A 288,358-nucleotide genomic window follows, 5' to 3' on the forward strand; every position below is an offset into this window, starting at 1 on the left:
AAGGTACCACCTTAAATTGACCGTGATTTGTTGGAAGACTCATAACTGATTTGTGAAGATCGAAGATGTACTTGAGTAACTGTATTTTATAAAATGATCATCTCTCCAGGACAGAACCACTAAACTAACCTAAAACATTCTCCTTCTGTTTGCAGCCTTGAACAAGTCCTGGAGGATAAGCAGCCATAAGAATCAAAGCAAAGTAAAATCACCATCACCAATCAATAATACAACTTGTATTCATACTTGATGTCTGCAAACCTTTTATTACACATATTGGTGCACATTGTAGCATAAACCACACATATCAACAAAAGAGGCAAAGTCAAAACAAGGTTGATTTTATCATTTATTTAGGTGCAAAACGCTCTAAGGTCTCATTCACACCTAATAGTCCGCTTCTCCGGTACACACCAGACGACAGTTTGTTCCATTGTTTCATTTCTTAGAAGGTTTGGTTTGCGTTCACACGGGCAAAACTCAAATGGACTATACACTTTAAACACAAGTTATGTGCACATTTACTACACCACTGAACATACTTACATTTAAATGTGTACTGCCTGGATTCAGCCATTTTGTGCCAAAGATTTTGGAAATTGTTCCATGCGCAAGGCATTGTGGGGCTCTGAAGACCACCGAAAATACACATGTGCATCCTCGAAATTTCCTGCAATGAAGGATTCAGTCTTCGGTAGAATTCCAAGGATCCTGTACATTGGAACAATCCTTCGGCAGGATTCGATGACGTAGCATCCTTGAAATAGTGGCTCTGAAGGATCCTTCCTTGACATTGAGAAACACCCCAGGAGACAGGTCACGGGAGGGATCAGAGTGGGTTAGTGTGTGGGTACCAGTGACGTGCGGTGAGGTTCATGGCTGGTGAGGCACTGACTCTTTCAGAGTCAGATTTACAAATATTATATTTTGACCTTAATCAAAATGTTCGGTTATCTTCAAAAGCTTTTTTAGTCTGATGCTTTGATTCATTTTAAAAAATCTAAATATTGGATTGTTTTTTCTTGGTAAGATCCCATGTTCATTACAATTGTGGTCTTACCTTGACTTGAAGATGAAGTCCATGCTATCCTTCTGGATAACAATCTCCATTACATTTTTGTAAAAGTCCTCCTTATCTTCCTCTAGTTTCAAAAGTCTAGCTTGTTGTTTGCGTCTACCGTCTCTGCGTAGAATAACAGTAGCAACAAGAACCTGTGGGCTCACGTGCGCCCCCTTCAGTGCGGCAGAGGTTATGGCTGCCTCCCCTGGTGCTTTTTTCATTGCCGTTGTATGATGAGACCAGCGGGCCTAAATATCATATATACGTGAAATAAGTTATTTAGAGACTATGGATGGCGAGGACACATGTAATAAAGGGATCTACAAACATTACATTGGTGACATACCGTGAGATGGTAACAGGCATGCGCTTAGGGCCCGCTTTCCAGCCAGTTTCTGTGGGGTGACACATTCTGAGGTGAGGCAGACCTCATCTGTGCCTCACCTCACCCCACAGTAACTGGCTTGAGCGCGCTCACAAAATAAGTGCCCGCGCTACATTATTGCCCACGCTCCAGCCAGTTACTGTGGGCTTACGAGAGGCAGAGCTCGTCTCTGCCTCACTTCTCATCGCTCCCATGTAGTTGTAGCGGAGCTGATTTTGACTGATTTTGACTATAAAAAGCGATTGGAATCATACAGAAATCACACTTACAACACAGATCAGTGGAGACATTTTAATATTATTACTATTTAGTTTTTCTTTAATTGTTTTTCCGTTACATTGGAGTATGACAGGTGAGGCTCTGCCTCCCCTGCCTCCCCTGACTGCACGTTGCTGGTATGACCCTCTCGGTCCCTTTCATCACGAACCCTCCCTGATCTTGGGTGTGGTCTGAAGGGATAAGTCGACCGGCCGAGCCCGACCGGAAACCAGCATCGCTTATAGGGGGGAGAGACAGAGGAGAGGGGTGGTTAGGAAGAGATACAAAAAAAAAGGGGGTGTGTCTTTCTAGTGGGATGAGGAGAGGAGAGAGGGGAGGGGAAGGAAGGGGTAGAGAGGGGAGGGGGGGGGAGACTCCTGGGTGGGAGTAGTCAGGGAGGGGCCCTTAGGTTTAGGGCTGGGGAGAAGGGGAGGGCTCCAAAAGGACTGTTAAGGAGACCTACGTGGTTTAGGCTTAGGATTTTGGCGAACGTGCAGCGCTCCAGAGGAGCGGGTAATATTTTTTGTTTAAAAACCTATTTAAAAACTCCTGTAGTAAAACCAATAAAAGTTTATAAAAGCCCTGTTTGGCCTGGGTATAAAATGGGTGTTTAAAAGGGCTGAAGGAGTTGAGACCCGAGGCGCTGGTGGGGTTAGGGTTTTGGTGATGCACGGGCTCTCGGGTAAATATTTTTTGTTTAAAAACCTATTTAAAAACTCCTGTAGTAAAGACCTGCGTGGTTTAGACTTACGGTAAGGGGAAAGGGGAGGCTCTCTCAATGGTTGCTGAGAGGCCTGGAGGGGTTTGGGGTTAGGATCAGGAAAAGGGATTGGGTTAGGATATGCACCCCGAGTAGGGTGGGGGGGGTCTTAGGATAAGGAGAAGGGTTGGGGTTGGGATATGGACCCTGAGTAGGGTCGGAGGACTTAGGGTCGGGGTAGATGGTGGTAGGGATCTACCTAGAGCGGGGTGAAGCTGAGGTTATGTTAGGGGGGGAGGAGTTCAATGAATTCTTTACAGTGATTACCGTTTCCTGGGTCAGCCTGGGGCCATATAGTTTTCTGGCCCACCCTGTGGCAATCTGAAAAGCTAGAGGGTTAAATGGGGAGTGTGTGGGTGTATGTTGTGTGTTTTTGTTACGTTGTTGCAGTATGATCATGTTCGTATGCATCCAGTTTATTGTGTTGGCATGTTGGTGTGTGTAGTCAGTTGGGGTAGATGGATTGATAAATGCAGAGAGTCTGGTGACTTGTCTGAGCATACCTGGGGGGAAGGTGTGTGTGGCAATGGCTCTTGGTATATTTATGATGTGTGGCATGGATGAGGGTGAGGTAATTTTGGGTAAGCTTTCTGGTGGCTGGGTCTATTGGCTGATATAGTGTGTGTGTTGGCTGTGCATGCTCTCCACGTCCACTCAACTTGACATACTGGGTTCTAGGTTTGAACATAATAACTGTGTGGGCTCTTACCTGGGTAGTTGGGCCTGGTGGAGACGTTCTGGGGGGTTGTTGTTGGAAGTCTTTGTTATTTTCTTTTTTGCAGGTCCAAGTAGGATGGCTGTAAGTATCTTTCTTTTTAGAAAAATCTCTTCGTTGAGTTCCAGGTGGTGGTTTTAGAAAGGTGAAAGGTCCCAGCAGTTTAAAGGAAGTGTCTCTGTTTTCTTAGATAGGACAGATACTTCCATATGGGGCAGAGCCCAAAACAACAGTTAAACATGCAATACTTCAATTTAAGCAAATTGAGAAAAGGTTTAAAAAAAGCTTGCATTTAAAAGCACTAATCAATTTTAAAATACCATTCAGTGTAGCTGAGTGGAAGTGCCTTCTCGACGTTTCGATGTGGCTGTATCTTCTTCAGGAGGGAAGGGACGGGTGGCGCAGTAGTCTGTGAACTCCATTTCGAAACCCGCTCCCGCCCCACTGCATCAGGCCGTTGTGTCCTTGGGCAAAACACTTCACCCGAATTTGCTCCTGTGGGTATTGTCCACAGTAGATGACCATTACAGGTATGATCTGTATGTGTAATGTGTATTTGTAAAGCGCTTTGAGAATCTTTGATAAAGCGCTATAATAAATATAAGGATTATTATTAAGGGTTAGATATAGATATATTTATATACTATTTAGGTTAGGGTTAGGGTTAGTGTTGCGTACAAGTGGGCGTATTTTGTAAGGCAAGGCAATTTTATTTATATAGCACTTTTCAGCACGTGGCAATTCAAAGTACTTTACAAAATAAAAACAAAAGACATTTAAGAACAAATACAGCATAAATACATTATTAAATGGCATTTAAAAAGATAATGAAATAAATAAACACAACAGGTATACATGCAGGTATACATGACTAAAAGGCATACTGTAGTGTGAGCAGCTCAATTAAAAGCAGCGGCAAATAGATGCGTTTTTAGTCTGGATTTGAAAATAGGAAGTGTTTCAGCGGACGTGCACGATTTGGGCAGTTTGTTCAATTGTCAACATTGAAGGGCAGATTAATGGTTATCAAAGTACAAATATCCAAAATCAGTTCAGTAACGGTTTTCAAGGGGACAATATTTACTCAAATTGATGGGTTTGGATGATGGGGGGAAACCGTGTCACAGGCTCTTTAAGCCCCCGCTGATTGGTCCAAATTGACCAATCCACGGACTTCCTCACACACTCAGTGCAGTTGGGATCGCGGCGAGATTCTCTCTGCAGACCCATTCTCACAGCGTTTATCAACCTTTTTCTTACTCAATATCAAGCCACACTTATTGTTTTTACTTCGGCTGTGACTTTGTGTGTGCTCAGGGTGGGTTTGGCTGTTTCGCTGTGTATCGCTAAACAAGGAAATCACACCTCCACGGAGCTTAGCGCGACTGGTCCCGACCAATCGGAGCACACTGGGCTCACAGGGAGGGGGGGGGGGGGCAAGAGCTGCAGCGAGCCGTTTAGTGGAGAGAGTGAATACACATACTTTACAGAGATGCTGTATGCGAAACCAATGTGAGTTTGGAAAATTGCACAGTATAAATCTATTCTAGTAGACCTCAACAATGGAATTATGATCAGTGGAAATGGCCATGGCATGTGACCTTTAAGGTCTGTTATCTGTTTATTAGCTCTTTGTAGTTGCACATCATCCTCAGGGTGTTTTGATGGCATTCGAGTGTGAAAGGTTTAGGGCAATTACTGTCCCATGCACCATTGCCAAACTGCGTCAAGATGTTGTATAAGCAGGGATGGCTAAATGTTTGTAAGAGGAGAGCTAGATGCTAACAGATACAATATGCTAAAAGGTAGTGGGAGCCTGTTTTCATATCTAGACTTTCTACTATCTTAACACAATTATTTTCCCCAAGCCGATTCTTAAAAATACCTTTTTGTTTAAATGGAATTAGGTTTATTCACATTGGGCTACAGTACAGCATAACAACCAAGGCCTTATGCTTCACATACAATGGTTTTAACTACATTTATTCTTTGTGGAGCTGTACTAAATTGCACCACTTTCGATCAATGCTGTTGTTTAAAAGACTAGATTCTCGAAGGGGTTTGATAAGAAGCACTCAGAGCCTTTGCTTCAGTGATAGTAATTCCTGTGGTTAAAGGTGTTAAGGACCTTACAGCCACTTGGACTCAAACGCACGACTCAAAAGAAAGTTTGTTCAAAAATAGTCTTTACTTTGTAAAAGTATAAAGTTCAAACAAAACATCACTCCTAAGAGGCAAAACATAGCAAAGCAAATTACAAACTAAATAAACTTGACTATGGTCACAAAATACAATAATCTCTGGGCGAGACAAGCTGGCTCTCTAAATGGCACAAGGCACAAGACGAACTGGCACAGGACAAAGGGAGACAGGACTATTTATACATGAGGTAAGGGGGAACAGGTGGAAAACAATCAGGGGCGGGGCAGACACTGACGATGGCAGAACTCCTTCCAGAAACGGGAAATGAACTGTGGGCCCCGGTCTGACACAATGTCCCTGGGAAAACCATGAATGCGAAAGACATGACGTAACATGACCTCTGCCGTTTCCTTGGCAGAGGGAAGCTTGGATAGTGCAATAAAATGTGCCATTTTACTAAATCTGTCCACCACCGTCAGGACGGTGGTGTTACCTTCTGATATCGGTAGTCCGGTGACAAAGTCCATCGAGATGTGGGACCATGGCCGATGCGGAACAGGAAGTGGCTGCAGCAACCCTTGTCTTGTTCCTGGCACAGACAGTGCAGGCCGCAACATATTCTGCCACCTGCTTCCTCATAGCCTGCCACCAGAAACGTTGCTTGATCATGAAGGTTGTGCGTTTCACTCCAGGATGACAGGTGAGCATAGACGTGTGAGCCCAGTGTATTACCTGTGATCGAACGGAAACAGGGACAAACAACCTATTTCGTGGGCAACCCCTAGGTGCCGGGGTCTCACCATTTGCCTGCTTCACCACCGATTCTATTGGCCATGAAACTGCTCCAACCACACGGTTAGGTGGAAGGATGCTCTCGGGCTCTTTGGCAACAGGTTCAGGATCGTACAAACGTGACAATACATCAGGTTTAACATTCTGTGTGCCTGGTCTGTATGACAATACAAAATGAAACCGATTAAAAAACAATGACCATCTAGCCTGGCGTGAGTTCAGTCTTTTGGAGTTCTTAATGTATTCCAGGTTTTTATGGTCAGTCCAAACTAGAAATGGTTGCTCAGCCCCCTCCAACCAATGACGCCATTCCTCCAAAGCTGTTTTAACTGCTAAAAGCTCCTTATTCCCCACATCATAGTTCCTTTCTGCAGTTGTCAACTTACGTAAAAGGAACGCACATGGGTGTAGCTTGTTGTCCTGGACAGATCTTTGGGACAGCACCGCCCCAATGCCATCGTTGGAGGCATCCACCTCCACGATAAATTGTCTCCGTGGGTCGGCCACTGTGAGGATTGGGGCAGTCGTGAACAGTTTCTTGAGCTTCTGGAAAGCTTCATCCGCCTGTATATTCCACTTGAACATGACATGGGGAGAGGTTAAAGCATGTAAAGGTGCTGCAATGCCACTAAAGTTTCTTATAAACCTCCTGTAGAAGTTTGCAAAGCCTAAAAATTGTTGCACCTTTTTCCTGTTGGTGGGAGATGGCCAATTGGCCACTGCACTGACCTTCTCTGGATCCATCTGGATTTGATTGGCCGAGATGATGTACCCCAGGAAGGAGATGGTCTTGACGTGAAACTCACACTTTTCAGCCTTGCAGTACAGTTGATTCTCCATCAGGCTTTGCAGTACCTGGCGGACATGATGGGTGTGGGTCTCCTCATCGGGTGAGAAGATCAAGATGTCATCGAGATAAACGAATACAAACTTGTTGAGATAATCCCTCAGCACATCGTTGACAAATGACTGAAAAACTGCCGGAGCATTGCATAATCCAAATGGCATGACTAGGTACTCGTAGTGACCACTGGGAGTGTTAAAACCGGTCTTCCACTCATCCCCCTCTCGTATCCTAATGAGATGGTAAGCGTTTCTCAAGTCCAGTTTGGTGAATAGTTTTGCATCCTGCAAAAGTTCAAAGGCCGAAGACATGAGGGAGTGGGTATCTATTTTTAACTGTTATTTCATTAAGGGGACTATAGTCAATGCATGGACGGAGGGTACCATCTTTCTTATCGATGAAGAAAAACCCAGCGGCCGCTGGGGAGGAGGATGGTCTGATGAGTCCAGTCTTTAGAGAGGAGTCAATATAGGACTTCATAGCCTCCCTTTCCGGTGCAGAGAGAGTAAAGTCTCCTTTTAGGGATCTGAGAACCAGCCAACAGGTTAATGGGACAGTCATAAGGTCGGTGGGGAGGTAGGGCCATGGCCCTAGTTTTGTTAAATGCTTCCTTTAAGTCCTGGTAACACAAGGGCACTTTAGTCAGGTCGGGATAATCCGAAATGGAGTCAGGCTTATGAGTGTGTTTGTCTTGTTCCTTTTCAGGTTCTGTGGAGAACCTAGGAAGGTCTGAACAGGTCAGCCTACAGCCTGGGCCCCATTCCTTAACCCTCCCTGATCGCCAGTCAATGATTGGATTATGTTTGATCAGCCATGGATAACCCAAAATCAAGGGGTGTAGTGCAGAGTCAAATAACTGGAATTTCATTTCCTCTATGTGTGTATTGTCAATGGTTATTTGGACAGGTTCAGATACATGGGTTATTTTAAATAATAACTTGCCATCTAAGGCACTGGCAGTAACAGGGGAAGTCAACGGAACAGTCTTGATGCATAGTCTCTTTGCAAAACTCCAGTCCATCAGACTTTCGTCGGCACCTGAATCGACTAATGTCCCCACAGTAATGTCTTGGTCACGCACTTGAATATGTACCATGGTCAATGAACGTGGAGGGAAATCAGTTGCAGAGAATTGGCTCACCAGCTGCATGGGTTCCTCCGGTGCAGCCGAGGGCGCTGGTTCCTTCGGCGAGGCTGAGGAAGGTGGACTGGAGCTCCATGGGTGTCGAAAGGCAGGTGAGTACCCCATGTGGCTCGGAGGTCGTGCACTGGTTCTAATTCTCTCCTTCTGCCTTTCATGAAGCCTGTTATCAATGCGAATTGACATAGCAATGATGGAATCAAGATCTGTGGGTAGTTCATGGGGTCCTGGTCCTTTATAGAGTCTTGTAGACCATTCATGAAGGCATCAATTAAAGCAGGGGTGTTCCACCCACTGTCTGCTGCTAGAGTACGAAAATCTATTGCATAGGCTGTCACTCTCTGTTGTCCCCGTTTGATCTGCATAATGACTCGTGAGGCTTCTCTGGAAGGTGATGAGTGATCAAACACACGGCTTAGGGTCTGGGTAAACATGTTCAGTGACTGACATATGGGCGAGTTTCTTGACCACTCGGCTGTAGCCCAAGCAGCGGCTCTACCAGACATGTGGGACAACATAAAAGCTACCTTAGCTTGGTCCGAAACAAAGGCAGCAGGGTTATGAGCAAAATGTAGTTCACACTGTACCAGAAAGGATCGACAGTTACCAGAGTCCCCGGAAAACCTCTCCGGAGGAGCCAGGCGAAGCGTCGATCCAGGTGGGGTGGTGTGATCCGAAGCAACAGACGGTGGACCTGGCATTGCTGGAGTAGGTGCAGAGGAACCGTCTTTGAGGGGTGAGAGAACTTGCTGCATTTGAAGTGCCAGGTGATTTACTTGGTTGGTTACAGCTGATTGGAATTCATCCTGACGATCCGTGAGACCAATCATTCCTTGGTTGATGGAAGACAGCTGTTCAGCATGGAGGGTTAGCTTAGCATCCTGCGCTAACACATCGGCCTTGAAGGAACCGGAGTCGGCTGAGTCCATTTTTTGGCCAGTTCGTTCTGTTAAGGACCTTACAGACACTTGGACTCAAACGCACGACTCAAAAGAAAGTTTGTTCAAAAATAGTCTTTACTTTGTAAAAGTATAAAGTTCAAACAAAACATCACTCCTAAGAGGCAAAACATAGCAAAGCAAATTACAAACTAAATAAACTTGACTATGGTCACAAAATACAATAATCTCTGGGCGAGACAAGCTGGCTCTCTAAATGGCACAAGACGAACTGGCACAGGACAAAGGGAGACAGGACTATTTATACATGAGGTAAGGGGGAACAGGTGGAAACAATCAGGGGCGGGGCAGACACTGACGATGGCGGGAAAACACACAAAGGGAGGAAGTAAAGGGACCTGAAATGAGACCAGAGGTAAGTACAAAATAAAACAGGAAGTGCAATGACAGGACTAGACAGGTGAACAAAAAGACTTGACTAAACATAAATCTAACCTGGGCTATGAACTAAACGTGAAACAATAACATGAACCTGATTAACATGACATGAACAATTTAGCAGACATGACGGGATGTTACAAAAGGTGCACATTTTATACATCCCAATCCATTAGTTGTTTTATATTTTGTCTTAATAATATGAGCCTACAGCAAAATCAGCAGTGCTAATTAAACTTGTATAGAGTAAAATACAAAACTTTTAAAGTGTCTATATTGGTCCACACTGTTTTGAGTTAAAACTACACTTTTGAAAGTGTTCAAAAGTTTACACCAAGACAGAGTTACTCTCTATAGTTAAAATGTTACTCTGGTCAACACCGGTCAGTGTTAAATGTACGCAACACTAGCTTGCATAGTCAAAAGTTAACATCACAAGTGTAATTTTTTTTAACACTAAATAGAGTTAGTAATATTAACACTATTAAGGATATAACATGTAACTCAATATTTAAAGGTGACATGTCATGCTTTTCCGGTTATTACCCGTCCCCTTGTGTGTTATGAAGGTTTTTATACATGTAAACGGTGTGCAGAGTCAAACCCCTCAAAGTACACCCTGTAGCGAGTAAAACTCTAGCACAGAGAAGAACTCCCCAAAACGCCTCGTTGGTGAAACGTCATCATCCATTTGATTCTTCCAGGTACATCAGGACGTCATGTTGTAACCGGAACGAAATGGACCAATCCGTGGAGCCGTTACGTTAAGTCCGCGGAGCCGTTACGTTAAGCCCCCGCTGATTGGTCCAAATTGACCAATCCACGGACTTCCTCACACACACGCAGCTCAGCTGATTTCTCCTCCGGGCTGCTGCTGATAACAGACAGTTGGGATCGCGGCGAAATTCTCTCTGCAGACCCATTCTCACAGCGTTTATCAACCTTTTTCTTCTCAATATCAAGCCACACTTATTGTTTTTACTTCGGCTGAGACTGTGTGTGTGCTCAGGGTGAGTTTGGCTGTGTTTCGCTGTGTATCGCTAAACAAGGAAATCACACCTCCACGGAGCTCAGCGCGATTCACAACGTGAAACAATCGGACGTTGTGAATCACCCCGAGCACACACAAAGTCTCAGCCGAAGTAAAAACAATAAGTGTGGCTTGATATTGAGAAGAAAAAGGTTGATAAACGCTGTGAGAATGGGTCTGCAGAGAGAATTTCGCCGCGATCGCAACTGTCTGTTATCAGCCTGCAGCCAGGGAGGAGACATCAGCTGAGCTGCGTGTGTGTGAGGAAGTCTGTGGACTGGTCAATCGGAGCACACTGGGCTCACAGGGAGGGGGGCAAGAGCTCCAACGAGCCGTTTAGTGGAGAGAGTGAATACACGTAGTTTACAGAGATGCTGTATGCGAAACAATGTGAGTTTGGAAAATTGCACAGTATTTTTCTATTGTAATATCCCTCAACAATGGTATTATGATCAGTAGAAAGGACCATGACATGTGACCTTTAACTCTTTAGAGTTGATTCATATTTTAAAAGCACTGTAGAGTGTCAATGTATAATCTCACACACAATGCAACATTATTTTAAAAAAAGAAGAAAGAAAAACAATGAAAAAAAAAGACACATGCAAAGTTTGCAGTTAACATCGAACTGTATTTGTGTAAAAACACCACATACAGCATTGGCTTACATTAACATTCCACAGTACGTCCATTCAGTCCTTAACAGCACAGGTCACACAATATGACAATGTGGCACTATGTATGTTTTTCCATCCATCTCATTAGAAAACTGTTTGTGATAGGGTCTATAATAACGCAAATTATCAATAGAAATTTGCACTCCTCGCCAGTTAGTTGCTCACAAGTCAAGAGAAAATCCCTCTTGCTCTTTGGACCATCTTGGTAGGTGCTGGGGTAGCATCTCCGAGACTGAACTGCAGTGTTGTGCTGAACCGTCTTTATCTTCCATGCCAAGTAGCCAGATCCACCATCTGCATCATAGTAGTGTTCCTGTAACATCCAAAAAATAAGTCAAAACTGAGAACACAGAAGTAACAGCATTACAGGAACAACAAGTCCTCCAACTCATACGACCAAATAGGTTGATTTTTCCGACCCATAATACGACCCACATGACCGTTTTCAATCAATGGGAGCGTCAGCGGTGCAGGGATGATGACGTGTTCGGCGTAATGACGTACAACGTCCTCGACAACTTCTGTAGTCCTATTCAACCATCATTTTTCAGTCACGTACATTCTTCAAAAATCACCAGTGGGGTCACTGCTGATGTATTTAATGTTGTTGAACAAAACGTGATCCGTCTCTTAAATTTGTGTCAATCACAGATCTTATTTCGAGCTATTTTCCCAAATCCTATGGAGAAATCCCATTGACTCTGAGGCGAGGGAACCGGAAGTGGTAAAATGCTAACTCAGTTCTGGGTTTTAGGACTCGTCACTGCATCACTGACAACATCAATTTGTTCCTACAGACAGGCTAATAAAGGTGACTATTCAGATATCAAAAGGATATTTATTTTGGGATATGTATTATGTTGTTTTATTTTGTCGTCTAGTACAGTGACTAAGATTACTATGTTTACCTAGGGATAATGATAGCAAAGCTAAGTTAGCCAAAAGTAGGGTCGGCTAACGTTAACGCATGGAAGTTATGTGATCTATCGGTTCATCCGGTTGATCCAAATGTTATCACACATCACATTTTTTATAACTATATGAAATACTTTTTATGGTATTGTCTAAGGCAGGGGTGCCCAACCAGTCGATCGCGATCGACCGGTCGATCGCGAGATGTGTCTAAAAATAGAACAACAATATTCTGTTTTATCGTTAATGTCCTATAACATAATCTTCCTGTGCTAGAATAATGCACTTGAACGCATAAAAGCTTTGTGATTTGGCCGGCGTGACCCCATGTGTCGGGGCGTGGCTGGTGGGCAGTCGGCATAGTTCACTGATGTTGTCCGTGTCAACAGGAGAGAGAGTCCGCACACACACAAGACCGCAATTATGGCAGAAGCAAAAAAGCCCAAAATATATAATTTTCACTCCGAGTGGGAGGATGATTATTTCTGTATCTATTCCAATTCAAAGTCCATCTCTCTCATCTGCAATGCGAGCGTGGCTTTATCGAAGAAGGGTCATTTAGAGACGGAATTCCCTCCTAATTCTGCCCTACGCTCCCAAAAGGTGAGGGACCTGAAAGGACAGCTAAATGCACAGCAGTCCATTTTCACCAGGCCCAACAACAAGAGCAAGGCTGCTACCAGAGCATCTTATCGTGTCAGTCACGTTCTTAAGAAACACATGAAGTCTTTCAAAGATGGCGACGTTGTGAAAGAAGCATTCCTGGAGGCTGCCGACGCGCTTTTTGGGGACAGTAAAAATAACAGAAGCATTTCAACAGGTTTTTGATATAATAAAACTCAAGTTAGATACCGTTATTAATCAGCTGTACGTTTTAGTTTGTTTGAACTTATTCATGATATTTATTGTACAAAATGGTATAAGAATGCAAACTTAAATTGATTATAGTCTATTATCAATTCAGGTTAAGAAACTATTGTTGCTTGCATCCTATTTTAAAGGCATTTCTTTTTATACTCTAATAAAATGCAACAAAAAAAGGGTTTGATTCTATTAATCTTGTCTTTTTTATTGCACTTTGGCAGCAGATTCCTGAGTAGCTTCAGATCTGAGTTGTCTTATTAGTAAGCCTCATTTATACTTTTGTAGCAACACTATTTTTATATAATGGCAAAGAAAGGGTTCAGAGTCTTTTCTTTTTTCCCTGTGCAGCACTGTTCAATGTTTCTTGAAAAGATTACCCACTGTAGTGATGTGTGAATAAACTCCAACTCTGTATCAACAACACTGTTGTGTAACTTCAGTTAAATACTTGTATGTGTGTAGATTAGAAAGAGGTAAGATAAAGGATCTGCAGTATTTTATGAAGTATTAATCGTACAATGGTCAGTTGTATACAAGTAGAAGTGTGTATTTACCTGGTAGTAGGCTGTCAGTAATGGCTACGCCTCTCTATTTGGACTGGTAGATCTCGGCAGACTGGCAACTTTAAAAGTAGCTCTCGGTTCAAAAAAGGTTGGGCACCCCTGGGGATGGTTGTTAGCATCTGGTGCTAGCTAGCTTTGATAACGGATAGGCTGAGAGGCTCTGATAACTTCAGCTCAGGTAATGTAATGTTTACATAGTTAACTTTAGTCTAAGTTATCTCAGTGCGTCTCAAACGGTTTGGTCACCATATATGGAAACAAATATTTCCAAGGCACACTTTTATATTATTATTATATCTATTTAAAAAAATCTAATAGGCCTACATGTAAAACACAGATGAAATCATTACACTTCATACTATTGGACATAAAAAAAGGAGTAAATAGTTAAATATGCACAGAGATAAATACAAAAAAAGTATTATTCATATTCTTGTCATTTTTTTAATTATTGAAATGTATACAGTAGGGGTGTAACGGTTCACAAACATTTCGGTTCGGTACGTACCTCGGTTTTTAGGTCACGGTTCGGTTCGGTACGTTTTCGGTACAGCAGAAAAAATTATCACAAAACATAACATATTTTTTTTTAATTATTATTAAACTGTGAATAATGTATTCACTCAAATAAATGCAAAATATAATAAAATAAACATTAAGGTGCAGAATTTCGATGAACTGAAATAATCTGTATTTGAACTGTACTGTTCTAGTACTCACAAAACATAAACTATTAGTTTTGGGTTTTTAATTATTATTAAACTATGAATATTCACTCAAATAAATGCAAAATATAATAAAATAAACATTAAGGTGCAGCATTTCGATGAACTGAAATAATCTGTATTTGAACTTTACTGTACTAGTACCTAAGCAGCCAGCTTGACATTATGACTTGCTTGTCATTGTATTTTCATGTTTTTTTAAAGAAAAATGAACTTGTCCACATTGCTTGCCGAAAGGGCAGATCAGCTGGCACTAGCAATGTCTCCTGCTGTGGAGAACACCCTCTCGCTAGGGACAGAGGTAGCAGATACAGCCAGGTAGCGCTTTGCTAACATGGCAACATAAGGATATTTGCCGTTTGTAATAGCTTTGGCTCGGTCTGAAGTTTTTGCGAGTGGTGGAGGCTTAAATGCTAGCGGGAGTTGGGTTTGCACTTCAGTCTTTTGGCACCGGTGATATTCACGTTCGGGTGATGCCTTTTCAAATGAGTGTGCAAGTTTGATGTATTGCCAGCCGCGTAACCAATTTTAGTTGAACAATGCCGACAAACAGCTTTGGTTCGGTCCACCTGTCTTTGTCCGTCATCCTTGTACGTAACTGCGAAACCAAAATGTTCCCAAACCGGAGACTTCAATGATGCTGGAGGATTTTCGAGCTCAACTTTATCTGCGTTCGCCATTTCGACAGTTCCTCAAATTACTGACTACATATGAACGCATCCCTCTGACCAGCTCGTCCAATGAAATCACTTGCTCGCTCTATGACGCGTTGAACACAATGGGAGCAAATTACTCTGAATGCTGCGACGCAGCACCTGAGATTACTTCCAAGAAGTTGTTCACGTTCTCAATTTTTTACGTTTAACGTTATATTCATTCGGTACAGACGTGTACCGAACCGAAGGGCCCGTACCGAATAATTTCGGTACGGGTACGTGTACCGTTACACCCCTAGTATACAGTTATGTTTCATATAGGTGTTGACAGATGTATCCATATATTTAGTTATCTATTTTGCCCTCAAAGTGCACAAGATTGATGCATTTAGCTTTCTGGGGGCCTCCGGACCCCCCTAGATGATGTGAGGTCCACCCCCACTTAAAACATATTCACATGTGTAGGATACTAAATAAATGTGCACACTTTTTATATAGTAACCTTTGTACCTCAGCAAGAGGGAGTTAATTAAGTGATCAGTGAAGGACCTTTATCTTTATCAAGCAGCTGTGTCCAGCATTTACTGTAAGAATCACACAAATGTATTCAATAATGCAGACTTAATAAACAGCCATTCTTAGCTGATTCTGGCTGGAGTGTTAATTGACAGTAGTTACATACGCTTCAAAACGAGCCACAACTGTGCGCTTGCACGCATGCAGAATTTATAGAATTAGCAATACCACCCTGGTTATGATGATTTTGGTATTAGTTCTGTGATGATGGATCAACTTTGGGATTAACCAGATATTGACAGATTATGGTCGTCCATAACAGTCACTTTAAACATGTGACTGACTCTGTATAACAATTTTTTTCTTACTCTTATGATTTTCTTTCATCCTATCTAGAAGATAAAAAACATGAGTTCATTGTTTTAACAAGATTTTTTATGATAAAATACATGAATCCTGTAAACATTTTTAGTATAGTATTCTTCTTTTTTTAAATTTCCTGACATGCAATATTATCTGTGTTTCTGTCACAGATGCCTACTGAAAAATTGTGCCAGATTTGCAAACACAAAATAGGAGTAGCCAGCAAGAAATGCAGTCAATGTGGTGCCAACCAACCCTACAAGGAGAAACTATCCAATCAAAAGGAAAAGGTTGCACAGGAGTGGAAGGCCATGCAGCAAAAAAAAACAGTGTCAACAAAGTTTATGACTCAACAAATCTACTGGTAAGTTTTGTTTTCTCTTGCAGATGTCAGTTGTCATAAAATAGTGTGTAAATAATCCCTGATCTTAATCTTTTTATACATATTGTTATATTACTTAATTGATTTATTCATTTACTTTCTTAAAAATATTCCTAATTTCTTAATTAAGTTTATGGGAGAAGTACAGACTAGTGCATGATTACTGCACTTCATGTAATGTGTTAAGCAAAATTGTTGTCACCGAGCTCATACGACCAAATAGGTTGATTGTTCCGACCTATAATACGACCCACATGACCGTTTTCAATCAACTGGTCACCGAGCCAATCGATAGTTACGTCTGTAACTACGGTTCTATGAGTCCCGGATGACCGCCAGCGGCGGTGCTTTAGCACTGGATATGTCCATCGCGCGCATGCGCAGCTCGAGTACCAATAACAACAAAGTCACCTGTGACCCACGTGACACTGGCTATATCTGCCGGTGTCGTCAGAGGATCCGTTCCCAGAATCTTCTGGCGAGCACACAAGAATTCTGGGTGACAGGATACTCTGGCGGTCATCCGGGACTCATACAACCATAGTTACAGACGTACCTATGGTTACAGACGTAACTATGGTTCTATTTCGTCCCTACTGACCGCCAGAGGCAGTGCTTTAGCACTGGATGACTTATATCAACAATGTCATGAAGAATCCAAGCACTTACTTACCTAGCCGGAAGCAGCGGAGCTCGGCAACAGGACCAAGCCCAAAGGGTGGGGAGTGGCGACATTGACCCGGTAGAACCTGGAGAATGTGCCAGAAGACGCCCACGACGCCGCGGCACATATGGTCTCCAGGGGTACCCCTCTTAGGGCAGCCCAGGATGTTGAGATGCTCCTCGTAGAGTGGCATCTCACCCCTGATGGCGGGGGCCCATAGGCATGCAAGATGGCATCAACAACCCAGTGGGACAGCCGCTGTTTAGAGAGAGCACAACCCTTCCTAGTGCCGCCATGGCAAATGAAGAGCTGCTCTGACCGCTGTATACAGGCCGTAGCATCAATATACGCCCTTATGGCACGCACAGCAACTCAGGCTCTCCTGGAATGTTAAAGCGTGCCAACTGGATAGGCCGATTGGAGTGGGCTAGTGGAAGCACCTTGGGCAGGAACGCCACATTCGGCCAGAGGGCAACACCTGAGCCATCGGAGTTCCACCGCAGGCATGTATCGCTCACGAAGAGGGCATGTAGCTCTCCAACTCGCTTCCCTGAGGTTATGGCAAGCAGAAATGCTGCCAGGACAGCCACTTAAGCCCTACCTGGGGGCACTAGGGGCAGGTCCCAAGCCGGAGCCCTCAGGGTGCTAGGGGGCGTAATGCCCCTCTCAGGAACAGTGATGCAAACACAGGTATGGTGAAAAAAGAGAGAACTATTCGAAGCAGAACAAAAACAGCGTAATATACCATCTGACAAAGGCCTGTGCTATAATGCTTACATTAACTGGCTATTCGTTATAATATACTAGCTGCAGAGAGTGAACTAATTAAAGGGACATGGCCCCACAGCTGTGAGAACTCAGCAATCAGGTGTCCATTTAGGTAGCACTTTCCTGGAGCGTCAGACAGGCTAAGACTGACAAAGACAAAGGAGTCCTGCGGGAGTAAGACTGACAAAGACAAAGGAGTCCTGCGGGAGTCACGAGGGAGGCAAAGAGGAGGCAAATCCTACTTTGATTGAGCTAAGTATCGCTAGTGTTTTATTTAATTGTTCAGCCTCTCATGCTATAATCATGTGTATTTTCTCCATTCCTGTTTATGTGTCTTCTCGCAATTATCACTGGCCCCGTGTATCTCGTAATCGATATAACCGGCCTGCTCTCGTCTATCCCACATGCTCCACTGAGATCCAACATCTAGTTTCAGGCGGCCTGTGGAACTGCCAGTCAGCTGTTCCTAAGACCGACTTCATCTCTGGCTACGCCTCCCTGCAGACCCTGGATTTCCTTGCTCTCACTGAGACCTGGATTACTCCATCCAACACATCCACCCCAGCAGCTCTCTCCACAGCATATTCCTTCTCCCATACACCCAGACCCACTGGCAGAGGAGGTGGCACTGGTCTCCTGCTCTCTCCCAAATGGAGCTTTTCCCTCTTCAAGCTACCTAACTTCACTCCTTCCACCTTTGAATTCCATGCCGTCACAGTAACCCATCCTATACAATTAACCATTGTTGTTCTCTACCGTCCACCAGGCGCCTTGGGGGACTTCTTGGAGGAATTAGATAATCTCCTCTCACACATCCCTGAAACTGGCCCTCCCGCTGTACTTCTCGGAGACTTCAACCTTGCCTCATCGGTGCTCTCAGCCCTCCCTTGCTCTGACTCGTTCCAACTCCTACCTCCAAACTCTAATGCGGAAACTCTCCTCTCTACTCTCTCATCCTCTCTGGACTCACTCTGTCCTCTCACATCTCGGCAGGCTCGTCAGTCCCCTCCTGCTCCCTGGCTAAATGACGCACTGCGTGCTAATAGAACCGTCCTTCGGGCAGCAGAGCGGAAACGGTGGAAATCCAAACACCATGATGACCTCCTAACCTATCAGGCTCTCCTCTCCTCTTTCTCTGCTTCGATCTCTCAGGCAAAAAGCACTTTCTTTCAAGATAAGATCCAATCTTCCTATTCTAATCCCAAAAAACTATTTTCCATCTTCTCCTCCCTCCTGGACCCCCCCAAAGCCCCTTGCCCTCCTTCCTTCTGTCAAGCGACTTTGTTAACCACTTTGAGGTTGATGATATTCGCTCTTCTTTTTCTGACTCACCTTTACTCACCACTGGGTCACCAGACCCTCCTTTCACCCACACACTGACCTCCTTTTCCCCTCTCTCTCCAAGTGAGGTTCTTACCCTCATTACCTCTGCCTGCCCTACCACCTGTCCTCTGGACCCTATCCCTTCAAACCTCCTTCTGACTATCGCTCCTGATATTCTACCATTTCTCACCCATTTCATCAACACTTCTCTAACTTCTGGTCACTTTCCAAACAGTCTCAAGGAGGCAAGACTAAACCCTCTCCTAAAGAAACCCACTCTCAACCCGTCTGATGTTATAAACTACAGGCCTGTCTCTCTCCTCCCGTTCCTGTCTAAAACACTTGAACGCGCTGTCTTTAAACAACTCTCCTGTTATCTCCATCAGAACAACCTTCTGGATCCGCACCAGTCTGGTTTCAAGGCAGGTCACTCCACAGAAACTGCCCTCCTTGCTGTCACTGAGGAACTGCACACTGCTAAAGCAGCCTCCCTATCCTCTGTCATCATCCTTTCGGACCTGTCTGCTGCATTCGACACAGTGAATCATCAGATCCTCCTTCGCACTCTCCAAGAACTTGGAGTTTCAGGCTCTGCACTTTCCCTCATCACCTCATACCTCAAAGACCGCACCTACAGGGTTACTTGGAGAGGGTCGGAGTCCGACCCTTGTCAATTAACTACAGGGGTCCCTCAGGGCTCTGTTCTCGGTCCCCTCCTCTTCTCCTTGTACACAAACGCGCTCGGATCTGTCATTAGCCCGCATGGTTTTTCATACCACTGCTACGCTGACGACACCCAATTAATTCTGTCCTTTCCCCCGCTCAGAGACCCAGGTCGTCGCAAGCATCTCTGCTTGTCTAGCTGACATCTCTCAGTGGATGTCTGCTCATCACCTCAAGCTCAACCTTGACAAGACTGAACTGCTTTTCCTTCTGGGAAAAGATTGTCCCACTCTTGACCTAACAATCAACATCGGCACCTCTGTTGTTTCCCCGACTCAGACTGCAAGGAATCTGGGTGTGATCCTAGATAACAACCTGTCCTTCACTGCAAACATCGCTGCTACAACCCGCTGCTGCGGATACACGCTGCTGCAGATACACGCTTTACAACATCAGGAGGATACGTCCCCAGCTGACCCAGAAAGCCACGCAGGTTTTGGTCCAGGTTCTCGTCAGCTCACGCCTAGACTACTGCAACTCCCTCCTAGCTGGTCTACCTGCATGTGCCATCCGACCTCTGCAGCTCATCCAGAATGCAGCGGCTCATCTGGTCTTCAACCTTCCTAAATTCTCCCACACCACACCGCTCCACCGCTCCCTCCACTGGCTTCCGGTAACTGCTAGAATCCACTTCAAGACAATGGTACTTGCGTACCATGCTGCGAATGGATCTGGCCCTTCCTACATCCAGGACATGGTTAAACCGTACACCCCAGCACGTGCACTCCGCTCTGAATCAACCAAACGGCTCGCTGCACCCTCGCTGCGAAGGGGACCCAACTTCTGCCATCCTAAACTCCGAAAAAATATTTGTTTCTCCGAATCGAAGGGGAAAAATACAAAAGCATTGTACACAATTTAAACCAATCAATGTTGTGCAATTAACAAGGATAATCTGGTGTTTTTGAGTTGACGAGTAGTGCAGATATCACTGTAAATCCAGTCTGAGGTATCCAGTGCTTTGCCTTTTTTGTCTTTACTTTCCTGGACCCTTCTCTCCTTCTCACCTGAATCTCCTCCCAGAGCACCATTGTGTTTTTTTTTTACATCTCACAGAGGGGCGTGGCCAGCAGCAGCTACTTTGCATTTTGAGCTACAGATACAGAATATCTTGTTTAGGAACAAGGCTGAAACAGAGGGGTTTATCCTGTTAAGCCCCAAGCCTGTTTTTCAGGTCTCGTGCTCGAAAATGACATTCCGAGAACAAATGATTATATCTTCTCTTCTAAATGGGGTAAATAAATTAATAATCTTTTTTTCTCAAAGCAATGATAAACCTGTGAGTTCGATGTAGAAAAGTCAGAATCAATATAGCATTTTTTTATTTTTAAGTAAATGGAGATTGAACATAGTAAAAAAATGTAAATTATAGTGTCCTGTTTTTCAGGACTCGTGCTCGAAAATGACATTCCGAGAACAAATGATTATATCTTCTCTTCTAAATGGGGTAAATAAATTAATAATCTTTTTTTCTCAAAGCAATGATAAACCTGTGAGTTCGATGTAGAAAAGTCAGAATCAATATAGCATTTTTTTATTTTTAAGTAAATGGAGATTGAACATAGTAAAAAAATGTAAATTATAGTGTCCGTCCAAAAAAAAAAACATTACTGAAAACCACCCTTGAATGATGGGATAGTAGACTAAAAGCTTTAGGAATCCAAACTATAACATATAATAAGTACCCTGTATCAAGATTGATACAAAACAAGTGACATTTGAACATTTTAGAGTGGTTTAGCAAAGATAAAACCACTTCTGGGGTCATTTGGGTGGATTCCTAAGTTCCTAAAATCCATCTAAACATTACCATTAGTGAATGCATGCCAGCACGCCCAAAACCGGAAGCTGGGTTGTAGCTCTCATAAGGATGCATATGAAATCTCTGTTTTTTAGGGTTTTGGACAAAAATGGAAGGATGGATTATCAGTAATCCTTTCAAAGTTACACAGACACATTGGATTAACCTTCAGCAGCGTTGTTATCGTTTTAATGTCATTGAACACAACTTTTGATCAGAAAAACAGCAAATGTAAGACATATTTGCAGTTTTGGCTCAGTAAAGCCACGTTGTGCGTTGTCTGGGTTTGCCTTCGCTGCCACGGGTTTTGGTCGCACAGTGATGAAACTTATACCTCTAAATTCTGTGGAATCTCAGCTTTAATCTGTTATCTTGTTTTTGCAGATTCGATAAGTAATAAAGTATTTCTACCGTGAGTTCTGTGCTAAGTGCGTTAGCATTTTTTCGCTCAGGGCTAATTCAGAGGCTTGGTATTACCCTTGTGTTTTGATTAGCTAAAAAAAATGTCATATCGTCAGTTATCTGAGTTTCTTCCGGTTAAGTGGGTGTGACACATTAATAGGTTGTTAAATGTTAAGAAGCCCTTAAACAGTTTCGTGAATATTGTAGTTGTAGAATATTGTAGTTGTAGAATATTGGGGTTTAACAGCTACAACGCATGATCTGTTTGGTATTTAGTGCCAAACACTTTAGAGACACGTTTTGTTTATATCTGAGACCTATAATATATTGTTGAAAAAGAGTGTAATAGGGGACCTTTAAATGTTCCCCTTGAGAATTTGCATTTGTTTCTATATTTACTTAATATTAACTCTAATACATTTAAGGGAGAAATACTATCATGTTTTAATCTACTACATGAGTTACCTTTCTGTTTTGAAGAGAAGTTCAAATTCTGCTTACTTTGTTACCTCCGGTGCGAAGTCCCTCTCCTTCCGGTGGACCTCCATGGGACCTTATTTCGGAAAGATTATGTATTGAAGTCAATGGAGAGAGAAAGATTATCTTTCGATCCCGTTTGAATTGTGCCACGAATTACACATATGATGTTTGTCAATTTAAAAGATAAATTTGCAAGTAAAACTGTGAAGTAACACATTTGTTTGTGTGAAATGCTCAATGAACTACATCTCTGGTCTTGCAGAACAACAGACGTCACCAAGATGGCCGTCACTACACTGTCTTATCAACAAAACGATTGACTACCCTCACTATCACCACAAAGAAACACGTCCAGAAGAATGTCATGCAAAGCTGCCTGCCTGCCTTCCTTTGATTCTCTCTGAACTGCCTGGTCTTTTTAATGTTTAATGTCAACCATTTGTGCGGATAGCATGAAGTAGAAAAGATCGGCGATCGCCGATGCTAGCGTTAGCATTTCTCCCCCGGGCTTAAATTGTGTATTATAGAATCATCACACCGGTGACAGTACTCTTCAAAGGGTTCACAAAATATAACTACTACTCTTACTGTTTAACATTTTGGGTTACTTAATGTTACTTCATATTAACGCTAATAAAAATGACAAGGCTGTAATGCTAACTAACGTGCTAGCTACTAGCTAGGTAGCTAACTTGATCCAGCCACTCCTGGTCCTTTCATCAGACGGGAAGCGAAAGAACGAGCAAGACCCATTGCTGGTATGATAACAACCTGGTACCAAGCACACAGGCATCTTGTTAAAGTTATCTTATATTAGCCAGCGGCATATAGATAGATTATATCTATATGGCGCTGATTTTAGCTATCTCTTAGTCCCCTCCCCAATCTGATCAATGATGACATGTATAGCCATGTCATCATTTCAGCGCTGGTTGTCTTGGTGGTGCCCAGCAAACAATGTGGGCTTCGTAAATAATTGGACAGCCTTCTGGGGAAAACCTGGTCTGATTAAGAGAGAGGGCATTCATCCTACTTTGGAAGGTGCAAATCTCATTTCGGCAAACATTTCAGGACTTTGTGGACTTAATCCATGACAAAATGGAGTTGAGACCAGGAGGCGGAGTCGCAGTCTTACACGCTTCTCTGCGCTCTCTCCTAGGCAGACTGGTCTGTTTTATCGGATGATAATTTTTAAAAAATGAGTGTCATGAGCATACCATTCCTTTAAATACTAAACTCTTATTCCACTTTTGGTAACGAGTATTGTCCCCATCGACACGGCTATAGTTTAACCACACTTCGGAGCGCGTTCTGTACGCCATCTCCTCCGTGTGTGTGTGTTGCTGCATGTAGCAGCTGCGTGTGTGTAAACTGCCCCGCCCCCTCGCACACAGACGGGGATAGATCTCTTAAACGGAGTTGGCGACACTTAAACTGCAATGTAATGTTTGTGTAGCAATAATACATACAACATATATCGGGGGCACAGGTTGTTTATCCTTGACAGTCGCACAGTGGGCACACACTGAGTGTTTTCATATTCAGCAAATGTGTACACGCTAAACTGCAGACCTCAAGAAGAAATAATACGTTCATTCACTCACGGCAAAAGTTACTTTACTTACTATAAAAACTCACGGTAAAAAAATGCACTCCCTATTCCATTGTCATGAAGGTGGAATCTAACTATATCCAGAATAATTTTTATTGGATCCAGGCTAGAAACATGTTTATTTCTGCTGTAAAGTTGGGCATTTTAACATGGGGGTCTATGGGAATTGCTCCTTTTTGCATCCATCCCCTGTCGGCCACTAGATGAACTGCAGTTTGTGGCACTTCCTTCTGGGCTTCCCGGCTCTGCGCTATGAAGCGCTGATTGGCTGTGGGTGGGCCAGACGTGCATGTGGGTGGGCCCCACCCGGGCCCACCCACAGCTACGCCGCTGGTTTCCATTCATAAAAGGGGTTAGCCTGTCAGGTGGGCGGAGTATGTGTGTTTTCGCAGCTGGTGTGAATCAGCTGGATGAGGGCAGCGTGATTGGCTGCTACCTGCCCAGCCTTCCAGGGAGCTACGTGGATTGGCCGGTGGGTGGTTAAAGCGAGGAGCCGGGACATTTACCGGAAGAGCCGGGAGAACGGAAAAGGTGAAGCTACGAGGTGAAGAGGGAACGGGAAGCAAGGCTCTGGACGGATCGACGAGGAAGTGACCGTGAAGTGAAGGTCCACTGTGGAAGTACTGCTGCACTGCGATTTACTGTACGGCTGCCAGCCGCTGATCGACGGGTCGGTTGAAGGCAGAATTGCGACGCTCCCAAGTTCCTGTCTATTGCCACGCACTCAAGTTCCTGTGTATTGCAACGCTCTCAAGTTCCTGATATTGCAACGCTCTCAAGTTCCTGATATTGCAATGCTCTCAAGTTCCTGATATTGCAACGCTCTCAAGTTCCTGATCATTGCAACGCCCTCAAGTTCCTGTCTTTCGCACCGTGCGCTGCTCCTATCAGGGCCAGTGCGCATCTGAGTCGGACGCGCTCCGAACTATTGGGAGACGCACGCCAAGTCTCCAACTGCTTTCTTCCGACCAGAAACACGCTGCGCTTAAGGAAGGGTGAGAAGAAATAACTTTTAACTCCTCTCGGTCTGAGGTGTTCTTGACCGAGAGCGGACCCATAACTATTTTAATTCGGGCCATGTCTTGCTAGGCTGTCACTGCATGGTTAAATGAACAAGGAGAGTATGGGGTGCAAATAGTGCCACTTGCAGTCATTTGCCCACCAGTGCCAGTGACTGTTCCATTTTACTCCTTAGCAGCCAGTGAGTGGGAGAGCATGTTCATTGTGTGATGTGTGTAGTGCTTTCTTTAAATAGACGTGTCATGTGTGTAGTGATTCCCTAATAGAAGTGTCATGTGTGTAGTGATTCCCTAATAGAAGTGCCATGTGTTTGCGTTATTTGCATGCTTTGTGACATTTTACTTTTAGTTGTACCATTCATGGTCCCTCCGGCCAGCAGGGGGTGGGTAGAGCAGTAGCAGCCTGAAATGATGGAGTGGTATATAGGCACTGCATCACTTGGCCTTGTGATACATTTCCATGTGAGAAGCTTGGCTGATATGGTCCCTTACTATTTATTTAATTGCTAATAAAGATTATTGTGTTACCCGATATCTGCCTGCTCCTCGTGTGTGTGGATCAATTGGGGGATTAAAAGAACTGGGTGCCAGCAAGTGGGCCATTACATAGAGGGCTCACTCGCGACATGTACACCACCCCAAATTGATCATGTTGTTGATAGTGCTACAGATGCGCTGAAAATAAAATTAGACTCTGTTGCTCCTTTGAAAAAGAAGAAAATAAAACAACATTAGCTCCATGGCATAATGCCGAAACCCGCAAAAGTCGAGATAACTTGAAAGGATATGGCGTTCCACTAAACTTTAAGAATCTCGTTTAATTTGGCATATTACTCAATGAATATAAGAAAGCACTGCGTAAAGCGAGAGCAGACTGCTACTCTTCATTAATAGATGAGAATAAGAATAATGCAAGATTTCTTTTCAGCACTGTAGCCAGGCTGACAGAGAGCCATAGCTCGATTGAGCCTTCTATTCCCATAGCACTCAGTAGTAATGATTTTATGTGCTTTTTTAACGATACAATTGTTACTCTTAGAAACAAAATTAATGACCTCTTGCCTTTGACCAGTATAGTGTTATCAATAGCTCCCGGAAACGTAAGTTCTAATATTACACTAGAGAGTAAAATAGAATGCTTTTCAGCCATAAACCTTGAACAATTAAATTAAATGATTCTCTCTTCTAAACCATCAACGTGCATGTTAGACCCAATTCCAACTAAGCTGTTGAAGGAAGTTGTTCCATTAATTAGCACTTCTTTATTAAATATTATGAATACGTCTTTATTATTAGGCTATGTTCCACAATCATTCAAAGTAGCAGTGATAAAACCGCTTCTTAAAAAGCACAACCTCGATCCAGACGTTTTAGCCAACTATAGACCTATTTCTAATCTTCCGTTCCTCTCAAAAATTATTTAGAAAGCAGTCGCAAAACACCTGTGTGATTACTTAAAAAACAATGATTTATTTGAAGATGTTCAGTCTGGCTTTAGAACACATCATAGCACAGAGACAGCTCTGGTTAAAGTCACAAATGACATTCTAATAGCCTCAGACAAGGGACTTGTCTCTATTCTTGTTTTGCTCGATCTCAGTGCTGCATTTGATACTATCAACCATGATATCCTATTGCAAAGACTAGAGCACTTGGTTGCCATAAAGGGAACTGCTTTAGGCTGGTTTAGGTCCTATCTATCTGAACGCTCTCAGTTTGTTTGTGTCAACGATGAATCTTCCACGCAAACCAAAGTTAGCCATGGAGTGCCACAGGGCTCAGTGCTCGGATCTATTTTGTTCACATTATATATGCTTCCGTTAGGCAATATTATAAGGAATAATTCTGTAAACTTTCATTGTTATGCGGATGATACTCAACTATATTTATCAATCAAGCCTGATTAAATTAATCATCTAAATAAAATTCAAGACTGCCTCAAGGATTTAAAAACGTGGATGACCTTACATTTATTGATGTTAAACACGACCAAAACTGAAGTTTTTGTACTTGGCCCGAAGAATCTACGAAAACAAATTATCTAAAGATGGCATTAAATATTTTGATTAAATTATGGCATTAAATGTTTTTAAAGCTCGGTTGGATGCTAGTCAATCAGAAGCTATTGGTACCTGTTTATGTGGATAATTTTGTAAATGATGCTGTATGATGTCCTTTTGTTGTTCTGTTCATGCTTTTATGTTTCATGTGGAACTACTTGAACAGGTCTCCCTTGGAAAAGAGATCAATGATCTCAATGGGATTTTATCTGTATAAATAAAGGTTTGAAATGAAATGAAATGATTAATTTGGCCTCCAGTGAGACTGTAAGGAATCTTGGTGTTATATTCTATCAGGATTTATCCTTTAACACCCACATACAATCAATTTCAAGGACCGCCTCCTTCCATCTACGTAACATTGAAAAGTTCAGGCATATCTTGCCTCAAAACGATGCAGAGAAACTAGTCCATGCATTTGTTAATTCAAGGCTGGATTATTGTAACTCCTTATTATCAGGGTGTACCAAGAAGTCAGTCAAGTTGCTTCAGCTGATTCAAAATGCTGCAGCTCGTGTACTAACCAGAGTTAGTCTTTTTTTTTTTATTAAACTGTGGGTTCTATTTCGTCCCTAATGACCGCCAGAGGCGGTGCTTTAGCACTGGATATGTCCATTGCACGCATGCGCAGTTCGAGTACCAATAACAACAAAGTCACCTGTGATCCACGTGACTACGGCTACATAGGCCGGCATCATTAGTGGATCGGTTCCTTTTCATCTTCTCGCTTCGCGAGAGTACCGCGGCTACATTCTTGTAGCCTACAGCGTTCAGGTTTGAACGTTTGATCTGAGGGATTTCTCTGCAAGCAGCTGGCCACGTGCAGCTTCGCGACTGACAGTCGGCGCTACGGGTTGTTAACGCGTACTCCAGGAGCTGTGGCCGGCTGTGCAGAGCCTCGACGGACAGGTTTGTGTCAACTTGTTGCTGGTGATGGCTGTGTTCCCGCACCCTCTCCCAGCTAAGTTGTCCTGATTGCTGTCTTATTTATTGTTTGGCTTAGACTTTCTGGTGACGACAGTGTTCCCGCTTCCTCTCCTATAAAGTTGCCCTTATTATGCTCTTTTGAAAGTTCTGCTTGTGGCGTTGTGCCCGAGCTATCAATAGCATTGAGTCCCAGCTTTAGCTGCGGCTCTCATTCAATTTAGTATGGAAAGCCAAGTGTGCCATAATTTGCCCGTTTTTTTGTTTAGATGCAGAGAGTAAGGTAAGTACTGGCCATAGTTACTACTGTATCTACGGTCCTATGTAAGCAGTATGGTTACTACTGTGACCATGGCCTACGGTTAATGCGGGCTGTTCTATTCCATAGAAGCTAATTATCTGGTCTTAACATTGTGTTTTGACTTGGTTGCTTGATTGTTAGCCGCAGCCGCTTGGCTAACACCTTGCATGTAAACTCAGCCGGTGAGGGCAGTGCTCCCGCTCCTGGTAACGTATGGTTTTGATTGCAGTAGCTATCTAGTACTAGACTCTAGTCTACTACCACTGTACTAGGATGATATGCAGAGAACAATCTTCACTGTGTGTGCTGTGTGCTCTGCATGTGTGGCCATTAAAGAGGATTTCATCCTCCCAATATTATATTATCTAGGGTGCAGCCGTTGGCTGACACTTTTAGACGCCGGCCACAGTTACTACTGTAACTACGGTTGTAAGCCGTGTAAGTACTGGCCATAGTTACTACTGTAACTATGGTTCCAAGCTGCGTAAGTAGTGGCCACAGTTACTACTGTAACTACGGTTCCAAGCTGCATAAGTACTGGCCACAGTTACTACTGTAACTACGGCTCTGAGCCGCGTAAGTACTGGCCATAGTTACTACTATAACTATGGTCATATCTCTCACAGGCTCCGCCCTCTACTGGACTCTATGGGTACTCTCTTACCCCGCAAGCATTCTCCCACTGAGACTTCTATAGACGTAGCCGGCCCTGGGCGGGCCTACCTGATTGCACGTGCATCACACCATATAAAAGGGGGCCTCGCCTCCTGACTATCATCCTTTTCTCTTCAGCAAGCGGAAGTGTTTTCATGGAGCTTAGAAAGACGCAAAATTAAGAGTAATGGAGTCAGTTCTTGACCACAGGACCTGCCCGAAATGTCCAAACCTGATCGCGGGAGCGGATCCACACCCCTGCTGTTTTTTGTGTATGGGGCCTAACCACGCTGTGAGCGGTATGGGCCTGACGCCGGCATGCTCAGCCTGCCAGATGCTTCCTCGGCTCATGCGTGAGCATCGTGGGCAGCATTTCCTGTCAGCAGAGGCTCTGCAGGAGGAGGTGGAGGATTCGGATCTCGACATCATCGAGATGGGGACGAGTTAGGAGAGGAGGAAGTGCCGTTCCGATTCTCCCTTCCGTGCGGCCGGACAACCCCGATTCCGGAGGAGGACGAGGACGCCTCGGTGTCGGGAGGTCCGACTCTCAGGTCTGCACGTTTGGATTTCCCAGCGGTGATGACCCTGGCAGCGGAGCGCGTAGGCCTACCGCTCCCACCACAGCTGCCACCGAGGCCTATAAGCCGCCTGAGACAGGGGTTTTACGCAGTGGTGTAGTCTACGTGATACGCTGGTATACGCCGTATACCCACTAGAAAGCGCTTTCACGCTTTCGCCTCTTCGTTAATACTTTTGGACGTCTGGAGCTTCCGTCGCCTGTGGCCTGTTGCTAAGCAACAGCAACACACGGCTCTGACAAACCCCACATTTCTCTAACGTTATCAGAATTTGATCCGTCCACCATTCAAGTTCGCGGAGCGCTAAACAGGAAGCAAACATGAAACGAAAACAGACGACAATATTTCAATGTTTTCCGAAGTTTTCCCCTATTACCACTATAGAAGAAGAGCCATGTCAGGTGGCTGTACTAAAGGTGGCAAATGTAACCGGTAAGTGAAATTAGCATGGTTATCATTAACGTAACTGTAGCTAACTTGCTAGCTAACTTGATCAACGTTAGTGTGGTGGATCAATGGAAGAGAAAGGGAGGGAGATACTCTGTGTGAGAGAGAGAGAGAGAGAGAGAGAGAGAGAGAGAGAGAGAGAGAGAGAGAGAGAGAGAGAGAGAGAGAGAGAGAGAGAGAGAGAGAGAGAGAGAGATCATAAACAGAACACAATGTTTATATTATCTCCTTGTTTCGGACACAGATGAGAGCTCCTGGTCAGCCTTGTGGACTGAAAGTCAGGCTATGGAATTTAAGAACAGGCATCCTTGGTTAGAGTGGAGGGACAGAACGTTAGGTAAATAGATTAGACGACATGAGACGTCCAGAGCACACAAAATAGCCCAGGAGCTCACGGAGAAGGGTGGACAGGATTTAGTTGGAAATTTGGTGAGAGCTGTGTCAGAGACTGTGTTTGCAGAGACAGGTTCTGTATTCAGAACAGCATACTATCTTGCGAAGATGAACCAACCTTTTAATGACCATGATAGTTTCATTGAGCTTCAGGAAAAAAATTGTGCCAACATGGGCACTAGTCTGCACTCAAGGTACAGTTCCACAAAAATTGTAAAACACATCGCAAAAGAGATGTAGAAAAAAATAGTTCACAGTATTGTGACATCTTCAAGCAAGTTGTCTGTTCTCATTGACGAGGCTACATCTGCAGGGCTTGTGGACTAACACAGTGAACCCAGTATGGACATGTTGAGTGCTTTTTCAACCCTCATTTATTGAGGTGAAGCTTATTTGTTAATTTGTTTCTTGTTTGAAGCTAATTTGTCTTGAAGCACTTCAAGGATGTTTGCTTGTTCATTTAAGCTGATACAGTACATAGTTTGACAATGATTTATGGAAGATAATAGGGCTGAACAAGTTTGAATAAACTAATGCATTGAAAAATAGGTTTAAAATGATTATTGTGTGATATTTGTGCAGATCTATGCGAAACAAAGATGGTTGTTTTTAAGTGTAGAATATGATGTGTGGGCCAGGACATCTGTAGCATGACCATATTTGACCATACTTGAAAATTGCAGTAGGCCATATTGAGATTTTGATAAAAATGTCGATTAATTGTTCAACCCTAGAAGATAAGTGGGCTTTTTCCATCATTGTTCATTCTTTTATTTTGTTATTGTTAATGTCACTGGCAGTTATAAGTCACATACAAATGCTTATAATACATTGACATGTTGATAACACATAACCAGTCTCAAAACTAGTTATGCATTAGTGAGTGTGATGGTGTTCATGAGGTGTTGCTTCGAGACAGGTGTCGCTCCGCGATGCGTCGCTCTAGGATGGATGAATACAATTATTACAGTATACCCACTACAAAAAAGTAGACTACACCACTGGTTTTACGGCCCGGTGCATCCAGCGCAACCGACCTTCGTTTCGCCCCAACTGCCTGATATATGGCGGTGTGTGGAGGCGACATGGCAGCAGCCATTCAAGACGAAGGCCCCAGTAGCCGCTATGGCAGGCATCATCAAGGTGGAGGGCCGCTCGGACACAGCGTGTGCGGGGGTGCCCCCCCTTGATGAGAGCCTGGCGGCCCATCTGCTTCCGCGGGCGGCTGGTTGGGCGGAGGGTAAGCGACCCCTGCACCCGCTGCCCCGGGACCAAGACACTCTGGAATATCTGGACAAGATGTTCAAGCTCGGTATGTAGATGGCGGCTGCAGCTAATAATCTCGGCGTGTTGGGCGTCTCCCTGATCACCCCTCAGGCAGCCGCCCCCGCCCTCCTGTCACAAAATGGGAGCGATTATCCGGACCGCGCTAGAGGTCAGATGAATAATCTGATTCATGGCGTTGCCGCTGCAGCAGGGCGGGTGATTTCCTTGGCCACAGTGGCGTCTCGTCACGTGTCGTTGGGAAAAGACCGAGAAGATCTCCTCGGAGCGCCCGTGTCCACGGAGGGGCTCTTTGGGTCAATCTCCTCGGTCACTCAGCGCTTCAGCCGGCTGGAGGAGGAAAGGGTCCAGTTTAGCAGGATGCTACCGCTGGCCCCGCCTCCGGCCCCGCCTCCGGCCCCGCCTCCGGCCCCGCCTCCGGCCCCGCTACGCGCTCCTCCACGCATTTCCATGCAGGCGAGGGAGCGCAGTGCGACAGTGAAGCGGAGGGAGAGGCACCGGCACGGGGGTCCCGTAGCTGCGGCGCCCTCCACCTCTATGGCCCATCACGTGGTACCGGCATATCGGCAGCCACGGGGAAGGGCTGCCCGACCTCGGCAGGCTCATCAGCAGCAGAGAGCGGCCGGGTGGGGTGCGCCGTCTGCCCGAAGCTGACTGGCGGGGGAGGAAATCTCTTCGCCCGGGACGCGAGGGTGAATCAGCCTCCTCCCTATTCGATGCACAGATTCCTTTGAAACATTTTAAAAATAAAGAAAAAGTTGATCTGTATCCAAGTCTAAGTGTCCTTTGTTTCCACACTGCTACACTTACACATGATGTCTGTACAGATTCCCCACTCGCCGCCCCAGCCATAGCTCCTGTAAGGGAGGAGGCTAGTGGGAGTGCGCAGATGAGAGTGATGAAACGTAAACACAGCTATCGTAATGTTATACGGGTACAGAGGCATTATGGCCGGCATATTGCTGTTGGGGAACACACTAAGCCTGGGGTTAAGAGTCCAATTAATGCAGGTTACCAGAGTTGCATTATGGCAGCGCCCGCACTCATAGAAGAGCGCGTGGCGGTGCGTTCAGGGACCTTAGTAGACCGCACTACTCCTATGAGGACTCCGATTAATGATGTTCACCGTAAGGGTGAAAACAGCATTTTGAGGGAGCGCTCGCTCACACATGAGCGTGCGGCGGTGCGTTCAGGGTCCTCAGTAAATAATCGGCCCTTTCTGTGTCAACCCTCCATGGGCGAATCTTCCCTTCACGGGGAGTTTTGCGGCGGGACGGGTCGCCAGAGAGTACCACAGCTTTATAGCTGCGGCCCCACCCACAGCTGAGGGCATGCCCTTTAACACAGTGTTATGGGGAATGGAAACTCAGCTGTGTACTATCAAAGTGGTGGACAGGACGCTGAAACGGGGCTATTCAATCCAGTTCTGCAGCATCCCACCCCCTTTTATGGGCATGCGAGAGGTGAAGCTATCCTCTCGAGAGGGGATGAGTTTCCTCTCAGTAGAGATTCAGGCTCTGGTGCAGAAACAGGCTGTGTCTGTTGTGCACCCTCAGCGCAGGGAAGAGGGTCTTTATTCCATATACTTCCTGGTTCCCAAGAAGACAGGGGAATTCAGACCTATTCTAGATCTCCACGGCCTGAATCGCCACATTTCCCGCAGGAAATTCTGCATGCTAACTATGAAACAGTTACTGGGGCTGGTGCAGCCAGGCGATTGGTTCACCACCATCGACCTGAAAGACGCGTACTTTCATGTAGAAATTGCTCTAAAGCACAGAAAGTATCTGCGTTTTGCCTTCCAGGGAATAGCCTACGAGTACAACAGGCTGCCGGTCGGCTATTCCCTATCCCCACGCACATTCAGCAAATGTGTGGCCACAGCGCTTCAACCGCTGCGTGCACACGGCATGAGTTTTCTTTTATATAGACGACCTCATAGTCATGGCTGGGTCACGGGAACAGGCAATGTTTTGCACAGCACAATTGATCACACACCTAACCAGATTAGGCTTTGCGATCAATTGGAAAAAGAGCACCCCCATACCTCACCAACGGGCGTTGTATTTGGGTGTGGTGCTCGATGCAGGCACGTTGCGCGCCACCCTGTCAGAGAGCAGACGTGCGTCCCTTCTTCAGGGGGTACGCAGACTGCGACAGGGGGCAATAGTGACAGCTTTTACTGTCATGCAGACACTGGGTCTCATGGCGGCTGCTCACATGATGGTCCCGTTAGGGTTACTACATATGCGCCGCCTGCAGATGTGGTTCTCCAGCCTGCGCTTGGATCCCAAGAAGCACAAGCGGCGGCTGGTGACCAAACTCCCAACCTCCGGTTTTGGGGGTCCCGGATCACCTCCGGAGGGGGTCTCCACTGGGACGGGTGACCTCCTACATCACAGTGTTCACGGATGCATCCGGAACAGGATGGGGAGGGACCTGCCTGAAGAGGGCTATAGATGGGCGCTGGGCTCTCGACACAGCAACCTCCTAGAGCTACGGGCGGTAGTGTTAGTCCTCCGGCATTTCAGGCCCCTAATTCAGGGGGAACATGTAATGGTCAGGAGCGACAACAGCACCACAGTGGCTTATATCAACAAGCAGGGCGGAGTTCGATCCGCCGCCTTGTTGACCACAGCGGAGGAACTGTGGTTATGGGCTTCAGAGGTGGTGTTATCTCTGAGAGCCCTCCATATCCCGGGACTGGAGAACGGGGGAGCCGACCTCATGTCGCGGGGCGGCCCCCTGCCAGGCGAGTGAGTGCTTCACCCGAGGGTGGTGAAGCAGATCTGGGCCCAGTTCGGGAGAGAGGAAGTGGATCTGTTCGCCAGCCGGCGAAACAGCCACTGTGCCCTGTGGTTCTCCGTGGCTCGGAGCGACGACCCACCCTTGGGGGTGGACGCGTTTGCACACGAGCCATGGCCAAGGAAGCTGCTATACGCCTTTCCACCGCTGCGTCTCATTCTCCCCCTCCTGGGAGAGTGAGGCGGTTCCCCAGTTCTGCGGGGCGATGTCTCAAGAGGCAGGTGCAATCGGGGCGTTACCCACTCTCGGCCGTCCTCTCCAGGTTTGGCACCTGAGAGGGACAGGCTGAGACAGGGTGGATTGTCTGATAGTGTTATTCAGTCTATCCAGGCAGTGGAGCTGGATCCACCACAGCCTGTTACAGGCCAAAGTGGCTAGGATTCCAGCGATGGTGTGAGGAGCGGAGAATAGAGCCCCTATCTTGTGAGTTAGGCTCTATTTTATCCTTCTTACAGTTACTGGTGGACAGAGGGCTTGCGCATTCAACAGTGAAAGTGTATGCAGCAGCCATCTCGTCCTGCCAAGAGGGATTTGGCGGCAGGTCAGCCTTTAGTCAACCACTGATGTCGCGGTTTTTACAGGGGGTCAGGAGGCTGCGCCCAGTAGTGCACGCCTCCACCCCACAGTGGGACCTGCCCCTAGTGCTCGAGGCTCTGGCCTCGGGGCCGTTTGAGCCTCTGGAGCTCTCCTCTCTGAAAGCATTGTCGTGGAAAACAGCTTTGCTTCTTGCCTTAACGTCAGCCAAAAGAGTGTCCGAGTTAACTGCTCTATCGGTGCACCCGAGCTGTTTACAGATTCGGGGTGACCAGAGCGGCGCGACACTCAGACCGAACCCCTCCTTTGTGCCCAAGAGCCTAAGGAGTGCGTTCAGGTCAAGGGCTATTCAGTTAGGGGGTTTTAGTCTCCCCCCCCCATGGTGGGACCAGGGAGGCTAAACTGCACCTCCTCTGCCCGGTGCGTGCGCTAGCATGTTATGTGGAGCGCACGGCTGCCCTTAGACGCACCGAACAGCTGTTCGTGTGCTTCAGGGCAGTGTGCGAACTATACCACGGTCTCCAGGGGGGTGGGGGTAAATGCTGATCCGTGCATTAATAGCAGCAGCAGCACAGACATAGGCCTATTATAAAGAGAAAATCTGTTGCCCACCGGGTGGTGACACAGGTCTACATTTACATGAAACGTCCCGATGGATCATGTTCATGTCAACAGATTTCCCGAGCATGTATGGGCTACGCAAACTTCAATCAACTTGATAATAAATAATCCACGGACCACCAATGTAACGTTTGACTGTTTAATGAAATCAACTTAAAATGACTCAAAAACAGGCTACATTGTTTCACATGGGCTATAGCCTATTATGGCTGTTACACAGAGCCGAACACACGCGATAAGAGCAGCCAGCGGCACCAACCATGAACAATATTAATATTAATAATACAGCTATAGCACAACACAACCCTCTCACTGCCTGGAGAGACGCGACGCGACGCCACACACACTACACAACGGCTCGTCTTCTTGTGTCTCTTCAGCCCCCAAGTTAACGTTAGCTGTCAAGTTAGCACTAGCACTGACCTTAGCTCCCTCCTCTCTCGGTTCTGTTGTAGCAGCAGTCACAACGTACGATGTGCTACCACCAGCTACATTCGGTTGGTCTTCTTGATCAGGTTGTTTGGCCGTCTTTTTAAAGAAATTGCCCAAGGTACGTTGTTTTTGTCTTTTCGACATGTCAGCAGCAGCAACAATGCCTGGTAAACATGCAGTGCTAACTAAACGAGCTTGAGTGAGTGGGTAGTGGGTGGAGCTGCGGGCAGCGTGCACGGTGCAAGCAGGCGACACTTTTTTCATGAATCATAAACTCTAAATATAATTTTATTTCACTTATTTTACACCTTTGAAAAAAAAACATGCCCAAAATGGAATTTATTTGGTCATCATATCAGTATTTTAGAGAGCTCCCCCCAAATTTCACAAACCATGTTCCCAGGGGAGCTCATGTCACCACTAGGGGAGCTATAGCTCCCCCTGCTCCCCTCCAGTTCGCACTCTGCTTCGGGGGCGGGGTGATCGGGAAATCTCTGTCCAAGAAACGCCTTATTCAATGGTGTGAGTGTGGAGGATATATGCACAGCGGCGTCTTGGTCGACGCCAGGCCCCTTCATAAGGTTTTATCTCTTGGACATGTCGGGCTCTTTCTCCTCGTCTGTACTTGCGGGGGCAACACAGGACTGGTAGGGGGGAGGGGGGTTGTGGGTCAGTTGGCATCTGACCCCCTCCCCGGACGTAATGCGCCTTCACTGTTCTCGGGCCTTCTGAGGGTACCGGGAGGGGCGGGGGGGCACACTGGGCCCTTAAAGGGCTGGAGGGCTGCTCTCCTCCTGCCGAGAGCAGGAGGGGGGAGCCCTCCACACTTTAGTCCACACACTCGGCACGGGTTCAGTGTTTGAGTATGGGGCAGGGGCTCTGGCGCTCTCCCTGTTATCCTTAGGGATTCAGGGAGGCAGGCGTGTAGTAAGCCCTTTCGGGGCCTAGGGGGCTCTCCCCATCCAGGGTGGGGGGGGTCTCCCGGCACTGTTTTTTGAGCACACTTTTTGCGAGGTAAGCGCAGCAGGGTGTGCTCTGTCAGCCACAGCCCAGATTTCTCCTCAGTTACAACCGGGTTAAAGGAGAAGGTGGGGCAGCAGCTGCTGACCATAATAGCCGGTCAGGGGCAGTAGGGTGGAATATTGTTGGACGACAGTGCGCGTATACATCGCGGCTCCACCCACTGTACCCATAGAGTCCAGTAGAGGGCGGAGCCTGTGAGAGATATAACGTTGGGTTACGTAGTGTAACCCTTGCTATATTAGCACAGGCGGAGCCCAGAGTCCTGCATCGGGTCGGGTACCCGCGGGTACCCGACGGGTGACCCGCAAAAAAGGTGATTCGCGGGTGGTATTTTTCCAAACGCTTTTTTCCGGGTTCGGTTCTGGGTAAAACAAAGATGATGCGGGTCGGGTCGCTGCATAATAAATATATTGAAATAATGATAATTTAGTTTAATGTTTAAATCCTCAGACCTCTCCCCCGCGGGACCGTGCATAATCATAACCTCTGCAGCGCATCAATCTGCTGCTGTGCGCGCCACATTCGAAATGGCTGAGGTGAAGCTCTCTAGCGGAGAATACAGCATTTTCAATAACACTTCCTCAAGAGCGAAACCCAGCGTCTGGGAGGCTTTTGGTTCCTAGATGGAGACAATAACCAACATCCCACGCTTTTTGAGACAAATATGCAACTGCGTGTGTTAATAATTGCACGTTTTCACTGCTCATATATAGGCTATGCGGGTTCGGGTCGGGTCGCGGATCTTGTGCCGACGGGTCGGGTCGGGTTGCGGAACTAATTGGCAATATGTGCGGGTAGCGGGGCGGGTTCGGTATTGCACGTCGCGGGTGTGGGGCGGGAGTGGGTCTTGAAAATCAGACCCGTGCAGGACTCTGGCCGAGCCCTCTACTCGGGGCACTGTCTGTCCTATTCCGCTCGCTGAAGAGAGGTGTAGGATGATAGTCAGGAGGCGAGGCCTCCTTTTATATGGTGTGATGCGCGCGCATTCAGGTAGGCCCGCCCAGGGCCGGCTACGTCTATAGAAGTCTCAGTGGGAGAATGCTTGCGGGGTAAGAGAGTACCCATAGAGTCCAGTAGAGGGCTCCGCCTGTGATATAACTAGGGTTACACTACGTAACCCGACGTTCTATGCCGTGTTGGCCAGAGTTACTACTGTAACTACGGGTCTAAGCCGTGTAAGTATTGGCCATAGTTACTACTGTAACTACGGGTCTAAGCCGTGTAAATACTGGCCATAGTTACTACTGTAACTACGGTTCTATGCCGTGTAAGCACTGGCCATGGTTACTGCTGTAACTACGGCTCTGTGCTGTTCTCTTCTTTAGAAGCTAGTTGTCTGGTCTTAAACATTTGTGTTGACTTGATCTCGCTTGATTGTTAGCAGCAGCCGCTTGGCTAACGTCTTGCGTGTACTGTTAAGCTTCATTATGAACTCAGCTGGTGAAGGCAGTGCTCTCGCTCCCGCTCCCGGTAACGTATTGTTTTGATTGTTAGCAGCAGCCGCTTGGCTAACATCTTGCATGTTTTGTTAAAGCTTCTTTATTTAAAGTCAGCTGGTGAAGGCAGTGCTCTCGCTCCCGGTAAACGTATTGTTTTGATTGTTAGCAGCAGCCGCTTGGCTAACATCTTGCATGTTTTGTTACAGCTTCTTTATTTAAATTCAGCTGGTGAAGGCATTGCTCTCGCTCCCGCTCCCTGTAACGTATTGCTCTGATTGTTAGCAGCGGCCGCTTGGCTAACATCTGGCGTGTTCTGTTGAGCTTCGTTGTTTAACTCATCCAGTGAAGGCTGTGTTCTCGCACCCGCTCCCGGGTACGCTGCACCTGGCATTCGTTATGAACTCATCCAGTGAAGGCAGTGTTTTTCGCCCCGGCTCCTGGTAGACGTGCTGCTTGATTCTTATCAGCAGCCGCCTGGCTAAGCTGCCCCATTAAGCTTCTTTATTTAATCCAGCTAGGTGAAGGCAGTGCTCTCGCTCCCGCTCCCTCTGCCGGTAACGTGGGTTTAGTTACATCCCTCTCTGTGTTCTGCGAGTAGGAGCATTACTCTACTCTTTCCGTTCAGCAGGTAGCCGGTGAAGGCTGTGTTCTCGCACCCGCTCCCGGGTACGCTGCACCTGGCATTTGTTATGAACTCAACCAGTGAAGGCAGTGTTCTCGCCCCCGCTCCTGGTAGACGTGTTGCTTGATTCTAGCAGCAGCCGCCCGGCTAAGCTGTCCTATTAAACATCTTTATTTAATCCAGCTAGGTGAAGGCAGTGCTCTCGCTCCCGCTCCCTCTGCCGGTAACGTGGGTGTAGTTACATCCCTCTTTGTTTTCGGCGAGTAGGAGCATTGCTCTACTCTTTCCGTTCAGCAGGTAGCTGGGGAAGGCTGTGTTCTCGCGCCCACTCCCGGCTACGCTGCATCCGGCTACCTATAGACTGGCTCATTCATGTCGCGCCTGTATGGCTTCTCTTGAGCCCGAAGACGGCCATGACCGCTGCCCCCCTCTGCCTTGGCCTCGAGCATTTGAGGGAGGGTCTCACGCAAAGCGCCTGCATGAGCTGTAGATTCATGCCTCGGGCGCTCAGAGTGGCTAGAGTCGCAGAGGTGGCACCTCTCCTCGTCACAAATTCCCCCCAGGTAGAGGGCTAGAAACAGGCTGTCCTCTAAGGTGGGTCGGTTAGCTGCCGTCATGGAGCAGACAAAGTCGCTCCTGTTGGCCCTTCAGCCAGGGGCCGGTGCGGGGGCTACTAGCTTGCCGCCTGGCCCTCCTTCGGTTGCCACACCTCTACTTGAGGATGCCATGTCGCTAGCGGCTCCGAACAAACCTCTTCTATGAAGGGGGGGACGGAGCCCAGCTCACCCCCGAGGAGGCTTCCCACTCCTCTGCTCAGAGCTCTCTGCAGAGCACGGAGGACGCCTTCATGGCGGCCATTATTTGTGCATCCTTGTTACGCTTGCAGCTTCAGGTTCCGCAGGCCGACTCGGCTCAGGTTAGCGCCTTTTTCTGGCATAACCCTGCCCCTTTTCACTCCCACTGTTCCTCCTTCAGAGGAGTACCTGAGGGACCTCCATGCAGGCTGGAGAGACACCAGGGCCCTCTCCCACTCTGCTGCCAGACAGGATCCGGCGAGGGTGGGGCTGGGTCGCTTGCCATCCATTGAGCCTGCCATCGCCTCCCCCGATTCCAGGTGCCCTCGGCCTCAGTGCAGGGTCACAAACGCTCTGCTCTGTAGGGCCTACGACACAGCGGCACGCATCTGATACTGGCTTTCTCTACCTCTCTGCAGCAGGCGCCGGCTGAGCCTTCTTTGCTGGGCCTCAGTGATGCATCACTGTAAGCCTTTGCCCTAATGTCTAGGGAAGGGGGACGAGTTATGTCCTTATTGGTGCAGACTCGTCTCCAGGTCTGGCCTACGACCGTCGTAGGATGCTTTCCCAGTTACAGCTCAGTTAAAGTCGGCGGATTTCGCCTGATCTTGGACCTCAGAGGAATCAACAGATTATTGAAGGTGCTGCCACTCTATATGCTGACCACAGCACATGCACAGCCGTGGAATTGAGGGATGCCTACTTCCACGTGGGCCGGGCAACATGGTGCCTTATATTCAGTTCCTTCGGCCCTTGGGCAGGCTGCCTCGGCCATTGTGCCCTTGGGCCCGCTGGCGTTGCGCCTCATGCAGATGTGGCTGAACAGCCTTCACTTGGACGCCAAGTGGCACAGGCGCAGGGAAGGCAGGGTGTCGCAGCGTTGCCTCCACTCTCGGTCACACTGGAGGGGCCTATCTCCTGATGGGCGTGCCCATGGGCGTCATCCCATCCCGCCAGGAGACCGTCACCATAGGTGCAGGTCTCTCAGGGTGGGGTGCAGTACGGCAGGGCAGGACCGTTCAGGGTCAGTAGTCTGCCCAGGAGGGTGCACGCCATGCCAACGTGCTAGAGCTTCGAGTACGCTGTTGCCCAGACAGCAGTCCCTTCTAGACAGTGGGCGTTCTCACTCCACCTTGAAGGTCTATACGGCTGCTATATCTGCCCGTCATGTGGGAGTGGACGGCGCCACAGTGGGGCGCCACAGGTTATTGTCCCTCTTCCTGAGAGGGGCTTTATGGCAGCGTCCCCCTAGCACCCCGAGGGCTCCAGCTTGGGACTTGCCCCTAGTGCTGAATGCCCTGTCATCTCCTCCCTTCGAGCCCCTAGCCCAGGTGGAGCTTAAGTGGCTGTCTCTGAAGGCAGCATTTCTGCTGGCCATGACCTCAGGGAAACGAGTTGGAGAGCTACAGGCCCTCTCTATGAGTGATACATGCCTGAGGTGGAACTCTGATGGCTCGGGTGTTGCCCTCTGGCCAAACGTGGCGTTCCTGCCCAAAGTGCTTCCACTAGCCCACTCCAATCGGCCTATCCAGCTGGCACGATTTAATGTCCCACAGGAGAACGGCACAACTGAGTTGCTGTGCCCTGTGCGTGCCCTAGAGGCGTATATTGGTACTACGGCCCATATACGACAGTCAGAGCAGCTCTTCATCTGCCATGGCGGCACGAGAAGGGGCTGTGCTCTCTCAAAACAGCGGCTGTCCCACTGGGTTGTGGATACAATCACACATGCCTATGGGGCCAGTGGCCGCCCCCCGCCATCAGGGGTGAGATGTCACTCTACAAGGAGCATCTCAACATCTTGGGCTGCCCTGAGAGGGGTGTCCCTGGAGACCATCTGCGCTGCGGCGTCGTGGTCATCGTCCAGGTTCACATTTTCCAGGTTCTACCGGGTCAATGTCGCCACTCCCCATCCTTTGGGTGTGGTCCTGTTGCCGAGCTCCGCTGCTTCCAACTAGGTAAGCAAGTGTTCGGATTCTTCATGACATGGTTGGTATAGTCATCCAGTGCTAAAGCACCGCCTCTGGCTAATGACGCCGGCCTATGTAGCCGTAGTCACGTGGGTCACAGGTGACTTTGTTGTTATTGGTACTCGAACTGCGCATGAGTGCGATGGACATATCCAGTGCTAAAGCACCGCCTCTGGCGGTCATCCGGGACTCATAGGATCGTAGTTACAGCCGTAAATATCGTTTTCTCTGGAAGTTTTTCCTTGTACGATGTGAGGGTCTAAGGATAGAGGGTGTCGTTTTTCTCATACTGATATTCTGAACAATATGTGCTGTTGTATTTGCTGTAAAGTGTCTCTACTGTAGGCTATTTTTATTATATGTACAGCACTTTGGCTCGACCAAAAATTGTTTATAAATGTGCTATATAAATAAAACTTGATTTGATTTGATTTAGGAAAAGGGACCACATTACTCCTGTTCTGGCTGCCTTACACTGGCTCCCAATAGAACACAGGATATAATTTAAAATTCTTCTTCTCTCCTACAAAGCCCTTAATGGGCAGGCGCCATCTTACCTTAAAGAACTCATTATACCCTACTGTCCTACTAGGGCATTGCGTTCCAAGAATGCAGGGTTGTTGGTTGTTCCTAGAGTCTCTAAAAGTACAATGGGAGCCAGAGCCTTTTCTTATCAAGCTCCACATTTGTGGAATCAGCTTCCAGTTTGTGTTCGGACGGCAGACACCCTATCCGTTTTTAAGAGTGCGCTTAAGACCTTCCTTTTTGATAAAGCTTATAGTTAGGGCTGATTAGATTCAGCCCCTAGTTTTGCTGATATAGGCTTAGTTTGTCGGGGCACATCTTACTTCTTCCTTCTCTCTGTCTATACCTGTGTACTCTCATGTTCCGATTAACCCAGCTTCCCCAAATGTCTTTCTTTTTTGGTGTCTATACGCCGGGATCCGGAGTCATGGATGATCCTGCGGTCCTGTGTCCTGGATCATAGGTCCTGGATGGATATCCTTGTGGATTCATCTTCCTATTATACACACATGCATTTCCAAACATTTGGACTACCTATGCTGCAAATGTATTATCTTTTCAATTTACATACGGCATCTATTGCACGTCTGTCCGTCCTGGTAGAGGGATCCCTCCTCTGTTGCTCTCCCTGGGGTTTCTCCCATTTTTCCCTTTAAACTATGGGTTTTCTCCGGAAGTTTTTCCTTGTACGATGTGAGGGTCTAAGGACAGAGGGTGTCGTATTGTCATACTGATATTCTGTACACACTGTGAAGTCCACTGAGACAAATGTAACATTTGTGATATTGGGCTATATAAATAAACATTGATTGATTGATTGATTGATTGATTGATTGATTGATTGATTGATTGACTTCAATTCATTTCAAACCTTTATTTAACCAGATTGGTCCCATTGAGATCATAAATCTCTTTTTCAAGGGAGACCTGCAGCATCTAGGTTCCACATGAAACATAAAACAATAAAGGACATCATACATATTTACAGGATACATTTACATAGTTATAGACATTTACAAGTCCCCATAGTATCAACGAGCATTTCATTTAGCCTAGCTTTAAAAACATGCAGAGGAATGTTTTTAGTTTTTTCAATACATTATTTTTCCGAAATAAGGTCCCATGGACCGGAAGTAGATGGGCGTGACTTCACCACTCTATACAAGCACAGCTATGGGTAGCATTAGCTTAGGAGTTATCTGTTTGACTATCTGAAAAGTTTGGATAAAGTATGAGAGTAAACATTTCAAATGGTCTTATATACATTATTATTTGAGACAAATATAGATAAAATAATCCATTATTTCATAAAAATTCAAAGACAAGACACAGACTTTTTTTTGTGTATGCTAGTCCATTATTAATTTAAAAGTCTCTAAGATGCGTTACTGTACATCTAAACAATACATATTATCAATATAATAATATAATTATTCTTAAATATTATTATAATTATTATCAGGTCACTCCACAGAAACTGCTCTCATTGCTGTCACTGAGGAACTGCACACTGCCAAAGCAGCATCCCTCTCCTCTGTCATCATCCTTTTGGACCTGTCTGCTGCATTCGACACGGTGAACCATCTGATCCTCCCTTGCACTCTCCAAGAACTTGGAGTTTCAGGCTCTGCACTTTCCCTCCTCACCTCATACCTCAAAGACCGTACCTACAGGGTAACTTGGAGAGGGTTCGAGTCCGACCCTTGTCAATTAACTACAGGGGTCCCTCAGGGCTCTGTTCTTGGTCCCCTCCTCTTCTCCCTGTACACAAACTCGCTCGGATCTGTCATTAGCCTGCATGGTTTTTCATACCACTGCTACGCTGACGACACCCAATTAATTCTGTCCTTTCCCCGCTCAGAGACCCAGGTCGTCGCACGCATCTCTGCTTGTCTATCTGACATCTCTCAGTGGATGTCCGCTCATCACCTCAAGCTCAACCTTGACAAGACTGAACTGCTTTTCCTTCCGGGAAAAGATTGTCCCACTCTTGACCTGACTATCAACATCGGCACCTCTGTTGTTTCCCAGACTCAGACTGCAAGGAATCTGGGTGTGATCCTAGATAACAACCTGTCCTTCACTGCAAACATCGCTGCTACAACCCGTTGCTGCAGATACACGCTTTACAACATCAGGAAGATATGTCCCCAGCTGACCCAGAAAGCGACACAGCTTCTGGTCCAGGCTCTCGTCATCTCACGCCTAGACTACTGCAACTCCCTCCTGGCTGGTCTACCTGCATGTGCCATCCGACCTCTGCAGCTCATCCAGAATGCAGCGGCTCGTCTGGTCTTCAACCTTCCTACATTTTCCCACACCACTCCGCTCCCTTCACTGGCTTCCGGTAACTGCTAGAATTCACTTCAAGACACTGGTACTTGCATACCATGATGCGAATGGATCTGGCCCTTCCTACATCCAGGACATGGTTAAACTGTACACCCCAGCGTGTGCACTACGCTCTGCATCAGCCAAACGACTCGCTGCACCCTCGCTGCGAGGGGGACCCAAGTTCCCATCAGCAAAAACACGTGGGTTTGCTATCCTGGCTCCAAAATGGTGGAATGAGCTCCCCATTGACATCAGGACAGCAGAAAGCCTGCACATCTTCCGGCGCAGACTGAAAACTCATCTCTTTCGACTCCACCTCGAGCGATAGAATTACTAACAAAGAACTGCTAACAGAGCACTTATATACTAATAAAGGACTGGCTTATTTATAGCCAGTTGAGTAGCACTTGAAATGTTTGGCTCAATGAAACCTGTGCTCTGAAACTCACCTGAGGAACAGGTTACACGCCGTCAGCGCTGAGACGTGATCCACCTTTGCTGAGTTCCGGATGAGAGCCACGTTCAACCTCATCCACCACAGCGGACCCGAGTTCCACTAAAGGCACGCCGGGAAGGGTTTCAGGAGCCACTCCACACTGGGCGAATCACTTCTGGGATCCTACTTTTGCCCGCCGAGTGGATTTAGCACGAGAGGGAGCAACTCTTGCAGAGATAAAGAGTCAGAAGTGTGGTCCCGGCTCTCCTCTCGCCGCCCTTCTCGCCGCTCCTCACACCGCGTATCGCCGCTCCTCACACCGCGTATCGCCGCTCCTCTTGCCGCTCCTCTCGCCGCTCCTCACACCGCGTATCGCTGCTCCTCTCCGCGCCTGTGCTACCGGCGGAGATGTAAAGTGGATTAAATAGCTGGGGTAACGCGGTGGGATTACCTTCTCTACTCTGCTGTGCTGCTATAGCTGAGGCCTGGTTCCACCTTGCTCCGGGAACAGCGTGGATACTGTTGTGCTGGACTGGGAGAATGGCGGGTGTCGTGTTTCTGCTGTGCCTTTTCTTGGCTGTGCTGGACAAGGAGAAGATCGCTAGTCGTCCTGAACAATCTACTGGATTCGGGTATGTTCTGCCACCCGCAGTGGACATGCCCTGTACAGTTTCGGAGGTGTTGCACAAACAATTGCTGGTTGCACTGTCGCGGACATTCATTTCGGAAAATGTTTGTCTTTCTCACATGCCTGCCACGATGGTCCTTCAGAATTGTTTTTTAAACTCTAATCTCACTTTCGCGAAGTTTGCTGGTGACTCTAGAACAGCTGACAATGTATGTGTGTTGATTAAGAGGAAAAGGTGCTTGGTATTTTTATTGTTGTTACTATCAGGAAATGTACAGCCAAATCCAGGTCCACCGAGCAGTATTAGTCAAATAGCTACTCCTGCTGATTTTATATCTAGATCTGGGCTAGGTTTAATTCATTTAAATGTGCGTAGTCTGTTACCTAAATTAGATTTTGTCCGTATTTGGGCGAGTTCGACTGATGCTGATGTCATCGTCTTATCAGAAACGTGGCTAGATAAATCCATTTTGGCCTCTGACATTTACATAAATGGTTACAGTGTATATCGTACTGACCGGCCTAAAAAAGGTGGTGGCGTTGCCATTTATGTGAAAAATAAGTTTTGTGTAACTAATATGGTTTCCAAATCTGTTAGTAAACAGCTAGAATTTTTAGCCGTGAATATTGAGGTAACAAAGGGTCAACAGCTCATGGTGGTGGGCTGCTACAGGGCCCCTTCGGCTGTCAAGAACTCTTTATCGTCATTGGCAAAACTGTTATCACAACTTTCCTACAAGGAAATAGTGTTGCTTGGTGATTTTAATTGGGACTGGTTAACTTCTGTGTCAGAGGATTTTAAAAACCTGTGTACCTCATTGAATTTTACCCAGATTATAGACAGTCCTACTCGCCCAAATATTAAGTCCCCAAATAAATCCTCCTTAATTGATCTAATTTTAACAAATGTTCCACATAAATACTCATCTGTGGGAGTATTTGCTAATGATGTGAGTGACCACTGTGTTGTAGCCACAATTAGGGACACTAAGGTCCAAAAGGTTAAACCACGTATCATCACAAAGAGAGACAAAAAACACTTTGTGGAGCAGGGTTTTTTACATGATCTGTTTGATTTTGATTGGGGTAGAATCAATTTGTGTGCTGATGTAGAAACTGCATGGTCTTATTTTTATCGTGGTTTTATGAAAATTATAGATAGACATGCACCTCTGCGTACATTTAGAGTGAAGGGACGAAACAATCCCTGGTTTTCTGCTGAGCTGTCCAGTCTCCTTCATGAGAGAAATAATGCTTGGGCTAAGGCTAGGAAATCAGGCTCAGAGGTAGAATGGCTACGTTTTAGGCAGCTAAGAAATAGCTTCACATCTCAAATAAAAAGTGCTAAATCAAAGTACTATTTGTCGGTTACCACAGAAAACCTGAATAATCCTAGGAAATTTTGGAAAGCCATAACATCGATTTCCACTGGTGATATCCCAAATGAGCTACCTCCGTGCCTTACCACAGCATCTGGCACTATATCAGACAGGGCTACTATGCTAAATTGCTTTAATGAGCATGTTGTGTCTTGTGGCTCTCTGTTTGGCTGTGTGGCTCCTGTGAACGCTCCAATCCTTGACTCTGAACAATGTGGTCTGGAAAACCCTTTCAGTTTTACTCCTTTAACTATTGGTATTGTTCATGAAGCATTATCCAAGTTAGATCCTAGGAAACCGGCTGGCCCGGACAACGTAGAACCTTTCTTTTTAAAGATAGCTGCAGATTTTATTGCTCCACCTCTTACTTCTCTTTTTAACCTCTCCCTCAGCACGAACACAATTCCAAAAGTATGGAAGTCTGCTTATGTCTTGCCTTTACTTAAAGGAGGGGAGGCAACTATTTTAAATAACTATAGGCCAATCTCTAAATTGTCAGTTCTGGCTAAGGTGCTCGAACGCTTAGTGAGTGAACAAGTAAAGGAGTTTTTATGTATAAATGATATCCTGTCTAAACATCAGTCAGGATTCAGAAAGAAACACAGCACCATCACTGCGACAATGAAAGTGGTAAATGACATTACTACTATTTTAGATAATAAGCAGAGTTGTGCAGCTCTGTTTATTGACCTTTCCAAAGCATTTGACACCGTTGATCATCGCATTTTAAAGCAGAGGTTACTCAGTATTGGCATATCCAGCAATGCAGTGGGGTGGTTTGTGAACTACCTCTCTGAAAGGTCCCAATGTGTTCATTTTGATGGACTGTCTTCTGAATGGTTAAACATTTCTAATGGTGTACCACAAGGTTCTGTTTTAGGACCACATTTATTCTCCATATATATTAACAGTGTAGGTGATAATGTGGATGAAGCTACTTTACATTTGTATGCGGATGATACTGTGATGTATTGTGCAGGTCCCTCCATTAAAGAGGCTGTTGTTAAATTACAAGCTGTTTTTAACACTATTCAGACTCAGCTCTCTGAATTAAAGCTTCTTTTAAATGTGGATAAAACCAAGGTAATGCTCTTTTCAAAAGCTAAAAAGACACCAGAGCCTGTTTTAGATATTGTAACTACGCAAGGAACAAAACTTGAAGTTGTTGCCTGTTACAAATACCTTGGTATCTGGCTTGATGATTGTCTCTCTTTTAAACTTCATGTCAATAACCTGCTTAAAAAACTGAGGGTTAGGCTAGGTTTCTTTTTCAGAAACAAGTCCTGTTTCTCGCTTGAGGCCAGGAAAAGGCTAGTCACTGTGACCTTTTTACCTGTGCTGGACTATGGGGATCTGGTCTATATGAATGCACCTGCCAATTACCTGAGCAAATTGGATGCTGCGTATCACAGTGCTCTGAGATTTGTCACAAATTGTAAAGCGCTTACACATCACTGTACACTGTATACCAAGGCAGGTTTACCATCACTCTCTGTACGGAGGCTCAGTCATTGGTACACGTTTATCTATAAAGCTTTGTTGGGTAAACTCCCGTATTATATCTGCTCTCTGATAACACAGAGAGTTGCAAGCAGCTATTGTCTGAGGTCACATGATGTAGTCTTGTTAGATGTGCCAAGAGCAAGGACTGTCTTAGGTAAGACAGCTTTTATGTGCGCAGCTCCACTTGCTTGGAACAATCTTCAGCAAGAATTGAAACTGAGCAATCTCATTCCTCTGCATGTTTTTAAAGCTAGGCTAAATGAAATGCTTGCTGATACAATGGGCACTTGTAAATATCTATAACTATGTATCCTGTAAATATAATGTATAATGTCCTTTATTGTTTTATGTTTCATGTGGAACCTATATGCTGCAGGTCTCCCTTGAAAAAGAGATCTATGATCTCAATGGGACCAATCTGGTTAAATAAAGGTTTGAAATTAAATGAATGAAATGATGTACTTATATGATTCTGTTTTCTTCAAGGTTGTGTCTTCCTGGTCGAATGTACTTATTGTAAGTCGCTTTGGATAAAAGCATCAGCTAAATGCAATGTAATGTAATGTAATGAGTCTGTTTCCATGGAGAATTATCAGATGGCGGTACTGCTCAGTGTTATCAACGGGGGGGGGGACCGTGGCCCTCGGGCTCAGGAGGTGTCCACATCTCTGTCCTCGGGCTGTCCTCGAGCCTCCTTGGCCTCACAGCAGCACAAAGAAAGGGATTCAATTATGAAGTGACACATTGAGGCACGCTGCTTCAAAAGAGATCACTCAAAATATTTCCTCTCCCTTTATCTCCCCTCCGTCTGCCAGCCTGTCTTACCCTCTCCAATCTCAATTCACTGATTCCTATAGTGTTGCTCTGGAAAGCATAACATAGATAAATGTCTCTCCGGGTTGCTCCCAAGGTCATATTGCTCTGAATGTGAGAATTTTTCCTTTGGATTAAAGCATTTTATTGATTCAATTAGTGCAGAAGTGAATGGATAACTGAGCCTGCATCAGCATACATAATAAAAAACACAGCAGTCAGATTTCTCCTTGATTTTCCAATGTACATTTTGGACTAACACGTGTTAAATTACTTGTATTTTAATAATAAATCCCCTTAAAAGACTGCTGTAAACACAGATGCACATATTTTTTACTTTTATTCTGCTTGGTTTAAAGTTAAACTTTGAAAGTTGTTTTTTTATATGTGAAAAATGACGTTATGTTAAAGGTGTTGCTAGTAAGATTCTGTAAATGGGCCCACAACCAGATTTGGGAAGTTACGTATTACATGATTACACAATCCAGGATTACAATGTTTTAGTTTACATTCATTCTTCTTTATTTGAAACACCTTTTTTTCAGATGCAGTAAGTTAACGCTTGATTTATTATACAAAAATACTGTGATTTCTGTTAATTCATATGTTAAAGCACCTGTGAACTTAACTCTTCTCTATGCTAGCTTATAACTTAATAAAACACGTTTTTGATACAAATATCTTGCAAGATAATAAATTGTTCTTACATAATACATGTAATACCGTATGTATATATAATCGTATAGATCTTTATTTTCTCTATAGGCTATATTTGAATTGCATTTGATGTTGAGGTAATCCAAAAGTAAGGGAAAGTAATTACTTTTATATTATGATACTTCGATTAGGTTACTTATTACATATGTGTATTGATTGTAACGTGATACATTTTAAAGTAACCCTCCCAACTCAGCCCACAACTTTCCCTTTTACCGCTCTCATCAAGCTCGTTCCCAGCTTAGTTATTGATGCTATAAAGAAAATGTACAAATAGTACATTTGTACATTGTTTGACAAAACAGATATTAATTAGGCTATAGTTTTGAATTTATGAGGAGATGATAAACACTTTTGTTAGACCTTAAGGATACAAACAATGTCTTTTAGCACTGAATGTAAACATGTGGTTTTACAATAAAAACTCCACAGTTAATGTAAATAAATGCTTTTTCAATTAGTACAACAGTATAAAAACGTATATCAAGTGTATTAAAGGTAACGTGGAGTGCAGCAATTATTTTTATTTTATTTTTCCCCTTAAACTACAGAACTTGTAGTGTGTTAGGTTGCCAACCCGAAAATTTAGCATCAAGCCTTATACAACCATTTAAGTAATCTGACTAGCCCATACTGTCGTGTGCTAGCCGCAATTTAGTATTCAACTAATCATTTTGAAGTAATAATAAAGTTAGTTAAACTGAAGAATATACAGTAAAAATGAAAAAGGAAATCCTATTCTATCTCTGTTTATTTCTTAAAGTTGCCAACTTCAAGTCCTCCTGTTACGCCCAGATCTAGGGGAACCTAGGCGCAGCACAAAATGTGCACTCTCCCCCACTCTTCCCACTCCCAAGAACACGGACACCGAGTCAGAGAAAGCGTTTGGTAAATATATTTACCAAAAAATATACACAAACAGGAGTAGCAAAACCAACTAAAAAGAAACAAACCTTACAACTCAAAATCTTACCTAACCGAGAAAATAAATATAGCCTACAGGCTTCTTACCGACACTAACGTAAACAGGAGAAAACGATCAATCCAAAAGGGAAAAGAAAAACAAAAGGGTTTGCACTCCTGAGAACATGCATCTGTCTTGCAAAGACAGGTAAAGTGACACTGGCCCACAGCCAGAGGAGAAGATACCAAGGTGCGCTCACAGCACCACAGAACAAAATATTTTAAAAAAGCGCCGCGTTGGGAGTAGGAGAAGCGGAGTCAGTGAGAGCGGCCGAGGAACTGCACGGCTGCAGTTAAATATCCTCCCGTCTCCCCAGGTGGACCAATCAGGCAACCAAGGCACTGCTGCATGTTAATGTCTGTTCATGTAGGGATAGCAGACTTATGACCACCATCTGACTTTTGAATCACCCAAAAATATGAATCTGACTGATAAATCAACTGAATGTGTCACACCATCAACACCACCGTTACAAGCTAACGGCTAACGTTAGCCTCCTGGCCCCTTAGCAAACGTAATGACTTTGCAACAGCTCATCCTTCACAGCAGGCATAAATGATTCTGATTTCATTAAAGCCTCTGCAGAGATGAAGATCGGGACTCTTCATTCCAATTTTCCAACTTGACACTCGGATTATTGGCAACACATGTGGATTCATTTAAATATTTTTCAAATCAGACAAGGAAAATATGCTCATCATGCACCCCTGAGCTAACATAATATAAATGTTAATTAAGATATGTGCTGCGAGCTGGGAAAATGAATATTTGCAATAAAGCTCTACAACTCGTAATATGGAATACAGTATTCGTTTTTTTATTTTGTATACCTACATTTTAGGATATACAAAACAATACATGGTTAAGATGGAGCAAGAGCTATCACAAAAAGTCCTGCTTCTAAATTTGTTGTAAAACTGTCTGGAAAATAAGTATATTTTTCCATCACAGTAATACATATGTTTATTGAGAAAATGAAAATATGCAGATCTATATGTAAACACATTGGAGACAATTAAGAATGATTTAAATGAATCTGCCAGAAGATACACACACACCAGTTGATGGGAGTGCCTCAGACTAAGAAATATATTAAAATGATAACATATAAACCCATTACTGGAGATGACCAACTGACTGGCAGTAGCAACCCAAGTGTTAATCTATTTTCTATTCCCACAGTAGTGAAAGTAAAACAAATCAATATTGCAGAAGTTTAACAGCACGGGTGGTGAATTGAATTCAAATCGTGTAGTAATTTTCATTCCAAGGCTCACGATCACATGGCTGAATATCTTCAGAAGCCACAGTCATTTCTGTATAAATGAATAAACTCCGGTGCATTAGACAGGGGTGAGACGTTTCCTAATATATAGGTTAAAAGGGACCAGCTGTGTGCGATCATGCCAGCCATGGTGCTGTGAACTTGATACAGCGAGCTAATTGTGTGTGGCATTGTAGTCGGCCCTCATTAACCTTACTGTGTTACCTTTTTACTGGGGATAAACGTGGGGGGGCTTTAAGTCAGCTGTAGCCGCCTAGCTTCCTTTACAGAGTCACTATCAGAGTGGAAGTGACATACTGAAACCCTTCAAGGACATTTATGTTTTACTCTCACACCATGCAGATCATCTTTGAAGCCACTGTGTACACTCATAAATGACAGGATTTCAATATGGGGAGCCTTTTTATTTGTTCTATGTGTTTTTAATAGTTATTTTATTGAGGCAGTTGTTGATTTTATGATTTAATGTCGCAAAAACTCCTTATGTTTTGATAAATCCAGCTCTTTTTTTATTGCATGAGTTTTTTTACTATGAAGCCCTTTACATCAGAGGACTGGCAGCTCAGGAAGTGCTGAGAAAATGATTTTCAGCAGCGGACACAATGAAAACCAAATATTCCATGTGGACTTAAAAACCATCCAACTGTGAAAATGCTCTGCGTCACACATGGAACCGGCTTGCACACACGAGAGCTTCCAGGAGACTGGCTGATACCAGAACAACTTTCTTCCCAGCTGTGCCATTCAGGACAATGTGGGCAGATTGTAAATGCTGCTCTGCTGACTCAGGGTCAGAATCAGCCTTTAGGTCACGTTGTGTGTTCCAAAGTGAAACACAATAACTGGACTGTTTGTTAATCTGACTGAGGGCAGGTTTAACACATTTGGAGACAGTTAATCGACCTGAAGTACAAGTCCCATATCTGCTGCACAAGTGCCCTTAAGCATGACAGTGATACTACAGCACCTGATGGAGGTGACAATGAACTTTGACCTTCTTGCAAAGATGTCAAACAGAAATAATATTCAACCACACAGATCAACTAAACTCAACTTGTTGGTTTAACTGTGGATGGATTTTCATCAAAGCAAGGAACTCGATCAACTTGTGTTTTCATCAATCTTTGACATAAACATACTGTATAAACTGTTGGAGGAAATCTCAGTCTGTGCCAGTTCCGGACCTCCTCAACACTTTTCTAACAACTTATTCTTTCAGAAGAGGTTCAGAAGAAGTTACTGGAGGCAGACAGAGTACGATGCAAAATAACTTTCTTTCATCATAGACAGAAAACAAAGTCCGAGCAGACACCGGGATTAGGGTGCATCAAATTTGAATGGGACATTTTAATTTCAAAATATCAATTTGGCTGGCATTGCATTGTGTTCCAATTAACATAAAAATGACTTTTGCAAAGTTTTGAGGAATTCCATTGAGATTTAGGGGTGCCACCTAAGACATGAACTTTTGTGAAATTTCGAAAATGTTTGCAATTTTTAGTCTAATTGCCAAAAGGTTGACCTGGAAATGTTGAGTACAGTGAACTTTTATACAGTAACATGTTCTATAGGGTTATCAAAGTAAAAGTTGTTTGTTTGCCCTTTGGGCAACTTGGGCATTTCTCAGAATTCAACTTTCAAGATTCTCCATTAATTTGTCCTATAGACAAAATTAATGGAGCTCAATGGGACATGTTCACGTTACCCTGAGTTTTGTGCAGCAGTGATGGATATCGGACACACATATAAAGTTTAATTGACTTCATTGTTAAACACAAGGGGTGATACTGACACACTTAAAAGAACAAACCCTAACTAAACTTCAAACTTAATTGCTCAGTCTGTGCCAGAGGAGAAAGAGAGAGGAAATGGAACCTGAACTCTGAACCTAGCCCGTGCGGCTCCCCACAGATATGTCTCCCCACCCGCCACCCAAGAGTAACCGTCCTATCGCAAGCTTGCGATTAGCTTGCGATTACCTTGTGTTTGCAGCGGCGAAGGTTTGGCTGTTGGCTGCGGTCATGTTCAACTGCCTGCAGCACATTCTGCAGGTGCTGCTCCTTCCTGGCCACTGCGACGAAGTCGGACGTGAGCTTGACGCAACGCTCGGCACAGTCATTGACCACATTCATTGCACATACATTGACCTCACTTTTTTTTAACGCAGCATTGGTCGCCCATTCCTTCACATCGAGAGACATAAATTCTGGATCAATGTGCAGCTGGTGCATCCCAAACCAGCAATCCTTATTGGCGAGATCAGCCAAGCTGGTGGTTGGCAAGAGGGTGGGGAACTTTGGCTTGCTAAAGTCAGTGCCAAAGTAATTGTGCCCTGGGGAAGCAACGCGATGTGCTGCTTCATCAAAGCCAGCTTGAGAGTATAGAGCAGCTTGGCCATCCATCGTGCCTTGTGGAGCGCTCCCGGTCGTTGGAAGGTCACTGCAGTCTGCTCTTCACCACCTGCATCCAGAAACACAAGACACAGCTGCACAAACTCACGGTAGTCACCTCGCTTGTGGTCAGTCACTTCTTTTGCGCACCTGACAAGTTCAGCACGTAACTTGCCCAGGAGTGGTTGCTCGGTGTTGCCAGAACGGGACCATTGGCTGCTGGATTCTTGTGGTAACAGGTTCCATTTCTCTCTCAGACGTGTGAACAAGGTAACCTCTGGCGACCGTGATGTCTCCACCTTCAGGTCTGTAAAAACCTGGTTCAGGAGGACCTCACCAATGTGGTGCCGGCACCCAGACCAAAGCAGTGGTCGGCCCAGTGAGAGCTGTTTGGCAATGCAGGCTGCTGTGAGATGGCCGGTGTTTGACGCAGTGGTGTCAAATGCCATGTTGACAACCTGGTCAGCGCAGCATCAGTCCTGCATCAACTTGCATGTCAACCGGGCAATGATCACTCCACATGCCTCATTGGTCTGCTTCTTATACGCCGGAACACCAAGCAGTTTCAGCCGCTCTGCATCTCTAACCACCACTGTAAGACGCTCCTCCAACTGGCGCATATTGCTGAGCATCGGTGTTAACTTGCTGTCCCAGTGTAGGGTGCACAATGGAGGTGGTGTCCACTGCTTGTGCCGTTCCTCACTGATTGTCTCCAGCACTTAGCGTCTTGCTCGGTCAGCTGTTGCGTAATATGCAGAGAGATATGTACATTCACCGCCTGACTCTGCAACCAGGCCATGCATGAAGGCAGCCTGTTGCGTTGGTGACATCTTCAACCTTGTAGCCAGTGACACAACACTTGGTCGGCTAAGGATGTCATGTGGAATGAAGACGTTTGTTCCAGTCTTCTTACGCTTGTGGGATGGTTCACCCTCAGATGTTGGACAGACTGTGTTAGTATCCTCCTCTGGCTCCTCATCACTCTCCGACACCAAGCTGGACATTGCCGTAATCTCCTCCAGCTCCTTTTCACAGCGGGACTGCCTGGCTGCTGCAGCAGCTTGACGCTCCTCTCGCCGCTTCACCTTGAGCTGCAGCTTTTTGTCCAATACACCAAATGTGGCCACTCTGTCGGTCTTCATGCTGGCCAAGAAAGCTAGGTCTTCTGGGTTATCAATCAGCTTTTCAACACTTGGAGGCCACAGCGGAAATGTGGCATCAAGTCTGCACTCCATTTTCTCCAATTGTTTCGCTGTAGTCTCACTGGAGCACTTGGCCTGGGAGATTTTCCGCAGCTTGTTGTTAGCATTGACTAAGTCTACCATCTTGTGGCAGGCATGCTTGTCGCTCACCATTGGAATGTTGGCTCTCTTGTAAAATGGCCGCACCTGCTCCAGGACACCCTTGGTTGCCTCGAACTGCGACAACACTCCGTTTCCACCAGGTTTCTTGGCAAGCATGCAGCGTAAGATCTGACGACCAGTTGGCAGTTTGGCACCGGTGATGATGCCATCCTCACTGGTGATGCTGGGGCCCAGACCAAAGACCAGGCTGCGACTGCTAGTCTGGCAGGGACCAGTTGGTGAGGGCAGCATCTTAGGAGAGCTGGATCCTGGGGTGGGTTGTGTTGTGCAGTGTCTGGGAATGAAAAGGACACAAGCTCAAGGATAGTGTTTAAAATCATATCTTAGCATACTTAATATCACTCAATTATGATAAACCATGCTGTATTTTAGCTGTACATCGTCCAACTTCATCATTACAATGATAACTTACTCTTACATCACTACCAGAGTAGCTAGCTGTGCTTGCAAATATACCTATGTTTAAAATGTTAATGTAATACAAGGACAAGGATAGAGTTTAAAATCATATCTTGGCATACTTAATATCACTCAATTATGATAAACCATGCTTACATAAGTCTCCAATTTTAGCTGTACATAGTCTAACTTCAACATAACTTACCGTTACTACCAGAGTAGCTAGCTGTGCTCGCAAATATACTTATATTTAAAATGTTAATTTACTGTAAAAACTACAATGCTACTCTCAATAAGCACGAGACATCAATACTCTAGCTTACATAGATAGCTAACTGTGGTTAGCTAGCTAACGTTAGCTAGATGTAATGAACACCAAATACCTATAAATATGACTTAAGTATACAAAGACACAACTACAGATATGACAGTAATATGTAATAATACATACCCAACACAAAAACAGAAAGAACACCTCAGTTTTCTTGAACTGCAGTCTTGTTTACCTCAGATCTCCATGGCGCCCATTGAGCACTGTTTACCACTTTACCCAACAAAAACAGATGTGCGGTGGCACCCCTAAATCATCATGTATTGGAAAAATATTTTGCATGTGTTGTTTCTACATATATTGGAACACTTTTAGCACCCAGCCATATCAAAATTCAAGAATTGTGTTTTTTGATGCACCCTAACCGGGATCATTATATAACAACGTTGTACTAGCAATTTTATAGCTAAAGCCTTCTTGTTCTTTTTTGGTCGACCTTGGTGAAGCAAAGTAAACAGCCTCCACGATTCTTTGTTGGAATTTTTTTTTGCTGACTTTTGTGCTTAGGTATCCTGGCTTCATTCCATGCACTACATTGACCAACACTTGACCTTTTTAGGTTTCTAGCACGTGAGAAGGGAGTTTTACTTTTGTCCATTTTCCTATCGTAAATTAATCTAAGAGGTTTCTCAATACTCTAATTTCCCCTCCTCGACTCCTCGGTCTTCCGGTAGTAACCCGGAAATGGATTTCAGCGCGCCATGTTGAAGGATATCTCATTTCTCTAAATGCACATCGAGGACCGAGCATCTAGCATCAAGAAGGCTCTCTGGAGGAGCTCTAACCGAGGAGACACTGATGGGTCCTCCATGGCTCCTCCGCGGATGCATTTCCGGGAACGGTGGAGGCGTTACGCACGGCCGGACTTATTTCAGCCAATGACTCTGCATGCATCCCCTGGATATTATTTTAGTAACTGCTTTCATCGCGACGCGATGTTTACAGTGAGAACAGCTGTGAGGTCCGTGCAGAAAGCAGAGCAGTGTGTACAATATATATCACTCAGTATAACAGGTAGGCCTACATTACTCTCTGTATTTGTATGCTGTAGTTTAGTAGATATCTACAAACAAAGAGTCGATATTTTTCTAAGACCATTTAGTGCTTCACATAATAAAATACACAACGGCTGTAGCCTGATTGTGCTTTAGGAGCTGTAGGTGTGTGTGGTACAGTGTGTATGTGTGTGTGTGTGTGTGTGTGTGTGTGTGTGTGTGTGTGTGTGTGTGTGTGTGCGCGCGTGTGGTACAGTGTGCGTGTTTGTGTGTGTGTGTGTGTGTGTGTGTGTGTGTGTGTGTGTGTGTGTGTGTGTGTGTGTGTGTTGTACAGTGCGGGGGGGATATATCCAGTCTCTGATTGTGTTACGTTATATAGATATGTGTGTGTATGTCCGCATCTGTAACCTGTTATTGTGTCATTACAGCACTGTCAAGGAATTAAAAGTAAATATATAAGTCGTCATGAACACATCTGTCCATCAGACAGAGGGCTGCTGTGCCTCCTGTCATCATTAATGGACGTCTCTTTAAAATGAACGCTCAGAGGAGAGGAGTTCTCATTTCTCGAACCGCCTGCTGCTTCCCCTCCTCTTTCCTCGGTTCCCCTCCTCGGCTCCTCCGCTCGCATCTCCTGTGGGCGGGACTAAGTCTCGAGGATAGGAAATTGAGTATTGAGAAACCTCTATAGACACTCACACACACGCACACAAGTATTATAATACATGTTTGTGAGAAAAAATCTACTCTAAACGTAAAGAATATTATTTATTTAATCTCAAACACTTTACTAATTTGTTCATTGTTTTGATCAAATGATTGATAGCAACTAAACAATCTATCAACACTTTAACCTGTTTCAATGTAACTAAATCCTGATTAAACTCAATTGTTTCTACTTTAGTTTGACACGCTTCAAATCAATGAGAGGAGAAACAATTTGTCAATCAGTTTCTCTGAAGAATTCAGTAAAAAATACCTGAATTTAAGAGTATACATGAGAAAAGTGAAATAATTTCATTGCTTGCATTTCATATATCCTGTATTTCATCACATGCTTGCAAGTTTGAGCAGAACGCAAAACAAAGACTTAAACATTACTTTACTCAAATAACAGGGGCAACATAAGTATATCAAACATCAGGGTTTCTTTTCATCTAAGGCAGAACTTATACCATTTAGTATGAGTATTTGTGACGTTGATTGGCGCATTATTATAATGATTTACTGCAATTAGTGGGGTGTAGAATGACTTGCCAGAGGTGGATATATGCAGCTGTGGCCAGATGGAATCAGTATGCTTCTCACGGAACAGTGATATTAAACGGCAGCCAGTGAGACCGGTGCTCTTAGTGAAATACAAGATGAAAAGCTGCCTTCATGGTGTCCACTTTTCTGCTGACTGACGCTAATTTGACATCTTTTCACACATGGTGCTGTAAACTTGTTAAAGTGTCATTCCGATGTCAGCAGAGGCACATGCTGCATAATCAATTATATATCATGATTAAATAGGCAGTTTGCATTGAAGGAAAATGGAGGAGAGAATGGATTTTTAAGTGGCACCCAATAGTGATGCACCAAATATTTACATACATCTTTTCACAACCTATAATTATCATTTCTGCTTTTATGTAAAGACCTTAACAATGAAGCCAAAAGCTTCCTTCGCCTTTAGTTCATATTTATTTGTAAAATAAAGTGTTGATCATTCAATAATTTGACTACATAATTATATGACACAAACATTTTATTGACTCAAAGAACACAAATAGTTATCTAAAATGACAAGGACTTTTATAGCCGTACAACAGTTGAATTATACTCTTTTTTTTAAATACATGAACTGAACATACAAAGTTACAGTAAACATGCCTTTTGATAAAAATATCTTTACAAAAAATGTACATTTCTATACAACAGTTGTCAGTTACACTATCTCTACAAGCCCCATGATTCTGGGTAAAACCTGCAACCACTCCAACAAACTGTCAGTATATCATTTCAGCATTATTTTAAACTCAATAAAAGTTGTTTTTTTCATTTATTTAAAATAATAACAAGAATGACTATATACAGGGTAAACTTAAAGATGGTTGAGCCAGAAATGTTTTAAAGTGACCCAGATAATTTCCAACAGTTAAAAGCAATGAGGTTTTTATTTATTTTTTGAGGCATTTTTGCAAAATATTTGACACATCACCATACTGCTCAGTAAATAACAGGCTACCAGCAAAAAAGATAAACATGTAGCAGAGCCATTTCCCTTAGACATGTCTTTGGATACAAAAATAGTGCTAAATATTACACATTATCATCATTCACCAGACATTTATTTTGAATGAGCTGCAGGACAGACATTTTATTTTATGTTTTTTTTTCAGGCAGCACTGCCAGGTTTGACTGTTGTATTTATGAAGTTGTGCAAGGCGACCGTTCCTTCACATTTTAATTCATTCTCTGTTAAGAAGGGTCAGTAATACCAAAAAACCCCGGTATTTTGTCTTTCTTTGCTCGGTTCGGCTCGGTTGTGCGGTCATAAGAAAGGTTCAAAGTTGTTTTGTGGTTCAAAACATTGAGAAATTACATTTAAACCCCCCTTAACAAGATTAGTATTCTCATGTTTTCATAGGGATAAATAGGACATTGAGTCAAAAAGTAACATTGCTGTTAAATTTCTCAAAATGTGTTTTTATGCATCAAGCCCTGCATTTATTTTTTTATTACCAAGTGTTTAAAGCGCACAAAGAACCACAGTTATCTCCTCTAATAGACAATAGCCATGTTTGTCTTGAAAAAAAACCTTAAGGAGGAAGATTTTAACAGTGAAGTTATAGGAGCAGAGAAAAGTAGAGCTGTTACTCAGCTGCAGTGAGTTTAAGGACAATGATGGAGGTTAATGAGCGTTTCATAAGAAGCTGTATAATTAACAGCTGTGATTAATGTTTCAGCCCACTAGCCTTTTCTTACAACCCATAGCTAACTGACAGTATACCAGGTGTGCCAGCTGATTGGCTGATACACATCATCACACTTATTGATGCCATTGAGCTATCAGCTAACACACCTGGTGCATGTCAGCATACGTTCCATCTACCTCCTTTTGCAAATACCTTTAACTGAAGGCTTAAGACGAGAAACATGCCTTTGTCAGTGTTGCTTGTCAATTTACTTTTTTGCAAACTGGAAATAAATTGGGCAAACCTGCTGCGAATTATTAACAGTAGAACATGAAGATATCCACTCACTGGTGACATATTTCAATTTGCAGCAGTTTGTTGATAATCAGGTTGATTAAAATCACTTAACTGAAGCTGCTCCACATGGCAACAACTAATGCCACTTTTGCAGTAACAATGTACATTTCCCCACCGTGGGACTAATAATGCATTTCTAATTTGGATTCTGAATAAATTGGCATATATAATGAAGTAAACTGCACAAAGTGAGTGGACAAATCACCCAATGCTGACCAGATTATCTTCCACTTTAGGTATTTTATTAATAGATTAATGGGTTGTATTGTCTCACTACTTGTTTAGGTTTTTAAGGCCAGTGTATCATGTTATACTATAACAGATGTATTCCAAATCTAATCGATCCAAAAGACAGATCACATACTTAAAAAAAGAGTCTTGATATATAATTAAAAAAAACCTCAGCTAGCACTTTCGCCTGAGCAGAATCAAATCAAAATGCAGGGGGGTAGTAGAGGAGAATGAGAAAGGGCCTTGGCTCCTGAACAGCAGCAGTGCATGTTGGGATGCACAGGCTGAGCAGGGAGGAGCGCTTTGAGACGTTGGGGCATTGCTCCCTGGCAGGACGCCTGTGCCAGTGTTCGCTCTCTACCACTCTAGGAAATGTCTGCTTTGAAAGTTGGCAGGAGTTGGAATATATGATGGAACAGCCCCACAGGGTATTTGTGTGATAAATGGATAAGCTGGATAAAGTTATGCTCGTAGCTCATGGCTTATACACGAGAAAAAGCAGACCCAGACGGCACCGATGTTTTATTAGTTTTGTGGATATCATACTGCGGTCGCCGATTGTTCAAGTCATTTGATCTTCGAGCAAAAGTTCTTTGAAATACAGTTTGTGAAATGACATTGCTAACACATTTCATATGGTAAATCAACAATTCCTTTCCGTTCCACGTAATTCAATTTGCAAATCTGAATAAAAAGCCTTTTTTTTTTAATTATACATTCTCATAGTATTTATTTTTTCAGGAGCAGGATTAGCGCATAATACTCTCAGCCTCCTGCAATGCAATATAAGTCGCACAGAATATCCATGAAGGTGGCCACTGCATGAAAATGAGTCTTGAATCGATTTTCTTCAGAGAGCACATCACGTTCGCTATGTGCTGCAGAGTTGGGAATCTAAATGTGATTCAGCATCTCTTGAATACAATTTACAGTCCAGTATGAGAGTCTTGATCCCTCAGAAATCTTTTTTCTGTGTCTTGAAGGCGATGATGAATTCTAATACCACCAACCGGGAGCGTCTGCTGCCTCATCCTGATGAGATAAAGAAGATGAAAACACACATTAGAAAACTGCATCTCCTTCTAAAACATGGTGGCTATTTATAATGCAGTTAATCTGATGAGGATTAGGCTGAGTTTTAAAGCTTGTCTGTTTTGAATGGCCTCCGAAATATCTTGGAAAGTGCAGAAATACTTGCTGGTATAAAGCTGCCTTCCTAATTCTACTGGACATGACTTATTAAGGTTCTTCTCACTGTGATTTCATATAACCACATTCATATACTCTCTGCGACCTTGACTGGGATTTTCAGGTTTTTAAATGCATGTGCTGTGAGGAGGTTCTGGTGAATTGGCTACTGATAGAATTTTGAAAAGGCAGACATGAGGAAAGGAAATGGAAAACTTAAGTGTAACGTGTTTTTTCTTTTTTAAAGTGGCAAGAACTGGGACACTAGACGCCTAGAAAGGCATATGGGAAAAGCAGTAGGGGGTTAGCTATGAACACTTTAGCTGGTGCACACATAAATGACATAAAATAAACATAAAATTGAGAGCAACTGACAGTTCTTTTAAGGTAAAGAGAACAGATTAATGAAATAAATTCATCCGCAATCCCATCATAAATCAAGCCAACAAAACGGCTCACACTAATAAATGTAGGCTAGCCAGCTAACATTGAGAAAGAGATACGCTAATGCTAATATTACTGCTAATTGTCTTCCGTACAGTTTGGTTTACATTCTGATAAAACCATTACAAAAGTTGAATAGTGAGCTTTAGGGCTACTGGTGACCTGACTTTCTTACATTCGGAAAGATTAAGAGTAGCCTAGCCATTTTCCTCAGTTTAATATGTATGCTAAGCTAAGCTAGCTTGCTGAATCTAGCGTCATATTTTGTGAACAGACTTGACAGTGTCATTGATCTTTACGAATGATTAACAGGGAAGTGAAAAAAGCTATTATTCTTTTCTTTCAAACTTAACTTGAACAGTGAGTGACAATGAGAGATACAAGTTAATGTCTTTAATCAAGAATTTATTGTTTTGATGGTATTCAACAATAAAGTACAGTTTATTTAGCCTATATCTTGCACACCTTGGAGGTTATAGTCGACACACCCTGAGAATTATACAACTATATTGCATACAATTACAAATGTGACCACAATTGGAAAATAAAATAACTTCAAATACATCAAAATCCGGGGCCAATATGAACTATTGATTTCCTTTGCTCACACATAAAGCTATGGAAGAGTTAAACAGAGCTTACATAAACTCATAAATGCAGCCGGCCAGCAGCGAGCCAACTGATGATGTGGCTGCATCATTACCCTCACCCTGAGAGAAGAGAGCAGGAAACTCTCTACCTAAGGCCTCACCATTCATACACCCTTGCTCACAATTCAATTAGATGAATGTTGTTTATGGGCAGTTCTGGCCCATTGGAATGCCATTATTGATCCCTCTGTTGAATTCCGCATTAGCTAGCCTTCAGTGGAGCTGGTCTTCTAAATGTCATAGAGTTTATGACTTAAGATGATTAACGAATGTTTAGAGATGCTCAAGACACAGCTCATCAGTTAAGGCTTTTAATGAAGGCTTTGAAGACTGGCTGCAGTCTAGTAAAACAAACTCACAGATCCTCTAATGGATTAATAAACCTTACCTGATCTCAGTTGTCAATATCCGATACATGGTTCTCTATCTGAAAAGAAGGGGAGAGGGAAATACAATATATGGATATGATTTAGCGTTCAGAAGCGAGCAGGTTGTATTTAATTATTCATAAAAGGTCATCGCTGCTGTACGGTGAACATTATCACGATGTGTGATCAGTGTGACCTTCAGAAAACAAATAAATCTTTACTGCCATCGTGCCATGTCTTAAAACCATGATTCACCTGCACACACTAGTCTGTGTTGAGTATGGCGTGAGTGTTACATATTGTGTTACATGTTGTGATCATGGATGTTGCCCCTCGTTCCTGTGATGTGATTGTGATGTGCTATATGTGACATGTACTGTATATAGTAACGTGTGTTGTTTATTGTTCTCTTTTATCCTCACACCGGTATCTACTTGTCTTTCTTCCTTTTTATTTTATTTTATATATTTTCTTATAACTAATGCTGTTGATATATTGTAATTTTAAGGGTGTCTATTACCATCTGGCCGGGGACAACAGCTGGAAATTAGCCATGTCGGCTAAAGCTGCACCATTTATTGTTTTTGTGACAGTTCATCGATGGGGACTGTCCACGACACTATAAATAAATAAACTAAACTAAAAACTAATGTCGCTGAAAAATAACGTCTTCCATTAGCGGGGGCAGCAAGCTTTCATCAAGGAGAGCATGCCCGTACTCACCTGCTTAATGGCTAATAAATATATCATTATAGAGAAAGCATGGCCAATGCAACAGAACAAAGGATGGAACCGAAGATAATTATTCAGATTTGAATGCAGTGTGGTGTGAAATGAAATGCTGAAAAATACTTTTTATATGCAGCAGTTTTTAAAAGTGAGGAAACAGAACACACAGTCTCTGTCTTTATACCAGTTCAATTTGTTAATTTTGCTAAATTTGCTAAAACTGATGAAAATATTCTCTAATAGGATTCTGGAAAAGTTCTACTTATACGAGTTTATTGAAATATAATTGTTGATGGCCATGTTTTTAAAGTTTGAGCTCATTTTTCTGAAGAACATAAACATTTTGAGGCCTGTCAAAATGAATTGATTTGGTTGAGATAGTGGTAAAACATGTGAAATCTGTGAGTGGCTCTGTCTCTTTGAAGCTAAATGTTGCAGAATAATATGGTTTCTGGTGATCATCACTGAGAAATACATTTCAACCTAGTTTTGTAAAAACAAAGAACAAAAAAAAGGAAACTTGTAAACTGGTAGTAAAACTGGTGTTAATTAGAAACAATTATAATCAGCATTCCTGAACACTATCAACACATTTTTTTATAATATATACAACTTAAACCTTCCCAACTTCTCTCCAGTTGGCTTCTCCATACAGGTGCTACTTCCTCAGCAGCCTTGTGAACAGAAACCTATTTACACTATTTTACATCCAGATTCACACCGGTGGTCTTAAGCGCTCCTCTGTGTCTCTTGAGCCCTCTGCTTCAATTATAAGTTTGTGTGTGCCTGTGTGTGGGCCTGTGAAGAGTCTTCCAGAGTGATAGGGGGTCAACAGGGAGAAACTGTCAGTCCAAAAGCTCTCACCGTTCACTCATGTGAAGCTCGGCTCTCTCAGATCTGCGGCCATGAATAATTCTGTCAAATTAACTTTAAGAATGTAAATACTGTCTGCCCACTTGAGATCTCCCAAAGTGCCTTGCTCTCTGCCTCGCTGTCACGCCTGTCAGCCGTTTCTCTTACCAGATGGTGGTTGCCCTCCTCGTCGTACTCGTCCTCGCCTCCATCGGTCATCTCTCCAGCCTCCATCTCCAGAGCCCCGTCGCCCGCCTCCTCCCCAGAGTTTTCTGCCGTCTCCGACACAGACTCCTCATGCAGAGAGTCACAGTTGTCCTCGTACTTTCTCTGAGCTTCTGAGTGAGAAAGAAGGGCAAAGACAATCGTTTTTGGTTCACACAGCAGTACAATAAAGTTGACATGGCTGCCTTTTTCTGGTTTTAAACCCTGTGCAGAAATGTGATGCCCTCACTATCGTTCCCAAGAGGACGTGTTGCTACATACGATCAGCTGGACAGAAGAGGTGACCTCAACAAGTGACAAATTGACATATGTCCATTGTCAACACTGTAATTTATCATCTAAAAGAAAAGACACTGTTGCCAATTCAGCTGCTAAATTCAGACAAACTGAACAACCGTAACGCAACCGAAGCCTCTATTTTTAGCTTTCCAGCTAACACCGATAAAACATGATTGAATAAAGTTTAGACACTGACAAAGGACCGCAGTTGCTGCTGTTGATGTGCCTCTTTCGACATGTAGGCAAGAAGTTAGTACTCAATGATAAGCGGGGAAATATTTCTGGTATTTAACTCAACGCTACAATTTTGGGGAATTAAAGTGTTCTATGTAAACCATCAAAAGCTAATTCTGTGTCATTGGCATGAATTTGACAGTTTGCATTTATTTACATAAATAGTAAATGAGTATGTGTTTGTGTTCAAAACACTGCAGGATCTCTCGTCCTTTCTTTTATTTATCTTTGACCCTGAATGATAAAGCACCAGGATGACGGTGAATTCTGCTCAAGTTAATAGCCATGATAAATTGCATCATTAGAGCAGCTCATGACATAAAGTCATGTGGGCTATATATAGGCCTACCACATTATGTTGTTGAATACAGAATGAATTCTCCGTAGAAAGGAAAATAAATGATGAATCATCGTGCCGCCTAACCATAGTTAATCAAATATTTCTTCATGCTTCAAGCTGATAGCTTTTAGAAACAAACATCCATCTCCATCCAAAAGAAAAACCTTGATTTTGTCTGTTTATTTTCGTATCGAGTGAAGTTTTCCCTTTGAAAAAAAGGGATTGCTGGAAGGATGAACAAGGATTTGTGTGATTTATTTGGTGATGGAATTAAAATATACAAAGATTGATGGCTCAAATAAAGCAAGCAAGCCTGGGAGAAAAAATGGTACCATGAATGCTGTCTCAGTGACCTTCAATAGGAGACTGTCCTCTAGTGTCGAATATATATTAAGACCTCTCAAATAAACGTGGTGTCAGCGTGGCGTTGACACCTGTCAGCAGCTATGACAGAGGGCTCTACGGCTCTTATCTCCCAAAATGTCATGAAGACTTATGGCCAGCGTTTGCTGTTAATTTCCCTCCCTCCCTCCCGCTTTGATTCGCGTTGCTTCTCACCGGACTCGGCTCTCTGCTGCTTTTCGATCTTCTCCAGGCGTCCCAGCAAAGAGTCGATCTTCAACTTGATCTGAGTGAGCTCCCGCTTTATAGTCTGAAGCTGGTCCGTCTTCACTGCTGAGGGACGGAAACAAAAACATACAGATTTATAGCTACTTTTAAGTTGTTCTCGTTTTATTCGTGCAGCCATTTTAATGGCCGTGCTTCACACCGTTTTATCACAGACCACATGCTGTCATCTGTTAATGCTCTTAGTTTTGGATATCATGTCTTCACTCTGAGTCACTCTATCCTCAGGGAGGAACATCTCATCTGTCCATCTGTAAAGTCACCCTGCTGAAAATATGGACCTGCTGCTTTCCATTTGAAGATTAGTGCACAGCTTACGCCCACCATGCTGTGCAGTTCTGCTCAAGTTGTGCTCAAAAACGTCAATATCTGAACACACTCTATGCTGTAGTTCAGCTGGCTTCGGTGATTATATAAAGCAAGGGAATGTCATACACTATTCAAAGTATCTGCTTGGATGTGCATATTGTGAAGGTCAGGTCAAAGACATGTATCTTAAATTTGTAATCCTTCAGATGATAATTTTATATAATTTTGTTAGAAAGTAGTTATGATCTACCTTTCAGCAGAAGCCATTTAATGTATTCATACTCTGTTAATACTGTTGTCTGTTGTGATTGGTAAACTGCTTAGAGTTGTCCCGCCCCTTTTAGCCTATCACGTACAATATGCTAGCCAATAGAAGTGCAAGTGTCATAGTGATGTCACTTTTTTACGAAAATGAACTAAATATTCCAAACGAGGCGTTTCAGGCAGTGTGTGGGAGAAAAATTATTCTGCCGTGAACTTTGGGATTTAGCCTTTGCAAACAATTTACATGCACAGAAACCTAAAAAAACGACAGGAAAGGGAATAAACCCAAAATGTATAATAGTGCATCTTTAAAAGCAGGTTCCCAGGCGTAACATTGGACAGATCTTGTTTTGAAGCATATACTGCAGTTGCTTTTTTTAAATGTTCAACAGAGTAGCTTCTTAAGAACTAAACAGTTATCAAGGACTCAATCATTTTATGATTTTGTAACTTCTAAAAACTTAAACTGCTATTAGAAAACATGACTGTCAATGCTTCTTGAGTTTGAAGAATTATAAAAAGAAAATGCTATTGAACTGCTATCTGGAAGTGTGTCATTCCTAACTAACAGTGCAAACAACACAAAACAATTTCAACAATTTCTATAGCAAATGAAATCATTGGTAACATAATGTAGAGTCTTGTATTTAGGGCAAAACAGCACAGCTTGACATAAAGAAGATCACATTATTTTACAGGCAAGCAATCAAAAATACATGAGATATGGTTTCTAAATATGCATGAATGTTGACCTGAGTAAAAAACACAGCCATCTCAAGCAACTGTCCCAGATAAGGGTCTCTGTGGGACCAAATTAAGTCTTCTTAACAAATTATTAAACAGGTATGGGACCCGTAAAATACCAGACTTATCGTATGTGAAGAGGGAAAGCTGCTCATTCACTGTATGAAATATCCACATACAAGTATTTTCAATAAATTATGAATGACACCCATCTAATATAACATATAGATAAAAAGTAGTTTTGTGTTTTCATCCAAACTTGAAAATGTTCACTTGTATTAAATTACATTGACACATAAACTTAAACCAGTTGGCTTTAGTTGCTTACACTCACTTCCTGCTACTTTAGCAGACTATTGCCTCACTTAAAGTACTGCTTTAGAAACAGGGGAGATGAAATAATTTAGACCATAAAAAGCAATAAAATAATCTTATGCCTTAACCCACGGCAGCTGAAATGTGTCATCTTCAGAGAGGAAGGGAAAAACAGAAAAGCAGAAGTTGAGAAGAAAATCTGACATCTATCAGATTCTGGATGAGTGTTTGGTAAACAAACCTACGAGTTTCCTGTAGAGCTGCGGATGGAAAATGAGGAGGAGACATGCATAGAATCTTGTCAGGTATCATGTCGGCACGCGGCTCTTTAAGTGCGTTTCTTTGATGTATATTTACACCCAGACCACATCACAATGCAGATCCACTCATCCACTCATTTTGTTGCATAAAACATCTATGGTTGGAGATGTCAGTGCATGATACACATTTCAAAAAGATAAGCTGACTGTAAACTAGCATTCCAAAAAATAATCTTTCACACTAATTCAGAGTGAAAAACAACACTGCCCAGGTACGATCCAATACATACTTTAGGCTATCTACCAAAACATATTCAAAAACGGGATGATTAATGTGGGAAAGTGAAATAGGAAAGAAGGGGTATATAATGCCCCACTGAAAGCTATATTTAGGTAAATATCTATGTGCAATCACAAGAATGTGTCTCATGTTGTTTCGTAAAGCTGAAGTCAATTCTAAAGCTACAGGGATGCGGAAAATTGACTTTTTCTTGAGGGGAAAAAGGAGAAAATAGCAGATAGATATACTCTGATATTACAATGGCGGGAAACACTGAAGTGTCTCTATCTCGGTGTACAAAGCAACATCCATAAATGCACACACACACACTCTCTTCCTTATTCCAACATTATCCCTGCTCGCTCTGGGCGGCTTACTTTGATCATAAGAATGTGTCGGACAGATTTAATTTATCTCCGCCTCCAGGTCTTTTTCCCTTTTGTGCTATCAGTCACATAAGCTGCAGAGAGACAACACACACATCCTTATCAACACAGCATCTTTAAATAGCCCGTTTTGAAGGAACAGGCGGAAATATTGCCATTGTTATTTAAAAAGCATTATAAATAAGATTTATGGAATGATCTGATTTTAGAACGTCATGATTGAGCACATTTATTTATTTTGGGGATAGCGAGGATGTCTCATATCACTTTTTTATGATAATAAGACTGGAAAAGACCGTGGGGCTGCTTATGCTGATGTGTGACTCTTAATGGTAGTAAAAAGGTTACAAGTTCAGAGGATGGACATCAGGAAGATTCTTTGAGAAATATTTTTAAGATATCTTTACTGATGTAAAACTTCTAAACATAATCAAGCCCATAATGTGTTTAATGTCTTATTTTAATATCTGAATAAACTGAACAAGCAGTATCCTGAGTTTTTAACTAAATGAGGATAACATCTATTCTTCATTCATCAGTGCAAACCATTTTGAGATCCTAATTCCCCTGCGGTACATTTGAAACAGGAGTGCACGGAAACAAAAATAAGTTTACAATTGTTGTGCCCCTGAAAGTCTTACATGTCGCCGTTGTAAATGTTCAATTTGATCTATAGAAATTCAACCAAGTGTCTGTAAAATCCGTCTAAATATTTGACTTGCAGCTCTAGTTCAGTATCATGTAAGACTTATTTGGACTTATATTGAAACAAATGTGCTTATCAGAGAGGAATATGATTGTGACTTTATTAAAAAAAATGTAAGTATAATTTAGGGGCTTGATCAAAATAGTAATTGTGACAGTTGAGGAAAATAAAAGAAGGACACATTAGGAGAGCAGTGCAACAGTGAAATGAGTACTATTCAGAATAAACACAGGGTATTTATAGTATATAGTATAGTAAGTAAATATGATTGTGTAACTTTCTCAACACAACCAAACTTAAAGATTCATTCAGTCTTTCCTTAATAGACTGACAGAATGAGCCAAAAGCCAAATCTCTCTTCATTCACTCAACACTGTGCGTCAAAGAGGGTTTAATGTGGAAAACACAGATCTATCCATCTCCATGGTCCCTGCCTCTGACAGCTGTTTCCAATTCTCCCCTAAAGTGAAAAACTACTTGAACAGACTATATCGTTTTAAAACTCCCCCCACTAGCCCTTCCCTCCTGTTTGGACATGCTAGCCTTATTGCACTGTCCAATCTATCTAAGCCAGAGTCAATACAAACAGGGATTTTTTTCACAGGGGCAAATTAGTAACACACTGCAGTTTAGAAAGAGAGGAGAATTCATCGACTCTGCCCGAACGGAGGCTGGGAAATGGGCTTTTTCCCCCCTCTTCTTCTCTATAAAACCAACTGCAACTAGGTCTTCCTCACAGACCTTCCCTCTCAAGCTGCTCGCGCTGATAACACTGGCTAGACAGGCAACAATGGAATGAACAATGTAGCCAATTACACAGGCTACAGATAGAGACTAACGTTTAGGGAAACACAGCTGACCACAGATCAAAAAAGATGGCCACAATCTCACATTAATTACATTTAGCACGTTATAATGCATCGCCAGTTAATCAGAGGAGCACATGAGATCCAGATGGATCCTGGGTGACAGCAATAGCTCGCAGAACGAATAGTGCTCCCCGCAAAACTCGGATTATATTTGTGTTTGCGACTTAGTGTTTTGCTCTACATTGCAGTGTGGCTTGTTGTGAGCTGCTGGAGTGAATTAAATAGCTTTTTATAGTGGCGTAAGTAGCACAGCGGAATAATGCCAACCCTTTTCTCTCTTGGAGCCGTGTTTCTTTTTTTGCATTTTAAGGCTTCTTTTTTTCAAAAGGACAGAATGCCATTAGAGTAATTAGGCTTCGTTCTTTTGAAAAATCCATATTAAATAAAGTCTAATCTGAGTTTAAACACAAGATAAGTAGAAAGCACCTTATTGTACGTACGTTTGAGCCCGGAGGAGGACGTGGGAGGTCTGGAGGATGAGGAGGAGGAAGAGGAGGATGTTTTGATGGGGAAGGAGGTCTTCCCGCGGCGGGAGGAAGGAGCGAGCACCCTGGAGCGCTTGACAGGGATCACGGCCCTCGGTGGGGGGGCCACTCTGCCATGGTAGTCAAAAAGCCTCAAGGAAAGAAAAAAAATCAAAAATATTACACTTCACTTCCCACACTTTTCCTATAAGTCACTGTCTTCTAAAAGATGGGCTAAAGCATCTAAAAGCTTTTCCATTTATATCACCGTCACCTCTTTCTCAAGCCTATTATCTGTTCCCAGTATTGTTTTTCAAGATACATTTTGTATGGATTTCTCTTGGGTTCATTCTCCGAAACGGCACCCGTAAAACAAAAGGCAGACTTTGCAGCTGAAATCTACCTCCAGCCCTTTTTCCAAGGCCGATACATGCAAATGCAGAGGCTGAAAAGAAGAGAGTGCTTAATGTCAAATGAAGGCGTCAGCGTTGACTGTTCTCAGTGACAGTAGGCGTCTGTCACAGTTCTCAACAAGTTTGACATTTAGAAAGTGTCTCAACAGATAAGCAGTCAGATCACCAGCGGTTAAATGAGACAGAGGAAACAAGTGTCCTTCATCAGCCTCGAGTCGCATGCTTGATCTGATCGGACATATTTCAAGGTGCCTCTGTGAGGATACTGAACTACATCTGTCATTAGAGAAGTTTAATGAGGGAGTCATAAATAAAGAGACCTATTGATCTTTAGCTAAACCACGCCCCTGAAAATGATTGTCCAATGGTCGGTCTTGCTTTGTATTTCTTTATGTTATGTAGAAAGAGCGTATTTAAAAAATCGTAGAGGGTGGTGAAAAACAGTCAACAAAAAGTTTACAGAGGTAGCAATCGTTAGCATACCCGGCTAACAATATTAGCATGGAACGTATCTGTTACTAACAACATTAGTCTGTAGAAAGACATATTTTAAGAGTGTAATTTCAAAACATTTAAGATTTATCAAGAATTGGTGATTGGTAGATTACGGATTTCTTTGTTTTCTATGGAGCCAGTTCTTAGACAGAAGCAAAAACAAATGTCCTTTGATTAATACAATCATTTTCAATCAATAGTTTGTGTCAAATTATTAATTTGTATTAATTAAGAAGCCGTGTAATAAGTGCGTTAATGTAGGTTATGTTGTGGATAATTCCACAATAATGACAGTAAATTAGCTAGCTACCTCTAGCTTATACGATCAGCCTTGTTTTCCTCTGTCTTAAACTAAGATTTCAAACTAAGTTTCATTGTAAATGTGCCCCAATTAGAATTGTAAACTGCATGTGTGTAATTTGATAGCAACTACAACTAATGGGGGTAAGGCAAAGTTATCAGTCAGCTGTTTCTTTGTTAAATCTCAAATGTGATAACATAATGTGAACGATACATACCTGCTGTAGAAGTCATCCCTGTAGTACTCGTAATCAAGTTCATAACCGCTAAGAGAGACAAGCAGGGGAAACAGACGGGGGAACAGATAAAGAAGAGATGAGATCTGTCAAAAAGAAACTCAAGTTGTTTTGACTCAAACTGACATGCTCTATGTCTAAAGCCCACACTAAGACACACTGGCATGCAAAGACCACAGATCAACAAAGAATCTAAATAAAGTTTCAGAGGGGAAATACAGTCGGGAATGAAAGGAAAACACATTTTTCTTAGACCCTGGAGAGGAAAATCAATGTTAAGTACACACTCAGGATGGCAACTAATTTAAAATTCAGAGAAGAGGAGCAAAGAGGGAGCTGTTTTGAAATGCTGATAGTTGGAAAATAAATGCTGTTTTGAAATGCTGCAAATTCTCACAGGAATTGTAGTTAGTATTAATGTATTTCTATTTCAACTTGAAGTGGTGTACTGTTGTTTTTGCCACTCTTGTTGCTGTTCCGTAATTGCTATACTACTTCCTGGTGGGTTTCAGCTCTAGCTATCAAATGCAAATGAGGGTTTATGGTAAAACAATGCATAAACTAATGCATTTGTAAACAAAGATGTGCAATACAAGAAACCAACAATTCAGAAAGGAGTAAATTGGAGGGATTAAACACTTTTTTGCCAATGGACACCATCTGAATACACAATAAAGTGTCCCAGTGAATAAAAAAAGGCTCCTTCACATCAGCCTGCAGTAAACAAGCACTGCTTTGATCCGTGTGTGACTAGGAGATGTGAACGGGGCAGAACATCAGGGTCATGCTTAATGAAGCTTACACAACAGCATCTCCTCTGAGCTTTACAAACTCCAGTCAGTGCTGAAAATATGGAGAGCATTAAAAACTCAATTACAAATTCAAGGCTCAAACATAATAGAAATCCTCATATTAAAATATTACTCTACATTTACATCAGCGGAAAAGAGCAGGGTGTGGAGGAGAGTTCATATTTATGGCTGCAGCTCCTCAGATGAAGGAGTATGGATGGTCAGATCTTACCTGTAAACAGCTGAGAGCGGCCTCTTGGAGCCTGCTTTGGGCCTGTAGGGCTTCGGCTCGCCCGCCATGTTTATGTCTGCAAAAACACAAAAACAGACAGAAAACAGGTCAGCCATACTGAAAACTTTATAATAATAGATTTTGGTAAGACTTCATTGAGCATAAACAGGCTTTACATTGGAATGTAACACATTATTTTGTAAGAACATAGCCATTGTTTTTTTCTTTAAAACATTGGAGTCTTTAATGTGAATATGAATATTTGAGGGGCGAAAAAATGAAATAATAATAACGAAAGAAGGGGAAAAGAATAGTGCTAAACCTCACATTTCCTCGAAATGCTATTGAGTGGCTGATAAGATTAAGAATCAGAATCAGAAACAGGTTTATTACCAGGTAGGTTAACACATACGAGGAATTTTACATCAAACAAGGATTAAAAACACATTAAAAACGATTTGAAGAAAACTATAATAACATAAAAAAATTGTAAAAAATATAGTAACAAATGGCAGTATTTACTTTGAATATGGTTGTTTAGTAGTATGTAGTTTACTGTATGTATTATATAAATATATCTGAAATGTGAATTATTTCACAATTACATTTAGAGATTACATTATTTCTATTACACTATTTGTACTTAAAAGTATTGACATTTACTTTATTCACAGGGAGACATGTCCTTAAATCTGCTTATCACAGCATTATATTGTGTTACTTATTTGTATTACGTTTTTATATACTCTTTATTGATGCAAAAATAATGGGATGAACGAAGTCAATTGTTTCAGTTTATATAACCTTGCTCTACAGTATGACGGGTTTTATCGGTTAATGTCATAACATCTCTAGCCGCAGAGTAACCTAGTTTAAAATAGGAGAACTGTGTCAATGCGAGTGAAAAAAATCATTCTTTCTCCAAACAGAGCTGGCTCATGATAACATTAATGGTTCTGCATTATACATGTAGCTCAAAGCCCTGGCTGAGCACAAGGGACAATAAAAGTCCCCCCTTCATAATAAAAAGAGAGTACAATGAACTCAAGCTCTCAGGAACCTCTGTGCCGTTCCATTGTAAAGCTGAACTTTTCACGAGACATTTGAATAAGCAAATGACAAAGCTGCAGTACTGTAGGACATATAGAGCCAATTTTCTGAGACAAGACTGGATACCTTGCTACCGTGCACCGGAAAGATTACAAAATGAAATTCTTGTTGCGAGGCAGGAGAGAATCCTTAAACGCATAAAAACAATGAAAGAGAATAAGCATATGAAGACGAACTTGCACTGAGCTGGATGTTCCGGGAGCTTTGATTTATAGCCGGCTGTTTGTTCTTTGTGTATAAAAAGATACCATCATGTTTGGTGACAAAGCCAGTCAGTGATGCGGAATTTTACAAATCGCTATACGTGTCCTTGCCAAGGGTGTTGCAAGGTCCTTGTGGTTTGTTTTGAGTGGCTTCCGGGAGAGGAGCCAGTGGGTCAAAACAAGCCGCCGGTCCAAAGAAAAACACTCAAAGGCGAGGACAATATTCCGGAAACCTTATGGATGAGGCTATAACCACAATGTTAGGGAATGATGCAGGAGTTTTGTAATCATCTTAAAGGTCCCCTATTATACTGTTTTCATCAATATATTATAGGTCTCATATATATACAAAACATGTCTCTGAAGTGTTTTGCTCGAAATACCAAACAGATCGTGCATCGTAGCATCCCATAATCCCCTCTGTTTCAGTCCTGTTCCAAAAGTGCTGATTCTGGGTCTGTTACATTAGATGAAAATAAGGAGCCACTCCCCACGCCCCTCTGAGAGATATTTGGTTATAAAGAACACAATGATGCTCTAGGAGGAGATTCAGGTGACCTTGGTTGGTGATTGGCTAATGGTTACACAAGCCAAAAAATCGTTATGACATCATAAAGTGGCCAAAATCTGATCAGCTCATTTTCAGACAGATTTTTATATAAATGGATCAGGACAAAAAGTGAGCGAATCTTTTTTTCTGAAACGTTCAGAATCTCTTAACACAGAGGGGACTCATGTTTATTTATAAAAGACATGAAAAAGTGGATTTTGCATAATAGGTGCCCTTTAAGTCGCAAAAGTAGCATTCAGAGTTTAGATATGAGCTATACAGTCAAAAAAAATGCACTGAGGATTCTTAAGAATCTAAATGATAAATAACTTAAATACTTTATGTCAAAAGGCAGAAGAATTCAATCATGTGCTTTTTTAGATTGTCTTGGATATCACAATTTTTTTGAGCAAGCATCTACACGCAGCAAGGTCATCTGAAGAGCCATTTCATAGCGACGAAAATTACAAGGTGCCCTTCAGCGACGATACCCAAACCCAAGTGCCTCCAGGGTACATGGATTACTTAAAAAAGCACTTCCTCACAAATTGTTGTTTTTCGCATTCGGCCATTTTCTCACTATCATGTTGTCCCTACAAGCAGCACACATTTGCATGAACAATGTATGCTCCTGCCCTGCCCCTCTCCTTCTCATCCAAATACCAAACAAGTGGAGGCGCCCAGATCCCCCGGAGAGCAACTATAGCACTGTGGTGAAAATAAGCCACAGGCAAAGTCATGCCTCTCTCTCACAGTGGCTGCTCTCACGAGAAATAGGATTAAACCCTGCTCTGTTTGTATACGACTTACTTAGACATGCTAAAACACAGACTTGTTTCACAAAGTTGCATGACCAAATGAGCGCATAAGTGTGTATATGGGCGAGTGGAAGTGGCAACAGCTAACGAAGAAGTGAAGCAAACAAGGAAGTGCCAAAAGTTTCCCAAATGGACACTAGCTGGCGTCAAGTCAATCCCCCTAGACCCCTATGCTAAAATACCCAACTTAACACCAGAAAAGAACATGTTTACAGCCTGGTAAAACTCATTTAGACCAACCCTTTAATTAGCCCATACCAATCGAGCAAAAATATAATTGGCATCCAAAACCTCAAGCGATTTCTATAAATCCCTGACCCCAGATGCTGTTTTCAGACCAGAGTCAGTGCTACTTTATGGGTTCTCTGTTGAGCCAAATCATTGGTATTCTGTCTAGCTAGTGCATCTAGCAGAGGAGAGCTTTTGCACACTTTGACTGAGGCTGTCAGGGTGTGTCTGGTTTAAGAGTTCAGTCCACTCAAACGATCGATACGACATGTTTCGACAGGGTAAAAGTTCAATGTAGAGCTACAAAGATACGTCTTTTACATATTTATACAACAGCTGCTCATAAAGTAATTCTAATTAGTCTAGACGTCAATCCAGACTGCAACTAAAGATTATTTTTGACTGTTAAATCTGTTTTTGATCAATCAATTATAGTCTAGTCTATTTCATATTGGTTAGCAGCAGAAACTGGCGAATATTTGGCATTCTTGCTCGATAAATCTCTAAAACAAAGACATGATTATGTTTTGGTTGTGTTTATCTGTCAAACTTATCAATTCAAATCCAAAACGGTTGGTTTTCTTGGTTTAAACTGTAGTCTACTAAAAAACATTCAGAAATCAATCGAAAAACGTTGAGAAATATCACTTCTTAGTGTTTTGGTTTGTAACCAAAGGCATTGTTGCACATAATAATAGCCATCACAAAAAATGTGGCACACTACTTCAGAGGGGGTTCTATCAGAAAAAGATGGAGTGTCTAAAACACATACTGTGCTCTTACTATCTTTACTTCCATTTGTGTAAGCGACATTGGAGGAACTAACTGCTATGCTGGTAATGATTACCTCGGATGCAGCTTTTATCAGAACATGCTGTATCTGTGCAGCCCTAAAGGCTGCGTTTGATATGAATGAGATGTACCCAGGGTCAGGGACCACATCTGTGTGCTTTATTCAATTATCCCCCTCTATCCTGTACCATTGGTTGGGTCAGAGCTGTCTGTGGTGTTGAACAAAGTGGGTCTATAAGGTCTGTGGCAGAAAAACCAAAAGGACTCGACCTGCTGCGCGAGCATACACATATTGACTTGTTCTAGGCTGTTGTCTGTCTGTATATAGATACTGAACAAACACCACACTGAATAACTATGTGAGGCGCGACTGTTATTGGCTCAGAAACCGTGGGAGAGAAAAGGTTATGGAGGTAAATTGCCGTGGAAAGAAAAAAGGCACAGAGCGTAAGTAATCACTGAGGACAGACCTGTGTTCCTCTGTCAGGAAAACAAGGATCCGTGACTCCCCGAAGCAGCCTGCCCATGTGTTTTATTGGCCTCATTTGTTGCCTTACATCTCTGTCTCCCTCCGACTTCTCGTGCTGCCTGATCTGCCGTCGGCCTCAACCCATCCCTCAACATCTCTTTCTCTCTCGCTTTCTCACCTTCCATTCCCCTCGCACAAGATCCGTCACTCTCTCTCACATCCCATACTTCTTCCTGTGTCTCAGAGGAAGCTCATTATGAGACATTTAATTTCTGAGCATCACCTGTGGGTTCTTTTCAATTCCACACCTGTGCCGACATGGAAAAGCTTCACAAGTCTTATTTCTCCCCCTGCTTTCATTAGCGAGAGAGGGATGAATATGGAAGTCTAGGCTTTTGAATAAAGCAGGGCCATATGGCAACATATTGCGGGGAACTCAATGGGATTGGAAAGTACTTTTGTGAAAATCAACAGGACCCAAATAACATAAGGAAAGGGGGATTCTTGCCAGAATGCAGGGAACAGGAAGATACCTTCTATTACTGGAAGGAGAATGATTGAACCACTGGAGCAGCCACAAACACCTGTTGACTGTAATCTTTCCGTCTCACTCTCAGTTTCGACGCTCTTCCTTTTCTCTTCCTCTCACACACAGAGGAGATAAAACTAGCCAATAGCTCGTGGCTTCAGGGGCTAAGCTAACAAGCACCGGTCAGAGAGAAAGAGAGACAGATAGATTGTATCATTTAAGCCAAAGAACGTCTTTGTTAGAGTGCTGGAGGATTGGCAGATTTGTGAATAATCTTTTTATTTCGCAAGATGCTCTTCTCATCAGTCATCACTCCGTGCTATTGGAATAATGACAATTCAATCACTTAGCTTTCAATAGCTCATTTTGCACAGGCTTTGCTTTCAAAATAGATCATTAAAACTATTGTAGACAAGTCACGTCATTAAATGTAGTCAATCGTGTTCAAGATAAAAACCGTCAAACGTCATCACTCATTCATAAATACAAGCTCAAAACAATTAACATCTAGAGCAGACATTTGGTGCTACGCTCTCACACCAAGCCAACTTAAAATAACACCAACTATGACACAAACATTATTTAAAAACTATGTCAGAGTTTGTGAAATTTGTCCTGACAAGATATGATATGTTTGATATACCTTCATTATAAGTATTTTCTGTTTTGCATGTATTTATTTATTTATTTGATCATAAACTGTTTATTACTGTATATTACATGACAGATTATGGGTTCAATTTGGATGAATTTGGAAAAGATTGCTGTTTTCCAGCATTCTGAATTCTCAGCCTCCTCTGGCTTTAATCCATAGTAGTGGTCAAGGCAACGGTGACTAAGGCTCATGAGTCACAATGCCAAACTGATTGAAAAAGCATGTATTCTAAGAAACACAGTTGTGCTCAATAGCATAACTGAGGGCCATGGCATAAACCGATATATTAAGAGATTTTATTATGCGTTGTAATAGTATAGTCAAAAGAGACAACACCTGCAAAATGTTATTTGAAGGGCAGTCTTAATGACCGGAAACACCTTTTGGCCATCAAGGTACGAAAATAATTCCCCCCATTGATAACCTAAAAAGCTTTGAGGTCTCCTTTTTGATTGATATTGCAGACGTGCAGCACAGCGACCAGGTGATTGACTGCAATCAACTCAGACCTTCGAGGAATGAGAAATATAATGAAAGAAAACCAAAAAGTAAGCAGAGAAAAAAAAAGATTGAGCAGTACGCAGTGGGAGATACCGATCAGTACCTTGTGGAAGAATACTTTCCCCGATGTCTTGCCCCTTTTATTGTTATGCAAATGTCTCATTAGTGGGAGAAACATAAGCAAAGAGACTAAAAAGAAGGGAAGACAATGGATCAGGTGAGAGATGTAGGGATGTTGCCTCATGCTTTAACTTTGTTGTTTTGCACTGAACTCCTCCAAACTTGACTGGGGGGTATGCCTTTCATGTTTGCTTTTGATCTGATGAAGGCCATATAGTAGGTGTTAATCCATGATATCAATTGACTACTCTATTGACAGATTCCCTCAAAATCTCAATATGCCGTTCGCAGTTGATCTTCCCTCGATTTTGAATCCTAAATCCCAGGCATTTACTTTTAGACATTAGTTGTTAAACAAGGCTTCAAGGTTGTGCTGTCCATTCAAACTGCATTTACCTCCCCCCTCTCAACACCAGCACTCAGCTTTTTGTAACCACTCTCATCAAAGGACATTCGCAGCCGGCCAACACTGTGGATGGCTGCTGTCTAATTACATGGGGGATGGCATGGAGACAGAGGGCAATCTGCATATGAAGAGGTGCTCTTCTCGAAAACCTTTGAAAAATATCATATCAAATGGAGCTATTGAGTAAAATCGGGACACAGGTTCAAGGTTTAGTGATGTGTTTCTACATTTTTCTTTTTTAAAAGTGGAATTATTTCTGCATCAATTAAAGGCACGACTCTAAAACTCATTACATGGCCCATTCCATTTAATTCATTTCAAGCTACGCGGATATTTACCGCGAGAAGACGCATCACTTTAACACGTTGATTGTACATGTGAACGATGAACAGATTTCTGGAAATGTGGATATTTTATTAGGTTTTGGCATCAATCTGATGAGGTAAACATTTGGTTAGATTCTTGTCTGGATACTTCAACTATTAGAAAAATACAGTATATCAATTGTTTTGATGTAAAAACACATTAGAGCTTTAACAATAAGTCAGTTAATGAATTTGTCCGCTTCAACAGAAAATAATTAGCAATTAACTGATATTATGCTGAATAAACTACAGTTTGTGGCTTTTGGTTGCATTAAAAATATCAGATTGGTCATTGCAATGGGCATTTTCACTATATTTTGTATTTTAAGCTAGAAATGTTGATAGATTAAACAAAGAAACGGTTAACAGATCAATTCGTTTTGAGTTGCAGCAGTATATTAAACATACTTTGATCATTTTATTTTACCCCAATCACCTCTACGTGTTAATAGAGGCACAGTGATATGAAAAATCACATTATTACTTTGTAAATTCATTTTTTGCATGACGGATTATTACACTTTGCAAAGTACTGCAAGACTAAGTTTACAATTACAATTCCGAGCCATTTATTCCGCCTCCATATGAAACAACTTTCAAGGTGACACAAGCGACAACACACTGGTGCACGGAGCTCCAAATATCCCTGTTCCCTTTTCCTAAGATACAACGCTGCGTCTCAGTCGCTGCATTTTATTATTAGCAGAATCCGAACTTGGAATTAATTGTGTGCACCATTTTTCACAATGGATTACTCTACTTAATGCAGAACATACAGTACAGTTGGCTGCACTGCACAAGCATAGTCTGTTAACTCCACATTGCAAGTGTTGTTTTCTTTGTTGATTAATCTATAAAAAAAACGATATAAAATGGACTGCAAAAGAGACAATAATAGGTTTGAAAAGTCTCTGTAATAGCTTGTTTTATCCCACCATCAGATTAGCTTCAATACACAACTATATAAATCAGAGAATAGCAGCAATTATCTCTTTATGAGAACTCAGTACAAGCCATTGTTTTAATGTTTTATTTTATTCCATTCTTCTCCACGCATTCACCAACTGTCTATTTCATGTGATAAACATTAAAGGCAGAGGAAGAACGAGGAAGCAGGACTTCTCCTCATGGAGGGAGCAACTCTGCAAACAATCTCCCCAACGTCCTAATTAATTGAACAAAGTAACAAATCATGCAAATTGCTTCTCAGCGGGAGAGACGTAAGCTAAGAGACAAAAAAGAAAGTAAGTGAAGGAGCAGAATAAAGCAGGTGATGGAAGTGCCGAGAGGACAGGTAGGGATGTGGGAAATTCGTCTCCGCTTTATCTTCAGCTGAATTGTGAATCTGGACCGGTCAGGGAGGAAGGCAAGTGGATTGAGATGAAGGGGTTTCTGCATTTTATACCCAGAGCTGTTCATCATGACCTGCAGGCGAGGCACTCCAGATACTCCTTTCATCTTCTTGCTTCTCTGATAGAAGGCCATATTGCAGGTGAACTGACATCTTAAGTGTCAGATTTCCAAATAATCTCAGAGGGGGTTTAAAATAAATGATGCCATTCACAGTGGATCTTCCGGCTCCACGCTGAATCAGACCTCACACATCCTTCATCCCCACTCAAAAAGTTAATTAAAAATGTTTATTCCTCTAAAAGCCTGCGAGAAAGAAAAGACAACTCGTACAAATGCCAATCACAAGTTCCTGAATCCCAAGTGAAGTTTCATTGTTCTGACAGACGAGTCTGAAACCCAGGGTTGAGATTTAATTCACAAAATGAAAGAAAACCGAACACTGATTCCGATTTGAGCTTTGAACTCAGTCGATGATTGGCATTTCGGGCTTGAAAGATTCACTAATGGTTTCCAAACTAACTGAAAAACTCATCTTGAAATGTTTTTTCTTTGAGGGCTTCAATTAATGAAACTATGCACAGCCCATTAGACATTATTTGCATTATTATTAAATTGGCACATTTCATATCAGAAAATCACTTCAGTTGATTCCTTTTTATGTCCAACCAACAGTCCACAACCAAAATATATTTAGCTGAAAATCATAGAAAACTAAGAAAACCAGCACATTTGACCATTTGAGTGGCTGAAGTTACGGATGTTTGGTTTGAAAATGACATACATAAATAACTAATGATCAATTATAAGCAGCAGATTACATTTTCTTTACTTCTATGTTGTTGGAATTTTCCAAACACATGCTATTCCCTGGCTTGGCAACACAACCATTTCCTCAAAAATCACATCCAACCTAGTCCTCCAAAGTGCTATTTTTTATTATATTCCACTGCAACATCTCAGTGAACATCCCATTACAGAACTGGAGCATCTCTCTCTCTGTAAACACACAAGTGTGGCTTTCAGTCTGCCTCTCCTCCTCGCTGCCTCTTTGAGGCTGCATGCCCCTAAGTCCGGGGGGGATCAGCTCATAATCCCCCCGTTCCTCGGCAGAACAGATAAAGGCGTGGCATTGGTTTGAGATCACATCCTCTCAGTGTGACCTGTAGCGCCCAGCCAGCTGTCTCACGCCAGCCAACAATGATGCTCTGCAGAAAGCGGACGATCGGGGCGTTCGGGCGGACGAACACGGTCCCGCTGGGGGAAGCTTATCGGTGGGAAGCGAGGCGTGAAAACAAACACCGAGCAGTCAGACGCACTCACATTGAGATGATTTTCCTCCGAGAATCAATCACGTTAATACTCACCATCGACTTTCCTCACTGCAAAAACAGCCTCTCTTTGACGTACAGCAGAAGGTCTTTCAGACATCATGCAGACATTTATATTTCATTCAAACAAGGAATTAAAGGGAATTACTGATTGAAAGGAATATGGCAGGCATTATGCTGGTTTATGAAAATGTGATGCCATTTTCTTCTTGCCTATTTTAAACATCCCTGCATAGGCGAGAGACAAGTGCGATAATAGAAGGAAAGACAGAGCGAGATGTTAAGTTCTGTAATCATCTTGTTCTGCTTTCCATGACAGACCTCAACATATTCAAACTGCTATAGTTGTATGTGTAGATTGTGCACATTAGATCTCATATATGTACACACCATTCACATTCACTGCCTGTTGCTCTAAATAATCTGCTCCTTCACGATAAAACACAAGAAAAGAAGAACCTGCCATTATGCACCATTTCTTCCCCAAAGAGCTTATTGCACATTATTTACGATTGCTGGTGTTTTATCTGTGAATGTGTGTGTGTGTGTGTGTGTGTGTGTGTGTGTGTGTGTGTGTGTGTGTGTGTGTGTGTGTGTGTGTGTGTGTGTGTGTGTGTGTGTGTGTGTGTGTGTGTGTGTGTGTGTGTGTGTGTGTGTCACTGAAAGCTTGTCTTTATTTCACACTGATTGGCACTTCCCCTGGCAACAGCCCAAACAGAGGAGCTGCTGGTGGGAGAGCCGGGGGGGGGGGGGGGGGGGGGGGAAGCGACATCTTGTGACAACTCTGTCACATTATTTCATCATCGTCCATCTTCCGAGGAGTCTCATTAGGTCATTTCTGACAGATAAAATCACATTTCCAGGACAGATTGGATTGTGTTTGTCCAGGTCAGAAAAAAAAGGCAAAGCATAACAGCTGGTGTCTTTTTGAAAGTGTAACAACTGCATCTTGAGCAGCAACTAAAGTATCTGGAACGGGTTATATTCTGTAAAAGCTTGTGATTTATTCAAGAGAAGCAGAGCAGCAGACACAGATTTGTGTTCCTTGGTTCCTGTAGACACGCAAACTGAACATTTGGGGGAAATGGAGCTAAACTGAAACGAAATCTAGTTGAAAAAACCCACAGACATGCAACCATGACTGCCCTTGACACATGGCTTAAGATACGCGGAGGACATTTGACAGAAAATGTAACAGCCTGCCCCCTGTGCCCTCACCCCCTCCTTCCACCACCAGCAGCACACAAATAGAGCCACAAACGAACATCCGCAGCACAGAAAGACACATTCATGTGGCATGCGCTGCAGCTTTCAATCACGACAGGAATTGCAACTGAAAGAAGGAGGCCCTGATGGAAATAAAAACCACTGCGGAGAAAAGTCTAAAGAACGTGTGTCGAAAAGGAAGATTCCGTACGATTGATACATTTCCATTTGGTTCAAAGTATTGCTATGCTTGAAGTAGAAATCGCGAATCCACATACTGTACACAGACGAGGGAATAATACACACACACACACACACACACACACACACACACACACACACACACACACACACACACACACACACACACACACACACACACACACACACACACACATGCACAGGGACACGGCTCTAACCCCATTTGATCTGTGAAGATTCCTGAGCTGCAAAATCTTAAATATTATTGGACTCAAATACGCAAGTTCTAGCTCAGGCTCATGAGAAAAGAGACGTTTTCTTTCCTGATTTAATTAAACACAACAGGCAACATCATAAACATGCACGCAGGCTTAGGGTTTACCTTTAGATAAAAGAACAAAGCCAAGGCACGAAAGATGAATTTTCCGACGGGTATTAACTGCTCAAAGCGCAACAACAATAGAAGAGATATCTTCACCTGACTTTCTAATTAGGGAACCAATACTGTTTGTTAAAGCTTGTAATTGTTTAAATCTATGCACCACTGTTAAGCCTATTTTGAAAAGAATAGCTGCTGGTGCATTGGAAGAAATAATGAATTGCTGTAGTATAAGTCATCCTAAGAGTTACACCTACACAAACATCTTCTCAGTTATACGTTACTCACACATCCATGGCTGAGTCTGCAGTGTATGCTGATGAAATCTCACACTAACTGATAGCAAAAAGAAGCCATTGAAGGGGTGATGCCAAGGTGCCTGAGGTAAGCTGTGTTGAAAGGAGGCCATTTGTAGCACCTTGGTTAGAAGTGCACCTAAGGACACATCAACATAACTGCAGTTTTCTCTCATCAACGATTTACCGCCTAGCGTCCGCATGCATCAGACTCCACAGCACCATATGGTAATGTTGCAGCTTGTACACACTTCACAGGTTTATCTATTTCTAAGCGTACAGCAGGGATTTGGACCCGCAGCAGCACTCTCCTTCCTAATAGAGATAGATTCAGGAACCTCTTCACCAGCCAATACGCCTGTTAATTGGCTTTATACCAGCCTATCACTGCTCTTTGACCTGGTCTCTTGACACTGACTCTTCTGTGGTCTGAGTCCAAATTGTCCTCCCATCTTGTCTATATACCAAGCAGTATATACCATCACAAAATGCATGCAATGCGACATATTTTTAGCCTATGCAGTGCACAATGTAGTTTTGCATTTTCTCTGCTGAGAAGAAAACAAAGTCTCTTCTAAAACACACACATGTAGACCAAAAACCGTCTTAAACCTCTATCGCTCTCTACCGTTGAGTGTGCACTAACCAGCTGGTTATTTGTGAATACCCATAATATTTTAACAATAAACTGTTCAGTGCAACATGCTTTAAACTCAAGGTTTTGTTACCATGGCATACCCATTGGTATAACACAGTCATATGTTTGCACGAAATTATTCTGTCATTATTATATAAGTTAATTAGTTGATTATGTCCTCAATCTATTGATTATTCGTATCCCAATTTCGTTTATAAAACATCAGAAAAAAATAATTGCCTTGAGACCAAGGTGACATCGTAAAATTGTTTCGGTCTCACAATCTAGGAAGAAACTAGGTAATGATGGAAATTTTTTTCCAGATAAGAGATTTGATTAATCTTTTGTCAATGTATAACTGAAGGGACCAATTATTACCCCACCTCTATTTTTGTAGGAACACCATTGTTGCATGGATTCAGAGTGAAATATTTTGCATACCAAACTGTGTATTCACTACAGAATGATTATGTAAAGTTTTTGAAAAGCACCAGCAGGACTTTATTATAATTGACATTAACATTTTAAATACCTTAAATGACAGTTTCCATCATCAACTTTGATGAGTCGCCACATCTCATTACAATGTATGCCAATGCCAACAAGAGCAGAATGGATATTACAACAGTGCATATGCAAGGATGCCTTCTCAAACTAGGATATTGATACAAAAACTAAACAGTAAAACGGCCAGCAGGATTTACTGTTTGTCAAATACAAGATCGTACAAAATGTGTTACATTACAGACAAAGACAAAGCGTTCACGCGCCAGACATTTGTCTGGTGGTTTAACCTTTAACTTTGGCTGAAACTGTGCCTGTGTTTAATATAAATGTGGCCCTAACCCTAACCCACGCAGTTTAAAGCGAACCGGCTGCATCTTGAAAAACATTAAGCACGGCTCAATATTTGAAACTTGTATCGCGCGACATCATATATATTCTGTTTGAACTTACATCTATGGTTGCGACGCTTCCCCTTGTACATGGTCATTGTGTAGCGGTCCAGCTTTGCGCTCTTTCAGGTCCTCTTCAGGTGCTTCAGAGACACAGAGCGTCTGGACTTTTGTGCTGCGTTACTTTGAGAGCAGAGCAGGGATAAATGAGCCCTTCAGACCGGGGATTGGAAGCGCCGCTGGAGCGAGGACCATACCAAACTGGGAGACGGGGGAGGGGGGCAGGACTACACAGCATCTCAAGCATAGTGCATAGACAGTATGTAAATAAGTAATCATACATCACCTAATTAGGAGGAAATACATCTGAATAAGGTGTGAATACAAATACATGACTTGAAACAATAGAGTAGTCTGTCAGGATTAATTTAGTGCAATTTCTTCATTTAGTAGCACTAGAATAATCTGTCAGGATTCAAAGAGTATAGGCTCCTTTGTCAGTTCATTTTTATGTAGTTATTTCTGAGGTGTATATTTTCTTTTCATACACTTACAAGTTATATGGTTGATTAATTATTCTATATAGGCTACTTATACAGATGTACTGCCATGCTAATTGCATTTTAAGGCTGCACTAAGCACAGTAAGCTTTTTAGCTCAATGCAACAGGTACATTTTTATAAATTCTTATTTTAGCATGATAGCATGTATTCTAAACAAAACTAAACACAAGCGTAACATAATGCTGATGAAATGAGGATTTCATGGCAATCCATCAATTGTTGCTGGGATACATCATACACCATATATGGTGTTGTGGACTAGTGCATTGGTGTCCGGTTCAGGTTCAAACCCCACTGCAGTCAGCATGTTGTTGTGTACAACACAAGACACTTCACCAAATTGCTCCTGTGGGGATTGTCTACTACAGTATTGAGTATGTAAGTCGCTTTAGATAAAAGCGTCTAACAAGTAACATGTAATGTTTCAGGCTTGTTACAGCACCACCCATAATGCTAGCATGACAAAACATACAGAATTAGTTCGCTCTAAATCAACTAAATGTATTTTTGTACTTACTACCCTTCAAACGTGCCTCAGATTTATTCAGATATTATGTTAGGAATACATTCATTTGGATTTACACACATAGAAAAAACATTTTATTTTTGCAAATCCAACCTTTAAAGAAGGACCTTGAAGGTGAAACTGTAGCAGTGATAGGTCCTTTCTGTATTACGACTTCTCTGACTCTGTTTCTGCATACAGTGACATTGGTATAAATACAGGGACGTGCACAGACATTTGGAGGGGCTCTCAACTAGAAAAAGGGCCTCCCCCCCGAAAAAAAACACAAGACCTTTTGAATTGTTTTCTAAATTAAAACCAGGGACATTTTTTGTTTTGTGGTACATATCTCATTAAAATATCTAATGTTACTAACTATTAAAGAAAAAATGGGGACAATTCTTTTTTTATTGTAGGCTAGTTTGACCATTGTAACTGCTGTGCGGACATACTGGTAAAATAGGGCTTCTAAGACATTTTCTTAAATAAACTCACTAATGAATGAAACCAGTTCAATACACATTATTGTCATTAGGCGCATTCACACTGCGGTACTTTTCCCACAAAGGTTCATGCGAACTTAGTTCATGATCGCGTTCACACCAAAAAGAGCCAGTACTAAAATTAGTTCATGCAAACCTTTTTACCCGCTCGAAAGTCCCTGCGAGCAGGGGCTCTTTTGTGAGAAAAGAGCTATATTTCTGATTGGCTGGGCGGATTGCAAACCACGCCCCGTAAAACTCCCAAAAAGTTTTGTGAAGCCGCCCTTTTATTATCCTCGCATTAGCATTATTAGCATGAGCCCAGCGCAGAAACACAGAGAGACTAACTTATGGCAACACAAAATAAAACATGGGAGCGGTGGAGATGAGGAGGTGTCTGCGTTCTGGCGATTTACTCGAAGCTGCTGGGACTCCCAGCAGCTTCTACTGAAGCCAGTCCCCAACTCCGGGGACTTCCGGTCAGGGACTTTGGGCGGCAATATACGCCGTGAAGTGGTTTGCGGCCTGCCAGTAAGCCCAAAGCAGAAGAAGAAGAAGAAGAAGAAGAAGAAGTGACATCAGCGGTTTAATTTGCCTAATCCACCCCCAGGGACTTTTTCTGATGTGAACGCGATCTGTACTTAGTTCATGCGAACTAAAGAGTTCGCATGAACTAAGTTTACATGAACCTTTGTGGAAAAAGTACCGCAATGTGAATGTGCCTATTCTTATCATTCTTTATGAGCGCAGTAACGGTAAGGTATCTAATTACTTATTTATTTAGTATTCCATAACTTAATAACAGAGATGGTCAAACTAAAGTGGTAGAGACATGGCAGAAATCCTACAATGAAGCGGGACAGTGAAGTGTTTTCCGTATGTGAGAGAGGGCGATCAAGAAAAGAGAGCGAGCGGCCCCGTTGAGGGAGTTTACAAATGAAAAGACACAGAAAGACAGAAGCACAATAACAAGTATATTTAGGTTTTTTTGTTGTTGTAAAAAACCGACGGTGTCAAGAGGAAGTAAAGTCCCCTGGTTTGTCCCCTATACTCTAACTGCCATGAGAAAACTCAAAATCAACCCTAAGCATATTTAAAAACTGGGACATTTCCGGGGACAGATTGACCCAGGGATTTGCCACCAAAGCCAGCCAGGCATTTGGTAAAATCACCATAGCCATATGAGGCCGGAGGGCTGTCCTTTGCTTTCAGCTGTCAGATTGTAAACAAAGTCACATGACTGGGGGCAGATGACAGCGCTGACAAGGTGTGTTTTATCGCAGCGAGACGCTACAATACTAATTGTGGGCTTATCATGTTGATTCGGCCACAACAGAAAAAAAAATCTCTTGCTCTCTCCAGAGGGGCAGGTTAGCCAAAAAGGGCAAAAGGGCCATTGCCCGGGCAACATTAGCCCGTACCTTTGCACGTCCCTGTATACATATAATATTCTACTCCCACAAGAACCTCTGGGCACAATTGAAAAAAAGGTGCATCTCATCTTACTTGCAAAGGGTATTGCGTTGCTACGGAGACAAGGATATGGAAGCAGCCTGGATCTTGATTTTGTGCAATTCATTTCACTATATCATATTTGTATGTGTGGGTTGAATAAGAACACCTGTTTCTTGGCCCAAGATGAATGTGGAGTAGAATCAAAACAACCCTTAAAAAGCCAACTTCATGGAAGTAGCAGCAATTCAATCAGTACTGCTTTCCTTTGCTGCTGCTCTCACCTAGTCAAGAATGAAAAATGGTTCGCTTCATGCTTTACTTTGATACCTAGAAAAGATGAAAAAAAAGGTTTGTACTTGTGTATGCCCTGGTATAGAAAGGTAAGTATTTTGTTGTATAAATGGCTTTTTTGCATTTTTTGTATCACATTTCAAACTCGTTCTTTGAATGTGGAAAACAGAAATAAAGCTAAAATCCTGCCACAATCATCAGCACCAGCAATGAGAAATAAAATGGTATTCAAAAGTATAGCAGGGACATCTGGTGTCCATGATGGATTAATACAAGCAGCCTCAAGAATGCAATAGAAGGCAGAACATGAGGACATTTGAATGTGTAATGTTAATTATCTTTATGTGCTTAATTTTTCAACTTTATTATCCTCAAAATGAGAAATTAATATTGTACTCTATACAGGGCCAGCTGCTACATACACTTAGACATGCACTGTTGGTGGAGCCTGGGTCCTAAGATTGTCATCGTCATAACTACTACACTGTAGCTATGTACGTATGACTAATACAAGCCTTGAACCTTCAACCTTGACTCTTTGCCTTTTTTTCAATGAGCATCAGAGATAATACAAATCAGAGCAAAACTTCAAACACATCATTGTGAAGTTCCCCTTCAACTATATAGAGAATTTGTGAAACCTTTGAACGGTTTCTAGGTTTTCTTTGACATTACACTTTTATTTTAATGTTGTTTAAAAAGAAAATGGTCTAAAAAGTAACTGGACAGTATGTTAACTGTAAACCAACAAAAGGTGGACAGACAGTGACTATTAGCTAAACATAGACCAGTATTTAGCAGATATAGAGCCAGATACTTCCCTGTGCAGTTGGTGGTGACTGAAAAATAGTTAAAATGGAGAGTATATAATATAGTAGGTGATCAGAAAAGAGTTTGTCTTATTAGCAAAAAAGCTGAAAATGCATTAATGCTTGTTTCACTGCCATCAGGTGGCCAAACATACAAAATGCACACCACAACTTGTACATATTTCATAATGGAAGAAAGGGTAAAACCTTGAAAATACAAATGTTCCCAAAGAAGCACAGTGCTGTCATGTTTCCATTATAATTGTCCATTGTTCAATTATAATTGTGTTCATATTGAAGTATGTCTTCTTCTTCTTTCTTCTATTATTGTAATATATAACATATTAACCGTTTTCTAAGCCACTGTCTACTTGCACCACGGGGTGCTGAGTATTCCTTAGTGTTAAGGGAATATTTAAGTGAAAGCTGGTTCTAACTTGGGATGTATTTTGTCATTCTGGGATGATTTTTCCCAGGTGTTTGTGTCTAAGTGACAATCTTTTTTGAGAATGCTCTAGTATTGAACACGAAATAAACTGGCAGAGCCTTAACTGGCTGCAATGCATTTGCTAGTTTGAAATACTTTGTTAACCACTTTGAAAAAAAGGTTGATGATATTCGCCCTTCTTTTTCTGACTCACCTTTACTCACCGCTGGGTCACAAGACCCTCCTTTCACCCACACACTAACCTCCTTTTCCCCTCTCTCTCCAAGTGAGGTTCTTACCCTCATTACCTCTGCCCGCCCTACCACCTGTCCTCTGGACCCTATCCCTTCAAACCTCCTTCAGACTATCGCTCCTGATATTCTACCGTTTCTCACCCATTTCATCAACACTTCTCTAACTTCTGGTCACTTTCCAAACAGTCTCTAGGAGGCAAGAGTAAACCCTCTCCTAAAGAAACCCACTCTCAACCCGTCTGATGTTATAAACTACAGGCCTGTCTCTCTCCTCCCATTCCTGTCTAAAACACTTGAACACGCTGTCTTTAAACAACTCTCCTGTTATCTCCATCAGAACAACCTTCTGGATCCGCACCAGTCTGGTTTCAAGGCAGGTCACTCCACAGAAACAACCCTCCTTGCTGTCTCTGAGGAACTGCGCACGGCTAAATCAGCATCCCTCTCCTCTGTCATCATCCTTCTGGACCTGTCTGCTGCATTCGACACGGTGAATCATCAGATCCTCCTTCGCACTCTCCAAGAACTTGGAGTTTCAGGCTCTGCACTTTCCCTCATCACCTCATACCTCAAAGACCGCACCTACAGGGTAACTTGGAGAGGGTCCGAGTCCGACCCTTGTCAATTAACTACAGGGGTCCCTCAGGGCTCTGCTCTTGGTCCCCTCCTCTTCTCCTTGTACACAAACTCGCTCGGATCTGTCATTAGCCCGCATGGTTTTTCATACCACTGCTACGCTGACGACACCCAATTAATTCTGTCCTTTCCCCGCTCAGAGACCCAGGTCGTCGCACGCATCTCTGCTTGTCTAGCTGACATCTCTCAGTGGATGTCTGCTCACCACCTCAAGCTCAACCTTGACAAGACTGAACTGCTTTTCCTTCCGGGAAAATATTGTCCCACTCTTGACCTAACAATCAACATCGGCACCTCTGTTGTTTCCCCGACTCAGACTGCAAGGAATCTGGGTGTGATCCTAGATAACAACCTGTCCTTCACTGCAAACATAGCTGCTACAACCCGCTGCTGCAGATACACGCTTTACAACATCAGGAGGATACGTCCCCAGCTGACCCAGAAAGCCACGCAGGTTCTGGTCCAGGCTCTCGTCATCTCACGCCTAGACTACTGCAACTCCCTCCTGGCTGGTCTACCTGCATGTGCCATCCAACCTCTGCAGCTCATCCAGAATGCAGCTGCTCGTCTGGTCTTCAACCTTCCTAAATTCTCCCACACCACGCCGCTCCTCCGCTCCCTTCACTGGCTTCCGGTAACTGCTAGAATCCACTTCAAGACAATGGTACTTGCGTACCATGCTGCGAATGAATCTGCCCCTTCCTACATCCAGGACATGGTTAAACTGTACACCCCAGCACGTGCACTCCGCTCTGCATCAGCCAAACGGCTCGCTGCACCTGCGAGGGGGACCCAAGTTCCCATCAGCAAAAATACGTGGGTTTGCTATCCTGGCTCCAAAATGGTGGAATGAGCTCCCCATTGAAGTCAGGACAGCAGATAGGTTACACACCTTCCGGCGCAGACTGAAAACTCATCTCTTTCGACTCCAATTTGAGCGATATAACTATTAACAAAGCACTTATATACTAATAAAGGACTGGCTTATCTAAAGCCAGTTGAGTAGCACTTGAAATGTTTTTGCTCTATGAAACCTGATGTACTTATATGATTCTGTTTTCTTCAAGTTTGTATTTTGTTGGTCGAACGCACTTATTGTAAGTCGCTTTGGATAAAAGCGTCAGCAAAATGCAATGTAATGTAATGTAATGTAATGTAAAGACGCATCATTATGTCCAATGTCCTCTCTATAACAAATCACCTCTGACTGGCAGAGAAGTCTCTGCTCCATAGTTTCTCTTGGAATAAAGTCACACTGTACATTTTTATATTCAGTTTCATATTTAATATTCCATCTGTCACATACTCATGTATATATATTACCATGCTTTATGTCTTGTTATTGTTAACAAGTATATTTTCTACTTTCTTGTTTATTTATTGTCTTTTAATTTGTATTGTCTTTTTATGCAGCTGCAACACAAACATTTCACAAATTGGGATCAATAAAGTATTATATTATCTTATGAAATGCTCAGATTGTTATCATAAATGTCTGACAACATAATGGTGTCACTATTAATTATTGCATTATGTGACTTGTTGCGAATTGACAACTTTGGCAATTTTAGTGAGACTTTGACAGTGTAGTAAAAGAAAACATTTTATTTTCTGTTGAGTTCTTTCCATAATGTTGAGATAATAACACAATGAGCGAGTGGCCAAAACAAGCACTCTTTTTTGGATGTAAATTGATAAAGAGCATTTTTCTGAGCGACTGCATTGCAGCCTGTTTAGCTGCAGTTCTATTACTCAATACTGGACCAAATACAAACATGGTTATCCCTATTAGACCCCACAAATGTTCTCCAGGTTGACAAACACCTAAATTAGCCTTAAATAGCTAGTTTATAGCAACCTTGTGAAGCCTTTAAAGCACTAATCACATTGTTACCCTTTTTAAGATACAAAGAGATTCTAAGAAGTTCATGCATCAACCTCATCTAAAGTGCTCTCCTTTGTCAGACCGTCTCTGCTGGCATTTGAAACACACTGTGTTAACAAATGGCCCTCATTAATAGCATAGATGGACTGATGCTGTGGATGCCCTCGGGAACATTTCCTACATGATGGATATAAATCTGCTCAAGCCGCATCCCATTGGCCTGTGCCTTACAGCCTATCTGAGCTCATTAGACAGGCACTGCTTTTGGCACTGAGTAATTGCAAGTGTATCTAGTGTCAACTGAAGCAACTGCTTAACAGTCTGCGACAGAAAATCATCTCTCTTTGCTAAGCTTACACAGCCTTACAGACTTATGTGATTGGATTTGGTCCAAATTGACAGGCCAGTGTCAAGGTGTCAACATATTTTAAGAATAAACTCAAAACAAACTCTCTTGGGAAATAAAGCTTGTGTGGTAAATCTGCACATTCTGTTCATTTAATAACATCAGCATTCACAATGAAAATAAACTGTCTATAATGCACTCAGTGCAACATTATGGACTTTTTAGCAGATTTTTTTCTTAAACAATAGCTTCTCAGGTTTATATAGATTGTGCTATACTACTCAAAGGGACAGTGTGTTCAAAGTGGACCTTATAGTCGGAGGAATAAACATTATCTCCTCAGAGAGTTCTCTAAAATAACAGTATTAAGGAGAAAACAGGCATCCTGTCCTACACACACACAAAACCACTCTGAAAGCAAAAGCGTAAGGTAACCTCTTAACAGGTTTCCAACAAAAGCTTTCCTGTGGTTCAGGTGTTGATTGCCACCCAAACCTTGGAAGAATAACTGCACACTCTAGTGGAGAAAACACAACATAACAGCATCCATCCCTTTCAACAGAGAGAAACATCAACGTTTACACCATTCACATTAGCTTCTCCTCATAAGGTGGACACAAATTAGGATGTATGTAGCAGATCTTACATTTAGATACATATTCTGTCTATTCTGTGTGTTGAAGTTACTAGGGTCAGTGGGCAAACATTTCTCCAAATAATGTTTTGTTCAAATGTCATGTTTTTACATCTGGACTTTATTATCTAAAATCGCAAGATCGGTAGATGGGTTTAGCTGTTATGCCAAACTGAATGGGTTTTCCTTGAATATATAAATAGTAATCATTCATCCATTTGTTCCATCATCCTATTTTATTCAGGATCATAATGGGAGCTGATGCCCTTCCCAGCATGCCTTTGGGCCAGAAGCAGAGAACAACCTGGCTGCCAGTCTGTTCCAGAGCATACCATGCAGATAGAAAACAAACTAATACATTTACATTGATAGGTTTAAAAGTCTATTCTATGACAAGTGTTTGGAGCATTGTTCAATATAATATAAACAGAACCAGAAACAATTATACATGAATTCAGTTAGTTTCAATAATAACATCTGTAGTAACATACAGTGTGTTGTAAGGTAATGACTATGCTAATAACATTCTCCTCATAAGGTGGACACAAATTAGGATGTATGTAGCAGATCTTACATTTAGATACATATTCTGTCTATTCTGTGTGTTGAAGTTACTAGGGTCAGTGGGCAAACATTTCTCCAAATAATGTTTTGTTCAAATGTCATGTTTTTACATCTGGACTTTATTATCTAAAATCGCAAGATCGGTAGATGGGTTTAGCTGTTATGCCAAACTGAATGGGTTTTCCTTGAATATATAAATAGTAATCATTCATCCATTTGTTCCATCATCCTATTTTATTCAGGATCATAATGGGAGCTGATGCCCTTCCCAGCATGCCTTTGGGCCAGAAGCAGAGAACAACCTGGCTGCCAGTCTGTTCCAGAGCATACCATGCAGATAGAAAACAAACTAATACATTTACATTGATAGGTTTAAAAGTCTATTCTATGACAAGTGTTTGGAGCATTGTTCAATATAATATAAACAGAACCAGAAACAATTATACATGAATTCAGTTAGTTTCAATAATAACATCTGTAGTAACATACAGTGTGTTGTAAGGTAATGACTATGCTAATAACATGCTGAACTAGCAAAACAAAATAATAATATGTTGACATTGTTTGAACCCTTTTCTTCATTAAATTGAGAGACCATTTTCAAATGCTAAAACAAACATTCTCCATTATCCTTTAGTGTTTTAGCCTATTGAGCCCATATCCTCTAGAGCAGGGGTGTCAAACTCAAGGCCCGGGGGCCACATCCGGCACGCGACTTCATTTTATGTGGACCCGCAAGAGCTTGCAAAGAATGTAATACGTTTATTATACGATTAAATGCCGCTTTACAGAATCAGGTTGCCCATAAACTACATGCCCCACAATGCATCTCGTTTTGTGACATGGCACTGAAGAGACTTGCAATTATTTGCTTTCAGACGCAGTTAATTACTCATTAGTGATTATCCTATCCGATAATAATCCAATTCAGAGGCAATAATGTAATATAACACATTATTTTATATATATTATATATTTATATATATGTATATTTTATATAGTTACAACCGGCCCTTTGAGTGCAACCATAATGCTGATGTGGCCCGCGATGAAATTGAGTTTGACACCCCTGCTCTAGAGTAAGACATGATTTATATTTGTTAGGCCCTAATCTGATTATCCCTTGCTCCTGTTCACTCCCCTTGTTTCCCTCCACCATCCTCTCACTCACAGATGTGTCTCTATTTTTGCTTCCTGTTCTCCATCTGCCAGGGTCAGATCGCAATAATCTGTATTCAAATGTTGAACTTGCCACAATTGCTTTTCATACAGATATTAAAAGCTGCCAAATCCAATTCTGCGCAGACGCTATCAGTGTCACAGAAATTAACATAGTCTGCAGAGATAATACAAACCACACAGGTAAGCGGCAGTTCATAGATATCTAATCACAGACAACAATGTCTCCTGTAATGGAGCCACACATTACAGTCATTGCCAATACTCCAAGGAAAGATGTAGTGAAGAAAGGGCATTTAACTTCATCTAAATGTGTACATAATTGATTAAACAAGCCTCTGATTCCTTTGCCATGAGTTGAAGATCACTCGTAATAAAGTGATTACTACACCATGGATGACAATTAGCATTTTTGACTAAAAAACCTTTACGAGAAGTACAATTCTGGTACATGATCATACAACACACTCTCACTCCCTAAGCGTCCAATAGCGACGTTTGGTCAGGGTCCGTGGCGTCCAATTGTGACGCTCCTAGGCTCCTTCAGCGTCATAAAGGGACGCAAATAGCTTTCAACTGATTGCAATGTATTCCCATCTGCGTCTGGATTTGACGCTCATGGAAGCACGGCATTCGTTTATGTCGGCTGCCCTTAAAGGCAATGTGAGTGTCCATTCCCATTGGATAACGGAGAATTGTACACCCGGAAGTAAGTATTCCTCTTACTGTCGATTGATTTTACAGTGATATCTGCACTACTCATCGACTAAAAAACACCAGATTATCCTTGTTAATTACACAACATTGATTGGTTTAAATTGTGTGCAATGCTTTTGTATTTTTCCCCTTCGATTCGGAGAAACAAATATTTTTTCTGAGTAAAGGATGGCTACACTACCCAGAATCCCCAGCTATCGTTTGGACTACACCATGTGCTCTGTTTGACAAACCCCGTTTTTTTCACCATTCATTCCGATGGTTGGCGTCTATGTCACATGATCTTCACATTTCTCCCTGCAGAAAAAGAAAACATGGCCGAACTTCGTTTTATTCTCGGTGGAAAATGCCTATTTTAAAGTTAGTTTGGCCATTAAAATGCGTTTTGATGTCATTTGATGCGAGAAATATGAGTTGTTATTTCAGATTATGTGTGCAGTGGATGTACATGATCTTTAGTTTGCTAGTTATTACGAAGATTACTTCAGGAAATCGCGACGTTTTCATTGTTACCAAGGTGGTAACAATGACAAGTGAGTCTCACATCTCACAGCACATCGTCATTAACAAAGGTTCAGAGGCACATTTTGCAAATATGGCAGTAGCCATCGATCAGCTTAAGATAAGATATACTTTATTGATCCCAAGTTGGAACATTTGCGTTACATCAGCATGTGTAACAGTTAAATAGGCAGTGGTGTTTATTTGAAAATCATTTAGTATAATCACACAAAGTCTGTGTTTTATATTCAACAATTCTGTGTTCTTTATTTATTGATTGTTCAATACCTGACAAGGCCGGAGATGAAATATCTACATACATCTTATAAGAGTATAATACATTATGTATAATATCAGTTAAAATAAGTGCTTCAACATAGTTAACATTGCTGGAGGTATGCACAAATATTGATAGATGTCTTGTAATGCACTATTGAGGAACCTGCAACCCAAGTTTTTCATTCAGTGCTACACCACAGGCCTATATGATATGTCAATAAACCTTAGAACATCTTGAAATCTTGAACGGGATGTGCAAAATAGTCATTATATACAGTCTTTAATTAACTATTAGTAGAGAATAACGAGTAATGAATATACTTTATAGGGATCCTATTAATATCTAATAATAAAAATAATGAAATTCAATAACATGCTTTAACCACCAGGTGTCTCTTTATATCATCTGTGCACCTTTATGGTGTAAATACAGCCTATCTACCAATTGGATCAAATATAAAAGTGAGCCGAATTAGTGTTGATACTGCAAGGAGACGTATTGTGTGAAAAGAAATGTAAGATGTTGTTTAATGGCTGATATATTTATGATCCACGTCACGTTTTCAGTTCCTCATGTTTGTCTGAGGTCTTCTCATCAGGGCTATAAATACAGAACTACGGCAGATATGTAATATTTAATGCAGCCGAACCGTGTATTACAATGCCGTTATGTGATGACTTTCAAAGAGAAAAGCAAGCACACTCAGAATAAGGTATTATTTTATTTTTTTAAAATGTTTTCGGTCTATTTCCGGTATTTGTTAATGACGATGTGCTGTGAGATGTGAGACTGGAATTGCACAGGGGAAAATAATAATCTTTAGATGCGGATTGTGTTAAACTAATATGTTTGCGCTGTGGACCAACACTATACATTGACGGGGAAGGGGGTAGCAATAAAGATAACACCATTAAACAGTTACACAACATAACAGAAATAATATCGATAGCAGCGTCCCTAGCAACCACCTTGGTAACAATGAAAACGTTGGACGCAATTTCCTGAAGTAATCTTCGTAATAACTAGCAAACTAAAGATCATGTATATCCACTGCACACATCATCTGAAATAACAACTCATATTTCTCGCATCAAATGACATCAAAACGCATTTTAATGGCCAAACTAACTTTAAAATAGGCATTTTCCACCGAGAATAAAACGAAGTTCGGCCATGTTTTCTTTTTCTGCAGGGAGAAATGTGAAGATCACATGACGTCAAACAGAGCTTATGGTGTAGTCCAAACGATAGCTGGGGATTCTTGGTAGTGTAGTGTCTTCTGCCATCCTTTACTCCGAAAAAAGATTTGTTTCTCCGAATCGAAGGGGAAAAATACAAAATCATTGCACACAATTTAAACCAATCAATGTTGTGTAATTAACAAGGATGATCTGGTGTTTTTTAGTCGATGAATAGTGCAGATATCACTGTAAAATCAATCCTCAGTAAGGGGAATATTTACTTCCGGGTGTACAATTCTCCGTTATCCAATGAGAATGGACTCTCTCATTGCCTTTAAGGGCAGTCGACACAAACGAATGCCGTGCTTCCATGAGCGTCCATAGAAGCATATGGACATCCTGGAAAGCTGAAAATGACGCTAAGGGCCCCCCCCTTGCGTTGAAAATGGACGCTAAGGCCCCCCCCCTTGCGTTGGAAAAAGCCGGCAGGGGACTTGACATAACGTCAACATAGGCCGACCTGGGAGTGAGGATGTGTTGGTGTAGTCCAAACGATAGCTGGGGATTCTGGGTAGTGTAGTGTCTTCTGCCATCCTTTACTCATAACAAATATTTGTTTCTCCGAATCGAAGGGGAAAAATACAAAAGCATTGCACACAATTTAAGCCAATCAATGTTGTGTAATTAACAAGGATAATCTGGTGTTTTTTAGTCGATGAGTAGTGCAGATATCACTGTAAAATCAATCGACAGTAAGAGGAATACTTACATCCGGGTGTACAATTCTCCGTAATCCAATGGGAATGGACGCTCACATTACCTTTAAGGGCAGCCGACACAAACGAATGCCGTGCTTCCATGAGCGTCAAATCCCGACGCAGATGGGAATACATTGCAATCAGTTGAAAGCTATTTGCGTCCCTTTATGACGCTGAAGGAGCCTAGGAGCGTCACAATTGGACGCCACGGACACTGACCAAATGTCGCTATTGGACGCTTAGGGACTGAGAGTGTGTTGGATCATATACTCTATGTCCGTAAGTGTTTAGAGGACTGACTGTTGTTAACACATCTGCTCACAAGATAATGTTTGTCGTCACTTCTTTCTACTTGCTATTGACATCACAGAACGGGGGGTTACGTATTGTAACCCTAGTCTTATAAGCACAGGCGGAGCCCTCTACTGGACATTATGGGTACTACTCTCATAAATGTGACGCGAGCGTTCACACACTGAAGTTGTATAAACGTAGCCGGACAATCAGGGCGAGCCTACCTGATTGCGCGTGCAGGCTCACAGTATATAAAGGCAGCTACACCTCCTGACTGTCATCCTACACCCTCTTCAGCGAGCGGCATGGGGAAGACAGGGCCCCTAGGTAGAGGGCCCCGCCTGTGCATATAGTCCTAGGGTTACAATACGTAACCCCCCGTTCTATCTCACACAGGCTCCACCCTCTACTGGACTCTATGGGTACAGTGGGTGGAGCCTCAATGAATAAACGCCCTGACGCCCAACACATCAACCCACCACACTGCCCCTGACCGGCCTTTGGTTAATAGCCATCGCACCCCAACTTCCTATCACCCGGTTGTGGCTTAGACCAAGACGCTACCGTACATATGCCCTCCACACTCACGCCGTCGAACACGGCTATCGACACAGCCACACCACGTGTAGAGTGTGCAAGGACCCCAGTGGGGAAAGACTCACCCCCCTGGAAGACTAAAGCCATCTAGCTTTATAACCCTTCAGGGAGAAGAGCTCCAGAGGCTCAAACGGTTCTGTAACCAAAGCCTCGAGCACCAATGGCAGTTCTTATTGCGGGGTGGAGACATGCACCACTGGGCACTGTCTCCTGATCCCCTGCAAAAAACGCTTCATAAGCGGTTGGCTAAAGACTGATCTGCCGCCAAATCCCTCATGACAGGACGAGATGGCTGCTGCATACACCTTGACTGTGGCATGAGCAAGCCCCTTGTCCACCATCAGCTGTGGATAGAATAGAGCCCAATGCACCGGACAGAGAGTCTAGACTCCTTTCCTCGCACCAACGTTCAGTCTGCCTGAAGCAGGGACGTATGTCTGTTCTCTGACAGAGTGGCACGTAGCCTGCCCTCCTTCTCGATGGGGCGTACACCTCTCTCGAGATGGGGGCTGCATCGAGCAAAATCCCCAGATACCCCACCTGCTGGTGAGGTATCTGGGGTGACTGCTCTTCTTCCAATTGACTGCAGACCCCCAACTTGGTTTGGTGTAAAGGCCCCTACACACCAAACTGACACCAAAGAACTGGCTAAACAGTCACACTGGAACACACCGCAAAGACTTCAGCCGACGGCCAAGTAGCACGTACGAACTGCGCATGCGTGAGTGGCAGAGATGTTCACAAGTCTTTTTTTGCAAGTCCAAGTCAAGTCTCAAGTCTTTGGTCACGAGTCCAAGTCAAGTCTCAAGTCTTTGTGGGGTGAGACTTGATCAAGTCTCAAGTCTTTGGTCACGAGTCCAAGTCAAGTCTCAAGTCTCTAAAAAAATAAAAGTCTCATGTCTCTTCTGGTTGTAATAAGCCTTCTATTGTCTGCTGCTATCCAGTCTGTTAAGAATACTGCACAGCTATATCTAAGAAATTCAAAGCATTTACTGTGTTATTATCACTCCTATATCTATTAGCATACAGTATCAGTACTGACTAGTTGTTTGTTATATGATCACTGTAAACAGGCTATTGCAATGCAATATGAGGACAAACATCACACTTTATCTAAATGCAAACAACTTATAAGCAAAACACTTCAGAATCAGAAATACGTCAAATACGTCTTTGTATCAACCGTATTGTTTAATTACACTGGGTCTCTAATGACATATTTTAAGTCTACTATTAATAAACATATTCCTCTATCCTCTCACTCAAAGCCAGTGTCATGGTAACCTGATAAACCTGTAACATTAACGTTACGTGGTCAACAATAAACCTGTAACCTGCCTATAAACCCACAGATGTATTTATGTATGTAACTATATATTTTTCTACGTTTAACGTTAGCCAGTAGATGGTGGCAGCGGGTAATGATTAACGTTACCGACCTTTTTTGTGTCATGTCAAGAGTTGGATGTCAACGCCACTCAACTCAAACAAGTGTGACAAGCAATTCACTAATCTTTTCAAATATTCAGTTACAAAGCTAGCAGCAAGCTAAGTTAGCATTACACAGCTGATGCTGAGCTAAACATGTTCGCTAACCGTCCATATGCGTTAATGTGACTGACCTCTCCGGGTGACTTTTCAAGTGCCTGATGAAATTCGACGTTGTTGCGCCAGCATCCTTGATTTTGATATTGCAGACTTTGCAGTGTGCGCTCCTTTTGTTGGTGCCGCCGGCGTTTTGTTCGAAGTGTTTGTAGTTGAACCTAATTACACGCGGTACAGCCGCAGGTGTGCCGCCGGTCGCCATTGTGTTACTACGAGGTAGTAACAGAGGCGCGCACGTCTGCGTAATGAGCCCGGCTAAAGTAACTGGATGGCCTGCCTGCCTGTCAGCCTTCCATCTGGGCACAAACTTATCTCGTGCCCTCATTGGTCATGTGCGCGTTCGTGTGTGTTGGAGGAGGTGGGCTCTGTAAGGAAGTAGCAGCCTCTAGCAGATTATCTCCGGTTGTGTATTTTCAAATTCTAGCGATCTCGAGCCGGTTTCTCTCAAATGTACCTACCCCACCTTTAATACGCCAAAAATAGAAAACACAATGATTGTTCACGAGTCCCAACACACGAGTCCAAGTCGAGTCTGAAGTCTTTTGGTCACGAGTCCAAGTCAAGTCTGAAGTCTCTGTGTGTGCGACTTAAGTGCGACTCGAGTCCGAGTCGCAGACTCGAGTCCCCATCTCTGGTGAGTGGCAATAAGTCTCCTTAGCAGCAGGCGGCGCTAGTGTGTATTCATCATTCAAAAGAGGCAACCAGACTGCGTAATATATCAACCCAGTCTCACGACATTTCGTGTTCACCAACACGATTTTTAATCTATTGATTCGTGTTCACCAACACGATTTGCCCCTTTTTTTCGTGTTGCACATCACGATTTTAAAAGCAATGTATTTCTACTGCCTGCAGCACGTCTTTTTCTCCGGTCGGGTCGTTGGGAGACCGGAAGCTGTGTGGTTCACATGTTCTTACCAAGCGGCAAACTCTGGGGAACAGCCGGGAAGCCAATACGGAAGTATCACACACTGCAGTTCATATATTGGCCGATAGGCGATGGCTGAAGAAAGGAGCAATGTCCATGTTAAAAGGCCCAACTTTACAGCAGAAAAAAACATGTTTCTATCCCTGGCTCAATACATTTTTATTATCGATATAGTTAGATTCCACCTTCATGATTATGGATCTGTGAGTGAATTGTTTTCTAACACGACCCTTTTATTTATATTAGGTCTTAACGTTTTTGCATTAATTAGGGCGTGGTCACGTTGATGGACACGTACATGCCTCACTGTCGAGATGGGTCTGGCTGCAGAACGCAGCAAGGAGGCGTTTCCTATAGGGGCGTTTCCTAACTTTTTTTATCCAATAGCAACTTAAGGGATTCCAGCTGCTTTTATAAATCCTAGCAGAAGAAGTCATTGTTCTAGTGATGGGAATTCCGGCTCTTCTTGCTGAGCCGGATCATTTGGCTCACCAAGAAGAGCCGGCTCTTTCGGCTCCCAAAGGGCTCTTCAGTTTACCACATATTATACCTTTTAATTAAATCAAATGTAGCCCTGTTTTGACTAATGATTTATATGTGTACACATATATCACTTAAATTATTCAAGACATCCTTTGTACTAAAGTATTCAAAAGTAAAAATTACATGTTTAATATAAATTATTTGCTGTGGCCAATTGTTTTCATTGCATTTACAGACCCGTGTAACTCTCTGATACCACCCAATGAATGCATTGACTTGCTTGTAGAACCACGCTACACAAAACAAATGGCAACACCTATAAAAACTATTTAAAAAAAGGGGCTACTGTATCAACCTATATAAAGTATATAAATATAGTGTTTCTCCCTGCAGGAGAGGGGAGCGTGCTTTGAGATCAACTGCTAGGCTGCAGCGGGGAGAAGAGGGGGACAAAAAGAGATCTCCGTCCTCCGTGTTTTATTCTTATAGAAGTAAGAAGAGAAGTAATGGGTCAGAAACCCTCCTTTTTACGCAGCGGTCCAGACATAGACATCATAGCTACGGCGACATATATTCAGTTGCCAGTTACTTTTGGCATTAGGGCAGGGATATCTTTCAAGGTTTGACATAATGAATTGTGCTACTTTTAAAGCAAGCAACGATGTTTTCAAATCTGTAATCAAAAAGCTCCTCAAAAACACTATAGAAGCAGTTCCTGCCATTGTTACGTTAGTTCAAACAGTAACAACGGACTACTTTTCTTAGTGGATGCATGTCAATTTAAATCAATACATAAAACTATTTTTTAAATCAATAAAATCTTTTTCTAAATCCATAAAAGCATTTCAATTATTATTGGGAGTCATGTCGTTACTTTGTTGAGAATGTGGCCATGTGTAATAAGCGGGATAATGTCCACATTGCACATTGCATAATGTGCCTTCATGCCGATCTAGATCCCTCCGCAAAAACAAAACAAAAAACGGCTCGTTCGCGGGCGAGAGCCGGCTCCCGTCATTCACTATAGGAAACGCCCCTATAGGAAACGCCCCTATAGGAAACGCCTCCTTGCTGCAGTCTGCAGCCAGACTCTATTGTCGGTAGGCTTGTTTGAGATAAGCAAGACCTGCGCAGACCTGCGCAGTTGCGATCAACGTCTTGCTAGTGCGTTGCATGATGGTTAGTCATTTTGTCCGACTTGCTCTGGAGGCTCGCCCACATGAGACTTTGAAATCTCGCGGGACAAAGACGCCCGCAGCCTTGAGAGCGAGGCGAGGCGAGTTGGCGCAGTTGCTCTCCACGAGCTGCGGAAGCGAAATGCTTGATGGGAAACGGCTCGCTGGTATCTCGAGCTGAGCGCTCATTGGTGGTTTTTACCACGTGCTGCTGATGAAACTCTCCAATTGGCTGGCAAAAGTTTGTTGTTGTTTTGTGTCAGTTTTACGTCGCCACATCCATTCCCATTTTTCATCATTGTTCCACAATGTTTTTCATCATGAAATTAATATCTATATATTTTATACTATACTGCTTACCGGTTTTATACTTTATATATCTTAGCATATTCATACACACTGTTCATACTGCTCACAGGCTGATATCTAGTGTATTCATACCCCACTGTTTATTCATCATTCAATTCATTCTATATGTTATTCTGTAGATTGTGTACATTACTTTCCACTTCACTGCTTGTTGCACCTGGTTAGAAGCTAAACTGCATTTCGTTGTCTCAGTACCTGTAATATGTGCAATAACAATAAAGTTTCTCTTTAAGTTAAACCAAATCATTAAAATAAAATCTATTGTAATGTAATGATTTGGTTTAACCTTATTTATTGAATACATCATTTAAAATGGCAAGATTAAATCAAATTACATCCATGTTGTACACATCATAAAGCTTAAAGTGGCAGCTAAAGAATTAACACAGCAGCAGGTCTGATCAATTCATGCTCATTCAGCTTCATGTGTGCGGATCTGAAGGGACTGATCATTTGTAGCCTGTCCACCTATCAGTTTTGCAAACATTAAGAGGGAGGAGCATTTTTAATTATGGAACCCAGTCACTGGTGTGGTTCATCATCATGACTGAATTAACAAACCTATATAAAGCAATGGAGATCACCTTTGTCTACAGTGGGTAAAATCGTATTTCCGCCATTGCAAACCCAGCCAGTCAAGCCGACACCGACTCCGAGTCCGAGCCCCAACAAATCCCAGCAGCCAACAAACAAAACAAATTGGAAAACAGACAGACTCCGCCTCTGTTCACTCTTACACTTGGGCTTTAAACTAAGACGGGTCATACTGAATAGTTTGTGCACACATTTCTAACATGTGATCTTTCTTTCATGTAGGACGCTTGAGGGAAGTTGCAACGCCTCGGCCAATGTGATGTATTTTCCACGTGAAAAAGATTGAAGGCATAATTTATAACTTGAGACAATTTTCCAAACGTTATGACTTGTATTGGCTTAGATAGTAATGGATTACATCTATCACGAATCAAGATCGTATAGAAAAAAAGGAAAGTGTAATCCTTAGTTACATAGGAAAAGATGTAATCGGATTAGTTTGACTTTTTTTAATAATAGGGAAACTCAGGATTACAATCTTATTCAAAACCTAAAAAGAGCATATATATGTAAAATGATCAAATTGTATCTCTTCTCTGGAAGCGGTACTGTTCTGTAGGCTAATACTTTAATGTGAATCTATACACCTACTGCCTGAATCTGCTTTATGGTATTATATTATACATTTAAGTAAAACAATCATATTAATATTTCTTCTCTCCTGTGTTTATTTGCATTGCATTTGATATTGAGGTAATTCGAAACAAAAATAAAGTTATCACATTACATTACTTTTATATCTTGATACTCACATTAAGTTACTGGTTGTGTTTTTGGCAAGTAGCCCTCCCAACCCTGTACATAAGTTATATCATTTGAATTACTGATACAGTTGTTGCACATCTTTAATTTATTTTCTAGTGTACTTAAGTCATACAATGATTCGAAACCTTTACTTTTCATAAAATGCAAGATGTGGCTTTATCACATTTTCAATGTGAAATAGATCTGATTAAATAAAGAGTAAAAGCACAATCTTAAATGTTGACAGTTATCATTTTCCTATGCTTATTGTTAATGTAGTGGTGTTATAAACAAAATGTTGTCCTAAAGGAAATTAAGATGTTTTTAATTTGTTGACAAAAGATTTAAAGTTGATGCTCACAACATGTGGGAACATTTATGGAGAAAAATGTTTCTATTGTAAAACAAATATTTATCTGCATACTGAACAATTTAGAAACTCTCTAAAAGGTGTTATCTTCTGTGACGTTACGACCCTGTAGGGATTGTGGGTATTGCACTTCATAATTACATTCTATGGTATGCTTATGACATTGATGCCAAAATACATGGGATTAGGGGAGACCTTCTTGTTGTTTGCATTGTCACTGATAAATGACAGCGTAGTATTCATTGTCAAGATTTTGTGTTTTTAAACTTGGGACTCTTTTCAGACTGCTCCGGCTTGGGAAAAGATTTGAGCCTTAATGTGTAATGTTTTCTGTATTGTATGGTAAGCTTATCCTTTCATTTGATAGTCCCATTTGGATGTGATAGCTAACATTCTCAGTAAGCAGTAGACAAAATAATTGAAAATATGAATGTAATTTATTTTCAATATTTACATAAATACATAATTATTTTAACAAATAAAATAACAAAAAACATCATAACAAATACAAAATAAAAGGTTTGACAGACAGCCATTCCCAGCATGGGCCTGGAGAGCTGCATAGTTCATTGGGGAAAGAGGGGGGGGGTGGGATGTGGGGAAGAGGAAGAGCAGCCATGTTAACAATGTTATGGCTACAGATGTAATATCTAACTCAACATTAGCCATGACAGTCTGGGTTTAGCAAGGGCCTTAGAATACATAATCTAAAGGCCAAATCCAAAAACAGTGATACTGACATTTTAGCAGTTCACAGTCTTTGGAGGTGGTCTTTCAGGCAATTGGCTAGTGACTTTAAAAAAATATCATTTCCCCAAGGGGTGAAATGAACTCCATCTCGCAAAAACAGCCCAGGACTGTCATGTCTAATGTTGGAGTGGTCAACAATGGCACCATTTAGGCTATGAACAAAAGTAGCCATAACACTGTTAACAAACTTCCGGGCCTTGTCAATTTTGACAGGATTTGCACCAGCCGTCCACCGGCGCCTCTGAGAGAGCATGATCTTCAAGCCAGGGTGCCGATGGTGAAGCTGGTGCAGGTCCTCCTTCATCTGGTTCAGCAACTGAACACTGGGCACATCCCCCAAGTCATTGCCGCCACAGTGGATGAGGAGGACATCCGGGACTGCTCTTCCTCGCAGGGAGTAGGAAAAGAAAGGGAGGACACCTCTCCAGCGCAGTCCACCCCAACCGAACCAGCACACCCTCAGGTCGAGGCCAAGGTTGCTGCTGATGGTCTCTGTAGCTCTCTGGGCTCCACGCCGGACATAGCTGTCTCCGATTATCCATACACTATGGGAGGAAAATAAATGAGAGTAACAAATGCTTCAGATAATGAGGAATATCAAATTAAGTATAAAGGGTTGCTCATTTTGTTCCTTTGACAATAACATACAAAATAACTATATATGAAATCACACCTGTATGGTTAAAAGTAACAAGAGAGCAAAACAGATTAACAGCACACTGTTTATATATATATATATATATATATATATATATTTATATACTGTGTGCTGTTTATCTACAATTGTGCACACATGTATATGTATAGTATGTTTCTGTGTAATGTCAACCATCTGAAGTCCTGTAAAGTAAGCCAGGATCATCAACTTACAGGTTGTGCAGTTTGGCATGGAGGAGGTTGCCATCTTCTTTTTTCTTAATGCTGAAATAAATAAAAATGGTTTAATCAATATAAAAGCACCTTTCTTTTTCTACAGTCATATTTCATTAATCACATTTAATTCACGCAACACTGGCCATATCTCTGCTAGTTTACAAAGTTTAGTTACAAATGACATTTATATTTGAAAAACGGTGAAGCACTTAAAAAACAATTGTATAGTGTAGGTTCAAGAACATTTAAATCAAAAGGACAAGTTTTGTAAAGTTACAGGGTATCTTACCTTCAGAATATGCCGGGAACGAGGAGCAGTGACCGCAAGCTGGGTTGTTAGCATAGGTTGTTAGCTTAATACGGAGAGCATGTTAGCTTAGCTTCTTAGCCTGAGCTAGGTCTGGAACGTCACGCTCGGTGGCAGCAGGTCCCGCCCTGTCCCGCCTCGGCTCCGCCTCAGCACCGCCTCTTTGCCCTTATTTGGAGCAGGCGGGAGAAGGCGGGAGTTAGACTCTGACGTCACTGTCAAGCCGTTAGTGGCCGACTCCGCCTACTAAGGGCTTCACGGCAACTCTGCAGAATCCTATGGGTGACGTCACGGACCCTACGTCCATTTATATATACAGTCTATGGTTCTTACTCAATATCAAGCCACAATTATTGCTTTTATTTTAAATCGTGTAATTTCGGACTTTTGTTGCCGTCTGTGAGGAAAATAAATGGGGCTCAGACAATAAATGGGGCTCAGAGCCTAAGAATACGGAAATCTGTATTTTTAAATATTTTTTTCCTTCTAATTCGTTATTCTTTTCAAAATAACACACTGTTATTTACTCACCAATAACACACAATTATCCTTGCTTTTATTTATTGGTTTAATTCCATAATCTCGGGCTTTTTTGGCGTCCGTCAGGAACTGAATTTCAAAATAAAAATAACCGGAAACAGACGTAGGCCTATAAGGGACATTTCGAGCATCATTGCGATTGTCAACATTTTTGAGTTTAGGATCGCCGAAGACACTACACTACCCATAATCCCCAGCTATCGTTTAGGACTACAGTCCCCGTAAGGTGACGCAGAGCGTCAAACAGCTGTGTGAAATGGAACGAAACCACGCCAGACTATCCAAAACTGGAATCGAACGCCCCCCCAGAACTACACATGCTGGCTGTTGTGTTTCGCAAAATGTTCTATGGGACGTCTCTACTGAACGTTTTCGTTTTTCCCACAATTAGAAGTTGCCAGCATTAAACACATTGGTGTTATCAAATGTAAAACATATAATTAATAAATGGGTGAAAATCGCTTGTGTCCATAATGCGCAGCATTAATATATACCCACATGACAGCTCATTGTTACTTTGTAATTCTACTCCACGACAATTCAGAGGTTAACCTGGTATTTTTACTCCACTGCATTTATTTGAGTTACTTTGCAGATTCTGATTAATTATGTGAAATATAAACAACCCTTAAATCAGACTTTAGTTACACGTGACCTGAACTAAATTCAGGTAAGGTGATTGTCAAGTGCCAACAATCAGGAGAGATATTTGATAGTTGGTGCTTGAGAAGACTAAACATGTATTTGCAATTGACATGAATGGAACTGAGTAATAACATATATTCATTACTCGTTATTTTCTACTAATAGTTAATTAAAGACTATATATTATGGCTATTTTGCACATCCCTTTCAAGATTTTCAAAGGTTTATTAACATATCATATACACAACTACGGTGTAGTTATGCAATGAATGAAACACTTGGGTCACAGGTTCCTCAACAGTGCATTACAAGTAGTGTTAATTTCGTTGACTAAAACTATGACGAAATATGTTGGTCAACGACCTTTTTTTCCATGACGAAAACGAGACGATGACGAGACGGCACCGACGGCAGTAAACAATAACTGTAACGAAATCATCATGCAATATCGTTGACGAAAAGTGACGAGACGAAAATGTAGTTTACTAAATAAAAACTATGACAACATCTCTCTTTACTTTCGTTGACGAAAAATGAGGAGACGAAATATTATCAAAGATAACGTTACATCTCTGATAGTCAGTTTTTCTCCCAGCAGTTCCATTTCCGGTGCTGCGGCAGAGCAGCAGCTGTTTCTGTGCTGTGCGCGGCGGTACATTTTAATTACACCGGGCAGCGGCACACTGTGAACTGTCAGGAAGACTCGGGTCTAACTCATGGTCTAACTCATGGTCTAACTAACCTTATTTAACAGAAAATACCCCCCCCCCCCCCCCCCCCCCCGTCCCCCGTCGTCAGCACGAGTGAGTGATACATTGTGCACTCGACGGATAATAATGGATTATGACGGAAATGTTACAATCCTGTCCGTCAAAATGACTGACAACGAAAAAGTCTAAAGCCACCACTGCTTGGGAGAAAGAAACAATGTGATATTTGGGCCCATTTTCGAATTAAGTATTATTTTATTCTTTTAAAATGTTTTCTGGATTTCATATCATATAAACACCAAATCCCAGCATGCATTGCGGCTAAAACATCCAATCAACGAGCTTAAAACCATAGCTGAGGATCTTGGGTAATTGCTCGAAATGCCTACGTCTGTTTCCGGTTATTTTTATTTTGAAATTCAGTTCCTGACGGACGCCAAAAAAGCCCGAGATTATGGAATTATACCAATAAATAAAAGCAAGGATAATTGAGTGTTATTGGTGAGTAAATAACAGTGTGTTATTTTGAAAAGAATAACAAATTAGAAGGAAAAAAAGATTTAAAAAATACAGATTTCAGTATCCTGAGGCTCTGAGCCCCATTTATTTTCCTCACAGACGGCAACAAAAGTCCGAAATTATACGATTTCAAATAAAAGCAATAACTGTGGCTTGATATTGAGTAAGAACATGTTTTTATGAACCACACAGCTTCCGGTCTTCCTCGACCCGACCGGAGAAAAAGACGTGCTGCAGGCAGTAGAAATACATTGCTTTTAAAATCGTGCTGTGCAACACGAATAAAAGGGGCAAATCGTGTTGGTGAACACGAATCAATAGATTAAAAATCGTGTTGGTGAACACGAAATGCCGTGAGACTGGGTGTTATGTTTTGCATGGGGCTTTTGTTGTTTTTGTGTTTAACTTGTTGTGTGCTCCTTTTACCCCTCACTACTCTGTCTTTCTGTCTCTGCAGGGCTGGTGTGTGACGGGGGGGGGCGTGGCTGGTTACTCCTGGCTGCAGATGAGGCACACCTGTCCCCACTCACTTTACCTGCTCTTTAAGAGCCTGGCCCTCACCTCACTTCTCTGCCAGAGTATTTTTCATGCGGTCCCGCGGTCTGGAGTGCCTTTCTGCAGCCTGGAGTCTGTTGTAGTTGGCTAAGGAGTTCTTTTTGAGTTTTGGTCGGAAACGTTTTCCCGCAGCTTTGTTTTTGGTTTACCACGGCCAGCCAAGCTCCCTGTCGTCAGTACCTGCCTTGGATTACCTTGTTTATTAAACTTTTTTGAAACTTTATTTTTTGTCAGTCTCTGCTTTGGGGTCCCAGTAGTATCTAAACGTCACACTGGGTTGAATATATACATTATACAAACAACAAATAGCTACATGCTACAGCTCGAGCCAAGCAGCACAGGGATCAAATCAAATCAAGTTTTTATTTATATAGCACATTTGTAAAACGATTTTCGGTCGAGCCAAATTGCTGTACATGCAATAAAAATACTTTAGACAATAAATGACAACAGGAAACATAAAAATGAGGGATGAGGTACAGGCCTGGGTAATTGTGATGGTGTGGATAAACGAGGTGAAAAGAGGGATTGATGCGGTGGAGGATGAAGGACAAGCCAGTAAGACTAAAACTGACAATGTTCAGCCAGCGGCAGAGGGGCAAGCAAGTGGCAAGGAGTTCAAGCGGGAGTACCGGGTTCAGTGGGAGCAAGAGTTTAAGTGGCTGAGGAGGGAAGATGGCAAAATGTTCTGCGACATCTGTAGAAAAGCTAAGATGAGTAACGGATTTGTCCGAGGGTGCACGACGATGCAGAAATCAGCGTTCAGGCCAGACTACAGCAGGTCAATTGAGTTGTTCTTGTAAATGTTTTGTTCATATTTTGATTGTAATTGTCTCATTTAAAACGATGGCATTGTTCATATTTGCCTGTTTAGGCACAATGGTCGTGGTGTTTTTAGCGGCCTCAGCCCCCCTCTGCTGTGCCGTCAGTGCAGGAACAAATGAATCATTCATGTTCGTGTTGACATGAAAAGTGACCACACGGTCGGTGTCTCTGTTCATCTTTTTGTTTCTCCATGCCCTTAAAAGTTCTGTATGAATCATTAAAACATGAATGAATGAACATTTGCTGCTTAGTATCCAAACATAAATATTAAATGGGTTTCATCTCATCATTAAAACATGAAAAATAAAATGACGGATAATAATGGATTATGACGGAAATGTTACGATCCTGTCCGTCAACATGACGGACAACGAAAAAGTCTAACGCAACCACTGTTCAGGAGGTGTAGCTGCCTTATACTGTGAGCCTGCGCACATTCAGGTAGGCTCGCCCTGATTGGTCGGCTACGTTTATACAACTTCAGTGTGTGAACGCTCGCCGATCATTGATGAGAGCAGTACCCATAGAGTCCAGTAGAGGGCGGAGCCTGTGTGAGATAGAACTGTTTTCTAAAAAGCATGCCTTGGAAAATAATCTCTTGGCATGTAAATCCCTTTTTATAACAATCTACAGCAGATTTGCAAAAGAATGTCCTCTTTTGTCCTGAGGTAGTCACTGCCTTACAAAAGCATCACAAAGATCTCCCCTTTTCATATTGATCTATATCAGGGGTTTTCTATAGAGAGGCAAAGTCCCGCACATCTACTTCCGACCCATGGGACCTTATTTCGGAAAAATTATGTATTTAAGTCAAGAGGGAGAGAAAACTTATCTTTCAATCCCGTTGGAATTGTGCCATGAATTACACAAATAATGCCAATCTTAAAAAATTATTTCCATGTCAAAAAGTCACAGTTTGTCGTAAAACTGTTGAAATATAAGACTATGAAAAATACGCAACTAGAAAGACTACAAATCCCATAGTCGTGTAAGTGATGTGATGACTGATGTCATTATTGTTTTCCTCCACTAAATATAAGCAGTGTTGGGACTAACGCGTTACAAAGTAACGCGTTATTTTTGGCAGTAACTAGTACTCTAACGCATTACTTTTTAAATTCAGTAACTCAGTTACCGTTACTACATGGTGCGTTACTCCGTTACTGCGTTTTTTTATATAGTCAACAGCCAGGTGAACAGAGACTTAAGTACAGTACTTGAGTAAATGTACTTAAATACTTCCTGTGTCACATGCGGAGACGGGCTGTGGGCGTGTTTGTGTTGTTTACTAACGAGACTATCATGGCGGCGGCGGAGCTCAAGTCTAGTTTCTCCACCTGGAGATATTCTCACTATTTCACTTTTGTCGAGCACAAAGAAAATAACGTTTTAGTTAAATGTAAGTTGTGTCCTGGCGGGTCAAAGAGCCTATCTACTGCCCAAACCAGTCATTCAAATCTCTTAAAACATCTGCAAAAACAACATGCTGGGACGAAGCTAGTAGCTAAGACCACAGAGACTCAGCCGACGCCACTCCACCTCCACCTGCACCTAAGCAACAGCGGCTGGATTTTAACCAAGGGACTGCTAGCCAGGGAAAAGTCGATAAAGCCATTGCACGGTATGTTGTAGAACACATGCAGGCTATTGCTACAGTGGAGTCACCCGCTTTCAGGGAGCTAGTTAGCATGATAGCATGTCCGGGCGGTACACGGCATATGAAACGGAACACTTTTTCCAACTACCTGGAGAAAGAATATACAAAAATGTAAAGCCAGCTAATATCGATGCTATCCAGATTGCATATAATGCATGTCAAGTTGATCAACAGATTGTATTATTCTCCAATGCAATAACAGTATACTGAAATGAAGGCTATACGGGCATTCATATAATGGGAGCCCTTTTTTAAGTAACTAAAACGTTACTTTTCACAGTAACGCATTACTTTTTGGTTTTTGGTGTAAGTAATCAGTAAATCAGCTGCTGAGTCTGACCGAGACACGCAGCTCTGCATAATCACCTGAAGCCCCGCCCTCTGTTTAGCGAGCTGCAGGAGCTGCATGAGAAACTGACGTGCTGTCAGGAGAGAGAGGGAGGGAGAGGGGAAAAGAGAGGCTCCGTTTCTCCCGTGTTATTATTCAAAGTTGATGTAAACTTCTGAATAATGTACGTTATCTACTACAAGTAGTTTGTTTGAATGTAATAATTATGTTGTTTGTTGTTTGTGGAATCATTTATTGAAAATTAATCTGAATTTTTTCGATCTGTTACGATTATAAACTGAAGCAATATAAAAATGAGCCCCGTGAACTGAGTTTTAAACATCAGCATATCTGCTCATAGTCCGGTAAATTACCTGATTACGGAAACTCTGCTACACAACTCTTATTATTATTATTGAAATATGACCGGTAAGTTTCAAATTTGTCCGGTAAAATAAATTCTGCCCGGACATTTGACCGGCGAGAAAAATTCCTAGCGGAAACCCTGCACTGAATATAAGAGATAGCTAAGATAAGATGACTTTAACAAGATGCCTGTGTGCTTAGTACCAGGTTGTAATCATACCAGCAATGGGTCTTGCTCGTTCTTTCGCTTCCCGTCTGATGAAAGGACCAGGAGTGGCTGGATCAAGTTAGCTACCTAGCTAGTAGCTGTTGGGGAATATTTTCCAAGGCCCATAACTTTGAACCAGTTTATCAGTTTGAACTGTCCTGACTGAGCACACGCACCTCGTAACCTTGGCTGCTGTGCTCTCAGTGTTCTGTCTCCCTGTTCCTGCCTGTTGGCGTCAGCTGATAGAGGTGTTATGATTCTATGTTCCTGCCTGTTGACGTCAGTTGATAGAGGTGTTATGATTTTATCTTGTTATGCAGCATGTTGATGATGCTCTCGGAACTAGCTAAATACATGGGTCTGGGGTAGAGTTCTTCAGAATTGACGTGGCAACTCTACCGTGCAGATGTGAATTCTCCGGCCGAAGCTCCAAATAAACCATCAGTGTTTGACATCAAAGCTCCTGCTCTTCCCGTGTCTCTTTCCTGAGTCGGTGACTCCCACTGCATTGCTGCTACACAGAAGTTTCCCTTACAGTAGCAAGCATGTTAGTTAGCATTACAGCCTTAGCCTTGTCATTTTTATTAGCCTTAATATGAAGTAACATGAAGTAACCCAAAATGTTAAACAGTAAGAGTAGTAGTGTGGTGATTGACATTATTCACCAACGGAACTATGGGTTGGGGTATTGTTCCGCACGGACATTTGAGTTAACCGTACTTCCTGTTTACCCCGGTCTTGGCTTCCCGTGCTTGAAGCTGTTTACATGTTGTTCTGATGCTTAATAAAAGTCTAGCTTGTACTTTTAATGCACCGCCTCCGACTCCCGTCTCTCGGCACTACATTGGTGACCCCGGAATAAGTCTCGTAGAAGGATCCGAGACTGAACCGAGCATGGCAAATAACGCAGTTTTTTTCAAACTGCCGGAGTTTTGGGCTGCATGGTTCACACAGACGGAGGCTCAGTTCGCCCTCTGCGGAGTAACTGATGATGCAGCATGCTATTTCCACGTCGTTTCGGCACTGGGAAGCTCCACTGCGACCCGGACGGTGGGCTTTATTACATCTCCACCTTCCCAGGATATATATGCAGCGTTCAAGGCTTTCCTGCAAAATACTTTTGAGCTGTCACGGTCGGAACGGGCCCGACGCCTGCTCGCTATTCATAGCCTGGGAGACAGCAAGCCTTCCGACCACATGGAAATGATGCTCAACCTGCTAGGTACGGAAGAACCCAATTTTTTGTTCATAGAACTGTTTCTTCAGCAAATGCCACCGCATGTTCAGACAGCGCTCGCTAACATGGCTATTACTGAGCCCTGCACTTTAGCCGAAGAAGCTGACCGGTTCTTCCTGGCCACCCAGTGTTTACCCTTGAGGTGCTGGCCCCGACGCGCAGCGGCACCTTCCCTGGTAGAGGCATGCCACCTAGCAGAAGCTCCGGGGCCAACGTCAGAAACTCCAGCCCTGGCCTGTGTTCTTACCACTACGGGGCGAAAGTGAAGATGTGCCGTCCCCCCTGCACCTACAAGGCAACGGGAAATGCCAAGGCCTGCGCTCGGTAGTGGCTGCGAGCGTGGGAACATCCAACCGGCTCCTGTTCATCAGGGACACCCTCTCTGGTCGCAGACTCCTTTGTGACACTGGAGCCCAGCGGAGCGTCCTGCTGGCTATGGTGGAGGATGCCGCCGGTGGGGGCCACGGCCCACCTTTAACGTCCGCTCATGACACCCCTATTTGCACCTATAGCACAAAGACAGTGGACCTGTGTTTCGGGGGTCAGCGGTTTAAGTGGGATTTTGTCATGGCTGACATCTCCTTCGCCCTCCTCAGCACAGACTTCCTGTGCGCTCACGGACTGCTGGTGGACGTCAAGAACAGCCGCCTGGTGGACGCACTGACGTTTGCCTCGTTCGCATGTACCCGCGGCGAGGCGTCATTCAGCGGGCTCTCTGCACTGGGTGACAAGTTTCAGCACCTTCTCAGTGAGTTTCCCGACTTGACGCAGCCACCTTTTCCGCTGCCACTACCAAACATGGGGTAGAGCACCACATTGACATTGAAGGCCCCCCAGTCTACGCTAGGTCCTGGTGGCTCAACCCTGACATGCTCAGAGTTCGTCAACATGGAGCGTCTGGGCATCATCCGCCACTCAGACAGCCCTTGGGCTTCGCCGCTCCACATGGTCCCTAAATCAGCCGGTGGCTGGCGACCGTGTGGTGACTACCGCCGCCTTAACTACGCCAGACCGCTACCCGGTCAATCACATCCAGGACTTCTCTGCACACCTGGCGGGCAAGCTGGTCTTCTCCAAGGTGGATCTGGTGCGGGGCTCCCACCAGGTTCTGGTGCATCCCTCGGACATCCCCAAAACTGCGGTGATTATGCCGTTCGGGCTTTTCGAGTTCCTGCATATGCCGTTTGGACTTAAGAACACAGCTCAGTCCTTTCAGTGGCTGATGGATTCAGCGCTCAGAGAAATGCCATTCATCTTTGTCTATTTAGAGGACATCCTTGTCGCCAGCTCCTCCTCTGAAGAGTACCAGGCACATCTCCGGGTCCTTTTCACGAGGCTCAACCAACACGGCCTGATTATCAACCCAACGAAGTGTCAGTTCGAGTTGTCCTCCATCCATTTCCTCTGTCATCTCATCAGTAAGGATGGAGCCGCCCCCCTCCCGTCGAAAGTGGAGGCCGTGTCCGCCTTTCTACGACCACCTACAGCTTGGGGGCTCCGAGAGCTCCTCGGGATGGTGACGTTTTATCACCGGTTCATCCGCCGGGCAGCCCACACCATGCGCCTGCTGTACGAGGCCCTCAAGGACAAGTCCCCCGGCCAGGCCATAGACTGGACGGCTGAAAGGGAGGCCGCTTTCCACGCCACCAAAGCCGCCCTGAGCGAAGCTGCCATTTTGGCTCACCCGTCACACAGGGCCCCCATCGCTATCACCACAGACGCGTCTGACTACGTTGTGGGCGAGGTGCATGAACAATGGGTCGACGGTGCCTGGCAACCGCTCACCTTTTTCAGCCGCCAGTTGACTCCCAGGGAGCGCAAGTACAGCGCATTCGACAGAGAACTCCTTGGTCTCTATTTGGCGGTTCGCCACTTCCGTTTCCTGCTGGAAGGCCGGGAGTTTGCAGCATTCGTGGATCACAAGCCACTTACTTTCTGCATGTCCAAGGTGGCCGAGCCATGGTCCGCCCGACAGCAACGCCAGCTTTCGTACATCTCCGAGTACACCACGGACATACGACACATCGCTGGCAAGGCTAATGTGGTCGCGGACTGCCTCTCCAGAGCGGTCATCAGAGCTGTGCAGCTGGGCCTCGATTACCTCAGGGACGGGTGGCGCAGTGGTCTGTGCATCTGATCATCAGATCAAGGGGGGTGCTGGGGAACTCCAGTTCGAAACCCGCTCCTGCCGCCACTGCGTCAGGCCGTTGTGTCTTCACCCGGAGTTGCTCCTGTGGGTATTGTCCACAGTACATGTATAATACCAATGTATACTTGTAAAAGCGCCTCGATGACTTCGAGGCGTGAAGATGGACGGTGTGGCGCAGTGCGCTGTGCAATGATCATCAGATCAAGGGGTGAAACCCGCCGCTGCTGCGTCTGTAAAGCCAGTGTGTCCTTGGGCAAGACACTTCACCTGAACTTGCTCCTGTGGGTATTGTCCACAGTGACCATTGCATGTATGTCAAATATGTGTGTGATGTGTATTTGTAAAGCGCTTTGAGCACTGGAAAAAGCGCTATAATAAATGTAAGGAATTATTATTATTACCTCCGCATGGTCGCTGACCACAGGGTCCAGACTGGACCCTGGCCTCGGTCACGGGATTACGCCTGGAGGAGGTCACGGTCGGTGATTCGGGCGCGAAGCTGTGGTGTGACATCAGCCTCGACCGCTAGTCCCTGCGGACTGGCGCCGACCCATTTTTGAGGCGGTTCACAATCTTTCCCACCCCGGTAGGAAACCGTCCGTGAAGTTGGTGGGTGAAGTCCTGGGTCGACTCATGCGTGGCCTGTCAACGGGCCAAAGTCCACCACCATACTAGGGCCCCTATTGAACTTATTCACCCGCCGCCGCAAACACAGCGGCGCTGTGAAAGTCCACTGCCGTTGCGAGTCTCCGGATGTAACAGTCCACTACCGCCCGGGAGGACTCAGGTTTCGATTCCGACCTGAGGTCCAAATAAGTTATTTATTTCAACAACAAAAAAAATCTCCCGTTCATCTCCCATTCACGACCCACCTATCACATCTATGCCCCACACTTTCAGAAACGCTGCATTAATGGAACATTGCAGCAAGAAATACTTGAATACATCTAAATTACATTTTAAAAAGCCGCTATATAAATCCAAGCTATTATTATTATTATTTCTCTAGATAGTGTGATTTCAGATTCATAAAAATGACGAAAGCATATATAAGTATGACTCTTAGAATTTCTTGACATTCACATGCATACACACAGCTGTATAACTTCTCTATATACTGTACATATTCAGTTTTTAGATTCTGGAGATACATTTTGTGTGCGTTATGTTGATCAGCTTGATCAACAAACAACGCAAGAGTAAAACCTCTTTAAGACATTTCAATTGATATAATATTATATTATGTTATCTCCGTCTACTTCCAGGCATTCAGTATGATGCATGTCAAATCCAATTGCACCAAAATCCAGACTTTTCCAATGTTTTTCAAAGGTCACACATGAGCACGTTAAGATATAAACCTTCACTCTCCACAGCAAAAAGGCTATTTAAGAAAATAAAACGAATAGAAACTAATTCAATCAACACATTATTATTCAAGGAATATACTGTTCCGGTCTGTGATCTGTGAGGCATGATTACTTCTTTATGCTTACTCTACTGGTTATAAAAGTCACAAGTGGTAATAACTGCTGTAAACCACAGTGTGGTGCTCACTGACCATCCAGTGAAAAAATGCTTTTTAAACACATACTTGTGACTCCATTGTCTCCATTGACTATGAGGCGACGAGACTGACACTGTCATGACCCATCATCTCAAACCAAATGAGCACTTGATGAATTTCCCATTTTGTTATGCCAAGCACTTGTCTTGGCCGGGGCTCAAATTTCATCTGACAGGACGACTCCCACAACTCAAAGTAATGAAGGCAGCCCATCTTTGCCTGTTAGATGAGGTGCGTAAATGCAGACACAGCTCATTAATAATTATGTCACACAGGTAGGCTACGGAAAGAAAATGTGACACACTTTAGAGCTCAAGCACTCTGAGTTCCAAAAACTGCATGGGCCAATTACAATGTGTATATTCACATAGTGAGTCTGTCTTCTAAAAACGATGTTTGCACAAAACTGAAATGCATACACATTATGTCCTGAATTACAGAAGCATTTTCAAACACGTGGAGAGCGTTGTGTATTAAAACAAAATATAAATTAACATTGATTGATTGAGTGATTGATGAAAAACAGAATTAATAACATATTTGACAGTGCAATTTTTGTTGTCAGGGTAAGAAATATCCAGAACGATGCAATGTGTACCCTAAAAACTAAATTGCTTACGAACGTTGTGCATATTTTACATCACATCAGTACACACACTTTGAGTTATTCTTTATCCTCTCTCATATATTACATAATACATTTCCGTATATGTGACTATTCTGTAGGACGCCTCGTTTTTACCAACACATTTCCCCCCTGTTGAATCATCATTGCCACTTGTTTACCACTTCATACTTTTCCAACAAGGCTACAGGCTTATAAGGACGTGTGAACAAGCGACAAGGAGTTGTCAAGGTCAGACTTGCACTTCAAGCCAGCTGCTATCTTTCGATTCAACGCCTGCTTATGCGTTTAAAGTTTGCATTCGTCCATTATTCCCTTGGGCACACTGGAGACAGCTGTGTGTCATGCTTCCTCTTCCTCAACAACTGCAATGGACACATGGTCATTGTGTCAGCTCAGTACCGTGTGCACCTTTCTACGGCTTTAGCAACTGAACTCTTACCCAAAGAGAGTTTCACCAAGCGAGCAGGCAGTTCAGCAGTTTAATAAAATCTTCACAGAATATGCAAAATATTCTAGACACCTTTTATACAGAGGTCAATTCAGGTAGAAGTCATTATGCCTTACTGATTCCCTTAATTAAATATGTGCTAGTCACAAAGGAGAAGACAGATAAAAAGAGAAGAAGCTGAGTTTGAGAAAATAGTTTTAAGCTTTGAGATAAGTGCGGGAAAGGTCTGAAAAGTGTCAGATATTTTGTTTCATCACTGTACATTCATTTAGACATATGCTTGCGTGTGGATCTATTGTCAGGAACAAATCAGTGGCGAAACAATCCTTGTAGCTGCTTGGGATGGTTATGGCCTGACTGCAACATGTCTCTGGATGAAGTCAAAGAGGTTGCTCCTGGCTGCAGCTTGTTCAAAGTGTTGAGTTTGATAAACTTGAGATAGTTAACCGCAATAATGCTCGGCATGACCTTTTTCCGGACAGCAAAGAGCCCAAGGCTGGGTCTCGTCCTCCTGCTGTGAGTCACCATTCCACATAACAACTGGACGCAATGATTCACAAGCCTCGAGATCTGTAGCATAATTGGCGAAAAGGCCTTGAAAGTAAGAGGATGAGGATGGAAGCAAAGTAGCGTGAGAGGGCGAGGAGACAGACAGAGTTAAACAAGGGAATGTAAGAGGAAAAGTAAACACTTGCGAGAGCAAAAGATTGCTCCAGGCGAGGTTATGGGCTATTTTGTAATGTTATTTTGTTTATACTGTCCATCTTCATTTGGGGGGAGGGGAACTCCACAGTGAATGTGTCACTGTGATTCTTAATTTGTACACTAAGCGGGGGGAGTCAGAGGGGTCACGCTGCAGGGCTTTGTGAGCGGGGGTCCGCTGAACCCCTCGGGGGTCGCAGTAATTATCACTGCATGTGTAATCACAAGTTAGCATTTCTCACACAAATTGCACATGTAGTCGCCAAGATTTGTCTCTTGTCATTCAGCCTGAGGTGCACATCGACAATTAAGAGACAGACATGACAGAATGGATCAATTATTATGGAGTGTTAAAAGGGCAGATTATCCATTCTGGGGTCTTTGTCAAGTCTGTTATGAAGGTCTGTCTGTTAATCTGTATAAAGGTCGCACGGCAGTGGTCTCTGTCATAGCAGGACTGCACACACTGCTTTTCTAACTGAAGTATTACCTCAGCATGCACAAGTAAAGAATATGTAAGAGGACTAATCCTACACAAAGGCTTATTACTTTTGAAGCACATCGCAGAGATGTGTAAAGACTGCAGAGTTAATGGTGGTCTTATCATAACAGGTGGAAACATGCATATTGAGTGTACAGGATTTATTTTGTTGCTTTCCCTGAGGTTTCCCATTGCTTCCCCTGTTGATTGTGGGGTTTCTTATTGGCAGTGTTTCCTCTCTAAGGACATAGCGTGCCGTGTGAAATATTGTAAAGCCTCCTGAGACAAATATACATTGGATTGATTTTGCATCATAAGGAAGTCCAGATCTCAAACCTATCCTGTGTGCATCAGCATTCCCCATTATGTGATCCTAAGCTCTCAGTAGAAAACAGTCAGCTTTGCATATGCATGGGGAACAATTATCCAACTCCGTTCTCCTTCAGTGGTCCAGAGTCACTTCCCTTCGCAGCCTGTCCCCCTCCCCTCTGTTTCTCTCCTCCCTCCTCTCTGTAGTAGACTGATGTAATATTAATGAACACATCTCAGCCAGGATGCTTGTTAGGCTTCAAGCTAATCCTATTTCACACTGTCCACCTCAGTCTGGGCTTCCATCAGTTTATTTACTAACAGCTAAAAGCTACAAGAGGCTTCAGGGATCCTCGATCAGACAAAGGAAGGAAATGTTGCCTCAGACTGTGAGGTAGCTGGCCGGTCAGTCGGAAGATATGAAGACAGGAATGAAGATGGATGTGTGTCCTCTACTTACTGACTCACGTCGGTGTGTCGCTGTTATATCGTGGGTGCTGTCACAAACACTGGTGCAATGGTAGGGAATATAAACACTTTACTACATTTAAAAAGAAAGTTTGTTTTTTTTCAAAACAAATGTGTGATTTGTACATTGGATATGCTTTCTCTCAGACCCCACTATTTTTTCTTTTCAGGGGTCTGCAACCTGCGGTTTCGTATCTTGTATTTTTAGGTGGTACTGAGACACATAAATAAAAACAAAATGGTTTTAATTAGGTCAACTATGCGTCATATCCTGCTACGGTCCCGCACCAGCGTCTTTTCTTGCAGGCGAATAGCCTGACCCCCGGCTCGATGAGCGAACTATGGATAAATCAAATCAAATAAAAGTATCGGAGGAAAACAGAGGATTTAATCCTGCGTGTTTAGAGTTATGCTTTCACAACAAACGATGCTGGCTTACCGGTATGTTTGATATGTGGAGAGAAGTTGTCAAAGGTGCTGCAGCCTTTACGTATTGGAGGAAGAAAACGGAAGAGGAAGACAGCTGACGATCTTCAGTCATAATTAAATCAGTTAACTATTTTTAGGGTGCAGCTATATGTTTTATTTATTTCAAAGTGGGCCCATTTGAATTGTATTTATGTTCTTCAAATGTGCAGAGGACTCCCCAAGTGCTGTTTAATTTATTTTAAAGTAGGCCTGTGTATGTAGTTTTTGTCTATGATATAACATTATATTCAACTTTATAAGCTATCATGCTATCAATTATGTTTTGCGGCTCCAGACAATCACATTGATGGAAAATGGGGCAAAATGGCTCTTTTGGTCAAAATGGTTGCAGACCCCTGACCTACTGTAGGTGGTTAAAGTCCCCGACGTGTGTTGGGGTTACAGATGGGGTCCAACACTAGCAAGCCACATGAATGTCTGGGAGAAAATTAATTGTATATGCTACACAATGGCCAGGATCTGTTGAATTTTCGAAAATATTGGGTTGCAGATTAACATTTTCAAAAGGGGGGTTCGTTTAGAATGAAATACTTGAAATAACTAAAGGATAAGTTAACAAAGAAAGTAGAAAGAAAGTGAGGTCAAAGAAAACTATTTCTGCTAAAAAGTTAGCAATGATTGAGAGTCAGACCTAAACATTTCAGATGTGTGTATCTCACACTGCACTCTAACTGTAATTCATTTATCTTTTGTTATTCATGTTTTATTATCTTTGCTTTTAAATGAGTGTTTTTAAATGCCATTTTATAATATGTTTCTTAATGCTCTTAATGTATTTCATTTTTGTAAAGCACTTTGAATTGCCTTGTGTTGAAATGTGCTATATAAATAAACTTGCCTTGCCTTGACCTTATTTAAACCCAATTTATTTATTTAAAGGGGACCTACAGTATTATGCTATATTTGAAAAATATATTGTAGGGCCATACAAAACATGTCTGTGAAGTTTTTTGCTTAAAATACCAAACAGATCATCCATTGTAGCCATGCCTTATACCCCTCTATTCCAGCCCTGTTCCAAAAAGGCTGATTCTGTGACCGTGGCTTTAAATGGAACAGCTGCTGCTAGCCAAGCCCCTTTATAGCGTCACACAGCTTTCCCTTGCTAAGAGAGTTTTCTACCGGGAGAAACTCAGCTAAACGCTGCCGTGATTAAATGCCATATTATGCTCCCAACCACTTCAAGCATTATTGCTGAAACAGTATGGAGCTCAAACATTTCTCTCTCGCAGGGTTTAGGACATTACATTACACATATTCTCTCCAGTACAGCATTAGCTCTGAGTGTTAGCGATGCTTGCTAATGTAAACACAGAGCATATTACTCCCAAAACACGCCACGCATTGTTTCTGATACAGCACATAGCTTGACATGTTCTTTCTTAAGTGTTTACCGCTAGAACAGTGCCATTATATGTATTATAACAACTTTACTCTAAGTGCCTCCTGCAGACATCCTGCTGAATACACAGACACACAGCTGCGAGAGGGGATTCAGCTAGACGACTGTATACGGAGACGATAGGTTGGGACGTGTCACATGCGCCAAATTCTGCCAATGTGGGAGCCAAATTCTGGATCTGCTCGTTTGCACTCCGTTTTTTTTTTTAGATATGTGGGTAAGGAGGAAAAGAGAGAGGGTTGTATTTTCTGAAACTTTGTGAGTCTCCTTACACACCGGGGACACATATTTATGTATAAAAGACATCAAAAAGTGCATTTTGCATAATCGGTCCTCTTTAAGGTTTTATGTAATAACCACACTGCTACAAACTAAGCTTGCTGCTGAAGAAATGCTTTAAACACAACACAGTTATCTCTAAAACAAAACATTTGGATTAAAGTAGAAGTGTGTTAGTTTTTTCCGAAATGGCAATATTTTTATATTCAATTAGATGCAACACTGTGTGGCTCTGCTTTACAAAACAGAAACAGTCTTTGTGTTTGATTGTGTTTTTTATTAGAAGTCTTTCATCTCAGCCAGATTACATAAAATGTTGTGTTTTTCCGGAATGTAATTCAAATAGAAAAATCAAATGAATATGTATGAGCCACCATTTCAATTCAGGAAAGTAAGGCAATGCAAATAACAGTCATTAATAATTACTGTTAAAAGCAACTCTTAAAAGGCCATTAATTAGCTTTTTTCACTGCTTCGATGCATGCATTACAAGAAATTGAACATTATTGGTGTACAAAAACAGTTTAGTGTCAGCCTTTGCATTTACTACTGTAAGAAGCAATAAGGGTTCAATCTGTATATTATATTTTGTATGTGTTCATGTGTTGATCCACTGGATATCTACTGGAAATCCCGGTGGCTATGCAGTGGATATTACATTTTTCATGTTGTGCTGAGGAGCATGTTTTTTTTTTTGCTCAAGGGCACTTTATGGCTTTTTTGACACATATTTTGACACATTGCAACCCTTCAAACAACCAGCACACTGCCCTGCACCCCGATAGGGATTTTTATATAGTATCCTACGATGTTGCTCTGTCACAGGGGGATGGAAAAGGAAGCTTCGATTGTTGAATAAATTATGTATTTTATTATATTCAGGTAACGGATAAGCGGGAGAAGATGGATGGATGGATGGATTATATTCAGGTTATGAGAAAAACCTTTTTGCTTTAATGTATCTTTTAAAGTAAATGCTGATTGCACAATGTATTGGCTGTGGTATTTACACACTGTGTCTTAAAGGGGCCATGTCATGCTTTTTTGGGTTTTCCCTACCCTGTAGTGTGTTACAGTATATCGGTTTCTGTGCATGTAAATGGTCTGCAAAGACTAAATCCCAAGTTAAAATGTGACTCCTTTAATTACTTCTGTAACAAATTATGACATCACTGCACTTGCGCTTCTAATAGCAAGCGCTCCAACATGTTATACCTGATAGGCTAAGGGGTGTGACAGCTCCTAGCAGTTGACCAATCACACCAAAGCTGGCCAGGTAACCAATCAGAGAAGACTGGGTTCTGGTTTCAGACAGAGGGTGAAAAGAGGTGCTGCAGCACGAGTAAAATGGAGTAAAAATAAAGACCTTTTTGAACATAAAAGCATGTAAACATGTCACAGAGGCACAAATGAACCTGACAATGAGCATAATGGGGCCCTTTTAAGATGACACACAATCCTTAATTTAAATGTGCGATTCTGTATGCTTCTTGTTCATGATCCTGCTTTGGTGGAACATGGCTGTAGTGCTGAGGAAAACAGAAAGCATCCGGTTGTGAATTGAACACGCATGTGGGGAATTTTAAAAAGCTCTGTGCATATTACATACTGTATCCCAACACAACCAAAGCACAAAAGCAAAGACACATGCAGTCAATACAAGCATGTTTCACTCTACACATGATGCATCCACCCACCCACTTAAATATATTAACCACACACACACACACACACACACACACACACACACACACACACACACACACACACACACACACACACACACACACACACACACACACACACACACACACACACACACACACACACACACGTTCTCACTCCCATCCCGTCACATATTGACGGACGGTCAGGGCCCCTCCCCGTCGCTATATTACGTACAGGGTACCCCTTTCCCGTCATTTTCTACGGGCAGGGCGTCCCATAGACCTTCATTGCGGACACAGCGGACCCCTTGACCGTCAGGTTTCTACGGGAAGGGCGTCCCATAGACCTTCATAATGCCTATTTTAAGGTTCATTTGGCCATTAAAATGCGTTTTGGTGTCATTGTATGCGAGTAATGAGTTTTTATTTCTGATTATTTGTGCAGTACATGTACATGAATTTTAGTTTGCTAGTTATGACGAAGATTACTTCATGAATGTGTACACATTCATGGTTGCTAAGGTGGTTGCTATGGACGCTGCAACAGCTCCCAGATCACGTGATCAACAACAATGGCTGTCCTTCGTGTTATTCTCGGTGGAAAAATGCCTATTTTATGGTTCATTTGGCCATTAAAATGCGTTTTGATGTCATTGTATGCGAGTAATGAGTTTTTATTTCTGATTATTTGTGCAGTACATGTACATGATGTTTAGTTTGCTAGTTATGACGAAGATTACCTTACGTCTGTGAGGAAAATGCACGGGGCTCAGAGCCTCGTATTTTTAAATATTTTTTTCCTTCTAATTTGTTATTCTTTTCAAAATAACACACTGTTATTTACTCACCAATAACAGACAATTATCCTTGCTTTTATTTATTGGTTTAATTCCATAATCTCGGTCTTTTTTGGCGTTCGTCAGGAACTGAATTTAAAAATAAAAATAACCGGAAACAGACGTAGGCATTTCGAGCGATTACCCAAGATTCTCAGCTACGCTGATTGGATGTTTTAGCCGCAATGCATGCTGGGATTTGGTGTTTATATTATATGAAATCCGGAAAACATTTGAAAAGACTAAAATAATACTTAATTCCGAGTGCTCTTGCTTTTCTCTTTGAAAGTCATCACATAACGGCATTGTAATACACGGTTCGGCTGCATTAAATATTACAGATCTGCCGTAGTTCTTTATTTATAGCGCCCTGATGATGAGACCTATGGAAAAACTGAAGAAATGCCGCCGAAACTGAATACTTGACGTGGATCATAAATATATCAACAATTAAAAAACTTCTCAATTTCTCTTCACACAATACGTCTCCTTGCAGTATCAACACTAATTCGGCTGACTTTTACATTTGATGTAATTCATAGATAGGTTATATTTACACCATAACGGTGCACAGCTGATAAAAAAGGACTGTAGTTTTTAAAGATATTACTGATTTGAATTGGATTGCATTTTGAATGTAAGAATGTAAATACTGATTCTGAAATAGTATAGCAATATGCTGTAAAATTATGTGAAAGCATGAATAAAACTACACATCTTCAGATGTTGTACATAAGTGTCTGTGTGTACCTTGTGTGCCTAGTGGTTAAAGCACGTTATTGAATTATTGTTTTTATGTGTTATATTTGATTAAAAAAATATTAAGAGTACATATACTTTCATAGGGGGAAAGTAGAAGGTCTGTGATAGAAATATAGAATATAAAAAATCAAGAAGATACTATAAGTGATCTCTTCAATAAAACAGTTTAGTGCAGGATGTACAAAGATATTAATAGGAGGAGGTGCAAAACAGAAAAACGAATTAACCTTTATTTAAACATTAAATAACAGATTATGGTCTTCTTTTAAATAAGAAAAAAACGTTGGGGGTATCTATCTACAGATAAATACAAAGTACTTAACGTCTAATATATTGCTTTCCTGCAATGTTAACTATGTTGAAGCACTTATTTTAACTGATATTATACATATGGATTATACTCTTATGTATGTAGATAGAATAAGAAATGTGCAGAATATGACAGTTTAATGGTGGAGGTACACACATATTGATAGATGTCTTGTACTGCACTGTTGAGGGACCTGTGACCCACGTTTTTCATTCATTTCATAACTACACCGTAAGTTGTGTAAATGATATGTCAATACACCTTTGAAATCTTGAAAGGGATGTGCAAAATAGCCATAATATATAGTCTTTAATTAACTATTAGTAGAGAATAACGAGTAATTAATATACTTTATTACTCGTTTCCATTAATGTCAATTGCAGATACATGTTTAGTCTTCTCAAGCACAAGTATCAAATATCTCTCCTGATTGTTGGCACTTGACAATCACCTTATCTGAATTTTACTCAGGTGTAACTAAAGTCTGATTTAAGGGTTGTTTATATTTCACATCATTAATCAGAATCTGCAAAGTAACTCAAATAAATGCAGTGGAGTAAAAATACCAGGTTAACCTCTGAATTGTAGTGGAGTAGAATTACAAAGTATCAATGAGCTTTCATGTGGGTATATTAATGCTATATATTGATGCTGCGCATTATGGACAGCGATTTTTATCCATTTATTAATTATATGTTTTACATTTGATAACACCAATGTGTTTAATACTGGCAACTTCTAATTGTGGGAAAACGAAAAAGTTCAGTAGAGACGTCCCATAAAACATTTTGCGAAACACAATAGTGTAGTGTGTAGTTCTGGGGGGGGCGTTCGATTCCAGTTTTGGATAGTCTGGCGTGGTTTCGTTCCATTTCACACAGCTGTTTGACGCTGTAACCTTGGCGCACTGCCACTCCAACATCCAATCCCAGACCTAGAAGAGTAATCACGGGGACTGTAGTCCTCAACGATAGCTGGGGATTATGGGTAGTGTAGTGTCTTCGGCCGTCCTAAACTCAAACATTTTGACAATCGCAATGATGCTCGAACTGTCCCTTATAGGCCTACGTCTGTTTCCGGTTATTTTTATTTTGAAATTCAGTTCCTGACGAACACCAAAAAAGACCGAGATTATGGAATTAAACCAATAAATAAAAGCAAGGATAATTGTATGTTATTGGTGAGTAAATAACAGTGTGTTATTTTGAAAAGAATAACAAATTAGAAGGAAAAAAAGATTTTAAAAATACGAGGCTCTGAGCCCCATGCATTTTCCTCACAGACGTAAGGTAATCTTCGTCATAACTAGCAAACTAAACATCATGTACATGTACTGCACAACTAATCAGAAATAAAAACTCATTACTCGCATACAATGACATCAAAACGCATTTTAATGGCCAAATTAACCTTAAAATAGGCATTTTTCCACCGAGAATAACACGAAGGACAGCCATTGTTGTTGATCACGTGGTCTGGGAGCTGTTGCAGCGTCCATAGCAACCACCTTAGCAACCATGAATGTGTACACATTCATGAAGTAATCTTCGTCACAACTAGCAAACTAAACATCATGTACATGTACTGCACAAATAATCCGAAATAAAAACTCATTACTCGCATAAAATGAGATCAAAACGCATTTTAATGGCCAAATGAACCTTAAAATAGGCATTATGAAGGTCTATGGACGCCCTGCCCGTAGAAGCCTGACGGGCAAGGGGTCCGCTGTGTCCGCAATGAAGGTCTATGGACGCCCTGCCCGTAGAAGCCTGACGGGCAAGGGGTCCGCTGTGTCCGCAATGAAGGTCTATGGGACGCCCTGCCCGTAGAAAATGACGGGAAAGGGGTACCCTGTACGTAATATAGCGACGGGGAGGGGCCCTGACCGTCCATCAATATGTGACGGGATGAGAGTGAGAACGTGTTGCACACACACACACACACACACACACACACACACACACACACACACACACACACACACACACACACACACACACACACACACACACACACACAGACACACACAGACACACACACACACACACACACAGACTCACACTCGCGTTTCTGGATCCCGCTGAGCTCTGCGCTGCGACTCTGATTCACAGCTCAGTGTTTCTCTGCCTTTTGAACCCAGGTTTCTAATCAGAGAATTAGCTTCAGTTTCCTCTGCCAAAATCCACACAGTAATCTATCTCACTTTGTCCACACAGTGGCTCATGCCCCACTAACACATTAGTCAGTATGCTTGAAAGAGGGAGAAGGATAGAGGAAAAGAGAGAGAGAGAGACAGAGAAACAATAAGAGATCCTGGCAGCCGGGGAAATGTGCTTTCCTGGTTTCCTGGGTGGCTTTATTAAAGCCTATTAGTTGCACAATGACAATCTTTATATTTCATCAGTATTGTTTCCGCCAGAGAAACACGTTCTTATATCCTGAATACATTACAGCTCACATAAATCCTCAGCTCAGCTATACAGTTGATGTTATTGTGTGAGTGTGAGCCTGTAAATCACTCTGTACCTGATGTTATGGATTATTTTGTCGAGTGCTGGGTCAGGCCAACTGTGCATTCAAACGTCCGGCCCAGTCTCTCCGAGCGTGATTAATGAGAGTGGACACGGACAACCAGGGTGCATTATAATCACCCACAAGGACAAGCAGAGATATGGAAAGGAGGGAAGGAGAATAAGAGAGCAGATGGAGAGAAAGATATGTGTATGTATCGATATGACTGTGTGTCTGGTTAAAATTATTTTTCTGACAACCCTGAATTCTTTAACGTTTCCCATCTGCGGGCACACACACATGCTTAGACACAGTGGATACTCTCACAGCTTCAGCAGCAAACACGAGGCCATGAAAGGCACAGAGGGGGCCTTATGGGGTTAATAATAGTAATAAATTATATTTCTATAGCGCTTTTCTTGAACCCAAAGACGCTTTGGCAAGCATCAGGCCAATGGATCAGGAGGAATTGGACCATCTAGTCGCATACTGCAATACCCATAGGCCTCTCACTCATGACTGTTCATGTCTTTGAACCTGGCTCTCAAAAAAAGTTACTGTGTCTACAATAACTGTGCAGTTATTGTAGACATAGTTGGAATTATCTATGCAAATTTCAATGTGAAAGAGAGCCTGTGAATACTAATGGAGGATGATAGAAAGAATTACAGAAGCCAGTTGGAGAAAAAGCAGGGGGATTGGTTTGGATAGACATTAAAGAAAAAACCCCCTCAGGTAATCACTTAGAATATTAAGCCTCTCATATTTAGAGCATTTCAGGAGTTCATGTATTTTGTGAGTGAGTGTTGGAATTCTATGAGTTGTATAATCTTGTCTTCTTCCAGAATACCGCTGAATCTAAATACTTTCTTAACAGGCGTTAGGAAAAAAGCAAAGGCCAGCCACCCACCATGAAACAACTCTGCTGTTTTTACACATTGTTATGTTTTAGACATTACTCCTGTTCTGGCTGCCTTACACTGGCTCCCTATAGAACACAGGATAGAATTTAAAATTCTTCTTCTCACCTACAAAGCCCTTAATGGGCAGGCGCCATCTTACCTTAAAGAACTCATTATACCCTACTGTCCTACTAGGGCATTGCGTTCCAAGAATGCAGGGTTGTTGGTTGTTCCTAGAATCTTTAAAAGTACAATGGGAGCCAGAGCCTTTTCTTATCAAGCTCCACATTTGTGGAATCAGCTTCCAGTTTGTGTTCGGGCGGCAGACACCCTATCCGTTTTTAAGAGTGCGCTTAAGACCTTCCTTTTTGATAAAGCTTATAGTTAGGGCTGATTAGATTCAGCCCCTAGTTTTGCTGATATAGGCTTAGTTTGTCGGGGGACATCTTACTTCTTCCTTCTCTCTGTCTATACCCGTGTACACTCATGTTCCGATTAACCCAGCTTCCCCAAATGTCTTTCTTTTTGGTGTCTATATACGCTGGGATCCGGAGTCATGGATGATCCTGCGGTCCTGTGTCCTGGATCGCGAGCGCTGGATCTTCAGTCGTGGCTGTGGTCCTGGATCATAGGTCCTGGATGGATATCCTCGTGGATTCATCTTCCTATTATACACACATGCATTTCCAAACATTTGGACTACCTATGTTGCAAATGTATTATCTTTTCAATTTACACACGGCATCTATTGCACGTCTGTCCGTCCTGGGAGAGGGATCCCTCCTCTGTTGCTCTCCCTGAGGTTTCTCCCATTTTTCCCTTTAAACTGGGTTTTCTTTGGAAGTTTTTCCTTGTACGATGTGAGGGTCTAAGGACAGAGGGTGTCATATTGTCATACTGATATTCTGTACACACTGTGAAGACCACTGAGACAAATGTAACATTTGTGATATTGGGCTATATAAATAAACATTGATTGATTGATTGATTGATTGATTGATTGATTGATTGATTGATTGATTGATTGATTGATTGATTGACAAGAATGTATCACTTGTGTTGCTCTACCTGAAGTTAGTAGGGTCTATTAATGACTCAAGGAAGAGCCATGTTAGCTGGTTATTTTCTCTTTGTTCTAAGCTAAGCTAGCAAGGTAGTGGAAGCTACAACCGTATGTACATATTTGGCATTGATATCTAATTCCTTATATGAAAGTTGGGAATAAATACATTCCCAGAAATATATATAATAATTTGTTTTCAGTGGGGGTAGACCATTTAACATAACTTCAGTCAGACAACTCACGTGTTTCTTTAACATGTTTATTAAAAGCAGCATATAGTTAAGTTTGGCGACTAGGCTCGGGCATCATCACTCCATAGATATACATAGCACGATGAGTGATGATCGAATAACTAACCCCCGAGCCTACAGGTGGAAGCTGGGGTGGAAGCTGGGGTGGTGGTGGGGCAGGCAAGCAGCAGCGACGTAGAGGTAGCTGCAGCAACAGCAAGCAATGCATGGAGAGAGATCTGGCAGGTTAAATAGAGCGACATATTAAGGAAACTCTGTTTGGTTGGTTGCAGAGTGGCAAGGGGGCGTTATGTATGAATGCAGCATAAGTGCTCGAGTAGACTGCCTGAACTAGCTCGCAGGCTTCGCCCCATTAATACAAAAAAGGCATAGTACACAAATGGCAGAAATCCAGCAAACATGCACACAAGCAGAGGGAAAACTATATAGTAATAAATAAGTCCATAATAAGTCCAATGTTTTCAAATGTCGGCTTCATTTCTCATACAACTGTGTTCTTCTAACTGGGGCAGCCCAAAATCACACAGTGTAAAAGCCTTGAAGAGAATGTAAAATATTTTAAATTGACATAGCAGCAACTGTATTTGGCAAGTTTATTTCAACGTTTAAAACAAAATATACAAAATCAGGAAACAAAATGACATATAACTTTAGTAGGTGTATTTTTCCACTGCCATGATGTGACACACTACACACTTAAAGCAGTTCTCCCTCCCTCTACCTGTTCCTAGCCATTCTTCTCTTCCCTCGCTGTATACTTGTGTGTCCCGTGCTCTTTGCTATGCATCATGTTGGCCCAAAATGACGATTGATTGCAGTCCCACTGCCTTTGTAATCCGCTTAGGATGGATTTTGCATCTAAATCACGTTATTATTTATGTGCCTAACACTGGCCAATGCCATTTGGAGGCAGTATGATTGGTGATCCATCACACATTATCCTTCAAGTTGGTCATTAATATTGTAATGTGTTGGACCTTCACCATGACACCTCCAGGTGGAAAGGAATGCAGATCTCTTCTAGGGGGGTTAGGATACGCAAAACAGCAGTCAACAGAGGGAGGATTATCACGAGTGCTTGCTACAAGACAGACTATGTTAGTTCCCTCTCTCTCTGCTAACTTCTCTTCCTTTCCCCTCCCTTACTCGCAGGTTGCTCAGCAGCTTGTATCCCCATTCATGGCCTCTTTCATACAAATGTGGGATGTTATTCTTTCATTGTCCTTATCCACTGGGGCTTCAATCACCACCTGCCAATCACACATATATGCTGCCTACACAGAAGCAGTGCCACATAATTGAAACAACCAGATGAGAAAAACAAGAAAAAGCTAGATCTTCATCGTACGACATATAGGGCAAGGGTGGTGTGCCAACCCTGTCTCCTAAAAATTACGTTCCCACAGAACTAAACTGCATTCTCAATTACGTTTAGCTAGAAACGTATTTACTCCCACGTTACGTTTGTTATGAACGTATCTCAAATACGTTTATTTTCTACATATCTTCTTGAAACATGTTTTCTCCCAGGTTACGTTCCTTATGAACGTATCTGAAATACGTTTATTTTCTACATATCTTTGCCATTTATTGTCTTGCTTATAATAATGAAAATAGTCATTTATAAATATCATTTTAGAGCACACCTTTGAAATCGACAATCGGGCTCGATATATGGTTAAATTAAAATCAGTAGGCGAGGCTGTAATTTCGCCAGCTGTTACTCTCATGTGCGAGGCAGAACATAATAGTTTTAACATGCCAAAAAGCTGCTGTGTCGTTCATTGCACCTCAAACATTAAAACAAATCCAGAGTTACGTGTTTCTGTACTTCCTCTAAGAAGAAAGGACAGTAACAGAAGAGCTCTGTGGCTTCAGGCTTGATCGCCGTTCAAATGACAGCGTTGGTTTCCCCAAAAGTGGGCGGGGCTGTAAAGTGAAGTAGATTAATCTCTTCCTTCTAATTTGTTATTCTTTTCTAAATAACACACTGTTATTTACTCAACAATAGCACACAATTATCCTTGTTTTTATTTATTCGTTTAATTCTATAATCTTGGGCATTTTAGCATGCTTTTTAGCCGTAAATAAAGTCACCAGAAACAGACGGGACATTTCGAGATTTAGGATGGCCCAAGACACTACACTACCCATAATCCCCAGCTATCGTTTGGGACTACAGTCCCGTTGACAAACCCCGTGATGTTGCGCCAAGGTTACGCCGAGCGTCAAGCTCTTTGAAATGGAACGAAACCACGGCAGACTATTCAAAACTGGACTCGAACTCCCCACCAGAACTACACATGCTGGCTATAGAGAGGCGAAGTCACGCCCATCTACTTCCGGCCCATGGGACCCCGGAAGCGAAAAATTAACATTGAATTCAATGGAGAGAGAACACGTATCTTTTGATCCCGTTTGAATTGTGCCACGAACTACACATATGATGTTTGTCAATCTTAAACAATAAGTTCCGTGTCAAAAAAGTCACATTTTGTCGTAAAACTGTTGAAATATAAGACTATGAAAAATACGCGACTACAAAGACTACAAATCCCAAATCCCATTCTGGCTCGCGTAAGTGATGTCACAGGCGATAATTGTGGTTGCGACTCGTCATTTAAGCGAAGAAGAAGATCTCATAACCGATTTATTCCCTCCAATAAATAAGAGATTGCTAAAAATAAATTCACTTTTACAAGATGCCTGTGTGCTTTGTACCAGGTTGTAATCACATAAGTGATCAAACCACTTGCTCGTTCTATCGCTTCCCGTCTGATGAAAGGACCAGGAGTCGCCGGATCAGACATCTCAGGTAATATACATGTTGTGCATGGAACACAGTCAAATTAGCTACCTAGCTAGTAGCGACGAGTAGCGAGCACGTTAGTTAGCATTACATTACGTAGCCTTGTCATTTTTAGTAGCCTTACCATGAAGTTATTATTGTATTACATGAAGTAAGAGTAAGAGTAGATGGTAAGTATTTCGTGAAACATTTGAAGAGTAGCCTATACTGCGCCATCCACCGGGTGCTATGGAAGCAGTCAGGGAGAGTCGAAGGCAGGCAGGGAGCTTTGCATGACAGATTCTTCTGGACGTGTTTCATTGTGATGACAGTAAGGGTGAGTCAATCTGTTTGTTGGAAAGACAGTAGTTGAGTGATTACTGAGAGAAAATTATTAGAAGAGATAATTATTCAAAGTGTTACTGTTGTGTTACTTTAAAGTGTTGTTACTGACCTTTTTCTCTTTTATTTCCTTTCCCTCACCTGTAACTGCTGAGACCCTGAGGAACATGCACACTGACCTGCTCTGGCAACCTGATTTCCACTGTACGTAATAGTATTTGGTTATGGTATATTATTTATATACATCAAAGGCACAATGCACCCCCCAGAGACACACATGTATTGAGTGTGATATTTTGCATAGGTCAAGTGAAATCATCTTTACACACTAGAAAACTGTAGGAGCGGCAACTTGTTTTGAAATTGAATTTTTAATATCCGAAAATGAAGTTGATCTGTTTTCTTTATTCTTCTCTCTTCCCAGCTCCATCCATCACCGTGCTCTGTTCCTGCAGGTCCTGCTTGCTAATCATTATGCTCATATGTTTTCACACAATTACAAATAAAGTCAATGTATTGTATGACATGAAGTTGTGCTTCATTCGGAGTCAATAATACATTCATTCTGCCTTCATCCATTCTGCCTTCAACTGCACAATGACTGTGGACTGCACCGACATCCATGTAGCTGCCCCCCAGTAAGATGAACCAAGCAAAGAGGGTCGCCATCATGCCCAAGGACATCCAGCTGCATCCGCGGAGAGAGGGCTTAAACTGACCTGAGACCAGCACACCCAAACACAACGGCTCTTTTAAGAGCCACCTACAGTTTCAAAGAGTTGCAATCCTACGTTATTATAATTATTAAACTGGTTCATGTGTCACTTAGTTTACTGAACCGTGATGAATGAAAGAAATGAGTGAGGTAGTGGTTTACTGAAGTTACAAAGACATTACTATATGAGTAACAGGTCAGTGTAAACACAAGCTTCTGTCAATTATGGATCATTCAAACTATATACAAATAATATGTAATAAAGTTCTAAAATAAGTATTCGGTATATTCCTTGATAGCTTTTGGAGAAGGTTGTTTTTAAGTTTACTAAAAATCTATCGTTTCAACTGTTTCACTTTATAAAAAGGAACAGGTGAGTAGAGCATTATTGAGTTTCTTATTCTGTCAGTAAATTATCCAAATGAAATGTTTATCATTATTTTAGTCAACCCTAAACAAATTGATTGTACCTTTTTAATAATGACCTTACATGGTTAAGTTAAATTAACTTCAGAAAATCAAATCTGTTGAGAAAAAACTAATACATGTTTAAAGATAGGAACTTGCCATCCCACTGAAGAACAGTCCGTAGAGATTTAAAGGCGTAGTTGTAGTTCAGTCCAACGTTTCATTTGGATTCATTTCTCCAACAGTCAACTATTTTCATAAAGAATATATATATTTTTCAAAGTCAACTTTATTGTCAATCTTACTCAGTTTGTGTTTATAGACAGAGAGATCAAAAAGACGTTTCCAACAATCCCAAATACGAAAAATTAAATTATACAATTTACAGATATGTAATGTATACAAATATATATATCCTATATACACCATCATGTATAATGATGGTGTGTGATGTAGAAGGAAGTGTGGTAGATAACAAGTAAATATAGAGTTGCATACAATGTATGTACAGCAAAAGATGGAATAACTAAGAAGCACGCAGTATAATAATAATTACATGCAACAATTAAATAACTGCTCAGCGTCTCCACCACAATCCCAATCTGCTGTGTCCTGTTTTCCTCCCCTCTGCATAACACCCCATCACACATACGGAACACAACGCAGAGTCTGAGGGTGTTAAGAGTATGTTTATTTAAATGTCCTCCTCTCTACTGGCCAACACAGGGAGCATATGCTGGGTGTAGAATTGTTCCAGGAGGAGGAGATTTCCATGCCATGCAGGGTCTTTGGGGATGAGGATGATGATCGCCTCCTTCGTGGTCCACACAACAAAGTAGCAGAGACTCCGGTCTGTGATGTGCAGCTGCCCTTGGACCTGGTGCCAGTATGGGTGATATATGACCCACCCTCCTCACGGAGACAGAAGGATGGTAACTGGACTGCCTCCGCGATGGTCATGTTCATGTCACCAAAATCCTTGAATCTACACACAGCAAATAAACTCAAATGACACATCGAGATGTAAAAGGAGATCACACATACAGTATAGAATATCCTGTATAGTCGATATAAAACTGGCCGCTTCAATCTGAAGAGCAACTAAAACAAAACACGGGAGTTTACCTTGTTCTTGTGAACACTAATGTTATCCACAGCATACACACAGACCACGAAGTTCTAAAGGAGAACACTAGTTACTGAAACAAAACACGTTAGTGTACCTTGTTAGCTAATGTTAGCTAGCTGACATTAACGTTACACATTGCACTCATATTACTCACCAACATCTTGTAAAGCCGGTCCCGCTGCTCTTACAGAACCGACTAACTCCCCTTTCGTGTATGTACAGCTCTCAACGTGTCCAGACTTGTAGTCACCTCGTTTTATACTTTTATTCTCATTCTGAAAGAAACAGGTGAAATTTGCTAACGTGACGGCCATCTTTGTGATGGTGACGCGTATTGTGCGAGACCAAGAGACCTGTAGTTCACTCAGCGGTTTCACACAAAAAAATGTGTAACTTCACAGTTTTACGACACATTTTAATTTTTTGACTTGCAAAATATTCTTTTAAATTGACAAACATCATATGTGTCATTCGTGGCACAATTCAAACGGGATCAAAAGATAACCTTTCTCTCTCCATTGACTTCAATGTATAATTTTACGCTTCCGGGGTCCCATGGAGGCTCCCGGAAAGGGAGGGACTTCGCCTCTCTATTGTGTTTCGCAACATGTTCTCTATGGCACGTCTCTACTGGGAATTGTAGTTTTAAAAGACGTTTTTCCCAAATGTAGAAGTTGACAGTATTAAACTGTGTACAGCCCTGGAGGTTTAGGCGATAGGAAACACATTGGTGTGTACACATTTAAAACATGTAATTACTAAATGGGTGAAAATCGCTTGTATCCATAATGGGCAGCATTAATATATACCCACACGACAGCTCATTGTTACTTTGTTATTCTACTCCACTACAATTCAGAGGTTAACCTGGTATTTTTACTCCACTACATTTAGTTTAGTTACTTTGCAGATTCTGATTAATGATGTGGAATATAAACAACCCTTAAAGCAGACTTTAGTTACACCTGAATACAATTCAGGGAAGGTGATTGTCAAGTGCCAACAATCAGGAGAGATATTTGATAGTTGGTGCTTGAGAAGACTAAACATTTATCTGCAGATCTTTATAAAGTATATTCATTACTCGTTATTCTCTACTAATAGTTAATTAAAAACTGTATAATGGCTATTTTGCATATCCCTTTCAAGATTTCAAGGTTTTCTAAGGTGTATTGATCTTATACACAACTTGGGTCGCAGGTTCCTCAACAGACATCTATCAATATGTGTGTACTGTATACCTCCACCATTAAACTGTCATATTCTGCACATTTCTTATTCTATCTACATACATAAGGGTATAATTAATGTGTATAATATCATTTAAAATAAGTGTTTCAACATAGTTAACATTGCAGGAAAGCAATATTTTCAACCTGATCTCACCAGAATGCGTGACTCCACCACGACTCCTTAACACCACAATGCGTGGTGGAGTCACGAACTTTGTTACATTTGTGTGTCGGCACCACGCAAACAACCCCAATGTAAAGTGAATGAGACTCCTTTGTCGTGGTGCACACACGCATTTCTACAACGTGCATTGTGTGTAATGCAACTGTTAATTTTATTAAATTCGTTTGTTTTTAAGGAAGGCCAGAGCTTCAGCTGTGTCAAATAGATTGTTCCCTTTAGTTAACGTTATTTAAAAGATAATGATCATGTCTTGTATTACGAGCGTCCATTCCCATTGGATAACGGAGAATTTTACACCCGGAAGTAAGTAGCCTATTCTCCTTACTGTCGATTGATTTTACAGTGATATCTGCACTACTCATCGACTAAGAAACACCAAATTGTCCTTGTTAATTACACAACATTGATTGGTTTGAATTGTGTGCAATGCTTTTGTATTTTCCCCCTTCGATTCGGAGAAACAAATATTTTTTCGCAGTTTTTGGACGGCAGAAGACACTACACTACCCAGAATCCTCAGCTATCGTTTGGGACTACACCATGAACCCCGTGATCAGTCCTTAAGTTCTTTGATTGGTTGACCTCCAACTGCATTCCATATGAAAAAAAACGTTTCGTAACATACTTTATTCAGCAGTGCTTGCTTTACTCTTTGAAAGTCATCACATGAATGCATTGTAATAAATGGTTTGGCTGCATTAAATATTACACATCTGTCTTAGTTCTTTATTTATCTACAGAGATCGGGCATCAGAATACACCGGAAACTATTCTTTTACCGTTCTGTTTTAATTTCACAATAAAGTTAGTAGTAATATTTTGTTTTGATATTATTGTTTTTTATTAACTACTAGACGACTGGGTCATGTTAAGACCATCTTTTTTTGGTTGCTATGGGTTTTTTCCATCGCTTTTGTGTTACAAATATCAAAACAATAACAAAATAATATTCGTCGTAAACTAAACCGGAAACAGCAGTATATTTTATTTTGTTAACACTGTAAACTTGACAGCCTTTTAACCTATGCTTTTAACCCAAACCACCTACTGGTTAAAGCACGTTATTACACGTTTAGAGTAATTGCAATGCAGGAAGATTGTGTTGCTTTTTAATGACTGTTTAAAATGCCTTTTTCTTAATGTCTTTCATTTTTGTAACGCACTTTTGAATGTGTTATATTTTATGAAAACATTCAAATATTAAGAGTACATACAAAATAGTGGGAAAGTAGAAGGTCAATTATATAAATATAGAATAGAAAATATCAAGAAGATACTCAAATGATATCTAGAGTAAAACAGTTTAGTGCCTGATAGGAGGATGTGCTAACTAATAAGGCTTTAATTAAAGAAATGTGCAGAATACGACAGTGTAATGGTGGAAGTATACACACATTGATAGATGTCTTGTAATGCACTGTTGATGAACCTGTGACCCAAGTTTTTCATTCATTGCATAACTACACTGTTGTGTATATGATATGTCAATAAACCTTAGAAAATCTTGAAATCTTGAAAGGGATGTGCAAAATAGCAATTATATACAGTCTTTAATGAACTATTAGAGAATAACGAGTAATGAATATGCTTTAAACGGATCTGCAGATAAATATTTAGTCTTCTCAAGCAACCAACTATCAAATATCTCGCCTGATTGTTGGCACTTGACAATCACCTTCACTGAATTTCATTCAGGTGTAACTAAAGTCTGATTTAAGGGCTGTTTATATTTCACATCATTAATCCAAATCTGTAAAGTAACTAAAATAAATGTAGTGGATTAAAAATACCAGGTTAACCTTAAAGAAAGCCCTCAGGATTATAAAAGACCACCATCACCCCAGCCACAAACGGTTCTGTCTGCTGCAGTCTGGCAGGCGGTACCACAGCATTCGGACTAAAACCACCAGACACAGAGACAGCTTCATCCCACAGGCCAGAAGACTATTAAACACCTGAACTTAGAAATAACATTCATCTGGCTGCTACTTAGAAATTATTTATCTAATATATCATATTCCAATCACTTGTATATAGACTCTTATTGCACTATTTCACAATTTTTTCTGTGCATCTGTTTTATTGGGTAGCACTGTTGGAGGAGCCTGTGACCTAAGGGGGGGAGGGGGGTAGGACACGTTCGATTCCTGTTTTGAATAGTATGCCGTAGACAGAGATGGGGTCGTTACTAAAAAAAAGTAATATATTACATATTACATATTACTTTAAAAAAAAGTAATATATTACACTACTTCGTTACTCTCTACATAAAGTAATTCGTTACTTTACTCGTTACTTTACTCGCAGGGCCGGCCCGCCCCTCCCTGCAGGCAGATCACGCAGACTGCTAAAGTTTCAAATGTTCTCTTTAGTTCAGTTTCCATTGTCGCATAAGACTGATCCAGATAGCTCCTGAATGTTTTCCTATCTGACCGTGGCTGTCCTCTGTCTCCTGCTATCTGTATATTTTGCGCAGTCTATCTCTGCTCACGCTGTTGCGTCAGCGTGTTCTCCTGCATGCTGGCCATGTGTTGCACTGGAGCCAGACACCGCAAAGACTTCAGCCGAGCACGTACGAACTACGCATGCGTGAGTGGCAATAACTCTCCTTACCAGCAGGCGGCGGTAGTGTGTATTCGTCATTCAAAACAGGCAACAACCGGAAAACAGAGAAGAAGAACAGACTCCGTGTGTGATATAAACACACAACAAATAGCTGTGTGTTAGCTCCACCTTAGCATGTGTTCTTTGCAGGTGTTTGTTGAGGTTTGATTATGACTGATTTTAGAAAGTAACGAAGTAACGCGTGTCGGGGCAATGTTAGTAACTGTAGTGTGATTACTGAATTCTAAAAGTAATGCGTTACACTACTCCGTTACCGACAAAGTAATATTATTACAGTAACGCGTTACTTTGTAACGCGTTACACCCAACTCTGGCCGTAGATGGGTTTCATTCCATTTCAAAGTCCTTTTGGACGCTCTGTGTAAACGTCGCGCATCCAATCACAGAGGTTGAGGACTGATCACGGGGTTTGTCAAGCTAAGCACATGGTGTAGTCCCAAACGATAGCTGAGGATTCTGGGTAGTGTAGTGTCTTCTGCCGTCCAAAAACTCCGAAAATATATTTGTTTCTCCGAATCGAAGGGGGAAAATACAAAAGCATTGTACACAATTCAAACCAATCAATGTTGTGTAATTAACAAGGACAATTTGGTGTTTTTTAGTCGATGAGTAGTGCAGATATCACTGTAAAATCAATCGACAGTAAGGAGAATAGGCTACTTACTTCCGGGTGTAAAATTCTCCGTTATCCAATGGGAATGGACGCTCGTAATACAATACAGGGGACATGATCATTATCTTTTAAATAACGTTAACTGAAGGGAACAATCTATTTGACACAGCTGAAGCTCTGGCCTTCCTTAAAAACTAACTAATTTAATAAAAATAACAGTTGCATTACACACAATGCACGTTGTAGAAATGCGTGTGTGCACCACGACAAAGGAGCCTCATTCACTTTACATTGGGGTTGTTTGCGTGGTGCCGACGCAAATGTAACAAAGTTCGTGACTCCACCACGCATTGTGGTGTTAAGGAGTCGTGGTGGAGTCACGCATTCTGGTGAGATCAGGTTGAATATTTTAGACGTTAAGTACTTTGTCAGGCTTAATATTCATCTGTAGATAGATACCCCCAGAGCTTTTTTCTTGTTTAAAAGAAGACCTTAACCTAAAGTATTTTTTAATGTGTTAATAAAGGTTAATTCGTTTTTCTGTTTTGCACATCCTCCTATTAATATCTTTGTACATCCAGCACTAAACTGTTTTATTGTAGAGATCACTTAGTATCTTCTTGACTTTTTATATTCTATATTTCTATCATTGACCTTCTACTTTCCCCCTATGAAAGTATGTACTCTTAATATTGTTTTGATCAAATAAGATTATTCAACAAAAATAATTCAATAACATGCTTTAACCACTAGGCGGTGCACACAAGGTACACACAGCACACTAATAATAACTTTGTATTATTAGTGTAGACACTTATGTATAACATCTGAAGATGTGTAGTTTTATTCATGTTTTTACATAATTTTACAGGATATTGCTGTACTATTTCTCTTGTTTTACTTCTACACATTAATATCTGATTTGTAAAACATCACAGACAGAAAGGCACAGGCTATCCGTCATTTAATAGTAAGCTATTGAAATTGTGATTCCATAGATGTGTCTCCCATCACCCAAATCCCCTGACTATTCTCTCAACTCAGTATTTAGATTCTTATATTCAAAGAAAATCAGTAATATCTTTAAAAACTACAAGTCCTTTTTTATCAGCTGTGCACCGTTATGGTGTAAATATAACCTATATACCAATTGGATCAAATATAAAAGTCAGCCGAATTACTATTGATACTGCAAGGAGACGTATTTTGTGAAAAGAAATTGAAGATGTTGTTTAATTGTTGATATATTTATGATCCACATCAAGTATTCAGTTTTGGCAGCAGTTCTCCTGTTTGTCTCTCTCTATAAATAAAGAATTACGGCAGATGTGTAATATTTAATGCAGCCGAACCGTGTATTACAATGCCGTTATGTGATGACTTCCAAAGAGAAAAGCAAGCACACTCTGAATTAGGTATTATTTTATTTTTCGTTGTCGGATATCATATCTCCATATCATATCAACACCATATCCCAGCGTGCATTGCGGCTAAAACATCCAATCAAAAAGCTTCAAGCTGAGGATCTTGGGTAATCATTTTAGTGGGTTTGTGGTGTGTATCGCTCAAAATGTCCCGTCTGTTTCCGGTGACTTTATTTACGGCTAAAAAGCCCAAGATTATAGAATTAAATGAATAAATAAAAACAAGGATAATTGTGTGTTATTGTTGAGTAAATAACAGTGTGTTATTTAGAAAAGAATAATAAATTAGAAGGAAAAGATTTTAAAAAATACAGATTTCAGTATTTTGAGGCTCTGAGCCCCATTTCTTTTCCTCACAGACGGAAAAAAAGTCAGACATTATACGATTTAAAATAAAAACAAATAAATAAAAGATAAAACACTGGCATGTAATTTACGTTAGAATAAATAGAATGGTTTTGAATAATAGAGAGTAAATCTACTTCACTTTACAGCCCCGCCCACTTTTGGGGAAACCAGTGCTGTCATTTGAACGGCGATCAAGCCTGAAGTCACAGAGATCTTCTGTTACTGTCCTTTCTTCTTAGAGGAAGTACAGAAACACGTAACTCTGGATTTGTTTTAATGTTTGAGGTGCAATAAACGACACAGCAGCTTTTTGGCATGTTAAAACTATTATGTTCTGCCTCGCTCATGAGAGTAACAGCTGGCGAAATTACAGCCTCGCCTACTGATTTTAATTTAACCATATATCGAGCCCGATTGTCGATTTCAAAGGTGTGCTCTAAAATGATATTTATAAATAACTAATTATCATTATTATAAGCAAGACAATAAATGGCAAAGATATGTAAAAAATAAACGTATTTAGGTTACATTCATAACTAACGTAACGTGGAAGAAAATATGCTTCTAGAAGATATGTAGAAAATAAACGTATTTGAGATACATTCATAACAAACGTAACGTGGGAGAAAATACGTTTCTAGAAGATATGTAGAAAATAAACGTATTTGAGATACGTTCATAACTAACGTAACGTGGGAGAAAATACGTTTCTAGCTAAACGTAATTGAGAATGCAGTTTAGTTCTGTGGGAACGTCATTTTTAGGAGACAGGCAGGGCTGGACTGGGACAGCAAATCGGCCCTGGCATTTAGACCCAGCCGGCCCAAATCCATAAAACAAACAAATAGTAGCGGTTATTGACAAGAAGAATAACTCAGTATAATTTAAAAAAACGCTATTATTATCCTTTTTACGTACCGGGGGCAAACTAAACTAATACATACAACAAGTATGTGTAACTATCAATCATTAGAAATTAGACCTTCAAACCCTCTCACAAAGCGAACAGTGACCGAGCACTAATAGGGGGGTCTGATGGTGGTGGAGGCGGGGAGGGAGCGGATCAACAACTTGAGCAGCTGTCAACTCAACATTGTAAATAACCAACAAAAGACGATCACCGGTTCATCTTGTTTTTGGCTTGAGAATAGTTTGGGCAGCGTGAGAGCGTGAGATTGAGAGTGAAAGCGTGTGTCATACGCTAGATGCGTGAGAGTTGGCAACCCTGCATTACCTGCTGCAGGTGGGGCACCAGTTATACAAGAGGGAGACAATAGCTGTACTTATTTTTTAATGAGCCACATGCCATGATGCACCAACTTCAGACTTCCTTACAGAGCCACTCCTCCACCACACACGAACGCGCACATGACCAATGAGGGCACAAGATAAGTTTGTGCACAGATGGAAGGCTGACAGGCAGGTAGGCCAAACCAAGTTCCCATCAGCAAAAACACGTGGGTTTGCTATCCTGGCTCCAAAATGGTGGAATGAGCTCCCCATTGAAATCAGGACAGCAGAAAGCTTACACATCTTCCAGACTGAAAATTCATCTCTTTCGACTCCACTTCGAGCGATAGAATTGTTAACAAAGCATTTATATACTAAAGGACTGGCTTATCTAAAGCCAGTTGAGTAGCACTTGAAATGTTTGGCTCTATGAAACCTGATGTACTTTATGATTCTGTTTTCTTCAAGGTTGTGTCTTCCTGGTGGAACGCACTTATTGTAAGTCACTTTGGATAAAATCCTCAGCTAAATGCAATGTAATATAATGTCTGGGGGGGTATGCCCACCCCCCAGAAGAAAAGTTTTAAAAATAACCCCTTAAATGATGACTTCTAGTTAATTTAAGGGGGGGGGACCCTATAGTGCCCTGCCTCCCCTTTCTATGACAACACGATAGAGATAGGACCAGATGAGTCTACAGGATGAGTCGACGGCATCTTTTCTTGGGCTTGTTTCTCCCACAGATTGACGCTCTGATATGACTCCCTGATAAACACTGCTATGTCATTGATTAGGTTGAAAAGTGTTCCACATTCGATGACATTTTGGGTAGTTTCAGCCAGGACAAGATTAAGAACATGAGCATAGCACCACACATGGACATGAGTGGGTGACTGGGAGGTCATCAGTGCAGAAAATCCTTTGTACCGGCCTTTCATATTGGATGCTCCATCCGTTGCATTACCTATACACACATGCCCTTGTCCAGTTTCAGATGCTTGAAGTATTGTCCGGTGGATGCGTGGCACTTCACTAAAGCCACAAGCCTCTCTTGCACAGTCTCATTGACATATTTTAAGATTACTGAACACTGATCCTGAGAAGTTATGTCTTGTGTTGTGTCCAGCTGAACAGAAGACATTCCGGCCTTCTGGACATCACTGGAGATACTTTCTTTGATTAGACTACGAACAGTTTCTATGATGGAGTTAACAGTAGTTTTGGAGAGTAGGGGGATGAGAGACCCTCTACCTTTTGTTCCACTGGATTGGTGCAATTTCTTGCTCTTCTCTACGCAATCATCCAGATGCTCTTTTAACCAGACATCATACTTTCCTAATAAAAGGATGAGCTCCAAAAAGTTACCGTGGTCCACGGTGTTGTCAGCTAGCATATATGCTCCCTCATTCTCCACCTGCCTGCACTTTCACCACATCCACCACATACTCCAAAACCTGACGTCTCTTTCGGACTTGTTCCCTATGAGCAGACATCTGACTGCCAGCAAACATGCTTTCGATGTCTGCTTTAGAGCACCGTAAGAAAAAAGCTTCAGCACAGGTTGAATGTGTAATGCTCTTTTTGTGCTCCTCTGTACGCTGGTGTGCGTGCCTCCAATCTGACATTCCAGTTATAAAGACATACAAAACAAAACAACATATGACGTCCCTTGCAATATGACGCCACTTTCTGCTGGTGCCATCTTTACAGGTGAATACCGTCTGCACAACTGGATTTCTGGTATGTTGTTGTGGGTGCTGTTCTAAAAACATCTGTAACATAGATGGCTCGGGGCGGGCAAAGTAATCTATGTCCTCCTGCTCTTTGCTCTCCTCACTCTCCTCCTCTGGGGATGCTACCTGGCTCAACACAATGATACAGAATGAATGGATTCCCTGATAGAGGTCCATACAAATAGGCATTGACATAACAATACCACACAGTTAATGGTCAAAACTACATGTGTGCCTCCATTTTTTATCTATTTCTATATTATTCATTCTATATATTGTCAATCAAAACTACCACAACAAGCTGACTATAAACATTTTCTTCAGGTCCCAAAAGACCACTGTTGCCCTTATAACCAAATAAGTAAATACACTAAACAAAACAAGCTGCCAGCTGACAGTAATTGTTCATGAATGTTGGTTAACTTTCTATGAGACAACGTATCAGAGTCCCATTAAGCTATATTTTAACTTGCCAGGGAAAACCTAAAAAAGCCAGCTTACTAGCTTGGAGGCTAACGAATGTTTCTCTTATAATATTTGTCTTATTAGTGCTTCATCAAAGGGATATTAATGGGTTCCAGAATTACAGAGTATCATAACCTTAATAATAATATTTTCCTAATTTTCTTAGCTTCTGCTTACCGCCAGTTCTCCTCGCTCTCCCCACTCGCGCTGATCTCTCTCCCTCTCATCATCTTCCTCACCACCAATATCGGCCACGGGTTAGAATAAGATGGACCTGCACCTGTACTAAACATGTCGGTTATTTTGACACAAGCGGCAGCATCAGCACGAAGGGCCTGCTTTTTTCTTGCCCGCAATTGTTCTGCTCTCCCTTTTCGCTTGGCCTTCGCCTTCGCCATTTCTAACTCGAACTTTTTTTTTTCTCGAAAAAAAAGGAAGTTTGGCTTCAACGGCCGGCTCACCTCCTGGGGGCGTGATTTAATGATGCACACCGAGCGGCCCAAAGGGGGAGGTGATTAAAGATTTGATTGGGCCGGCCCAGTGTCAATTACTAAAAACATTTAAACAGAGGGCCAATATACCCGTCTTATGGGCCGGGACTTCAGAAAAAAAAAAGAAATGACGTGTCGGCCCAAAAGGCACGTCGGCCCACCGGGAAAATGCCCGGTATGCCAGATGGCCAGTCCACCCCTGGAGACAGGGTTGGGTGTGCAACGTTTTTGATTCAAATCCATCAAAGTAGTCCAACTCATCAGAACATTTCAGAAAACTTTCCAAAACCTAAGTTGGTTTTAAGCTAGCTAGTTTCAGTTACATATGGGTTATACAGTGAGTTGTATACATGTATATTTGGGGACTCAGCAGTAGAATTGTCAGGTTTAGTGCACACTGGGAGAGCTGAGGGCAAAACAATGTCACTCTTTGACTCTATGGCAGCCCACAGTTGACTGAGGAGCGAGGCCATGGAGATACAGCAGAGACATCTCAGTGGGCGATGAGGGAAAACTGCTCAGATGCATTTGAGGTTCATGGATGCCAGTAATCATCATGTCACTGTGTCAGGAGGAATTCCCCAATCCAGCTTTTAGCCAGAGGGAAGACACACAACGACAACAAGCGAGAGACAGATAAACTTGTACTTAACGTGCCTTATGCCACAACATACTGTAGAGCTGCACTCAGATGGCTGTGATACTTTTGTGACTGCAGATTGCGAGCTCCACCCATCTGAGCAGAGGTTTAATTAGCCAAAATAACACCTACAGCTGTTTCATTTGATTCCCACTAAAAGTACATTATTTTCCGGTATCCTGAAAATGAAAATATTCCTATACCTTATAGCGTTAGCAGACAACATGGAAAGAGACATGAAGGTATCAAAACTCAAAGAAAGATCAGTATGCTTATGACATTTAAACAGTGGTGAGACATTCCAACATTCTACTAGGCATTACTGTTATATGCAATGTAAGGTGTATTACCTTCTTTAATAATAACTAAAAAAACAATATCCTAAACATATTCAAATGCTTTGCAGTTAGCGCATGTCAGTTTAAAATCTGTTTAATAAAGTTTGCAAACAGTAAACAAATTATAAATGCCAAAACACTGTGCTATGCAGATGTATTACTTAATGGATTTAATTGGAACGCTGTCTGAGTTTTCAGCACTGCTGTGAAAGAGACAACAGAGGAAATATCCTTCACGTCTGCTTTGCAAGACTCAAAATTCAACATCTGTGTTCATGTGGAGTGCTTTAAGACTGATTTCTTCATGCTTGTAATTCAGGAAATGCACAGAGATATTGCACTTGTGCCATTCAGAATATCATTGCTATTTAGTAATGATTGCTGTGCTCACAATCCTAGATGTGATCTCGTGAACGCCTATTCATATTTGATAGGGTAATGGAGCATCGCCTTTTTGCCACTTAGTGGCAGGGGGAGGAAGGTGATGCCAGCTGTGCTATAATATCGTTTTTGCATTCATTTATCAGCTTTTCTTCATCCACAGTCGCACACACACATAGATTCAGAGTGATAGTCTTATCTTCTGTGGAGGTGGCAGGCTTTGACCTTTGACACTTGAGTGCACAGATAAGTCATCACCAGTGCCTCTGAGCTGCCGAGGTGGGTCCGTGCAGTCGAAGAGCGATGTGATTATTCCTTTGACCTCTTTTCCAGTGCCAGCAGAAAGCCGTGATTTTCAAACGTACCTCTGCCTCCGTAACAAAATGCCATGCTTCATTTCATACGGGCTTCTCATGATCCCAATAGCCAATGGTGGTTGAAACACCCACATATCTGAATGCAGCTCCACCAGTAACACGGCTCAAATGTGATCCCTGAAATTGAGGTGAAACAGTCGGGCAGATACTTTGTGGAGGTAATTTACTAAACTCTATATCATTATGTAGCTGATCGATTAATCTGCCATTGTAATATAAAAAGCATCAGCTTGAGAGGAGACTGAGGGTGTCCTTGATTGTCAATTAAGACTCCCCCAGTCATATTCTTGTCCCATGACGTGTAGATTGAGTGATATCACTGAGGGCAGTGTTGCCTTACTGCACAGTCGGTTTGAATTCAACTATGGTGTCAGATTTTTGATTATGTGTGCTTTCTCAACCAAAAACAAGAAGTCATACATAATGAGAGTCTTATGAATTGTAGATAACAAACAAATACATCACTAACACCATTATTCTGGATATGTTAGAGTGTTCATTTTGGCTCTGACCAGTGATGGTTTTGGTTTTAATAACTGTTTTTCTGCCTATTCGCTGATTACAATATTCATAATGGCAAATATGAAACTAATGGAAGACTGAGAGCACATTAGCCACCCTTTAATCAGGCATACAGAGCTCATCATTACTTGCAGTTTTAGATTTTTCTTTACCATGCTTTATTCATTGTTGCAGGGATATAAGATCAGAACATTTATTTTCAGAGTGAACATCCCATTAGTTGGTGAAAAGGTGACATTAAACACCAATAAGGCCGGCTTTGATGCACACTACCCTTTTTAACAACAAAAAAGCAAATAAAGCAAACTAATTGCTTTCATCTGGCATTGACTTGCAGCTTTGGTGTTTTGATCTCAAGCGGACAGCTCTGCAAAGGAAAGTTCACACCTGGCATATAAATGCATCTTCAAAAGTGTCTTGATTGATTCTATATGTTACAGGCAAACTGAATCACCCAGAATATGTTAATTGCAATCTGGGCTTTTGGAAATGTTCAGATAGTGTGGATTAAGCCAGCTCCTAAGATCTGAGAACCAACAAGAGATAATGGAACTGGGTTGTTGTGGGTCATCAGGATGCTAAGGAAGCATTAGCATTTACGGTAAAAAAGATACCTCCGCAAGTGGTTTTAGTGATTAGATCATAATGTTTCTTGCTACTATTTTACAATGGTATCAGGGCTGGCCACTTTGTCGAATAAGGATTTTTAAAACATGTGAAAGCAGGGTCTTGGCCAAATGGAATTTTTAAGAGGCTGAGGCAGTTTAGTCAGTTGCCTGGTGTTATGTTTAGGTTAATTAATGTGTTCTGGGAATACAAAGAAGACCGTTAACCTGTCCTTTAATAACCATTAAGCTTTGTATTTTCTTTTGCTAAATAATGCATTTTACACTGCACTTGTGTCAAAGTTAATGCTCATTAACGCAGTAGTTAACAGTCTGGGGAATATCTTTTTCACTGGGTAATGCCCTTTAACTAAGTTTGTTTACCCCGGTTGTGTTAATTTTCTTGTGTGAAAAATGTATTTTTCATTATCAACCCTAACCCCAAAATACCGACCTGAGGATAATGTATATTGAAGAGGCAGAATGTAGAAGTTGTTAGAAATATACGCTTCAAGCCAGGGTACAATAGTCCTGCTGAAATGTCCATGAAGGAACTATTTATACCAAAACCATGGCGGACCATTCTAGTTCCCCTTGTATTCATTGCTTTTTGGGTGACCGGATTGTAATAGTACTTGAGTACTTGAAAGTATGGATGCATGTAATTTGTATTTAGGACTAGTTACAATCCAATTGGCCAAACCACCTCTGTATATTGTCAGGGACGTTTTGTATATGAATTGCATTTTCAGACAACATCTTGCTATAATCTAAGCCATAGTGCAAACTCTTGAGGCCTTTGATCAGCCATCCACAGTGATAGCCTCTTACTCAGTGCAAACACTTAAAATACATATTGATACCAGGAATAAATGTAAAGACGTTGAATCATTTAAGTGCAAAGGGGTCTAGTTTCCCTCAGATCGGAAAGGCCATATATTACTAATTAATATGCCTGCCAACTATTTGTCAACAACATTTACTTGTTTTACATTTCACCACCAACTGTATAGTGTCCACATGTAGGGGGGAAGGTATTATCGTGACTCACTAATCCCTGCTGTGTGGAGCTTGCTGTTTCAACGTGAGAAGTGACCAGAGCATGAATGCCAAATAAAAACTTGTAGACATTAACATAATAAATCCAACACATACAGCTGTCTTTGACCAACTCAAAGAAAACAAGATTACATTTAAAGCACTTTTTAAATACACTAACACCCTTGTTCTCTTTACTTCCTATAGCACTTACCCTAACCCAAAATACCAAACAAGTTGCAACCACCACACATCCACTTTCACCCCACTGTTGGTTTTGAGTCTCCTTTCCCTTAATTAATATTATCAATTCACAACCACTGCTTTGAAAAGCCTACGACAGATCCCTGATGCCAGATATCAACTCTGTACGTATTCAGCATTCAAATAATAATCCATCCACACTTAACTTCCATCATGCAATGATCCCTTTTATCATCATACGCTGATATTTTTAACTGTACACTGACAGCCAGTGATGTTTGTACTCTTAACACTCTGAACCCTTCCTTAGTTGAAACACGTTTTAAAATACTTTAATCAAAAGGTCTGTTGCCTCCATGCAGATTCATCCAGTCGTGATTATTTTAAAATAATGTTTTAAATAAGCAGTGTCTAGCAATGAGCACTGCTGAATCTAATTCCAAAGCTTCGCAAAAAAGGCCTGAGACAATGTATTTCACATACAAAATGAATTCCAATTGAGCAAAACAAAATGTGTATGAAAACATTTTATAGTCAACATCCACTAAAGCAAACCCATAGCAAAGTGCATGCACAGTAGAGAATGTATCATAAGTAGCTACATCCCATGGCCATTTAACATATTCTGCTAGTAGTGTGTCTTTGACATACTTTTGCAAGTTGCTGCCTCGTAAATGTTCAAATCAAACTGCGTTTATATTCACTTGTAGATCATTTCACAGATTCCAAAGGGATTTTCTCCAAAACACAGTGACAACAAGCACAGACACTTCAGCATTTAGGAGCCCAGAGAGGTTCTAAACTAAAAGTCTGCAAGGTGACCAAGGCATATTATGTTCCCGGGAGAGACAATCCATTACTCTTGTGAAGAACAGGCTTTAACGAAACATCCTGTAGTCCAAGGGAAACGTTTTCTGAAGGAACATATCATGTTGGCCCTTTATGATTTTCTGATGGCATCAGCAATTCGACAAAATAGAGAGAAACAGTAAAAAGCAAAAATGACTCACCAAGAGGCTGTCCAGCGATGACACGTGCATTTTCTCCAGACACAGCTGCCCGTGCGTTCCTCTCGTTCAAATACTGTACAAAGGCGTAACCTTTGTGCACAGAGCAGCCCACTATCTTGCCGTACTTGCCAAAGAGGATCTCTATGTCTGTCTTCTTGACAATGGCTGTGTTGAGATTGCCAATAAAGACTCTGGAGTTTAGCGAGCGCAGGTCATTCTTGTTGGTCACGTTGCTGGTCTGGAGTTTACCAGTCATTCTCATCCACTTGCCCTCCTGGGACACAGAAAGAGGGGGGAGGGGAGGACACAGCTTTAGAGGTTTGGGGCACTCTAACTCCAGCTAAATCGAAACATTATGGAACCCCAGGTCAATATTATTTGAACAAATAAGAAATTATGAAATAATTAATCCTATAGTGAAACATATACATTACCAACTTAACTGTTAATCAGTTAACAATCAAGTGTAATTTTGTCATTTGAATCTTCATATTGCATGGCCCTAGCCTCCCTCATCAAACACCCGCCAGCTTACTAGCTAACTTACTCTTGGCTTAAGTAACCACAACAAAGACTATCTGTTTTTGCACTTCAGAGTTGTGTGCCTTGGAAAAGCATCATTTAATAACAACACTGCCACATTTTTTTTATTATCTACTGCCATTAATACTGGCTCTCTGTGGTGTCTCAATTGTAGGCCTACTTACTGGTAAGTTAGCTAGCTGGCAGTTTCTGATGGGATGGCATGAAGTTGGGTAATGAACTTGAATGGTTAAAGAAAGAGCAGGTCATAGGGACGTCACTTTCATTTTGCGCAGCACGTTTCCGGACGAGCTGAGTGGCTTGGGGCAATATTTAAGTGAAATTATGACATAAAATATAATGTGAGATGAAAAATCACTTGGAAAACAGACTGGGAAAGCTCATTTCAAAATGGAAATTATATAAATGAAGAAAAGTTAACTGATCCCATAAAATAATAACGATCATTCTTACTCTTATAATGCCCTACTGTAATAACCAATCATTTATTTCACAATTTCTTATTTATTTTATACTGAACACTTTAGGGCTCCATAAAATACATTGTACTTAATCAACGTATTTCACAGTGATTGTTAATGAAGGCCGTTGTTGGTTAAGGTACACATTATGTTATGTATCAGTGGCAAGTCAATTGCTTACCTCGGCATCATTTTTTGCATTGTTGAAATGCTACCACTGTATGGCTGAGAATTAGGAGCAACGGTATGTGGATTTCACAGGAGTTTTCTCTGCTTTGTGAGAAACCAAAATGTAGCTGTCAGTGAGAAAGCTTCTATATCTCAATACCCATATTGTTGCGTCCCTAATGCTTTGTGTGCCGTTTCACTGATCACAGAATGCGGAGGCTGTAATTCATGTTACAGTTTTATTCAGACTTTTTTTGCGCTGTCAAGTTATCAGCACATATTACCCTCAGCTTCTGTGGACCTCCCTTGCAATAATTATTTTGTGACCTTTTCATGCCCTGAATGTTTCTATAAAACATGATTTGCAGGAAGATTATGTCCCAAGGAAAGGATGCACTTGTTTTAATTCCATAATATCACAGTTAGTATAAGTAGATATATGATTGTTTGCATTTCCCATTGATTTTAGTTTTTTATAGCTTAATAAAATCAGTTTTTCATTACAGTTTATATTTCAGCATGGTATACACCAGGGGTCTCCAACCTTTCTCCACCTGAGAGCTACTTTGAAAAAATGAAAGTGCCCAAGAGCTACTTGCATCGCATCGCTTACATTTATTCACATAGCACTCAGCAATCAGTTGAATTAAGCTACTATTGTGTGAAATTGCAATACCTAAAGCTTATCTAAAATCTTAACTTCACATCAAGGTCCAAGAAAACGACAATTTCTAACATATTAATATGGACAACAAAGTAAGTACATCACTGAAGATTCACATACATGTCCAAGAGCAAATTACAATGTTTTCACTTCTTAGTATGGCCCACATAGTAAATACATCGCCTTAATCACCACCTTGCAAGCATCAATGGCACGTGTGTAAAATAAGTGCATTCACTCTTTTTTACAGTTAGTGAGATGAATGGCGCTGCATGGAGTCAGTCTACCATACAGGTGTATGCTGGACCCACTTAGGTTCACTAATAGAGTCATTTACATGTTCATCAGTCGGTCTTGTTCTGTATTTAGATTTCATTCATGCCAGAAAAAGCTGCTTCACAAAGGGATGTATACAGAACCAAATAATGCAGACATGTTCAGTGCTGCTTGGTGAATGTTCTTATAGTTTTCTGCGCGTATACAAGGCTCCAGAAATGTTGTGAGTTTTGCTGAGACTTAAGCTGAACATGATTTTGGAGATTTATAACCTCCATCTCCACAGGATTGACACTGAACAGTGCAGCCATCTTTTCTTCTTCTTCTTCGTGTTGACATGAAATTATAAACCATAATTAATTAATTGTATAGGTCTAGCCTCCCTATATCTGTGTGTGACATTTTTCCATCCTCAAAAACAAAAAACTAATACTTCTGCAGTCTAGCTGCAGCTTCTAGCCACGGTCTTCTGTTAAAAAAAGGACACTGAATGTCCTGAATGTGGCATCACACACAGGACTTGAGTCTGAACACAGCAGACAACAGGAGTATTTACAACAGCATTATAAAAACAAAAATAGTGCATGTGGGTGCACACTTACATTCTCTGTCTTACTGTTACATGAATCCCATGAATGTATGAGATTAAGTTAGCTTCATTATATTTCAGTGATTAAGTGAATAATAAAGTTTCTATCGGGTCACTGTCAGCCTGTCGCTCATTATTTTCAGGAGGGGGCGGGGCTTGGAGGAACGGAGAGGAGACGGTGATCGCGGAAGCTTTCCTCCTGCCTTCACAAACTGTCCACGCGTATTTATCAACTGAAAATAGCAAGAGGACATTCATACTCTGCAATCCAAGACTTGATTAAATCCACCAAAAACCTGACATTACGATAACGAGTGTTTTTCAAAAACACAAATCCCTCCCTGTGTGTCTCTGAGCCGCAGCGACGCGGCCTGATTCAGAGCGGGTCATTCTGCTGTTGGTTCTGGACTGGTGTTGCTGGAGAAAACAGACTGCTCCGTGTGTGGTGTCGCCCAGCCGCTGTCACGTCTGTTCCTTGATCTCTGCGTCACCGACCAATTTTATATTCGTGTGACAGAAAGAATTCTAAAATAAAAAAACGGTATTGTCCGGCCGTGGCCGAAAAATCAAGAAGCAACGTTACTACGCTATAATCAATAATCGAGCGGCGAGCTACTGAAAAGCTGCCCGCGAGCTACCGGTAGCTCGCGATCGACGTGTTGGAGACCCCTGGTATACACGTTGTTTATTAAACACTGAAATAGTGTGAATTAAAACACTGAATATTCAATATTTGCCTCCTCCTTGTCTCTGTCCCTGACACACAGTGATAACAACTATTCAGCTTTGAGACGAAGAACCTGCATAATGGATCCAATCCTTAGTAAATAGAATTAGTAACCAAGGTAACACTGATGTTGGACACACACACAGTCACACACACAAACACACTGTCAAATGGCTGTCTTTCTTTTCCTGTATGCAACTTAATTGTCCATTGCAAGAGGCTGTAGATCCTTACAGCTCAGTATCTTCACAATTACAGGATGTCTTTTTATTGTGAAAGGCTGCACTGTAATGGGTTTATTCAGCTTATTATAGCAGGGAATGCAATAATGTCCAAACTACAGTGAGATGATGCAATTCACAAACAGAGCTAGGGGTAAATTCCATCACAAGGTCGCTCGCTCTGTACCTACGGTAGATGATGAGGAAACTGACCAGTCATGCAGGAAATACAAGAGCAGCCATGTGATTTACAGAGAGAGATTCTCTGTCAGGCATCCATTACACCTGAGACTGAGATCATGCTAGACATTCAGCTGCTCACCCATGGATAAACACATATTATTTCACTTGGCAGCACATGTTTTCAGCATTACATCACGTACAGAGTGATGCTATTGGCTTGACTTTTCAACATGCATTACGGATATGTGGCAATGTTTATAGTGCTGCATTGGTGTGTGTTGATTCTGCGTGTGTGGAAATAAACTGCTGATCGCCATCTCTCAAGTGGCCTTGGCATTTATCAGCAGCAGACAACTGGAAATGAATGTGGCGCCGGCACACACACATACATGTGCTAACTCAAATGAGCTTCACGATGGCCGTTTAAGCCCACCATCTGACACCCAACCCATATTGATGTCAGCGGACAGGTCACAGCGAACATAACAAATCAGCAGAGAAGCGTTAAATTGCCTCTCTGGTCAGATAAATCAGGAGAAGGTTGCGGTCACAGAACCCTTTTACCACACCTTACTGTTATAATTCATGTTGTCTTGTCTGTTGTTTTCTTTAGAGCTGGAACCTAATTTATTCCATCACTGGTTTTTCCTGCTGACCTTGCAATCTACTCTATTTACAACCTCCATTATGGTTCTCATCCTTTGAGGTGGTAGCGTTATGAAGAGACACATAAGGAAACAACACAAGTGATGGGCACCGGGAGTGTAATTGGAAGAGTAATTGTTCAGAAGACTTGACATTTCTTGTATAAAATAAAAGAGCACAAAGAAGAGCTTTATCCCAGAAATAAACTCTACAAATGGCTTTTAGAGGTAAAAATGATGACCTGGTGTTCACCCGCTCTTTAAAAATGATTACAGCTTCTACAGTGCTGCCTTTTTGTCAGTAAAGAGCAGAAGACAGATAAGTCTTCATTTTTGCTTTCATGCCAGCATGGTCGTGTCAGAATAGGTGTCACATTTTTCAAAAGATGGATGTTTCCTCTTGGAATGAAGCACTTTGTTCTTGTAGCATTACAGAAAACCCTGGCAAAGCTCACCTCTGTATAATACAGTGGTGAACCGTCAGGGCAACCCTGTCTCCTAAAAATTACGTTCCCACAGAACTAAACTGCATTCTCAATTACGTTTAGCTAGAAACGTATTTACTCCCACGTTACGTTTGTTATGAACGTATCTCAAATACGTTTATTTTCTACATATCTTCTCGAAACATGTTTTCTCCCAGGTTACGTTCCTTATGAACGTATCTGAAATACGTTTATTTTCTACATATCTTTGCCATTTATTGTCTTGCTTATAATAATGATAATAGTCATTTATAAATATCATTTTAGAGCACACCTTTGAAATCGACAATCGGGCTCGATATATGGTTAAATTAAAATCAGTAGGCGAGGCTGTAATTTCGCCAGCTGTTACTCTCATGTGCGAGGCAGAACATAATAGTTTTAACATGCCAAAAAGCTGCTGTGTCGTTCATTGCACCTCAAACATTAAAACAAATCCAGAGTTACGTGTTTCTGTACTTCCTCTAAGAAGAAAGGACAGTAACAGAAGATCTCTGTGGCTTCAGGCTTGATCGCCGTTCAAATGACAGCGTTGGTTTCCCCAAAAGTGGGCGGGGCTGTAAAGTGAAGTAGATTTTACTGTCATCTATTATTCAAAACCATTCTATTTAACGTATTACATGCCAGTGTTTTATCTTTTTATTTATTTGTTTTTATTTTAAATCGTATAATGTCGGACTTTTTTTGTCGTCTTTGAGGAAAAGAAATGGGGTTTAGAGATTCAAAATACTGAAATCTGTATTTTTTAAAATCTCTTCCTTCTAATTTGTTATTCTTTTCTAAATAACACACTGTTATTTACTCAACAATAGCACACAATTATCCTTGTTTTTATTTATTCGTTTAATTCTATAATCTTGGGCATTTTAGCATGCTTTTTAGCCGTAAATAAAGTCACCAGAAACAGACGGGACATTTCGAGATTTAGGATGGCCCAAGACACTACACTACCCATAATCCCCAGCTATCGTTTGGGACTACAGTCCCGTTGACAAACCCCGTGATGTTGCGCCAAGGTTACGCCGAGCGTCAAGCTCTTTGAAATGGAACGAAACCACGGCAGACTATTCAAAACTGGACTCGAACGCCCCCCCCAGAACTACACATGCTGGCTATTGTGTTTCGCAACATGTTCTCTATGGCACGTCTCTACTGGGAATTGTAGTTTTAAAAGACGTTTTTTTCCCAAATGTAGAAGTTGACAGTATTAAACTGTGTACAGCCCTGGAGGTTTAGGCGATAGGAAACACATTGGTGTGTACACATTTAAAACATGTAATTACTAAATGGGTGAAAATCGCTTGTATCCATAATGGGCAGCATTAATATATACCCACACGACAGCTCATTGTTACTTTGTTATTCTACTCCACTACAATTCAGAGGTTAACCTGGTATTTTTACTCCACTACATTTAGTTTAGTTACTTTGCAGATTCTGATTAATGATGTGGAATATAAACAACCCTTAAAGCAGACTTTAGTTACACCTGAATACAATTCAGGGAAGGTGATTGTCAAGTGCCAACAATCAGGAGAGATATTTGATAGTTGGTGCTTGAGAAGACTAAACATTTATCTGCAGATCTTTATAAAGTATATTCATTACTCGTTATTCTCTACTAATAGTTAATTAAAAACTGTATAATGGCTATTTTGCATATCCCTTTCAAGATTTCAAGGTTTTCTAAGGTGTATTGATCTTATACACAACTTGGGTCGCAGGTTCCTCAACAGACATCTATCAATATGTGTGTACTGTATACCTCCACCATTAAACTGTCATATTCTGCACATTTCTTATTCTATCTACATACATAAGAGTATAATTAATGTGTATAATATCATTTAAAATAAGTGTTTCAACATAGTTAACATTGCAGGAAAGCAATATTTTAGACGTTAAGTACTTTGTCAGGCTTAATATTCATCTGTAGATAGATACCCCCAGAGCTTTTTTCTTGTTTAAAAGAAGACCTTAACCTAAAGTATTTTTTAATGTGTTAATAAAGGTTAATTCGTTTTTCTGTTTTGCACATCCTCCTATTAATATCTTTGAACATCCAGCACTAAACTGTTTTATTGTAGAGATCACTTAGTATCTTCTTGACTTTTTATATTCTATATTTCTATCATTGACCTTCTACTTTCCCCCTATGAAAGTATGTACTCTTAATATTGTTTTGATCAAATAAGATTATTCAACAAAAATAATTCAATAACATGCTTTAACCACTAGGCGGTGCACACAAGGTACACACAGCATACTAATAATAACTTTGTATTATTAGTGTAGACACTTATGTATAACATCTGAAGATGTGTAATTTTATTCATGTTTTTACATAATTTTACAGGATATTGCTATACTATTTCTCTTGTTTTACTTCTTCACATTAATATCTGATTTGTAAAACATCACAGACAGAAAGGCATAGGCTATCCTTCATTTAATAGTAAGCTATTGAAATTGTGATTCCATAGATGTGTCTCCCATCACCCAAATCCCCTGACTATTCTCTCAACTCAGTATTTAGATTCTTATATTCAAAGAAAATCAGTAATATCTTTAAAAAGTCAGCCGAATTACTATTGATACTGCAAGGAGACGTATTTTGTGAAAAGAAATTGAAGATGTTGTTTAATTGTTGATATATTTATGATCCACGTCAAGTATTCAGTTTTGGCAGCAGTTCTCCTGTTTGTCTCTCTCTATAAATAAAGAATTACGGCAGATGTGTAATATTTAATGCAGCCGAACCGTGTATTACAATGCCGTTATGTGATGACTTCCAAAGAGAAAAGCAAGCACACTCTGAATTAGGTATTATTTTATTTTTCGTTGTCGGATATCATATCTCCATATAATATCAACACCATATCACAGCGTGCATTGCGGCTAAAACATCCAATCAACAAGCTTCAAGCTGAGGATCTTGGGTAATCAGTTTAGTGGGTTTGTGGTGTGTATCGCTCAAAATGTCCCGTCTGTTTCCGGTGACTTTATTTACGGCTAAAAAGCCCAAGATTATAGAATTAAATGAATAAATAAAAACAAGGATAATTGTGTGTTATTGTTGAGTAAATAACAGTGTGTTATTTAGAAAAGAATAATAAATTAGAAGGAAAAGATTTTAAAAAATACAGATTTCAGTATTTTGAGGCTCTGAGCCCCATTTCTTTTCCTCACAGACGGAAAAAAAGTCAGACATTATACGATTTAAAATAAAAACAAATAAATAAAAGATAAAACACTGGCATGTAATTTACGTTAGAATAAATAGAATGGTTTTGAATAATAGATGAGAGTAAATCTACTTCACTTTACAGCCCCGCCCACTTTTGGGGAAACCAGCGCTGTCATTTGAACGGCGATCAAGCCTGAAGTCACAGAGCTCTTCTGTTCTGATACTGTCCTTTCTTCTTAGAGGAAGTACAGAAACACGTAACTCTGGATTTGTTTTAATGTTTGAGGTGCAATAAACGACACAGCAGCTTTTTGGCATGTTAAAACTATTATGTTCTGCCTCGCTCATGAGAGTAACAGCTAGCGAAATTACAGCCTCGCCTACTGATTTTAATTTAACTATATATCGAGCCCGATTGTCGATTTCAAAGGTGTGCTCTAAAATGATATTTATAAATAACGAATTATCATTATTATAAGCAAGACAATAAATGGCAAAGATATGTAGAAAATAAACGTATTTAAGTTACATTCATAACTAACGTAACGTGGAAGAAAATATGCTTCTAGAAGATATGTAGAAAATAAACGTATTTGAGATACGTTCATAACAAACGTAACGTGGGAGAAAATACGTTTCTAGAAGATATGTAGAAAATAAACGTATTTGAGATACGTTCATAACTAACGTAACGTGGGAGAAAATACGTTTCTAGCTAAACGTAATTGAGAATGCAGTTTAGTTCTGTGGGAACGACAACGACAGGGTTGGTCAGGGCCTTCAAGGTACTCAGAGAATACCCTTGACCACTCAGATAAAACTAATAATTATATGAATACAATTTAATAAAATGTAAATAAAATGAATAAATGAGAATCGTATCTGTGTTGTTGATCTGTAATATTACAGTGTTACGGTGATTTGTTTGTCTTTCTCAGTCCATGCACTACGCACCACTTGAGTGGTTTCGTGTTAGAAACAAATGCAACCAATCAGATACTGTTCTGGGTCTCTGGGAAGAATATCCTTCAACCGAGGTATTCTATATCCTTGATAGAATGCCCTGGCCCTACACTGAATGAGAGCGTACGTTTGGACTAACAATTTGATCAACCAATCATATATTGATTTGTAGCCAATGGGCGTATACTTTCAGAGTTTTGCACGATTCCAGGGTACTCTAGAAGGCCCGTTAGTTCACTGGCTCGAGACAGAAGATCCAGCGTAAGTGCGACGTAGCTATTCATTTGAAGTGTTATTGTTGTTTTTACGTCGAAATGGCAACAGGTGAAGATGATGTTGTTAGTACCCTTTTCAAGACGATCATTCAGTGAAAATATGTACATTATAAAAAAAGGACGTCCAACGCAAATTGACTCTCTCCCTGACGTCCGTCTGACTAGAACACTCGAATCCGGGGGTGTCTACAGAAGGTCCAGTTGTGCCACTGGTATAATAAAGCATTGCAATCTCATGCCAATGAAACAAATTATGGATTATATCAGTGGAAAATGCACTTAGGTCATGTGGTTAACAGCACTGCTGTGTTTAGTATAGAATATAGTATAGAAGTAGATATATGACGGCGTGTACCTTGCTTTGTAATGCATTGTGTATTGGTGGACATGCTCTTAAAGGTTGTTGTTTGGGTTCGGCCACCTGCCTGATTTATAGACATCTTTTCATAGAGGGAGGTAACTCATTGAATTGATTCCTTATGTAATTTCCTTCCACTCCACCACTGTACATTTCTCTTCGCCATGCCTCAGCCACTCTGCTCTGATTGCCAAAGCATCTTGACGGGCTGAGGAAAGGCTGGAGAAGCTGCTCACTGAGACAGAACAGACAAAGGTAGCCTGATACACCTTTTCCATTGGTGTAGCTGCCATGTACTGCAGAGGTGGAATAATTGCTTTGTGGATTCCTTCCATTTATATCTTGTCTTAAAATGTGTCTCTCTGCCGGCGAAAGCAAGGGCAACAACCAAGCAATACATTCACCCTATTTGGAAATCAATGATGCTATTTGTTCTGTAGGCTATAGGCTGCAGAGCATTTATGTGGTGCAACCAGCCACAGTGCGCTTTTGTGTAGCGCATTCAGAGGGTGAAGCTATTGTGCCCAACAATGACAAACGAAAGTCTCAGTATTTTGTCTGATTTGATGGGGGAAGAAACATAGTATATTATAAAAAAGGATAGTGGCCTTAAGCAATTAAATGCCGGTTAAATGCCAACCGGCTCCTTTTAAGTGTATTTAGTTTTAAAGATAGAAAGAAAAAAAGCTTAATATGCCAATTTCGCTTCATCAGTCCAACGAGTTGGGCTGTGATTCTCAGTAGGTACACGGCTTCAACAAAATAGGGCAAATAAAAAGGAAGTACAACAACTTTACCTGCCAAAGGGCCTTGAAGCGCTGTAAAAGCATAAATGAAGTACAGTGAGAAAGACACAATATCACTTTTATGACTCAACCCTCTACCATTCAACCCTAGCTGCTTTAGTTTGAAACGTTTTTCGTAAATCATCTGTCATGCCATGTTTTGAAGAAACAACACAGGGAGAAAACGGATTTCAGCTTTTCTCATACTATTGATTGTTTTACTGTTCACTTGTATGTATTTTTGTTTTTTGTACTGTTTTCACAGATGTATGTAACTCTGACGAAAATGTTTCTCTTTAAAAAAAAGTTTAATTATTAATAATTAAGGGGTAGCTTGCCTGGCAGGCAGTTTTTCCATCATAAAAGCTCAGATCAACACACTGTATGCTACCTTCTGAGCAACACATTGCAAAGTTAGCAAGTAGCTCACTAACATATCGGAGTCTTTAGCAAGAGAGACTCTGTGATTAAACACCATATTATGTTCCAAACCACATCAAGCATTATTTCTGAAACAGTATGGAGCTCAAACGTTTGTCAAGTATATGGGGACGATAGTTTGGGATGTGGGCGGGACGTTGCCAGGAGTTCAATGTAAAGCCAGCCCACATTTCCGGTATGACGTCAAGTCCGCAGCAAATCTGGATCAGCTCCGTTGTACTCCCCGTTTTTAGATATGTGGGTTAGGAGGAAAAGAGAGAGGGTTGTATTTTCTGACACTTTGTGAGTCTCCTTCTAACCACATTGTCACAAGTTCGACACATGCAGAGTTGTTTTTGGTTTTGCATATCATAACTTTCCTGTCATGCCAGATCTCGCCTTCCTCCAGGCTCTTGCAATCAGCTCACTCCCCTCAACTGGTCTCCCCAGCCCTTCCACTCACTTGCTACTCATTCCCTCATTAGCTCCACAGTATATACACCACCTCACTCTCACTTTTCCTCTGCCAGATTGTTTTGTGTGTTTTGCCAAACTCCAGCATTTCCCATCTCTTTTTGACTTGTTATCTGTTCTGACCGGTTTTGACCATGCATCCGTAACTGTGAACGTGACACACACAAACCTTCTTGAAACCATAGACTTTCTTTCTTGGGCTATTAATACTTGAAACAAATTACTAAGAGTTTGTTTTATATACTTGAGAGTAGTTGGGAAAAACACCATTCCATATGTACCTCATATATATATATATATATATATATATATAGTCTTACCTCAATACTACAGCCTCAAGTGGCTTTTACCTTTAAAGCTCCAACCTTTTTTCTTCTGAACTCCTCTTACAAAACCTTTTCTCAGAAAGTGCATTAACTGTCAGAAAGCCGAGAGCAATTTTACAATTAGCCAAACATGCAAATGGTGCAATTTCTCTCTTGGCCTTCAATCACCTGCAGAGGGGAAATGGATGAAATTAGGTGGGAACAACTCCTGTGTGCCACGGCACTGCAGGCTCAGGATGAGTTACGAGTAGGATTTGTGATTGTCCTGGGGGAGTCTTCTGTTTGTGATGGACAAGGGAACACTTCAAGTTTAGTGAAAATATTTGATTTCTTTCAATGGCAGTATGCAGCTGGACAGAGCTGAGACTAATCTGGTCAAACACAGCAAGCTGTCGAGCGCGGTATAGATCAATCTCTGTCTGCTCTTAATTCAATTTGATTGGTAAGGATAGTACCAGGGTGTTTTATGACACACTGTTTTGAAAACCTGCGTCTCACTATAGAACTCTGCTCCACAGAATATTTTAAATCTTCCTGTCCAGAGTGCTGCAAAACATTGACAAAAAGAAAAATAGAATATGTTTCTGCATAACCAATCACAATCAGAGGGTTGAAGGATACAATAAACATGAAAACACTGAACACAGTGTTGTAATTTTAGTGCAAGCAGCAAAACAATAAACACAACTACTCAAGGTCAGTTGCTACTACGGTCTCACCTCAATACACCATTGGTTACCATGGCAATGCATCCTGTTTATGCAATGCATTAGTTGCTCTGAATGGAAACAGAAGTCCTAGTGTAAAGTGTTCTGAAGTACACTAATGGGATAAAAAAGTAGACACATTTTTATAAATGTTTGCTATGCATGTTTAAAAAAATAATCACATTCCATCCGAAACTAAAACTTCTCTTCAATTTCCATGCCCATTGCATTAACTTTAACACTGCATTTTCAAAACTGAAACCCATGTTTTAGTTATGCTACAGTTATTATGTATTGAGGGGCTGCAGACTGATTTAATATAACGTTTTACCAGTGGTGTCAATTCATTCAAACATTTAATGGCGTTAATCGCAATAATAATCTGTGATAACTCATGATCACAAGTTTAAAAGACTAGCATCGGTAAACCCGCTATCACAGAGAGATGGTGTGATCACCCTCTGTACAATGTGTGCTACACTGGGCATAGTATCTCTGCCACTATCATACTGCAAGCACTATTTGTTGCTACAGTGATGGCCCTGATCTCAAATTCCTGTAAAACTTCAAGAAACTGGTGCATGGGTCAGTGCCTTTCCTACGTTTTCCTTACGTGACGCTTTCTCTGCCATTTCACTGCCATGCTATTCAAGAAGCAACTTTTGGTCAAATGTGTTAATGTCATTCATTTTTAACCGTTTAGGTTTCCAGATTAATCCTGAGGGTAAACGTGTTAAAGGTCACCTATCATGCTATTTTTAGGCAATAGCATAGGTCTCAGATATATACAAATATATAAAAACATGTCTATAAAGTGTTTTCTAGCCATGCCTCATATCGCTCTATTTCAACCCTGTTACTAAAGTGCTGATTCTGGGTATAAAGCTTAAAAAAAAACGTTAAAAAAGGGGGGGGGTCAGTGCTTATGCCTGCTCATGCGGGACATTCTACCGGCAGATTGTCAGCTAAACACTGCTGTGATTAAATGCCATATCATGTTCCAAACCACATCAAGGATTATTTCTGAAACAGTATGGAGCTCAAATGCTTTTTCTCTTACGGGTTTACCACAGCCTGTCCTCCTCCAAAAAACGACCAAATAGGTCGATTGTTCAGCAGCTTATTACGACCTATAGTCATGTTTTAATGTTTAGCACCTAGTGGTCGTGTAAGAAACAACAATTTGCGGCAATTGCAAACGCTCTGGAGGGTCGTATATACACAACTAACCCTCTCTGGATAAACCTAAATTGTAGAATAGTTTGGCCATTAAAATGCTTTTTGATTCGATTTCTAGTGAGAAGTGTATATTGTAATTTTAGAATCCAGGTCCAGTGGATGTGAAGGATCAATAGTTTGATAGATATTACGAAGATGATTTGAGGTCTCGCTAGGAGAACGTGTATACTACGTCTTTCCCCTATTAATTTCTATTGATGGCAGTGTCCATGTAAAGTTGGCGTCAACCCTCACGGGGGGAAAACAGTATATCCGGTCTCGAAGTTTTCATAATAAAACCGGAAGTATTCCCCTCACTGTCAAATTATTTCACAGTGATATCTGCCGTACTCTTCCACTAAAAAAACATCAGTTTATCCTTGTTAACCCTTCTCTTGCGTTTCGGGTCAAAAGTGACCGAATGACTTTTATTTTAATCATAAATATTGTGTTTTTCATCCAATTGCCTCAATACCTTATGTTATCCTCCACACTAGGCCTTTGCACGAGGGGGTCGGGACAACATTTTTAACCAGATGAAGAGGAGATTGAACCAGATGAATAGGAGATAGAGGAAGATGTCTCAGAAATGGAAGACAACAGCGATCCAGACTATGAGCCTACAACAGACCAGAAAAAGGCACCTGAGATAGAGGCCCCTGAGGGAGAGGAGCCTGAGGTGACATTCCACAATTTTGCATTGCCAACTATGTGCGTGAACACACGTGAACACACGTGACCAGACACATACACACACATGTTCTGTTATGGTATATTTCTCTTTCAATAAATGTTCATTGAAGAAAACAGTATCAGTGTCTTATTTTATATTCATCACAGTGAATGCTGAACTTGATGGGCCCACCGGTGGGTCCGGACCATGACATGAAACACTGGCTTGCTTGTATCAAATCAATACATCCCATACATCATTGGAACGGGAAGAATCTCAGCTACAACACTAACTAAATAATTTCTATCTCCAGTAAACACAGCCTACATAGCAAGCATTTTTATAATATACAGTAATGTAAAATAAGCACTATCTTTGAACTTACTGCCAAAAATAATATGAAATTCACCCCTGGTGTCATTCTGTCTGTCATCCCTTGATTCTACTTGCTTTGACTGTTCAAATGAGATGTCAACCATCAACATTGGATAAGGGGTTCCAGAGATATCACTGTGCAAAACACACCGGTCAATTTTGACCGAAAATAGCATGGGAAGGGGGGTATGACCTAACGCAAGAGAAGGGTTAATTACACAACATTGATCGGTTTAAATTGTGTACACTGCTTTTGTGTTTTTAACCTTCGATTCGGAGATACAAATAGTTTTTTCGGAGTTTAGGATGGCCGAAGACACTACACTACCCATAATCCTCAGCTATCGTTTGGGACTACAACATCCGCTTTGCTTGACAAACCCCGTGATTAGTCCTCAAGCTCTGTGATTGGATGTTGAAGTGGCAGTGCGCCAAGGTTATGCCGAGCTTCAAACAGCACTTTGAAATGGAACGAAACCACGGCAGACTATCCAAAACTGGATTCGAACGGGTCCAGCCCAGAGTACTGCATCGGGTCGGGTACCCGACAAAAAGAGTGATTCGCGGGTGGTATTTTTTTAAACATTTTTTCTGCGTTCGGTTCTGGGTAAAACAAAGAAGATGTGTGTCGGTTCGCGGATGTTGCATAATAAATATATTAAAATAATTTAATTTAATGTTTGAATTCTCAGACCTCTCCCCCTTGGGACCGCGCATAATCATAACCTCTGCAGATCGCGCCACATTCGAAATGGCTGTGGTGAAGCTCTCTAGCGGAGAATACAGCATTGTCAATAACTCTTCCTCAAGAGCGAAATCCAACGTCTGGGAGACTTTTGATGTCATCCTAGATGGAGAAAGTAACCAACATCCCACGGTTTTTTAACCAAATATGCAACTGCGTGTATTAATAATTGCATGTTTTCACTGCTCATAGGATATGCGGGTTCGGGTCGGTTTGCAGAACTAATTGGCAATATGTGCGGGTGGCGGGGCGGGTTCGGTATTGCACGTCGCGGGTGCGGGTCTTGAAAATCAGACCCGTGCAGGACTCTGGTCCAGCCCCACCCCCCAGAACTGCAGATGCTGGCTAATTCTGTTTTGCAACATGTTCTATGGCACGTCTCTACTGGGAATTGTAGTTTTAAAAGACGTTTTTGTATTTCCCATCATTAGAAGTTGCCAGTATTAAACTGTGTACACCCCTGGAGGCTTAGGGTATAGGAAACACTCACATTTAAAAAATATAATTTAATAAATGGGTGACAATTGGGTTAGTGTCCATAATGGGCAGCATTAATATACCCACTTGACAGCTAGGGTCAGAAGAGCTTTTATTTAATAGCTGGTCTTATGTCTGTGACCCCTCCTGTTGTTAATTTATAAGCCTGAAACATAGACTTGTCAAGGTTCAGAGGCAAATATGGCAGTAGCCATCGATCATCTTAAGATAAGATATACTTTATTGATCCCAAGTTGGGAAATATTTTTGTTACAGCAGCATGTACCACATGCAATTTATTGTTAATTTGTAATTCTACTCCACTACAATTCAGAGGTTAACCTGGTATTTTTACTCCACTACATTTATTTTAGTTACTTTGCAGATTCTGATTAATGATGTGAAATATATGCAACCCTTAAAGCAGACGTTGGTTACACCTGAGTAAAATTCAGGGAAGGTGATTGTCAAGTTCCAAAATAAACCATGCAATATATTAGACGTTAAGTACTTTTTCAGGCTTAATATTTATCTGTAGATACCCCCAATGTGTTTTTCTTATTCAAAAGAAGACCTTAACTTAAAGTATGATTTCATGTTTAAATAAAGCCTTATTAGTTTGTCTGTTTTGCACATCCTCCTATCAGGAACGGCCAAAATCATATAGAACTAAAACAGATAGTTAACTTAACAGCCGCTGAGGCACTAGTTAGCGGATCTTACGCATAGCAATGATCCAGGTCCAGACAAGATTCTCCGTTGTGCATTTTATTCCTATAACAAAATACAATGAACAGGTTTCCTATATCTCTTTCCTTAAGCCTTTCCTATGGCTTTCCCTTGTGTTACTTGAAACACCCTGTCATAGTGGCTAAAGACTTTCACATTGCCGATCTTATTCTGCGAAATGTTCATGAAGAAGTAGGCCATGGTGGTCGCAACCATATGTTATCCCGACACTCGCCCCGCCCCCTTACTGTGTATCGCTCACTGATTGGACGATGCAGTGCATGCACTGATCTGATGCTTCTTGACATGAGAGCAGTTTCCCAGGAGTGAAGAAAATACATGAACTTCACGGGAGTCACTCCTCAGTTTATATACCGTGTTTTGTTTCAATTAATGTATCATTTAGTTACAAATATGTGATATATCTGAACAACAAAGTGGTCAAAAATAATTTTATTCATTTTTTGGAAACATTTTCATGATCGCTTTTTTCGTTTTACATTTTCATTTATTGTCATTTCCATTCAGTCAGTCATTAAGTGCTATTTCAAATGTTAATTTGCTACATATTCAAACAAACAAACAAAGTGTGCAATCCAATGAATGTTAATCTAACTGGGTTTTGATAGATAACTATCTCTTTTTCTTCTCTCAATTATTTTATTTCTATTGTGCACTCTAATCAATATTAATCCAACTATTGTTCGTTTATACATTTTAAGACTGGCGTTTATCTTTTTTGAGAATTAGTTCTTATTTTATTTTATTTATTTGGGCCTACAACAGATGATACAAATGTTTGTGTCAGTAAATGTGTACTAACAGAGGCGGGGGTGGGTGTGGAAATAACGGGGACAGAGCTGGCTGCTGTCAGACGATCAGCTCTGCAGCGTCATCAAAAACGGACGTCGCTTCACGTGACGCTCCGGAGGAAAGGACGTCCCATTGCTCTTAAAACTCATTTCCCTGCTTCTCGTGGTTTCCTTGCGGTTCTCCATGCTTCCCTGGAGGGAGGGACTAGTCACAGGGAAACGACGCAAGTGAGGGACGCAAGGAATCCATTTAACCGAAGTGAGAAGGACCCCCGATCTCTGAAGATAAATAAAGAACTACGACAGATGTGTAATATTTAATGCAGCCACAATTTTTTTTACAATGCATTCATGTGATGACTTTGAAAGAGTAAAGCAAGCACTGCTGAATATAGTATGATTTTATCTTTTACGAAACGTTTTTTTTATATGGAATGCAGTTGGAGGTCAACCAATCACAGAGCTTGAGGCAAAGCGGAACAATAGCTAAGGATTCTGGGTGTAGTGTCTTCGGCCATCCTAAACTGAACAAAAATGTGTTTCTCTGAATCGAAGGGGACAATTACAAAAGCATTGTACACAATTTAAACCAATCAATGTTGTGTAATTAACAAGGATAATCTGGTGTTTTTGAGTTGATGAGTAGTGCAGATATCAGTGTAAAATCAATCGACAGTAAAGAGAATATTCCAATGGGAATGGACGCTCACATTGCTCTTTGCGTCCGTAATACAATAAAGGGGACATGATCAAATAGGAATATAATTATCTTTTAAATAACGTTAACTAAAGGGAACAATCTATTTGACACAGCTGAAGCTCTGGCCTTCCTTAAAAACTAACTAATTTAATAAAAATCACAGTTGTATTACACACAATGCACTGTTTTTTGAGAACAGAAATTCGTAACTCATGCACCATAATACATTCTGACGAAAAATACAAATAACTATGAATACAAATAAAATAAAAGAAGCCTCCCGTGAGTTACTATAAGCTATAAAGTAGATTTTTTTTAAAAAGCTCACTGCTGGACGTTGTAGAAATGCGTGTGTGCACCACGACAAAGGAGCCTCATTCACTTTACATTGGCGTTGTTTGCGTGGTGCCGACACGTAAATGTAGCAGAGTTCGTGACTCCACCACGCACTGCGGTGTTAAGGAGTCGTGGTGGAGTCACGCATTATGGTGAGACCAGGGGTACTTCTCACTTCGGTTAAATCAGGGGTGTCAAACTCAATTTCATCGCGGGCCACATCAGCATTATGGTTGCACTCAAAGGGCCGGTTGTAACTTTAAGATTATATAAAAATACATATATAAATATATCATATATATAAAATAATGTATTATATTACATCATTGCCTCTGCATTGGATTATCATCGGATAGGGTAATAACTTCATAATTAACTACGCCTGAAAGCAGAAGTCTAGGGCAAGTCTCTTCAGTGCGTATGTCCCAAAATGATTTAAAAAGAAACGCCAAATGCTGGAGAAAAAAGAAATAGAAGTGACATTTTGAAATAAAAATCTAATTCTGAGAAAAAGGAATTCTATGAAAAAATGCATATTTTGAAGAAAAAAAGGCAAATTCTGAGAAAAAAGTCATATTTGAGATGCATTGTGGGACATGTAGTTTATGGGTAACGTGCTTCTGTAGCACGTAACCGTATAATAAACATATTATATTCTTTGCAAGCTCTTGTGGGGCCACATAAAATGAAGTCGCGGGCCGAATGTGGCCCCCGGGCCTTGAGTTTGACACCCCTGGGTTAAATGGATTCCTTGCGTCCCTCACTTGTGTCGTTTCCCTGCGACGAGTCCCTCCCTCCAGGGAAGCATGGAGAGATGCAAGGAAACCACGAGAAGCAGAGAAATTAGTTTTAAGAGCAATGGGACGTCCTTTCCTCCGGAGCGTCACGTGAAGCGACATCCGTTTGTGATGACGATGCACAGCTGATCGTCTGACAGCAGCTCTGTCCCCGGTTGCGTTCCAATAGTCCATTTAGCTTAGGAACCTTCCTAACCAAGTGAAATGACCCGGAAGTACGTCAGTGGCAGCCATGTTAAGTGCCGTTCCAATTCTCCAAATGAAAGGAAAGGAGGTTTCAAACTTCTTTTATAACCTCCTTTAGCTTAGGAACCACTGGACCTCCCTCACCGAAAGGAGAGGAGAAAATGCTGCCCCACAATGCATTGCAGCCGCAGCATTTGCCGTCACTCAACAGTCGGCCGTTCACGGAAACAACCAATTATGACCGAGAAATTATATCATGAACGTTACGGTGCTTATTAAGCATTTTAAAACGTATGTGGTAAGTTGCCAAAGTGCTTTGTTCTGAACGTTCATCAGTATTATAATCAAAAAGAGAAATATGAACGTTAGTTTTTACTGAAATGATCAAATAAAGTCAACATTTCACAGTCTTTACTGAGCTGTGTGGAGTTTGTTCAACTTTTAAAATATGTTTGAATGGTGATATACACAGTGATAGATGTTAAGGACTAACGTTTCTAATAAATACATTTGTATTGATTTTAAGATATTTTCGTAGTTCATACAATCATACGTATTGGGATCATTTGTATTAATGTGGACCGGAGGGAGAGGGTGATGAGCATAAGTTTCACTTTCCTTTTTTATTTCAATTCCAACTTTGGTCATGAAGAATATGTTTTTCTGTTGTCCACGTTCATAAAGCATAAAGCAACAGCATCAGAGCACGGTGCAGAGTCTCTAGATGAGTTTACAGTAGTCCCTCGTTCTTATTGAACATCCATGTTGTAGTCCGCTGTATATAAAACTAGTAGTTTCCATAGTTTCCCCACAGCAGCAGACGCACATTCATGACGTCCGCTGGCGCATCATAAACACGTCGGATAGTGAAAGTGCATTCGGATTCTCTAAAGTACCGCAGTCTCTTCTCCTAAGTCCTTTTGAATTCTCCTATCCACTATCCCTTAACCCCGTGACGTTTCACTCAGAGGTCAAGGAATAGGAGATAGGGTTAGAATTTAGGAGCTGCTGTTTGGATTATCGGAACGCAACCCCCGTTATTTCCACACACACTCCCCCCTCTGTTAGTACACATTTACTGACACAAACATGTGTATCATCTGTTGTAGACCCAAATAAATAAAATCAAATAAGAACTCATTCTAAAAAAAATAAACGCCATTCTTAAAATGTATAAACGAACAATAGTTTGATTAATATTGATTAGAGTGCACAATAGAAATAAAATAATTTAGAGAAGAAAAAGAGATATATTGTCTATCAAAACCCAGTTAGATTAACATTCATTGGATTACACACTTTGTTTGTTTGTGTGGATATGTAGCACATTAACATTTTAATAGCACTTAATGACTGACTGAATGGAAATGACAATAAATGAAAATGTAAAATGAAAAAAGCGATCATGAACATTTTTCCAAAAAATTAAGAAAATGATTTTTGACCACTTTGTTGTTCAGATATATCACATATTTGTAACTAAATGATACATTAATTGAAACAAAACACAGTATAAACTGAGGAGTGACTCCCGTGAGTTTCATGTATTTTCTTCACTTCGCTGGGAAACTGCTCTCATGTCAACAAGCATCAGATCATGCACTGCATCAGATCATGCACTGCATCGTCCAATCAGTGAGCGATACACAGTAAGGGGGCGGGGCGAGTGTCTGAGGATTTCATCGAAGGATGGTCTGGTGGTTCCTCGATTATAGCTCCTACATGATCGCTCCTCGCTCCTCGCTCCTCCGGCAAAAATAAGGCCATTGGGACGCTCCTCAAGATGGCGCAGACAAATCAACTTCCGGTGAGACCGAGACCGAGGAGCGAAGAAATGAAAAATAAGAGAAGTGAGAAGGGCCCCAGGGCCCTTTCTCATTTCTCTAACTCCCCTCCTCGACTCCTATCCTCGAGACTTAGTCCCGCCCACAGGAGATGCGAGCGGAGGAGCCGAGGAGGGGAGCCGAGGAGAGAGAAGGGGAAGCAGCAGGCGGTTAGAGAAATGAGAACTCCTCTCCTCTGAGCGGTCATTTTAAAGATACGTGCATTAATGATGACAGGAGGCACAGCAGCCCTCTGTCTGATGGACAGATGTGTTCATGATGACTTATATATTTACTTTGAATTCATTCACAGTGCGGTATAATGAGACAATAACAGGCTACAGATGCGGACACACACACACATATATATATTTATATAAATATATACAATTTCAGAATCAAATGGAGCACTCTCATAATGTTAATACAATAATATCCAGGGGATGCATGCAGAGCTGTCATTGGCTGAGATAAGTCCGGCCGTGCGTCACGAGTCTTTGAAACATCTCTGTTCCCGGAAATGCATCTGTGAAGGAGCCGCGGAGGAGCCATGGAGGATGCATCAGTGTATCCTCGGTCATAGCTCCTCCAGAGAGCCTCCTCGATGCTCGATGTTCGGTCCTCGAAGTGCATTTAGAGAAATGAGATGTCCTTCAACATTGCGCGTTAAAATTCATTTCCGGGTCACTACCGGAGGACCGAGGAGTCGAGGAGGGGGATTTGATGAAATGAGAAAGGGCCCAGGTTGTTTTAGAGATGCGCACGGAGGAAAAGAGAGAAGTGTTGGGGAAATATTTTCCAAGGCCCATAACTTTGACCCAGTTTATCAGTTCATACTGTCCTGACTGAGCACACGCACCTGTAACCTTGCCTGCTGTGCGCTCAGTGTTTGTCTCTATTCCTGCCTGTTGGCGTCAGCTGGTAGAGGTGTTATGATTCTATCTTTTTATGCACAATGTTGATTATTCTCTCTGAACTAGCTAAATACATGGGTCTGGGGTAGAGTTCTTCAGAATTGACGTGGCAACTCTACTGTGAAGTCAGAAACTCTGACTCTTTGACTTGTATTGTGAATTCTCCGGCCGAAGCTCCAAATAAACCATCAGTGTTTGACATCAAAGCTCCAGCTCTCCCCGTGTCACCTTTGAGTCAGTGACTCCTCGTGCATTGCTACACAGAAGTTTCCCCCACAAGAGGGTTTTGTTTTCTGACACTTTCCGCGTTTCCACTGCAGCGGGTAGTTCGCTTTAAGCGTGCCGAGCCGTGCGGGCCCGTTTTCGGTTGCGTTTCCACTTGGCCTAGTTCCGGCTAGCGGGTCCTAATTCACAGTTTTTCTGGCCCCATAAAATCGTGGTTCTAGGGCCAGGAACAACCAGGCTGAGTTGGGCTGAGTAAGCTAAACTAGAGAGAGAATCGCTGGCAAGGGGGCTACAACTACAACAAGATGAACATATTTGACCGTGATTTAATTGTAATACACATTTCAAAATGATGCCGAAGTAACAACATACTGATACCGGTTAGTAAAAACCATGAATTAATGCTTTGACAAGTCTGCAGACAGACGGCAGGCGAAAAACCCTTTTAAAATGCGTGTTTTCTAAATGGAGCTTGGCTAAGCTAACGTTATATATGCTCCGACCGTCCACACTCACAACAACGGCTACAGAAATAAATAAACCAGCGACTGTATTCGCCATGACACAGGCAGTCTGTGGTTTGTACTTGTCCCTTGTGTTATGTTCACATTTCGCACCCTTTGGTAATGTTCGGGTTGACCCGGGACATATTTCAGGGTTTAAAAAAAATACAGAACTAAATTCAACATGCACAATTCCTTATATATATTGTCTTTAACTCATTCCCCAACAATATAAATGAAATATATGATTAGTTTTTGAAAATACTCTTTGCTAGATCAAATTTAACAATCGTTATCGTTTTTTGTGATAAAAATGTAATTTATGTTAAAAAAAAATACACTGTAATAAAAACTAGGTTTACATTTTGCTCATGCTTTTCTAGGACTAATGCAAATGAAAAAAATGTTCATTAATGTTTATTATTTTTAATCTGTCGTATAATAATCAAAGCCTTGAAGGAAATAAAGCAATTTAGCAGCAATTGGAACACAAGCACACATCCAAAAGTATTTGGCTGTGAAATATAGAGAGAATGAAACATCCATATAAATTACATAGAACAGATATAAACATAAAGCAAATAAAAACAATTAACAGTCACTATTCATAAAATACAGTATATCCGAAAAATGTATTGATGAAGTGACGCTGCAGAACATCATGTGAGTCAATGGGCAAGTCCGTTTAGGAAACACATGATGTACAGAACTTCTTCGTGTATATAGCACAGATGTACTTGTTGCAGTTGCTGCATGTAGTCTGTGTCTTGGAGTCCTTTGAGGGTCCACAGACCTCACAGCTGGCTGTGGGGGTCTTCCAGAAGCTGACTGTGGGGGTCTTCTTGCGGCTGGCTGTGGGGGTCTTCCAGCAGCTGGCTATGAGTCAAGTTCATATTCCAATTTGCTGTCAAATTCTGAGTTTACCTCCACATTATCATTATTATTATTATATTAAATGTCTTCCTGTTCCACTTCACCGTGTTCTTCTAATGCATTCCACTCACTCTCATCCATTATTAGCTCCAAGGCTCTCTGAGCAGAATATCTTTTGGCCATTTTGCTGGTAGATAATTGTAGTTCTGCACTACACTGTTACTACACTGAGGTTATGTCTCTGTTTAGTCCCTCCTCCGGCATGCAGGTGCGAGGGGGGACAGTCCGAGAAAATGTAAAATGTTTATACATTTCTGGAAGATCTAAAATGTTTATAATCTTCTAGGATAGTTTTGTGTACACACTACAAAGGGTAAAGATCAAGGGAAAACAGGATCAAACAGCTTCTCTATGCATACAATTGTGTGTGTGTGTGTGTGTGTGTGTGTGTGTGTGTGTGTGTGTGTGTCTTTAGTTTCTGTGTTTCTGTGTGTTTTTCTCTGTCTGTCTGTCCTGGTATTGTATCCGGGTCAGATTGATCCGAACCTCTTATGAAGGACATAAATGCGGGTGGGCATTTTTTCATAAGTGGAAAAAAATAAAAACAATGTCCTTCACAATAAATAAGCCCCGGCCATTGAGTTTCAGGTTGAACGAAAATATCCTTATATTTTGTTTTATTCATTGAAAATGGAAATCGGGTCAATTTGACCCGAACACCACACCTTTTGTCTAGTTTCTGAACAGATATGAAGAGCTGTGAGCTCTGAGTGCTAAGAGCTAACGGCTGTGTTGTTTTTCTGGGGCTCTCATTGAAGATGACGTCACGGCTCCGCCTACACTGTGTTACTATAGTAACTACCCCAGTTCCTAAACTGTAATGGAAGCGCAGCATTAAAGTGAGCCGGGCCTAATAAGGCCTAACCAAACCGAGCGAGGCCGAGCTAGGCCTGCAGTGGAAACGCGCCAGTTCCCTAAAACACCGGGGACAGATATTTATATATAAAAGACATCAACAAGTGCATTTTGCATGATAGGTCCCCTTTAATCTTTATAGCCCTAGTTCTCACAGTATTGCATCATCCTACTAATTTATATATTGAAACCAGCAGTATGAACTAAAGTGTAACAATAACGATGGCTCCAATTACTATAACAGCAGTAAAAACAAATGTAAGAAAATCTTACATGTTGTTTTGACAACACGACATATCATATGGCAATCCAGACTGCTGCATTAGTCATGAACTAATTGTCAAATACTTGATTTATTACAGGATATTTTATGATGTTTGTGCAACTACATACTAATCACTTAATTCCAGCTTTATACCAGCTTTAATTTTCTGTCTTAGTCAATATTTTCCACAATTTGCAATGAGTGGAAACATATGTAAACAGATCACTGACATATATTCACTACTAACTACAACAATTACTTCTCCTGCCTTCTGCCAAAAGCAAAACAGTAAAGCAATGAAGTCTATAATGCTGTAGAGTCAGTGAGGATTCTGTTTTTGTTCATTGCCATGAAAGATTTCTACCACTTACAAGAAGTGATGTGATCCATTGTTGATACAAAGAAATGTAATTCGAAACTACACATTTGATTAAATATAACTGATACGTAAAATATCATACTATATCACTGCTTAAGAGTATTTTACTCTTACTTTGCATTAGGGTTATGTTTTTCTGGGGCTATGCTGTTGTTAAAAGGACCCAATTATGGTAATTATTAAGTTCCTTTTTGTATGTTGTGCTTCTATTGTGTGCACACTGCCTATGCTGCATCACCTCTTTTCACCCTCTGTCTGAAACCAGAGCTCAGTCAGCTCTGATTGGTTATCTGGCCGGCCCTGTTGTGATTGGTCAACCGCTTTGTCCAGCCACACTCATCATGTACAATGTGTTGGAGCCCCAGCCAATCGAAGAGCAATCTTACACAGTCACTATGTAACCGTAATAAAGTAGAGAGTCCAATCGAGGCGTTTCAGGCAGTAGGCCAATGTGTGGAGAGAAACACACATTTAATTAACAGTTTAACAAAAAAAAAAATTATACATGCTGTTCTGAATGTTGTCACTTGTTGCATATTGTTTATGGTTATCTTGCAAATAGAAAATGCTCGCTGGTGCAACTTACAGTATGACCAATGATCAGCACACTTAATTTAAATCCAAATGGAGAAAAACATTATTAAATGAAATAATTGAAACCAGTGTTTAAATATGCTAAAATGTTGTAGAGGTGCTAGTTTACATGGAGACGAAACAGGTGTTATCCGCTACAGTTCTCTATCGTATTGACGGTTCGTTCACAGGAGGCCGTAACGGAACTGCGGAAACGGAGCCCTCAAACTGTCGGGTCCCAAGGTGGGTAGATCTGCGGACGGAACGCTCTGGGGGGCCAAGCGGCTCCGTGTGTACGCCCTATACGATCATTCCCTGCTTCTCCCCACCTCTCTTGCTCACCCTAATCTAATCGGACAGGAGAGAGGGATCAGAGATCGGCTGCTGCTGACAGACACACAGCTCTGCATGATCACCTGCAGCTCCGCCCGCTGTGATGGAGCGGTGAGCGGAGCAAAACACACACTTCAAGTTAGATCATCACACGCTATTTTAATTACCTCTCAAACTACCCAAACTACACTGAACAAAAATATAAATGCAACACTTTTGTTTTTGCTCCCATTTTTCATGAGATGAACTCAAAGATCTAAAACATTTTCTATATACACAAAATAACCATTTCTCTCAAATATTGTTCACAAATCTGAAAAAATCTGTGATAGTGAGCACTTCTCCTTTGCCGAGATAATCCATCCCACCTCACAGGTGTGGCATATCAAGATGCTGATTAGACAGCATGATTATTGCACAGGTGTGCCTTAGGCTGGCCACAATAAAAGGCCACTCTAAAATGTTCAGTTTTATCACACAGCATAATGCCACAGATGTCGCAAGTTTTGAGGGAGCGTGTAATTGGCATGCTGACAGCAGGAATGTCCACCAGAGCTGTTGCCCGTGAATTGAATGTTCATTTCTCTACCATAAGCCGTCTCCAAAGGCGTTTCAGAGAATTTGGCAGTACATCCAACCGGCCTCACAACCGCAGACCACGTGTAACCACACCAGCCCAGGACCTCCACATCCAGCATGTTCACCTCCAAGATCGTCTGAGACCAGCCACTCGGACAACTGCTGCAACAATCGGTTTGCATAACCAAAGAATTTCTGCACAAACTGTCAGAAACCATCTCAGGGAAGCTCATCTGTATGCTCGTCGTCCTCAACGGGGTCTCGACCTGACTCCGGTTCGTCATCGTAACCGACTTGAGTGGGCAAATGCTCACATTCGATGGCATCTGGCACGTTGGAGAGGTGTTCTCTTCACGGATGAATCCCGGTTTTCACTGTTCAGGGCAGATGGCAGACAGCGTGTGTGGCGTCGTGTGGGTGAGTGGTTTTCTGATGTCAATGTTGTGAATCGAGTGGCCCATGGTGGTGGAGGGGTTATGGTATGGGCAGGCGTATGTTATGGACGACGAACACAGGTGCATTTTATTGATGGCATTGTGAATGCACAGAGATACCGTGACGAGATCCTGAGGCCCATTGTTGTGCCATTCATCCACGACCATCACCTCATGTTGCAGCATGATAATGCACGGCCCCATGTTGCAAGGATCTGTACACAATTCCTGGAGGCTGAAAACATCCCAGTTCTTGCATGGCCAGCATACTCACCGGACATGTCACCCATTGAGCATGTTTGGGATGCTCTGGATCGGCGTATACGACAGCGTGTTCCAGTTCCTGCCAATATCCAGCAACTTCGCACAGCCATTGAAGAGGAGTGGACCAACATTCCACAGGCCACAATCAACAACCTGATCAACTCTATGCGAAGGAGATGTGTTGCACTGCGTGAGGCAAATGGTGGTCACACCAGATACTGACTGGTTTTCGGACACCTGATTGCTGAGTTATCACAGCAGTGGGGCCACGTCCCTTTAATTAATTAACTCTCTGCAGCTGGTGGCCCTAAAAAGGACATCTAGACTGGCTCCCTCCTGAGTTGTTATTGTGTCTTTACAGTGGCCCAATGGTTTTACAATTACATTAAACCCTAAGTTAGAAAGTTATTAGTTTAACCCTTAATACTAGTGATGGCGAGATCAAGCCATATGAAGCTTTGAAACTTTCCAGCCAATTGGTTGGCAAAAGGGTTCATCTCATGAGGCTTCATCATGGGCTTCATTTGAACACAAACCCCCCTGTTGGTCAAAGTGTGTAAAACAGGCAGATTGGACATCTCAACAGTGTGCTCGATCTCATACCGAGTTTCCATTGAGTAAAGCCTTAGAATACATCGAACGAACATAAAATCATATTTTCATGTTAACAATATTGTATTTATTCCAGTTTAATGATTGTGATTGAAAAGCCTAAGGAGGCTGGTACACATTGCAAAGAGGGATTTGTATTCCTTAATAATATTCATAAACTTAACCATGTTGTAGCCTGAGAAAGGCTAAACCATATCAAAGAATACGCTTGTATGCTATGCTTGTATCTATTTATACTTATGACATGTTCCGACCTCTATAAGTGATCTGAGCTCTCTTGATTCCATCGTGTCACCGGGCCCGGGTACAGGAGGGGTAATATGGTTCTTATTATACATCCATGGGTAATATGAGCGTCGTGGTTCAACGGTTCAACTGATCTGAATCGCTTCGTGAAGCAGTCACGTGGTATCGACAGGCAGCGAGGCTTCGTTTGTCATCGATGACATTACTGGCCCAAAACGATACAAGCCTCGATACATGCTTCACAAAAAGCTTCGGGGATTACTCGACACACGCTCCGAAGCCTCGGCGCAATATGTAACATCACTACTTAATACAGTTACACCTACTCAATAAAGCTCTTAGTATTCTACAAATGTTTAAATCAAAGTTAACCCTAGCAGTCAGTTAGTTCAGTTTTAAGGTTTCAGTGAAATTACTTGTCCCAAGTTTCTGCCTGACAGATACTGTAGCGGTTTTGAGATTTAAAATCACAATTTCAGTCAGATCAACTACAGAGCATTTATACAGAGTACACACACTGAAACAGAGAAGTCTAAAAACAGAATGTTACTCACACAATTCTAGAAGTCACCAGTTGTTATCCTGTCAAAATCGAGTTGCACACTGATATGCCACACCTGTGAGGTGGGATGGATTATCTCGGCAAAGGAGAAGTGCTCACTATCACAGATTTTTTCAGATTTGTGAACAATATTTGAGAGAAATGGTTATTTTGTGTATACTGTATAGAAAATGTTTGAGATCTTTGAGTTCATCTCATGAAAAATGAGAGCAAAAACAAAAGTGTTGCATTTATATTTTTGTTCAGTGTAGTTATAAATATGTTTATTTTTACTGTCGGGTCACTGGATCAGCCAGCTGCATGAGACGAATACTGACGGAATGTCAGGAGAGGGGGAGGAAAAGAGAGACTCCGTTTATTATTCTTATATTATTATATAGAGTCGTTATCAATTTGTTTTAAAGCTCAATAAATAATAACAATAACAAGATTTAAACTTTAACGGACATGTTGACCGGCGAAAAAATTATAACGGAAACTCTGCCGCACGGTTCCCTCGTCCCTTGGAAGAGCGGAGAGGTGGATGTCTTTCATCTGCTGGCGGACTACCGGGGAGCCAGGCTCAGAGTTAGTGGCAGTGGGTGGTGCACCTTCCTTTTACAGCAGGAGCACACGCTCGCCTCCGCGAGGGAGAAAAAGAGAAACAGAGGCCGCCGAAATAGCCAGAGCCCTGCCTCTCCCCACCTCTGCTGCTCACCCAAATCTACAGCTCCTCTACCACAACCATCAGCAACAAGTGGACATGGAGAACTACATGAACTACATGTTGTTAAATCCACCGTAGAGAATAAACAGAAGGGCAACCATGCTCGGGAGGTCTTCTTCACTGCTTTTGGTGTATTTTGTGGCGGAAGTACAGCGCCACTTACAGGCCCGGCCTATGTAAGTGGCCGTTGACCGTTCTGCTCCTCATTAAATCTGGATGTGTCATCATTAGTGCTCCAAGTTGCAGCTGCAGCTGGGACACATTTTTAATGGGGGCAAATTAGCATGTATTAACATCTACTCAGCAGGAGGAGTAAAACAGAAGCCCCACTCTTCATTAAGAGTATACTTAAAAGTGTTTGACTGTACTGAAAACACAAACTGCAGCCCTGGCTTCAGCATCTTTTCGAGTCACTTCGCCAAACAGTTGAATGTTTAGTCAAACTATCGATACAGTAATCAGTTTCCGGAAGGATATTTTTTGTTTATAGGCCGCACTTTGAGCTCAATTGCGTCTACTGTTAAAGATGACAGGGAATTGTTGTACTTTAATGGCTTGGCAGCAGCTCAGTGGGATTTCAATGACCTTACAATTGACTGGTTACATGTATGGAATTATTATGCAAGACAGAAGGACTATTATTGTCATCAAAATCAGTTTCAAAAAAGTTATTGCACTTTGCTGGTGTTGGAGACTATGCATACGAATGCAGTGTGTTCTGTTTTTGAGTCAATAGCCAAGAGGTTATAGGGATGATATAATTGGCATTCCCTCATTCTGGTGGTGTTGGTCAGCCATCTGTACCCTTCCATGACCTACAGTATATGTCAGCAGCGGTTTCATTCAGCTGCAGCTGCCCTTGCCTTCCGCAACGCCTGCCACAACAACAAAAAAAGATGCTAGCCCATGTCCATCGTCGGGTTTATGTACATATTTCTGCTGCTGGTGTATCACCAAGTCTGTTGTGAAGTGCCATTGCCGAGCGTTCACACCTTCAAGCGACACAATCAACCAAGTCAACGGAATTCACTAATTCCATATTGAGGTAAGCTGCCAGGGAAAATCATCCTACACATGCAAAGTTGCCCAAGAAAAGTTGGCTATGGCTCTCCTTTATGTGGCCATCAGGCTTGAATGAGCAGGTTTTCCTCATTTCCAACGTCATTTTTAATTCATTCTGCCAGGTGAGAAAAAGACGAGACTTATTCTATTTATTGATTGCGTACATGAATGGAATAATCATCAGTACTTGTTGGTCAAACAGGGTAACTTTAAAAGAACAATGTGTAAATATAGTCTGGGAAAGTATCCACATAGTTACTTTCACTGTGAACAGCATTAGCAGTTCTGTATGAAGGGACCTACGTGCATGAGACATGTGTTTGAAATACCCTTCAGATGGACTTTGATGATACAAATCTCCATCATGTTATGTTTATGCCTGTGACTGCTCCCTTCTCTTATTGCCAGGCTGAATGTTCAAAGGTAGCAGAAAACTTTGTGTAAAGCATTGACAAGAGAAAAAAACCCACTGCATCGCAAACTTCAAAGAATCCCCAACACTTCAAAAGCTTCTTCATGGTTGGGTGACTAATCTTCAAAGTCATGACAAGGATTGAACTGATACTGCCGCTGTGTATAGCAGGTACAAACATCCTTGTCAGTGGCACTGAGGAGTGAGGTGTAGAGAAGAGAGGGGAGATAAAAACCGAAAGCTAATTGAGACAAAGTCTGTCCCTCGTCTGTGCGAAACATAGAGCCCCATGGCTGAAGACATTTGGTAATTACAAGTCCCAGAGAAGCGATCAGTCAAACGAATACGTCATTAGAAGTTGCAGCCACGCATTAAGGTGAATTAGGGAGTTATCGGAGATCCTGGAGGTTTATCGGAGTCATTGTGGAGCTTACTGCAGATCTATCTTACCTCGTTGCTGCCTTGTGCAATAAAGTAATCTCAAGAAAGGATCTGGAGAAATGTTACGCCTACAGAAAAATACTTATTACAGATTTAATAACTTCCACAGCCTCTCACCTGTTCAATCAACATTCCCCTCATAATTGATTTTGAATGCATCCTTCGACCAAAAGTGAATTAATTAATAAATACCACCACATAACTGTAGTTGCTTGCTTTTTATGTTGACACTGCGGTAGTAGGGTAGTACAGATAATGGGATAATGGTGAAGCAAATTATGGAAGGATATAAAGATTTAATTTAATTAATGTTAATGCAATCCAGATTTTGACACATTGGTACCTATTTTAACCCAAACCAGTCTTTAAAAAGACCGTCTTCCTGTGAAGACATTTATTTTTTAAAAGACTGTGTGCGTAACAAGTGGAAATCGACATTTGTTGCTTGACATAAGTATGAGAATGAACTAAATATGAGTGGCGAACCGTGTCTATCACAACTGGACCTTCTGTAGACACACACACACCCCGCCGCCCCCCCCCCCCCCCCCCCCCTCAGCGGCATGATAATGTCCGTCTTTTCACGGAATTGTCATCTTGAAAAGGGTACTCACAACAATTCCGCAACAACTTCATCTTCACCTGTTGCTAGGGTGACCAGATGTCCCGCTTTGCGCGGGACTGCACAGCATTTTCACGACTTTTGGTGCGTCCCGCAAATTGAGACGATGTCCCGCATATTTCATTTTGATTGGCTAAAACGCTTTTCTTTAAAATCAGATTCATCCAATGGCTGTTGAGAAAGCAGGGAAGGCTATCATCAGGGGGCTGTGTTTGCTGTCAATCAAACTGTAACACACGGCGGGTGCTGGTCAAGTGTTAACCAATGAGAGTAACTCACTCACACACACCCCCCCACCCCGCCAAACAACAACAACGAACGCAGGCGTCGCAGCAGGTTATGGAAAATGGAGGAAACTGAAACTACAGCTAAGAAGAAAAGAAGATGCACATACAACAAAGACTGGGAAGACACTTACCCGTGGGTGCAGCCAGTGCAGGGCGACTCTCAGAGAGTTTTGCAATCTTTGCAAGAGTAATTTTTAAATTTCACATGGCAGTGAATACGACGTCAAAAGACACAGAGAATGCGATTCTCACAAGAAACGTGTCGCTCAAAAAGAGACATCCCACTATATGGAGACATTCCTACTCAAACCAAAAAATGATGGCCACTCAGACAAGGTAACAGCAGCAGAAATAACCAGTGTTTACCATACAGTGCAACACTCCCATTCATACCGGTCAAATGACTGGTAACAAGCTAGCACCGACCATTTTTCCAGACTCTGAGATAGTAAAGAAAATGTCATGTGGTCGTACAAAAGCAGCGTCCATAATAACAGATGTGCTTGCCCCTGCCTCTGTGGAGAGTTGTTTGACTGAGTCAAAGACACCAGTGGTTCTGTGTGTGGGGGCCCACCTTCTGTTGCTGTGATGGACAAAACTGAAAGCTATTTTATTTGATGTATTATGTTTCTGTTCCCTCCTGGCCAGTGTTGGTTTTATTTTATCTATTAATTTATGTTGTGCCTACTTGTACAGGTAATATACTGACTAGTTGAATTAAGAAGATGCATTTCTAAACACTTGAAGTGAATAATGCCTGCTGCCTTAGTTTACTTTTCTTTATTAAAAAACTGCATTTTGACTTCACTTTCTGCTCAGTTGTTATATATTTGTTACGTTTTTTTTCTTCCGGGGGTTGGGGGGTGCTGTTGAGAGGGTGTCCCACATTGTCCCACACAACCATACTCCTTGTCCCACATTTGGTTTGTTGGGATCTGGTCACCCTACCTGTTGCACTTGTCATTTCAACGTTAAAAACAATACAACGACATGAATTGCTTCGTCGCATTCATCTAGATCAGGGGTGGGGAACCTCCGGCCTCCGGGCCGTATACGGCCCGCGAGACAATTTGGTACGGCCCTCGATGTCATTTATAAACACACGCAAAAAATAAAAAAATGAAAGAAATCTAGACCGCAAACAAATTAAACAAGCGAGTGCCTGTTTTTCCTGGCCAAGGTCAGTGTCCTTGAACACAACACGAGCCTAACGTGTCATCACGTGGTATATGTCTCGACTGACAGGGGTGCAGTTCTGACGGAGAGCACCAGAACGCCACTCCAGCACTTCAGAAATCGCAGTACCGATAAGTCCATACACATGCCGCAGTTTCTGCGTGTCTGTGTCTTTAGTTGAAAGCCCAGTGGCGATCTGCTCATCTGTCATACTGATCAGACAGTCAATAACTGTGTTGTTATTATTAGCATCTGGTTAGCTAGCTATGCTAACGAATATAAGAAGCTTTTTCTACAACCAGTGAGGTAAAGGCACATCTTTATATGATCATTATAGTTATAAAAAAAATAAGAGAATAAAGTAAACAGGTATAAAATACTATATGACAGTTATTAATAAAGAAGAATACAGTTTGAAAGGGGAGGGATTTGTCAAATATCCATAAATTAAAAGAAAATCTGCTTACAGTTGTGTTTGGGTGTTGAGAGATGTGTCCATAGATCTCCTAATGTTGCTCTCAAAGTGCACCAGATTGATGCTTTTAACTTCAACAATTAAAACAAATCTTCCCAGGGGAGCACGCCACACCCTGCACGTGCATGCATACGCGAGTCATGGTGAGATATCTGGATTAAGAGGTTGCTTTTTCTTTGCACAGAATGAAATGAATGGGCTGTGATTTTAGTTTTTTTAAGCAGAGGTCAATAACTTGTACGGCCCTCTGAGGATATTGTAAAAATTGAAATGGCCCTTGAGAGGAAAAAGGTTCCCCACCCCTGATCTAGATCCTCTGTCTCGAGCCAGTTAACTAGTGGGCCTTCTAGACTCTAGAGTACCGAGGGACAACTCTGAAAGAATACGCCCATTGGCTACAAAACAATATATGATTGGTTGATCAAACTGTCAGTCCAAACGTACGCTCTCATTCAGTGCAACGGCCAGGGCATTCTTTCAAGGATGTAGAATACCTTGGTTGAAGGATATTCTAGAGATCCAGAACAAGATCTGATTGGTTGCTTTCTTTTCTAACACAAAACCACTGACAATGCTTAGTGCATGGTCCGAGAAGGACAAACAAATCAACGTAACACTGTAATATTACAGATCAACTACACAGATACGATTCTCATTTATTCATTTTATATACATTTTATTTATATAATTAAATCGAATTTTTGTTTGTTTTATCTGAGTGTTTGAATACCTTGAAGGCCCTGACGGTTCGCCACTGGTATTGTTAGATCAGATTACCAATGTTCTCTGTTTTAGTTTTATACATCAGAGAATACTGTACAGGAATGTGTCAAATTGAAGAATGAAGGAATTCAAGACAAAAACAGAGCTCGCTGTTGTATTCAATTGAATCCTCTTCATTAAAAATGTGCATATCAAAGCAGCCTCTTGTGGGGGAGAGCATACTTTCCAAAGATCTAAGAATGCTTAGCAAACCCTGCATTTAAGGGCCGGATCTCAACAACCCACAACCCCAAGGAGAGCCACAACACTTATTACTAGAGAGAATGACACATCTACTCAATGCATGGCACCCATATAAATCCAAAAGCATTGGAAGTGTAATCTGGAAGAACACCGAGAGAGACAAGATTAAATAAATTACGTGTCTTGGAGAGGGAAATTGAATCTTCAACAGCTTTATTTAACTGGCTGGCTGCATGTGGTGTCTTCATTAAAAATGTCTCCAACCCTCTCTGTCTGCATATCGACACTTCATCACGCCCCCTCATTTCATTTCCTTTTAATTGCACTGCGTTCGTAGCTTAACAGTGAAGAACTATTAAAACAATCTCAATATTTGCCGACACTCTATAAAGACTTCACTTGTCTAACTAATTCAGAATCAAGAAGAACTGTAGAGACAATTGTATAATCTTGGTGAAGAGGCTTATTAATGCAGTCCAGGATATTGCGCTCTTTTAGGTTCCTAAATGTGTGAAATAAATGCCAGGTTGTAATTTCGGCTAATTCCACATTTTATAAACTAGACACACTGCAGCTCACTTGCTCTACGCGGTAATTGCAATACACAGTTGTAGGTCTTTCACAGTGTTTTGGTATTGGAGCCCAAGGGAACCCTTAAGGGCCTCTCTTGGCAATAAAACTGTCACCGTACTTCATGAAGTGTAGCAGTATTTTCGTCTTCTTCTCCACCTGGCATATTTCCATTTATCAGGTCTGCTGACATGCAGGATAATAGCTGCACACTTTAGTCAAATGTATAATATTTAAATGTTTTGTCAAACAGCCGTCATACTGAATGAACACACAGATGCATGCATACATGCTCAAAAAGGCGAAGCAACCGTGAAATGCACAAACACAAGCACATGTGCATACACAGATTTAGAAAAACACACATAATCTGACACTCACACAGAACACACGGCAGACGAAAAGGAATGGAGAACCTCATACGGCGCTCACAACCCTTGAAGTATACGTTTTGACAGTTTGACAGCAAGTGCTGTATTTTGTGTAGCTGAAAAGGCTCATGGAGTCTGCCTGCTGCCCTTGACACTTCTTCTCCTCATGGAGTAATAGAACACACGCACCATATGGCTTTATGCATAACACTACACAAACCTGAGACTTCACTCGCATGAGACAAAACAAACAAAATATAAAAATAGACATTAGAAAAGTACCAGCTCAGTGGCGGGGTTCAAAAAGCAGCATTATCATATGCATTTGAAGGGGTTGCTTTTTCAAAATAAGACATCCATCATTTGGAAAGAAATGATACCTACTCTCTGAAGTTGATTCCTGTCAAAAGGCACAAACGTACAAAATGTCTGAAATGTATTTATATCTCAGCAAAATGCATGCTTGTTTTAGAGGTAACAAGTAAATATAAAGGAGGGTTTCAAGCACTAGAAACGACTGAAACCCTTCAATTCCTTTTAGTACAATACTGGATGAATGGCGAGCCCTAAAGAAAGAACATAAGGACATTGAAGCTATGGATGAGTGCTCTCATCCTCCAGTGTATGGCCTCAAACATTCAGATGGCAAAAGTTCTTATGAGGGGAATGTTGCTATGAGGGTGACGGGCCACCTTAAAATAGAAAAAGACCACTGGGGCTGTTTTTCAGACAACTGTCACTATTTCTCATCCCAAATCCATCTCCATGTCCCACATACTCAGTAACGATTACTCAAAATGACTCTTCCGCCAAATATCTATAAATAATACAAAAATATCTGGAGAAAAACATTGACACAAGAAATCTTATCCACTAGGATTACGGGCTCTATATCTGTCAAATTCAAAAATGCCTTGAGGGGAAGTGAACTGCTAAACCTTTGATCCTCCTCTTTCTCTCTCTCCCTCTCATGCCTTATCACATCATCCATTTCCTCACTTGTTTGTTGCCGTGAGTGGCACCTCATACTCAACCTTATACAATATCTGTCACATTGCATTATTAATGCTGATAGACTGCCGGATGAATCGGGATGGGAATAAACCGCCCGCGGCGATGGTGGGAGGAGGAGGGGTGCGGAGAGGTCACAAAATGATCAAGGAATCGTGAGGAAATAGATGACAGAAGGGGCGTATTTCGTCTCGCCACGGCAACCCCAGGGAGTTTTAAATAGATAGATAAACAGCTTTTTCATGGTAGAGTGAATCCTGTTAATTTGTCCTGCTGGTGAAGTTAAAGCAAGTGTAACACAATAATAATCCCCCCTTGTGGTTTCTCTTTTTTGACACAGTGTTTTACAATCTTGTAATCACCGCTTCCTGCTTACCACGTGCATGGTTTCAAAGTTATGGTTTTACATGAAAAAAAAACTATCATGTGATAATGGCTGCGTGCTAATTCCCTGCTTTGCCTTGCAGAGCTGAAGAGGATTACGCCTGGGTTCCCTTCATAGCTAACCCAATAATATGTATGACAGAGCTGAAGGCGGCTTAATGTTTACTGCTTCACATCTCTCTGAGGAGCTCGGACGTGGTATTCTATCCATCACCTCTGCTTCTCCTCACACTAAATCACTTCTGATACCTACTGCACTGCAGCCCACCTTCAGTCTCTGCATTATAGCAGCACAAACAGTTCCATCTGACTGCAGCTATTTTGTTAGTCTCCTATAGAAATGTATTCAACATACAGTACAGTGCCTTTGCTAACACACAGTGTGGTCCCCAGTGGAGAGTGCTGTTATGAAAATGGTTTTATTAACAACGTCGCAACAATACACCTTTAAAGGTTCCCTATTATACTGTTTTTCATCAATATTTTTTAGGTCGAAATACCAAACAGATCACCCATTGTATAGCATGCCATAAACCCCTCTGTTTCAGCCATGTTTCAAAAGTGCTGATTCTCCGTCTGTTACTTTAGATGAAAATAAGGAGCCACTCCCCACGCCCCTCTGCAAGATATTTGGTTAAAAAAACACAATGGTGCTCTAGGATGATAAGGTGGGCGGGGCTTACCTTGGTTGGTTATCCGCTAATGGTTACACAAGCCAACAAAAATGCTATGACTTCATAAAGTGGCCAAAATCTGATCAGCTTTTTTCAGATAGGTTTTTATATCACATAAAAAAGAGGGCGAATATTTTTTACTGAAACGTTCAGAATCTCTGAACGCAGAGGGGACACATGTTTATGTTTAAAATACATGAAAAAGTGGATTTTGCACAATAGGTGACCTTTAAAGCGACATACTTGCCAGTTTGTTAAAAGCGTATTGTTGTTGTCCTGTGAAAATGATGTGTCTCCAAAAATGGAGCTTAAATTGTATAAAGACGTAAAATGAAAACCTAATCTTTCAGGTTAAATATTAAAAAGCACCTAAAAGACTATTCCTGAAAACGTCGCTCCCCTTTTAATGACCAATTGTACCAAACATAATTTCATCAGATTGCTTATTTATAACTTTTCCTTACTCTATGAGAACTGTTACCATGATTTTTAAGTGATTCAGGAAATCCTCAGTGGTCTCAGTGACCCAGTTGTGAAACACGGTGCTCTATATCTGTACAGTAATTGGTGGTGACAGCGTTTTTATGCCACACTGGTGAAGCAAAATGTTTATATCTGAATCAAAAATGTATCATTTAACAACCAAGACCAAAAAAGGAACAGACCAAATCAAGTTATATCTTGATGTGTCAGCTCTAAGTCAACCATTATTATTGGATGATGTTAAGGTTCGATAGAAGCAGTAATATAGATCTCAAATCCATAGCCTACATTTTCAAGTCTCATGACAGTAGAGCGGTGAGTATTTCAAGGTACACACAAAATGAAGCTGAGCAGTGTTCTATCCCCTGTGACAAAAATATGATACCTTCTAATGAGTGCTAAGAAATACAAATAAAAGCTATTGTAACTTTGTCAAATGTTGATGTATAAACACACAGTTGAGGACATAACACGTTGTCAACGGCAACTATAATCACATTTCATTTGTGGTTATGGGAGATAGTGGCAAGAACAGAAATTGAGACATGATTTGAAGGCACATTCAAAGATAGTCCAAGCTTCAACACATGTGTATTATGTTAGAATGTCTTTTTGACTTCACTCCAGACATCCTTAAAGATATGAATAGTCATCAAAAAAACAGATATGAGGACACATTTGCAGTTTTGTCTTGGGCATTTGCAAATGGCACATCAATTCAATTGTCAATGTTTTGGTTATGAAACAACATAATAACAATGCCGTGTTTTCACTTAGAATCTGGAGTATCTGAATCCATTCGGTAATGTTGCACCTTGGTTATGAAAATTGTATTGACAAAAGCAACCACCAGCTCAATGATTTAATATGCAAATGACAAGTAATGACTTTTTTCCTTGTCTAACGACTCACCCACAAGTTTATTTATGAAAGTGTATTTGGTTGGATATGACTTGAAAGAGAATTATTATAGACACTTTTCTTGAAATACTGTGCAATAAACACCATCATCAATTGTAATTTTTATAATGTTTCAACACCTGACTAATGTGTGTGCTTTTCTTCTACATATATTAATATGTATATATTCTTCTGTGTTATTGCATGCCTTTTTTTACCTGCCTTTACACCTTTGCGTATGTGCCACTTTTGCTGTAACAATGTACATTTCCCCGCTGTGGGACTAAACTAACTGATTTTAACACACTTGTATGACATGTTTTGTATCTTTGGAAACTTTGAGAACTCCACAACAGTCATGTTTGTTTTACCTCCTATATTTCCACTATAGTCATGTCTTTTTCTACCTCCTATATTTCAGTTTTCTCCAATAGGGAACGCTAACCCTAACCCTCAGCCACCGGAGTGTCTCAAACAAGTGGGCGTATTTTGTAGGGGGCGTAGTTTGTAAGGGGCGTGGTTTGTACCGTCTTGCTGTGTCAGCAGCTGGACCCTGATTTTAACACACTTGTATGACATGTGTTGTATCTTTGGAAACTTTGAGAACTCCATTATAGTCATGTCTGTTTTTACCTCCTATATTTCCACTAGTCATGTCTGTTTTTACCTCCTATATTTCCACTAGTCATGTCTGTTTTTACCTCTTATATTTCAATTGTTCTCCAATAGGGAACCCTAACCCTCAGCCACCGTAGTGTCGCGTACAAGTGGGCGTATTTTGTAGGGGGCGTGGTTTGTACCATCTTGCTGTGGCTGCAGCTGGACTCTTCTCATTTTCCTGCCTGGTGTGATTGTCTGCTCTGCCCTGATTATTTCCACCTGTGTGTAATCACCCTGCTGCCCTTATGTTTGTGCGTGCCCTCTCCAGCTGTGTCTTGTCTATGTGATTAGTTCTATTTGTATTTAGGTCCTGGTCCTGGTTTGTATAGGTTGTGGCTTTTGTAGTGAAGTCTGTGTACTTTTACTTGCCTGGCTTTGCATGGATTGCCTTGAATATAGGTATTTTCTGTTAAGTGCCTGCACTTTAGCCACCCTGCTTTAATTTCCTTCAGGACCAAGAAGCAATGCAAAGCCGTGTCAATGGAAGTTAAACCTGTTTTAACTGAGAACAAACACACATAGTCATCTGTTGCTATCTAGCTTAAAGCTCATGTTGTGAAGATGAACTTGCTGTTTTTACCGTAAGGCTTTGCAGTGAACAAAGAGCAAATTGCGTATCTTGTGAAGGCAGCTATACAATGCTTATAAGCTAACACATACAATGCTAGCATAGTAAACATACCAATTCTATAGTATGTTTGACAACAATTTGCCCCAATTCCTTCACTTTAAGACTCAAATATATTTGTTTACATTTTTACAGAAATGTCAGTGTTTTACAAAGAACTGGAGAGTTTCCTGTGTTTTCAATTTGAACCTCAGAATTGCTGGCAAAGGACATTACCTCAATAACCACATTTCTACACAAAGATCTTCTAGGCTCATAGAAACATGGGTTTTAAGAGTTTTTGCAGACAAATATAGTCCCACTGTGTGCATTAAATGATATAGAACATTTACAAAAGGCTTGTCAAGTGGATAAACTAGTTAGTCTAACAGCCTATTCATATACATGCAACGGAGGCTTTTATTCCAGGCTGGTGTAGAGTCTTTCAGGGAGTAATACATCAGACAAATATAAACAATGCAGACAATGTTTTTATCTAAATGGCTTCATCTGGCGTGAGCTGGAAAATATTTTGTGTTAATAACCCATGACACGAGTGAGAATTGTGGAAACCTGCTCACATTCTTCCCCTTCTGCATGTGATGTCACGTCTCCAGGTTGTGTCCCAATTCCTTGTGTCCCAACTATGAAAGTGGGTGAACTGGATACATGCCATGGTATTGATTTTATGGCAGCAGTTACAGTTGTAAGAAGCAGAGTATCAATGCAGCACCCATTCAGCCTCTAGTCTGACATACAGTACAGTATTTGGGTCTTTAGCGCTTCTTTATTTCTAAAGTGCATTTTCTATGATTTGAATTGGTCTACTCTTTGTTGATCTGATAGATGTGACACCTTTACAGCAGTGAAATAGTTGAACAAATGTATAGTAAAATGCACTATAGGTGTTTAGTTCTGCAGCCTTTATTAACATTAATAAACAACATCACTTCATCTCCTTACTTACCTTATGCGTTTCAAAAACAGAAGCCAATTAGGGATAGGAATGAGAGAAGTTTGATTTTGCTATTGTGCTATACTCAGATATGTGTATATTTTAGGTCGGCAAAATACCTTTTTTGTGATTGCTTTTAACTCGGTTTTTCTGAGCTTTTGAAGTTAAACGTATCTCACAATGGAAGGTTTAGATTAAACCCATGTTGTGCTCAGACAGGATCTAGAATCTCTGAGGTATCTATGTGCGTCAGTTTTCTAAACACTGCAATGTCAAGAGTCATTCATTTTCTCTCAAGCAGATTCAAACTAAACTGTGTTCATCATAAAATGTTAGTATTGTGTAGAGATGACAGTCATGAGAACATTCTAACCAACACAGGCAGATGAAGAAACAGGTTCCTCTCCAGTCAATGTAAACATAACATCATGTGTATGTTCAAACCAGGAATACATACATTTAAAGACTCGTGGAAGAACAATAAACAATTTGGAGCATATTAAATTACTTTATTCCCCTTACATGGACATAATATGGATAGATTTGGCTGGGTCAATTAAAAAAAGAGCTCGGACTTGGATCAAGCACATGAAAAGCTACTGTATGCCCAGAAGTGTGCCCATTGTTAGATTGGCCCTATACCAGGTTACATGTATAACAATGTTAAAACTGATCCCTTTAGCTGTTTCAAAAGTAGTGCATATGGCTTTAATTCATACAGGACAAAGCACTTGAAGAGATACCCCTATTTTGCTGTACAGTGTTTGAGTAAATAATCCTTATGTTAAACTGAATTTACCAGAGGGTATCCAAAGGGGGTATTGTAATCAAAGCCAAACTGTGCCTGCAGATGCTACATTCTGTATTCCTCTGCTGGAAATCAATAGTGCTGAAGTCTGCTGGTTTGTGCCGCTGGGTCATGTTTACTATTCAGTGTATATAGTAGAGACAAACTTAGAGTTGCTGGTGTAAATAATTCTCTTTCAGAGCAGGCAAAAACTGATGCTGCTGCGACCATTTAGCACTGCAGTGTTTTGTTAAGTACATATGTGTTTACATATTTGATATGGTAAAGTGACACAACACAAGTTTGGGAAATGCATGATGCTTTGGAAATAGAAATATATGTTATGTTGACACAAAAGGAAATATATTTGCAATTTAGATTTTAGTATAGTTTTCAACTTAATTATAAATATACTGTGTATTTGTCTTACCAAAGTATCATTGTGACCAAGGCTTGTTTAAATGGTTCGAATTCGTTGGTTCGTCATGAACAGTTTTATTTTGCAATGTTATTCAATGTTAATTCAGAAACGTTAGACTTTTATCAAGGGATTGTTACTACAGACAAATTGAGATGTTAACATTCAAGAAAGTCCACTTGGATTTTTTTTGTGGATTGGGAGCAGGGGGAAACGGCTAGGCTACCATTTTTCAGATAAAAAAGAAATCAACTGGCACCAGTAAAGCTGACTAATTAAATAACTTGTTCCTCATTTGTTTAATCTGTATCTAAACTGAAATGTTCAAACAAGATCTAATAGTTTTATGCAGTGACATAACTATATCGATGTTTTGTGACTTTGGTCATTGGTCCAGAGGAAATATTTGTCATAGCCATAGGAGCAAAGGTATGGGACCCACATGCAGACAAAGAAGGGAGACTAGTAGAATTCAGGGATTTATTGATCAGCTCATGGAAGCAAAAGCGAGGCAAGGATCAAAATGAATTGCAAATAGGGAAAAACAAATCCAAAGAGGGCAGGAGGAAAGTCTAAACAGATCAGCCAAGGTTTGAAACACAGGTTTGTAACAAGTCTCCGGTTACACATTTCAGGTTTCAGGTGACAGAAGCCAGCACTCAAAGGATTAAGGCATAATAGCAACTTTGACCATCTTGGCAAAGCGGATATTACCCGGCACTCTATATGTACTTCTGGGCTGAGAAGGGGGTGTGGGAACAGGTGAAGAAGTGGGCATTGAAGGTCAGGTGGCTTGAGGTATAGGGCTTTTGCAGGGCAGTCAAGGCAATTAAATAAAGGTGGAGACATGGCCTCTGACCCCATGGGAGCTATGGGAGTAGGACACATGTTCAATATCTGAAGCAAACATATTTAAAGGTTACAGCAGATGGTGTCCAATAAGGTGCAGTTTAGGTTGGCATGCAAGAACTTTTGGGGATAAAAGAGATTACGGTTCCTATGATTGTACGCCAGATAGTGCTGGACCATATTTAAATGCCCATATGTTTTATTCTGATGATGTGCCATAATATGAAACCTTGATATTGGACTCCTTGAAGGCAGGAGCGAAAGTGGATATAGATGAGGGACAGGCGAAAAGTGGTCATGGTTCTGAATCAAGTGGAAAAGTCTAAACAGATGTCTTGTGGACAGGAAGAACATTAAAATAAACAAGTTAGTGGGCTTTAGCGGTGCTAGTAGGTAGGTGTATTTTACATTTGGGTTAAGTAATCCTATCTCTAACCCATTGCTTCCATTTGTTTTGCTAAGCTAAGCTAAACAGCTCAAACTCCATAGTTAGCTCAAAGACACAAAATAGGTGTTTATCTTCTAATTGTCATCGTCATTGTCATAATTTATTTTCATTCCAGAACATGTCATACATGAGGGTGGAAAGACATGGGGAACTCTGGTACCAGTGCAGGTGCAAATAAGCAAACAATTTCCTACTATTTACACCATGAAGGGAGTCTAATAACATTTTAATATATTCCTTTGGCAATGGACATTGCAGTATGTCAGGAGCAGCTTGCAATACAACAGATATCTTTAACACAGATTATAGAAAAACAGAGATGCAATAGTTAGAAAATAACCCACAAATGTGAGCACAAGAAGAAGTCATAGTGCTGTAAAATAACCATAGCAACACTCCCTTGCAGGTATATTATTGTCATTTTCTGCTAAATGATTGTAAAACTCTTCTTGTCTTTCTAAATCCATGATTCAAACTCATGAAATATTTATGATGCTGGGCAAACAACAGGATGTGTAATTATCATCAAACACAAGTGTACACAATGGCTGCAATCAAGCCACTTCTGTCTTCCTGTCAGTCAACCCAGGGAAAGGTTAAGTTTCACTCCTACTGCGCTAATTTCTGTTGACCTTTGGAGGTTGATGTCTCAAACCCAGCAACATTTCTCCATATTCTTCGACACTTATTAAATCACTCAAAATACGATCAGCGTTGGGCTGGCTAAAAATAACATTTCTTCAGACGTATGTGTGTGCCACCCTCTCTAACACAGCAAAAGATTCAGGGAGCCCTCAACAGATTCTCTGAAAAGTGTTGCTGCATAAGACCGAAATATTGACACTTAACTATGACACTGGCAGGGATCCAAAGTGGGCGAAGAGACACAGCAAGGAAATTAAAAAACATATTGAGAGGCTACATGGAGTATTTTTGTTCCTTTTTAATTTAGCTAATGAGACTATTTGATACAGAACTACTTGGGAATGTTTTGCATTCTTACCTCGCTAAGGGTACAGTTTGTTTCAAATTAGATACTGCTAAACCATCACTGTAATGTATAGCACATGTATAATGACATTGTCTATAAGATGAAGTAGTATATCAGTGTGTAGGGCACAACAATGGTTTTAGTCAGTGGTGTAAAGTAACTACTGTAAGTGGATTTTCTCAAGTACTGGACTTAAAGGTCCCATGTTTTGGCCATTTCTACTAATCATAATTCCATTGTTGAGGTCTACTAGAATAGATTTACATTGTTCAATGTTCCAAACTCACATTGGTTTCTCATACAGCATCTCTGTATAGTATGTGTATTCACTCTCTGTCCTACACACCTTGTTTGAGCTCCTGCCCCCCCCCCCCCTCCCTATGAGCCCACTGTGCTCTGATTGGTCAGCTTGCCCACTCTGTTCTGATTAGTCAACCTCCGTTACAGCTGAACATCAGTGTTTATGTTTTACAATGGCGTTGGTTAGCAACCAGGAAATGACACCAGTAATGACAAACAGATGAGAATGCTGCGTGGGGTCTGGGTGCCGTGTTGGCGGGACGTTGCAGGCTGAGCTCCGCGGTGTCCGCTGGCATGGCACTTAGTCTATATTCAGCATCCAGGGAAACACAGCGGGAAATCCACCTCACACTGTCCACTCCGGGAGCCTTGTGGGGCGGACTCCTGAGCTGCTCGAGAGTCCACCCTGGCAGAGGGTGTGCCTATTGTTCTATAGCTGTGTGCCAATTGGCCGAGACTCAGTGACGTTAATAGGCCCCGGAAGAAGAAAATGGAAAAATAAAAATCTCTAACGAGGCGTGCTGGGGCAGCATAGACACGTCTTTTCTGTGTTAGAGTTTTACTCGCTACAGGGTGTACATTGAAGGTTTGTGACTTTGCAGACCGTTTACATACAGAAAAAGCTATATAACACACAAGGGGATGGGTAATAACCGGAAAAGCATATGATGGGACCTTAAGTATAATTTTGAGGGTCTTGTACTTTACTTGAGTATTTTTACTTCTACTCCACTACAATTCGGAGGTAAGTTGTTTACTTTTTATACCTTTAGTTACTTTGCAGATTACTGATGTGAAATATCATCAACACTTATAAGACTTTAGTTATACTGTACCTGGAGTACATTCACAAGCTACCCTGCAGTATACTGTACAAATACATTAAAACTAGATATTAGCTTAGATAATACTTTAATGCATCAATAATTATAATACAAACATATCATATATATTATTCTGAAATGGACCACTCTGCTAATACTTTTGTACTTTTACTTAAGTACAAGATCTGACTACTTTTCCCACCTCTGTTTTTAGTCCTGGATGGAGATCTAAGGAGGGGTTCACTTTTTACATCTCTTTTTCTTTCCACAGGATATGGAGGAAATAATTCACTTTTACAATCCAATTTTCCTTTTATGTCCTCACCTGCAGTAAAGGAATACTCCTTTATCCTGTTTACTAAATCCTTTTTAATACGTTTAAATAAATTAGAAATAAAGAGTCATCTCACTGCTTTACTTTGAGCAAATAACTTGACTTTATTTCCCAGGATGCTATACGGCATCATTTAGTTGCTATATAGCAACTATCTATTGACCAGTTTGTGCTAAGATAAATATAATGTAAAAAATCTTCAACCTTGACAGGAAATGAAAGACTTGTATTTCATCAGAGTTTAATGACCGGATGATTCAATGGAGGATTAAAAGATAACTTTATATTAATATTTGAGCCTGAGAAGTAAAAATGGGCAAACCAAGCAACCCCGCTGGCACATTATTTGACCTGCTCTGGGCAATATAACACTGATGTGGGTAAAATGAATCTGTATTTAGTTTGCACACACCATTCAGAAAACGTAATGACCCTGTAGTTCATCTGAATTGTTGCTTTCCCGTGCATTTCAGACTTAAATCTCCTTCGTTTGAAGGGGTTTTCAGCTGTTTTATGATCAGATTATGATGGAATTGGTGAGAAAAGAAAATCAAAGAAGAAACACTTTCAATTCCTCCACCAGTGTTCCAATTGTATTAGCTTCTCGCTTTCCATAACGAGAAAGCCATATACACTGAACAAAAATATAAACGCAACACTTTTGTTTTTGCTCCAATTTTTCATGAGATGAACTCAAAGATCTAAAACATTTTCTATAAACACAAAATAACCATTTCTCTCAAATATTGTTCACAAATCTGAAAAAATCTGTGATAGTGAGCACTTCTCCGAGATAATCCATCCCACCTCACAGGTGTGGCATATCAAGATGCTGATTATACAGCATGGCCACAATAAAAGGCTACTCTGAAACGTGCATTTTTGCTTTATTGGGGGGGTCTGGGGGGGTCCGAAAACCAGTCAGTATCTGGTGTGAGGGGTAGGATTAGGGTTAGGGGTAGGGTTAGGGTTAGGGTAATGTTGTGAATTGAGTGGCCCATGGTGGTAGTGGGGTTATGGTATGGGCAGGCGTATGTTATGGACGACGAACACAGGCCACTCGATTCACAATATTACCCTAACCCTAACCCTAACTGAGGTGGGATGGATTATCTCGGCAAAGGAGAAGTGCTCACTATCACAGATTTTTTTCAGATTTGTGAACAATATTTGAGAGAAATGGTTATTTTGTGTTTATAGAAAATGTTTTAGATCTTTGAGTTCATCTCATGAAAAATGGGAGCAAAAATAAAAGTGTTGCGTTTATATTTTTGTTCAGTGTATTTTTTACTACATGTCAAGACATTACTTTCACATTTTCAAACTAAAATTAACTTAGTCTTGAGTTGTATTTCCCTTATAGCCATCCTCTGCTGAGTTTGACACTTTGGGAAATATGCTTTTTCACTTGCCAAAGACAGTTAGCTTAGCTTAGCACAACGACTGTAAAGGGGGGGAAAAGCTGATCTGCATCTGGAACTAATTCCTCCAACTGAAGGGCTCCACCACCAATTCATAATGCTCAATTGGCCCAAAAAAATCACGACATGTGCCAACGTTGCGATAACTAGCTCACATTTTGGGCGAAACCGACATCCAATCGTCCGCCTTGTGTCTTAGGCCTTAAAATAATGGACTAATCCTATTCAGTTGACATTTTATGGCCATTTAGATGCATGAAACATCTCTACGTCCTTTATAGGCAAACATTCACAACATATAAATGTCTATCAAATGTCCCTTTTAAACTTTTAAATTAACTATGAAGAAGATATACTATAACCTTGAGTGAACAATAACCAGAATGTTGTCCATACACATCGTAAGAGCTGAAGCACAAGCAAAGGCCTTCCGTCAGCTGCCAATGTGGAGATGTCCTGTAGTGCCTCTGAATATAAATTAATTAAAACACAAGTGTTGTTGGTTTTGGAGCATTTTTTCTTTCTTTTGACTAGCAAGCGACAGTCAGTATAAATATTATGAAAGGAACCTTCTCCAAGAAGCTGGACACGTGTGTGTCAGAAATTAGTAAATTCGATAGCATCGCAGGGAGGTTGTAAGGGCTTAGCCAGCATGTTGATGTTTTTGTTATTGTTCCTGTTTTCATTGTTGTTTCTCTCATTTCAGTCTCAGCTTTCCTGCCCTTGATTGAACTCCACCTGCTTCCCTTCCCTAATTAGCCTCACCTGTGCCCCATTATCATCTCTCCCTCTGTCTAGTTAGTCTGCATCCACAGTCCCTTCAGTGCCAGTTCGTCTTAGTTATTCCTAGCAGTGTTTGTCTTAGTATCTGATTCCACGTGTACCTGACCCAGCTTCGTGTCCTGACCCGGTTCCTGTCTACTCCTCGTCTGTTAGCCTTATTGACTGATCTCCCGTGTACCGAACCTTGGATATAAAGACCTTTTTTGCATCCTAATCCTCTGTCTCCGAGTCGTGTTATTGAGTCCTCCACTTGTGTTCATTCAGTCATTACAGTACGAACTGGCCAGAACCATGGACTCAGCCGACTCTGAGATTTTGCGGTCCGCTATTCGATCCCAGGGGGCTCGTCTTAACCTGCAAGATGAACAACTTACCGCTGTCTGCCAGGGAGTAAGAGAATTGTCAGAGCGGCATGAGGGTTTCCAGTCATCCATCGGCAGCTAGGTTTGCCAGCTGGCAGATCAGATCCAGCAGCTGGTGGCACATCTCAATCCACAACGCTCTGCTAATCCGCTTCCAGCGTCGGATCCGGCTACAGCTCCCGGTCCTGTTCCTGCCACCATGCCGACACCGCTGCCTTCGGTTCCTCACCCCTCCAGACCAAAGCGTTTTTCCGGAGACTCGGATAACTGTCGTGCGTTCCTGGTCCAGTGTGGGTTGCACTTCGAGCTGCAAGCATCTTCCTTCCAGTCTGAACGGGCTAAGGTAGCCTACATCGTTTCCCACCTCACCGGCAGAGCGGAGGCGTGGGCTACGGCGAAGTGGGCTCGAGATTCCCCAGTCTGTAATTCCCTGAGAGGTTTTACAGAGACTTTAAGCAAAGTATTTGATCACACAACTCCAGGCAAGGAAGCAGCGAGAGCTCTAATGGATTTACACTAGAGAGGGAGACGTTTCTCCGACTACGCCGTGGAGTTCCGCACTTTGTCTGCAGACAGCGGCTGGAATGATTCATCCCTCTTCGACGCTTTTCGCCATGGGCTGTCTGGCCCCATCAAGGACCAGTTGGCTCCTCTAGAGCTTCTCTCTGACCTGGATAGTTTCATTGCTATGGCAATAAGAATTGACACTCGCCTCGTAGAGAGAGAAAGGGAGAAGTCGAGAGCTGTGTTTTCTCCGCCCGGCCAGAGAGGGCAGTCTCAGGCCAGTCCTTTTTTCCCCAAGCAGCGTTTCCAGAGGACCGATTCTCCAGCGCCGCCTACTGCCCAGGAGGAACCCATGCAGTTGGGAAGAGCAAAGCGGACTCCTGAGGAGCGCCAGCGCCGCCTACGGGAGGGGAGGTGCATTTACTGCTCACAGAGGGGTCACTTTGTAGCCAGATGCCCAGTAAAAGACCAGACTCATCAGTAAGTAGGAGGGTCCTGGTGAGCCGAACTGTTTCTTTTTGTCCCTCTCGTACTCTCACCTCTGCTCAGCTAATTACTCCTACTCAGACGTTGTCGCATGCTGCTCTAATTGACTCCGGAGCAGATGAGAGTTTCATTAATTGGAGATTAGCCAAGAGACTTGGACTTAATTTTGTTCCCCTGTTGAGGCCTCTTGTAGCAAAGGCTCTGGATGGACGTTTATTGTGCCGAGTCACTCACCGTACTCGGCCCCTTCAACTAATCATCGCTAACGGCCACACTGAATCCCTGAGTTTTCATCTTTTTAACTCTCCTTCACACCCTCTTATTTTGGGCTACCCATGGCTGGTAAAACACAATCCCCACATGGACTGGTCCACCAGGAGAGTTTTGGGTTGGCATAAGGATTGTTTGGCCACATGTTTCCCTTCTGCCCCTGCTCCAGAGAGACCTCTGCCCTCCACCCATGTGACTGTTGCCCTGACTACTGCTGTCTCTACCCCTCTACAAGCTGCAGCAGACTCTGATTTTACGGATCTTAGCAGGGTGCCCACTTGTTACCGGGACCTGAAGGAGGTTTTCAATAAGACTCGTGCTTCCACCCTGCCTCCCCATCGACCCTATGACTGCTCCATTGACTTGTTCCCTGGGACCTCTCCCTCTAAGGGACATCTCTACTCCCTGTCTGGCCCTGAAAGGGAAACAATGAAGAGATACATTGACTCCTCCCTTGCTGCCGGGATAATTCGGCCTTCCTCCTCTCCGGCTGGAGCAGGCTTCTTCTTCGTCGACAAGAAGGATAGGACTCTTCGTCCATGTGTCGACTACAGAGGGCTAAATGGCATTACCATAAATAACAGGTACCCCCTTCCTCTTATCTCTTCAGCATTTGAACTATTACAGGATGCAAAGATTTTTACTAAACTTGATCTTCGAAATGCTTATCATTTTGTAAGGATAAGGGAGGGGGATGAATGGAAGACTGCTTTCAACACCCCTTGTGGCCATTACGAATACCTCGTAATGCTATTTGGGTTAACCAATGCTCTAGCTGTTTTCCAGGCTCTGGTTAATGATGTTTTCCGTGACATGCTCAATCAGTTTGTTTTTGTCTACCTCGACGATATTCTCATCTTTTCTCCGGATGAGACGACCCACATTCAACATGTCCGCCAGGTGTTGCAGCGTCTCTTGGATAATCTACTCTTTGTGAAGGCAGAGAAGTGCGAGTTCCACGTCTCTACCGTCTCTTTCCTGGGATTTGTCATTTCGGAGAATAGCATTCAGATGGACCCATCAAAGGTCAGTGCAGTCACTGAGTGGCCTACACCTTCCAATCAGAGACTCATGCAACGATGTTTGGGCTTTGCCAATTTCTACAGACGATTCATCATAACATGCTTTAACCTCCTCCAAGGTGAAGTTCCAGTGGTCCCCCCTAGCAGAACAGGCTTTCCGGAAGCTTAAGAGGAGCTTCACTTCGACCCCTATTCTCACGCTTCCTGACCCACTTCAGCAGTTTGTGGTCGAGGTGGACGCTTCAGATGTCGGCGTTGGGGCAGTCATCTCTCAAAGGTCAAAGAAGGACAACAAGCTCCACCCCTGTGCTTTCCTGTCTCGGGAACTCTCCCCAGCCGAGAGAAACTATGATGTGGGTAACAGGGAGCTGTTGGCAATTAAGGTGGCTTTGGAGGAGTGGCACCACTGGCTGGAGGGAACCGAGCACCTTTTCCTAGTCTGGACCGATCATAAGAACCTTCAGTACATCAGATCTGCAAGACGCCTCAACTCCAGACAAGCCAGGTAGGCCCTATTCTTTACCCGATTCAACTTCACCCTGTCATACCGTCCCGGTTCTAAGAACGCTAAAGCTGATGCTCTATCCCGCCTGTTTGATTCTGATCCAGCTCCTCGCACTCCCTCGCTAATCATTCCCCCCTCTTGTGTAGTGGGGGCAGTCACATGGGATATTGAGGAGAGGGTCAGGCAGGCGAGTGCTAATGTTTTGGTTCCCGACGGTTGCCCACAGAACCGGTTGTTTGTTCCTGACCCTCTTTTCTCACAGGTCATCCACTGGGCACATACTTCCCTCCTCTCCTGCCATCCTGGCGTTCGCCGCACCATATTCTTCATTAAGCAGCGGTTCTGGTGGCCCTCCATGGAGAGGTCGGTCAAGGAGTACGTGGCAGCCTGTTCAGTCTGTGCCCGGAACAAGACTTCCCGTCAGCCCCCTTCTGGTCTTCTGCGCCCGCTCCCATTGCCACATCGCCCCTGGTCTGACATCTCGTTGGACTTCGTCACAGGGTTGCCGCCGTCTCAAGGTAACACCACTATTTTGACAATTGTGGATAGATTTTCGAAGATGGTCCACTTTGTCCCGCTGCCTAAGTTGCCATCTGCCAGCGAGACAGCATAGGCAGTGTTGTTCCATGTTTTCCGTCTCCATGGTTTCCCTAGGGATGTTGTGTCAGACCGGGGCCCACAGTTTACCTCACAGTTTTGGAAGGCTTTCTGCTCACTCATCGGTGCCACAGTCAGCCTCTCTTCTGGACATCATCCGCAGTCTAACGGCCAGACGGAGCGGCTGAATCAGGAGCTTGAGACCTGTCTACGCTGCCTGGTGTCTCAGAACCCTGCCACGTGGAGCACGCATCTGATTTGGGTGGAGTACGCATACAACACTTTGCCTAGTTCTGCTACTGGTCTCTCACCTTTTCAGTGTGCCAATGGATACCAACCACCGTTGTTCCTCGACCTGGAGAAGGAGGTCAGTGTTCCATCTGCACATGCCCTCATCCGCCGATGTCATCGCACTTGCAGCCGGGCCCGCCAGGTGCTACTACGGAATTCAGCCCGTTATAAAAGGATGGCCAATCACCGACGTATCTCTGCTCCTGCCTACAAACCTGGAAAAAGTGTGTGGCTCTCCACCTGCCCCTTCGAGTGGAGTTTCGTAAACTGGCTCCTCGTTTTGTGGGTCCCTTCCCGGTATCCAAGGTCATCAATCCTGTGGCAGTGCGGCTTCGACTACCTCGATCCTTGAGGGCCTATCCTACATTCCATGTGTCACGCATCAAATCGGTTAAAGTGAGTCCACTGGTCCTCACCTCCAGACCCCCTCCACCTGTGCCCCATTATCATCTCTCCCTCTGTCTATTTAGTCTGCATCCACAGTCCCTTCAGTGCCAGTTCGTCTTAGTTATTCCTAGCGTTCCAGCAGTGTTTTTCTTAGTATCTTATTCCACGTGTACCTGACCCAGCTTCGTGTCCTGACCCGGTTCCTGTCTACTCCTCGTCTGTTTTGTTAGCCTTATTGACTGATCTCCCGTGTACCGAACCTTGGCTATAAAGACCTTTTTTGCATCCTAATCCTCTGTCTCCGAGTCGTGCTATTGAGTCCTCCACTTGTGTTCATTCAGTCATTACAGAGGCTGTAAAACCCTGGTAACGCATAAGTGCCTCGCTTTTCCTTTTATGCATGTGGTGTTTCCATGTGCTGGTGCCCACATTGCTTCTTTTTATTACTACAGCAGCCAGAAATAAGTCTTCTTTAGAGCAGCTGTGTTTTTAGTTATTGTTCAGGCAATTGGATGTTAACTGCTAAAATGTGTATAAAAGAGATTTCAGAAACAGGATAATCTCCCGCAATTGCACCATATGTTCTTCAAACATTGATCTTGGCAATTTGTGAATAACAGCAGCGCCACCTTCTACTTTTCCTTCCTGTAGCACCTAACCGCTCTCCATTTTGCCCCTGGATACTAACACCTTCACTTGAAGACTGATGTTGACAAATCTGTGTGTCAAAATCAAAGATTGGGAGACTGGAAACTCAAAATAAAACGAGGGAGAAAGGATGAGACAGCTGTAGAGTGAGCGAGAGCGACAGCCACAAGAGAGACTGTGCATAGCATTTGTTTAGAATTACATTTCTGCTTTTATCCATCTGCACTAACGGCTGGTGATTTAAACCCAACAAGAAATGGAAAATAAAGGCAAGAAATAAACCCCAGAGACATTTGTTCCATATTCTCCAAGAACTACCATTGTTTTCACAGTAAACATGTTGTATTGTGATAATAAAAGCTACATGAATTGATTAATTGCTTCAGCTAACCAATGCACATCCTCCATGTGTTACTGTTTAGATGCTTCTTGTATCTTTCTAATATGCATTATGTCCAATGCATTTAAACACTTTGTATTCATTTGTCAGTTGTGATCAAAAGTATTGATTGTTTTTTCCCCCCCCATGAGCGGGAGCTAAAATAAACCTGAATCTGGCAGTTCAATCCCTCTCACCTCTTTTCATTGTTTAACACAGTCAGGAGGATGTTACTGGATGGGAGTCTTATCTGTGAATGTGCCCAAATCAGAGCTAACATGGAAGAAGTGGCTTGCCAACAGATAAAGAGAAAGGAGACAGACAGCTAAATAATCAGCCTGCAAAGACCCTGGCAGAGGAATGTAATTACTGAATGGACAAAGCATCTGTCTTTCTGGAGGCTTCTGGTGGGATCTCTGAGGGTGGAGAGATGGGCAGCCCCATGGGGAGCTGTATACTGAGAATAGAGGTAATGTGTTGGAAATGGAGAGCGTTGATGGCATCACGTCACATATTCTTATCAGTGCACTGGTGTTCCATTGTTAATGTTCTAATGATAGTGAAGGAAATAAACATGTTAGATACTGTATATAAAGAATAGAACAGTTGATTGTACCTATTACCATTTTTATTTATACTGCCATTTGCATCCTACACTGTACTCTTACTTTGATCCACAAACAAAATACATTACATTCATCAAATAGAAAACAGGATTTATATTTGAATCTTAAAAGAAAAGTGTAAACTGAATATATTAATCTGTCTTACAGTTTATGGTAGTAAATGAATAGTGTAAGGTTATATTTTTACTATTTTCTAAGATTTGAAAATGAGGACGTTGGGGTTACCCCCTGGGTTGGAGGTTAAGGCACCGATCATGTAAGAGTGGGACCTTCGTTAGACCAAAATACAATTCAGATTGAGACATTCACTTCTCACCTGCTATAAAGGAATTCAAGAGGATGCACCTGCTGAGAAAACATCCCTTTACTACCATCAGTTCCTATATGCATCTTACCCACATAAATCACTTGATTTACTTTTGTTTTAAAGAATAACTTCAATATTTATTGAATTTGATCCAACATCTGGAGTTGTAAGGGTTGACTTGTTTTCCTATGATATCTCCCTTGTATCTAGTTTGTAAGTTTGTCAAGTTTGTGTTAATCAGAGAAGACAAATACCGTTTGACTGCAAAAAATCATGAATTATCTGGTGATTTAAATAATGTATACATATTTAGTGCATATAGACTGTATGGTGCAAACAAAGACAATGCTACTTTTATTTTTGAAAAACTGTAGAAGAACATTTAATATGAAATAATGTTCCCATGATCTAAAAATAAATCAATCCAGCTCTCCCAAACCATAATTATATTATTGTTACTTGTTAGACGCTTTTATCCAAAGCGACTTACATACTCAATACTGTGGGCAATCACCACAGGAGCGATTTGGGGTGAAGTGTCTCAGGGACACAACGACATGCTGGCTGCAGTGGGGTTTGACCCCCTGATCCGAACACCAACGCACAACCCACTGCACCACACGCCTCCCTGCTAAGCTACTGTGTTAATACTAGTATGTTTAAATGTAGTAAATAATTAAAAGAATAACATAAAGTGTTTACCTTAAGAGTTACCTTTGTTGTTTGCATTTACATTTAGCCAACACTCGTACCGTTATATCACACTGTGCCTGAGTATCATGAAGTGCTAGCTGAGTGCATCAGGTTGTTTTGTGTGTTTTTGAACAAGGTATGCTCTCCAGCTGGTTATGCATTTTCTAAGTGCATTGTTTTGTGTCCGAAAAATTAAGACAGTATATGGCTTTCATTTTACGCTACACAGCACTAAATCATTTCCCAGATTGTTTTCCAAAACACAAACACACATACTATACAAATCCACATATGCTGTCACCTTGGCACAAACACATTCTGACACATATTGCAAAACATTTAAAGCTGATGAGGTTCAAGTTTTAAGGTATTTTTCAATCTGTTTTCTTCACTTAGCTCGTATTGATTTCCTAGCTATTGCTTCACATATTTACTTCCTAAATCACTCTCATTCTTTCAGTCAATAATGAATTGGAATCTGAAATTGCTTTTCAAATTGTTTCAACTTGCATTGACTGACCTAATTAGTTCAATGATTACGCTGCCTGGGAAGAGATCCCTGCCTAAATGACGTGACTAATTTGTATGAATATTTCAAACTGATGTCTGCAATTAATTCAATTTACATATGTAATGTGTCTTCTTGATTACTTAATTATGTTTGTACTCCCTGATGATGTCACTGACAGGTGTATTTTAGAGTATATAAATAAGAAGAGACTCAAGCAGATGTCCTAGTTCATTTAACTCCTACGATTGTTGCAGAACTCTGTAATGCGGCTCTACCTGCGTTACAGAGTTGTTTGCTCCTGTGGCTCGCAACGACTACAGATCTCCCTCTGACAAATATATTCACAGGCATCCACTGCCTTGTCAGAAACTGACATAAATTGATTTTCCTGGCAGTTAGTTTCCCATAGCTCTGAAAAAAGGAATGAATTACCACCGTCAATGTTGAATCTATCTATCTATCTATCTATCTATCTATCTATCTATCTATCTATCTATCTATCTATCTATCTATCTATCTATCTATCTATCTATCTATCCAACCCAGTCTCACGGCATTTCGTGTTCACCAACACGATTTTTAATCTATTGATTCGTGTTCACCATCACGAGTTGCCCCTTTTTTTCGTGTTGCACAGCACGATTTTAAAAGCAATGTATTTCTACTGGTAACGTGTTTCGTGCCTGCAGGCTGCAGCACGTCTTTTTCTCCGGTCGGGTCGTGGAAGACCGGAAGCTGTGTGGTTCATAAAAACATGTTCTTACTCAATATCAAGCCACAATTATTGCTTTTATTTTAAATCGTATAATTTCGGACTTTTGTTGCCGTCGGTGAGGAAAATAAGTGGGGCTCAGAGCCTCAGGATACTGAAATCTGTATTTTTAAATATTTTTTACCTTCTAATTTGTTATTCTTTTCAAAATAACACACTGTTATTTACTCACCAATAACACACAATTATCCTTGCTTTTATTTATTGGTTTAATTCCATAATCTCGGGCTTTTTTGGCGTCAGTCAGGAACTGAATTTCAAAATAACAATAACCGGAAACAGACGTAGGCCTATAAGGGACATTTCGAGCATCATTGCGATTGTCAATATTTCTGAGTTTAGGATGGCCGAAGACACTACACTACCCATAATCCCCAGCTATCGTTTAGGACTACAGTTCCCGTAAGGTTGCAGAGCGTCAAACAGCTGTGTGAAATGGAATGAAACCACGCCAGACTATCCAAAACTGGAATCGAACACCCCTCCAGAACTACACATGCTGGCTATTGTGTTTCGCAAAATGTTCTATGGGACGTCTCTACTGAACGTTTTCGTTTTTCCCACAATTAGAAGTTGCCATTATTAAACACATTGGTGTTATCAAATGTAAAACATATAATTAATAAATGGGTGAAAATCACTTGTGTCCATAATGCGCAGCATTAATATATAGCATTAATATATACCCACATGACAGCTCATTGATACTTTGTAATTCTACTCCACTACAATTCAGAGGTTAACCTGGTATTTTTACTCCACTGCATTTATTTGAGTTACTTTGCAGATTCTGATTAATTATGTGAAATATAAACAACCCTTAAATCAGACTTTAGTTACACCTGAGTAAAATTCAGGTAAGGTGATTGTCAAGTGCCAACAATCAGGAGAGATATTTGATAGTTGGTGCTTGAGAAGACTAAACATGTATCTGCAATTGACATGAATGGAAACAAGCAATAAAGTATATTCATTACTCGTTATTCTCTACTAATAGTTAATTAAAGACTGTATATTATGGCTATTTTGCACATCCCTTTCAAGATTTTCAAAGGTTTATTGACATATCATATCCACAACTACGGTGTAGTTATGCAATGAATGAAAAACTTGGGTCACAGGTTCCTCAACAGTGCATTACAAGGCATCTATCAATATGTGTGTACCTCCACCATTAAACTGTCATATTCTGCACATATCTTATTCTATCTACATACATAAGAGTATAATTAATGTATATAATATCAGTTAAAATAAGTGCTTCAACATAGTTAACATTGCAGGAAAGCAATATATTAGACGTTAATTACTTTGTCAGGCTTAATATTTAATATTTAATGTTTAAATAAAGGTTAATCCGTTTTTCTGTTTTGCACCTCCTCCTATTAATATCTGTGTACATCTTTATATATACAGTCTATGGTGTACATCCTGCACTAAACTGTTTTATTGTAGAGATCACTTATAGTATCTTCTTGATTTTTTATATTCTATATTTCTATATTTATACTTTCCCCCTATGAAAGTATGTACTCTTAATATATTAATCAAATATAACACATAAAACAATAATTCAATAACGTGCTTTAACCACTAGGAGGTGCACACAAGGTGCACACAGCCATAATAACTTTGTATTATTAGTGTGTATGTACAACATCTGAAGATGTATAGTTGTATGCATGCTTTCACATCATTTTACAGCATATTGCTATACTATTTCAGACTCAGTATTTACATTCTTACATTCAAAGAAAATCAGTAATATCTTTGAAAACTACAGTCCTTTTCTATCAGCTGTGCACTGTTATGGTGTAAATATAACCTATCTACGAATTAGATCAAATGTAAAAGTCAGCCGAATTAGTGTTGATACTGCAAGGAGACGTATTGTGTGAAGAGAAATTGAAGATGTGGTTTAATTGTTGATATATTTATGATCCACGTCAAGTATTCAGTTTCGGCGCCATTTCTTCCAGTTTTTCCAAAGGTCTTCTCATCAGGGCTCTCTAAATAAAGAACTACGGCAGATCTGTAATATGTAATGCAGCCGAACCGTGTATTACAATGCCGTTATGTGATGACTTTCAAAGAGAAAAGCAAGAGCACTCGGAATTAAGTATTATTTTATACTTTTAAAATGTTTTCCGGATTTCATATAATATAAACACCAACTCCCAGCATGCATTGCGGCTAACACATCAAATCAGAGAGCTTAAAACCATAGCTGAGGATCTTGGGTAATCGCTCGAAATGCCTACGTCTGTTTCCGGTTATATTTATTTTGAAATTCAGTTCCTGACTGACGCCAAAAAAGCCCGAGTTTATGGAATTAAACCAATAAATAAAAGCAAGGATAATTGTGTGTTATTGGTGAGTAAATAACAGTGTGTTATTTTGAAAAGAATAACAAATTAGAAGGAAAAAAAGATTTAAAAAATATAGATTTCAGTATCCTGAGGCTCTGAGCCCCATTTATTTTCCTCACAGACGGCAACAAAAGTCTGAAATTATACGATTTAAAATAAAAGCAATAACTGTGGCTTGATATTGAGTAAGAACATGTTTTTATGAACCACACAGCTTCCGGTCTTCCACGACCCGACCGGAGAAAAAGACGTGCTGCAGCCTGCAGGCACGAAACACGTTACCAGTAGAAATACATTGCTTTTAAAATCGTGCTGTGCAACACGAAAAAAAGGGGCAAATCGTGTTGATGAACACGAATCAATAGATTAAAAATCGTGTTGGTGAACACGACATGCCGTGAGACTGGGTTGATCTATCTATCTATCTATCTATATATCCATCTATCTATATAGATGTAGTGTAACAATCATATTTCTTCTATTGTGGTTTTTTATCTGGTCAAACACTTGGGACAAGATGTTATTTTGTGATAATTTCTGAATATAATCTGTCCAAATTTAGGACAGAGCTAGGTTAGCTGTTTACATAATTTAAAATAGCTGAGGCCTGTACTACGAAGCCGGATTTTCGCTTAGCGGGCTAACTTCAGGGAAAACTCTGGGTTTCCGGTCCTACGACACTGGTTCTCTTTTTAGGGTTAGTATGTTACTATGTGGCTTTTATCCTTGATAAAGTTTTCAAGTCATGGATGTTTAAAGTTTAACTTCTTCATATGTCTAATATTATAGTTGACTTTTCATTCAGGAAGTACAGTATGACGCGCCGCGCTGTCAGTACGCTTGTCCATGTTTGTGATTGGTCGAATGCTCCAAATACCACCCCTTTCATGTGAACGCGCACCTAACTAGATAGGACACGGCTGGCTTGAGCGATCCACTTGATAACCCGCGTCGTAGGACCGCTTAGCGAGAGCGCGTATGTTTTGGATTAGGCCAACCGGCTAACTCAAACATATCCAGGTTATTTTGAACCGGCTTCGTAGTACAGGCCTCTGCTGGCTTTGGCTACATATTTACCGTATCTATTATCGAAGATGCAGTTTCAAAGAAATATAACAAATATATTTGGTAACATAATGAGGAAATATTGCTAATGAATGCATCTGGCAAACTGCAAAAATATTGATGACTAACACATGAATGAAATAGTTCTCCGGTATCAAAGTCCTAACCTTTTTGCTCACTGTCCACAACGTCAAAAACCTTAACTTCTGTTGGGAAACATGTGTGTGTTTCCCTCACCCAAAAACATTTGCCAGAGCAAGTAATCCAGGCCATCATAACGTGTTTTTCTTAGTGGTATATGTACACCTATCTTTGGAGCAGAAGTCCCTATAAGCCCCAATTGTAAGACCCTGTGTTCTAAACAGTTCTTGTGTCAAAATCTAGTTTGAATGTGCTGCTTAGGTATGTTAACATTATCTGAAATAAATGAGCATTACATCAATTTTAGCAGAACAAATTTGGAAAACATTGTGCTGATGGGAGTACCTGTACGTCCCACTACTGGGTATTGTCCTGCCTCACTAATATATATTTAAAGATATCTATTTTGGTCTGAGTCACAAGCAATGTTTCCAAACCTGGTCAAGAAAGTGGTCACAAAACCAAAAAGGTTGTGTGGGATATGTGACACAAACATGTCAAAATGTGTTATTATTCTGGAAGCTGCAATGTACCGTGAGGAAGAACTGTTACCAAAATGAGTAGTAAACATATTCCAGAGAAACATATTAGTATTAAGAGGCAGGGGAATTCATAAGTAAGTAAAATCAATAACCTTTAATAATGCCAGGCCATATCCTTAGTGATTCAGGTGCTGTTGTAATAAATGGAAGATGTTTTCCCCCAAATGAACGAGGCAGAAATCCAAACCCTGTCTCTGCACGGTGATGAGTGTACTCATGATGTTTATTAGAGGAAGTGGATGGAAACAGGAGTAGGCTGGCATCTGCGACAACACACAGCAATGAGCTCCATGATTTCCTCTGATGTCAAAACCTGGAGGAAAAATCTATATGAAGAATGAAGCCTTATTTACACTCTCCACCTGATTGACTGTGGCTCACTGTGAGATGTCAACAGGCTATTAATGTTTCAGGAGAAGATTGCTTTTTGAGGCTAAGTGGGGAATTAAATGATGTTCTATTTTTACACATAAACACACTGGTGAGTAGAGAACACTTTAGCGAGACAGATGTTTTTTTTTAAACTCAGATTTAGCTCCGAGGGCCTCTGCAGCCTAGTGGAGTGTAATCAGTCAGGCATTTGCCATTCTTAATCTCAATCTGGAGAGCGTGCAAACCTGTCAGGGATGCATAATTGCTGGGATGTGTGCATATGCTCAGAACACACAATTGGGATTAAAGGTTCACTTTGTGTCCCATACTGATAAACCAAAAAGCTGACTGGAAAAAAAGCATTATTTTCGCCTAGTTAGTGGAAGCGCAGCAGACCAAAGCACCTCGACAAAGCCAGACAACATTTAAATAAATGTGAACCCCTTTTGAATGAAAAGTCTGTTTATATGCTGGATTCCCTGTCAGGCTCAATCAAAGTTTGAATGTGCAGCGGAATCCATTCTAGCCATCACCATCAACAATCCCTCGCTACCCCTGAGTGAACCGTTTGTCGAGAGAAACATCAAAGGTTTTCTCTCTGGACATGTTTTTCGCCTCAGGGGTACACAAACTCAATAGCTAGCAAGCTAGCTAGCCGTCTCTCCTTGAGTGCACAGGTCTGTGCTTTCCTGGTGGCAGACAGAAAATTGAAGTCATGATCCTCGTGAGTATGTGAGTCAAGATACCTCTGTGTTGAAATATATATTTTTTTTTTTTCATCTGTCTGACATATCTACTCAGGATATTTCTAGATATAGACCTTTTTCTGATTACTGAGTATTACTGAGACTATTAGGGGTATTTTTCCATTGGTGTGTTGCAGCTTGTTTTGCATAATTTACAGTTATCTTGTAAGCAATTATGTTTCTACGTATTTAGTATAATTAGTTTTGCCCTACAGTATTTCGGCCTAGTATTTTTCTAACTGTATCTAACTGTACAGTGAACCGTGCACCAGGTCCTTATTCAGAATTCTTATCAGAATTATCTGAGTTTTTATCAACTTTGGTACTTAAAACAGACAAAGTAATTATCGTAGCTGACTTTAATATTCATGTTGACGATGATAAAAATAGCCTTACTGTTGCATTTAACTCTATATTAGATTCTGTTGGTTTTCGTCAGAGTGTAAATAAACCAACCCACTGCTATAATCACACTCTCGACCTTGTTCTGACTTATGGTATTGAAATTGAGCAACTATTAGTCGAACCGCATAATCCTGCTTTATCCGACCATTTCTTATAACTTTTGAAGTACTGTTACTAGACTACAAAGCATTAGTCAAAAGCTCCTGCAGCAGAAACCTATCTGTTAGTGCTATAGCCAAATTTAAGGAAGAGAAATACTTAACTCGATAGCATGTCTGCATGTAAGGGAAGAAACTTATACAAAATGTACACCACCCCAAATTGATCATGTTGTTGATAGTGCTACAGATGCGCTGCAAATAAAATTAGACTTTGTTTCTCCTTTGAAAAAGAAGAAAATAAAACAACATAGATTAGCCCCATGGCATAATGCCGAAACCCACAAAATAAAGCAAAAGTCGAGACAACTGGAAAGGATATAGCGTTCCACAAAATTTGAAGAATCTCGTTTAATTTGGCATATTACTCTGATTGAATATAAGAAAGCACTGCGTAAAGCGAGAGCAGACTGCTACTCTTCATTAATAGATGAGAAGAAGAATAATGCAAGATTTCTTTTCAGCACTGTAGCCAGGCTGACAGAGAGCCATAGCTCGATTGAGCCTTCTATTCCCATAGCAGTCAGTAGTAATGATTGTATGTGCTTTTTTAACGATACAATTGTTACTCTTAGAACCTAAATTAATGACCTCTTGCCTTTGACCAGTATAGTGTTATCAACAGCTCTCGGAAACGTAAGTTCTAATATTACACTAGATAGTAAACTAGAATGCTTTTCAGCCATAAACCTTGAACAATTCAATTAAATGATTCTCTCTTCTAAACCATCAACGTGCATGTTAGACCCAATTCCAACTAAGCTGTTGAAGGAAGTGTTTCCATTAATTAGCACTTCTTTATTAAATATTATGAATATGTCTTTATTATCAGGCTATGTTCCACAACCATTCAAAATAGCAGTGATAAAACCGCTTCTTAAAAAGCACAACCTCGATCCAGAGGTTTTAGCCAACTATAGACCTATTTCTAATCTTCCGTTCCTCTCAAAAATTCTTGAGAGAGCGGTCGCAAAACAGTTGTGTGATTACTTAAAAAACAATGATTTATTTGAAGATTTTCAGTCTGGCTTTAGAACACATCATAGTACAGAGACAGCTCTGGTTATCGTCACAAATGACATTCTAATAGCTTCAGACAAGGGACTTGTCTCTATTCTTGTTTTGCTCGATCTCAGTGCTGCATTTGATACTATCGACCATGATATCCTATTGCAAAGACTAGAGCACTTAGTTGGCATACAGGGAACTGCTTTAGGCTGATTTAGGTCCTATCTATCTGAACGCTCTCAGTTTGTACGTGTCAACGATGAATCTTCCACGCAAACCAAAGTTAGCCATGGAGTGCCACAGGGCTCAGTGCTCGGACCTATTTTGTTCACATTATATATGCTTCCGTTAGGCAATATTATAAGGAATCATTCTGTAAACTTACATTGTTATGCGGATGATACTCAACTATATTTATCAATCAAGCCTGATGACGTAAAAACGTGGATGACCTTAAACCTTTTGATGTTAAACACGACCAAAACTGAAGTTATTGTACTTGGCTCGAAGAATCTACGAAACAAATTATCTAAAGATATACTAACTATGGATGGCATTAATTTGGCCTCCAGTGAGACTGTAAGGAATCTTGGTGTTATATTTGATCAGGATTTGTCCTTTAACGCCCACATAAAATGAATTTCAAGGACCGCCTATTTCCATCTACGTAACATTGCAAAAAGCAGGCATATCTTGCCTCAAAACGATGCAGAGAAACTAGTCCATGCATTTGTTACTTCAAGGCTGGATTATTGTAACTCTTTATTATCAGGCAGTACCAAGAAGTTAGTCAAGTCGCTTCAGCTGATTCAAAATGCTGCAGCTCGTGTACTAACCAGAGTTAGGAAAATGGACCACATTACTCCTGTTCTGGCTGCCTTACACTGGCTCCCTATAGAACACAAGATAAATTAAAATTCTTCTTCTCACCTACAAAGCCCTTAATGGACAGGCGCCATCTTACCTTAAATAACTCATTATACCCTACTGTCCTACTAGGGCATTGCATTCCAAGAATGCAGGGTTGTTGGTTGTTCCTAGAGTCTCTAAAAGTACAATGGGAGCCAGAGCCTTTTCTTATCAAGCTCCACATTTGTGGAATCAGCTTCCAGTTTGTGTTCGGGCGGCAGACACCCTATCCGTTTTTAAGAGTGCGCTTAAGACCTTCCTTTTTGATAAAGCTTATAGTTAGGGCTGATTAGATTCAGCCCCTAGTTTTGCTGATATAGGCTTAGTTTGTCGGGGGACATCTTACTTCTTTCTTCTCTCTGTCTATACCTGTGTACTCTCATGTTCCGATTAACCCAGCTTCCCCAAATTTCTTTCTTTTTGGTGTCTATATACACCGGGATCCGGAGTCATGGATGATCCTGCGGTCCTGTGTCCTGGATCTTGAGTCGTGGCTGTGGTCCTGGATCATAGGTCCTGGATGGATATCCTTGTGGATTCATCTTCCTATTATACACACATGCATTTCCAAACATTTGGACTACCTATGTTGCAAATGTATTATCTTTTCAATTTACACACGGCATCTATTGCACGTCTGTCCGTCCTGGGAGAGGGATCCCTCCTCTGTTGCTCTCCCTGAGGTTTCTCCCATGTTTCCCTTTAAACTGTGGGTTTTCTCTGGAAGTTTTTCCTTGTACGATGTGAGGGTCTAAGGACAGAGGGTTTCATATTGTCATACTGATATTCTGTACAAACAATGTAACATTTGTGATATTGGGCTATATAAATAAACATTGATTGATAAAGTTAACTCAAACAGGAGGAGTGACAGTATAGAAAAATAAAGCAATATTTCTGATAATGCTATTATCATTCTTGGTTTAGAATTGTTTGTCCTAAATATATATTTTGAAGTATCTGAATACCTTCAACCACTTTTGATTAAATGAAATAAAAGGATTCCAAGGACTTAAAAGCATTTGTTTGCATTATCTTAATGTTTTTCAAAGTGATTAAACTTCTCTCCCTCTCACCCCTCAGATACATTATATAAGTAGGTTTAAGTTTGGTGTCTAGTCACAGCAAACCACATAAATTATTTGTACTTTTGCCCACTCAGTGACCACAAACTGACGGAGTTGCTAAAAATGAATATGTGTGTAGACGTGACGCGACCTTATTTATGAATACCAGCTTCAAAGTTTTACAACCTCTGACACTTCTTCCAAACTTCCCTATGAACGTGGATGGATAATGAGCATTGGGCCTGTGGTCGCAGACATCTATAAGCCCCCCCCACTCTTCTACATAAGCATGAAGACTGAAAGAGACGAGAGACTACAAACGATGAAGCCTGACTGAAAGAGAAATACATTTCTAACCCGACTCACAGGACGTATACCGTGGTAATAAGCACGCCATTGTCCAGGTAATTCAGCGGGAGTCTCCCGCCCCCCCCACCACCGGTAGCTGTGTGTTACCGTTTTGCAAGGTCACCATCGCTGCATCCTGTGTTTGGACTATTGTGGTTGGAATAAAGAAATATAAACAAGCCAGAGTGTAAAGAGGGAACAAACAACAATAACACAACAAATAGTGTGGCTTTTTATGTGTCTTCACAGTCGGTTAGTGTGTCCCTTTGGTTGATCTATATCTCTTTATGTCGATTATTTTCTTTTTGCAGTCAGTTTAGCATCTCCTAGGGTTATTTAGAATCTTTTTGTGGTCCTTTTGCATCTCTTTTGAATGATTGTATGTCTTTTTGGTGACTCGTTGTGGTCGTTTGTGTCCCTTTTCAATTATTGTCATTTATTTGTAGTCCCCTTTCTTCTTTTTGATCTCATTGCACGTTCAATTCTGTCTTTCTTTATGTTTTTCTTTCTTGTTCTCCTCTAGTTATGTTGTGTCTGTGGTTGTTTGCGTCTGTTTGTTGTCATCTACCTCTTTTCACAGTCGTCTTGTGTCACTTTCAAGTGGTTCTGTGTCTCTTTTCATCAACCACATCAAACTGAGATTCCAGCCCAGGGATATAAAACTCCCTTGCTTCTGAAAATGGTCCTGATGCAGAGGTACAAAAAACGTTTAATAAGGCTTCAACTATAGCTGTCGCTACACATGATTTACGGCACAGCATATCGTAGCCAGAGATGGCAAAAGTACACACATCCTTTACTCAAGTAGAAGTATAGATACTCGTGTTTAAAAATACTCTGGTAAAAGTACTGACTAAACTTCTTTACTCAAGTAAAAGTAAAGAAGTATGGACTTCGAAATGTACTTAAATAAAAAGTACCCATAACTACCAGCTGTTTTAAAGAGTACCTGACCTCCCTTTATATTAATAAAACAACAATGTCATTGTTAGCTAATGAATGTTTCCATACGGCAACATGACAACGTTTTCATTGGTCGGTCGCTCTTCTTTAGAGAAGACCAGGAAATGATGGATACACGGATCGTGTTAAAATCAATAGGCACGCAATGACTCTAAATAATAATGATCCCGCCACCAAACACAGATTAAAACTAAAGTAACTAACCTGTTTTGAAAATGTAAGAAGTCAAAGTAAAAATGTGTCAGTGGAGTAAAGTACTGATACCCGACAAATGTACTTAAGTACAGTAACAAAGTATTTGTACTCCACTACTTCCAACCTCTGATGGTGCCTGTTGAGGCTGTGGCTTCAGTGTGTCAATGCTTCCACAACTGGTCCCACGCAGGTGAGAGACAGCTGAGGCCAGCAGGGCGACAGTGAGAACAGCTGATCCCTGCAGAAGCAGCCTGGAGCTGACCCAGAAGAGGATGCTTCACTGTAATCGGGTCCCTGAGGTAATCTAGGCAGGACATTATCTGCTTCGCTGCTTCTCTGCAGTATCTGGAGAATCCCCCACCTGCTCTAGAAGGCCTCGCAGCCCCTCTGCCACTTTTGTTTCAGGTGTGTTTTGTTTTGTACTCGGAATCATCTGAAGTAGGATCTTCGTGTTCATGTTTATCTTAAACTTTGTCTCCTCCCTTGGGCCATTGGCTCTTGTTAAATATCAATTTTTCAATTTCTCCAATTAACATGCCTCCTGCATGATGTTTGTACACTTATTATATTAATGCCCAGGTCATTTGTGAACTGCCAACTGCTTTTGCATCCTAGTGTTAAATTAATTAAGTTATGCCTTATAGAATGTTTTGATAATTTTTTTCCAAGTAAAAGCTAAATACTAAACTCTTCAAGTTGACATCTTAGACCTTTTTATTTTTTGTATTTTATCTTTTGCATTCATTATCTTTTCAAATCTGCTCCTAGCATTTTATAATATACGTTTTTTTGTGTGCGTATTTGCTCTCCTACATGAGTGGGAAGATAGTATCATGTGGAAACATGTTATAAACAGCATCAAAGAAGTAATTGCAAGCTGTCACTTTTTTCCTGGACACCTTAACTATAATATTTTCAAAAACTAATCTGAAGGCAACTATATTGATGTGTAATGGGATAAAAACGAAACGCATATGCAGGTCAGAAAAGAAATACAACCGTGCTATTTGATCTGCTTTTGATGGTGTCTTCGCCTTTTTCTAGTTCTCCTGCTCCTGCTGATTTGTATGTATATAGGTGTACATGATGTAATATATTCATAATGTTTTCTGTAGGTAACATTGTTACGTCCTTCCAAAAAATTACAATTACATTTCCGTAAGCCTATACAAACCCGAGCTCAGACTTTCCATTATTTCAGAAAGGACAGTAACAAGCAGAGAAAATGGTCAAGTAACGTTTTGTACGGTTGTCTTTTTGCTTATGGATTAAACTTTAACGAAGTGGGGCACACTGACAGATTTGGAGAAACTGTTTTAATATGCCAAAAGTTTAGTTTCAGGAAACAAACTCGTACAGAAACAGAGTCATTATCTGGATCTTACCTTGAGAAGAAAAATAACACACATACTATCAGGGGCATTGACGCTGAATCTGCAGTAAATGTAATCTGAAAACTAATCCTGTATGTTTTGATCCCATGTGATACTGCTGCTGAATGTAATTTGATGAACAGCGTGATTAGATGCTATTGAATATGATGAATAGACCTGAAAAAGGCAACGATCGATATCTGCACACTGAGCTGACAAAGTAGTAAAACAGCATCAACTCCACTCTAGAAGAGAGTGTTAAGTGACATGTAAGGATTCTTTTATCTTTGTGAGCAGGTTATACTTTCTTATCAGACTGTGTGAACCTTAATTCCTTCTAAAATTAGAAAACGTAATTTCTCTTTGAGCTCTAGATAAGGAAAAGGAAAGTATTTGCAGATGAATTGGACATTTTTAAACTGCATTTTTACTGCTGTGATTTATTCCTTTTACGCAAACACATGCACTCAGAAAGTATGCGTTGTAGGAACGTTTTCTAACTGAGTGAAATTACTGGGATGTATAAGTGGCAGCCATTATCAGAGAAAGTCCCTAAAAGCTAAGGAGAGGTACTTCGATTTCTCCTTTCTGACGTTTTCTTTGGCATAGGGTTAACATGACCAGCAAAGGAAGATAGAAAATGTCATCGCACAATTCTTTAAGCAGAAACACATCAGTTGCATACTTACTCAGCTTTGTGTAAGTGCAATATCATTTTTTAAGCTGTTTTTATAAACATTTTCCATCCATTTTAAGGAAAATACAGATTTTGTATATTTTGGTTATTATTCGACCCCAAGTCAATGCAGCTACGACATTATGCCACTGTTATGTTCCAAATTCCAACCAAATGTCACGTAAAATCATAATTAGTAAAAATATAATGACTTGAATGTCCTCATCAGCATGTAATCTAGTTACGAAGCGACATGCTCAGTACAAAAATGTTAATGAAATATAACTAAAATGGCCCTTCCATGATGAATTATGGAAGTGCAATTATGTAATAACATGTCAGTAGAGAAGGCTCATTTATGTGAGACATGATAACTCAAATTATTCCAATAATCATCGGTGGGAAGTCATTCAGCCTGACCCTATTCTTCAGATGTGGGTTTAATTGCCCACAATATGAAGTGTGAGATCCCCTCAAATATCAAATTAACAGCTAAGAAAAGGACAGTCAAATACTTAACGCTCATTTCAGGAGAATGAGTCATGCCAAAGGTAAGCTGTTTATCTGGTGAAGGGGGGGGGGGAGAGCAGGAGGAGGAGGGAGTGGAACATGATGTACAGTACATGCCAGTGTTAGTATGCGCCAGGTTATGTAGATATGGTTAAGGGTTTCCAGCTTCATAAATCCTGATGGAAGAAGCTTTAAATTGATTTAAATGCTCGTATTTTAATTTGAAAATAAATCAAGCTTTAGCAGCAGAAATAACTCATTTGTGAATATGTTGCTCTGGAATGTGTCGCTCAGGCTACATAAAGAATGTACTTCTTGCACAGAACTGAAAAGAAAATATTACATTGAATATATAATTTATTTATCTTCTATTAAAGACTGCTAACACTACCAAATGTAACAGGATTTATTTACAATGTATAAATAATTAACAATTCAGTATTTAACATTGTACTAGGTATTGTATTTATTATTATGAAAACACATTATAACCAATTTAATCACACGTTATTTTCTAGATTGATATATTTAAAGGGGCCTTATTATGCTCATTTCAGGTTCAAGTTCTGCCTCTAATGTAACATGTTTACACGCTTTAATGTTCAAAAAGCTCTCACACTTCCTGCCTCTTTTCACCCTCTGTCTGAAACCAGAGCCCAGTCTGCTCTCATTGGTTAGCTGGCCGGCTCTGTTGTGTTGTGTTGTTCAACTGATTTGAGATGTCCCGCCCCTTAGCCATATCACGAGTGCTATAGCCAATAGAAGTGCGAGTGTTATGTAGTGAAGTCACTATGTTGCGGAGGTAAACAAAGGAGTCCAATTGATGTGTTTCAGGCAGGGGGGGGGAGTCTTTGGAAGAGAATATGTCAGCCTTTGCTGACCATTTACTGGACGTAAATAAGACCTATATAACACACTATGGGAAAGGGGAAAACACCAAAAAAGCATAATAGGAAAGAAGGAAGAATAGGAAAAAACACATTATTTCTTTCTTTCCCTGCTGAGAGCCATGGGTAAAGGAAGTCTGAATTCTGATTAAAAACACTACAGAGAGGGAATAAGACACTTACGTCAGATAAATGTTAAGTATGAGTGTGAACTTTGGATTGACTTTGCAGCTGCCAGACATGAGATTGATGTAAGGTTGGAAAAGGGCATCTGCTATGAAACGTTAAACTCCCTTTGTGCATATATGGAAGAAGAAGGCCAATAAACCCACTAAAGCTCTGCTCCTGCTTCTTATATAACTTTAAGCTTCTTTCAGAATCCCTTCCAACATCTCACGGTAACTGAAAAAAAAACATTATCCTTATAAAACAGTCTTAAAGTGTGGTTATTTTCTACAACTTCTTAAGCCTCAGATTCTGATTGTAAAGGGTGTGTGTAATAGTAGACACTGAGAAGTTTGTCAAAAATTCAACAGAAGATGCATCTGGGCTTGTAAAATGTATCAATATGGATTACAGTGTTCATACCTGCTGAATCCAACATATTAATAACACAACATATGTGTAAAATATGCAACACATAGCGTATCAATTATGTTTACATTTGTCCGACTCTGTGTTGCTGACACCTTAATTGCTGTAACACTCACACATTCAGCCGTACACAGTTAAACATATACTAAGTGTACACAATTTGCTCTTGCCTGATGTTTTATTCATGGTAGCAGAGGTATATCCATTCATGAGCTCTCATATTTCTCTGTAAGTCTCCTGTGCAGGTCTGGCTCGGCCTAGATAACAGGACGCCTGCCTGGAGGGGAGACACAACCCCGCAGGAAGTAATAGAAGCTATCATAATGCTTAGCGGGAGACATGTCCAGCAGCCCTGTCAGCTAGGGGGCGGAAAGAAACGTCACATGATGTTCAAGCGTTATTAAAAATAAGTCTTACAATTAACACATCTAAAAAAAGTCATGTAGATCAGATTTAGCACCAAGTTGGTGATTCATTCTGCCGAGATGAACAAGAGCAAAGTGTGTTGCCTTGAAGAGGTTTTTATAAATAAGCATCTCTCCATAATGAGCTGGGTGGCTTGAAATGAAGGCCTTGAAAAATGAAGTAATTCTTTCACTTGTTAAATGTGATTAATTATTAATGATTTAATTATTATTTGAAGCACTTTGTTTGAAGAATTAGATGTTGTTTAATTGTGAATAATGCAAAGCAACATAATAATGGTTTATTTCTATAACCCCTCCTAACACTGATACATTGACACCAATATCTGTCTAATGAAAGCTCTGTGAGCAAACACTGAATGCAAAGGCTATGAAACCTGTTTCTGAATTGGTTCACAACTTTAAAACCATTATACCTCCCTGTGGGTCTTGATCTACAGCTGCTTTATGAGCGGCATAGATTTTAACAGGAGACAGGGGAGTCAATACATGATAACAGCTTCCCAATACATGATAAAACGTATTGTCTTAATTGCTCTCATCACTTTGTCTTTTTAACACATTGCCTACCTAGCTCTGCATTCAACATTTATCATTTCCCAACATTAAACTCTACTGATTCTGATCTCCCACCTTAGCTTGTTTAATGACACCGGGGGACTTAACGGTCTATACCCAGACTTTATGATCCACTCCCATGTATTTATAGTCTTACAATATTGCACTAATAAAACCTTTTGTTCTGTAAAAGTGAATACTTATGGATCAAAATGAAGCAAATTCATCAGATGTTAAGTTATGTTTGATACTGAAGCCAGAACGTTAGATACAAAAAAGATTAGTCCAGAACAAAGTCAGATAAGGTTCATAAAGCAGTACTTTTTGACTGTATACTCCTTAAAACTAGACGCAGAGAAGGTCCTTGGACATTTAGAAATGTTAATATTCCTTGCATTAGTACAATAAAATAACCAGAAGTATATGGTGTAGCCTACTGAACACAGAAATATAATGCGATCCATTTCCTTTTTTAAGACAACTATTTACTCGTGTTTGCATGTCCTAAAGCAAACCTTTAATCTGAAGTTAAACCTTGCTCTTGGAGGATTAATGCACCATAAATCCTCTTTTAGTCCTGTCAGTGGCCCTATTCCTTTCCTGCAAAATCAGATTTGTCCAATCCAAGAGTACTTATGGATATAGGCCGAGTTGAGTGTGTCCAGCAATAAGGGGGCCACTTAAAGTGTACTTCACATCCTGTAGTGGAAATTGTGTTTTTTATAATATGTTCCCGTAGCGTAGCCTGATGCAGTTAAAGCATGCTGCAGCAAAGGGAATTGTGATATCTGCACCTGCAAGTCCGGTATGGACGGAGTTGTTATACTTTATCTGCGGGAAATCATTTCAGTGGCTATAGTGCATCCTTCCGAGGGACCTGCATGTTGCTACTTACATTGACTCCTCAGCTGCGGTGGCTTGAAGATTGTTGAACTCAAAACAAGGAACACATTGTGATCAACGACATGTAATCCAATCCTTGCTCTTGAATTGGTGATCGCATCACTGATCTTTTGTAGTTTGGAATGCATTACGATCATATCAGATAACCTTCAGATAACATTGATAAAGAATGCCTTTTTTAATAAGCAATTTGACTGGCCTTACACAAATAACTCGTCAGCCACAGGTGCATATTTCTATCACCTTTTTCTTTATTGTTAATACAGAAACGTGTCCACTCATATTATATATATACCTGCAAAGGGGGAAATGTCTGTTCATCCTCGTTGAAACAGAAAACAAAAACGCATTGAACTCCCACAAGAATCAAAACTCCCCTCGTCCACCCAGCATCCAAAAATACTTGACACTGCCACCAGCAAAAGTATAATGAAATCGAAAAAAGAGAGAAACACAAAAACAACAAACCTGAGAGCTCAACTGCAAGAAAAGTATCACGTCAAAACGTTTAAAAAGGACTCCTTGTTATTAAGAAAAGAAGAATAAAGTAAAAGCAAAGGCGGTGGGATTCACCGACACATCAAAATCACAAAACTCGAAGGCAACAAACAACACTGCACAATGCAAACCAAAGCATAGCAACAGCAAAAGTCGACAGAAACAAAAAATAAAAATGTTTCAAAACCAACAACAAATTGTTTGAAAAATCTCAATACTGACAAAAGCTGCTTGGTTTCGACCCTCGAAACAAAACTGCAAGCAAGTAAAGGCTCTCTCACGAGCGATACCGCACCGATTACCCTGTTGGCACTCTCGGTCAGAATAACTGCATGCTAAAAACTTGAAGCCTGGATTTGAAAAACGCTCAAAACCACCATGTCAATGCTCAATTCAAACACCAGCAAAAGGAGTAAAAATAAAAAAGGGGGCAATTAAAAAGACAAAAAATGCTTACAAAAAAGCCATTGGAAATGTACTCACCGAGCGGGAGTAAAATGTTGCAATAAAAATGTGATATGGCTCAAAATACAGTATGGCGGTTCAAGCCGAAATGCTGTGCCTTTTCTCTAGATCTCTGCCTCCAGCTCGTCATGTGACTGAGTCAGCCTCGACTTCCAGCAATGAGAGCCCAGTGTTGAACAGCTGATGCTGAATGCTCTCCCTAACGCCTTGGCTCTCTCCAAACGTAAAAAGAGGTAGTCCTTATCGTCCCACAGTTATGACTGAATTGCCTGTGTGTTTTCCTTGGTTTTTCTTTCCCCCCGTTTTAAAGATGCAGAGCTCAGTCGATGTCAGCGCCACGGAGGGATCCGGACATGCTTTCATTCCATTCAGAAGCACGAGCGTTTATGCACGGCATGTTCTGTTCTCTTATGAGGAATGAAGGTCTATGCCTGTCGGATTTTACAGTGGGGCTGGTCATCGCAGCGGTATCATTTCCGTACTATAACGCGATCCCTGTCCATGGTGCTAAACTCTGGCGACACTGATAATAAAGCAACGGGACCACAGTCACGATACAAAATGTGAAGCATTACATTGAGGAAAAGCAATTAAAAGTGTCATATTTATAATCTCACCCAGCTCTCTCCATGGTGCTAAAACCAAGGGAATGTTGTGAATGTTAGTAGGAAAATGTATCATCAATAGCTGTGTTATAAATACCATACATTGTTTATAAATTAAGCACATCATAAAGTCAGCATGCATACCAATACTGGAACTATTGGACACATACATTGAACATTATGCACAAGACTGGAAGAAATGTACAAATTACGTGTCGATAAGAGTTCATTGTGAACAAAGAAAACAACAAAATAACTGTTAAGTCTTTGGAAAATCACCTTGCATTCTATGAGCGTATTTAGATGAATTGGAAGTGACATTCATGGTTGCAGTTGGATTTGAAGGCATTATGTACACATATTGTTGTATTTCCTATTTGTATAAAGCAGTTATTAGTTGATCCTTTTATATGGGAAACACAAATAGAGTGAACAAAGACAGTTACTGTATGCAAGCAGTAAATAATGTATGATAGAGCAGGCATGAGCAAACTAAGGCCCGCGGGCCATATACGGCCCGTTGGGCTTTTTAATCCGGCCCGCCGAATATTGGTACAACATTTTCCAAATTGTAGTAAAGACTGCATTCATTTAGCCGTTTTCCTGCATTACCCGACATTTCAGTTGATTCCACTAGATGGCGCACTCTAGACATAATTTATCTTTGCTGGAGTCGGCAACCCGGCAAGATCTAATAACCAAATACGTCACGCTTACATTGGAGGGGGTCGAGATTAACCTGAGCAATAACAGTTCATGGCGAGTACAGCGAATACAAGTTGTAACACGCAGTAGCGCTGAGCAAAGTGACTAGAACGCAACCACACACTTATATAAAGTCAGGCAACACTAACCAGGCTTATTGTGATTCTGTTTATTTTACCTTACATTAATGACCATCCGTTCACTGTTATTGACCATTGTGAAGAGGCAGACGTTGTCCTGTTGTTTTGTATTATTGCAGCTATCGGATGGAATCAATACATGGGCTACATGTGGCCATCATAAGTAGAATCATAACGAAAACTACGCCGGTAACATATCCCTGTAGAAAATGGCTTATGCCACAATATGATAGCAACAAGTAGTCAATATAGTCTGATTAGCTTTGGTTGCTATGCTAGCATCACCTGTAGAATGCCAGAGAAACGTTCATAACAGCGTTGTGATGCCAAACAGCGTCAATTCATACTGAAACACATTCACTGATGGAGATTGGGGATATGTATCAGCTGCTTGTGTGACAGTCAGACAGTGAATACTTTAAAGCGGCCGCTGCAGTGAGTTAACAGTAGACGAGCAGCGGTGCAGCGGGCGGTAATGCCGCTGAACCACATTAATAAATAATTAATGGCCCTTCTGTCACAAATTTTAAACAATTTGGTCTCTCTCCGCTGCATTTCTCAGCTGGAAGTTTCAGTAATATGTAATGTATGTAGAGCTGCAAAGAGAAATCCAAGCTGAAATAGCTTATAGTTTGTCATCGCTTCCTATGTCATTGAAGTGTCAATGGCGCTGCCGGAAACAAAGGGCTAAAGATGTTGAAGCTGCAAACAAAACTGAATACTTTAATCGTCTGTATTTGCCATGGACATTGATTGGACATCCACAACAATGTGCCCCAATTTCCCTCCTCCATCACCAGGTCCTTAAACCGCAGGGAATGCACTACATGTAGGACACATCTCCACCAATATGATGCTGGTTTAACTGTAGCCCTGTCCATGGTTCTGAAATAAGATTATTTTGGCAGATTAAGGACAAACAACACATGGCACTGAATCTGAGTTGTATACTAATATGTTTCATGATTTTAGACCATAATAACAGAGTATTATACCTTCAATGCTCTGCTCTGTCCATGGTGCTGAAACTCGGTGGCTTTCACCCGCACTCAACATAGTCTACATGTATGGTTCAGAACTCAAAAAGGCGCTGGACGATGAGGCTGGACAGGAAAGAAATAATGTGTTTGTATCATTATCGTCTGACTGCAGTTGTCAGACAGCATTCAGATCAAGTTCATGCAGCACACAGCACTGGGGACAACTGTCACCATTCATTCATCATAACGGTGGTTGGTGCACTGTTTCTACCTTAAGCAATGTCTAATTTAATCCACTTTTCAGATCACATCCAAGCCTTTGGGAGGCAGGATTGAAAATGCTTTACAGTCTCTAAAGAGAGCAGTTGATATCCAAGAACAGCGATCAAACACTCAATATCATAATGGATAATCTAGCAAATGATTACATGTTTTCTTTAGCCTTTTAAGTCGCAAGATACTATATGGCATTGTTTTTAATGTCAAGTAGGGTTACATGGTAACAGTGTCATTGCACAGCTGTCTCTGGGCTTATAAACTGAATTTGACAGTCAGCATGTTGTTGTGCAGGACATGTCAGGACATAATTACTGATGCCGCGGGGTGTTAATGACCTAACCCACTGTCAATGAGGTGATTTACAAAGCTGCAGAGGTTTAACTTAAGACTTGGATAGATAGCGATAGACACCAACGCTAAAGGTAACACAGAGCAAAGGTAACACATTCAATGCTATTAAACCTCAGCCAGCTTGATTCCCTGTAATCCAATATCAACACTTTTTAATAAACCATGACAACTGTTTGAGGTTGTTATTGATAAACAGTCATTTGGCTTAAAATCAACCTTTCTCCCATTTTAATGCTGCATGACTTTTCATGGAAGCTTTGGAAGAGAAAGAATTGATGTCCCACCTGACATGATTTATCCACATGTGGCCATAACACGGCAGATGCTGTCAGGTTTGCAATACACACCCTCCAGGTCTGTGTTTTTTATCAGCCATGCTGGTGCATCAGAAAGAGACTGGCAAGGTTAAAGGAATGCCCTTTATGAATATCTGAAATAAGAAATATCAATCATATCAACCTTTTTGACCTGGAGGAGCTCTTTGGATTCCCCCTGCATGGCCAAACACACAACGATAAGAACACTTCATTTCAGGACTAAGCTGAATCTCAGTTTTCATTTCATTCCATTTCAAACCTTTATTTAACCAGATTGGTCCCATTGAGATCATAGATCTCTTTTTCAAGGGAGACCTGCAGCATATAGGTTCCACATGAAACATAAAACAATAAAGGACATTATACATTATAAGTGCACTTACCAATGGTAGTTTTAAAAATGTAATAAAGTACAAAGCCCATCAGTAAAACACTGAGCACGGACCACTCATTGCCTTTGGCCATAAACAGCCAATCAGAGGCACAACTCAAAACATGAGGGCCTCTGGATCTTTCCACACATCCAAAGTGTTTCCTCTCGAGGGTGGATTGATCAATATTTGTTAGTACATTATTTATCGGCTGGAATCAAGTGCAACATGCAGCAACACTGAGCAGAAAGAAAACTAATCATGATTCAGTTATGCATCTACTTGTTGTGTGTGTTGTATAAATGACCCCTCTCAGTTATATATTGTATTCGTTAGTGAAAGGATATGGTAATTCTAAGAGGAATAATAACAACATACAGCATTTTTACGCCGATTTTTCTGTGAGAATCTGTGTTCAACGGGGTGACCTTTCTTTGAAGTGTCGTCACAAGATTTAAAGCCTACTTCAATGTAACTGCATGGGATCTTATGACAATTCAAACAAAATAACTATGGGCTGAATGAATATCCTTCATTAAAGCAATGAGAGGATTTGTAATCTTTAATTACCATTTTGTCAAGGAGTCTGCAGAAATGGTGTGGGGATATTTTAATCAAAAATAAATGGAGTGTGCACACATGACTCTAAAGGGATGTAATGCTCATTGCAATAAACGGGTTACATTTACAAATCTGAAGCTTCAGGTGGAAGGATTATATCAAATTATTTTATAAATGAAAATATATATTTCACATCTCCTGCGTTTGCTAATATGAGCATTGAATATACAGCTTTATTAAAATCATTGCGAGGAAGGCATGCATATTCTAAAAGGTTGGAAATGCTCTTGCGTGGGCTGGGTCAGTTAGAGAAATGTCAGCCAATGCATTTTAGGGATCTGGCTTTATTGAAAGGATCTCTCATGTGTCTGTGTGGCACCTTCATTTTAATTCCTGTTAATGGGTGCACTCTGTGACCCACCCGGCCTGCGGGACACTGGGCAGGCTCACTGACACCAACAGTCTTCCTGCAGACAATCATCATGTTTGACTCTGAGTGGTCTGAGAAACTAAAGAAATATCAGCCTCTGGTAGCATTTGAGACTAACTGTTTACGTTTGTAGCTAAACCGATGAAGATTTACTCCATTTTAGGGTTAGGAATCAGAATACCTGTATTCGTCGCACAGAGGGGACATTTACATCGTTACAGCAGAAAAGAGCCAAAGACAGCTTAATGTTACCTAAGAAGCATGCAGACAAAAGTATACAAGATAAGAAAATTATAATAATTTTTTTTACAAAATACACATCCTGTAACAGTTCTGAGGATTTATCAGCCAGGTATGTATTGCACAGATATTATATTATATATATATTGCAGTTAGTTGGTTGGTATTTAACAACAAGTGTTGTTATAGTCGGTGTTTTTCAACTGGCTGGTTCTTAGATTTGTTCTTAAAGGTTTCATCTTTAAGCATTTCAATCAGGAGAGACTTCATTTTGTACAAGAACATTTATTGACACATGTCATACGTTAAATGTTAAGTCTTTGGCGATTAGACCCCGATCCTGAAATCGTATATCTAAAGGGGGAAATGCAGCCGTGAGCATATAGGGAACCCCCCAGGGTCTAGACACTGGTGATGATGCTGAAGATCTGGATTTGATGAGGAGATGGGATGAAGAGGAGGTGTGATGAGGTTTTTGGATGAGGTGGATGGGGAGGAGGCGGGCGGCAGCATGACAACCTGAAATCACAGCTGACTGCAGGAGAGAGGAGAACCATTTTAATGTTTGGCTGCAGCAGTGATTGGCTGCTGGAGAATGAGGTGAATGTAATAGGTTAAAGAGAACGCCGTGATGAGCTGATTATAAGCAGCTGCGGAGTGAATGTATACCCGTCTTCCTGAAAGAACTTGAGCTGAGCTTCATTTCATGAAATCAAACCAATACAAGTTTTTTTCAAATGCCATTCGATTTATTTATATGACCTCTCTATAGTCTAGTAGTTTTCACTGATATTTGGAAACCCGCTATTCCTGGACAGGATTTGAATTGCTTTCAATGTAACAATGCATTGATGTAATTCGAGATTTTACAGTTTTTAATTGTTATCATTGATATCAGCTTTTGCTATTTACTGTTCAGTCGTGTTACTCCATGTCAGAGCAATGCACATCTAACTATTTCTACTGCGATCATTTCACAATAAAAGCATTCAGCTTTGGTAACAAACAAGGTCAAATGGTTTATCTGAGTTTAGTCGAGGGGTGTCCTATACTCCAGCGACGTACAGTCAGGGGAGGCAGGGGAGGCGGAGCCTCACCTGTCATACTCCAATGTAACGGAAAAACAACTAAAGAAAAACTAAATAGTAATAATAATAAATGTCTCCACTGATCTGTGTTGTAAATGTGATTTCTGTATGATTCCAATCGCTTTTTATAGTCAAAATCAGCAAATTTGCCGAGCTCCGCTACAACTACGGGTGGCGATGAGAAGTAAGGCAGGGATGAGCTCTGCCTCTCGTAAGCCCACAGTAACTGGCTGGAGCGCAGGCACTAATTTAACGCAGGCACTTATTTTGTGAGCGTGCTCAAGCCAGTTACTGTGGGGTAAGGTGAGGCACAGATGAGCTCTGCCTCATCTCAGAATGTGTCACCCCACAGAAGCTGGCTGGAAAGCGGGCCCTAAGCGCATGCCTGCACCATCTCACGGTATGTCACCAATGTAATGTTTGTAGATCCCTTTATTACATTTATCCTCGCCATCCATAGTCTCTAAATAACTTATTTCACGTATGTATGATATTTAGGCTCGCTGGTCTCATCATACAACGGCAATGAACAAAGCACCAGGGGAGGCAGCCATAACCTCTGCCACACTGAAGGGGGCGCACGTGAGCCCACAGGTTCTTGTTGCTACTATTATTCTATGCAGAGATGGCAGACGCAAACAACAAACTAGACTTTTGAAACTAGAGGAAGATAAGGAGGACTTTTACAAAAAAAGTAATGGAGATTGTTGTCCAGAAGGAGAGCATGGACTTCATCTTCAAGTCAAGGTAAGACCACCATTGTAATGGAAATGAGATCTTACTAAGAAAGAACAATCCAATATTTAGATTTTGGGTATCCTTTTGTTGAACGGTCTGTTTAAAATGAATCGAAGCATCAGACTAAAAAAGCTTTTGAAAATAACCGAATATTTCGATTAAGGTCAAAATATCATATTTGTAAATCTGACTCTGTGCCTCACCAGCCATGAACCTCACCGCACGTCACTGCTATACTCAGATTTCCAAAAAGCACATACAGAGATGCTGGTTAATATAACTGAAAACAGATATGTATTAAACAATACACTCTGGTTGACTTTCCAGTAATCATATCTGATAATGCAATGCAATTTGTAAAACGATTGCTTTCCACTATCAATCCCTCAAAGCATATCAGCATTCTCGCGAGTTGCATGCTTTCATAGACATTTAAAAAGGTACTCATTATCAATACTACATGATATTATAAATACTAGATGAACACTTTGAAAATACAACTTTTTATATATCGTGCTTTCAACCATAACTCAAAATATCAGTTTGATGTTCCCACTACAAAAGAAACATGACATCAAAAGCTCCTAATGGCTCCAACAACTTGCAATTCCTCTTCAAATGAATCCCTAACCTTTTCGTCTCCAATTCAGTAGAGAACAATGCGATTGTTTCAGTATGATATTTATTTGGATGTTCATTAGTATGCTGGTACTGCAAAGGACTCTACCAGAGAGACAAGCAAGGTGGAATTTGAAAGCTGCATTATTCTTTTGCAGGACAGCATGTTCCACTATCTTTGTTCCTCTGTCCAACCTTCAGCTGGTGGCCTCTGAGATCTCATACTTACAGTCTCATGAAAAAAGCATCTCATTATAACAAGAGGATGCTCTTATAAAAACAAGATACTGCGCTTGTGCTGCAGCTTTACAGCACATTTCTGTACATTTATAGCTTTCTTTATACGTCGAAATGGGATCTACATAGTAATGAAGCAGCTGTTGGAACCACTACAGGGCTTTAATAAAAAAAACTGCTTTTCTGATGCGCATGTGAAAGTCAAAAAGACAGTGTCATGAAAGTCATAAACTGAGACAGATATATCAGCATTTTAAGATATGGAAGAAAGCTATATTAATCAATCATCTTTTTCCTAAAGTCCGGGAAATAGAGAGGTTTAATGTGGTTGGAATATTCTATCAGGCTGAGTAGTAAAAGTCTTAGTGGATATCTGTTAAGTTTAAGATTCCCAAGATAATGATTATGTAACATTGGACCTGACATTGACTTTGTCACTCTTTTGTCTGTATTCATCTTAAAATATCATATATTTTTTTATTGAATTTGCCTAAAGATCAGTTACTTAAAGGTGGGGTAGGTACGTTTCAGAAACCGGCTCGAGATACACTTTTTGTTATATTCCATGGAATGCTCTTAACATCCCGATAGCAATGAATATCTTAAGTGCTTTGACAAAAAATCCATACAAAAATGTCATCTGTAGAAGCCGTAATACTGTAAAAAGTACAACCAATGGCATACCTGCCTGTCAGCCTTCCATCGGGGCACAAACTTATGTCGTGCCCTCATTGGTCATGTGCGCGTTCGTGTGTGTTGGAGGAGGGGCTCTGTAAGGAAGTGGCAGATTTTCTCCGGATGTGTATTTTCAAATTCTAGCGATCTCGAGCCGGTTTCTCAAACGTACCTACCCCACCTTTAAGGATAGTTTGGCATGATATCTGTAAGAGGGAACTCTGAGTTAAAGAGACCCTATTATGCTTGTTTAGTGTGTCAATTCGTTTTCTGTGCCTGTAAATATCTGCAAAGAATTAAATACCTAAGTTGTCGTAAGCGGAGGATTTTTACATACCAAGGTTTTGTTTACAGGTCTTATAAAGTACAAATGCATATGTGGAAAAGGTTGTAAGAAGCTTGTTGTGGCTACAGAGGGAACATCTCAGAAATAGCCTGAAGTGATGTCACTGAGGCCACAAACATCCAGAGCGCAGATTAATACATCTTTCAAGAGTCCCACATTTTTTTCTATCTATGCCCTGGCTGTTTGTCTTTTTCCTCATTTGCTTGTTTGCTATATACATCCCGTGGTTTAATAGTTAAAGCTGTTCTCATCAGAATAACTGTCAACATTTTTGTAATTATAATGCAAACCAAGGCACTCTCGTCTGGCTGTGAAATAAGACCCAATGACAGACGTTCTGGATTCACTTACATTGTGTTTTCCTTTCCCTCCAAGTAATATTCAGTTTGATGTGTTGTCAAGGGAGGTAAACAAGAGTATGAATATACAGGTCAGAGGTTGAGACGCTCACAGAGAGTCAAACAGCCGGCCAAACAGACATTTGATGCACACACGCTTCACTTCTACTCACAGCATGCTGCATAGCCATCTTACAAATCATTTACTTCTGCAATTCAAGTGAAATGTCCTCCTCTGGTTTGTATTAATTGTGCTCAGTAGGGGCTGGGAAACAGCTCACATTCTGATGAAGAACAATAATTGGCTTTGAAAAGGAAGGCAAACAGTGTAACTTCATCTAACAGAATCATATCAAGGGAATAGGTAGCAAAAGAAGGGTGTCGCTGAACAGATGCACACACTTCTGAGACTTACCTTGTTAACAGCAGTCGGATGAATTGTTTTACCATACAGAAAACATTCCATTTATTTTTGACTGCTCCCAAATAGGCTTGGCATGATGACCTTTTAAGCTAAAAGTAGCCACTACAATACCATAAGCATTGTGGAACTGACTGGTTGTGCTGTGTGCTGCATGATAATTACAAAAAAGAATCAACAACAATACATGACATTTAATTTGTTTACATTCTACGCTTTTTCTGTAGCTTTACTACATTGCAAAGTAAAGCATATGAATAGTTGAAGATACTGGGAGGAATTATATAGCTTTGGATTTCTGATGTTATATCACTGGACATTTTCACAGATGCTAAACCATTTCAGTGGCCTACTTTGTTCGATCACAGAAGCATGACATTGGTCCAACTGTGACTGTTGGGATTCAATTGCGTGTGACCAAAAACGATATCAGTTAACTGGTTTTGAATGCATTACTTAAAAATCTATTAACTTGCGGTGAGTTTGTGCGCCAGTGATTCTTACATTTGCCTAGAATACTTTCCTGATACTCAAAATGTGTTAAAGGCCCTACATGACCATATGATATTCTGCCAAGTTATATCCGTTTGGTTATTAAGACATGAATACATGACGTTATAGAGACACACTTTGTATTTTTACGATACGATAATACGATATGTTAATACTTTATTGGTCAGATCAAGTCTGAAATTCGACTTGCATCACAGCAGTCCATTTTAACATCAACATGGACAAACATCAAGACACAAGACATTTAAGATTTCAAACCACATTACCAGGGGATTGACAGATGTCTAAACTTCATTAAATATATATGCATAAAGAAAAAGGGTTAGGGTTAGAAAAACATCTTATAGTATCCATTCTAAAGGATTTGTATTTGTATAAATTACAAAATGTAGTTAAATGAAAGAAAATATATATAACACAACACATTGATGGACATACCATCTGCCTCCTCTCCTTGGCTCTTTTCTGAATGCCATGAAGAGCTATACACACTGCACATAGTGAGATTATGTAATGGCTAGTCTCATTATTTGTCAGCAGTAGACATGGGGGGAAACTATACCTGGAAATGGTCAATTTGTCCACAGGATTTCAAAGGCCATTTGTGAAATGGGTGAGGAATGATTTGGTATTCAAGCACTTTATTTTTCACATTTCTATGTCTGCTTTTGTCAATTCAGATGTTTCTTTCTGAAAATGAAAACTTAAGCGAAATACACTGAACAAAAATATAAACGCAACACTTTTGTTTTTGCTCCCATTTTTCATGAGATCTAAAAAAAAATGTATACACAAAATAACCATTTATCTCAAATATTGTTCACAAATCTGTGATAGTGAGCACTTCTCCTTTGCCGAAATAATCCATCCCACCTCACAGGTGTGGCATATCAAGATGCTGATTAGACAGCATGATTATTGCACAGGTGTGCCTTAGGCTGGCCACAATAAAAGGCCACTCTGAAACGTGCATTTTTGCTTTATTGGGGGGGTCTGGGGGGGTCCGAAAACCAGGCAGTATCTGGTGTGAGGGTTAGGGGTAGGGGTAGGGTTAGGGTTAGGGTAATGTTGTGAATCGAGTGGCCCATGGATGGTGGTGGTGGGGTTATGGTATGGGCAGGCGTATGTAATGGACGACGAACACAGGCCACTCGATTCACAACATTACCCCAACCCTACCCCTACCCCTACCCCTCACACCAGATACTGCCTGGTTTTCGGACCCCCCCAGACCCCCCAATAAAGCAAAAATGCTTTATTGTGGCCAGCCTAAGGCACACCTGTGCAATAATCAGCATCTTGATATGCCACACCTGTGAAGTGGGATGGATTATCTCGGCAAAGGAGAAGTGCTCACTATCACAGATGTTTTCAGATTTATGAACAATATTTGAGATAAATGGTGATTTTGTGTATATAGAAAATGATTTCTCATAAAAAATGGGAGCAAAAACAAAAGTGTTGCGTTTATATTTTTGTTCAGTGTAGGCTATAAGGGCCTGTCCAACTTTTTACAGTGAAACTCTTGCTGCCTAATATAAACTGTACAAGTAATGATGTAATTTACTACACTTACTGCAAATGCATCTTTTGTACAAAACTCAAATTGCTATTTAAAGAGGGTGTATTAACTCCACATGCGAAAAGGTTTAATTTTTAAATGACCAATACTTTTTTGGTTTATTTTTCGACATTTTGAAATGTATTAACTATAATATAAATATATTTGATCTTATAAATGTATTGGTAAAATGGCAGATTGTTAGCCAAAAACTTGTTATAAACCATCTAAAACCTCCCTGAAGACAGGAGAGACTGAAAAGAGTCAAGGGAAGCTTATAAAAGTTAACAGCATTTAATTACACAAAATATGCGGTGGTGTACAAATGAAATTGCAAAAGGAGGCTCTCTCCTCATCTCCCGTCAGCCCAGGTCAGCAGGTAGAAGAGATCAATTCTTGGCTTGCTCTTCCTGTTGTCATCTGAGGTCTCCTCCTATTGGCCCGGCGTCGTCGGGGGGCGGGTCCAATGCAATTCCTGACTTTTTCTGTTGCTAAATTACATCATTCTGGTGTCTGTGGTTATTTAAACATTCCCTGATAAACGTTATTCAGCGTCAATAAATGAGTGCTAATCCCAGTGTGCTCAGTGTACAACATCACATGCAGTAGCGAGCCGTCAGGGCCCTCTGTGAGGGCCTAAGATATTCTAAAAAATATTTGAAAACATTGAAAAAGAAAAAAAAAAAAAAAAAAATGGTGTTTTGTTTTTTTGTTAAATGTTTCATTAGTTTTACTAACTGTTTTGATATTCCGCTGAAGTATACGCTGTGACGTAATAACTCTTCTTTTTTTTCGAGGGAAGGGGGGTCAGAGGGCCTAGGTATAAAAGTCACGGCTCGCCACTGATCACATGTCATTTCACCTTCGATTCACGGTTTGAAAACGTAGCATTTTTTGCCACATGCTAATGTTAACCGGAAGTGAAGAATGTTCAGAATAAAGGTATTAAGTTAATAGTGTGAACTTCCGTTTTTTTCAGAATAAAACTGATTTAAATTAAATAGTGTATTTAATTAAAATTACGCCATATCAACATTGATTTTAATTTCTAACAGTATGTATGTACATCACTATGTATGTAGTATGTACTGTATAATGTACACATGTAGAGTTGTAGAAAATACAGACTGTACAGTCACTACAGTGTATACTGTATAGTAGGTGTGTAACAGTGTATGCGTATAGTCTACTCTACACTCTACCATTCAGCAAAGTTTTAGGGATTTAGGCTCAGTCAGCTCAGGGTCTGTTTCGTTACTTTAGTTTGGTAAATGAAATAAATGTTTGAACTTTGTAGTAGTTCACTGTAGGGGTGTAACGGTTCACAGAAGTCACGGTTCGGTTCATATCTCGGTTTGGGGGTCACGGTTCGGTACGGGTTCGGTACAACAAGGAAAAGCAAAAAAAAGTCCCAAACGCATAATTTTTTTGCTGCTATTTATTTTTAACAGTAGTGCAAGTTTTGGTATGAAAATAAGGAACTCTAACATTTGGAATCATTAACTGTATTACAGTTCAAAACAAACCACAAATAGTAACACACACACTCAGATGGCCATATTATTTATAATGGCTGATGTCAAACTAAAAGGTTAAATAAGCTGTACAACTAAAAATAATGTCTTGAAAATATTAAAATAAATAATATGAAAGTGTTTAAATCACAATCAATAAAAGGCAATACAGAACTGTACAGTATAACATCTCCTGATGTCAAAATATAAAATAAATACAATGATAAATATAAAACAATATAAAATCTGTACCTTTAGGAGCAATGTCTAACATGTGTCATTAACTTGTGAGTGTGTGCCTAAATATAGATACTCAAGCTTTACTCTATTTTCAAGTTGTTCTTCAAAAAGATGAGTTTGTCTACGTTGTCAGTAGTGAGGGCAGATCTGTTGGCGGTAACTATGTCACCTGCCGTCGAGAAAACCCTCTCGCTGGGGACTGAGACTGACTCGGATGTGAAAGAGCATGTTTGACGTGTTACCACTAGCATACCGCACCGCTGTCGAACAACGACGACACACCGTCCTAGTCCGATTCACAACTTGCACCCCATCATTGTTGTAGTCCACAGGGACAACACACTCTCACTCCCTAAGCGTCAAGGAGCGACGTTTGGTCAGTGTCCGTGGCGTCCAGTTGTGACGCTCCTAGGCTCCTTCAGCGTCATAAAGGGACGCAAATAGCTTTCAACTGATTGCAATGTATTCCCATCTGCGGCGGGATTTGACGCTCATGGAAGCACGGCATTCGTTTGTGTCGGCTGCACTTAAAGGCAATGTGAGCGTCCATTCCCATTCGATAACGGAGAATTGTACACCCGGAAGTAAGTATTCCTCTTACTGTCGATTGATTTTACAGTGATATCTGCACTACTCATCGACTAAAAAACACCAGATTATCCTTGTTAATTACACAACATTGATTGGTTTAAATTGTGTGCAATGCTTTTGTATTTTTCCCCTTCGATTCGGAGAAACAAATATTTTTTCTGAGTCAAGGATGGCAGAAGACACTACACTACCCAGAAAAAGTCTTTTTTTTACATTTGTACTTTGTAGAGAAATTTAGACACAAGTTGGAAGGGAGCACAATAAACCTGACGAGTTTGAATTTGAGTTTATTATGAGTTTATTTTCAATTGATAATTAGCTCACAAGTAAGTTCACTTTAGTTACTCACACAACTTGGCACAAGCCATGGGTTCAGGTCCGGACTTATAAGTCCGGACCTGAACCTCTGGACTTGAGTCCGGACCTGAACCTGAATGTGAGTCCAGGTACGCATTACTAGCTCTGAGCCCCATTTATTTCCCTCACAGACTGCAACAAAAGTCCGAAATTATACGATTTAAAATAAAAGCAATAATTGTGGCTTGATATTGAGTAAGAACATGTTTTTATGAACCACACAGCTTCCGGTCTTCCACGAACCGACCGGAGAAAAAGACGTGCTGCAGACAAGAAACACATTACCAGTAGAAATACATTGCTTTTAAAATCATGCTTTGCAACACGAAAAAAAGGGGGAAATCGTGTTGGTGAACACGAATCAATAGATTAAAAATCGTGTTGGTGAATACGAAATGCCATGAGACTGGGTTGAGCACTGATAGCATACACTGTAGTATGCTATCAGTGTTGGCTAGTCATGTATTAACACAAGCCTGGCTGAGAAATGTTAACAGTACATTTTTAGCTAAGAGTTATCCTAATGATTAATGTGCAACTGCAGACTAGCTAGCATGTTCAATTTATGCCTTTAAGTAAAATAGGAACAACATTCTGATGGCTAATTAACTAGCTAGCATGTGTTTCTAAAGCTAGCATAATACTGATGCTAATGCAACACGCGATGTTTGAAAACAAAATACTTAATTCGACTGATTACTGTTAATGTAGAACACGTCTGAAGAATGTCTCAGAAATTCGATAGCATTCATGTTTGGTATATGGACGGTTCAGCATATATAGATAATGAATATGCTGATACCAAACATGAATGCTATCGAATTTCTTCGTTTTTCAGTTCTATGTATCCCAAAGAATTTCTGTTTTTATATTCATCATTTTCTATTTAGTGGCTTTTTAAAAAGTTAGTGTTGCTAATCGATACTTTTGTTGCTCATTCTTCCTCATTCTGTTCATTATACTTCCTTCTTCTTAGTAAACAGGCTGTCAGTGATAAAATGCAAGCACTAAAGAAATCTCCCAATCAATTTATTCTTATACTTATTTGTGGTATCATCTATTTTTGCCAACTATGTGATGCAAAACACAGAATGCAGTGACTATTGATACTGCATGTCTTTATTGTTATAAGAAATGATTTTAATATATTTATATTGTGACGGTATTGTTGCTGAGGAAAAGCACATAACCGCAATGCTTGGCCATTATATATGTGTGCCTACATCTATTAGCAAAACGAGCCCTAAACTACATAGTTATAATGAGACTCACACCGTCAAGGTGACATGTAAGGGTAAGCTAATCAATTATGCAAACCTGTTATACATAATGTCAATGAAGCCTTTGTCAGTATGCATTAGGATTGTGCTACATGTGATTTGTAGGTTGTTTCAGGCTCAGATGCTGAACAATTTTACCACATCAATCTACTTTTGTTTATACTTTTTAGAGATTTCATAAATTGTCTTTTTTTAAATTTAAAATCCCTAATTTTGAGTAAATGTGAGGTTGGGTACAGCCTGGCAAAAAACTGGTTATACTGTAGTCGTGTTTTTGTTTAAGTGGTGGACGAATACATGACGGGTGAATGTGGTGAGTGTATTTGTAGGGCTCATCTCCAAGCAAAGCATGTTCTCTGGGAGGGTTTTTTGGGTTCAGTTTGTAGTCGCAGGTGCTTCGGGAAGGAGGGCTCCAAGCGCTCGTGGTATAAGCCATGGACATCCTTCCTAATCAGATTCTGCAGACGCTGATAGTAGAAAGAGGTCGGTAGTTCTTTGGCAGCTTTGCAGGTCTTCCTGAAACACATTTCCCTGAAAGCAGAGGGCAAGAAAGAGTCTAGGAGCTTGCCTGCTATTGTTCCTTTTCATTGAACCTTGCAGTGCTAGTGAATGGTGATTGCTGGTGCTTTTGGCATGTAATGCTTGCAGCTAGCTGACTAGCTTCCAGCCCCTGATGTGTGCCATCACTAGCCTCTTGCTCTTGGCTTTAAAATATATTGCTCATAGTGTTGCTGCTAGGCCACATGGATTGCAGGATCAAGTTGTAATTACATGATTTTAGTTTAACAACCTGTTGGCAGACTCTTTAAAAGTGTGGAAATGAAAAGAACATTTCAGAAAATATACCGGGCTACATTTAGTGTGAAATTATAGTCTGGTACTCAACCGTGTCCTAATCAGGAGCCACATTGACGAAAAAATATTTTTGCAAGAGCCACAATCCAAAAACGCTCCTTTCCTCCCTGAAACCATTATGCATTTGAGAATATGGATAATAGTAATATGTTACTAAGGAATGAAAAGCATAATGTACAGTGCAATAACTGTGATTTATTATTTGCACTGCAACCACAAAACACACATTGCTGATCATCACTGCCCATAACAACAGATAACAGACAGCATGTTTACTGATCATCACTGCCCATAACAACAGATAACAGACAGCATGTTTACTGATCATCACTGCCCATAACAACAGATAACAGACAGCATGTTTACTGATAATCACAGTCCATATAACAGCAGATTATAGACCGCAGGGGTTGTCAGAAGAGTAATGTTGTACTTACTTCACACTCAATGTTATTTCTGACACTCCTTCTGCCGCACAAGTGATTTGAAGTCGGGCTCTGCGCTGGAAACGGCGATCCGAAGGGCCTCTGTTGTGTGCTGCAGACTCAATCTGTTTCGGTTGCGACATTTTATTTTTGAGAGCGCAGAGAATGCTGCTTCACACCGGTATGTGGACGGACACATTGAGATGATGCGTCTTGCCAGTCTGGAGATATTTGGTAGATGCCCCACCAGTTTCCAAAAGTCCACGACATCTGTAATCCGAAACTGACGCTGAAGTTCATCTGAGCTCTTTAACTCCACGAACTCCATTTGAAGCTGCACAAGTCCGAGCTGTTCGCTTATTTGCTTCATTTCATTAACCTCAATCAGCAATGGGTTTTTCACAAGTAGAAAAATATTGCTATGGTCCTTGAAGTCGTGGAATCTTGATGTGTAGTTTTGCTTGAGCTCAGTTAGCACGTCACAGAATTGTGATTGACAGGGCAGGAGAGCGTCTGCATGCATCGCCATCACTTTCTGCACGGTGGGGAAGAAACGGTAATCAGAACCACGGGCACTTTGTTCGAGTACATCCAGTTTGTCAGAAAATAGTCTGACAGCCGTGTAGAGCTCATACACGGTCTTGTTTCTTCCCTGCATCTTGAGATTAAGTTTGTTCAAGTGCTGCGTAATGTCACACAGGAACGCAACAGACAGCACCCACTCTTTATCATCCAAAAAGGAAAATCGGGAAGTCTCCCCTTTGCCGACAATGAAGGATTTCAGGGGTTCAAGCAGGTCCATGAAATGTGCAAGCATACGTCCTTTAGACAGCCATCTGATCTCAGTGTGTAACACCAAATCTCAATAGTGAGTGTCAAACTCCTCACACAGCAGTTTAAAATGTAAGTGGTTTCTTGCACGGGCCCTGATATAATTAACCACTTCGATTACATTTGCCATCACTTCATTCAGACATTTGAACTTAGCAAACAAGGCTTGTTGATGCACAATACAATGGTATGAGAAAATACCCTCAGCAGCAACCCCGCCGTTTTTCAGCGTTTCTTTCAGCAAAGCCACGGCTCCGTTCCTCTTACCAAGCATCGCCGGTGCGCCATCTGTTGTGAATGCTGTGATTTTTTTCTGGTCCAATGTTAAACTTTTCTAATGTTTCCAGCACAACGTTTTTTATTTCAATGCCTGTTGTTCCATTTTTCAGTGAAACCACGTCAAGCAGTTCTTCTGTAATGTCAAACTTACTGTTGATCGCTCGGATAAAGATGAGTAATTGTGGCGTGTCATTGATATCCAAGCTTTCGTCCATTGCAAGGCTGACAAACTCAGCGGATGACAGTTTGTCCTTAAGAGTATGTGCAATGTTCTCTGAAATGTCTGATGGCCTCCTAGCTACAGTAGAATCCGACAGTTGCATTTTTTTTGCCTCTCGTTCCAGGTATTTTTTCTCAGGAAACAACGTTGAACAAGCCAGCAGTATGCAATCCTTCACCATTTCTCCATCAGTATATGGCTTCATCTTTTTCATCAGTTCATGTGTGATTTGGTAGGATGCCTCTGTCGCTCTTTCACTCGTATTAGTGTGGAATACGTTTTTTTGAGCAGTTCGGTTCTGTTTGAGTCTCGCCAGCTTTTCCGCCCTCACCTCTCCACCTTTCGGGAAGTCGGTACTGAACTTCGGGTGTTTTGTGTCGTGATGGCGCTGCAAATTGGACCTTTTAAATTGTGAAATGACGTTGTCACAAAGCAGGCAGATGCATTTTCCCGAACCGGTGGAGACGAAGAAAAACTCGAGTTCCCAGTCCTCTTTACATGTCCTCTTCATATTTTCGTTTCCTATATTCCTTTGCGATTTTTGCATAGTGCTGTAAGCTAGTTTTCCCAGTGTGACAGAGTAATTATCTCGCGCACCTGCTATCAGAGCGCGAAACCTTAAATAATGTGTGATTGGTTGTTCAGAGGGATGGGGGAGCGAGTGATAATGAAATGTTGATGAATTCTGCTGACAATGTTTTTGTTTTTCATTGTTTTCGATTTTTTCCGATTTTTAAGTGGGACTTAAAAGAGCCGCAACTACTCTTAAAGGAGCCGCATGCGACTCCCGAGCCGCGGGTTGAGTATCGCTGGTCTAACTGTTGAAAAGGCCTGTCATTCAGAGGACTTTAGATATGAATATCGATATAAATCTGAAAAGTAATAATTAAAGATAGATTATTTGAAAGTTGAGCTGATATCAAATGAAAATATAATATTGCAGTAAGTGTAGGTGAATAGGATAATTTATATTAAGAAATGGTTAAAATGACTGTATTAGTTAACAAATGGGGATGATAATTACTACTGTACACTCAATGGTTAAGTGGTAGAACAAAACTAAAATGATATGATACAAAATAAACACATGAACGCTGAAAGGAAAGCATTGGAGCAGAACATGAGAATACTGTTTTTTTCGACGCTGACATTTTACATACTGTACATTATCTGAGACGTTTGCAGGGATTACATTCAAAGTTCATGTTGCTAACCTGAACGCTGTTAAAAAAGTATTCTGCAACTCAATATGTTTTTTTAATTTTTTAATTTCTTGGAGGCATTGAAAAAGAAACCTCTAATAATGAATTATGCATGCAATTACTCATCATAAATGTAGTAATTATACAAATGTACCTCAAGCTCTTCCATTAACTCAGTTAGGAAACAGAAAAGAGTTTTAATAAAACAAAAAATGCTGTTGAATCAAGCACGTAACTCTGAATTAATTGTGATTCTTATACTTTTTTTGTATGCATGCTATTTTAAAATACCTGCACTTTAAAAATCTCTGAACAAGACTAGAAGCATTTATTTCAGTCACAATTATCCCAATCCAATTGTCTCCCAGCTATAATTTTCACACAAAACATGATGTGGATTTCAGCATAATGCACCAATTAGCAGTTGGAGTATTTGTTCATGTACAGTATGCATCTTTCTGCATTATAAACAGTGATGTGAAATCCTTTGAGAGAGCATTCCTTAACTACTCTCACTCTGTTTACAGATAACTAACTAGCGGCTCATTATTTGAGTGTATTAGATAGATAGATAGATTCAACTCATTGTCATTACACAGTACAGGTACCATGTAACTAAACAGTTTCTCTGCATTTGACCCATCCTAGTGTTAGGAGCAGTGGGCTGCCATTATGTACGGCACCCGGGGAGCAGTGTAGGAAACGGTGCCTTGCTCAGGGACACCTCGATAGCACTTGGTCTTTCCGGGACTTGAACTGGTGACCTTCCAGTTGCCAAGCCAAGTCCCTATGGACTTCACCACCACCGCCCTACGTATTGTAATATGTATATGTGAATGAAGAGGCAGATGCTGACTGTGGCTCTTTCTTGACTTGGTTTCTCCGCATAAATAGACGGTTGTGACAAGAACGCTGCATTTACTCAACAGGGATTTCTAGCTTACGCACTAACAACATGAATATTAATTACGCTTCCAACCGATATGCTTAAACACAGGGGTATTATAGTTTGCATCTAGTTATTATTTTCAGATTAATTCTCAAGCCACTTGTCAGACTCTATATACATTTAATTTAAAATATATTCTGGTAGTGAAAGAAGATAGGGAGAAGTAAAGGAAATGGGGAAAGGGGGAAAGCATTTGAAACCTTGTTTGCATTCAAGTTGTTAGAAAACCAGCTCATGTGCAAGATTTAGATTTAGGTAGAAAGTGCAGGTGCTGTTATTCATTTTCTATCTTCAGGAAGAATCTTAACATACTGGTAAACCTTTATGACGGTTGGAAAAGTAAGGTGTTGAAGCAAAGAATACCACAACGTTTTCATGAAAACAAACACAACATTTAGAGAGTTGCTTTTTTAACACTTACTCCATCCTGCATCTATAGCTATAGAGCTTATGTATTGCTATTTTCTTACGTGCTCTAAGACCAAATTCAGATCCTTTCAAGTTGAGCATTAATGGCATACATGAAATCACATATTCACCAACAAGGATTGCATTGACTTTATACTTTAGACTTCCTTTGCTAATAACACATATTTACTCATTCACTTTTCTAATATATTGCTTTCCTGCAATGTTAACTATGTTGAAGCACTTATTTTAACTGATATTATACACATTAATTATACTCTTATGTATGTAGATAGTATAAGAAATGTGCAGAATATGACAGTTTAATGGTGGAGGTACACACATATTGATAGATGTCTTGTAATGCGCTGTTGAGGAACCTGTGACCCAAGATTGTCATTCATTGCATACACCGTAGTTGTGTATATGATATGTCAATAACCCTTTGAAAATCTTGAAAGGGATGTGCAAAATAGCCATAATATACAGTCTTTAATTAACTATTTGTAGAGAATAACGAGTAATGAATATGCTTTATTACTCGTTTCCATTCATGTCAATTGCAGATACATGTTTAGTCTTCTCAATCATCCATCCATCCATCTTCTCCCGCTTATCCGTGGTCGGGTCGCGGGGGTAGCAGTTCCAGCAGAGAGCCCCAAACTTTATTTTCCCTGGCCACATCAACCAGCTCTGACTGGGGGATCCCAAGACGCTCCCAGGCCAGCGAAGATATATAATCTCTCCACCTGGTCCTAGGTCTACCCCTTGGTCTCTTCCCAGCTGGACGTGCCTGGAACACCTCCCTGGCGCCCAGGTGGCATCCTAACTAGGTGCCCGAACCACCTCAACTGGCTCCTTTCGACGCACCAACTATCAAATATCTCTCCTGATTGTTCGCACTTGACAATCACCTTACCTGAATTTTACTCAGGTGTAACTAAAGTCTGCTTTAAGGGTTGTTTATATTTCATATCATTAATCAGAATCTGCAAAGTAACTAAAATAAGTGTAGTGGAGTAAAAATACCAGGTTAATCTCTGAATTGTAGTGGAGTAGAATTACAAAGTAACAATGAGCTGGCATGTGGGTATATATTAATGCTGCGCATTATGGACACATGCGATTGTCACCCATTTATTAATTATATGTTTTACATTTGATAACACCAATGTGTTTAATACTGGCAACTTCTAATTGTGGGAAAAACGAAAACGTTCAGTAGAGACGTCCCATGGAACATTTTGCGAAACACAATAGCCAGCATGTGTAGTTCTGGGGGGGCGTTCGATTCCAGTTCTCATTCATAACACTCCGTTCGATGTCTCACTATGGGATGCGCCTCATCGCGGAGCAAACAGAAGCATCAATCTCATTACGCCAATCCTGATTGGCTGGTGATCTTGACGTCAGGGGCAATCACCCCCTATAAGTAGCTTGCGCCACAACGCATGTGTCATTCAAACACCTCTTCTCGCTTCAGAGCACATCTCTACAGTAGCCGGGCAAGCTTCACTGTCCACAGACTGAACCCAAATACCCATTTCGGTCGACGGGTGCTCGCCGGCTACTCCTTCTGCTTCGCAGGAAGACGGTAGTACTAACGCCAGTTAGTATTAAAATCGATCTCGCCCTTCTCTTCCCCGGAAAGTAAGGTAGGTCCGATTTTTTTAAGCTAGCAGCACACCTCGCTCCCTCTCTACCGACACCACGGTAGCGAGGACGTTTTTTATTTTCTCTCCTCCACGGAGGGGAAAAGGATTAAAAAGGAGCATACTGCCACACCAGTCAGTATTCTCCGGGAATAAAAGACCCACACTGTCCTTTTCTCCGGATTAAGGACAAGGTGGTTTTATCTTTTCTCCCGTCCCACCTGTCGAGAGCGGGCCCTCTCCACGCCACGAGGCGGCCAAGATGGACGCCCCTCTCCCTCACACCAGAGGAGTCAGGGACTCGGTGGCTCGACTCTGCGGCTGCGGGTTGAAGATATCGGGCACAGACACACGCCAGGTCTGTTCGTCCTGCCTCGGGCTGGAACACGCCCGAGGCGCTATCGACAACCCCGGCTCATGCGGCCATTGCGTCCGCTTCACTGTTAAGAGCCTCCGCCGACGGTTAGCTCGACAAGCTAGCCTGTCGGAACAGGACCCCCCCCATGTCCACGGACCCGCCGACCGGCAGTCAGGACACGGGGGCGCCCCTCTCCGTGTCGGTCTGGGGCTCACTATCTGCTATGGCTATCGAACCAGAATACCGCGCCCTGGCAGGCCGGGAACGGTTTCCCGCGCTCCACCAAGCTGGGGCTCCCGGTTAGACCTCACCATGGTCTCACCCGCGGAGGATGTCCTTGGGCCTGATTACGAGGAAGACGAAGAGGAGGACGCCCTGGCGTTCCTCCTGTCCGAATCGGATGAACAGGAAGAGGACACCTTCATGTCACCGGCTCAGGCTGCAAAGGCTGAGGCAAGTGCTGTTCTCCCGGGCGATAGCACACCAGCTTCGCCCGGTCTGAGCATGGACCTGCAGGCCGTGTGTAAACGCGCTGCGGCCAGACTCAACGTCCCGTGGCCCGAAATGGCCAAGGAGACCTCCAGGTCCCGCTACGAGGGAAAACATCTTCCCCAAGCGGCGGGGAAAAAGAGAAAACTCCTTCAAGTCTTCCCGGAGATGTTGGATGAGGTGTCGGTCTCGTGGAGAGACCGGCCCTTCAGCAACAAGGTCCCAATCCAGGGTGCCTCCTCCCTAGACTGTGATGGAATGGAGAAGCTCGGCCTGCTCTGCATGCCGCCCATGGAACCGCTGGTAGCGGCTCACCTTCTACCAAAGGTGGGCCCGTCACCAAGCAGGAACCCCACGCTGCCAGCAAAGTCTGACCGTTTTCAGTCAGCAATGACTGAAAAGGCCTACAAAGCGGCAGCGTTGTCCGCCAGGGCCCTGAATGTGTCCTGTCGGGTAACCCGGGGGCAGCCACTCTGGACGAGATGGCAGCGGTCACGGACATTTGTCTCCGTGTCCAACGCTGCGCCGTCCAGGCCACGGGAAAGGCAATTGGGATCATGGTGGTGCAGGAAAGAGCGAGATGGCTCAACCTCACCACTCTCCCAGACCGGGAAAAGGAGGATGTGCTGGATATGCCCATCGTTCCCGAGGGAATTGTTGGCTCCGCTCTCGCCTCCATGCAAAGGAGGTGTGAGACGAAGAAGAGGGAGGACGAGGCACTCCACCTCTGCCCCCCCGAAGGGTCCAGCCGCTGCTCTCGCAGCAGCAGTCCTCTGCCCAAGCTGCCTCAAACTCTGCTCGGTTTAAAACACCAAAGACGCAGAGGTCGCAGCCCACCCAGAGTCCCCAGCCCAGGCTGGAGACAAGGGCAAGTTGGCCGAGAAAATATCCGGTTCCGGCTGCAGCTCAGGCTCAGCCAACCCAGAATTTCGGTCAGCAGTCGAGGAAGAAGAAGCGAGCGGTGTGACAGCCCCTCCTTCTCCCCTCCGTGAATGTGTTCCCGCCACCTCGAGAGATGCCTAAACACCATCCTCAAGTCTGCACAAACACATGTCACATGCTGATTGATTCCTCTGTCATAAAACATTTGCCGCTGACGCATCCAGGCTTCAAGCCGAGGGCGCAGCTCAAAAAAATGAAAAGAAAATCAATAAAACCAATAAACAGCACGCCAATTCTTCCCCTTTTGAGAGCAGCTACGGCATCTCTCAAAAGGCGGATTATTGATGGGTCTGTGAAGGCACCACCGCCACGCGCACGCGCAGTGCCGGCTGGGGCTTTAAGGGCACCACCGTCACGCGCATGCGCAGTGCCGGCTGGGTCTTTAAGGGCACCACCGTCACGCGCATGCGCAGTGCCGGCTGGGGTCGTAAGGGCTCCACTGTCACACGCATGCGCAGTGCCGGCTGGAGCTGTAAAGGCACCACCGGCACGCGCAGTGCCGGCTGGAGCTGTGAAGGCACCACCGTCACGCGCATGCGCAGTGCCGGCTGGAGCTGTAAGGGCACCACCGTCACGCGCATGCGCAGTGCCGGCTGGAGCCGTAAGCATAACATCTCAGCTGGCTCTAAGGAGCATACAGCAGGAGATACTCACGACATCTGCCTGGGCTTCTCAAAACAGTTATACTTTATCTGTTTTCACAAGCCCAGAGAGAGTCAACCCATATTCTGGAGAGAGAGGCCCTCTCTCTCGTAGAAAGAAGGGTTTTATCTATAATGCCCGCCGAGCAGAGTCAGATTACGCAGACAAATGTCCTCGTAAAGCACCCGCTCAACATGGGGCTCATAATAAAACTAAACCCTGCGCGCCACGGCGTGCGGAGAGTATTGGTTATTATGTAATGCGTAGTGGCACTACACCCGACTTTTCTAGTGCGGGACGCGCCTACGGGTGCTGTCCTTTCACGGAAGGTGGTCACCACGGACGCATGTCAGACAGGCTAATAGGGTATTTACGAAGGTCGCCCGGTGAGAGGTCTCTAGAGCAGAGACCTCCAGCGGGCGCACGTAAATTACCCGGAGCTTTTAGCGGTGTTCCCCACCCTAAGCGCTTCCTGCCTTCTCTCAGAGGACACCATGTCCTCGTGAGGACAGACAACACGATATCATGTGTGAACCGCCAAGGGAGGTTGCGTGGTCCCCAGTCACACACACTGGCACACAAACTGATCCCTTGGAGCGGCAGACGTCTCCTCTCTCTGAGAGCGACACAGGTACCAGGAGTGATGCACCTCGGGACAGAACTACTGTCCAGAGGTGCACCACTCTATACAGACTGGACTCACATCCAAGGACCGTGTGTCCGCTGTGGGTGCGTTATGGCGGAGCCGCGTTAAATCTGTTCGCATAAACAAACAATGCTCAATGACGGCTGTTCTCTTTAATGCACGATTTAAATGCACTGTTAGGCGGGGACGCACTCGTACACGATTGACCTCCGGGTCCTCTGTACGCATTCCCACCCCTGGCTCTGTTACCCCCAACTCTGGCCAGAGTGAAGGAGCAACGCCACACACTTACTCTGCTGTTTCCGCCCTAGCCCGCAACGTACGGGCTGGCGGAGATATATCAGCTGTTGTGCTGGCAGCCATGGCAGCCCCCACCACGCAGGGACAGATTGTCTCAGACGGGGGGGGGCGATCATTCACCCACGCCCAGAGCGCGGGGAACTATGGGCCTGACCCGTGAGTGGTACAATCTGAATACAGTGGGACTCCCTCAGAAGGTGATAAACACTATTCAGAGTGCGAGAGCTTCCTCCACCAGGTCTCTTTACGACTGTAAGTGGAGGGTGTTTGAGGAGTGGTGCCTTCAAGAAGGACACATCTCTTTTCAATGTCCTGTCGGGGTGATTTTATCATTCCTACAGGACTTGATCGATAAACACAGAGCTTTCTCCACGATCAAGGTGTACCTGGCTGCTATTGCTGCATGCCATGTAGGCTTTGAGGGTAAGACGGCTAGCCAACATCCTTTGGTTTGCCGTTTTATGAAGGGAGCTCGCAGGCTCCTCCCTGTCTCCAGGTCGCTGGTGCCCTTATGGGACCTGGCAGTGGTTTTAAATGGGCTCAAAATGACCCCATTTGAACCCCTGGAAGGAGCTGACATGAAACATCTGTCACTCAAGACAGTGCTGTTACTGGCCCTGGCATCCGCCAAGCGGTTTAGCGATATTCATGCACTGTCTGTACATCCCTCATGCACTGTTACAATTCTGATCGGTTGGCGATTTTCGAGATAAGCTCGTCTGGCAATACGGGAGCTACAATATCCCATAGTGAGACATCGAACCAGGCCTCAGAGTAACATGAAGTGAGATGTCTCACCAGATGGCCCTCCTTGCTATGGTGAAGCGAGAAGAGGTGCTTATTTTGAATGACGCATGCGTTGTGGAGCAAGCTACTTATAGGGGGTGATTTCCCCTGATGCTGACGTCAAGATCACCAGCCAATCAGGATTGGCGTAATGAGATTGATGCTTCTGTTTGCTCCGCGATGAGGCGCATCCCATAGTGAGACATCTCACTTCATGTTACTCTGAGGATGGGGTTACGTAAGTAACCTATAGTTTTGGATAGTCTGGCGTGGTTTTGTTCCATTTCAAACAGCTGTTTGATGCTCGGCGTAACCTTGGCGCACTGCCACTCCAACATCCAATACCAGAGCATGAAGATTAATGACGAGGACTGCAGTCCTAAACGATAGCTGGGGATTATGGGTAGTGTAGTGTCTTCGGCCATCCTAAACTCCTAGAGGCCTACGTCTGTTTCCGGTTATTTTTATTTTGAAATTCAGTTCCTGACCGACGCCAAAAAAGCCCGAGATTATGGAATTAAACCAATAAATAAAAGCAAGGATAATTGTGTGTTATTGGTGATCCTATTCCCTAAACCTCCAGGGATGTACACAGTTTAATACTGGCAACGTCTTATTGTGGGAAATACGAAAATGTCTTTTAAAACTACAACTCCCAGTAGAGACGTGCCATAGATAGAGAACATGTTGGGAAACAGAATAGCCAGCATGTGTAGTTCTGGGGACTGGGTGGGGGAGGGGGACGACGCGGTGGACCCGTTCAAATCCAGTTTTGGATAGTCTGCCGTGGTTCCATCCCATTTCAAGTGCTGTTCGAGAATCGGCGTAACCCTCGGAGCACACTCTCCAATCACAGAGCTTGAGGACTATCACCGGGTTTGTCAAACAGAGCACATGGTGTAGTCCAAACGATAGCAGGGGATTCTGGGTAGTGTAGTGTCTTCTGCCATCCTTTACTCAGAACAAATATTTGTTTCTCCGAATCGAAGGGGAAAAATACAAAAGCATTGCACACAATTTAAACCAATCAATGTTTTGTAATCAACAAGGATAATCTGGTGGTTTTTAGTCGATGAGTAGTGCAGATATCACTGTAAAATCAATCGACAGTAAGAGGAATACTTACTTCCGGATGTACAATTCTCCGTTATCCAATGGGAATGGACGCTCACATTGCCTTTAAGGGCAGCCAACACAAACGAATGCCGTGCTTCCATGAGCGTCAAATCCCGCCGCAGATGGGAATACATTGCAATCAGTTGAAAGCTATTTGCGTCCCTTTATGACACTGAAGGAGCCTAGGAGCGTCACAACTGGACGCCACGGACACTGACCAAACGTCGCTCCTGGACGCTTAGGGAGTGAGAGTGTGTTGACAGGGAACCCGAAATGTTCCCACACACCTGATTTAAAAGAAGCAGTTGGGTCTTCTAGCTCCTGAGTGTTGTGTGAACTCGCCATAGATACTAACTTTTCTTCTTCATTTATTGTGTTCGTTTTGTTGTGTTTTGTTCTTGTTCTTCATTTGTTATTTACTGGCGGCTGGCTTTTAGGCGCAATACCGCCCCCTGGATTATATATAGTGTAATACTGCCCTGAGTGACTTTTTTCCCACTCGTAAAAAAAAGCGTATTCACCGTGGGACTGCATGTGCCGAACCGTGACGTCCGAACCGTGACGGTACGGGACGAATACGGATACCGTTACACCCCTAGTTCATTGTAGTTGCTGTCATAAGTCATTTGTAGACTAAGTGGCAAAAAGAGTTTTTTTTACATTTGTACTTTGTAGAGAAATGTAGACACAAGTTGGAAGGGAGCACAATAAACCTGACGAGTTTGAATTTGAGTTGATTATGAGTTTATTTTCAATTGATAATTAGCTCACAATAAGTTCACTTTAGTTACTCACACAAATTGGCACAAGCAATGGGTTCAGGTCCGGACTTATAAGTCCGGACCTGAACCTGAACCTCTGGACTTGAGTCCGGACCTGAACCTGAATGTGAGTCCAGGTACGCAGCACTAGCTCTGAGCCCCATTTATTTCCCTCACAGACTGCAACAAAAGTCCGAAATTATACGATTTAAAATAAAAGCAATAATTGTGGCTTGATATTGAGTAAGAACATGTTTTTATGAACCACACAGCTTCCGGTCTTCCACGACCCGATACGTGCTGCAGGCACGAAACACATTACCAGTAGAAATACATTGCTTTTAAAATCGTGCTGTGCAACACGAAAAAAGGGGGAAATCGTGTTGGTGAACACGAATCAATAGATTAAAAATCGTGTTGATGAATACGAAATGCCATGAAACTGGGTTGAACACTGATAGCATACACTGTAGTATGCTATCAGTGTTGGCTAGTCATGTATTAACACAAGCCTGGCTGAGAAATGTTAACAGTAAATTGTTAGCTAAGAGTTATCCTAATGATTAATGTGCAACTGCAGACTTGCTAGCATGTTAAATTGATGCCTTTAAGTAAAATAGGAACAACATTCTGATGGCTAATTAACTAGCTAGCATGTGTTTCTAAAGCTAGCATAATACTGATACTAATGCAATACGTGATGTTTGAAAACAAAATACTTAATTCGACTGATTACTGTTAATGTAGAACACGTCTGAAGAATGTCTCAGAAATTCGATAGCATTCATGTTTGGTATATGGACGGTTCAGCATATATAGATAATGAATATGCTGATACCAAACATGAATGCTATCGAATTTCTGCGTTTTTCAGTTCTATGTACCTCAAAGAATTTCTGTTTTTATATTCATCATTTTCTATTTAGTGGCTTTTTAAAAAGTTAGTGTTGCTAATCGATAATTTTGTTGCTCATTCTTCCTCATTCTGTTCATTATACTTCCTTCTTCTTAGTAAACAGGCTGTCAGTGATAAAATGCAAGCACTAAAGAAATCTCCCAATCAATTTATTCTTATACTTATTTGTGGTATCATCTATTTTTGCCAACTATGTGATGCAAAACACAGAATGCAGTGACTATTGGTTATTACTTTATTGTTATAAGAAATTATTTTAATATATTTATATTGTGACGGTATTGTTGCTGAGGAAAGGCACATAACCGCAATGCTTGGCCATTATAAATGTGTGCCTACATCTATTAGCAAAACGAGCCCTAAGCTACATAGTTATAAGAGACTCACACCGTCAAGGTGACATGTAAGGGTAAACTAATCAATTATGCAAACATGTTATACATAATGTCAATGAAGCCTTTGTCAGTATGCAGAGGTGCGACCAAGTCATTGTTTTGCAAGTCCGAGTCAAGTCTCAAGTCAAGTCTCAAGTCTTTGCGCTCAAGTCCGAGTCAAGTCTCAAGTCTTTGCGCTCAAGTCCAAGTCATGTCTCAAGTCAGGTTGGGCAAGTTCAAGTCAAGTCCAAGTCCTAAACGTTGACAAAACGAGTCATAAACAAGTCAATATGTGTTTTTCACCAAATGTAATGACATTGATCAACAGAATAATACTTTATCAAATTGCTCTTTATTAGTCACATTAATAATGTAATAATCAATTTTCTTTCTGCTGGTAAATTAACGTGTTTTTTTCTATTTTAAGAGGGAACAATAAGGTAAGGCTACCGTGACGGTTTGATTCAGAAGGAGTTTAATGTATAAGATCCCTGATGTTGAGGTGACCAGAATGTTTATTTCCACTGTGTACAACATGTTGTAAGGGACCCACAATCTATCTTTATGCAAGGGATAATGTGCAGCCAGGCGGTCTCTATGGGGAAGAGAACACCTGCATCTAGATCCCTCTGCAGGTGGTACTTTAACTATATTTTGATGCTAATACTTTTGTACTTTTACTTGTAACATTTTGAATGCAGGACTTTTTATTGTAACCGAGTATTCCTACACTCTGGTACTTTTGTACTCAAGTACAAGATCTGAAATTCTCCCACCTCTGACAGTAAATCCTGAGTGGTTACCAAAATAAAGGTAACCAAAAAAGGTTATTTTCATTTTACAAATCCTGCACTTAGCTTTGCGTTCTCCAATATCATTGAAAAGCAGCCAGATGCTGCTTCTTTTTTCGGTTTTTGCTAATTTCTTGACTTTTTCCGACGCACTTGCATTTAAATCCGTCTCCCCGTCGCTCTGTGCAGCTGGCCTGTACCACTACACCTGCTGTGCCCCCCACCCTTCTTTCACATAATGGTATGATTCTAGTGTGTCCTCGCATATGATTGGCCGCATGGTGACCCAGCTAAATAAAATCCCGCCCCTGCCTGCAAGGATACTCAGCAAGAGTAGGAGCGGCTGAAGATTCTGCTCTCCTCCACGGGAGTCTGCTCTTCTTGCAGCAGCTCGCGATCGGCGTGTTGGAGACCTCTGAATTAAATGATCAAGTCACCTCAAGTCAGAAGGCTCAAGTCCAAGTCAAGTCCCGAGTCATTGGTGTTCAAGTCCAAGTCGAGTCGCAAGTGTTTTGTGATTTTGTCAAATCGAGTCTCAAGTCATTAAATTGGTGACTCGAGTCTGACTCGAGTCCAAGTCATGTGACTCGAGTCCACACCTCTGTCAGTATGCATTAGGATTGTGCTCCATGTGATTTGTAGGTTGTTTCAGGCTCAGATGCTGAACAATTTTACCACATCAATCTACTTTTGTTTATACTTTGTACAGATTTGATAAGTTGTCTTTTTTTTAAATTTAAAACCCCTAATTTGGAGTAAATGTGAGGTTGGGTACAGCCTGGCAAAAAACTGGTTATAGTCGTGTTTTTGTTTAAGTGGTGGACGAATACATGAGGGGTGAATGTGGTGAGTGTATTTGTAGGGCTCATCTCCAAGCAAAGCATGTTCTCTGGGAGGGTTTTTTGGGTTCAGTTTGTAGTCGCAGGTGCTTCGGGAAGGAGGGCTCCAAGCGCTCGTGGCATAAGCCATGGACATCCTTCCTAATCAGATTCTGCAGACGCTGATAGTAGAAAGAGGTCGGTAGTTCTTTGGCAGCTTTGCAGGTCTTCCTGAAACACATTTCCCTGAAAGCAGAGGGCAAGAAAGAGTCTAGGAGCTTGCCTGCTATTGTTCCTTTTCATTGAACCTTGCAGTGCTAGTGAATGGTGATTGCTGGTGCTTTTGGCATGTAATGCTTGCAGCTAGCTGACTAGCTTCCAGCCCCTGATGTGTGCCATCACTAGCCTCTTGCTCTTGGCTTTCAAATATATTGCTCATAGTGTTGCTGCTAGGCCACATGGATTGCAGGATCAAGTTGTAATTACATGATTTTAGTTTAACAACCTGTTGGCAGACTCTTTAAAAGTGTGGAAATGAAAAGAACATTTCAGAAAATATACCGGGCTACATTTAGTGTGAACTTATAGTCTAACTGTTGCTTTTGCAAGCTTGAAAAGGCCTGTCATTAAGAGGACTTTAGATATGAATATCGATATACATTTTGAAAAGTAATAATTAAAGATATATTATTTGAAAGTTGAGCTGATATCAAATGAAAATATAATATTGCAGTAAGTGTAGGTGAATAGGAGAATTGATATTAAGAAATTGTTAAAATGACTGTATGGGCTATTATTAGTTAACAAATGGGGATGATAATTACTACTGTACACTCAATGGTTAAGTAGTAGAACAAAACTAAAATGATATGATAAAAAATAAACACATGAACGCTGAAAGGAAAGCATACATTGGAGCAGAACATGAGAATACTGTTTTTTTCGACGCTGACATTTTACATACTGTACATTATCTGAGACGTTTGCAGGGATTACATTCAAAGTTCATGTTGCTAACCTGAACGCTGTTAAAAAAGTATTCTGCAACTCAATATGTTTTATTATTATAATATTTTTTTATTTCTTGGAAGCAATGAAAAAGAAACCTCTAATAATGAATTATGCATGCAATTACTTATAAATGTAGTAATTATACAAATGTACCTCAAGCTCTTCCATTAACTCAGTTAGGAAACAGAAAAGAGTTTAAATAAAACAAAAAATGCTGTTGAATCAAGCACGTAACTCTGAATTAATTGTGATTCTTAGTGGATAAATGCAAACAAAAATAACCATTAAGTAGAACTTTTTTTTTATGCATGCTATTTTAAAATACCTGCACTTTAAAAATCTCTGAACAAGACTAGAAGCATTTATTTCAGTCACAATTATCCCAATCCAATTGTCTCCCAGCTATCATTTTCACACAAAACATGATGTGGATTTCAGCATAATGCACCAATGTTTGTTAGCAGTTGGAGTATTTGTTCATTTATGCATCTTTCTGCATTATAAACAGTGATGTGAAATCCTTTGAGAGAGCATTCCTTAACTACTCTCACTCTGTTTACAGATAACTAACTAGCGGCTCATTATTTGAGTGTATTGTAAGCACCAGAATGAAGAGGCAGATGCTGACTGTGGCTCTTTCTCGACTTGTTTTCTCCGCATAAATAGACGGTTATGACAAGAACGCTGCATTTACTCAACAGGGATTTCTAGCTTACGCACTAACAACATGAATATTAATTACGCTTCCAAATGATATGCCTAACACAGGGGTATTATAGTTTGCATCTAATTATTGTTTTCAGATTAATTCTCAAGCCACTTGTCAGGCTCTATATACATTTAATTTAAAATATATTCTGGTAGTGAAAGAAGATAGGGAGAAGTAAAGGAAATGGGGAAAGGGGGAAAGCATTTGAAACCTTGTTTGCATTCAAGTTGTTAGAAAACCAGCTCATGTGCAAGATTTAGATTTAGGTAGAAAGTGCAGGTGCTGTTATTCATTTTCCATCTTCAGGAAGGATCTTAACATACTAGTAAACCTTTATGACGGTTGGAAAAGTAAGGTGTTGAAGCAAAGAATACCACAACGTTTTCATGAAAACAAAACACAACATTTAGAGAGTTGCTTTTCTAACACTTACTCCATCCTGCATCTATAGCTATAGAGCTTATGTATTGCTATTTTCTTACGTGTTCTAAGACCAAAATCAGATCCTTTCAAGTTGAGCATTAATGGCATACATGAAATCACATATTCACCAACTAGGATTGCATTGACTTTATACTTTAGACTTCCTTTGCTAATAACACATATTTACTCATTCACTTTAACACTGCCTTTGTTTTTTTAAATTCCTTCCATCCTTTAAGACTCGAAGAAAAACATATTTGTTCATATTTTGATGAATAAAACAGCAGTGGTGTTTTTCACATACATGCCTTTGATCATCACTCAATTGTGAATTTCCACTCAAATCACCACAGCTTAATATTTAAAGGAAATGTTATGATTTATTTTAGAATAAACATTACAGTTAATGTTCATCTTCACGTGTATGTGAGACACTCACGTATGATGTTTATAACAACTGCAATATAAGATATGAAGTTGAGTGATGAATGTAAAACGCTGACAGTTGCGATCACATTCCATCACGTTCCATATGCTGATAATTAGGCGTGTGTCATCTTACTGCTGCTTTCTGTGACCATATGTTTGTTAATTAATTTTGGGGCCATTTTTTCAATTGTATTCAAGTGAGCAATAGGAAAATCAGCATGTTTTAAAATAAATTTGTAATCCAATTAACATTAATAGAAAACATATTATTGTGCTGTACTAAAAAATGACTGGGTATTTTTGTTCCATAGGCTCTGATTTCTTTAGCTTAGCATCACAAACTGGAGTACTAACACATGCTGGAAACATGGGCACTTCACCTACGTATCACAAAAATGTTTCTAATCAAAGTAAGTGTTAGTCCACGAGAAACGCAGGATTTTCACCCAAATTTGAAACAAACAGTCAATTTCATTTTGACACATAATGGAGAAAACATTTTTTGTCATGATGCAATTGAGAATGCAGTTTGTTGTTGAAGCAGACAGTGTGGTCAATATCATAGAGTACTACAAAATACAGAACTTTGTGTCATCAGCATTAGTTAAAGGGTAAACATGCATTCAGAAAGTGGTAGTGGACCCAGATTTTAGCCTTGTGGAACACCATGTGAGTGTCAATATAACGTTTAACATAAATCATCTTAAACTCCTTTAACTGATTGATGTTAAGAAAAATATTAATTGTGTTATCTTCATTGCATATCACCTTAAACAGGCAAGATCAATCTGGCAACAGTCAGTATGACAATCTACTATGAGATAAACAACATTGAAATTAAATTCAGTGCCTAATAACAGAGAGATCATACAGTAGATACATGTTTGTTTAAAAAACACTATTTACATCTACAAAATAAAACACACAATATTCAAACTACACAATGTCAAGTACTTTTTTTATTTAATGTGTGACCTACATGCCAAATCAAGTGAAAATAACTGGTTTAACTCCTTTTGACGGTTTAAAGCAAAGGGACTTTCACTATAGAAATCTTCAAGGAAAAGCAAGCAGAAAATATGAGGAAAAAATGATCTTGACTTTAAGGGAGTGCATTACCAATGAAGCCATGTCTTTTATTCCAACAATTAGTATGCATGACTGTTCATTGTACAGTATAGATGTGTGGATTATTAATGTTGTGCACTAGTATTGCAAGTCTAACAATCTGTCATCAAAACAGTTTACCTTTCTCAGCATAACTGAAACTGGTTTCTTTCCTAGTTTGTATTCCCTGCTGCTCTTCCTCCTGGCATACACATTACTATTTGCTTTACCCCATGCTGTGCCTCAGTTGTTTGTCATGCAACAATGAAAGGCACATGCTGAACTCCATGCAAACCCGCTGTTGTATCTGTTGACTTTTTTTGTGTGTGGAAATTCTGCGCTCTTTGAAACCGAAACAGCTCATTAGTTGGTCTCTGGTATTACAGTGGATTCACCACATCTATCGTCAAACATTGAAAGATAATTCTGCAATGTAAAAATGCTTTGTTGTGACTCTCCACTTCACAGCCATTATTTTAACCAGTTGTTTTTTGCACACAGAGAACAATAGGAAATGTCAGTGATGAACTGTGTTGAAAATGTATATCCTAGGATATTTGAACTTGACAGACCTCCTGACAGCATCAAATGCTATTTGCCACGAGCAAAGAGAAGTTACTACAGCAGATTTTTTTGAGGGAAATTAGCATAACAGTTTGCCTTTTAAAGCTTTAAAGTGTTTTTGTTTTTTTGTAAATATAAGCAACAAAAGAGAAAGATTGCTGGCCGGTGATTAGAGGTTATGTTGGATATTTTGGCAAAATTCACATTCACATGATTTGACATTTATGAATTTCAGCCCTCTAGGGGACCAGTTTGAAGCTCACTTATTGACCATTTATAAAAAACACAACATAGTATCTCTTAAATGTTTTATTGTGCCGTCACATTTTAATGAACTGTTTCTCCTCACATCTCCTCCCGAGAAATGTACACAACCGACAGTTAATGCAGCGTGGTGCATACAATGTTGATGCAGTTCTTACTCCCAAAAAACACAGCATAGTTATAATGAGGAACACATATATATATTTGGTGTGTTTTTTGTGGGGCAACAATCTGGGCGGTGTTATGTGTGCCATTGGACTTTGTTGATAAAATGTTTATTGTTCTCCAATTCCTCTCTTTCTTCGTGACTTTGAAATAAAAGATCTTATGCATTTACAGATAAGGGGTACTTTTTTCCAATCATAATTTCAAAAGCTCTCATTTATCATGCAATACTCTTGATTTTTCTTTGTCACGCAAACATAATATATTTAAGTAGGTCAAAAATGAGCCTAAACACCATATCTGAATGAGTGTTAAACAGTATCTTCTCCAAGGTGTGATTCACCACAGGCGGGCGGCAGCGCTTGAAAATAAAACGTTCTCAAGGACAAAAAGGAAGCGCTTAAAATGAGTGAGTTGAGGCAATGCGGTCTATAGACTGTTTCAATGAGAAGATGCTTAATGAATTCATCTTTTCTCAATTCGGTTGCCTGTCAGGCATCCCTGTGGCATGCTGCGCTTTTAATATTTTGCCATTAACGACGACTCACTATCAATCACAAAGAGTTTCTTAACTCTGAGCTACTCGATTATGGACTGCTCATCTTCCCATCTTCAACAAAGAGTAATTGCCTTGGATCAACTCCGGGAGTCTGTGACGAGTGAAGGTTAACAAATGAGGACTTTGAAGTAATTTGTCTCAAAGCGATTAATAACTACTTGACAACTGGTGTACGTAACAAGACAGAGGAGAGATGTTTAGCGGTCAACGTGGAAAAACCGATTGTCCAGAGAGTGCGATGGTGCAGGCTAAATTGGGACTAAGGTCCCAACGATTATCATCAATGTTCCAGAGATGCAGGCTAGATGGTGCGAGAGGAAGAAGCGAGTGCAGAGAGAGATTTTTCTCCCAACGCCTTCAAGGGCTGAAAGGAAGCTCTGATAAGGCTTCTAAGTGTATAAGTCTTTGCCAGGTTTGCACTGTGGTGAAAATGGAGTCATAACAGACAAGGAAAGATAGGCTATGAAAATAATGACTCTTAAATTACTTCAGCCATAATATAAAATAAGCTTCAACCACACCAATCCAGAAATTAGGATTTAAAAAACCACACAAATTAAAGAATTTAGGAAAATTATCAAATACATTTGATTGAATTTAGCAGGAAATAAAAACTGTTGTGCTTTTGAAACCCCCATTTTTTTGGGAATACATTGAAGGAAAGCTATAGCCACACTGTAAAAAACAGCTGTGAAATCCACAGTTATTTACAGTGTTTGTGCACAGTAAATTACTGTATACAATTTTAGAGTATAATACCGTGTTTTCCAACCAAAAATTACAGCAACTCTGGAGTTACTGTAGAAATAGCAGTAGTAACGTCCCAACTCTAAAAAATCACAGTAACCAACAATTTATTGTATAACATCACAGTAACCAACAATGTACTGTAGAAGATCACAGTAACCAACAATGTACTGTAGATATTCACAGTAACCAACAATGTATTGTATATATTCACAGTAACCAACAATGTAATTTAGATAATCACAGTAACCAACAATGTACTGTAGAACCTCACAGATTCACAGTAACCAACAATGTACTGTAGAAGATCACAGTAACCAACAATGTACTGTAGATAATCACAGTAACCAACAATGTACTGTATATATTCACAGTAACCAACAATGTACTGTAGATATTCACAGTAACCAACAATGCACTGTAGATATTCACAGTAACCAACAATGTACTGTAGATATTCACAGTAACCAACAATGCACTGTAGATATTCACAGTAACCAACAATGCACTGTAGATATTCACAGTAACCAACAATGCACTGTAGATATTCACAGTAACCAACAATGTACTGTAGATAATCACAGTAACCAACAATGTACTGTAGAACATCAAAGATTCGCAGTAACCAACAATGTACTGTAGAAGATCACAGTAACCAACAATGTACTGTAGAAAATTACAGTAACCATCAATGTAGTGTAGAAAATCATAGTAACCAACAATGTACTGTAGATATTCACAGTAACCAACAATGTACTGTAGAACATCACAGATTCACAGTAACCAACAATGTACTGTAGAAGATCACAGTAACCAACAATGTAGGCCTACTGTAGAAAATCACAGTAACCAACAATGTACTCTAGATATTCACAGTAACCAACAATGTACTGTAGATATTCACAGTAACCAACAATGTACTGTAGATAATTACAGTAAACATCAATGTACTTTAGATAATCACATTAACCAACAATGTACTGTTAGATCACAGTAACCAAAAAAGAAAGAACCAACCGAAAAATGCCATTTCTAGAAATAGAAATGGCTGCAGGCCGTATTCATCAAGATGTACAAAAAATAAAGCCTTGAAATATTTCATTTTGTGTGTAGTGAATCTATATAATATATGAGTTTCACTTTTTGAATTGAATTAATTAAATATATTAACTTTTCCACGATATTCTAATTTATTGAGATGCATCTGTATAGTGGCTTGGCCAAACCAAGTTGAAACCAAGGGATAATTAATAGTAACAGAATACACAAAGGACACTGACAAAAACTCAAATCCCCCCTTTAACATGGAAGCAGGTGGTTTGTCCCAATCTGTCCCAATTGGCTCCTTGCAGTATTTATAAGTCCACAGCGCTCGGCCACACCCTTTGCTGAACCAGGAAGTAACCTCCCCCAACAGCCACGGTAACTCAAGAGACTGCATGCATTTGGTTGTTTGTATTCAAAGTGTTTAAGTGTATTATCTAAGAATAGTGATTTGCCAAACAGTGCCTTGTGTTGTGTCTCGTCAAATGTGTTGGTTATGTTTATGTATTATGTCGGTCATTTCATTTAGTCGGTTCATGTTTATTCGTGTCATGTCAGGTCTGTCTATTTATGTAATTAATCTCTAGTTAAGTCCCCGTCTTTCATGTTGTGTCTCGTTTTCGCAGTGGCGAGCCGTGACTTTTATACCTAGGCCCTCTAACCCCCCTTCCCTCGAAAAAAAAGAAGAGATATTACGTCACAGCCAGGGCCGGCCCTGACCAATTTGCCGCCCTAGGCAAGATTTTTTGCCTAGGGGCCCCCCCCCCCCCCCGAAATGCAGACACTCACTATGATTCGCACGTGCATGGTTGTGGCATGACCACAAAAACAAAGATATTGACACAAGATGTGTGCAACTGTATTTAGTTTCCTATCCATTTGAACATGATTTAAGTGGGGGCGGGGCTCCTCTAGGAAGTCCCGCCTCCCGCTTCCCGGGGGTGCATGCCCCCGGACCCCCCTAGAGGTCCGGGGGCATGCACCCCCGGGAAGACTTTTTTTTTTATATTGAAGTTAAAAGCATCAATCTGGTGCACTTTGAGAGCAACATTAGGAGATCTATGGATACATCTCTCAACACCCATATGAAACAGAACTGTAAGCAGATTTTCTTTTTCTTTATGGATATTTTACAAATCACTCCTTTCAAACTGTATTCTTGTTTATTAATAACAACTTTTTTGTACTGTCAGTATTTTATAGTTTTTCACCTGTTCTCTTATTTTTTTATAACTATAATGATCATATAAAGGTGTGCCTTTACCTCACTGAGCTGAGGTTATCAGAGCCTCTCAGTCTCTCAGGAGAGAGCTCTCTAAAGCTCTCCCCCTCGCGGCCGCTTACACAGTAAATTCCAATGTTAATAAAAGCACACAGAAGCTGTGTACGTTTTTTGGGAGTTTGATTTATTTTAAATGAATACAAATACAAAATTAAAACCTATAATTGCACACTAAAACCATTATTTCAAAAAAAGAACAATTTCACATAAACCTTTGGTTTTTACTGGGACTGGGGCAGTTCAACTTGATTTTGGGGGGGGGGGTGTGTGCCATACTTTATGGGTGCTGTACGCAATATAGGCGTAGTTATGTTAGTATAAGATAATAAGATGTACTTTGTTGATCCAAAATCGGTAAATTATGTTATGAAATAAAACATATATATTATTTTTATTTCTAACTTTTTTTTTTTTTTTTTCTTTTTTTTCGGCGCCCCCTATGGGTTGATGTGCCCTTAGCATTCTCCTATACTGCCTATGCCGAGGGCCGGCCCTGGTCACAGCCATAGACTGTATAAACACACACACACAGTCACAGGTCAGAGCGTATACTTCAGCGGAATATCAAAACCGCGGCCCGGGGTGCAAAACGCATCAATGACCCTCTACCACACAGAACAACACCATTTAAACACCTATCATGACAGGGCACCCACAGCCAAGTAACAATTACAAATGAATTAAGTCGGCACGGCGGCCCACATTGAAAATGACTTAGGCCTACCTTTGATGATAAATCACTTAAACACAAAGTCCATCCTCCTGTCCTTTTGGATGAAGCACTTGCGGGTCATGCAGCTGATCCTTTGCCACTCCAGTTTATCATTGTAACTCAATCTTGAAAATGACTCGGTTAATCATTTCGCAACGATGTCATCACTATCACTAAAGTGAGCCATCATGAACGAACTTATGCTAATTATAAATATATCGATCATAAGTCTATCGTTTAGATTTATGATTTGAAAATAATAAAAGTAGGGTAGACATGTGGATATTATCCGTCTAAACAAAACGTGCATTTATCTAACAGGTTCGTTTCCCACAGACCTTATTTCGAGCTATTTTCCAAAATCCTATGGAGAAATCCCACTGCTTTCTGTCGAGGGAATCCGGGCGAAGCTTACTTCCGGGTTTTAGGACCTTTTAGGACACGTCACTGCACCACTTGCATAGACCTCACAGCGGGCGGAACTTGTCATAAAGTCCGCGAAAATAAAGCCCGCCCATTTAGAGGGAAGATATGATTGGTCAATTGTACTGTCATTTGACATTACTCTCTCGTTGAGTTACTATCGCTGGCCCTCTCAAGTAGAGAGGGACCAACGAGCCCTCCCGTCTTCACACAACTCGCAGAGCCGGCATTTAACCCTTCACATTCCAACAGAAACTGAACAGGCAGATTCAAAGGATTTATTTCTTTGGAAATATTATTTTAAAAACAATTAAATCAAGTTATTTTGGTAAAACTAATGAAAAATGTAACAACAAAAACATATAAAAAAACATTTAAAAAAAAAAAAGAATTGTTGTAATGTTTTCAAATATTATTTTGTTGAATATTTTAGGCCCTCACAGAGGGCCTAGAGGGCCCTGACGGCTCGCCACTGCGTGTTCGATTCGGTTTCATTTTGTACTTACCTCTTGTCTCATTTCAGGCCCTGTTCTCTTTTTGTTATGCTTAGTTTTTTCCTCCTTTGAGCGTTTTTTGTTATTACTCTGTTAAGAGAGATTTTCTGTTCAATGACATTAAAAAGACAATTTTTGTTACGTTCAAGACTGTCTCTGGGTCGTGCATTTGGGTTCTCCAGTTTGTGTCGAGGTTGTGACACCTTTTCAACTACAGCACGTCTCTAAAATGGCTTGGCAGAAGAAATGGCTTCATATTTTTTTGTGTTGATTTGTTATCGCCACTGTTTTAAAAATGCAATCTCCATGTTTTTGGATATTAATATCGATTGTATTATGGATGAAAATATTTATAATTTAGCCCAAGAAAATACATGGTCTTGATACCGTTCAACAATTAAGAATACATTGTTAAAATGTATTGTTTGCTGTCTCCCTGCAGTTATTGCTGAGCTTTAAAATTGTGTCAAGAATTTCTGGTAATCTGTAAATTACCAGCGTGACATGAAGTATACTATAATAAATTGTTTTACAGTTCCAATACTGATACTGTAACTTAAAATTATGCATTAAAGTTTCTATTTTACAGTTGAAATACTATTACCGTAGACAAAAATACAGTACTTTTTAAATGGCAGTGTTTTATTTTATAGTTAAAATACTATTACCTTAAACAAAAATACAATGCTGGGAAATTACTGTTTTATTTTACAGCTATAACACTACTGCTGTAACAAAAAATAAAGTAATTAAATATTACTGTGTTTCATTTAACAGTTAAAACACAAATACAGTACTTGGAAGTTACTTTGTTTCATTTTACAGCTATAATACTACTACTGTAATACCAAATACAGTACTTGGAAGTTACTCTACTTCCTAGAGTCTCTAAAAGTACAATGGCAGCCAGAGCCTTTTCTTATCAAGCCCCACATTTGTGGAATCAGCTTCCAGTTTGTGTTCGGGCGGCAGACACCCTATCCGTTTTTAAGAGTGCGCTTAAGACCTTCCTTTTTGATAAAGCTTATAGTTAGGGCTGATTAGATTCAGCCCCTAGTTTTGCTGATATAGGCTTAGTTTGTCGGGGGACATCTTACTTCTTCCTTCTCTCTGTCTATACCTGTGTACTCTCATGTTCCGATTAACCCCGCTTCCCCAAATGTCTTTCTTTTTGGTGTCTATATACGCCGGGATCCGGAGTCATGGATGATCCTGCGGTCCTGTGTCCTGGATCGCGAGTCGTGGCTGTGGTCCTGGATCATCGGTCCTGGATGGATATCCTTGTGGATTCATCTTCCTATTATACACACATGCATTTCCAAACATTTGGACTACCTATGTTGCAAATGTATTATCTTTTCAATTTACACACGGCATCTATTGCACGTCTGTCCGTCCTGGGAGAGGGGTCCCTCCTCTGCTGCTCTCCCTGAGGTTTCTCCCATTTTTCCCAAAACTGTGGGTTTTCTTCGGAAGTTTTTCCTTGTACGATGTGAGGGTCTAAGGACAGAGGGTGTCGTATTGTCATACTGATATTCTGTACACACTGTGAAGTCTACTGAGACAAATGTAACATTTGTGATATTGGGCTATATAAATAAACATTGATTGATTGATTACTGTGTTTCATTTTACACTGTTACTGTAAATAAAAACTGTAAATACTGTGATTACCTTTAAAGTATATAACTGGCAACAATTGACAAGTGGCTTACTGTAATTCATTTTACAGTAAGTAACTTGTCAATTGCTGCCGGTTAAATACTGTGAATTTCACGGTACGTTTCTTACAGTGCACCAGTAGCACTAACCTTGTTTATTTTGTAAATAAATAGTACGAGACCAATGTTTAATGGCAGCTACAATAGTGACAATGTATGATAATATTTTTTTTTTTCAGCATTGAATTTCTGTTTAAAAAAAAAGTGAGTGAATAAAACAATTAAGTAATTGGATTTGCTACGGTAATTTTGAACTTAATTTGATAATTATTTAAGTAATAATAAAATAATGCCTACCAATGATGTGTATAGGATGTATATGATGCAATTGTAAATCAGTGATATAAATGTGCATCATCAAAAGATGTCTGAAAGAAAAACAGTATATTATTTTGATTTGTAGTGAAAACATATTTTAGTATTGACTTATGCTACACCTTAAACTTTCAGGGGAAACTATTCTAATGAGAGAAAGAAGATAAATAACAATCACATAACGGAATAAATATGTCTCCTTTCTTGTACATTCCTCTGCAATTATTTTCACGTGAATACCTTTCATAAAAACATTCTTTACCGATGTTTTAAATCAAAATATGTCTAATCTATATACTTCTTGACATAGTTTAACACATACAGTGGGGCAAAAAAGTATTTAGTCTGCCACCAATTGTGCAAGTTCTCCCATTTAAAAAGACGAGAGAGGCCTGTAATTTTCATCCTAGGTACACTTCAACTATGAGAGACAGAATGGGGGGAAATAATCCAGGAAATCACATTGTAGGATTTGTAATGAATTAATTGGTAAATTCCTTGGTAAAATAAGTATTTGGTCACCTACAAACAAACAAGATTTCTGGCTCTCACAGACCTGTAACTTCTTCTTTAAGAGCCTCCTCTGTCCTCCACTTGTTAACTGTATTAATGGCACTTGTTTGAACTCGTTATCAGTATAAAAGACACCTCTCCACAACCTCAAACAGTCACACTCCAAACTCCACTATGGCCAAGACCAAAGAGCTGTCAAAGGACACCAGAAACAAAATTGTAGACCTGCACCAGGCTGGGGAGACTGAATCTGCAATAGGTAAGCAGCTTGGTGTGAAGAAATCCACTGTGGGAGCAATTATTATAAAATGGAAGACATACAAGACCACTGATAATCTCCCTCGATCTGGGGCTCCACGCAAGATCTCACACCGTGGGGTCAAAATGATCACAAGAACGGTGAGCAAAAATCCCAGAACCACACTGGGGGACCTAGTCAATGACCTGCAGAGAGCTGGCACCAAAGTAACAAAGGCTACCATCACTAACACACTACGCAGCCAGGGACTCAAATCTTGCAGTGCCAGACGTGTCCCCCTGCTTAAGCCAGTACATGTCCAGGCCCGTCTGAAGTTTGCTAGAGAGCATTTAGATGATCCAGAAGAGGATTGGGAGAATGTCATATTGTCAGATAAAACCAAAATAGAACTTTTTGGTAAAAACTCAACTAGACGTGTTTGGAGGAGAAAGAATGCTGAGTTGCATCCAAAGAACACCATACCTACTGTGAAACATGGGGGTGGAAACATCATGCTTTGGGGCTGTTTTTCTGCAAAGGGACCAGGACAACTGATCCGTGTAAAGGAAAGAATGAATGGGGCCATGTATCGTGAGATTTTGAGTGAGAACCTCCTTCCATCAGCAAGGGCATTGAAGATGAAACGTGGCTGGGTCTTTCAGCATAACAATGATTCCAAACACACCGCCCGGGCAACGAAGGAGTGGCTTCGTAAGAAGCATTTCAAGGTCCTGGAGGTCCAGTCTCCAGATCTCAACCCCATAGAAAACCTTTGGAGGGAGTTGAAAGTCTGTGTTTCCCAGCGACAAACATCACTGCTCTAGAGGAGATCTGCATGGAGGAATGGGCCAAGATCCCAGCAACAGTGTGTGAAAAACGTGTGAATACTTACAGAAAACGTTTGACCTCTGTCATTGCCAACAAAGGGTATATAACAAAGTATTGAGATGAACTTTTGTTATTGACCAAATACTTATTTTCCACCATAATTTGCAAATAACTTCTTTAAAAATCAGACAATGTGAATGTCTGGAATTTTTTTTTTGTCTCATAGTTGAGGTATACCTAGGATGAAAATTACAGGCCTCTCTCATCTTTTTAAGTGGGAGAACTTGCACAATTGGTGGCTGAATAAATACTTGTTTGCCCCACTGTATCTCTATGCACAGTTACATAGATAAGACACCTTGTATAATGTTCATACTTGACAGACTCAGTTGACTAAAATCGTGTTCAATTTGTTCCCTGAATAATATCAGCATTACCATTAAAGCCTGTTTCCAGTATTTCTGTTCTTGTTAGAATCTCACCACTTGGTCACTAAGCACCTGCGCATCACATTCTCCTTGCATTGGGAATAATCATTGCCGCTAAATGTAAATTCCTGTTGAAAATGTGCAATTGAGTGAAAATCAATGTGACAGGGTTACTCTGCAGGTGCTCTTTCATCCGCGCTCTGTAGTCTGTATGTATTTTTATTCTAATGCCATATGCAATATTTAAAAAAAGTGCTCAGAATGATTTTACAAAGCTTTCAAAGAAGCCTGAATTAATGCTGTGTGAAATGATCAGAGCCAGCTGGACTAATGACATCCCATTATTTATGATAAAACTGTGATATAATTAAGTATATTGGTGGGAAATAACTTGGCATTCACACTCAATTCAGAAATAATTGGATTGGGAATACATTCATCTTTTGTTTGTTGATTTATATGTTGTTTAAATCCTGAAAAAGCAGTGCATGTACTGCACAAGGATAACAATATGTATGCATCAGCAGCCCAGCTCAAGTGTCCCTTGTTGATTGTGGCGGTGCTGGATAAATGACTGCACCCTTTGCTACAGTAGGGGCAAAGAAAAATGTCTGACAGTGTGATGATACTAAGTAGAGTGAAAGAAGGGAACAGGAACTGTGAAGTATCAGTCTGGCTTTCACCACAGAGCTGGTGACTCAGCACAGGCCTGCAGTGGATTTCAATAAATCAAAAAGCTAACTAGACTCAAGGGGTGGCAATGGCTGAGTGTTTCTCCTAACAGCTGTGTAAGTCAACAAAGAAGTGAGTGACAGTTTGGAGAGGATCCAGGGAATAGTCAATGTACGATTGGCGCTGTAAGCTACTTTACTGCGGATCCCATGATTACCTGTTGAGAGAAAGAAGCTGCATATTTAACTGCACGATCAGTTGAGAAGCTTTTCTTAGTCATGGTGGAATGGAGAAACCCAATCATCTACAAAATATATTTGAAAATACAAACCAACAACATATGCTGGAGGTCTTCTTTGTTATTATAGGCACCCAAAGTACAGGTTTATTGTAAATCGTTTCAAGTGTTTTGTGCTTTACGTCCCGATTGACGTTAAACATCATTTTGGATACCTTGGATCATCAATTCTTTAAGCGAGCAAAATATTTTCTGTCCAGTTTCTTGTCCCTTTAGTTTGAAGCTGTCTTTGTGGCCTAACCCTAACCCGTTTAGCTTTGTTATGCTCTTCATCTTCAACACCCCCAAAATCTCTTTAGATTCTAAATGGTCCATTATGTTCACCAGGTGTCTTCTGTCTGCTGTTTGGTGCCTAACATGGAGTGATCCACAGGTTTTTAGCACATTTACGCTGAAAGCTGCTGCTTTTTATGAGATTGCGAAGAGTGGACACAAACAGAAGCTGCTGCCAAACATTTGAACAATGAGCTGAAAGGCAAGACTCTGTAAAGACAAGGGGAGCTGCAGATCCATCAATAAGTCCTTACAAATTGTTACAATGTTATGTTCAAAAAGATCGATTATAGCCACTTCAACTAACTGCTGTGACTTTCTTAAATATATAAAATCATGCTTTGATTTCCAGTAGCGTATTATTGTGAAAACAAATTAAACCTGTGTCTGACATTTTGAAGATGCAATTAATAAATATGTCCTTATTCTGCTGATAGAACAACATAATGCGGGCTGGATTACATTCCATGCAATATGATGTGTATCATTTGTTTGTATGTGTTATGGTAGTAACAACTGAAGATAATATGCCTACATTTGGCATTCATCCCTATACAGTATCACTGCAGTGTGTTAGATGTTCTTTTCCTCATTAATGGTCATAACTGGGACAGGCTTTGGGTTAAAGGTGGCCTCCAGCTTGGTGCTTCCTTGCTGACTCTCACCACATGCTCTGGTTACATACATACATGTGCATTGTGGTATTGCATTGTTTGTGCTTTGGAGATATGTGCAGTGCAGATGCTATATGGTATGTATGATCATTGCTAATATAGCAAAATATATCCTTTTTTAATTGAATAAACAAAAGGCCACAGCCATGATTTGAACTGCTGCCATTATAAGCAGCGTCTGTCATTACGAACTCATGAATAGCTGCCTCGCCTTTCAGCACCGACTTAATCTATTTGTATACATATCATAAGTGAACGCAGAAAAAGCATTGAATGCCATTGGAAGAAGCAAACAGAATTACAAGCTCTATTTACGCAAGCAAACATAATTAACAGGCACAGAATCTGACAGTGCACCTGTTATAGTCCTAAAAACTCATCCTGCCTGAAGAGAGAAAATCTGCTGCTTCCTTTATAATGATGCTGCTGTTCTAAAATTGTAAAATTGTTTTTTGTTCAAAAGGGGTAGCAATTTTCTGTAAATGTTTCTGAACACTCAGTGGTGACTGCGGCAAATCTGGTGGGTTTTCACATCTTATTTTTTGTGCAGCTCCAGTGAATCCTGCCCCTCAGTGTTCATGGACCTGCATCCTAAGTGGCCACAGTGTTTGTGCGCACATACATGGGGTGTGTGTGTGTGTGTGTGTGTGTGTGTGTGTGTGTGTGTGTGTGTGTGTGTGTGTGTGTGTGTGTGTGTGTGTGTGTGTGTGTGTGTGTGTGCTCAACACTTGACTATAATGAGCTCGTGGAATCTTCCGCACCGCTCTAATAGCTGCATTCTGAACCATACCCCTGGGCTAAAGGGTCGCGCTGCGTCTGTGGGAGCCGAGGCGTGCACCAGCGCCTGGCAGCCTGCAGCCCAGCCATCCATCAGCACAGCCTAGGCCATCGCTACTGCTCAGAACCGTGGCAGAGGCACAGGCTGACACACACTGCCCCGGCTGGAGACAAATCACACATATACAGTACATGTTGAGTTTCATTCAGGAGATTCAATGGGCGAGAAACGAGGCACGGTTTTATTACGTTCTGAAATTTCTATATGCTCCAAACATAGATGCACATTCATTTTTTTACCTAAGAAAAAATGTGGTTAAGAACCTCTCTGACTAACAGCCTAATCGGTCGCCTACTCATTGTGCTCGAGGAGTAACATGAGAGCAAGGCAGAAATACAATTATATATGATACATTGTTTAGTCTGCCGTGTGTGTGTGTGTGTGTGTGTGTGTGTGTGTGGTCCGGGAACACCGTGGGTGTTACAAAGTTGACTAACCCCCCCCCCCACAAAATTCAATGAATGTGGTCATCCAACAGTCATCAGCAATGTTATATGTTCACATGTCTACTGTGGAGGATATCATAAAGCCTTGATGCAATCAAATGTAAAACACAAAAGTTATGAGTGATGTAAATCGGTCAGATTTGACCGGAACACAACAGGGGGTTACAACTTGTTTTTATTGCTGGTTTGCTCAGTCCATAAGCAGGTTCAGAGACTAGGTTTGATTTTTCTTGGAATTTAAAATGATCTGTACGTTCAGTATTTCACCTCTGTGATGGAAGAAAAACTCCCTCCGTGTTATGTACTACAACCCGTATCAGTGTGGCTCTGAAAATGCCAAGCTCATTACCATCAACCGGTCGGGCTTGATGAAAACTAAGCCGTGATTTCAGAAGAAGCTGATATGAGAGGGGAGGATTAGCAGCCTGTCAGCAAGCTGGAGGAGATTTCATGCAGAGCCCAGAGTAGCTGTCTGAGGCATCAAAGTTCATCTTTATTAAAGGATATAATGAGTGGATTCCCAAAGACAGCATCAAATACATCACACATGATAAATGTAGCAGATACAACGTTTTTCTTTTTCAGAACGGACAAATCTGACTGAGTAAAAGGATCGGAGTAGAAATACTTAACAGGATCTGCACTTTCTTCAATCTATTTTCATAATTTTAGACAAGTTAACAGTTTCATTGATGATAATCGCTAGCCATAAACTGCCACCACCACTTGTGATTCATTACGTATATTACAAAGCCCATCATGAAAAAGGTTATATCTCACATGGATTTCAGGGTAATGCTAACCAGTCAGATCTTTTGTTACAGAAGTCGTTTTAGTCACCCCTAATGTGAAATACTTGAGGAAGACAATGAATAAAAACCACAGAGACAAATGTAGAATTGAATGCAAATGTTACACAAGACAAAGCCTTTATTCTACATGCCAAATATATTGTGATTGTCAAGCTAGCAAGGCACTTAAACAAGACAAAATACTTAATTGCCAAAGTTAATATGAATTTGTTAAATAATGTAGTCAATTCACAATGCCTAAAATAAGAGGTGACAAAAACAATTTACCACATGTATGAAACAGCTTAATCCTTCAGAAATAATAGGATAAATCTTCACTTAAAATAATTTATCTTTTTGTAGCGTGCCTGGATAATGTTCTAGCTTGACAATAGGAAGATTGTAGCAATGGCCATTGATCGTCGCAGCGATTGTAAGGCCCTGGATTGAATCAAACAATCACCCGCAATTACATCGATTGTATGAATCTCCGATAGAGCACGGCGGCTAAACAAAGAGGAAGCAGTTGGAGACCAGGGAGGACATTGTGAGGTGATGCATGATTCACTGTGTATTCTGCACCTGTAATTTAGTTTGACAAGCTGATGAGACTACACTGTGTGCCACGCTGCATGCTAAAATGCTTCATGCTCACTGTAGTCCAAGCAATTACCACCACCTAATGTGCGGAAAGCTGGAAAGAAAGAACATTGTGTGAAAATTGTCTTTGATAAAGACAGGAAGTGGACTCAATCTGGTGAGGACTTAATAAGACATTAGGACATTTGAGGACAATATCAGTCCCCTTATGTGCAAGAAAAGTAAACCCCTCTGACAGCCTACATCTGGATGCAAATGACCCATTCCATGTTTGTGTCCTATCTTTCCTGAACCTATTCATCACTTTCATCTGTGTGAGCATCCTCTCAGCCCAGCAATCATATCCTATCCCCCTCCTCCAAGACTGACAAGACTGTCTTCCCCATGTTCTGTTTCATTTTTTTCCCATACATCTAAATCCATTTGGATGCAGCATGTGGATGATGTTGTATGCCAATAGTGAGGACAGGCTTCCATGGATAAACTGGTGCACCATTTGAATAAGCGTTAACGTCTTTCAAGCCCTTCAAAGTTCCCATGAAAATGGCTGAATAGTGATATTGTTTAAAGGTTTTGTTTGTTTGGGTTTTTGGTTTATAAGCAGAAGGGAACATTGAAAAGGCAGATTGTAAACGTATTGTGGTTATGGCTGAGCACAATTTGTGAACCCTTCGCATACATTGGAAAGGTTCTAAATATTGTTTCCATTGCAATTCCAGCTTTCATGCTAACACATATGTATCCATTTATTTCAGATCCCATTTCAGTAGTACATTTTACATTAAGAGAACATACTCAATGTTTTTGTTGACACTGACCGCATTTGTTGAAAGCAAACTGTTATTACTATATTAGTCGAGTAAAACACATTTCAACATCTTGAATGCAGATATATTGCTGGACTGTTATGTATATATTATTATGTATTATATAAGTAATCATGTATTCTTGCTTTCATAACAACTGCCTCAAATGTTCACTTTTGTGTATTACTTTTACAACACTTAACAAATTGTTCAACCATGAAGCAAATAAAGTTAGGAAATGCTTATAATTTTACAGTTTCAATGTTATCACCTATCCTAAAAACGTATTCCCTATCATAACAGATGAAAAAGTTAGTTTTCAAAGAAGTTAAAGGTCCCAACATGTTGTCCGGGTTTAGAGATGATCATTCATCAGTAAAACTTTGCAGAGGCCAGAAACAAAACTTTGGGTTCTTATGTGTGAGCCCATTACTTTGTGTCTCTGCTCCTTCATGTGCCCACTCTTCTCTCTGTTTTGCCTTTTCCGACACATCAGACTGGACATCTGAGTTAGCTGGAACGATATTTGGAGAAAGCATGGTGGCCACCACTTTTAATTAACCTACACACAGAAACCAGGTGCAACAGCATGCTTGGATTGAAAGATATATTTAAAAAAAATGAAACCCGAACTATAACATTTGTACAATTTGATTCTAAGTTCCTTGTAAAGTGGATGACGCTTGTTATTTTAAAGGTCTTCTATTCTACTCTTTCTTAGGCATATATTATGGTCTGAGATATATCACAAACATGTCTCTGAAGTGTTTTGCTAAAAATACCAAACAGATCATGCATTTTAGCATGCCCCATATCCCTCTGTTTCAGCCCTATTTTCAAAAGTGCTGATTCTGTGTCTGTAACTTTAAATGCACATTTTAAAGCATCTAGACCCAACCCAGTCTCATGGCATTTCGTGTTCACCAACACGATTTTTAATCTATTGATTCGTGTTCACCAACACGATTTTCCCCTTTTTTTCGTGTTGCACAGCACGATTTTAAAAGCAATGTATTTCTACTGCCTGCAGCACGTCTTTTTCTCCGGTCGGGTCGAGGAAGACCGGAAGCTGTGTGGTTCATAAAAACATGTTCTTACTCAATATCAAGCCACAGTTATTGCTTTTATTTGAAATCGTATAATTTCGGACTTTTGTTGCCGTCTGTGAGGAAAATAAATGGGGCTCAGAGCCTCAGGATACTGAAATCTGTATTTTTTAAATCTTTTTTTCCTTCTAATTTGTTATTCTTTTCAAAATAACACACTGTTATTTACTCACCAATAACACTCAATTATCCTTGCTTTTATTTATTGGTTTAATTCCATAATCTCGGGCTTTTTTGGCGTCCGTCAGGAACTGAATTTCAAAATAAAAATAACCGGAAACAGACATAGGCATTTCGAGTGATTACCCAAGATCCTCAGCTATGGTTTTAAGCTCGCTTATTGGATGTTTTAGCCGCAATGCATGCTGGGATTTGGTGTTTATATGATATGAAATCCGGAAAACATTTTAAAAGAATAAAATAATACTTAATTCCGAGTGTTCTTGCTTTTCTCTTTGAAAGTCATCACATAACGGCATTGTAATACACGGTTCGGCTGCATTGTATATTACAGATCTGCCGTAGTTCTTTATTTATAGAGCCCTGATGACCTTTGGAAAAACTGAGAAAATGCCGCCGAAACTGAATACTTGACGTGGATCATAAATATATTCAACAATTAAACAACATCTTCAATTTCTCTTCACACAATACGTCTTCTTGCAGTATCAACACTAATTCGGCTGACTTTTACATTTGATCTAATTCACAGATAGGTTATATTTACACCATAACGGTGCACAGCTGATATAAAAGGACTGTAGGTTTTAAAGATATTACTGATTTTCTTTGAATGTAAGAATGTAAATACTGAGTCTGAAATAGTATAGCAATATGCTGTAAAATTATGTGAAAGCATGAATAAAACGTGTCCTACACTAATAATACAAAGTTATTATGGCTGTGTGTACCTTGTGTGCACCGCCTAGTGGTTAAAGCACGTTATTGAATATAACTATAATAATATATAATTATAATATAACACATAAAAACAATAATGTACTCTTATCATTTTTTTCATCAAATATTATTTGAATATTTGAATACAAATATGAAGAGTACATACTTTCATAGGGGGAAAGTAGAAGGTCTGTGATAGAAATATAGAATATAAAAAATCAAGAAGATACTATAAGTGATCTCTACAATAAAACAGTTTAGTGCAGGATGTACACAGATATTAATAGGAGGAGGTGCAAAACAGAAAAACGAATTAACCTTTATTTAAACATTAAATAACAGATTAAGGTCTTCTTTTAAATAAGAAAAAAACTTTGGGGGTATCTATCTACAGATAAATATTAAGCCTGACAAAGTACTTAACGTCTAATATATTGCTTTCTTGCAATGTTAACTATGTTGAAGCACTTATTTTAACTGATATTATACGTATGAATTATACCCTTATGTATGTAGATAGAATAAGAAATGTGCAGAATATGAATATGTTTAATGGCGGAGGTACACACATATTGATAGATGTCTTGTAATGCACTGTTGAGGAACCTGTGACCCAAGTGTTTCATTCATTGCATAACTACACCGTAGTTGTGTATATGATATGTCAATAAACCTTTGAAAATCTTGAAAGGGATGTGCAAAATAGCCATGATATACAGTCTTTAATTAACTATTAGTAGAGAATAATGAGTAATGAATATACTTTATTACTCGTTTCCATTCATGTCAATTGCAGATACATGTTTAGTCTTCTCAAGCACCAACTATCAAATATCTCTCCTGATTGTTGGCACTTGATGATCACCTTACCTGAATTTTACTCAGGTGTAACTAAAGTCTGATTTAAGGGTTGTTTATATTTCACATCATTAATCAGAATCTGCAAAGTAACTCAAATAAATGCGGTGGAGTAAAAATACCAGGTTAACCTCTGAATTGTAGTGGAGTAGAATTACAAAGTAACAATGAGCTGTCATGTGGGTATATATTAATGCTGCCCATTATGGACACAAGCGATTTTCACCCATTTATTAATTATATGTTTTACATTTGATAACACCAATGTGTTTAATACTGGCAACTTCTAATTGTGGGAAAAACGAAAACGTTCAGTAGAGACGTCCCATAGAACATTTTGCGAAACACAATAGCCAGCATGTGTAGTTCTGGGGGGGCGTTCGATTCCAGTTTTGGATAGTCTGGCGTGGTTTCGTTCCATTTCACACAGCTGTTTGACGCTCTGCGTAACCTTACGGGGACTGTAGTCCTAAACGATAGCTGGGGATTATGGGTAGTGTAGTGTCTTCGGCCATCCTAAACTCAGAAATGTTGACAATCGCAATGATGCTCGAAATGTCCCTTATAGGCCTACGTCTGTTTCCGGTTATTTTTATTTTGAAATCCAGTTCCTGACGGACGCCAAAAAAGCCCGAGATTATGGAATTAAACCAATAAATAAAAGCAAGGATAATTGTGTGTTATTGGTGAGTAAATAACAGTGTGTTATTTTGAAAAGAATAATGAATTAGAAGGAAACAAATATTTAAAAATATAGATTTCCGTATTCTGAGGCTCTGAGCCCCATTTATTGTCTGAGCCCCATTTACTTTCCTCACAGACGGCAACAAAAGTCCGAAATTATACGATTTAAAATAAAAGCAATAATTGTGGCTTGATATTGAGTAAGAACATGTTTTTATGAACCACACAGCTTCCGGTCTCCCACGACCCGACCGGAGAAAAAGAAGTGCTGCAGGCAGTAGAAATACATTGCTTTTAAAATCGTGCTGTGCAACACGAAAAAAAGGGGCAAATCGTGTTGGTGAACACAAATCAATAGATTAAAAATCGTGTTGGTGAACACGAAATGCCGTGAGACTGGGTTGCTAGACCAGGGGTGGGCAAACTTTTTGGCTTGGAGGCCACTATGAGTTTTAAAATGTAACAGACGGGCCGGGCCAGTAGCAGATCAGTGAAAACATATTTAGCTGTCCACTCCTCATTAAACATTCTGCACTCATTGTCGAGTTTTCTTTTCTTTGGTCCACTCATTGTTACTGATGCAGGTTCAAAGGTGAATTATTGCGTCATGGCGTAACCGTTTACGTGCCTTCTTATGACCCACACAGCGTTTTACGTCGCTGATTTTCTCTGCAACACCACTCACAACAACATCAATAGAGGACTGCGTCGGGTAGTTTTTAATCATACAAAGTCAGATTCAATTAAATAACTACTTCTCCAACCTTACACCTTTCTCCAGAGTGCCGTGGTGCATTGTTTATTAATGTGGTTCAGTGGCATTTTCCGCCCTCTGCAGCGCTGCTCGTCTACCGGAGTTGAGTCTACTGTTAACTCACTGCAGCGGCCGCTTTAAAGTATTCACTGTCTGACTGTCACACAAGCAGCTGATTGATACATATACCCCATCTCCATCAGTGAATGTGTTTCAGTATTAATTGACGCTGTTTGGCATCACAACGCTGTTATGAAAGTTTCTCTGGCATTCTACGGGTGATGTTAGCATAGCAACCGAAGCTAATCATATTGTGGCATAAGCCGTTTTCTACAGGCATATTTTACCGGCGTAGTTTTCGTTATGATTCTACTTGTGATGGCCACATGTAGCCCATGTATTGATTCCATCCGATAGCTGCAATAATACAAAACAACAGGACAACGTCTGCCTCTTCACAATGGTCAATAACAGTGAACGGATGGTCATTAAAGTAAGGTAAAATAAACAGAATCACACTAAGCCTGGTTAGTAGTGATGTTACGTATTGCGCCGAGGCTTCGGAGCGTGTGTCGAGAAATCCCCAAAGCTTTTTGTGAAGCTTGTATCGAGGCTTGTATCGTTTTGGGCCAGTGACGTTATCGATGACAGACGAAGCCTCGCTGCCTGTCGATACCACGTGACTGCTTCAGGAAGCGATTCAGATCAGTTGAACCACAGCGCTCATATTACCCATGCCATGGATGTATAATAAGAACCATATTTGATTTTTTGATTTTGATATACTTTATTAATCCCCGTGGGGAAATTGTTTCTCTGCATTTGACCCATCCTAGTGTTAGGAGCAGTGGGCAGCCATTTTTGAACAGCGCCCGGGGAGCAGTGTAGGGAACGGTGCCTTGCTCAGGGACACCTCGGTAGCACTTGGTCTTGCCGGGACTTGAACTGGTGACCTTCCAATTGCCAAGCCAAGTCCCTATCGACTTCGCCACCACCGCCTATTACCCCTCCTGTACCCGGGCCCGGTGACACGATGGAATTAAGAGAGCTCAGACCCTCACTTATATAGAGGTCGGAACAAGTCATAAGTATAAATAGATACAAGCATAAATAAATGTAGGAATAAAAACATGAATAAATACAGGAATAAATATGGTCCAGTGTTGTCAGGGAGATTCAGTGTGTGTGCTGTGGCTCAGCTGGAAAGCAGTTGACTCATGACCGCAGGGTTCCTGGTTCAACGACTGAACAATACGTCTTTTTTGTTGTTTATAAAAGCTACAGCTAAATGAGATAATGGAGTTAATAAATGTATTCTTTGATATGGTTTATCCTTTCTCAGGCTACAACATGGTTACGTTTATGAATATTATTAAGGAATACAAATCCCTCTTTGCAATGTTTAGCAGCCTCCTTAGGCTTTTCAATCACAATCATTCAACTGGAATAAAAACAATATTGTTAACATGAAAATATGATTTCATGTTCGTTGTTTAGAGTTATTCTAAGGCTTTACTCATTGGGAACTCGGTATGAGTGAATCTGCCTGTTTTACACAGTTTGACCAACAGGGGGTTTGTGTTCAAATGAAGCCCATGATGAAGCTTCATGAGATGAAGCCGAAATGCATCGTGGGAAGCGACGTGGAGCGTAGCTGGCGTGGCTCGCTGCAAAAGTTGAGCAATGTTCAACTTTTGACGCCTCGGTGAGGCGTCAGCCAATCGAATCATATGCCAGTACAAGCTCTAGCCAATCAAACCGCTGCTTGTGTGTCAGGGGCGGGAGATTCATGTGATTGGTTGTTGGTCGAGTTTCAGACACGCCTGCCGGCAAGCGTCAGCGCACGCCGCTGTGTGGACGGGCCGTAAGGCTTCATCTCGCCATCACTACTGGTTAGTGTTGCCTGACTTTATATAAGTGTGTGGTTGCGTTCTAGTCACTTTGCTCAGCGCTACTGCTTGTTACAACTTGTATTCGCTGTACTCGCCATTAACTGTTATTGCTCAGGTTAATCTCGACCTCCTCCAATGTAATTTTGACGTATTTGGTTCTTAGATCTTGCCGGGTTGCCGACTCCAGCAAAGGTACATGTTGTCTAGAGTGCGCCATCTAGTGGGATCAACTGAAATGCCGGGTATTGCAGGAAAAAGGCTAAATGAATGCGGCCTTTACTACAATTTGGACAATTTTGTACCAATATTCGGCGGGCCAGATTAAAAAGCCCAACGGGCCGTATATGGCCCGCAGGCCTTAGTTTGCCTATGCCTGATCTAGACTAATAAGTGTGCCATCAAGGCCAACAACAAACTCTGCATTAACAAACCAAGATGTATTTAAACTTTTTTGTCTTATTTCTTCAAAAAGGCCACAATTTATATTACCCCAGAAGTAGAAATGAGAAAATACATGGGTAGGTTGCAAAAATTACAGTTTTTCTGAAGTGCAATATTCTTTTGACAAATGAAAAATCAGCCTTTCATGTTTCGGGGAATACTATACCATACGTCACTTGCATTTCAAATATGTATTATGTTTTATTTTGTAAGAGAATTCACATCAATTGTTAGTTGTTTTTACATCTGATAACATGTATGTAAGACTAGCCTGTATACCGCTATTACTATCCTATTACACTACTTTATAGTTAACTTAATAAATAATGTTAGCTTTCAGTCTAACTTACTGTAACTCTAACAAAGCAGTATCTTATTGTCTAGTACTTGAAAGCTTGAACTTGATGATTTACATAACACATAAGACTAGTTTACTATAAGTGGGTTTGAATTGTTTGTGGGTCTAAGGGTCGACAATGTCGTCAGTTATGTGGAGACAGCAACACATTAAAAACAGAATATGGAAATGTACCTTTAGAAGAATGAAAGCCCAGTGGTTGTGCTACATTAAAGTCACAATCATCACATCTTACATGAGGAAGCTGAGCCTGACTTCAACAGAATATCCTGTTTCCTTTGAGATGGATAATTAAATTAAAAGTGTTCATATACAAACAAGACTTCAACATCTTTTGATTAAACTGACATATGTAATTATTTAATTTATATTGTATTAAAAATCCCAGGGAGAAACTCATTGGGAACTATAAACATGCAGTACCACATCAGCCATTACCATCGAACACCGATTCAAAATAAACTTATTTTGTTAAGAGTAATATAAATGAACACTTTGCTCATTTTCTTGTGGATTGCGGATATGTCCGTTTGTATTCGCTCAAACCCAGTGATCCCAAATATAAATGTAACTTGAAGAAAACTATAAACAGAATTTTAAAGAATAATTCCAATTACAGTAACTAACAGGCTTTGTCACCCCAACCAAACAATATTTCCTGATGTTTATTCATT

General features: G+C 41.1%; 1 protein-coding gene across 7 annotated transcripts; it reads right to left on the reverse strand.

Moving 5' to 3' along the window:
* Nucleotides 1–59,604: 59,604 nt before the first annotated feature.
* On the reverse strand, nt 59,605–230,228 carry LOC117465930 (RNA-binding Raly-like protein). 7 transcript variants are annotated; one of them, XM_071206929.1, is made up of 9 exons: nt 229,394–230,228; nt 155,604–155,877; nt 74,347–74,422; nt 73,306–73,353; nt 71,856–72,031; nt 67,214–67,327; nt 65,746–65,912; nt 64,017–64,055; nt 59,605–62,378 (listed from the first exon to the last, which is right to left on the reverse strand). In XM_071206929.1, exons 2-8 carry the CDS (start codon nt 155,863–155,865, stop codon nt 64,023–64,025), a joined length of 876 nt encoding a protein of 291 aa, XP_071063030.1. In that variant the 5' UTR covers nt 155,866–155,877; nt 229,394–230,228; the 3' UTR covers nt 59,605–62,378; nt 64,017–64,022. The 7 variants fall into 7 exon arrangements, with proteins under 7 accessions (XP_071063030.1, XP_071063029.1, XP_033964927.1 ...); XM_071206928.1 differs by having other exon boundaries at nt 65,746–65,915; nt 229,394–230,224; XM_034109036.2 differs by having other exon boundaries at nt 67,214–67,330; nt 229,394–230,224.
* Nucleotides 230,229–288,358: the final 58,130 nt, after the last annotated feature.

The sequence above is a fragment of the Pseudochaenichthys georgianus genome, chromosome 20 (assembly GCF_902827115.2).
Source record: "Pseudochaenichthys georgianus chromosome 20, fPseGeo1.2, whole genome shotgun sequence".
NCBI classification, from domain to species: domain Eukaryota; kingdom Metazoa; phylum Chordata; class Actinopteri; order Perciformes; family Channichthyidae; genus Pseudochaenichthys; species Pseudochaenichthys georgianus.

Excerpts from the sequence above, each read along its gene's own strand:
- LOC117465930 (XM_071206927.1), bottom strand. The coding sequence starts at position 155,865 with ATGAGAATGACTGGTAAACTCCAGACCAGCAACGTGACCAACAAGAAT. Across the intron at positions 72,032-73,305 it reads AGGGATGACTTCTACAGCAG|GCTTTTTGACTACCATGGCA; the intron begins GTATGTATCGTT and ends TCTTTCCTTGAG. Across the intron at positions 67,331-71,855 it reads GTCCTCCTCCGGGCTCAAAC|CAGTGAAGACGGACCAGCTT; the intron begins GTACGTACAATA and ends TCCGTCCCTCAG.